We start from the raw sequence: 288,358 nt of genomic DNA, 5'->3' as shown, positions 1-288,358 counted from the left end.
GTTTTGATGCCGTTTCCCCCTACCCCTACCCCTTCCCCTTCCCCTTCCCCTTCCCCTTCCCCAATGGTTTTAGAAGGTCCAATGGAAAGTTAGCTATGCTTTCTGCCTTATTTAATATCAAATTTCTGGCAGTGTTGTTAAACCAAACTGCAATAACAGGTCCCCCTATGTTTTCCAAAGTGACTTCCATTTCTTCTTCTATCACATCAGCAAACAGTTCCTTGCCCTGGTGAACAGATATTGTTTTGACTTTTCTGTGTGCTGAATTGTTTCAACAGCCAATTCTTTTTTCATTTTCTTCACATTTTTCGTGCAACCCTTTCATCTTAGCTTTCGTATATGTCTTATTTATACCGCTTCTAAATGATTTTTATCACTGAATACCTGTCTTCTTCCCAAACATTTTTGTACTTTTTTTTTTCATCACTGAATTGAAGTATCTCTTCTGTCTCCCAAGGTTCTCTTGTAGCCATATTTCTCTCTTGAACTTCTGTAGTTGTCCTTTTCAAAGATGTGCATTTCTCTTTAACTCAACAGCTGCTACAAGTAGAGGAAGAATGAGAGTCTTGGTGCTTTCTGCACTGTTACCAGATTTCCCATGACATTTTCCCCACCCCCAGATAGTGTTATCAGATTTCCTCCATAACCTACCCCATCCTTCACTCCCACCCCCACTGATCTACTGCAACTAGGTTGTGCCGTCTGGTGCTACAAAGCTCACTTGTGCTAGGTGTAAAATGGAGGAAATTCAAAAAATCCCAGGTTTTCCCAGTGATTTACTTTTTCTGTGTTCTCCCCACCCTCCTCCATTTCACAGTAACTTCAAATACATTGAGGGCTTGATGACTATTGACAAGAAACCAATCTCTCAAAACCCTGATATCTTCAAAGGAGCAACATCCTTCGTTGAGATATATGGGGATGCTAAGCTGAAGTTAACATCTCAAGACTATGCACAGTTCTTATACAGGGGTTCGTAAAAATATGCAAATGCCACCAACACATTACTGTGCATAATAGAGGATAGGGAAATCATCGCCATTCGAAACAACGTTCAGTCATCTCAGAATGGATAAATATTGATCCTGTATAGTTTTATAGGGAAACTTATACCATTCTTCATGCAAATTAGTGGAACGTTCAGGTAATGATGACAAAGATGGGTAGCCATTACACACTCCTCTCTTTAAAGTAGCACATGAAGGGTCAATAATGTTCAGATCTGATGACTGTGGTGGTGGCAGGGGAGATGCAACAATTCATCCTCAGCCGCACAAAACCAGTCCTGGACGATGAAAGCAGTGTGAACAGTGGCCCTGTCATCTTGGAACACAGCATCACAATTGGTGAACAAATATTATACAATGGATTGGACCTTATCACAAAAATGGTCACATAATCCTTGGCAGTTATTTGATCTTGCAAAGTAACCATGAGGTCCATGAAATACGACTATATGCTTGCTTAAATAATCACCAAACACCTGCTGTAGTTGACCCTTGGGACATAAACTCGGCCAGAAGGTGGAAACAGTGTGAAACAAGACTCATCCAACCAAAAGAATTCCGTAGCCCACGTATTATGGCTCTGGCACCACATTTTCTTGTTACGGGCATTTGTATCACTGATGAGTAATTTTAGAACTCGAGCTCTCCCTGCAGTTCCTCGTTTATGGCTCTCCCTTTGTTTTGTTTTGGTGTACAGGGTTTGTGAGTGCAACCTTCAGTTCTGCAGTGTCTTTTGCAGCTGTTGTCCTCTTATTCACCATAGTCCTCTCCAGTGAGTGGTCATGATCACCCAACACACATTTTTATCCATGCTGTGAGTCAGCAGGCGAAGTTTGTCTGCTATCACATAATAGAAATCTTCAGTATTGTGCCTCTTGAAACATGAAAAACTTTATCTACCTTGGTGACAGAAGCATTCATCATATGAGCACCAACAATTTGCCTACATTAGAATTCACTTAGCTCAAACATAATGCACTTGCAACTACACAGAAGACAGTTCAGGCCATGACTGACACTTGCAACATCTGAGGACATAGCACAGGTGCCATTCATGGTCAAATACAACAGTGTAACCTGAAGGCTTGGCTAACACCTGAGTTCATGTTAAAGCATACATTTCTCGTGGTTTTTCCATATTTCTGCCCAACACCTGTACTTAAAACATTCAAATGTTGTGAACCTGCACAGCTTTTACACTCCAAAAGATCACCATGGATGGATTCAGTGGATGACGCACACATGCTAAACCCTCTTTCATAATAGTATCTAGTGTGTGTTTGAACATCAAGATCATGAGGAGGAGCGATTAGATAAGCATATAGTATGGATGTTATACCTAAGATTGACAGTATTACTCCTATAAGCAGAAATTCAATAAACGTGGAGCTTGCAGATGGCATACTTGCACCTACTGTTGTACAAATTCGCCTGAATGCAACACATTCTGAATTTACAGCATGTAAACACAGTTCTCTGAGAAATATTGCCACACATGTGTGAAAACACACACACACACACACACACACACACACACACACACACACACACACACACACACACACTGTTCATCCTGCGTACATAATATGTGTTGTGTTGTGGTCCTCAATCCAAAGACTAGTTTGATGCAGCTCTCTATGCTACTCTATCTTGTGCAAGCCTCTTCATCTCCGACCAACTATTGCAACCTACATCCTTCTGAATCTGCTTACTGCAGGGTCTCCCTCTGCAGTTCTTACACCCCCCCCCCTCCCCCCCCCCCCCCTCCCCCACACACACACACACACACACACACACACACACACACACACACACACACACACACGCTTCACCCCAGTACTAAATTGGTTATCCCTTGATGCCTCAGAATGTGTCCTGCCAACTGATCTCATCTTCTAGTCAGGTTGTACCACAAATTTCTCCTCTCCCAATTCTATTCAGTACCTCCTCATTAGTTATGTGATCTACCCCTCTAATCTTCATCATTCTTCTGTAGCACCACATTTCAAATTCTTCTATTCTCTTCTTGTCTAAGATGTTTTTTATTCATGTTTCACTTCCTTACATGGCTACACTCCATAAAATACTTTGAGGAATGACTTCCTGACACAAATATATATATGCGATGTTAACAAATTTCTCTTCTTCAGAAACGCTTTTCGTGCCATTGACAGTCTACATTTTATATCCTCCCTACTTCAATGATCATCCGTTAATTTGCTTCTCAAATAGGGAAACTTGTATGCTACTTTAAGTGTGTCATTTCCTAACTGAATTCCCTCAGCATCACCTGATTTAATTTGACTTCATTCCATTATCGTCATTTTGCTTTTGTTCATCTTATATCCTCTCTCAAGACAACTACTTTTCCAAGTCCGTTGCTGTCTCTGACAGAATTACAATGTCATCAGCAAACATCAAAGTTTTTATTTCTTCTCCTGGGACTTCAATTCCTACTCCAAATTTTTCTTTTGTTTCCTTTACTGCTTGCTCAATATATAGACTGAACAAAATTGGGGATACAGGCTACAACCTTGTCTCACTCCCTTCCCTAACACTGCTTCCCTTTCATGCCCCTCAACTCTTATAACTGCCATCTGGTTTCTGTACAAAATGTAAATAGCCTTTCACTCCCTGTATTTCACCTCTGCCACCTTTAGAATCTGAAAGAGAGTATTCCAGTCAACAAGGTCAAAACCTTTCTCTAAGTCTACAAATGCTATAAATGTAGATTTGCCTTTCCTTAATCTATCGTGTATGAGAAGCTGTAGGGTCAGTATTACCTCATGTGTTCTTACATTTCTCCAGAATCCAAACTGTTCTGTCCTGGGGTCAGTGTCTACAAGTTTTTGCATTCTTCTGTAAAGGATTCATGTTAGTGTTTTGCAACCATGACTTTTAAAATTGATAGGTCAATAATTTTCACACCTGTCAGCACTTGCTTTCTTTGGAATTGGAATTAATATATTCTTCCTGAAGTCTGAAGGTATTTCACCTGTCTCATTCATGTTGCTCACCAGATGGGAGAGTTTTGTCGTCGCTGGCTCTCCCAGTGTTATCAGTAGCTCTGGAGTTGTCTACTCCAGGGGCCTCAATTTGACTTAAGTCTTTCAGCACTTTGTCAATTTCTTCTCGCAGCATCATATCTCCCATCTCATCTTCATCTATGTCCTCTTCCATTTCCATAATATTGCCCTCAAGTACATCGCCCTTTTATAGACCCTCTATATACTCCTTCCACTTTTCAGCTTTCCCTTCTTTCCTTAGGAATGGTTTTCCAAATGAGCTCTTTTCTCCAAAGGTCTCTCTCACTTTACTGTATGCAGCATTTATCTTACCCATAATGATATGTGCTTCTACACCATTACATTTGTCCTCTAGTCATTCCTGCATAGCCATTTTGCACTTCCTGTTGCTTCTTCTTCTACTGTATTCCTTTCTCCTGTTCTTGTCAGCATTCCCTAATGCTCCCTCTGAAACTCTCTATAATCTTTGGTTCTTTCAGTTTATCTAGGTCCCAAATCCTCAAATTCTAGCCTTTTTGCAGCTTCTTCAGTTTTAATCTGCAGTTCATGAGCAATAAATTGTGGTCTGAGTCCACTTCTGCCCCTGGAAATGTCTTACAATTAAAAACCTGGCTCCTATGTCTCTGCCTTACCATTATATAATCAGTCAAAACCTTCAGATGTCTCCCAGTTTCTTCCAACATGTATACAACTTTCTTTCATGATTCTTATGCCAAGTGTTAGCTATGATTAAATTATGCTCTGTGCAAAATTCTACCAGGCAGCTTCCTCTTTCATTCCTTCAAAATTTAACTATACAGCCAAGCTGTATGCCCTTGAGCTGTAGTTTCCCATTGCTTTCAGCCGTTTGGAGTACCAGCATAGTAAGGCCATTTTGGTTTATGTTACAAGGCCAGATCAGTCAATCATCCAGACTGTTGCCCTAGCAACATCTGAAAAGGCTGCTGTCCCTCTTCAGGAACCACACATTTTCTTGTGGCTGCAGGCCATATGCCTTAGCCAACCTTAGGGTGGCACCCAATTCTATATGGTATGCATACATTTCGGATCATAGACCCGCAAACTCCAAATTCTGTGATCCATTCACCTCATCTTTCAACCTTACTGTTTGCCAGCTTTATACCATAATGGTTATCAGCTTCATACACAGACATACTGAAAGCATCAGGGTGGTATCTTATTGCTTCAAATGGATCATATTTCCCCCAGGATATGAAGCTGTCAGTATCCATATAATGCAATTTTGTGTCAGTAAAATGAGTTTTAACAAACTCTTATGAAAACAATACACTGGTGGATTTGATAGGGCCAGTATACAAATAGCAACATAAACAGGTTTTGTGAACAGTACTGCAACCTTCATCATCTCCAGAGCCCCAAATTCTTCATGGAAAATAGTAGCCCATTTAAAATTTGGCTTGGCAATCAATTTCTCATTCCATAATGCCTCTCCCAATGATAGACTAATTTAATATAGTGATGATTCCTAATATTTCTGATTCTCTTACAATAAATACCATTATTCATTAACCTGTCAAAATCTTTATCAAAATCATAAGTTGGGGATGATCTATTTTTGGTATTTAAATTTATATACTTCCTCAATGATGGACAGTGACTGATTTGAATAATGAGAGTGACTCTACTCTGCTCTGAACCCAACTTAAGACATTATTGGAGGTTTGTGTAATGTATTGTGTGTCTTGTTTTATTCACCAGCATTGTCATTAGCTTCTTGCAGGAATCGCTTCAGGGAACTTGGTGTTCTGGACATAGCAGGAGATGACTATGCGAAAAATCCAGTATCGATTTCAGCATCAGTTAATCACTGAAACACCCCAATAGTTAGAAATTGTTGAATGGTGAACCAGTATAAATTGTTAACAAGCCCCAGGATGCAACTTGAATCGATGGATATTATGTTGTATAATTCACTCATTCCCAGATTGTTTGGCATTGGCATGCCTGTTGACATTATAATATAAGTTGCTTAATTTTCATAAGCACAGTGTAGAACAGGACAGCATATTAATTTGTATCAACAATGTTGGAAGAAACTTACTGTGTCAAGTATGTATGCGTATATGGTAACAATTAGCACTGAGTGTCAGCATTACTTCTATTTGAGCTCGCTTGTGTTAACTTTCACCAATTACTGTGTCAGCCTGGAATGCTCCTCCTTTAATGTTTAGATTAGATTAGATTTACTTTCATTCCAATTGATCCGTAGTGAGGAGGTCCTCCAGGATGTGGAACATGTCAGAAAAACAACAATACATGACAAATATTTACAACTAAAACAAATAAGCTAATGTACCATTCCACAGGTCCCAAGTGGAATGATGGTCATTTTTTAATGAACACTAAGAGTCATTTTACAAATACTATTGCACTGAATTTAAAATAAAAAAGTTTTTTATTTATTTATAAGGTAAGAAACATGTAATACAACTACTGTAATACTTATTTACAATGAACACATTACTGCACTGAAATGGTGCAGAAGTTAGATTATACTTACACACTTACACACACACAAGCACACACACACACAAATTTTCAGTGAACACATTACTGCACTGAAATTGTGCAGAAGTTATGTTGTACTTATATACAAATCAGTTGGTTTTCCTAAGAAATTCATCAATGGAGTAGAAGGAGTTGGCCACCAATAAATCCTTTAGGCTTCTCTTAAACTGAATTTCATTGGTTGTTAAGCTTTTTATGGCTGCTGGCAAGTTATTGAAAATGTGTGTTCCTGAATAATGCACACCTTTTTGTACAAGACTAAGTGACTTTAAATCCTTGTGAAGATTATTCTTATTTCTAGTATTGATTCCATGAATTGAGCTGTTGGTTTGAAAAAGTGATATATTTTTAATGACAAATTTCATTAAGGAATAAATATATTGGGAAGCTGTAGTTAGTATCCCTAGTTCCCTAAACAGGCTTCTGCAGGATGTTCTTGAGTTCACACCACATATAATTCTTACTGCACGTTTTTGTGCCCGGAAAACTTTAGCTTGGCTTGATGAATTACCCCAGAAAATAATCCCATATGACATTATGGAATGAAAGTAAGCATAGTATGCCAGCTTTTTCATTTTTATATCCCCCATGTCTGACAAAATTCGCATTGCAAACAGAGATTTGTTAAGACGCTTCAGCAGTTCTGTGGTGTGCTCCTCCCAGTTGAATTTATTATCAAGCTGTAATCCCAAGAATTTAACACCGTCCACTTCTTCTATCTTCTTGTCATCATATGTTAGACATATACTCTTGGGACACCCCTTACAAGTTCTGAACTGCATGTAGTGTGTTTTTTCAAAGTTTAGTGACAAAGAATTGGCTAGGAACCAGTGATTAATGTCTACAAATATTTTATTGGCTGATCTTTCTAAGACTACACTTGATTTGCTATTTATTGCAATGTTTGTATCATCAGCAAACAAAACAAACTTGGCATCTGGTAATGTTACTGATGAAAGGTCATTGATATACACAAGAAAAAGTAAGGGCCCCAAAATGGAACCTTGTGGGACCCCACATGTAATTAGTTCCCAGTTGGATGATGCCTGATAGCTTGATACATGTCTCTTTCCTAATAACACCCTTTGTTTCCTGCCAGAGATATAAGATTTGAACCATTTTGCAGCATTTCCTGTTACACTATAATATTCTAGTTTACTTAAAAGGATATTGTGATTTACACAGTCAAATGCCTTTAACAGATCACAAAATATACCAGTTGCCTGCAATTTTTTGTCTAATGAATTAAGTACATTTTCACTGTAAGTGTAGATAGCCTTCTCAATATCAGAACCTTTTAGAAATCCAAACTGCATCTACATCGATACTCTGTAAACCGCTGTGAGGTGCATGGCAGAGAGTACATCCTATTGTACCAGTATTAGAGTTTCTTTCTGCTCCGTTCACGTAGAGTGGGTGGGAAGAATGATTGCTTGAATACCTGTGTTCATGCAGTAATTATTCCAATCTTATCCTCATGATCCCTGTTTGAGTGATACATAGGGAGGTTGTAGTATATCCCTAGAGTAATCATTTAAAGCTGCTTCTTGAAACTTTGTTAATAGACTTTCACAGGATAGTTTACTTCTGTCTTCAAGAGTCTGCCATTATAATTCCTTCAGTATCTCTGTAACACTCTCCCATGGATTAAACAAACCTGTACCATTCATGTTGCCCTTCTCTGTATATGTTCAATATCCCCTGTTAGTCCTATTTGATACAGGTCCCACACATTTGAGCAATATTCTGGGATGGGTCACTTGAATGATTTGTAAACAATCTCTTTTGTAGACTGATTGCACTTCCCCAGTATTTTACCAATAAACCGAAGTCTGTCACCTGCTTTACCCACAACTGAGTGTCTGTGATCATTCCGTTTCATATACTTATGAAATGTTACATCCAGGTATTCGTATGAGCTGGCTGATTCCAACAGTGACTCATCAATATTTAGTTATAGGCTACTATGTTTTTTTTGTTTTTTTTTGTTTTTTTTTTTTTCTTCATTTTGTGAAGTGCATTTAGAACAAGTTGCCAATCTCTGCACCATGTTGAAATCTAATCAAGATCTGACTGAATATTTATACAGCTTCTCTCAGATAGTACTTCATTATAGATAACTGCATCATCTGAAAAAAGCCCAATTTTACTATTAATATTGTCTGCAAGGTCATTAATATACAACCTGAGCAGCAAGGGGCCCAACACCCTTCCCTGGGGCATGCCCAAAGTTATTTCTACTTCTGACAATGACTCTCCATCCTAGATAACACACTGTGTCCTCCTTACCAAAAAGTGCTCAGTCCAGACACAAATTTCACTTGATACCCCATATGATTGTATGTTTGACAATAAGCAGAATAAAATGTTAGAACCAATACCTGTAGCGTGCTCCTTGTAAAGTAAACTAGCTCTTCTCTCAAGCAGTTGTTTAGTGGCACATGATATGGAGTTCTGTGGTGAAAATATAGCGTATTAATAAAAATCACAAACCCACCTGTACCTGCAGTGCTTCTGTTATTAATCAACTAATGAATGCTCAAAATTCAACTGGTAGATAATATGAATCATCTTGCTGTGACATTCCCTGAATGTTCATACATATTTGCAAGGAGAAGGGTGTGTTACAATGTAGCAATATACACCTGCCCACTGACACAATGCTATCATTGGATACAGCTGATCTGTAAAATTAAAGAACGGTAAGTGTGTCATTATTTGCTGTGCTGTGTCTCATGCAGAAAGTAGGATGATTTGGACTAGGACTGAACTAGGAAAAGTGAATCAAATGGTTCAAATGGCTCTGAGCACTATGGGACTCAACTGCTGAGGTCATTAGTCCCCTAGAACTTAGAACTAGTTAAACCTAACTAACCTAAGGACATCACAAACATCCATGCCCGAGGCAGGATTCGAACCTGCGACCGTAGCGGTCTTGCGGTTCCAGACTGCAGCGCCTTTAACCGCACGGCCACTTCGGCCAGCAAAAGTGAATCACCCACGAGTTATTGTGAACAGACAATAGATAATGATAGTACAGGCAGCTTCCATCATTTCAGCCATAAATTTACACAGAGATACTCAAAGTCGAGTAGGCAATTGAATAATTAAAACAGAGCTAGAAAACCAACAGTAAACAGGTAACCGTCAAACTAGAACTACTTAAGAGTAAATATAACAAAGCAAATCCAGTCAGTTGACCAAAGAGCCATATACACATTCTCACAGTTACTATCCTAATTTGACACTTCCCTCACAGCCCCCCATGGTAGAGCAGTCCTCCTCAGATAAGCTGGTATTTATGTAGTACCCATTGACCTGCCCTCGTACATGTTACTGGGATCTTCAGCACTTCTTGTGGTCTTGTTTGTTGAGCCAATGGTGATACTGCTGTTGGCTGACCATTATCACTATCTGGTTGACTCGAAGTTGCTGGTGTAGTATCCAAGGTATCTTGTTGTTGTGTATGTATGTCTGGAGTTAGCAAATACTTCAGTTTCACATGTTCCCATGACACTGTCATTGACCTGTCATTGCACATTATTAGTACTGTATGCTCCTCAGGTTCTAGCACTGGAAAGTTCCAGAATATGGTGGCTGCAATGGTGAACATGCCACTTCTGTTGTTAACATCTTGTATGAGCATTTTGTAAGGTCCTTGTGGATGAACACACTCTGTTCTCTGTGACAGGACAAAGGTAAAGTGCTTAACTTAGCTGTTTGGAGCTTGACCTATAGCAGTACATTTAGTAGCTATGGTTTTGTTTGCATCTGTTTTGCCGAAAAAAGCTCCGACGGCTGGCGCAATGTCTCTCTATAAACCATCTCTGCAGTAGATGCTCCATTGTCTGTGCAAAGTCCCAGCAAGATCAGTGGTAATGCAGCTTTTCTTGTGGCACATAAGTGCGGCTTTCAGTGTCCTATGCCAGCACTCTACCATCCGGTTACTTGTGTGGTGGTAGCAGGTCATATGATGGTAATAATAATAATAATAATAATAATAATAATAATAATAATAATAATGTTTATTTGTCCGTGTTAACTTTACAGTCTTGGACATTGTCATTTTTTGTACAATTATATCAATATCATGTCATTCCAAGAATGAATATATACATCAAGTAGCACATTGTATATCATTCCACACAATAATGTTATAAACACATTAGCACATTATATATCACTCCATAAATGATTATATACATCAATTAGCCAATTATAAAAATACCACCACTAATATACTGCGGTATGTAAAAGAATAAACTTACAGTAATGCAGCTCAGAATTCTTTTAATGAGTATAAACATCTTTCTAGTAACAAATTTTTCAACTTGCCCTTGAGAAGATTGCCTTGGAGTTGCTTTATATTTTTTGGCAACTTATTATAGAATTGTCTCCCAGTTACATATGGACTGTGGTCTGTAGCTTTCTTGTTAGTCTGTATCCTATGAGAGTCACTTTTGGCTTGAGTATTGTAATTATGGGTGTCACTGTTCTTTACACTATTTTCCTCGTTCTCTTGTACAAACATTATGGTCTTAAATACATACAATGAGTAAACAGTCAGTAATTTATAATTTTTGAAATAGTCCCTACAGGACTGTGTGTGTGTGTGTGTACCTGTCCTTTTTTCCCCCTAAGGTAAGTCTTTCCGCTCCTGGGATTGGAATGACTCCTTACCCTCTCCCTTAAAACCCACATCCTTTCGTCTTTCCCACTCCTTCCCTCTTTCCTGATGAAGCGACCGTTGGTTGCGAAAGCTTGAATTGTGTGTGTATGTTTGTGATTGTTTGTGTGTCTATCGACCTGCCAGCACTTTTGTTTGGTAAGTCACATCATCTTTGTTTTTTTTATATATATATATATATATATATATATATATATATATATATATATATATATATATATAAGACTTACCTTAGGGGGAAAAAAGGACGGGTATACACTCGCACACACACACATATCCATTCACACATATTCAGACACAAGCAGACATATTTAAAGACAAAGATTTTGGGCAGAGATGTCCAAAACTTAATGGGGTCGTTGTGGGGGTGTTGTGAGGGTGACAAAGTATGAGAAGGTGGAATGTGTAACATGAGGCTGAAATGAAAATAAAAATATATGGGGAGGGATAAAGGTGGACTGGAAAGTAACTGGAGATCTGGAGCGAAAAAAGGCGAAAAGGTGTTGGTTACAGCTGGGCTATGTTGGACTTGGGTTGGTAGACAACGATGTGCACAAAGGTTAGGTGGTTGTGTTGCCGCCAAAACAAGTTAGAGGACGGAGAAATTCGGGAAAATTTCGAAAAAAACTGCGTGTAATATATTAAAAGGAGTGGTTTTGTGGTGGCAGATTATGAAAATGAGGCTAACAATTGTCTGACGAAGAAATAATGACGTTAAAACCTGTGGGAAGCGGCTAAAAATTATCAGTGATGTGGGAAAAATGGAAATTGAAATAAAGCGAAAGTCATTAGAACTAGCCGAAATGGTTGTTTAAAAGGTGAAAGGAACTGTTTGTGAACTAGAAATGGTGGATTTTATAGCGGCGGTAGTGTTGAAAGCGGCAAAAAAAATTTTTTTCTTTTTTTTCTTTTTTTTGGTTATGGTTTGGAAGTGGGTTACGTATTATTGAGTATATATAGGCAGGATAAAATTGTACAGCAGATTACGGTAAAAAGGAGAAGGTGAATACAAAGTGAAACTACTGGCAAAAACAGAAAGAGAAAATAAGACGACAGAAAAGATTTTGAAATCAACAGTGACAATAACAAACGTAATTGTTGGGTTCAAATTAATGATATCAATATAATAGAGGGAAACATTCCACGCGGGAAAAATATATTTAAAAACAAAGATGATGTGACTTACCATACGAAAGCGCTGGCAGGTCGATAGAAACACAAACAGACACATACATACACACAAAATTCTAGCTTTCGCAACCAACAATTGCCTCGTCAGGAAAGAGGGAAGGAGAGGGAAAGACGAAAGAATTTGGGTTTTAAGGGAGAGGGTAAGGAGTCATTCCAATCCCGGGAGCGGATAGACTTACCTTAGGGGGAAAAAAGGACGGGTATACACTCGCGCACACACACACACATATCCATCCACACATATACAGACACAAGCAGACATATTTAAAGACAAAGAGTTTGGGCAGAGATGTCTGCTTGTGCCTTAATATACTGCAACATGGTATGCAGTACTTTCTATAACTGGCCGACAACCTCTTGTCTCACTTGTGGACTAACAACTACTGGGCAAGGTGATGGCATTGTTAGCACTTCTTCCTATAGTACCCATTACCACCTTCTTCCTATAGTACCCATTACCACTTCACTGTCCATCTTAATTTGTGCTATTCTTAGCTGTATTTCCAGTCATTGATGGTGTATGAAGTCTGAACCTAATATCGGTTCAGTAATATCTGCCAGTATGAAACTTCAGTTGACCATTTTACTGAAGCCCAGGTCCACTCTTGCATTGCACTCGCTGCAACCTATGAACAGTGAGTTGTTAACTGCTGTAAGGTGGAGAATTGCACCTGTTGCTCCAGTCTTACTTTGCCTGAATGGCAGCACACTTGGATCTGAGTCCGAATCAGTAAGGTAGCCCCGATCTGCCTTCCTATCTTTCATATACAAACATAGTGATAATGTGAACAGACATGCTTGGTTCACTGTTATGTGTAAATGTGGTCAATCTGTCGAGAATAAATGTGCCAACTGTGAGTGCTGGGTCTCGGTTACTCTCGACTGTACCACAGCTGGTGTCGTGGAGTAGTGACAACTCTCCTATCTACACTTTGGTACTCTTGTGGAACAATGCAGCCTGCTGCATCTACTACAGGCTGCTGAGGCCTTTTGGGAATGTGAATCTCATAACCTAATCGCAAAATGCTTGTAGTACCAATGCACTCAGTAAGTTTGTCCTCCTTGTACTATCTGGCCATCTGTTTGATTCTGCTGACCAAAATGAATACAAACACCCCCCACCCCCTTTCTTTACCTTTCCTTCCGCAAGTCTGCTTATTCATCTCCAGTGCCAACAACTGCCTCTGAATAGCATCCATCTGGTATTTCAGACTTTGGAGCTGCTCATTGATGTTCGTCTGTTGCTCATCCGATCTTCCCATGTTGGTGTCAACAGCTACCTGTGTCAACACCGAGGTGCTCACCTGCCCCAGTATAGCATGTGCCTTGTATGCTAGAGCAAGCATAGAATCAGTGTCACTCTTCCCACATGACACCACCACCATTATCACTGAAAACAATAACTGCATTAGCAATACATGCTGAAGTGTTTCGTCTTCCATTGCTTCCCCTTCCACTATGCTCCTCAGATGTCACCAGAATTCAGATGATGTTCTATTGTTGATACACTCAAATTGAAGAACTTGCTGCATCCCATGGTCCACTGATTTACACACCCAGCTGAGCATAATGTCCTTCAAGTTAAGATAACATTGTTGTGAGGATGGTTTTAAAATAACGTCGGACACCATTTCAACTGCTTGGACATCCAAGCTGCCAACCACCACAGCAAACTTTGTGCAACTGTTAGTAACATTGTTTCATGTAAACACCAAACCTGGCACAGTGAACCATAGTTTAGGCTTGTCCAGGAGGAACTTCAATATTTGTATTTTCATTTTCGTGGTGGAAATATGTTAGACTCAGGGCACAAACTGTATGCCATATTGAACATTTGTTGGTACAAACTCATATCATCTCATGCTGCAACTCAATTTTTCTCATCCCTCATCTGCTTCCATAGATCCTTTATTATGCATAACAGTTGTCCTTCCATCTGGCTTCACTATTTCACTTTGTATATTGCTTGAGGTATCTGCTTTGTGTTGTAATTTTGGAGTCACCAATTTGTAGGCAGTTTCCATTACTTCAGCCATAAATATACAGAGACAAACATGAACTCGAGTTAATCAGACTGGAGCTTGACAACCAACAGTAAACAGAGAACTGTCAAATTAGAAAAAAGAGTAAACATAACAAGGCAAACCCAGCTGGTAGGCCAAAGAAGAACGCCAGATGGTTATAATTAAAAAGCATTTACTCATGTAAATGGGCTGTAATCATCATATGACAACAAAACTTGGTAGATATGCTAATGTGTTAATGCAGAGCTGATTTTCACTGAAAAAAACAATTAGTTCCAGTTGTGGCCACTGGGCACAAATCAAGCGCCATACATTGTATTAAAGTGTGACATCCACAGTGTCTTTCTATAAACTGTAATATGAGTGAACAATATGGCTATCGAGAAGAGAGACCATGTGCTGTTAGTGAAACTGTTTTATGTGATCAGCAGCAATTATAGGGCTGCACTGAGAGAGTATACCCAACTGATAGATGTGAGGAGGGGCTCAATGTTATTAAATGGTTTAAAGTAGGTCATACTGACATTCGAAAACAAGGGTGAGCTTGGTGTGGCACCTGCAAGAGGAAGGTGTCCTGTCCCAGTGGAAGTTCATCCCATGGTCAACAGTAAGAAAGCTTTGTGATCTGTTTTACATTGGTACCTGAACAAGATCCAGATAGTGCAGCAGCTGAAACCTCATGATCCGCAGCAACATTCCGAATTTGCTCTTCAGCTTCTGAGATGGCTCAAAGTTGATCATATGTGGCTGGGCAATACTCTATAGAGTGATGAGGGACATTTACACTATGGGGTGCAGTGAATACATAGAACTGCTGCTGAATTTGGGGTACTGTTAAACCATGTGTCATGCAAAAAGAGCCATTGCACTTGCCCTATGTGACTCTGTAGAGTGGATTCACAATCACATGTATTCCTGGTCTGTTATTCTCTGAAGAGAATACACCCAGAGGGCCTGTCAGGTGTACAATAACATATGTATGTTATCGAGACATCCTAATACAGCACATGATTCCTGCTTTGGAAAAGCACAAATGTGTGGAAACCACTGTTTTCATGCAAGATGGGGCAACTCATGTTGCTCACCCAGTGAAAGATCTACTTAATGGAACCTTCCTTGAGCCTGTTGTCTCCACAGGCTTTCCAGAAGAATGGCCTGCAAGATCACCTGATCTGAATCCATTTGACCTTTGACTCTTGGGAAATCTAAAAGAAAGTGTTTACCATGGGCAAATCAGTCTCCACCTGATCTAAAGCCCAGTAAACAGGAAAACAGTACTCATATTATCCTGGAACTGCTGCAAACAACTGTTGATCACATCATTTTACAGATGCAGCATCTCATCGATGTCTCTGGTCCTCTATTGAACAAACTGTGTAAGTGGCAGTTAATAATAAAATCAGTATTATGCTGTTTCACTTGTTTGACCTTTTCTGCCCACATCTCATTCCTAAGCCATCACATATGGAAACATTTCTTTATGTCTTTCCTGCATTCACAGTGCCAGATTTGCACTTAGTGTCCAAAACTGGAACCAATTTTTTTTTTCCAGTGTAAATTAGTTCTGCATTAACACATTAGAATATCTACCAAGTTTCACTGCCATACAATGATTGCAGCTTACACTGGACCTCTGTGAGTAGCTGCACTTCAATTATTACCAACCGGTATACACGTTCTGTCAATGAATAAGATGCTTCCCAAAATGGTAACGAACTTCTCATGCAAGTTCTGCAGACTAATAGAGAGAGTAACCATAAGTAAGAAATTAAAAAATTGTCATCTTCAATTGGTCGAAAGTCACCAAAAATTGAGAGATTTAATTGTGACAAGTGAGAAAAATGTCAAGACTTCACTAATAGAAGTTCTTAAGTGTAGCAACAAAGAACTTCAAGAAGAAATTGGTGGAAAGCACCCCCCCCCCCCTCCCCAAAAAAAAGTTGAGGATGAGTCTCATAGACTAAAAAAGGGGATTTTGTAGAACACAGAATGTTGTATGAAGAAATAACAACAAATTGTCCATGTGGAAGAAGAAATAAGTTAGTGAATAATAGAAACAAATGATCAGTGGAGTCCAAAGTCATTTTAATGAGTTACAACAACAAACTGATCAAATGATTGCGTTCCTAAAAAAAGTGTAACTACCCCAATTTTGAAAGGGACACAGAGAAACTGCATGGAGAAACTGCACCAATGTTTGAAGCTAAAGAGAAAGAAGTTATTGTTGCTGACACCAGCATTGTGAGTGATAATTAGACATATGCAGAGTGGCGCACATAAAACCGGCTCCTGCACTGAAATGAATATGAATGAAGAAAATCAAGTACATCATTGCTTTCTTACATTTTTATTTTACAGTTTTATTATTAACTATGTAATTAACAGTTTAAGTAACAGATTTACTTTTATTAGTTTAATAAGCATATTTTAGAAGGGAATTTAAAGTCTGTGTTCAAAATGTTCTCCGCCAACATCCAAGCAAAGTTATGCACGTCGAAGCATGTTAAGGAAAACACTTTTCAGTATTCTTTGAGGAATGTTCGAAATTTCTTCACATATGTTGTTTTTTAATGTGTCAAGTGTTCTGGGATTGTTGCGGTAGACTCTAGCCTTTAGAAATCCCCAGAGGTATATGTCACATGATGACAAGTCGGGAGAGTGGGGTGGCCACAAGCCCTTACTAATGGTCCTCTCTTCTGTAAAATCAGTATGCATACGAGCTAATGACAAATCTGATGTATGAGAAGTTGCCCCATCTTGCTGGAAATATGCACAACATTTTTAATTTTGAGTTAACAGAGCCAAAATTTCATTGAAGATTTGCAAGTAAACGTGTGTCGACAGCTTCATTAAAGAACAATGGCTCGATAATTCTGTTAGCAGATACAGCACACCATACACCAATTTTAAATTGTGTAACGGCTGTTGCAGTATTCCATGGGGATTCTCTGTAGCCCAGTGTCTTGTGTTTTGTGAATCAACGTAAACCGACAAATGAAACAAAGCTTCTTCCATCGAAAAATGGAGGAATGGATCAAGATGTCCCCCAGCGATATTTTCCAGCAACTAATTACAGTAATGTGTACGCTTACCCTTGTCTGCTTCTTTTATTTACTGAACATCACTCACACGATAACGTTTCATTTTTAAGCCATAAAGGATGCGTTGACATGACCTGCGAGATATTCCACACTGCTGTGATAATCGTCGTGTTGACTTGTAGGGACTTCTTTCAATGGGTGCCATCATGTTTGCCACAATGTCAGATGTATGTACAGTCAGTGCCTTATTTCTCTTTCAATTAACAACACTGCCTGTCGAACGCCACTTTCTCACTAGATCCTGAATCACTGATTTTGCAGGAATATTACTTTCAGGAAACTTTTCATGAAAAGTGTCACGAACAACTTTAATGGATTCAGACCGCACATATTCTTCAACAATGAACACATGTTCTTCAGTGGAGTGAGGCATGACAATGAAGTACACAGTTTGTAATGACTACTTTCCATATGAACTACTCACACGCTACTGCTGTTGGAAGACGGCAAAGAAACTGACAAGCTAGTAATGCTACTCATGCGTGTTCACATTCTGGTTCGCGCCGGTTTTAAGTGCGCCATTCTGTATAAGTGTGTGTAAATTTCAATCAGTCCAGCTGTTGGGCAATATACACCTGGTTACCTTTGTAAAAGGATTTAGAGTTGTAAATTAGAATGAATGGAAGAAAATGAGTTATTGTGTTGGGTTTAAGCAAAGACAAATGCATTCCGGGTAGTAGGGTGATCGATGAATACAAGAACTTTGAACAATTGAAAGACATATTTCTGGAAAAGTGTTGGTCATAAATAAATAATGGGCTGTGAATTTGTCACTCTTGAAACTGAGCAGTTACACTTGTCAAGATGAAATGATGAAAGAATTTGTCATAAAATATTGAGACAAGAATGCACAGCCACCTAACCCAGTACGTGAGAAAGAATTGATGAAGATTTTGATTCAAAGTTAGCATTGGCCATGCGTGGTGACAAGTCGGGAGAGTGGGGTGGCCACAAGCCCTTACTAATGGTCCTCTCTTCTGTAAAATCAGTATGCACCAGGATGTGGAGAAATTATATGCTGGGTAAGGTAAAATGATGACAGAAGATGATAGCTGGAGGAATGAAGGAGGCAGAAGAGAGAATAGCGAGCACAACCTTGAACAGAGGCAAAGCAACCCTGGCGATTTCTGTAACTACAAGGCACACAGGAACAACAATTATCAGGGAGAGTACTGTATATGTGTTATAATTTCGATGACTGTCTCACACATAATGATTGTGACAATCACAGGAATGATGAAGAAACAAGATATTCAGGAGATCAACTAGTAAAGGGAGGATACTGATGAACTGATCGTCATGAATTTATGAATAATAGGGGGTCACCAAACCTGTCACTAGAAAGGAGTAATCATGGAGAACGCATGCCATTGCTTCAAGAACTAGAGTACAGAAAGAAGTTTTTAACAGGGCCCACCTAAGAGCGAATACTGTAGACACACCTGTACCAACCGTGGTCATACAGTTTGAACACCAGAGGGACGTAAGGCAAGATCTATTTAAAACAAAAAACATTCATACATAGTAAAGAGTTGTTAATGCCTATTTTAGAGACTGAGGTGTATGGAATAACCCTGGGTTCAGTGTGGGGCGGCGGTGGGGTGGGTGGACTGCTGTGGTCTGTTGTGGGGTTGTGAACCACTAAGGGCTACGGCAGGACGAAGCCTCTCCGTTGTTTCTAGGTCCCCGGTTTAATACACACACTCCTGTGCATGCACACACATGCATGGGCACACGCACGCACGCACGCATTGAGAGTTGTCAACTAGATGAAATTAATGTTACTATTAAATTCTTTACACAGCTGGGCAGTGATAAAAGATTTCTATGGCCAGTCACCCCACTCTCCTATGGGTCAAACAAACTTGTAACCATTTGTGCTGCCATTCTCTGTACACATTCAATATTCCCTGTTAGTCTGTCCTACTTGGTGCAGGTCCCACACACTTGAGCAGTATTCTAGAGTGGGTTGCACGAGTGATTTGTAAGCAATCTCCTTTGTAGTCTGATTGCACTTTCCCAGTATTTTACCAATAAACCAAAGTCTACCACCTGCTTTACCCAAAGCTGAGACTATGTCATCATCTCATTTCATATCCCTACAAAGTGTTACACCTAGGTATTTGTTTGAGTTTGTCAATTCCAACTGTGACTCGTTGATATTAGAGTCGTACGATATTATGTTTTCTCATTTTGTGAAGTGCACAATTTTACATTTTTGAACATTTTAAGCAAGTTGCCAATCTTTGCACCACTTTGAAATGTTGTCAAGGTCTGACTGGATATTTAGTAGCTTCTTTCAAACAGTGCGTTTTCATCATACATAAATGTATCATGTGCAAAAAGTCTAAGGTTACTGTTAATGTTGTCTGCATGGTCATTGATATACAACATGAACAGCAAGGGTACCATCACACTTCCCCAGGGCACACATGAAGTTACTTCTACATCTGACGGTGACTCTCCCACCAAGATAACATGCTGCCTCCTTCCTACCCCCAGTCACAAGTTTCGCTTGATACCCCATATGAATGTGCTTTCGAGAATAAGTGCAGTTGGGGTACTGAGGCAAGTGCTTTTCGGAAATCAAGAAATACTGCATCTGTCTGACAGCCTTGATCCAAAGCCTTCAGTATATCATGTGAGAAAAGCGCTAGTTGGGTTCGCATCACTGATGTTGTCGGAATCCATGTTGCTTGGCATTGAGGAGGTCATTCTGTTCAAGATACCTCATTATGTTGGAGGCAGAATACATTCTAAGATTCTTTTTCTTTTTCTAACATTGTTTGTATGAATGTGTTTGTTATTTTCAAATTGTGATTAATTGTTGACAGCAAACTTCGTAAGGGAGTAAATGTACTGTGAAGATTTGACCAGTTTGCTTAATTGTTTAAAGAGTTGTCTACAAGAAGTTCTAGACTAGAAACTATGTGTTATCCCACATATTATTTGTGCAACAAATACTTTTTCCCTCGATGACTAGTTACTACAGACTATGATGCCATAAGACATCATTCAGACTATTCTGAGGTCCTTGCATCCCTCAGTGATACAGGCATGTGTACCATAGGTGCAACCATAACAGAGGAATCTCTGTGTAGAGGGTAGACAAACATGTGGTTCCTGAAGAGGGACAGCACCCATTTCGTACTTCCGTGAGGGACTGATTTGCCCTTTCAGTGCAAGGAAACTACAGCCATTACTGTTCCCAAGCACTTACAGTTCTACTTTATGGTCAAATAATGATGCCATCCTCTTGGTTAAAATATTCAAGAGGTAAAATAGTCCCCCATTAAGCTCACCAGGTGAGGACTAACCAGGAGGTTCTCATCAGGTAAAACCAGCCTGGCGTTCTATGGGTCAGAACTTTGAATGTTAGTTCCCTTAACTGGGTAGTTGGGCTAGAAAATTCAAGAAGGGAGTGCATAGGTTGAAGTTTGATATAGCAGTAATTAGTGCAGTTTGGTGGCAGGAGGAACAGGGCTTCTGGTGAGGTGAGTACAGGGCTATCAATACAGAGTCAAATAGAAGTAATGCAGTTGTAGGTCTAATAATGGATAAGAAAACAGGAATAAATTTTAAACTGTAAGACATTTACAGGGGCAGAAGTGGACTCTGGCCATAATTTATTGGTCATGCATTGTTGGTTTAAACAAAAGAAACTGTTAAAAGGTAAGAAATTAAGTAGATGGAATCCAAATAAGTTGAAAGAACCAGAGTGTGTTGAAAGTTTCAAGTTATTAAAAGGAAACAATTTACTGTAACAGGAGAAAAGAATACAGTAGAATGTGAAATAATAGCTTTGAGAGATGAAATAGTGAACATAGCAGAGAATCAAATATGTAAGAGGACAATGCCTAGTAGAAATTCTTGGGCATTAAAGAAAGTATAGAATTTAATGAATGAAAAGTGAAAACACAAAAGTACAGCAAATGAAGAAGGTGAAAGGGAATACAGAGATCTAAAAAACATGACAGACAGAAAGTGCAAAAAGCTAAGCAGGAATGGCTGGATAACTAATGTAACGTATCGACATAAATTATTTTCAGAAGAATGGAACACCAGTAGAAGCAGACTTCAAGGAAGATCAGTTTGGGTTCCAGAGGAATGTAGGGAGCATTAAGGTGATTCTGACCCTATGACTTATTTTTCAAGATAGGTTAAAGAAAGGGAAACCTTCATTTATAGCATTTACTGCCTTAGAGAAAGCTTTTGACAATGTTGACTGGAATACACTCTTTGAAATTCATAAGGTATTCAAATACAGGGAACAAAAGGTTATATACGGTTTGTAGAGAAACCACATGGCAGTTATAAAATTTGAAGGGTGCGAAAGGGAAGCAGAGGTTGAGAAGGGAGTAAGACAGGGTAGTAGCCTATCACTGAAATTATCCAATCTGTACATTGAGCAAGCAGTAAAAGAAATCAAAGAAAAATTTGGAGAGGAAATTAAAGTTCAGGGAGAAGAAATAAAAACTTTTGAGGTTTGCTGATGACACTAATTCTGCCAGTGACAGCAAAGGAGTTGGAGGAGCAGTTTGAACAGAATAGACAGTCACTTGAAAGGAGCATATAAGATGAGGACCAACAAAATCAAAACAAGTGTAATGGAATGTAGTCCAATTAAATTAGGTGATCCTGATTGAATTAGAGATCTTTAAAATTTCTCGGGTATTCAGCCGGGTAGCATTGTCCAAAAGGTGTGATATTTCGGCAAGCTGACTTCTTGTCATCTTCAGGTGTTCTTGGAGTCTGATTGATCTCTGATGGATGCCGACTTTATATAATCTCCACCTCTCTTCTGCAACCTCAGTCTGGGGGCTTCTGAGTGGTATGCAGCCGGTGGTAGGGGAAGGGTGGTACTGGGTGGTGGGGGAAGCGTGGCGCCCTGTGACATATCATGGGCCGCAGTCCTTCCGTGGCCACGGCAGCCTGTGGAACTCTACTGTCATGATGACAATGCTAGTTTCTTCTTCTTCTTCTTCTTCTTCAGATGTCCTGACAGCTGCGGATTTCTGTGTAGACTGTCGTCGTGTTTTAATCATACTCAAAGCTAGATCCCAGGCCTTGCTTAACTGGAAAGTGCTGTCTCTGTTTATTAGTTCGTCATGCAGCCAGATCTCCACTGCCTCTTTGAGGATACAGTCCCAGAAGGTGTTTGATTGCTGTAACAGCTTTGTGCCATCATAGTTCATGTCATGTCCATGTGAGATGCAGTGCTCTGCCATGGCGGACTTGGTGGGCTGTGCATTGTCTGTGTGGTGTTTATGTTCACTATGTGTCTCCTTTACCGTCCGGGTGGTCTGGCCTACATACATTTTCCCACGTTGGCAAGGGATGCTGTAAACTCCTGGTTTCTGGAGTCCTAAGTAATCCTTGATTGATCCTAATAATGTTTTCATTTTGGATGGAGAGCAAAACACCCACTTGACATTGTATTTTCCGAGTATTCTGTCAATCATTGCCGATGTGTTCCCGACATATGGTATAATCGCCATCGCAACCAGTTTGTCTTTGTCCTTGGAAGGCTGCGGTCTCGGCTTCCTCGGTCTTAAAGTTCATTTTATCTGCTGGTTGTTGTAGCCATTCATGTGGAACACGGCCTGCAAGTGCTGCAATTCAGCTGCTAGGCTGTCACAGTCCGAGATTTCACATGCTCACCAGTGTGCTCAGAACATGTCTCGCTGTGAAGGAGCATGACAGCTGGAGGCATGCAGGTACAAATCAGTATGTGTGGGCATACGGTAGACACTGTGTCCTAGTGTGCCATCTGGTCTTCGCTTGACAAGTACATCCAGAAATGGAAGCTGGTTGTTTTCTTCTGCCTCCATCGTGAACTTGATATTCTGGTGCAGCGAGTTCAGATGCTGCAGAAAATCTTGGAGGCATTGTCGCCCATGTAGCCAGATTACAAATCTATTGTCTACGTATCGAAAAAAGCAAGAGGGTTTGTAGACTGCCAACTCGAGAGCTGCTTCTTCAAAAACTTCCATAAACATATTGGCCACTACTGGTGATAGCGGACAGCCCATCGCTACTCGATCTGTTTGTTCGTAGTAGTTCTCATTGAACAGAAATTACGTTGCCATAAGTATGAATTTGAAAACTTTCGCTGCTGTTGGTCCGAATTTTTCTCCTATGTGGCTTAGGGAGTCTCTCAGGGTACCCTAGGAAAGGGGGATACCACGTCAAAGCTCACAATGAGGTGAGCTTTGACAAGTTTCGCTATTTGGGCAGTTAAATAAATTGAGAAAAAGTAAAATGTAGACTGGAATGGCAAGAAAAGTGTTTCTGAAGAAGAGAAATTTGTTACAACTGAATATAAATTTAAGTGTTTGGATGTCTTTTCCAAATCTATTTGTTTGGAGTGTAGCCTTGTACAGAAGTGAAACATGGACGGTAACCATTTCAGACAAGAGGACAATAGAAACTTTTGAAATAGTTTGCTAGAAAAGAATGCAGAAGATAATATGGGTGGATCACATAACTAATAAGGAACTACTGAAAGAGTTGGGGGAGAAAAGAAATTTGTGGCATAAATTGATTTAAAGAAGGAATCACTTGATAGGACACATTTTGAGACATCAAAAATGAAATGGCTCTGAGCACTGTGGGACTTAACATCTATGGTCATCAGTCCCCTAGAACTTAGAACTACTTAAACCTAACTAACCTAAGGACATCACACAAATCCATGCCCGAGGCAGGATTCAAACCTGCGACCGCAGCGGTCATGCGACTCCAGACTGAAGTGCCTAGAACCACACGGCCACACCGGCCAGCCTTGAGACATCAAGCAATCATCAGTTTAGTATTTGAGAGAAGGGGGGGGGGGGAGTGTACAGTAAGCAGGTTCAAGTGGATGTGGGTTGCAGTAGTTACTTTATTCAGCAATGAAGAGCTTTGCACTAAGGTAGAGTGGTATGGAGAGCTGCATCAGAGCACTATTTTGAGTGAAAACCACAACTGCAACAAGACATTAGTGAATGAAACACACACACACACACACACACACACACACACGTGTGGGCACTATGGATGTATCTACTTTTTTCATCACCTGATGGACTCCAATGATGTCTTGATCAGAAAGGTAAGTTTGGATTTCTGCGTCAGTTAGACCATCAAGCAGCCTAGTGTAAATAACACCAAGTGAAGAATTTAGCGTTCAATGGGCCTTGATACAAATGGAACGACCGCAGAGAAGTGAAGTTGCAAGCAGTTGTTGTGCTTGAGAATCACAAGTAGTCTCCAAATTAAAGTGCCATTGTGTAAATGAGAGCAGGATTTCACAGTGTGGACAACTGCATCAAGACCTTTCTGAATAATAAATGGATTAACCGTAGCAAAGGACTAACCGTCTTCAGAACATGAAACCATGAGGAACTGAGGTGCAGCTGGGAGGCTGTTTGAACTGTTAGCCTCATTCCATTTACGTTTAGTAGATAGAGACATAGAGACTGAGAAGATGATGTTATGATGTTTGGCTCATTGCGAGAAAATCTCCCCCATGATCCCAGCTGGGGCATCCCCCATTAAAAGGGGCCTCACCCGCCTTATGTGATTGTTCACACCTCAGGTCACATCTCCCAATCACCTGATGCTGATGCAGGGACAAATTAACCAATTAGCAGTTTGGGATGGTAACAGCTCAGGCTACCACTGGGCCTGGTCTGTGCAACGGGATACTACCAGCAAACCCTACCTGTCGACCCAGGGCTGGGAATTATACATTACCTAATCGCCTGTTATGCTTCAGGCACGTGGGCCAGCCTTCAGGAGCATACAGGGAGGAAGAAGAAAAAGAGGAACCTCCTCAAATGCTAAAGTGGAAGGAGGATAGGAGAAGAGGAACTAAGAAAAGAAAAAACGAATGAAAAAACCAGTGGAGGGACTGTTTTGATGTCAGGCTACTGAAAATGCAGAACATATTCCCAAAACATCCCAGAGATGTTCCCTAAGGAAGGGGAAAAATAAATAATAATATGATAGATATGCAGCATGGAAAGAAAAAGACGCTGCAAAGGCTGGGGCCCCGTGGTAGCCAAGCACGAACTCGCCAAAGAGTGGTGAGTCCCTGAGGGGCCTATGTAGATTGATTGTGCTTATCCAGTATTTTTACCAATAAACCAAAGTGTATCACCTGCTTTACCACGACTATCCCTATGAAGTGTTACATCCAGGTATTTGTATGAGTTATATTGTAGTCATAGGATACTACATTTTTCCGCTTTCTGAAGTGCACAATTTTACATTTATGAAAATTTAAAGCAAGAGTCAGTGTTGGCACCACTATGAAATATTGCCAAGATCTGACTGAATATTTATGCAGCTTCTTTCAGACAGTAGTTCATTAAAGATAACTGCATTATCGGCAAAAAGTCTGAGGTTACTATTAATGTTGTCCACAGGGTCAATAATATATAACATGAAGAGCAATGGTCCCAACACACTTCCCTAGGGCACACTCAAAGTTTCTTCTACATCTGAAGATTACTCTCCATTCGAGGTAACATGCTGCATCCTCTCTACCAAAAAGTTCTCAATCCTGTCACAAATTTCACTTGACACCCCATATGTTCGTACTTTTGACAATAAGCAAAGGTATGGTACTGAGTCAACTGCTTTTTGGAAATCAAGAAATACTCCATTTACCCAATTGCCTTGATCCAAAGCTTTCAGTATGTCACAAGAAAAATGTGAGTTGGGTTTCACATGATCAATAGGTTTGGAATCCATGCTGGTTGGCATGGAGGAGATCATTCTATTTAAGGTACCTCATTATGTTTGAGCTCATATGTTCTAAGTATCTACAACAAATCCATGTCAAGGATATTGGGTAGTAGTTTTGTGGTTCACTTCTACTACCCCTCTTATCAACAGGTGCTTTCTCCCTATACTGGGTACGGGTTTGAGGGATCTACGACAGATTACAGTTAGAAGAGGGGTTTAACTCAGCTGCAAATTCAGTATAGACACTGACAGAGGTTTCATTGGCCCCTTGAACTTTGTTTATTTTTAATAAGTTCAGCTGTGTTTCAATACCTCTGATACTAATACTTCATATTTTTAGTGGTATCAGGTTTAAACTGGGGCAGTTCTCCTTGGTTTTCCTTTGTACAGGAACATTTGTAAATGGCTTTTGCTTTGCTGCCCTCAATTTCAGTTCCTGTCTCATTTGCTAGGGACTGGACACTAACTTTGGCACCAATAACAGCTTTTACATATGGTCAGAATTTCTTTGGGTTCTGTGAAAGACCATTTGACAATATTCTGCTGTGGTAGTCATTGAAGGCTTCATGCATTTCTCTCTTGACATCCAAATGTGTTATTCAGCAACTCTTTATCTGTACCCCTTAGTAAAACAAAAAATTTCTAAATTGAAAATCTTGGTTGGTGATGTAAAATGGCAATAGTAATCAGTAATCAAATGTTGTTACAGTGCCCATTTTGCCACAGACATGTACAAACTATTGACAGCAATGATAGTTGCATCTCCCACGAGTGGATGTAAACAGGATATCATTTCTAACATTCATATCAAGAACAAGAAAGTATCTGTGTGACAGTTGTTCGTCAACTCTGACAGCTGTCACACAGACTCTTCCTTGTTCCTAATATGAATGTTGGAAATGATATCTTGTGTACATCCGCTTACTCATGGGTGATGCAACTATCGGTGCTGTCGATTGTTTGTACATGTGTGTGGCAAAATGAGCACTGTAACATCATTTGATTAATGATTAACATTGTCAGTTTACATAACCAACTAAGATTTTCACTTTAGGATTTTTTTATTTAACTTGGTCAACTTAGCTCTAAAACTATGATGATGTGTAATGAGTGTGACACCATGAACAACATTTTAGACTGATCTTAAGATGGCTCGGTAATGAGACAAAACCGGTATTAAGTAAAGAAAATTTGCAATCTCGATTTAAGATATTTATCTGCACATTTTAGATCATATTTTCTTCTGTTGGTTTAATTGAGAATGTCCCTGTTACCCCCAAACTCAGATGGTCTGTTGATAAATTTCACAGGTGAATAAGAGTACATTGAGGATGTGGCTAATACTCCCAGCTTCTGAAAGAGATACCTAAAAGAAGCACATGGGAGAAATTCACACATAATTCTAATTACTTTTCTGTACAGTGAAGGCTTTTTTGTGAGTGAGGAGTTACCACAGAATGTTATCCCATAGGACATCTGCGAATGAAAATCCTTTAACTTACTGACATCTATATCTCAAAGTTGGCAATTATTCTTGAAGCAGAAGGGAAAAAGACTAACAGTACACAGTAAATAAATAAATGTTGTGATGTATATGAAAGCAAATGAAATTTTTGGTTCATCTTGTTTTGTCATGAGGAATCAAGCACAATCCCTCAAAGCAAGAAATAACCAAGAAAGTTCCTATGCTCGAGTGTATGAGCAATTAAAGGTATTTTTACGTCCACACGAGTTCCACAACAAGTTTATCAGTTATCATGCCTTGAAAAATATGAAGTGTTGTAGCTACTGTGCAACAAGAACTCAACCAGGATTTGGAACTATGAACACCAAGAAAGCTTAGATAAAAACAACAAGAACTTGTTTGACATGCCTGTTTTCAGTCACCACAATTTACCACCCAAGTGGAAGGAGTTTAGTTTTGTTTAGCTATTTACAAGTTTCAGTGATTATAATTGCAGCCTCTCACTATAATGTGAACATTGTTTTGTGAGTATAGTACACTTCATCAGTTATAATACCAACCCCGAACCTTATAGACAATACATTAATTTAAGCTAATGACTCCACAAAGATACATTTTCCATGGTCACAGCACCAGAAGATTAAATGAAATTATCTCTGATCAACTTTTACTTATCACATGTTTCCGAGCAATCTTTACTGCTACCTGTCTTCTGACTTCCTCCAAAGTGGGTCTGTTTTAAGGAATCTGAGCGTACAGCATGATTTCCTCCATTATATGCAGACTATTTAATATTATATGGAAAAATGCTATGAAAGGAGCACAGGATTATATTGTGCACACAAACAAGAAAAAAATATATGAAAAATGTAAAACTTATTTTATTTCTCATGTTTACTTAGCAACCTAATTGCTTTCTAGTATTAACCTTAAACTTATGTATATTTAAGAGGAAATTCCTATCTTTGAAAAAATATTGGATATTTGTGAATATTGAATACTGAGTCCAGTAAAAGGTAAAACATTTTACTTAAATACTATTCTACGCACCAAAAAGTATACATGTGAGAGAGAACTACCTGGCCACCCTGAATAGTTTTTTCAAGCAAGCTTTCAATCAAAAGTAGGTTGGTTTGTATCACGTTTACTGTTCAGTTATAGTTTGCTATTTCTAAATGTTTCTATACTCCTTTTCAATCATATCAGAATGACATCAGATACTTCCTACGTAAATGAACAAGACACCCATCCTGTAACTAACCTGGCTATTCAAACAGATAATGCATTACAAAATTATAGACATAAAACTTGGCAGTGGCTTCCATGTTTGTTTTGCAGGAAGCCACCAAGAAAAAACTGCTCATAAAAATTGATGGGCTCTCTACAGTGCAACCCAATGCAGCTACACAAATCTACATCTACATGGATCTACATTTATTTACATCACAAGTTCTGTAGGACCAAATTGATGAGCAAATCTCCAAGGTCATGGAATGTGTCAGTACATGAAATTACAAAATAAAAGTAATAGATAAAAATAAAATGTTTATGAAACCAAAAAAAGCCAAGCCATAAGTTTAAGTAAAAGCAATCAACAATACAACAAGAATCAGATTAATTTTTCAAATTACCCCTCGACAGAATAGAAGGATTGAGCCATGAGGTAACTCTTTAGTTTCGATTTGAAAGGGCATAGATTACTGCTAACATTTTTGAATTCGAGTAGTAGCTTATTGAAAATGGATGCAGCAGTATACTGCAGACATTTCTGCACAAGAGTTAAGGAAGTCCGATCCAAATGCAAATTTGATTTCTGCCGAGTATTAACTGAGTGAAAGCTGCTTATTCTTGGAAATAAGCTAATCTTGTTAACAAGAAATGACAGTAAGGAATATACACTACTGGCCATTAAAATTGCTACACCACGAAGATGACATGCTACAGACGCGAAATTTAACCGACAGGAAGAAGATGCTGTGATATGCAAATGATTAGCTTTTCAGAGCATTCACACAAGGTTGACACCAGTGGTGACACCTACAACGTGCTGACATGAGGAAAGTTTCCAACCGATTTCTCATACACAAACAGCAGTTGACTGGAGTTGACTGGTGAAACGTCGTTGTGATGCCTCATGTAAGGAGGAGAAATGTGTACTATCATGTTTCCGACTTTGATAAAGGTCAGATTGTAACCTATCGCAATTGCGGTTTATCGTATCGTGACACTGCTGCTCACGTTGATCGAGATCCAATGACTGTTAGCAGAGTATGGAATTGGTGGGTTCAGGAGGGTAATACGGAACACCGTGCTGAATCCCAACGGCCTCAAATCACTAGCAGTTGAGATGACAGGCATCTTATCCACATGGCTGTAAAGGATTGTGCAGCCACCTCTCGATCCCTGAGTCAACAGATGGGATGTTTGCAAGACGACAACCTTTTGTATGAACAGTTCAACGGCGTTTGCAGCAGCATGGACTATCAGCTCGGAGACCATGGCTGCGCTTACCCTTGACGCTGCATCACAGACAGGAGCGCCTGCGATGGTGTACTCAACGACGAACCTGGGTGCACGAATGGCAAAATGTAATTTTTTTGGATGAATCCAGGTTCTGTTTACAGCAGCATGATGGTCGCATCCGTGTTTGGCGACATCACTGTGAACGCACATTGGAAGTGTGTATTCGTCATCGCCATACTTGCGTATCACCCGGCGTGATGGTATGGGGTGCCATTGGTTACACGTCTCGGTCATCTGTTGTTCGCACTGATGGCACTTCGAACAGTGCATGTTACATTTCAGATGTGTTACGACCCGTGGCTCTACCCTTCATTCGATCCCTGCGAAACCCTACATTTCAGCAGGATAATTCACGAACGCATGTTGCAGGTCCTTTACGGGCCCTTCTGGATACAGAAAATGTTCAACTGCTGCCCTGGCCAGCACATTCTCCAGATCTCTCACCAATTGAAAACATCTGGTCAATGGTGGCCAAGCAACTGATTCGTCACAATACGCCAGTCACTACTCTTGATGAACTGTGGTATCATGTTGAAGCTGCATGGGCAGCTGTACCTGTACACGCCATCCAAGCTCTGTTTGACTCAATGCCCAGGCATATCAAGGCCGTTATTATGGCCAGATGTGGTTGTTCTCAGGATATATGCACCCAAATTGCGTGAAAATGTATTCACATGTCAGTTGTAGTATAATATATTTGTCCATTGAATACCCGTTTATCATCTGCATTTCTTCTTGGTATAGCAATTTTAATGGCCAGTAGTGTATATATTGAGAGGCCAATGTCAAAATACCCAGACTCGTGAACAGGGGTCAACAAGAGGTTCGTGAACTTACACCACTTATTGCCCAAACCACCCGTTTATGAGCCAAAAATATTCTATTAGAATGGGAATAGTTACCCCAAAATATAACACCATATAACACAAGTGAATGAAAATAAGCAAAGTAGACTAATTTTTGTGTCGAATGATCACTCACTTCAGATACCATTCGAATAGTAAAAATGTCAGCATAAAGTCTTTGAATACAATCCTGAACGTGGGCTTTCCACGACAGTTTAGTGTCTATCTGAACACCTAGAAATCTGAACTGTTCAGCTTCACTTATCATATGCCCATTCCGTGAAATTAAAACGACAGGTTTTGTTGAATTGTGTGTTAGAATCTGTAAAAACTGCGTCGTGATTTAGCGTTAATTTATTTTCTACAAGCCATGAACTGCACTATTTGAAACTGAGCCAATGTTGCACAAAACATCCTTTACTACGAAGCTAGTGTTATCAGCAAACAGAAATATTTTAGAGTTACTCGTAATTCTAGAAGGCATATCATTTATGTAAATAAGGAACAGGTGTGGCACCCCCCCACTTGACTGTACCTCACTCAGACCCCACAACACAGCCATTCTCAACACTGTAAATAATGATCTTTTGCTGTCTGTTGCTAAAGTAAGAGGTGAACCAATTGTGAGCTACTCCCTGTATTCCGCAATAGTCCAACTTCTGGAGCAATATTTTGTGATCAAACAATCAAATGCCGTAGTTAAATCAAAAATATGCCTAGTGTTTGAAACCTTTTGTTTAACCCATCCAGTGCCTCACAGAGAAGAGAGAATGTAGCATTTTCAGTTGTTAAACAACTTCCAAAGCCGAACTGTACATTTGATAGCAAATCGTGCGATATAAAATGATCAATTATCCTTACATACACAGCCTTTTCAATAACTTTAGCAAACACTGATGGCATAGAAACAGGTCTAGAATTGCCTACATTATTCCTTTTTTCTCCCTTTTTACACAGCGACTTTGCTACTGAGTACTTTAATCGTTCAGGAAACTGACCATTCCTAAAGGAAAAATTACAAATATGGCTGAATACAGGGCTAACAAGTGCAGCACGGTACTTTAATATTCCGCTACGCACTCCATCATATCCATGAGAATCGTTAGTCTTCAGCGATTTAATTATTGACTCACTCTCCCCCATTGTCTGTATCACAGAAGAGTATTTCAGACATCAATCTTGGAAAGGCATTTGCCAAGAAAGTTATATGATTCCCTGTAGAAACTAAATTTCTATTTAATTCACCAGAAATGCTCAGAAAATGATTGTTAAATGCTATACATATATCTGATTTATCAGTAACTGAAATATTTTACTACAAACTGACTTTATATCGTCGACCTTGTTCTTCTGACCAGACACTTCCTTTACAACGGACCATATGGTTTTAATTTTATCCTGTGAATTAACTATTCTATTTGTCTTCCTAATAACATTTTTAAGCACCTTACAATACTGTTTGTTTTTACGTGGATACTCTGCAAATCACATTTCAGTGCCTGGCAGAGCGAAATATTTACAGGATGAAGCATCCACAGTTCAGGCAAATGTAATTTCACAAATTGAACAAGTCTCTGTAAGTGTGCAGGAACAGACAAAATCAGATAACTTAGAAGTACAATATGATCTAGTGGCTAAAATGGAAACTATCACTGGAGAGTGTAAAAGGCTAATAACTAGGCAGCTTTTCCAGTACAAATAGGCACTAAAAACAGAAACGGCCAACTGACTAAAGGAGAAGGAAGAACAAATCTATTGGGCACTAGAGAATAAATTTTCCCACCAGGAACACAGACAGCAAGTGCGAGGTAAATTCACACTTCATGCTTTTAAAGAAGAAACTGATGGGTGCATTGGAGAAATAATCAAGCAACAATATCAGTGCACTGAAAAAGAGCAAGAAAAAAGGAGTTCAGCCTTTGTCAGCTGAAGTAAAAGAAGTTAAAGATTCCATCACCAAGGAGATAAGACCTCAATAAACCAGATGATAGAGAGCAGCAGGTTCTCTATCACTTCAGTGAACTGTGTTTCAGTACCTACTGGTGGGCATGCGCAGGTACCAGAAAAAGTTCCTCAACCTCACAATGCGACAAGTACTGCATTCTAGGGAGAACAAGATATGAGTCAGAAAATTCTGTGTATTTGCACCTGACGAACATACCACATGTCCTCCACGGGGTACTCTCGGACTCCTGGAATTACGTTCAGGAAATTAAGTTCATGGCTGGATTCATGCAAAGCAACACAGCTCTCTGGGTCACAGAAGCTGCTAATACTTGCCAAACTTCTGAAGAGTCTGAATGGTCCTTCTTGGCCAAGTACAGGTCAAGGGACACTCAAGGGCAGTTGAGAAATAAAGTTTTCAACCTGGAACCATATAATGAATTACAAGGTAGCCACACTGCTACATAGAAAAATATGCCAACAAGACAAAAATATTGGCTTGAATCTATTACAACACAGGACATATTGGGAATATTACAGACAAAATTGCCAGTTGAAATATGTGAAAAACTGCTAATTGACCTTGATGCAGATACTGACACTCTTATTTGAAGTGGACAATATGATTTGATTCATGATAATGAAAGAGCTGTGCAAAGCACATGTTCTGATCAACAAATAACCACACTTGGCTATATGCAGACAACAATCAGCATTCCAACAACCCGAACAATCACCGCCACACTCCACATCAGACATGACAAAAACCAACATAATTGAGATTTTCATGATGGGTGAGAGTGCAGTGACAGATTTCAGAATTCTAACTGATTGTGAAATAACATATACTAGGACAGACATGACAACCATTCCCACAGCCACAAGTGTGGAGTGACAGCTGCAGAAGATCCCTCCAAAAACATACATGGCAAAATGTCGAACTAAACGAGACCAGGAGTAGCCCCACTGGTCCAGTCTCAGTACACTGTAGGGGCATGGGAGATGAAATATGGTCATCACGTTACAACGAGGTCTGTGCACGTCAGATATTTGTCTAGAGCACACGTGTGTGTTACAGAGTTCAAGCCCCAATACGTACAGTGGTTAATGAATTACCAGTACCTGTAATTCTGGGTTATTGCAAGGAATTACAGAACAGAGAAAGAATGTGACACATCGCATTACTGATTGCAAGATTCTGGAAGCTGTGTCCCCCAAATCGAACTCCGTTAAACGATAAGCCTTACTTGAAGTCACATACCCATTATTCATTTTTGATGAATTAGTGACAGAATACACAGCAGGAATAGATTTTTTATGCGAGATGGACTCAATTACAGATCACTCCGCAGGAAAACCACATGCGCAAATAGGTGATAAATCTCTTACCTTGGACTTGGTGGTAACTGCATCTATGAACCATAGTAAAATCTACCAAGGGATGAAACCGCAATTCATTGGTGAACTCAGTGTTCCAAACTCAAGACATGAAGTGAATCATGTGCCACGTTAACAGAAATTAAATGTTCAAAGATACAGGAATCTGATTACGAAGATGTCACACAACAATCCAAATTAGAGCAAATATTAATTGCCCACAAGAAAGTTTTTGGAGAATGTCCATGAAACATCTGGGGATGCGAACACAAATTTGATGCTTACCCCCACCAAATATACTGCAACATCTCATTCATCCCCTGGGCTAAGGCAGCTGGCCTAACCAAGAAGATGTGACACACACATAGAGAGAGAGAGAGAGAGAGAGAGAGAGAGAGAGAGAGAGAGAGAGAGAGAGACGGAAAAAAATCGCAACAGCTAGGAGGAGTTGTGCAACATAAACAAACATTTGCATATTTCGACACCTGGGAGATGATGTCTATTCAAATTTCGCGCCATTTGCATAAGAGTGGCTCTAGTAGCACCACTATGTGGACACAAATCAGGTTTGCTTTAAATACATGTTGTAACTGTCGTGAGCATTGGTTAGCTTTGATGCTGGTCGTGGTCAATTGATGATAGTCAAGTATGCCTTTAAGGCAACAAAGACACCATTATGAATGATTCACTGAATTTGAACAAGGTAGTGTAATAGGACTACAAGAAGCAGGATATTCCTACTGTTATGTTGTAGAAAGACTTGACAGGGAAATAGCAACTGTACATGATTAATGGCAGTGGTGGTCATGAGAATGTACGGTTGCAAGAGCAGGACCTAATGGCAACGTGGCACTACCGAGAGGGAAGACCATCATGTTTGTTGTATGGCTCTGGCACATCGTATTACATCTGCAGCAGCAATATGAGCAGGACTTGGCGCCACAGTGACACAATGAACTGTTACAAATTGGTTACTTCAAGGACAGCTCCAAGCCAGACATCCTGTAGCAGGTATTCCACTGATCCCAAACCATTGCCATTTGCAGCTTCTGTGGTGAACTGTCAAGTGCGAGGGCTCATTGGAGAGCAGGCGGGTGGTTTGTTGTTTTCTGATGAAAGCTGGTTCCACCTTGGTGCCAGTAAGGGCTGTGTGTGTGTTAGGAGGAGGCCAGTTGAGGGCTCGCAGCCAACCTATGTGCTAGACATACTGGACCAGGATTTTCTGGGGTCCAATTTCCTATAACAGTAGGAGCACATTTGTGGTTATCCACACACCCTGACTGTAAATTTGTACATCAGTCTGGTGATTTGATCTGTTGTGCTTGCCACCATTCATGAACAGCATTACAAGGGGCAAATAGAATGAAGGCTTTCATGATCAGGTGACACTGTCAGGGTACAAGCTTATGGTCCATGAAAACTCTTCTGTTACTAAGGTTTTGTCCAGAACTGTGTTGGACATCATCTGAAGTGTTGCTGCTCTGTTGAGTCTTGCTGACTGGTTGGTCAGACATCTGAAAACGATGTATATACTGTACAAAAGGTGGGCATGGCCGAAGTTACATGTGATAAATGGAGATGTTCTTTGTCAAAGTTAAGTTTTAACTACTGATTGTCCTCTTCTCAAAGATAAAAAAAGAAAACTGTTTAGTGATTCTGCAGAGATACTGTCCGTATGTCAATAAGTTCCATGGCCTCATCTTTCCTATTAAAAATATCCATATTTTTATTTCAATGCCTCCAGTACATAGCCGTGGGTAATAGCTCGTTGTCATAGAAATTTTTTTTTTTTTTTGCAGAACCTTCACTTCGTGATTTTCTGACTGAAGAGCATGCTCTGTCTACAGTCTATTTTCCCTAGTTGGTAAAGATTTGTGTTCCTTCAGCTGTGTATTCACACTTCTCTTGGTTGTTCGTGGCCTATCCAAAGTTCATAAAACTGATCTTCCTCTGAGACCCATTGTTAGTGCTATCAATTCTCCCACCTACAAAATAGCAAGATATCTGGAAACTCATTTACAGCCACAAATTTGGAAAACTGACTCACATAAAAAAAAAAAACCCTCACGTTTACAGAGAGGGCTTGTTCTGGACCCTGAAGGTATTGACATAGTGTCTTTATTCGCTATTATCCCATTTAACAAAGTTATGATTTTTATAATGGATATTTTTCCATGAGATTTGTCTGCTCTTTTCAGACACTGCCTTACTCCCAGTCAGTTCTAATGGGATAATGAATTTTATGAGCAACTTGATGGTGTAGCTGTAGCACTTACGGTCTGGCCACATGGTAAAAAAGCTTTGGACAGATTCTTTGGTTTTCTTGTGATATAAATCCAGTAATCCAATTCACCATGGAAATAGAAAATGACAGCAAAATACCTTTCTTTGACGTTTTAGTTATGAGACAGACTGAAGGGAGTTTGAAATGTAGTTTTCGAAAAGTAGTGGGTAATGCAAGTAGTAACAACCTACTGCTAATTACTGGTGCACTGATATCACGCTTCAGTCTGACATCAAAACATTTCCTCAACATCTTGTCACTTTGTTGTGTAACTCTTTGTCGAAATAACTTGTTATTATGCATTCACTGATGATTTATAACTGACCTGTCTGACACAAAGTCCCACCAACTGGGAGGAAATAGCTGCTATTAGATTTCTTAGTGCTTGGAACTTGCAACCTGGCGAAACTGACAACCAATTACAGTGAAACGGTAATGTAGGGAGGAAAAGTGGGAAGCTACATTGGAGTTTTCTATGAAGGATCAACAAATGAGCATCACAAAACTCTACCTCGATGTCCATCTCTTGCCATAGACAATGCAAAGAACCAAGAGAAAAACGAAATCATGCAGGGCTCACTTTTCCACAATTCCCAAAGCTTTACTGGGTAGATAACGTTTCAGAAATGACACATAGGTGAAGAATGCTGTGAACAGCTTGCTGAATGGACTGGCGATAGCCACTGGATGATGGAGATTCTACAGCTCATGTACCGACAAGGAGACACTTAAATAATGGACATGTTTAAATAGAACCATAAAGTAGGCACCAGTTTTGTAAATAAAATACGTCTCAAATTTATTAAAAGCAACAGGTCGCTACTTCCCCGAGTTCACTCATTTTACTGCCACCAATTCTGAATCTACACACCACTTAGCTGCTATGTCCTCATTGACATTTGTCAACTTTATAGATCAACTTCCAGCTACATCTGTTCCCCACCTTATTCTCAAGTATTTTCTTCCTAAATGTTTTTCCCTCGCAATTTACTTTTACTGTAACTACATTCATTTCCTAAAGTAACTATTAATTCTGTTAGCCCTTCTTGAACAACTTTCACATAATTTTTACACTACATTTGAAGATTACCTTGTTTCTCCTCAACTGGAGCTATTTTCCAAGTTAAGTTATTGGGAGCAGACGATGTTTTCAGTCAGTGTTTTCTGGACTCATTCAATCTTAGAAAGTAATTCATTTTTATTCAATGTAACAGGAGTTTGCACATCTATCTTAGTGGTTAATCCATTATTACTTTCCATCATCTGAGCAAGTATCACCTGCAACTAATCAGTTGTAATCTTTACAGCTGCTGTCAAATTTGCAGTCATTACAAGTACTAATGTTTCAACATCTATATTTCTAATGTATAGTTACAACAAGTAAAATAAAAAATTGTCGTGAATACTCAATACAAAATAGTCCCACCAGTTTCATAAGCAATAACGGTGACTCCTTTGCCCAGCATGTAGTATCTATTCTTGACAGAAGTTCACGTCTGCTGCATAGGAATCTGTCTCGTGAACTACCTCAATTCACGTTTATCCCATTTCTTTTATTCCAACTACTACAGTGTGTGTAGCAGTTGTTTATTCAATACGATACCAGTCACTATCAACAAATTTCCACACTTAAAATTTCCAGCTGTTTCCATAAAATTTCTTTGTAACAGTAAAATGTTTCATCCCTTTTACATGTAATTACTGCTGAAAATCATGTCAAAGACCACCTCCCAGGTCCCATTAATTCTGTATCATTTTCTACAAGGACTTTCATTTCACACCTCTATTTTCACCCATTAACTTAGTCTGTATAAGCTCATTTTACAAGTTCTTTGAGGATGCAGAATCAATTGATGGGGTCAGCAGCAGAAAGTGCTAACACTCAATTTCATTAAAATTAGTCTGATCATGGTATCTGTCAATTTCAAATGCACTACATGCTGATAACATACAATGCTGATAACACACAGTTTCATTTCTACTGCTAGAAAGGACTGAAGGCTACATGCCCTGTTTTGTGGCATAGTTTTGTTCTTAATTTGGACAGAAACAATACCCACCCACAGAGTAAACATGCCAATTATGCTGAAATCTTGTAACAGGTCTGCTCCGTGCCAAAGCAGGCTCCATCCGATGTACGTGCCAGTCAGTTGCAGCAACCATAGTATTGTGTAGCTGTATCTGTGCGCATAGTTTTTGGTTGTTTTCAGTTAGTAATTTTGATATCTGACATTTCATTCCAACTGCAAGTTGTGCTGGGCATTCAGTCTTCTGACTGCCATCATTTAAGCTTTACTGTGAACTATCCTGTTCTGTAACCATAGCCAGCAGTGCGAGGCACTCCAGCCTAGGTCTGCATCCACTACAGGTGGTTGACATTTTCTAGTCGTCGGTATTCAAATTGCCATTCATTCTCGAAATGACTGTCCTTCGGTACTGGATTTTCTGTCTGAAATACATAGCCTGTGTGCCCTGTTTTGGTTGTGCTGAGTCATTTGCTCTGACACCATTTCCAACGTTATTTCCCTGATAGCTTGGATGTTACCTCCGTTGTGTCTTTAGGAGGTCGAATGCCGGATTTGAAGCGGAGCTAAGCTGATAGCCCATGTCACAGCTTATAAGATTCTGAATAACCTTTATTTCAATGGATTCTTTAATAACATTATTCCAGTATCTGGGTGCCTGTGTCAAAATCTTGATATCATCGAATTCATTGAGTGATTTAGTTTCAAACAGCTGTTGGTGCTCCCAACATCTGATGTCAAAAGCCCTGGTGGTCTGGCCAATGTGTTTGACATGGTATGTAGTAAATGCTCGGTTTCTGTAGGCCCACGTCATCCTTTATTGTACATATTCACATTTTTTTAAAGAAAGTTCTACTGGATGAGCTCGGAACAGAGAAGGTTAGCACTAGGTTGGTGTGCCCCTTGAAATGTCAACAAGATTTACCACCAATTTAACAGACTTTAGAGCATGAGGCGAGCATTGTACATGACCTCAGAGCAGTGCAGATAAAAACGCAAACAATGCTATGCTACATAGCAAGGCACTGTGACGTAATTCTATGTAACTTCACTGTTTCAAGTGCAACTCCTCTGTCTCAAGTGCAACTCCTCTGTCTCAAGTGCAACTCCTCTGTCTCAAGTGCAACTCCTCTGTCTCAAGTGCAACTCCTCTGTCTCAAGTGCAACTCCTCTGTCTCAAGTGCAACTCCTCTGTCTCAAGTGCAACTCCTCTGTCTCAAGTGCAACTCCTCTGTCTCAAGTGCAACTCCTCTGTCTCAAGTGCAACTCCTCTGTCTCAAGTGCAACTCCTCTGTCTCAAGTGCAACTCCTCTGTCTCAAGTGCAACTCCTCTGTCTCAAGTGCAACTCCTCTGTCTCAAGTGCAACTCCTCTGTCTCAAGTGCAACTCCTCTGTCTCAAGTGCCACAGCAAAATCAAATGTAGGCCGAAACAACAGTGTTCAGTGACCAACTGCTGTTTCACCAAAGCGAGGCAAGGAGTGCTGACAGGTCCGATAAACGAGGGTAAATGAGTCCATACACCCAGAACCACCCTGTCATAGACACAGCTTTGGCCCTCAAATAGCAAGGGTTTTGGAGCTCAAGAACATATTCTGTCATGCTGCCATTTGTTTTGGGTCACAAGGACCAGAGAGAATGACTGTCTATTGAATTTCAGTGAAACCATAACACGCTGCTCAATGATGGCCAGCCTACTACCTGCCTGCTGAATTCAACACCAGATGCAGCCAACCTGATGTATACCACAGCCATTGTCTTCCACTGCTACCTGCTGGGTGATTGTGAATGAGGAGACTGGTGTGCAGCCAGCCCTCCTTCACTGTGGGTCATCATGGATGAACCGCAAGCTGCCATATCCACATTGGCCAGGCGTGTTGCTTCTGCACAGCCCCCTGGCTGACTTGTGAGCACCTGCTGCCGCTTGGTTGATCCATGGTGGCTGACCAGAGCATAGTCTTCATGGCAACCAACAACCTGGACCACAGTTGGCAGTCTCCACCTGAGTGTGCTATGGGTTTTCTTCACGAACACTTGAGGTGGAAGCCGCACTGTGTCATGGAACACTGAGCAGGTGACGCCTTGCTCACTCCTCTGCCTCTGCCAGCACAGCATGTTGTCATGGCATTGACCTTTGGAAGGTCATCACAACTCACTGACAAGACATCAGCAATTCTTCACAGCACATGCATTTACACCTGGCTGCAGCTCTGAAGACACTTATAACTCTGTACACTTTGCTTGATAAATATATGTTACTGCAGATTCCACTGTGTCACTGACACCTCCAGGTGTGAACTGGACCACTCATCCACACTCTATGTTTAACCTCATGTTCACAATGTATGTGACTCGAGCTTTCTGGGTCACAACATTCGTGTCATAATGGGCTTTCACCTCAGGGCTTCAGTGACAGTGGAGTGTGCCTGCTGCCATTCCTCGGAAGACGACTTGACTACTGCAGAGTTGCAGTTTCGTCAGCATCGGGTATGATAAGTGCTGTATTTTTTTTTGAATGCGTTGAAGGAGTCAATGAGATTTTTGCAAAGTGTTTAGTTCTACTGGTATGTATATGATAAAGGAAGAGAATGCAAATGGTCAATAACTCTGCGTTTCAATTTGTAAAATTTTCATGGGGTACTGTATTTTTATGTTGTTGATGATTGACAGCTGGTCAGAATTAGATGGAAATAAATTTGCTAAGTACAAATAACTTGGTGTCAGCTGTATTTCGTGCAGATGTTTTATCTGTTGGTGACGTGTGAAAATTTGTGCCAGACCACGACTGGAACCTGGATTTTCCGCTTATCACAAGCAGTTGCCTTACCATTAGCCTATCTGTGCACACCTTCCGGACCATCTCATGTCACACTGTGTACACAAAGCATAATTCTGTATTACCACATTAGTGAGAATAAGACCAAGGGGAATAGAGATCTATGAATTATCACCTAATGCCCACCTCAGCATGTAATATTTACATTGATGTGACAGCCATTGGAAATTATATCAAAACAAATTCACTGAATGCGAATAACTTCTTGTCAGCTGTATTAGGTGCATCTATTTTGTTTGTTCGTGACACAAAAATTTGTGCCAGACTTTACTCAAATCCAGATTACCTGCTTATCATGAGCAGTCATCTTACCCTTAGGCTAACCCTGCATGCCTCCTGGACTGACCAAACCTGAAAGTGATGAAAGTAAGAGACTGTGGCATAGGGATGTACACAGTGACACACATGGAAGTTTGGGTTAATCTGGGAGGCATGTACAAATAACCTAATGGTAAGGTGGCGGCTTGGTGGGAAATCTGTTTTTGAGTCCCAGTCAGGCACAAATTTTCACATCACCAACCGGAAAAACATCTGCACTTAATACAGCTGACACCACATTATTCGTATTCAGTGTATTTATTTCATTCTTAATTTCATATGGCTGTCAATCATCATCATAGTAGTAAATAAGTAAAAATTACACGCTAGGTTGGGCACTATATGATAATTCACAGATATCGATTTACCACAGTATGATTCCCAGTAATGCAGGAGTACAGAATTAAGTTGCGAGCACTCAGTGATGAAAGTAAGACTATGGCATAGGGATGTAAACAGTGTGATGTATGGAGGTTAGGGTTGGTCTTGGATGTGTGCACGAATAGCCATATGTTAAGGTGACTGCTCGTGGTAAGTGGGAATCTGGGTTTGAGTCCCAATCTGGCACAAATTTTCACATGTCACCAACAGGTAGAAATCTCCACCTAATACATCTGATGCCAAGTTATTCATATTGTATTTTGTTGTGAGCATAGCTTGATCATTGTGTTTATACATGGGGTAATGAAATTCACATTCTGTTGGAAAGTTAGGCTGTAGAAATGTACGACAGTAGTGTATTTACATGACTGCATCACTGTTTTGGGTTTTTCTTCCTTGTTAGATCTGTATAATTGTTAAGAGTGTCAACCACTTCATCATCAAGCTTTTGTATGCAGGTGTTTTTTATTTTTTGTCACTACTTCATCAATTCCACAGGGTGCTACTGTAGAGGAAACATTGAGAACTTTATCAGCTACAGTAGCACATTTAAAACAGAGCAGTACAAAGCAACTCATGAGCACCGAGGATATGCTTGAACGAAAGGTTATAGGTGCACATTGTGCAGCTTTAGAGCAGGAAAATACGATCAAAGAACAGAGGTAGAAGGATACTGCTTATGGAAAGAGTCTTAAGTATGCACATGAGTTGCAGAGAACTCTTGAGGACTGGTTGGTTGAAAACCAGCCTTGGGACATGAGGAATAGGATTATTATAGAAAGGATGGAAAGAAGGGATAGAGAGGAAGTGCAGAGATGGAAGGCAGATGGATTACAGATGAAAACCGAGCGAGGTGGCGCAGTGGTTAGCACACTGGACTCGCATTTGGGAGGACAACGGTTCAATCCCGTCTCCGGCCATCCTGATTTAGGTTTTCCGTGATTTCCCTAAATCGTTTCAGGCAAATGCCGGGATGGTTCCTTTGAAAGGGCACGGCCGATTTCCTTCCCAATCCTTCCCTAACCCGAGCTTGCGCTCCGTCTCTAATGACCTCGTTGTCAACGGGACGTTAAACACTAACCACCACCACCACCACCACCACCACCACAGATGAAAAGTGCTAGTATGGGTCTAGACCTTGTGAACAGGTGTCAGAAATAAAAGGTTGTGAAAAATCCTTTAAGTTTACTTGTTACACACAGTAAGTAAAGGGGAGTAATGGAAACACATCCCCACAAATATCTTGTGAAAATACTGAGTCTGAAGTATATGAAGTGAAAATTAAGTAAGTGTGAGTTATCTGGAAGTAAATTTGTGTGTAACAACATAGGTGATATTGATTTAGTTGCTATAGTATCTATGCCACTGAGTGATAATGGTGGTTGTCTGCATGCCACCTATTTCGTCATGCAGGGTGGAGCTGCAGATGGCAATTTTAAGGTAGATATTGTGCAGAATGCACAGGAATCTATTGATGACGTCAGTTGCATTGCAAATGTTGTGGGTAATGACAAAGTACACACAAATTTAATTCCAAAGGATGGAAATCTGTCACCACTTGGAATGGCCCCACCTTCTCTAAAGGAGGGAAGGAGGAAGAGAAGTAGGAGGAAAAAAGTTTGTAAGGCTAAAGGACGAGCCGACAACACTGAATCCTTTCAAGAATGTGAGCCTTGGGGTACATTTGACAATACCTGCAATGTTATAGGTAATGAGGGCGAAAGGAAACATTGTGCAATTGTTCTTGAAAGCACAGTCAAAATCACAGACTTTTTTTCAATCCTAAGAGACAGCTGCAAGTGAGGCAACACTGAATGGTCTATTATCATGCATATGGCATCACTAAGAATCAGTGCACATAGTAAAGTGTGGCAAAGAATAAGGAAGTTGGTTTTGAAAAGGAAAGGCATAAGAAAGTAAGACATTACTACACAGTCAGTCTGTAAGTAACCATTAAGGTGATAGAGGTAACTGGAGCTACCAACCAGTATATTGTATGTGGAAATACTGCAAGTAGTTGGTCTGTAAGTTTAGTTTTGAGTTTGAATCTTTCATTTCCAAAATGATGTTCCAGATAACATCAGCAGATTATAAGACAACCTGCTATAATAGGAAAACTAAAATTAGTGTAACTTGTAAAAACAAAAAGGAGGATAATATTGCACAACTATAATAAAGGATTCAGCAAATTCAAATGATATAGAGTTAGGAAATAAAGAAACAAGTCAGCTTCCATGAGCAACAAAGTTGGTGCAATGGGCAAAAGATCAACGAGATTGTACCTGCAGAGATAATTGGATGCAAAATTCAGGTCAAATTTCTTGAAGTGCGGGAGGAGTGTTGTGCAGCAGAATAATTTTATTGTACTTGGTTCAATTTTTCACAGAATTTCTGATAGACGAGTTTAGAACAGAAAAGGTTAGCACGGGGCCAGTGTCATTATCACTCCTCAAGGCATACAGTAAATGCGACACACATAAGGGCATGAGGTGAGTTTTGCCACGACTTCAGAATGAGACAGACAGAAACACAAAACATTGCTGTGCTGCATTAAAAGGTACTGTAAGGAAATGCTACATAACTGCCTAAGCATCACTGCAAAATCAAACGTATTCAGAAAGAACTGAGGTCAATGACCCAGAATACTTACTGTTTTACCACAGAGAGGCAAGGAGTGCTAGCGGGTCCTATAAATGAGGGCAAATGCGCACATACACCCAGAGCCACCACATCATAGGTACAGGTTCAGACCTTTAAATAGTGAGGCTTTCAGAGCTCAGAACAGTAGAGCAGTAGAACCAGACCGAATGACATTAACACTTTCAGGAAACTACGACCAGCTGATCAATGATGGCCAGTCTGCCACATGCTTGCTGACTTCAGCGCCAAGATGCAGCCAACCTGATGCATACCACAGCCTTGGTCTGTCACTGCTGCCTGCTGGTCATCGCAGATAAGAAGATGCATGTGGCCAATCCTCCAACACTATGGGTCATCATGGATGATCTGTAACCTGCAATCTCCACACTGATCAGGTATGGTGCTTCTGCACAACCTCCTGAACATCTGCTGCCATCTTGGTAGATCCATGATGAGTGACCAGGGCCTAGTCTTCATGGCACTGGCACCCTGAACTGAAGTCTAGTTTCCATCAGAGTGCGCGATGGGCTGTCTTCGAGAGTGCTGATGTGGAATCAGCACTGGGTTGTGGAACATCTGGACACGCAGCACCTTCCTCACTGCTCTGCTTTCACCAGCACAGTACATGACTGCGACACTGACTTGCGGGAGTGACATCATGACTCGCTGACAAGGTATCAGCGATTCTTCGTGGCATACACTTTTACACTTGGCCGCTGACTGCAGCTTTGAAGACTTAGCTCCATACAGTTATCTTATTGCAGAGACCACTGCGTTGCTAACACCTCTGGTCTTGACCTGTTTAAAACGCAACCCCAGGTAGCAACACCTATTGGCATATTTCTATTTACTGCTTTTCATGTGATCTCTCCTATCTCTTGACATCCAGAAATTGCAGGTTCAAGTACTGTCACACTGGCGCAGTTAGAATAATTGCTCAAGTTATATGACCATACATTACTTTTAGCCCTTCAAATTGTTATTTGAATGCTCACACCTAGCATGTCAACGATAAGTTTACACTGCCAGCTCTTGAAGAAATTTTATTTAAATTATTGTTGTGCATGAATCTTTTGTCTAAAATTACGAAGCTTTGCAAGAATTGTTAGCAATAGATATTCACTGAATTCTTAAATATACAATAACTTAAAATGAACTTTCAGTGTGGTATAATGTTGAAGCAATCTTGAAAACAGAGTCCTACAGTGCAGTCTCTTTCTACTGGTTTCCAGCAGTTCTGTTATGACAAATTTATATGAGCTTCTTTCTTTGTCTTCTAATAAGATGGATAAACAATAAAGGTGTCGTCTAACGAATGACTCATGAACCTTCTGAACATTGGCTGTTTCACTTCACACCTTTTCTCCTTCCTAAAAGAAAAGGTTCAATTTCGAACAAAAACCGTAATGGTGTGCCAGAGATATCCCTATGTTTAGCTCATGAAGTAGTCACTCATCATTAACGATTAGCAAAGAAAAGCAGCATCAGCTGTGAAACAGCAGAGTGTTAGCATGTGGTCAGGCTACCACTGCATCAGATACTCACTGAATGCATCCATTCATGAGTTCCCAACACCAGGGGTCAATTACCCTGAGATTAAAGGGCACATAACATATGTATCAGCTGAGTCATGTCAACAGATACTGTAACAGGACACCAGTCACCAGTGTGACATTGTGCTGCAGAATGTTCCGTGAACACGTTACAACCTGCCAACAAACCTTCACTTTCATGTTCGCTGCCAAGGATCTAGTGTCTCCAATAAGCTAGTTCAAGATGGTGGAGAGTGAAGATGATCTGCCTGGTAGTTTCTGTATTGTCCATCTGAGAGAGATGGTGACATACGTACTAACTGTCCCATTTCTTTTAATGGGAACATTCCCTCATATGGGGTTATATGTATGCTCCAAGCATTACATTAAATGATAGCTGCATTTTTCAGTACAGTCGCTATTTTCAGTTCAGTTTTTATAAATACAGAAGCGGAAATCAGTATAAAGGCAAGGATTGTACGAAAGTAATATATGTCGTCTGAAGCATACATGTATCAAATTTATTATGAAAGTAGTAGATAACGTATAAGACAAACAATCATGATGGAATTACATAGTTCTTTCATACCACAACTAAAAAAATAAGGCATCAGCATTTCCTCTATGAAAAATGTTATAATGTCACTCACTGTCCTGTTGTGTTATGCAGTGTCAGTCTGTGTCCAACCTACGTTCTTGCCAACTATCTCAAAAATTCTCTTTGGCATTGGCTTTGTTAGCGTTTGTAGTTCTTGCAGTGAAATTGTCACCCTCCTCTTGTATAGCTCTTTTCAGCTCACATATAGCTTTAAATTGCCTTCCATTGAGATAAACACGCCTTGCAAGTATCCTCCATAGGCTTTCCATAGGGTTCAAATCTAGACTACATGCAGGCCAGGGAAAGACACTGATATCTTTATCTTCAGACCACTTTTTTGTTGTAGCAGCTTTCATCTCCTAGGTCCTCGTACTATGGTAAGCCATACATCTACATCTACATCTACATGACTAGTCTGCAATTCACATTTAAGTGCTTGGCAGAGGGTTCATCGAACCACAATCATACTATATCTCTACCATTCCACTCCTGAACAGCGCGCGGGAAAAACGAACACCTAAAGCTTTCTGTTCGAGCTCTGATTTCTCTTATTTTATTTTGATGATCATTCCTACCTATGTAGGTTGGACTCAACAAAATATTTTCGCATTCGGAAGAGAAAGTTGGTGACTGAAATTTCGTAAATAGATCTCGCTGCGACGAAAAACGTCTTTGCTTTAATGACTTCCATCCCAATTCGCGTATCATATCTGCCACACTCTCTCCCCTATTACGTGATAATACAAAACGAGCTGCCCTTTTTTGCACCTTTTCGATGTCCTCCGTCAATCCCACCTGGTAAGGATCCCACACCGCGCAGCAATATTCTAACAGAGGACGAACAAGTGTAGTGTAAGCTGTCTCTTTAGTGGACTTGCTGATTTGGTGATCTTGCATAGTTTAGTATGGTGTTTATGTTCATGGCACCTCTCTTCTACTGTGCAAATGGATACCCCAATGTTTTATTTGCCGCACTGGCAGGGGATTTGATAATCACCTGGTTTCTGGAGACCTATATTATCCTTTACTGAGCCTAGCAGAGTAACGGCGAAGCAGGAATTTACCAACTCCCCTGCCAGTGCAGCAAATTGTACATTTGGGAAAGCAATTGCACAACAGAAGAGAGGTGCCGTGAACATAAAAGCCATAAAGAACTATGCCAGACCACCAAATCAGCCATGGTCAACTACTGGCCGCACTATGGATTACAAAAACACCAAAATACTTCGGCAATCCTCCTCCTCCTCTGACTGTGTAATTAAAGAGGCCATTGAAATCAAACTGCAAGATGGTCTAATTAATAAATATAGGAGCCTACACCTCAGTCAGACATAGAACTCTGCACTGAACCTGGAAAGGAAGAGGTGTTCTCGGACAGTGGTGTCTGTGCCTGATGGCGATAGTGAGGACACCGCAGGCCAGAGTGCGGACTGATGCGCCACTTTCGCTACCAACTCCGCCACTATCACCATGGCATCTGTGTGGACAACTGTGTGGAAACAGGTAGAGCAAGGTGGTGGACGGAGTAACAGCTAGCACATACAGGACATTGAAAGGAGCAGTGCAGCATTCATCAGAGCCACCCGAAGATTGCAACGTGTCCTCTATTGAAATATTGTGGAGGAATTACAATGTGACTCGGCCAGACCAATGAGAATTCTATAAATTAGAAATATTAAATTAACACTTTATCCCATTCACAAGATCATGACATACGGTTCTCAGAAAATCTGAATTAGCCTGTTTATGTTTGGGTGTTAAAGCAGGCTTCTGCAGGCACTTCTTGAATGCAAGATGTTTATGATTTGAGAAGAATAATAGGACGTGGCCCTTGCTTCGCATGAAAGTAATAGTTTCGATGTCTCAGACAGGTTTCTACTATGTCCATACTTTCCTTTCTGTCCATATTGTGCGCTCAAGCTAACAAAATTAGAAATCACTGTACTTTTACAGTTTCACTTCTTGGCTATTTGTCGACTGGAGAGTCTCATTTCTTTCTGCAGACCAATTTTTGATTTTCCATCTTCTGCACACCCATTTTATTTTTGCTTTTCCATCACGTGATAATGGTTTTCCATCTAGCAAAATCACAATTGCGGTTTACATAAACAGTACGCACTATCACTAATGATGACTGTTTCCTATCTGCAGGAAAGGCATGTATGCACTCACTAACATAGCACAGAGCTGACTGGCTTTATATCTAGTTCCCCTCTCTACCACCTGAAACATTAATGCCTTGTTACATGCAGAACTACTGACATCAAATGCGATACCATTTGACTGCATTTGTCAGTATACTGGATCTCACAATACTGCATACACAATGTACAATTAATTCAAATGGCAATGTTATTTTTCCTACAAATATTCATGCCTTTACACAGACTTCCACTACTGTAAAACAATAGTGGAATTCTCCGATGAAAAAGTACGTATAATAAGGGAAAGGTAACCACTTACATAGTGGGCTAACTCGTGGCACACACGAACACATAATAGACAACAGCTAAAAGTAGTTTTCACACTCTTGTACTCTTACTAGAAAAAGGGAAAATGTTCACACAGACTTCCAAATGCACACAGTCACAATAGTGGTGAGACTGATAATTGAATTATGATTACTGAAAGCAATTACACACGTATTTGGGGAGGGGGGGGTTTATGGACGAAGACAGAAACAGGCACAGGAAAGCATAAGGAAGAGTGGTGGAAGCAGGCAGTATCCATATGGCCCCTGTAGTGACAAATCCAGCTTTACACTGCAGATGGGGCATTCATGGGTGGCGTGGCTGAATGGAAGAGGCTCCTTGACATGCAACAGGTGACAGCTGTCTAAGTGGATGTACTGTTGGTGGTTGCCGGGATTGATATGAACAGACATATTTATGAAGCCCTATGAAACGTGGACATCAACATATAGGCTCATTTAGTTGAGAAGGACCAAGTAAGTGGATTAAGGAGGTGTAAAGGTTATGGAGGCTGGAGCAAAGATGCTGATCTCCAACACTCAGCAGCCTCTTCCACTACGTCCATTCATTCATATCAAGCCCACCAGCCACCAATAGAACCTCCATTTTGACAGCTGTCACTCAAACCATGTGAAGAAGCCTCTACCATACAGCCCTATCACCCATGGAGTGTCAAAACATACTTATAACCTTACCAGAGCTTTTACTTTCAGGCACTATTCCATCCAGCCCATTCAAACACAAATCTTCCATGCCATCTCCTCCTCTTGGTACCAATGACCCTGTTCACCAGCCACTGACCGGCACCCCTTTACTCACCAGATACCACTGTAGCCTTTAGAAGCTCAAGCACATCCTTCACGAAAGCTTGGACTACCTCTTGCCGTGTCCTGAGATGAGGGATATGCAACTCAAAATCCTGTCCACATTATCCAAAGAAGTGTTCTGCCACTCTCCCAACCTACAGAATATCCTTGTCCATCCCTACTTCCAATCCTGCAACCCATGAGTCATTCCCCTGTGGCAAGCCCGGGTGCATGACCTGTCCCATCCACCACATCCTACTGCAGTCCAGTCACAGACATTTTGTACCCTATAAAAGTAAGGACCACCTGCAAAATCAGCCATGTTATATATCAGACATACTGAAATTGCTACACAGTATTCTATGACATGACAAGTACCCAACTATTTACTTGCAGGAATGGCCATCACCAAACTATTAAATGAAATGAAATGATCGTATGGCATTGTTGGCCGGGAGGCCCCATGTGGGGGAAGTTCGGCCGCCGTATTGTAAGTCGTTTTTAGTTGACGCCACTTCAGCGACTTTTGAGTCAATGACTACGAAATGACGATGGACACACAACACCCAGTCATCACGAGGCAGAGAAAATCCCTGACCCCGCCGGGAATTGAACCCAGGACCCCATGCACGGGAAGCGAGAACGCTACTGCAAGACCAATATGGAAAACCGCAAACTTGACCATCCAGTTGCTGAACATGCTGCAAACTACAACACAAATTACTTGAACAGCTGCTTCACTACTCAGGCCATCTGCATAATCCGTTCTACTGCCTTCTCCCACCACTCTTTCTCCATCCGTCCCAAGTGTGTACACATGCACTCCCCCCCTCCCCGACCCCTTTTTTCTTTCCCCTCTCCTCCCTTGGCTGTCTCCCTCTACACTCCCCCCTCCCTCCCCCCCCCCCCCATGCCCTTATATTCCCTACACTCTGAACTCACGTGTGGCCCCCCCCCCCTCCCTCCCCAGTCTCCATCTACACAGGCAGCTGCTTTCAGTAATCAGTCGAGAGAGAGAGAGAGAGAGAGAGAGAGAGAGAGAGAGAGAGAGAGAGAGAGAGAGAGAGAGATCAAACGTTAGTTACGACTGTTTTCTAATACACATTTCTGTGCACCACATGTCAGTCTTAAGTCCTCTCTAAGTGATTACCTTTCCAGCATTTTACAGCTGTTATGTTTTTGTTATTAAACATGAACTTACCAAAAGAGGTATCTGTTCTTACAACTAGGAAAAACAATCCTGTAATGTTCATCTACAGTATTGGTGGTGTCCTGCTGAACAGAGTCGTATTGATTAAATATCTAGACGTAGTGTTGCAAAGTGACATGAAATGGAACTAGCATGTAAGGTGCAGAAAGGTAAATGGTCAACTTGGGATAATTTCAGGCAAGTGCAGCACTTCTATAAAAGGGAATGTATATAGACCATTACTGCGACCATTCCTCAGTCCTGCTCCAGTGTTTGGGATCCCACTAGAACAGATTAATAATGCTTTGCGAACTCAAATGAGAATCTCTGGAGGGAAGACAATGTTCTCTTCATGAAATGTTTGTGGAAATTTAGAGACAGAATTTGCTGCCAACTGCAGTGTGATTCAATTGCTGTCCACCAACATTTCACACAAGTCTGGGAAGACAAGATAGAGAACTTTGTGCTCTTACTGAGGCACACAGACAATCATATTCCAATCCCTCCATTTTCAAGTGGTACAGGAAAGGAAATGACTAGCAATGACACAACGTACCCCTGCCATGCACTGTATGGTAGCTTGCGGATTATGTAGATGTAGCTATTGCTTGTACAGACATGTACATGTCATTGAAACATAAGTACATTGGAGCTGGAGTCTGCGATACCTTACACCCATTAAGTTTTGCCATAAAGCATCCGTTTCAACTTTTTTAACAAAATTTTATGGTTATTGCTCACAATGGACCATTCTTGTTTCAAACTAAGTGACTGCCCCTTTAATAGAAACGCAAGGGAATTGGGTAGACAAATTAGAATTGCGTGCAACAACATATTACCACAAATCATTATTCATCCCAAATTATGCTTCGAACTATCAACCCTCCAGTACCTCATTAGTTTATCAGAGTAAATATGTCCTAAAATTCTGTAAGACCTTCATAAACACTGGTAACTATTTGAAAGACATTGTTATCTATCCGTACCCGCCAAACCAATTTCACATGTTTACCACATCACTTAGATGCTGTTTCTGGCATTTGGGGCATTTTACAGATGAACTCTTAGATTTTCAGTTGTACTTTGTATTTAAACCTGTGAAATTTTAAGGTAAAAAAGATCTATTAACATCATCAATTTGTTCCTATTACATATTCAGATGCCTTACAACTATTTATTGTTGTTACTATTATTATTATTACTATAGGTTTGAATTTCATTTTATTACATGGCCCTTCTATACATATCACATTATTTCCTCAGAAAGTAAACGTAAATAAGTAAACTTATGTCTAAGGAAATTAAGGAAGTAACTATACTCAGAATGTTGACAACTTATAAATTTTTGCCTTTAATGAATAATAAGATACACTGATGTGAACAGTGAGCAACTGCAAATGGCGCACTTGCAAAAATTTCCAAGGCTCAACATTCCTGAACAGCTGCTACACAATTTCGACATCATTTCAATAAAAGAAATTCAAAATGTATTATAGATACACGAATAATCAAATTTAGAGATATCAAATCAAAGTTTAATTTCAACTATGTCAAATTACTTGAAGTAAAAAGTAAAAATGATTACGATTAATACTTGATTAATGCAAACCAGTTTAGAATTACATTATCAAATAAATGCTCAGCATGAACTCTAATCTATTTCCAGTTGTTGGAAGTGCAGTATGTGTGTGTCCCTCAACAGCTGGTTTTTAGTAATATAATTTCAACACCAACTGCATTCACATTTGAAATTATGGCACACTAGTTGCACCAAGTGTCGTAATAGGCAAATATATGTCGTACAGTGACAGGAACTCAACTGCAAAGTTATCTTCAACAGAAGTAATGTAATGTCCACAAGTGGCAATCATGCAAATCACAAGGAATAGTATATTATTTTTCAAAATATTTTGTTGTATTTGGGAATCGTTCATTTGTCACATCAGAACTTGTGCCTACATTGTCCTGGAAAGACAACTTCATCTGTTCACGATAAGCAGCCTGAAGCTCTAAATCTTCTCCAGCTGCTTCCATATCTGGTGTCTCTCTTATTCCAGCACTTGCCACAGCATGTCTTACTCCATCTGTAATCAAGAAATGAATTTTATGAACATTTAACTCATATCAGCAGTAAACCTATTAGTCTCTCAGTACAATCAAATAGATGGCCTTATCCAAAACAATAAAAACTCCTGTACAAAAACCAAGTATGTTGTACTCCCATCTGTGATCAAGAAAGGTCCTTTAGAAACATTTCACCCACATCAACAGTAAACCAGTTGGCATCACAGTACAATCAAATACATGGGCTTATCCAAAACAATGAAAACTTCCTGTACAAAACCCAAGTTGATTTCACAACACAGATCGCACAATTTTGAGCCTCATTCTCACAATGTAAGCATCCACTACTCACTAACCATTATACACATTGTATTTTTAAGGTGTATTTAACATTCAGCATAGGTTTATATTCCTACCATTACTGGATCTTACAGACAACTGGTAGAAAGCTTAAAAAAAACTTGCAAAATACTGCACCGTAATTTCCCAACAATGCTATAGTGTTATGTGTGCCAGCCATAAACTGGCTGTAAATGTGTTTACAACTAGAGTCAAGGACAGCACTAAATGTATTTTTCAAAAATACTATGAATGGAAAGGTACCATATCTGTACAGAACAAAATGCCCAAACTTCTCAATTCAGTCAATGTAATCGTAGGAATCAGCAACAACAAGGCATGTGCAGATAATCTATTTCTCACAGATGCTGTATTCTGTGATGTTAGAAAGAGCATTTGCATGCACAGGTTGTTTTGAGTATCAACATCCTGCTTCTTTGAGGAAATGCCTGCTATTGGAACTGGATTCTTTGAGGGAGCTGCAAAAGCTGTAAATATTTTAGATTATAGTGACACATGTCCTCTGCAGGAGGTATTTACACAGAAATTTGCAAACTATACCTGTGGCTACTAATATAATTGTTCTGATTCATATTGGTTGTTTCCTGTGTGATAGATTTAATGTAATCAACCAGAGGCATTAAGCTAGCAGAAATAGCATACAATAAAAGTGATAAGGATATTATAGCCCTAAACACAGACTTAATGTATACTGACAGTGAAGTGTGTGAATATATATATGGCAAAGACGCAGATAACAGCGGCAACGGGGTCATACTGCACATATTGATAGGCAAAGAGGCAAGTTCACCTCTCGGTCTCCTGTCTCCTGGTTAGTAAGGTCCAGACACAATACAACACTGGGCACTACACACTATAAATAAATGAGTAAACAAAAAAATAATTCACAATAGCTTTTGGATCAATAAATGGATTATACTCAAACTTTACACTATTTAAAAAACAGCTTTAGGTTGCACAGTGTTCCTTATTAACTCAAGAACGACACATTTCACCCGGACAGGGAACCCTCAGCTTATGTTTAAAAAAAAATTAAAATACCTGATAATGCTGAATCCATGCAAGACACATAGTTCTTGAGTTAATAAAGAACACTGTGCAACTCTTTTTTAAATAGTAGCAATAATAAAGCTGCCGTATCACCACGCCAAGATGGAATGTAATAATTTTTAACTTTACACATTTCTGCAATGTTCAACTCCATGTGTTTTTGATGTAGACATAAGAAATATTCTACCTATTGCGCAAAACTTCATTTAGGATAATATACACACAATCGTATGATATACTTCTCACAAATCTTATTTCAACTGTTTATCATCATATATGAACTTGTACAATCATGCTCTAAAATTTTAATTAATTTATTCCATAACAAACAGACTTTAGAACGAACAAAGGTGTGAGGGCTAAGACTTGTCTCAAGAGCGTAGGATGGGACAGAAGGGCAGTACAAGAGGTAGAATTGGCAGACATAAGAGGAGAGGTAGCAAACTCTTCTTATCAGAGTAGAAGTAGGAAAGACCCGGTGACAGGCTTATCCAGAAGACTTTGGAGTTGTGTAACTTGGGAGGACTTCTATGGAAGCACAATGTATCCACTGTAATGTTAATTTTCATGGGATTTAATGAAGCAACAATGAATCTGAGTAAATCATTTTGTTTGCCTCTTTGAGGTGAATTCAGCGACTTTTTGAGGCATTCTGCCTGACAATTATTAACAGAGATATGGTGCAAATTAAGAATGACAATTTTTCACAGCTTACAAAAACATTAATCGCTCACAAACACCAATAGCTACAGAATGTACAATCTCAAATGAAAGAGAAATGTTTGCAGTTATGATTAAATTATTGTTCAAATATTCAAATTACGAGCTGTATGACACGGAATCTTAAGTATTTGAAAACGCAAATGTAACACTTATTCTATTACACATACATTAGATATGATAGCAGCATATGATAACCCCACAAATTTCCTCCTCATATTTGTGCAGAATAGTTACTGTTAATATATATTTAGTAAACAGGTGCAATTTCATTTAAATTACAACAATATAAATTAGGCGTCATTCAAAATTGATATGCCTGATGTCAATAGTGAAGACACCATCTTCAAAGGTGACTGAAAAATCTTTTGTTACATTTGGTGTTTCATATTGATGTGTATTTTTGCACGTTTCCTTTCTGTGTAGTATTTCACGTGAAACTGCTATTTATGTTTTCGCTGTTAATGAGATCAACAAGGCATAAATGCATGTGTAATGTCTGAGAATAACTGCATTAAACTGCACATCTTTTGGCATATGTAACTTTCACCACCCGTCCTCGAACTTTTTTAGCAATAAAATCATTTTGAAATATTTAATATTTTATGGAGTCCTAAAATTAGTAAAACCGGATTTTATGGCCATTTTTTAATTATGAGGGCATGCTGAAAGGTAAGCCCTCCAAATTTTTTATTCTGTTCTCAGTATCAGTTGAGGTATTATATTTCACGCATATTACACAGTCAACTTTCTGGCTTCACCGAGAGAAGTTTTAACACTCCGCCGCTAGAGGGCTCCAAATTATAGTGCAATAACAACCTGGTGGTGTTGAATGTAACTATTTCAGTGCTTGACAAAATTTACAGAAAACTGAAAGCACAAATTCGAAGAGTTTATGTGCATATGGAGCATGCTCTCCTTCAGCATGACAATGCCATACCACACACGAGCACTGATACATCTGCAACAAGCCAATGCCTTGGATTCACTATCATTAATTGTACTCCATACAGTGCAGACTCCTGCTGGAGGTTTGAGTCCTCCCTCGGGCGCGCGCGTGCATGCGTATGTGTGCGGTCCTTAGCACAAGTTCGTTTAAGTAGAGTGTAAGTCTAGGGGCCGATGACCTCAGCAGTTTGGTCCCTCAGGAACACACACACACACACACACACACACACACACACACACACACACACACACACACACAGTGTTGACTTTGCCCCATCCAACTTTCCTCTATTTCCAAAACTTAAAGAACACCTTCGAGGACTTCGCTTTCATAGTGATGCAAGCACAGATGCAGCTGTGTTGCAGTCAGCAAATCTAAACATTCCACATTGACAGTATCAACAAACTGATCTCTCATTGTGAGAAATGTGTTGTCACCAGGGTGACTATTTTGTGGAATTAATATGTAGGCTAAAGATGTAGAATGTTAATGAAATTTGTTTTATTTAAAGAGCTTTAGCATAAGAACTTCGAAGGTATTACTTTTCAGCATACTCTCAGATAATAATTTAATGAAAATCGTACAAAAATAAGTACATTATGGATTACTGACTTCTACAATGCTGTACAAAACAATGCACAATAATAAAATACACTGTACTGATTCCAATGTAAATTGATAAAATTGTTTCCATTTAATGGAAGATACAAAGGTTTTTATTTCTGACCGACTGTTTAACATGAGGTTTTATAGATAACTGTTGAAGCTGCATGTTAGGTTCATTATCCAGCCTATTGCAGTATTTTATCTATGTAGCAGCATATGCTGACAATCCCATTACACACAATTATGTTGTTGGGAATGGTAGCCTATCTGAATATATCTTTCCTAAACAGGATTCATAGATTTTGTTTGACATATTTTTTGGCTTCTGCAAATTTAGTACTAAAAGATTATGAACCCATCAATTCATTTTTAGTTTTGTACGTATTCTGCTCTTCAGGAACATATGTCTCAAAAGACATGCGCATACTGAGGGAACGTTGAACCAGTTCTTCAAATATTTTATTTGGTAATGCTGCTGTCTCACTAATGAACACCTTCACGGTTAAAAAGCTTTCTAGTTCTTTCTTCCCAACACAAACAATCCAAATATTAATTTTTTTGAAGACTGTTATTTTGTTATTAGTATTGAAAACTGTCGTTTGTTTTCCTTGTATAGATTGATTTAAACTCATTAATTTTTCCAAATATATGTGCTGAAAACGCTAGTCTGAACAACTCTTATCACTCAATTGGTTTTACCTTAAAAGAAGTGTGTGTTATAAAAGTTTGTAATTCAGAACTTAGTTTGAATAACTTTGTTAAGTCTTCCCTGAAGTAACAATCTAACCTCGGTGTGCAGCAGAGCATTTTATATCTGCTCCCATAATCTTCACGCAATATTGAAAACATTCAGCACTGAAGAGAGTGGAATTAATGTAACTGATCATTTTTACTACTTCATCAAGAACCAATTTTAGATTTCAAATCTTGTTTATCACAAGCTCTTGTTCTTACAGGATACAATAACTGGGTGCTTTACTTATTAGTGATACTGCTTCTTACCAGTCACTGCCTTGGCCCCGTCTGTACAAATATTGACACAATTGGAGGGTTTGTTTGAACAAATTGTTAATTGTGCTAAAAATTTCTTTTCCAATAGAGTTAATTGGCAGTGATGTGAACATGACAAATTGTGTTTGAGTGAACATTTATATGGATATTGAACAATTATGAGCAACATGACCAGTCCAGCAGTGTCAGCTGACTCGTCCAATACGAATTTGTCATTTTGAAGATGACCAAACAGCTTTTATTTGATACAGGCTTCAAGACTGTCCATTCAACACAAAACAGTGTCACTCAAAAGCGGCACTGTAGAAACGTGCTCTGCAGATTTTCATCAAGCACGTTGTGTTATGTCTGCTGCGTATGGTTTTATTAAATTCTCAGTGACAGTGTGTGCTTTGCTCACTTGTGCAATAGGTTAAGCTGACCAAATACAATGCATCCATGGCTTTTTCATTCCCAGTTAGAGTTGCATACTTCATAGTCTTTTGGCTTCTTAATAACAGTTCTTTCTTATGTTTAAAAAGTTCTTCATTTTTATCTTTGCAATCGGGATGTATAATGTCTAAATGTTGGCATATCTTAACAGGTGCCATGGACTGTACAATTGTTGTAAAGTAGCTTGCTACGTAATATGCAGAGAGGTGAGCCATTAGAATCAACTAGACCTTTTGAGGTATTTGTGGATGAGAGAGAGCTTAGTGGAATGTTCCCAGCATGTGTAGATGGTTGACATATGAGGGGGCCATACTGGTACCCATGGCTATTCTCTTTAATTGTTGGTACAGTGTTACACTGTCCGGGTTATCTGGATACTTCCCACTAACACCAACCTATCTGAACTCCGGAGATGGGAACTTGCCCTTCAGTATATCCTCTCTTCCCGTTATCCACCAGGCCTCAACCTCCGCTAATTTCAAGTTGCCGACACTCATACCTCACCTGTCATTCAACAACATCTTTGCCTCTGCACTTCCGCCTCGACTGACATCTCTGCCCAAACTCTTTGCCTTTTAACATGTCTGCTTGTGTCTGTATATGTGTGGATGGATATATATATCATCATTTTTAAGCTTCCCAAATATCACGCAAAATATGGGCCACTGGGCTGAATAGCTGCAGGGTGTAAATAGTTTCAAAAAGTCAATCACACACCTGGGAACCTCTTCTTGTCAGTGTGTAATAGTCTAAAATGAGGTGACAAGCAGCGTACTAAATCTACAGTCAAAAAATGCAAACAAAATTCTCTCTCTCTCTCTCAAACACAGATGATGTGACTTACCGAACAAAAGTGCTGGCAGGTCGGTAGACACACAAACAAACACAAACATACACATGAAATTCAAGCTTTCGCAACAAACTGTTGCCTCATCAGGAAAGAGGGAAGGAGAGGGAAAGACGAAAGGATGTGGGTTTTAAGGGAGAGGGTAAGGAGTCATTCCAATCCCGGGAGCAGAAAGACTTACCTTAGGGGGAAAAAAGGACAGGTATACACTCGAACACACACACACACACACACACACACACACACACACACACACACACACACACACACACACACATATATATATATATATATATATATATGTATGTATATATATATGTATATATGTATATATGTATATATATATATATATATATGTATGTATGTGTGTGTGTGTGTGTGTGTGTGTGTGTGTGTGTGTGTGTGCTCGAGTGTATACCTGTCCTTTTTCCCCCCTAAGGTAAGTCTTTCTGCTCCCGGGATTGGAATGACTCCTTACCCTCTCCCTTAAAACCCACATCCTTTCGTCTTTCCCTCTCCTTCCCTCTTTCCTGATGAGGCAACAGTTTGTTGCGAAAGCTTGAATTTCATGTGTATGTTTGTGTTTGTTTGTGTGTCTACCGACCTGCCAGCACTTTTGTTCGGTAAGTCACATCATCTGTGTTTGAGAGAGAGAGAGAGAGAGAGAGAGAGAGAGAGAGAGAGAGAATTTTGTTTGCATTTTTTGACTGTAGATTTAGTACGCTGCTTGTCACCTCATTTTAGACTATTACACACTGACAAGAAGAGGTTCCCAGGTGTGTGATTGACTTTTTGAAACTATTTACACCCTACAGCCATTCAGCCCAGTGGCCCATATTTTGCGTGATATTTGGGAAGCTTAAAAATGATGTAGTACACAGTGGTGTTATGGTGTAGTGACTAAGGTACATTCTTAACATGCAGAAGGTTGTGGGTTTGAATCCTGTCAGATGCTAGAAATCATCTTACTTTAAAATTTTTATTTAAATAACTTTGAACATTATTTTTATTCATTTAATTGTTTTAAATGCAATTTTTTTTTACAATTTCTCATATTTTGGTACATCTTGTTAACTATTTCATGTGCTCTTATTTTCTCATTAAAAAAGAAAGATCAGAATGTCTGTGCATGTGATTTTTATTATTTCAATGTCACAGTATTAAAAAATGGTGATCTATCAGTTAAAAAAAGAAAAGTATGAAATTATCTATTTACATCAGCTATGCAGAGGTTTCAATAATGTCATTTTCATTGCAAAAGGTACATTCTATTGGATGGCAATCATCACACAAACATTTAAAAAACAAATTCTTATTGCACCATGGGGAAAATAATGCAGATGAAGATTTAAATTAAGGAAGGGGTTATTAATAAAACAACATTTAAGCAATATGAGGAATAGAAACCCACACAGTAGCGTTGATGAAAATATAAAAATGACAAAACAGAAGAAATTATATAAAAAATAAGTAAAATTCATATACACAAATATTCCAAATGGTAAAAAAAGATTATAAAACAAAATAAGAGCAAATCAAATAGACAATATGATTTAAATGACATGGCAAAGGATTAGTAATCTAAAAAATTACATTTGAACCAATTAAATAAATATGAAGAATGATAAGTCAATTCGATAAAGATTTGAAAATTTGTATGTTCCACACAGCCTCCCCCCCATCCCTGTTTTAATTACATAAAACAACAACAGTTATATCTAATAATTACATAGTACTCATGTCACAGCATGTGACACATCTTTTAAGATAACTGCAAACAAACAACTGGTGTTGTGCCTGAGTAATAATTGTTCAGAGTCCAAATAATCACACTTATCCTGTTTAAAAAACTTTTTACTATTTTGAAGAAATTTAGTTGATACGGAACTTGACTCTCTTGCACTGTTGGTCCATGCACGTTCAGATTCTTTCTCTAGCTAACTTCTGTCTTACCACGTGGGCAATTATTCTACATTCTCCACAAGGATGGTTAACAAGGAAACGGGAGGAGAGAAGGGGAAATGACTGTGCAGGTACATTGTTGGGATAGAAGATGTATTTAATGCTGGTGAGAGAGCAAGGAAGAAGGGAATAGGCAGGTGGAGGGCAGGGGGTTACAGGAACCAAGAATGTGTTGATAGTGTTGGTGGGAAGAATCCAGATGACACAGGAGTCAAAGTGAAGTGCAATGTGTTGGACAGAATGCATAGCAAGGGGTGGTCCGGTTGTCTCTTGGCCACTGTCTGACAGTGACCATTCATGACTGACAACAGCTTGTTAGTTGTGATGCCCATGTAGAACATGACACAGTTGTTGTTGCTAAGATGGTAGATTGTCCTAGCTACTTTCATTGGCAGCCATGATTTTAATGTGGCAGGAGATATCTGTAACATGACTACAGGGCTGGAGTAGATGGTAGTGGGACGATGCATGGAAGAGGTCTTGCATCTAGGTCTACCGCAGTGACATGAACCGTGAGGCATTATGGTTGTTGCACTTGGTAAACCTGTTGATGAAATGTTCACTTGCAATACTGCTAAAGAAATGTGGGACGAATTACATGCATGATTTGAACGTAGCAGCACACAAAGTTTAAACAAGTTAACTGAAAACTCTACTTTGATCAAGCATGATCAAACAGTAGATGTTAGCACACATGGCAAACTGTAAAGTTTTTCATAGATCTAAATAACAAATTAGCAAAAGAAGAAGACAAGTGTTGACTGAAAGAATATTAAATGGATAAATTTTATCTGCTGTGTAGGGAAAAGATTTATGGATACAACCTCAGAAAATTAATATCTGAATTTACTTACTGCGAACTCTGTGTGAATGAAGTGCCTGAACAAAATGTGACAACAAATACGTTTGTTATTTCTAACGTGTGAAAAAGGGAACAAAACAACAGTATGTGAATATTTCAAAAGGGCAAGCAAAATGAAAATTTCTGTATAATAAATGCAGACAACTATTTAATTGGGCAGTGGAGTGTCAACAGAACACATGACAGTGCTGATGCAATGCAGAAGGAGAAGGTCAGCAGAAACAATGTACTCACTTCATACACCACGAAACTACTGATGCAAATAAAAGAGTACTGTGACAGTGGTGCTACAGAGCAGATTACCCTGAATAAATAGTATGAGGTGTGTTTGCCACACCTCGGCCGCAGCACTGTGGTCAGCATTCTGCGCGTGCGCACTGGGTACCTACATCTGTTGTCTATGCACTGACGCCATTACAGTCTGATTTTCCCTTGTTTATGTTGTGTACCAAGTGTTTAAAGATGCCTCTGATAATCGTTGAGTCCCGTCAACTGTGAAGTACGGGCTGTTATAAGATTTCTTAGTGCTAAAGGTCTAAAAGTGATCGATATTCATCGTGAGATCTGTGCAGTTTACGGAGAAAACATTATGAGTGATGGAATGGTAAGAAAGTGGGTGAGAGCATTTAAAGATGGCTGCACAAATGTGCATGATGAACAACGGAGTGGGCGTCCTTCGGTCATTAATGAAAGTTTGGTGCAGGAAGTGGACAATACAGTGAGAGAAAACAGATGCTTTACACTTTATGTTCCAGCACTTGAAGAAACACCTGGGCGGTCAGCATCCTCAAGATGATGACTAAGTCAAAGCTGTGGTGATGCAGTGGTTAACAAGTCAGGCAGCAAATTTCTATGAGGAGGGTATTCAAAAACTGGCACGTTATGACAAGTGCCTCAATATTAACAGAAATTATGTAGAAAAGTAGATTAAGGTACAGGCTTTCATGGAAAAATGAAATTATTGAGATATCTTCTTTTTTTAATTTCAAAATGGTACTTACTTAAAAAACATGCCTCGTACTTTGTTGATATCTCAATTAGACAACAAAATAAGTGGTTAAGTGCTAGAATGGACAACACTTTATATGTGCCAGATGCAAACTTCATTTGTTCTGTCAGTGCTGTCACATGTAATGGCTACAATACAACTTTTTTTCCATGAATGATTTGGTCATCAAAATGAACAACACGTAAAGAAATATTGAAGAAATTTGAAAATATAGAAGGTCGTGAAGATGATTTATAAAAAAAAAGCTATAGGGAAAATGCATATATACCATTCAAATTATGAGTAAACTGCTCTATAGTTACTGGACAGTTAATCAATGCCTATGTTAATGGATCAATGATTACAGACATTCATGTGTGCTCAGTACTATGTATCTTTAAAGACAATCATAGTAAACTTCATTGAATTTTATTATGAAGTTTATTATGCATCTGATTTTTAAAGGAAGCTGAAACCTTGGGCATAATCTTAAACAATTTTAATGTGATGGAAACAAATAATCCAATAATATGGAAGTGAAGGAATTGCTTTTGGGCAAAGGAATGGAATTATCAATGCCCCTATCTTATATCCATGAACAAAATGTAGCTGAACACAAAATTAGAACAACTGCTGAAGCTGCAAATTCAATGCTGAACTCTAGTAGATGAGCCACAGGAGTGTGGGCTGAAGCTTACAACACAGCAGTTTGTACATTAAATCATACATGAATGTCTTCAGTACCAGACAAAACTCCTTTATGAGCTATGATTCAATCAAGTTGCAGGAAAACTTGATCACCTGAGCATTTTTGGCACAGGCTGCTACGTTCATACAAACTTTCCTGTTCAAAGTTTGATGATAAGGCCTTATTTTGGCAACTTTTTAGCCATGGCAACGACTGGCAACCTGTTAGCCATGGCAACGACTGGCAACCTGTTAGCCATGGCAACGACTGGCAACCTGTTAGCCATGGCAACGACTGGCAACCTGTTAGCCATGGCAACGACTGGCAACCTGTTAGCCATGGCAACGACTGGGGCAACGACTGGCAACCTGTTAGCCATGGCAACGACTGGCAACCTGTTAGCCATGGCAACGACTGACAACTTGTTAGTTATGGTAACGACAGTGACAGGTCTGGTTTACTTGTAAAATTTTGGGCCATCATTTAAAATTAAGCTAGAAGTAGTATGTAGTTCCTGTAGTGAATTTTGAATTTGATATACATTTGGAAAATTCTCAGATCTGAAATGCAGGGATGTGGTATCTCAAGCAGAAGATACAAGAAGAGTCACACACCTGTTGCTTCCATAGGAAGTCAAAGGGGGAAAAGAAACTTTGTGCACTTAATTCTGTAGGACGTTACGAGTGAAGAAATTGTTACAAACTAAGAGAACTAACTAAGTTCCTGAAAGCAGAAGGTTCTGGATGTTTGAAGAAAAGAGAAGATAAACAGGACAACAAAAGACAATGAATAAAACCAAGCTCCATGGGGAGTTCTGTATTCTTGATGCTAACAAAAGTTGGTGTTTATGACATAATGACCCAAACTGTTGTCCTGATGTATTGTAGTCAAATGAGAACCAAAAATGGTTGCGAGCTACAAGTGAATAAATTAAATAGCTAAACAGCAATAACGCTTGGCTTTTAGTTGAACATCCTAAGAATTCCCAAGTACGACAAAACTATTGGGTTCTACCTACGGCTATGCGAAATTCATATATGCTATACATGTGAAATGTTTTGAAAGTGTAAAAAATGGTTATTCCAACACTACCAGGGCATAGTGCGATGTATGTTTGGTGCTTTCAAAGTGCCACAAAATGAGAAAATTTACTAAAATTAGTATATTTCAGCAAAATTTATTGCTTTAGTGCCAAAATGTCTGAATGTGCAAGAACTACACTAATACTATTTTCATTATATGTATTGAATAATATTATTTTTTAGTTCTTTTCTTATATCTAAGCTATATGTAAACTGAATGGGTTATGGACCCACCAAAGGTAAATTAATGAGTTGTTTTGTGGCAAGGATAATGTTTTGATACATCGTTAGATATCTCTATGAAACAAAGTATGAAAGACGCTCTTCAATTTGTAAATTCATGTGTCTTCACAATTTTGTTTCAGTAAGTGGCAGCATACATACGTATGCTTGGATCCGTTATACCACCATTGTTAAAAAATGTGTACTTCAATCGTACATTAAAAGTGTTATAAAAAGCTATTAGAAAAAGCAAGATTTGTTCGCACATTTAAAATGTCCACTCCTATCTGTTCATCATTTCACTCGCTGCCGAGATCCTACATCAAGAGGTTCGGAGCAGACAAGTAGAATTTTCGCAATATCCTGGAGGAGCGATCCTGCATTGACATTTTCGCAATCAAGACTAAATACAATGGAATTAATGTGAAGCAGTACATAACACAAATTATGAATGTTGACCTTCACTGTATTGATACTGAAGGTCTGCTGATATTGGTACCAGTTAAAGTTCACCCACAATTGTTACCGATTCATAAATTACCTTCAAATTTCTTTCAAATACTCTTTCCAATCAGTTTTTCCAATTATACAAGCAATTATTAATTAACGTGCATTCCTCCACGCATCAATATTCAATGGTGACTGTTTAAAGGACAGTGCTTAGCAAAATATGAACAGACCTTTCAATTGTTGAGTTAAAAAGTTCTGAGATAAATGATTCATATTTTTGTTACAAGAGACTAATGAACCTTTCATAGGGTATTTGTTACATGTCCATGGGATTGGAAATGATAAAAACATTGACAGAGCAAATTAAAATTAAATACTGCCTACAAACAAGAGGAGACGGGAATGCTGATTTCAGCAGTAAAAGTAGGAAGCTGCTATGCTGGCTGCTTATATGGCCGCACTTGGTGTCATCTCTCTGGTAGTAGATAATCTCTTTTCCTTCCAATTAATATCCTTTATGGAAAGTGCGTTTCTACAGGAAAGGTGAAAATTTGTACAAAGTCGTCATTAAAGAGCAAGATAAGGCATTCAAATTCTATAAGAATGTGACAGATAATAATCGGGTTCATTAGTAAATACGCAGATAAACCTACTTTAATTGGAAAGTACCGATACAGATAAAATTTAATTTTTGAGAAAAAAATAAAATAAATAAAAATAAAAAAATTATAATATTTTTAAAAACTATTCACAATGGAGTCAAAGGAAATGGCCATTGTTGAAAATTCATTACAAAATGCAATATGCCAAGATGTCTGAAATTTGAGGCTGGCAACAGTAGAAGATAAAGCGCCAACTCGTTAACTGGCCGATGGCAACCAAAACAAGGTTGGCGTCCCACTATCAAAAAATGATGACACTGGTAATATAACTAATCATAATGTCACTCTTATGGCCTTCGATGAGACAATTTCTCAGTTCTCACTGGGAAACATTTTTTCAAATAGTGAAACTGAAGGGCACAAAAGGGAAAATTCCTTTGATTACTTGCTCACGACATCACAAATGCAAGAACAGGAAACACGTTCACAAAAGCAATGTAAATACTAGTGAGACACACTATGTGATAAAATACATGCAACAAATAACACAAAAGTTTACAAAAAACAGGAATTTCAGGAAAGTATAACAACAACAACTTAAGGGTATAGGACAACAGTTTACACAGCAAAATCAGGCATCTTATGGTTTCAAGAATAATATTAGTCATCAGTTCATAGAGGTGAGCAAGACTATATGCACTGCATTATCTGACAAAATATCCGCAAAGTTGACAAAGCTAAGTAAACAATTAAAACAAGAAATAATTAGACATCTCCCACAATACAGATACGTTAACGAAAAGCGTATCAATTGTAGACAATAAACAGGAACAACTAGCAGGTGAGTTTTAAAACCTCAGTGAAGCATAATCCCAAATCCAGGAGATGCAATCCCAAGTGGATACGTCAGCAAAAAATTAGACGAATGCAGTCAGCGAGCTGCAAGACGTGTGCAAAAACTTACCTAGAGAACTACAAAAGTGGATTCTAAGAGTAGACCAGTGAAGTTTAGTCAAAATTTGCCAAAAAATACAGATAAGATATGTGCAGATGTAAAGGAAATAACTGAAAAAGCTGAAGCTAGGATGCTGTATAAGGGCAGCACCCTTGCTGAAAAGATGGTGGCCAAGTGCAAAATTTATGTAGATACAGTAGAAGACTCTCTAAAAGAGAAAGAAAGTCAATTTCTAGCTACAATAGATTTAGGTTTAAAGGATGAAGAGGAAAGATTAAGGGGAAGTAGTGCTGAAACTACTTTCATTCCAAAACAACATTTGACAGAAAACAAACTCATGCTTTTAGAGAAGTTAGATACTTTCATTGGTTACCCAAAATACATGGCTTGCCCGTTGAAGAAAAATAGCGAAGGTTGCAGAATGTAGCAACTCTTGCCAGTAGTGGTACATGTCGAGCAAGTGCAGTTGCCATGCGCTAAGCCACAAGCAAACAAACATGCCTGTCACTGACAGCATGGCATGTTTGTCAACATTACTTGCAGGGATTACTTAGGCATCGACCTCTGAAAAGAAAAGAGCAAACCCCGTGGTCTTTATTAGAGCATTTTGAAATGTTTTACCTCGTACCTGGCAAGAAGACCAGAAAATTAGATTTGTTGTTGGCTACACAAAGGGTGCTGTAAATTTAAGGGCAGATATAAAGGAAATGAGCAAAAATTTAAGAAAAACAACTCCAATGGCCAAGTAGATTATGGCCAGCCTGTACAGTATGTACAGAAACAAGCTACCGGCCATAATCAGCTGATCACTTGGCAAACACAAAACAATGCTAGACAGCCGTATAATCCACAGAGTGGAATTTGGCCAACAAAGTAAAACACACAAGCTGAATAACACCCAAAGGCAAAGAGAATTCAAGTCTACAGCCTCACAGGATACTAACTGGTGTAATCAAACACCAACAGTCCACATACTAGAAGTTACACCTGACCTAGAGACCGATGCCACCGCGGCACTGGAAAACTCGAACCAGTCATGGTAGGGGTGAGAGTTCTGCAAACTGGTGGGAGAATGGAGGCATGAGCTTGATTGACACTTGATTTATCAGGTACACTCAAGATAGTGATGTGGAAGATGATCTGTATCAAAGTAATGAGAGTACACAGCAAAACTTGACAGATGGAAAGGTACAAGCTACTATTAAAGCCAAAATATTTGTCCTTGATGTATCCATTGTGCTCGACAGAGGTATTGCAACTAATTTGATGTCACAGGGATTCTTCCAAGAACTGAAGAAACTTGGGCATATATCCACACTGCCAGTGCAAAATTGCAAGGTTCAAACTGTGACTGGTCAGAAATCGAAAGGAGTCAAAATACAAGCCTTAATCCCCATCCAATTAGGACTGTTTTCAGTATGATACAATATTTTCTTAGTAGAGAAATTAATAGTTGATTGTATTATCAGTATGGATACATTTAGGACATACCAAGTACAAATTGATATATGAAAGGGCCAATGTGATTTCACTGTAAATAACCAATTATTTGCAATAGACCTAATCAGGGGATGTACTGAGATATGAAACTGAAGTTACAACTTTGAGGTTCAATTGGTAAATCCCATAGTTATGTTTGACAACACACACAATAACAAACAGTCAGCAGCAGAAGAGGTAAACATTGACACAATAAACATGAAGGTAAGTGAATCAAAGTGCGTCTCAAGAACAGCAAGTGGAACTTAGGGAACTGATGCTTTGATCATGCTATGTCCACACATGTAAACACATGGAGCAATTACAACAGGAAGACACGTGCTGGCATGAGGTAAGAGCAAAACTTACGCAAAACGGTGATGAAAAGTTAAAAACATTTTTCACTATTCACATAGGTGTACTGTTCTGTAGGAACCACCCCAAACAAGTACAATGGCATGTGTATTTGCCATAGGAATATGTGGGCGATTTTATCTTGTACACACACAATACTTGGGGCAGTTACGGCACTGCAAAATGCACTGACAAAATATGTAAATATTGTTATTTCCCCAACCTTAGATGGAGGGTACTACAGGTGGTGGGAAAGTGTATTGTCTGCCAGAAAGCAAAGCATTCTTACTAGAGGTGGGTTGTTTGCGAACTAATGGGTCCAAAGGAACAGTTCATCAAGATGAATGGAACGAGCAATGAACGAAATCTAAGGAACGGTCTTTCATAGTTCACTTCAGTCGCGGCTTTCTGCTTTTTGTTCCTGGGAACGGGAAACGGTCGGTCTGGTTCCCACAACTGCACATCGCCTGGTTTCATTCCAGACTCAGCCCCATCCCCGTCAGTCTCTGTTGCTGCTTTCTACTTATAGTTCCCAGGTACGGGAAACAGTCGTTCTTGTTCCTGCAACGGCATGTCGGCCAGTCTCATTCCAGCCTCGGTCCCTTTCCCATCTGCCTCGGACTTGCTCGCCCAGACTCTTCCTTCTTCGTGTGGCCACTTGTCACAGTTCCACTGCTGACTGCTCGTAGTTAGTTCAGTATAGAGTTGTTCATTTCATTTGCTGCGCACGCCCATTCTAGATGGGTTTCAACCCTTTTTTGAACTCTGAGTTTCTGGTTCTTTTCGTATTTTATTCAGCGTCCATGACTGGCAATTAAAATGTATTTTATAATTACGTAAATTACATAAAATTGTGTGTTATGTTAACATACATCTTTTCAGCTAACAAAACGGCATATCAGCTTACTTCACTATTTTGATAAACAGCAGAAGAAATACTTATAAAAAGACAAGATTTTTTTTGTTATACACATGCAAATGAAGTCGGCACAGCACACATGAGTGGCCATTTTCCCCTCTTTTTTTGATCTCAGATAAAAGAGCATGTCCATTGTTATGGAAGGCAGACCGACTTACAACTGAATGAAGTCTGCGTTCCACAACCGAGTGTCTGGCGTCACATTTTGGAAAGAGAATATAACAACTTCTACAATATTATTTCAGTGGTACAGGGTGGCACACAAAAAATCGGCCCCGAGTACTAGACTGCTCACTGTCACCAACCAATAGACATCTATTGTTTCAAAATAGTTTGTCTGCTATTTGTTATTCCTTCACTGCCTAATTATTACATGTTTATCAATTCTGCTTGTAGCAGTCAACAAATCCTGCGTAATTGGTGAACAGTCTATACTCGGGGCCGGTTTTTCATGTGCCACCTTATATTATTTCACTGCTATCAGCCACATAACGCTACAGTTGGCTAAATGAGAGGTTTTGCAGAATCACGAAAATTACAAGTGTGTGAGAATTCTGTTATGAATAAAAACTCTGTACTCCAGGGCGGAGGCAAGTGCCCCCTCTTGGTGCCTTCCGTTTTCAGTCACCTATTCTACTAATTTTCAATTTTTCATAAGAACCGTATACCAAGCACAATGAATGGTTAGCAAGTAAAAATGAATGGTTCCCAAAAAGAGAGCGATCACCGCTGAAGTTCCCAAGGATGAATGAGTCTGGCCATCTGTAATTCTAAAACGTGCAAAAAGATAACTACTGGGTTGTTTTGGAAATCAGCCTTATTCAAACACAATTAGTTTATTTTTATATTTACCCAGACATGTTTGGTCATCAATGTGTCATCTTCTGTGGGTCAAATTTTTTTCTTAAAATTACATCGCTAACTTAACTGTGTCGTTATACATCAATTTTAGTGCTCGTTTTTGGTAGTCTTTTTGACAGCACGTCATCTGCAAAATTTTCTGTCCTGTTTCATGTCCCTGGTTGGTGTCTCAATCAGCTGCTATTTAGTGCATTGCTTTCACTCAGTTTTCCCAAATTTCCGCTCACTACTTCACCTCACATGCACTTACTCAAAATGTGGCGAAACGAGATCTGAACAGACCCATCTGACAACACATCTGTCAGATATAAAAACAGCATCCTTGCACTAAACATAGGAATCAGCAAACATACATCGAGCACCTGAACTTTGGAAAGGCTGTTTTTTTTCTGTTGTCTGCTGTATGCTTTACACTTTATTTTTGGTAATTGTCGAACAAAATTTTCTAAAATACAAGTAAAATAAAAATTTATTTTGTAAATGTTTTCGCTAGGTACACCATTGCTGGAATTGCATGCTCTTAATTAACCTTCATGGTGTAATGTTTTGTTAAAAAATAAGCATAAATACAATCTGTGGGAATGATGCAATGCCCATCCAAAGGAAGACGACTTATGTCCATGAAAATAATTTGTGTGTTGCTTTTGTAATGTTAAACTCGACTGGGGGGGGGGGGGGGGGGGGGACCAACCATTAAAAAATGCTAGTCACAGGAGGGGATGTGGGGGAGAAGAAGCATCTGCAGTGGCTGCTGGAACTTCTTCCTATTTTTGAAGCTATTCCTCCAGCATAAGGCAGAAAGGCCACCACAAACTTGAGGTGAACGCACTGTATAAAGAAAGCATATAAAAAGCTGCCATTCATACAATCAGTTCTGACAAGATTACCACACAGTGTTCTTGCCTGAAGTTACAAGATGGTATCAAATGCACCTTTTTTTTGTATAACTGTGTTCTTTTTCTTTAAAAAGTGACGGTGAAATTTGTAAAACTTGCGTAAAAAAGTGAAAAGTGGTACCCTGTGCGTAAAAAAGTGAAAAGTGGTACCCTGTGTGTGAACTGCAAGTACCGGTGTACCATGACAATGTGCGAAAGTCAATCTGAACTATATAAAAGACAAAAATGACTGGAATGCTGTAAAGACCTTCGTAAGTGCTGTAGAAAATGAAATAATGAACACAGACAATAGAAAAATAATAAGTGTGCCAACAGATGACCTAGTGACAATCGATACAAAATAGTAAGAACTACTGAGGAAGTATCAAGAGCTACTGGCGAAATATCAAGCTGGAAATAAAATATAATGCAGTAGATCAGAATCGTTGACTAACTCATGACAACGCTGTTGTTAATGGTTGTTCTGCACAGAAAACATGGCACAGAGGTGGGGGACCTAACTGCATGAAAGTAAAGCCTAAGTTATACCATTACCAAATAAATACTTGGCAGAAGTTGCAAATTGTTGTAATACAACAAACATAGAGGAGCCAAAAAGTAATGACAAAACTCCCAAAAAAGAGCAAAGAACGAACTTTCCAACGCCAAGATGCAGCAAAGGGTGGCTCCTGTATGCCGACAGTCATGGAAAAGACTTAGCCATACGCATTTGTGAAAAATATATTCAAAGTAATCGGTTTTCGTGAAAGTTAAGCCTGATGCCATGTTAAAAGCAGTGGTGAAGATTATTACAACGGAAACAAGTGAATTGAAAAAGATGCTCATTTGTGATTACAGGTGGCGGCAACTACATATATAAAAATGAAAGCAAGAGAGCCATGTTATGTTTTTGAAACATAATGTCAAAACTATTTTGTACGGATGCTGTCATCACAAATGTGCCAGAGGGACACAATTTGCCACATTGGTCGTGCGTAAACAAAGAGATCTGATACTACAATTCTGAGCTACAGCAGCTGTGGGGAAAGTTGGACTATGTACATTTGTTAAGGCTTAAGTAAAATGATTCGTGATGAACATATAAGACATGGATTCCACATAAATGGAAAGGGCAAGGCCAAGCCAATTTCCACATAAGTGAATTGTGCAACAAAGATAGCAAGGAGGAGGCTCCAATACCTTTGGATTTACAACCACAAGACTTTTTTTTATGATAAAGAACCACAATACTAGTGTTCAGGGAGGCAGTTTGGATATGATCAAGTTGAAGAAAAGCCCTGCTCTGAAATAAGTGATCAGTCACTGCAGGAGAGTCCTAAAACCCAGTTTTTGGACAGGTTGTTGCAAATAATGTAACTTAAACAAATAAGATTCATGCAAGGTGCCAAATCACCAAGAAGGGATGACACCCTTAAAGCTGATTCACTTAAATGTGCAGTATCTAAAAAACAAGCTAGACATATTGCAAATGTTCAACGAGGAACACTAAGAACATGTATTAGTTATAACTGAACATGGACTAAAATCTAGTGAAAATATATATTGTAGATTAGAAGGTTATTTACTAGCAAATAGTTATTGTATGCAAAACCATAATGGTGGTGAAAGTGCAGCAATTTTTGTTATTTAAGGACAAATAAGTTAAAAAATATTCATTTCTTGGACACTACACGAAGGAGGATCGCTTGAAATGAAAAGTGTTGCGCTCCACAGTAACGATCATAAGTTACCGAAGTATAAAGTGATGGGGTATATCAGTCACATCCTGATGTAATGTTGTTTAGATTTAGTAGTGCAGTTGGTCACACTGGTCCTAATGACCTTACTACATTAGGTGACTTTAACATAGATGCAAATTCAAACAGTATAGTAAACTTAAAACTCAGTGATGTATTAAGCTTGTATAATCTTTTAAATATAGTGGGCTCTGACACTAGAGTGACAGACATGTGTTCCACTAGAATATATTATGCTGTAATCAACAAAGATGTTAAGGGTAGATAAATTACATTAGCTTAGATTTTCATTATACTGACTACTTCTGTCAGATTATTGACTACGTAAATTCAATAATGCCATGAACAACAAAAACTCTGAATACCTCAACCACTGATACACTTAAATACAAATTAGTAAATGAGAAACGGGGTTCTGCATACCATGTGTAAGGGTCTGATGACCAAAGACATGAGAATTCTACTTGATACTCTTCAGTCATCATGAATATTGCTGTCCACTCAGAGAAATCCAGAAGGTAGTTAAACACTGCCAAAATGGAAGTAATCCTATACTAAAAATGGTTCAAATGGCTCTGAGCACTATGGGACTTAACTGCTGAGGTCATCAGTCCCCTAGAACTTAGAACTACGTAAACCTAACTAACCTAAGGACAGCACACACATCAATGCCCGAGGCAGGATTCGAACCTGCGACCGTAGCGGTCGCGCGGTTCCACACTGAAGCGCACAGAACCGCTCGGCCACTCTGGCCGGCAATCCTATACTAAAACTACCACCAAATCTGATTAGGCTAAGATTGAGTACACACACTCTAAACATGCTTTACAAAGGAAAAATACAATTGGGCAACGAAAATGTTTAACAACATAAGTAAAGCATCATGGGATCTGACTGACAAGTACCGCAACGGTCGCAACAAGATGAACAGAGAATCATTCAGCTTAGGACATGATGGTAACATCATCAGAACCCAAATCTTTATGTAAAGTTTTTAGTAATTCAAGTAACCCTTACTACAGGTGCATAGGTGGAGACCCCATGTCACCTTACTCAGTGTGCCGAATTTAAATTTATGGAAGTGAACGAGCAGGATATTAAAAATGACAGACAGAAGCCCACACATCATTGGTTTGATTCGGTTTAACAAACCCACCAAACTCTCAAAGAACATGCACAGGAAATGATTTGAAAACAAAATTAAAATCCTTTCCAATAGAAAAACGTTTATATTCATTCAATGAGTTTTAAGACTGATTGTAACATGAACCACAAGCATACCAGCTGCAATGTAATAAATGTATAAAATAGATATAAGATACAACAGTTGCAGTGTATAAAATATTTTGCACGTGCAATTATAGTCCTATTATTTCTTATGTTTGCAAAAGCCATCACTGTGATATATCCACATAATAAATGAAGAAGGCAGCCACATGAATGCAAAAGTTTTAAGTTCAGATGGATGCACGATCCGGCTGCAGACTTGAGAAGAATATCATCAGTAAACACATTGAGAAAGTCTACGTCATTACAATAGTAGACATTAATCAACTGTAGGTGGGATTTGTATGAGCACTGTATGGATCATGGTCTGTTGTTGCCATACAAAGTGTAGAACAATGTAATATACATTCGTTAGAAGAAAAGTAAAAACTTACTTAACAAGTGGAATGTTTCAGAGTTTGTTTACATACAAGAGATCTAGAAAAGAAGATATTCCTTTTTCAGCAGCAATGATTCCCAAGATATGGAGAAGAAGCAGAGATGATGAAGATGAATATGCATGTGGTCAACACTGAAGAGCCTTATGTCGAGACAATTTACAACCAAAGCAGAATAGGATAAACATGCTAACCGGGCTGTATAAATCAACATATCACAGATTAGTACAAAACTTTTATCAAGCTGAAATGGATTCTACAAACCTTAATTGCATATTACTTTGCAATGAACTTGGATCAAGTCTGGTTCATTTGCAGTCATCAGTTCAGAACATACTGATACTACAAAAGAACAGATTTTGTTTTACATGAATATAAGTTCCAAAGGTAGCAGGGGTAAAATACAGGAAGTGAAAGGCTATTTACAACTTGTACAGAAAACAGGCAGCCATTATAAGGGTCAAGTGCCATGGAAGGGAAGCTGTGGTAGAGAAACGAGTGAGACAGGGCTGTAGCCTATCCCCGATGTTATTCAATCTGCACACTGAGCAAGCAGTAAAGGAAACCAAAGAAAATTTGGAGAAGGAATTAAAGTTCAGAGAAAAGAAATAAAAGCTTTTGAGGTTTGATGATGACACTATAATTCTTGCAGAGACAGCAAAAGACTTGGAAGAACAATTGAATGGAATGGACAGGGTCTTGAAAGGAGAATATAAGCTGAACAACAACAAAAGCAAAACGAGGATAATGGAATGTAATCGGATTAAATCAAATGGTGCTGAGTGAATTAGATTAGGACATAAAGAGACAAAGTAGCAGATGAGTTTTGCTATCTGGGTAGCAAAATAGCTGATGACGGCGAAAGTAGAGAGGATATAAAATAGACTGCCAATGGCAAGAAAATCATTTACGAAGAAAAGAAATTTGTTAACATTGAGTATAGATTTAAGTATTAGGAAGCTTTATCTGAAAGCATTTGTCCTGAGAGTAGCCATGTATGGAAGTGAAACATGAATGATAAACATTTTAGACAAAAAGAGAATAGAAACTTTAGAAATGTGGTGCTGCAGGAGAACGTTGGAGATTAGATTGGTAGATCATGTAACTAATGATGAGGTACTGAACAGACATGGGATAACAAGAAATTTGTGGCGCAACTTGATCGAAAGAAGAGAGAGGTTGATAGGGCACAAGAGATGAATACAGTACATAGATTCAGAAGGATGTAGGTTGCAGTAGTTATTCAGAGATCGGCTCGCACAGGATAGAGTAAGATGGAGAGCCACATCAAACCAGTCTTCAGACTGAAGACCACAACACAAAACGCGTAAGTTTGAAAAAAAGGTAAACAAGAATCATGTTCATGATGGGAAGTAAACATGTGAAAACACAATATTTCAAAACAGTTTATTTGATCTTTAATGTGATTAAGGAAATTTTGAGTGAAGTAAGTAATGAGTGCAGATAATAATTGCTCCTACAAAATTTCTTAGAAGTGGCTTATAATTATTGTGAAAAAGTTCAAAGGCTTTTTGTGGACCCATTGTGGCAGAGTGTGTGTGGTAGCGAAATTCTGACTATTTTCATTGAACGCTAAGTACATGGAGTTCAACAGCAGCCAATAACAAATGAAAATCTCAAACAAAACTGCTCTCTACGCCCAAACACGAATAACAACACAATTTATATTAAATTGTACACAAGTCAGTGGTTCAAAACTAGACAATAATTTAATGAATAAATGCCCACATCATTAGCAGCAATGAACACCTGTCTGTGCATTAGTGAACTAAAATAGTCATCATCATCATCAGTTATCTGCTATATTAGCAGGTCCTTTGCCTCTCCATTTTCTGCGATCCATTGCTTCCTTCTTAAGACTGCTGTATGTTGTACCGTCCATCATGTCATCCAGTATCTGGAATCTCTTCCTTCCTCGCTTCCTTTTCCCTTCTACATAACCTTCTAAAACTGTTTTTATCAGTCCGTCATTCTTTCTTAATATATGCCCAATCCAATTTCTTTTTCTTCTCTTTATTACATCTAGTAACTGCCTTTTCTCTCCCAATCTTCTCAGTACCTCTTCATTTTTTACTCTGTCCATCCAACTTATTCTTTCCATCTTCCGCCATGTCCAGATCTCAAAAGCCTCCAGCCTTTCTCTGTCTTTTTTCCTCATAGTCCATGTTTCAGCGCCATATAGAAGAACACTCCATACAAGACATTTTATGAGTCTCTTTCTGAGTTCTCTGTCCATACCGCTGCAGAAGATTCTCCTTTTCTTATAAAACACCTCTTTTGCCATTGCTATTCTTGTTTTAATTTCTGTGGTGCACTTCCAATCGGTGTCTATCCTGCTTCCAAGATACTTAAAATTTTGCACCTGTTCTAGTGTTTCTCCATTCAGCACAATTTTTATTTCCTTATTTCCTCCTATTGCCAATACTTTTGTTTTATTTGTGTTAATTTTCATTCCATATTTTTTCCGTTAGTTGCAATGGTGTCCACCAAATCCTGTAATTCTTTTTCCCCTGTGGCTAGAAGGACCATGTCATCAGCAAATCTCAAGCGCCCTACTCTTCTTCCTCCAATTTCTACTCCTTTGTCATCTAATGAGCATTGATCAATCATATTTTCCAAGTACAGGTTGAAAAGAGTAGGTGATAAACAGCATCTTTGTCTTACTCCTTTCCCTAGTCTGATCCAGTTTGTACTTTCTCCTCTCACTTTAACTGAAACTTTTTGATTAAGGTACAATGAGTTTATAAGTCTTCTGGTTTTCCAGTCCACTCTCTTTTTCCCTCATAATAGTCGCCAGCTTGTCCCAAACCACATTGTCAAATGCCTTTTCTAAATCGATGAAGCACATATATAGGTCTCTTCCTTTTTCAATAAACCTTTCTCCCAAGATTCGTGGGAGCCCTATTGCATCTCTGGTGCCCGTATTCCGTCTAAAGCCAAACTGCTCCTCGCCGAGATTCTCCTCTATTACTTTTTCAAGTCTTTTATTAATTATTCTTCACATCACTTTGGCTGCATGTGAAATGAGGCTGATTGTCCTGTGCTCGCTGCATTTCTTGGTTCCTTGTTTTTTCGGTAATGGAATCATTACTGTTGTCAAAAAGTCCTCAGGCCATTCACAACTGTCATATATTTTATTACATAACCTCAATATTTCTCTTATTCCATTGTGGTTCAAGCATTTTAGTATTTGTCCCGGTATTGTATCTGTACCTACTGCTTTGCCATTTTTCATTGCAGCAATGGCAGACTTTACTTCTTCCATTATGATGGTCGGTCCTTTCTCTTCATCACTTACACTATTGTGTGGTTCAAGTTCCAGAGTTTCTGGTTTGCCATTTGTGTCATATAGCTCTTTTATATATTCTTCCCATCTCTGGAGGACATCGTCACGATCTTTATACACTACCTCTTCGTCTTTACTCAAAATTTCCATAGTAGCACTTCCTGCTCTGTTTTGTTCCCATGTCTTAGTCTTTACTCTGTTGTATAGTAAGTCGTATCTTCCTTTCCTGTCCAGTTCTTCAATTTCATCACATTCCTCTTTTAGCCATTTTTTCCTAGCCTGCTCTGTTTCTCTTCGCAGTTCGTTATTTAACCTTCGGTATATCTTTCTTGCATCTTCAGTGTTCTTGCTTTTCAATTTCCTTCTCTCCTCCATCTTGGAAATAATTTCTTGTGTGACCCATGGTTTTTTTGACCTTTTCCCTTTTACATATCCTATATTTTGCTGTCCTGCTTTAATGATTCCTTCTTTCAGCATATTCCAGTACTCGTTGGCATTATCAGGTGCTTCTTTGTCTCGTAATGTGTTTAGAAAGTCCCGAGACAGCATTTCTGTAATTTGTTCTTTGTTGGACCTTGTCTTCTCTAGATCCCATTTCTTCACCATCGTCGCCTTTTTCAGTTTTTTCATTCTTATTTCTATTTCTGCCATACGTAAGTTGTGGTCACTATTAATATCTGCACCTGGTAATGTGTGCACCTTCTTGATTCCATTCCTTTATCTTTCTTCTACCAGTATAAAAACGATTTGGTTTCTATACTTATCCCCTGGTGATTTCCAAGTGTAGAGCCTCCTCTTATGGTTCTTGAACCATGTGTTTGCCACTATCGGCTGCCTTTCCCTGCAGAAGTCAATTAACCATTCACCTCTGTCATTTCTCTTTCCAAGACCATGACTGCCTACTATGTTTCCCTCTTTCCCTTCTCCCACAATGGCGTTCCAATCTCCCATTACTATTTTGCAGCATTTTTCATTTTCGTCCATTATTCTCTCTATTACATTGTACGTTTCCTCTACAATTTGGTCATCATGTTCTGAAGTTGGCATATACACCTGGACAATCAGTAAATCTTTTTGTGTTCCTTTCAGCCTTACACCAATAACCCGGTCATTTGCATAGTCTACATATTCCACACATTTAGCCAATTCCTTTGTCATAATCATTCCTACTCCATTAATTCCTTTCACTTCTCCTCCTGAGTAGTAGAATACATATTCATCTGACTGCAACTCTCCATGTCCATTCCATCTTACCTCCTACGAGGTCCATATGATTCTTTTCCATCTCTCTTTTAAGGTTTTCTAGTTTTCCTGCTTGTAGCAGAGTTCTGACATTCCAGGTACCAATTCTCGTTTTGATTTTTTGCCACCTTTCAAGTTGTCCGTGTTTTGTTGGATGTGGTTTTTATTTTTTAACTGTCAGGTAATATCTCACTATGTCGCATGGATGCATACCATGTCCATGGTGACATTGTCAATACTGGTCCAAGAACGTGAACCAGCAACCCCAATGCTGTAGAGGTCACGCTGAATAGCTGTGCAACACCAGTCAGAGGTGAGCTGCTTCATTCAGGTCTCCAAGCATGTATTCTGCTTTGTTAATTTAGGCTCTAGAACCATTTGCTAAGCACCTTACCTCCGTAGAACCATTTGCTAAGTACCTTACCTCCGATTCTCAAATTTGTAAGCCAGTGAGTTATCACACAGGCAGCAAGCAAATATAATATCAATTTTGTTTTTAAACTTATGAACATTGGAAATTACTTTGTTGGAAATTTTTGAGCCTTTTTCTGGAAATTTAACTATCACCCAGATGATGATACTGAAATAACAGAGAGAGAGAGAGAGAGAGAGAGAGAGAGAGAGAGAGAGAGAGAGAGAGAGAGAGAGATGAGGTGTTGTTCTGGTATAGAGAGAGAGAGAGAGAGAGAGGAAATGAGGTGGTGTTCTGGTGCTCAACAAGCATCTTGTCTTTCAAGCCTAAAATGAACGAGATGGGCCTTGAGGATGCACATATTTTATCACTGCATCATTTTGTTCCATTGATATGCCAATAATGTTCAATGTTGAGAAATTTAAAATCAAAATTTATACTACTTTTTGTTAACCGCCTAAGTGAGACATCTCCAGATTTGAGAATCGGAGATAACTACTTAGCAAATGGATTTGTAAGCAGACTGGTACCACCACAAGGCTTTGTGAAGCTGAATTAATGAACCAAATTACAGGATTGGGGGCCTGAATGAATAAACTCCCCCATGGCTGGTATCACACAGCTATTAGGCATAACAACTATGGCAATGTAGTTTCTGGCTTATGTTATTGAACCAGTAGCAGCAACGTCACCATGGGCCAAAACAATATAGGCCTAGTGAGATATTACTTGTGAATTTAAAAATAAAAACCACATTAAATGAAGCATTGGCAAAGGGTGGCTGCAATGTAGCCTGTTGCCATGGTATATTCATTCAAATTTCTCCAGCATTTTCAGATATTGTTAGCACACATTGGGAAATCTTACGTGATTCTGTTTCCAACTGTGATTAGTTCTGCGATTAGTTTGAAATCAGTTATGGGAAACAAGTTCTCTAAAGGCAAACTGAATATGATGAGTTTTTGTAATTTTTACAAAAAAATCTAACTGATTTTTTAAGAATATATCTAGAAACAAAGATGATGTGACTTACCAAAAGAAAGCACTGGCACATCGATAGACACACAAACAAACACAAACATACACACAAAATTCAAGCTTTCGCAACAAACTGTTGCCTCTTTCCTGATGAGGCAACAGTTTGTTGCGAAAGCTTGAATTTTGTGTGTGTGTTTGTGTGTCTATCGACGTGCCAGCGCTTTTGTTTGGTAAGTCACATCATCTTTGTTTTTAGATATATTTTTCCCATGTGGAATGTTTCCCTCTATTGAATTTTTAAGAATTTAGACAGCAGTACATGACTTATTTTTCAACTTAATCATGCCTTTAATCAACAAGATTATCAGAAGCCAAAGTTAAATCCTTATTCGCACATGATTTTTCTGGCTACTTTGCTCTGATTTATGTAGCATTGTTAGTCCAGCATGATTTTTCTGGCTACTTTGCCTCGAATTATGTGCAGTATTATTAGCCCATGTGGCAAATTTTACCCTCTGTTTTGGGGATGCTTGAAACACAAATTTTTGAAGCTTTAATACATTTCTGGCTTTCACTTCTCTTGCAGCTACATACGTACGCATGCATTCACCTGTAGGCAGCAGCAACACAAATTGTTGTCAAGTGGTTACCAGTGTAGGTTTTTATGTGGAAAAAGAGTAAGGGCCTTAAGACAATTTTGGTCTTTGATAATTGTATTGATAAAAGCAGTGTTGAATATACACTATTCTCACCTTTCCATAAAAATCAGCCATCTTTTCAACAAATTTGCAAATTACTGGAAAATAAAAAGTGAATGAAATTTTGTATCTCTCAGCCCTGGGCTACCGAGCTATTGTGTATTAAGTTTCATGTCCAACATCCACAACCCAAGCTAACATTTTTTTTTCTTTTTTTTTCATGCCACGGTTTTTGCATCCAGCTTTGATTCAAATTATCTAGCATTCTTAGCCTACATTGGATAATAAAAAAAGTTTTGCATCACCCTGGTTCCCAGAACTCCTGAAGACTGTGGATATTGTATAACACACACATTCCCTTTGATTGTTCAGAGATGTCACTAAACCCGCTCAAGATATAAACAATCATGCACGAGCAGCGCCTATTATACAGAGGGAATCCGACAGCAAAATCAGCTCCAGTCATTCCACCAGGAAGGAGGTACACTGCTAGTGTTGTCTGTAGTTCAATCACGCCTATAGGATCAATATTGCGGTTTGATAGCGTCTCCATTGGTACTTTGTGCCAGGAAGGGCTCTCGACAAGGGAAGTGTTCAGGTGTCTCAGAGTGAACCAAAGCAATGTTTTCGGACATGGAGGAAATACAGAGAGACAGGAACTGTCGATGACATGCCTCGCTCAGACCGCCCAAGGGCTGCGTCTGCAGTGCATGACCTCCGGATTATGACTTTGAAGAACCCTGACAGCAACGCTACCATGTTGAATAATGCTTTCATGCAGCCACAGGACGTCGTGTTATGACTCAAACTGTGCGCAATAGGCTGCATGATGGTCAACTTTACTCCTAATGTCCATCTTTGCAACCATGACACCATGCAGAACAACATGCCGAAGGAACCACTCAGGATTGGCATCACGTTCTCTTCACTGATGAGTGTCGCATATGCCTTCAACCATAAAATTGTCGGAGACGTGTTTGGAGGCAACCCGGTCAGAATGAACTCCTTGGACACACTGTCCAGCGAGTGCAGCAATGTGGAGGTTCCCTGCTGTTTTGGGGTGGCATTAAGTGGGCCGACATGTGCCGCTGGTGGTGGTCACGGAAGGTGATGTAACGGCTGTATGATATGTGAATGCCATCCACCAACCGATAGTGCACATCTTATAAATGAATTTCTTCAGGATAACTAGAGTGGCCAGCATGTTCTCCAGACATGAACCCTATCGAACATGCCTGGGATAGATTGAAAAAGACTGTTTATGGACGACATGACCCAACCAACCACTCTGAGGATTCTGCGCCGAATCGCCGTTGAGGAGTGGGACAATTTGGGCCAACAGTGCCTTGATGAACTTGTGGTTAGTATGCCACGACGAATACAGGCATGCATCAATGCAAGAGGATGTACTACTGGGTATTAGAGGTACCGGTGTCTACAGCAATCTGGACCCACCACCTCTGAAGGCCTCACAGTATAGTGGCACAACGTGCAATGTGTGGTTTTGATGTGCAATAAAAAGGGCGGAAATGATGTTTATGTTGATCTCTATTCCAATTTTCTGGACAGTTTCCGGAACTCTCTGAACTGAGGTGATGTAAAACTTTTTTGATGTGTGTACTTTTGTTTTGATGGTTAAAACATGGTCTTTCTAATGCGCCCAGTTTGGAAAGTTTTATAGAACAGTTTTTTGTGAAATCAGGTTCAAAATAATTCATTTTCGACCTTTTTACAGACTCTTCAACTTTGCACAATTATTAATTGGAAAGTGGTACATAAATGAAACTGTATTTGAGAAAATTATGTCATTCAATCACTACATGTGAAGTTGCATGTTCATCATACCTTTAGTCCCTGAGACATAAAAAGACAATCTATGAAACTCCTTCAGGTGCAGATTTTTTGAGAGATTTAGTTTAAAACTTTCTGGCTGCATATGCCTCTTAAAATTCCTTTCATTTTTATTCTTAAGAGAATGAATAAAGTTGTACCAAATGGCCAAATTTCATTTCTTTAGACAAAATATTGCCCTAGACATACAGCTCAAATTCACCAGAAATTCACACTCACTCTGCACAAAGTTGCGCATCGAGTCAAACAAGTGACTATATCTTGGCCAATATTGCTTCAACAAATCTTAAACTTGACCAATGATTAATGCACATAAAATTTCAGACAAATTCATGATGGTCGAGCACGGAAGCCTGGATGAATTGAGATGGACTGGCCCACTTTGTGCAGGATTTTTTAGTGTTGACTGCATTCACATGGAACAATATTTCAGACAGTATTTCCAGTTGAAAACTAAAGTTGCGCAAGCAGTAGCTTCTAATATGTTGCAGGGAGCTTGTGGGTAGTGTTTGCACCAAGAAAGGCCAAAATTGTCTTAAGGCACTTACTCTTTTTCCACATAAAAAGCTGCACTGTTAACCACTTGACAACAATTTCTGTTGCTGCTGCTGCCTACAGGTGAATGAATGCATGCATGCATGCATACATACATACATACATACATATGTAGCTGCAAGAGAAGTGAAAGCCAGAAATGTGAAGTTGTGTTGTTGTCTTCAGTCCCGAGACTGGTTTGATGCAGCTCTCCATGCTACCCTATCCTGTGCAAGCTGCTTCATCTCCCAGTACTTACTGCAACCTTCATTCTTCTGAATCTGCTTAGTGTATTCATCTCTTTGTCTCCCTCTATGATTTTTACGCTCCACGCTGCCCTCTAATGCTAAATTTGTGATCCCTTGATGCCTCAGAACATGTCCTACCAACCAGTCCCTTCTTCTTGTCAAGTTGTGCCACAAACTCTTCTTCTCTCCAATTCTATTCAATACCTTCTCATTAGTTATGTGATCTACCCATCTAATCTTCAGCATTCTTCTGTAGCACCACATTTCAAAAGCTTCTATTCTCTTCTTGTCCAAACTAGTTATCGTCCATGTTTCACTTCCATACATGGCTGCGCGCCACACAAATACGTTCAGAAACAACTTCCTGACACTTAAATCTATACTCGATGTTAACAAATTTCTCTTCTTCAGAAACGCTTTCCTTGCCATTGCCAGTCTACATTTTATATCTTCTCTACTTCGACCATCATCAGTTATTTTGCTCCCCAAATAGCAAAACTCCTTTACTACTATAAGTGTCTCATTTCCTAATCTAATTCCTCAGCATACCCGACTTAATTCGACTACATTCCATTACCCTCATTTTGTTTTTGTTGATGCTCATCTTATATCCTCCTTTCAACACAATGTCCATTCTGATCAACTGCTCTTCCAAGTCCTTTGCTGTCTAACAGAATTACAATGTCATCGGCGAACCTCAAAGTTTTTAATTCTTCTCCATGGATTTTAATACCTACTCCGAATTTTTCTTTTTTTTTCCTTTACTGCTTGCTCAATATACAGATTGAATAACATCGGGGATAGGCTACAACCCTGTCTCACTCCCTTCCCAACCACTGCTTCCCTTTCACGCAACTCGACTCTTATTACTGCCATCTGGTTTCTGTACAAATTGTAAATAGCCTTTCGCTCCCTGTATTTTACCCCTGCAACCTTCAGAATTTGAAAGAGAGTATTCCAGTCAACATTGTCAAAAGCTTTCTCTAAGTCTACAAATGTTAGAAACGTCAGTTTGCCTTTCCTTAATCTAGCTTCTAAGATAAGTCGTAGGGTCAGTATTGCCTCACGTGCTCCAACATTTCTACGAAATCCGAACTGATCTTCCCCGAGGTCGGCTTCTACCAGTTTTTCCATTCGTCTGTAAAGAATTCGCGTTAGTATTTTGCAGCTGTGACTTATTAAACTGATAGTTCGGTAATTTTCACATCTGTCAACACCTGCTTTCTTTGGGATTGGAATTATTATATTCTTCTTGAAGTCTGAGGGTATTTCGCCTGTCTCATACATCTTGCTCACCAGATGGTAGAGTTTTGTCAGGACTGGCTCTCCCAAGGCCGTCAGTAGTTCTATTGGAATGTTGTCTACTCCCGGGGCCTTGTTTTGACTCAGGTCTTTCGGTGCTCTGTCAAACTCTTCACGCAGTATCATATCTCAAATTTCATCTTCAACTACATCCTCTTCCATTTCCATAATATTGTCCTCAAGTACATTGCCCTTGTGTAGACCCTCTATATACTCCTTCCACCTTTCTGCTTTCCCTTCTTTGCTTAGAACTGGGTTTCCATCTGAGCTCTTGATATTCATGCAAGTGGTTCTCTTACCTCCAAAGGTCTCTTTAATTTCCCTGTAGGCAGTATCTGTCCTACCCCTAGTGAGATAAGCCTCTACATCCTTACATTTGTCCTCTAGCCATCCCTGCTTAGCCATTTTGCACTTCCTGTCGATCTCATTTTTGAGACGTTTGTATTCCTTTTTGCCTGCTTCATTTACTGCATTTTTATATTTTCTCCTTTCATCAATTAAATTCAATATTTCTTCTATTACTCAAGGATTTCTACTAGCCCTCGTCTTTTTACCTACTTGATCCTCTGCTGCCTTCACTACTTCATCCCTCAGAGCTACCCATTCTTCTTCTACTGTATTTCTTTCCCCCATTCCTGTCAATTGTTCCCTTATGTTCTCCCTGAAACTCTGTACAACCTCTGGTTTAGTCAGTTTATCCAGGTCCCATCTCCTTAAATTCCCACCTTTTTCCAGTTTCTTCAGTTTTAATCTACAGTTCATAACCAATAGATTGCGGTCAGAGTCCACATCTGCTCCTGGAAATGTCGTACAATTTAAAGCCTGGTTCCGAAATCTCTGCCTTACCATTATATAATCTATCTGATACCTTCTATTATCTCCAGGATTCCTCCATGTATACAACCTTCTTTTATGATTCTTGAACCAAGTGTTAGCTATGATTAAGTTATGCTCTGTACAAAATTCTACCAGGCAGCTTCCTCTTTCATTTCTTACCCCCAATCCATATTCACCTACTGTGTTTCCTTTTCTCCCTTTTCCTACTCTCGAATGCCAGTCACCCATGACTATTAAATTTTCATCTCCCTTCACTACCTGAATAATTTCTTTTATCTCATCATACATTTCTTCAATTTCTTCATCATCTGCAGAGCTAGTTGGCATATAAACTTTTAATAGTGGAGTAGGCTTGGGCTTCGTGTCTATCTTGGCCACAATAATGCGTTCACTATGCTGTTTGTAGTAGCTTACCCACACTCCTATTTTTTTTATTCATTATTAAACCTATTCCTGCATTACCCCTATTTGATTTTGCATTTATAACCCTGTATTCACCTGACCAAAAGTCTTGTTCCTCCTGCCACCGAACTTCACCTATTCCCACTATAACTTTAACCTATCCATTTCCTTTTTAAATTTTCTAACCTACCTGCCCAATTAAGGGATCTGACATTCCACGCTCCAATCAGTAGAACACCAGCTTTCTTTCTCCTGATAATTATGTCCTCTTGAGTAGTCCCCGCTCGGAGATCCGAATGGGGGACTATTTTACCACTGGAATATTTTACCCAAGAGGACGCCATCATCATCTAACCATACAGTAAAGCTGGATGCCCTCGGGAAAAATTACGACTGTAGTTTCCCCTTGCTTTCAGCCGTTCGCAGTACCAGCACCCAGCACAGCAAGGCCGTTTTAGTTAGTGTTACAAGGCCAGATCAGTCAATCATCCAGACTGTTGCCCCTGCAACTACTGAAAAGGCTGCTGCCCCTCTTCAGGAACCACACGTTTGTCTGGCCTCTCAATAGATACCCCTCTGTTGTGCTTGCACCTACGGTGTGGCCATCTGTACCGCTGAGGCACGCAAGCCTCCCCACCAATGGCAAGGTCCATGGTTCATGGGTTGGGGGGGACAATTATATGATCAGCAATTATACGATCTTTAAAGTGTGCCTATGTGCCACCTACAGGTATCAATTACCTGTCCTTATATTTATTTGCAATAACCTTATTTAACTACTTCAATAAATTTAAAAGTTTGAGGCAGCAACTTTGCAGTCACACAATGTCACTACCACAATGAAAACGTTATCTTTAATACATATTTTACTACATTACATAACAGGTGTCAATTTTATCACATCAATAATGCAGACTCATCACTTGTGTGTAAGAAGTTTTTCTTATTCACTGTTTGACTTTGGAGGTGTTAAGACAATTTACCAAACATAAGATACATAATGATTTCTGTCCACAAACCCGTCACATAGCTTCAATATTCAGTAAGAAATATATGGAATGTTTCAACTTACCTGCTAAAATCTGGCCAACATTCCCTTGTGGTTTTGCACTTGATACAATTTTTCTGCGTTTTGATGGCATTCCTGAAAGGTAAGCATCACTGAAAGGTGCCTGTGAATTCTGTTTCCTCTGCCTCTGAGTATCACGTGTTATAATAGGCACCCAATCCTGCAAAAGTTGAAACATTTATCAGTAGTGTAGTAGAACTGCTAATGGAGAGCCAAATATGTCTCATCAAATGAAATGTATAGACCATTCAAAAAGCTTACAGAAGGCAAAACATTATGCCACGTTTCTGCGCCTATCACAACATCTGGAAGTGTTTCTGAATCCATTATGAGATTTGTAGGGGACTGAACAACATCTGTCTCTGACTCAGAAAAGCTGTGAGTTTCCAAGGTCAAAGAGCCATTTACTGTTGGTGTATCTGAATCAGTTTCCATTGGCTACAAACAAAAGAAAACACAATGAAAGTAAGTATGTGAGTTCAGTCAAAACTTAATGGCTGATAATGGTATTTAAAATTTAAAAATATGTAGGAGTTTAATAACATTGTAACAAAATCATTACACACTTGGGATCATGCAAACTATGAACTCATCTCAGTTCATGTTTAAAAATTATTCTTATTTATTTCAAGAACAAAGTTTTACGAGATCATACAACCGTGAGTCTGCTCCCTCCATAAATATAACATACATTCAAAACAAAATGAGCCAGAAGGCTGTAAAATGAAAACTGCTGAAAAAATCCTAAAGTCATTGCTCACAGAAGAAGGTGTGGTCTCTGTATGAGTGCAGAGGTCCTTAACTCGCCTCTAGTTGAACACAGGCAATTATCCACATGATTACAGAATGAGCATGTGCATTCATCAACTGTCCATTTTACGCAGACATGCTGAAAAACAGTGAAATGGAGGCTTCAAAAGAAAAGCAGAGGTGTGTAGTGGGGAAGGAGTGCGGGGAACAGAAATTCACCAAAGAATGGTCCATGTGTATGGAGAGCAATGCATGTTAATTGCAAGGGTCAAGAAATGGCAAAAGTGATTTAAGAAAGGACGGATGTTGTTGGCCAAAGATGGACTGCCTGGAATAACACACCACAATAACGATGCCATTGTCCAAAAGGTGGATGCTCTCATTATTCGAGACCAGAAAGTTACAGTAGCAGCCATTGTCACAGAGTCAGATTCAGCATCAGAAATGCCTTCATTAAGCACAGACTGAAATTTCACAAAGCCTGCACCCAATGGTGTCGTGCAGTAGTAGCTGACCGAGACAGACGCAGCAACAGGAAAGTAACCGCTTTTGTGACATTTACGAGTTCCTAACCAGGAGCGAATTTTATTATATCATCTGTGTCCTTTAATAGTTTAGTTTCTTGAGTTTCTGTGTGTAAATTTAATATCTAATAGCCACAGTTACCAAGTTTTCGTTTGCGTCGGAAAGTAAACCAATTTTGTGACACATTACAAGTTCCTAATCAGGGGCGACTTATTTAGTTTCACCTGAGTGCTTCAGTAGTTAGGTTTCTGAATACCTGTGTATTTATCTAAATCATTAGACACAGTTCCTGCGATTTTGTCAGGGTCTACAGTAAAGTTGCGCAGCACATGTCGATAGTTTAGTTTTCCATGATCTTTAGTATGGACAGGGACTGCGATTGTTGTGTGCAGATGTGAGCCGAGTTGGTGACACTTCGCTCTCACCTTCAGGCTGCAATGGCTTTGTTTACACAGCTTGAGGCTGAAGTGGATGCGAACCACTGTTGTGGGCCGGCCGTGGGGATCCAACAGATGACCAGCACGTCTGAGTCCTCCAATTGTTCTTCACCGGTGGCCAACCCAGTTACTGCTCGCACTGAGGTTGACCCCTCACCTCTGTGGTCGAGTGGGAGGTCGCACCGGGGTGAAGCAGGCGGTGAAAGACTTCCCAGGCGGCCGCACATAAGGCCTCCCCAGTTGGTCTGACTAACAGGTTACAGGTGCTGTCTGTGGCTGACACTGTTGCCAAGCCAGATGCTGTCACCTGTCCTGTTTCAGAGGAAACCACTCAGCCTGCAAGATCCGTGCAATCACAGAGTGTGGGATTACTGGTAGTTGGGAGCTCCAACGTTAGGCACATTATGGGGGCCCTTATGGACTTGGCTGACAAGAAGGGAAACAAAACCAATGTGCACTCCGTGTGCATTCTTGGTGGAGTCATTCCAGATGTGGAAAGGGTCCTACCTGATGCTATGAAGAGCACAGGGTGCAGCCCCAACTACAGGTGGTTGCTCACGTTGGTACCAATGATGTGTGTCACTTTGGATCAGAAGAGATTCTCTCTGGTTTTTAGTGGCTAACAGAAGTGGTAAAGGCTGCCAGTCTTGCTTGCAAGATGAAAGCAGAGCTGACTATTTGCAGCATAGTCGACAGGACCGATTGCAGACCTCTGGTACAGAGCCGAGTGAAAGGTCTGAATCAGTGGCTCAGACGGTTCTGCGACTGTGTAGGCTGCAGATTTCTCGACTTGCACCAAAGGGTAGTTGGGTTTTGGGTTCCGCTAAGTAAGTCAGGTGTCCACTACACACAGGAGGCGGCCACACGGGTAGCATGGGCTGTGTGGTGTGGACTGGGCAGTTTTTTAGGTTAGAGGGTCTCTGGAAAACAAAAAAAGGGCCTCAGTCTCAAAGGGTGCAGGCTGAACACAGGAATAATGTAGATACAGGAACCATTGGTATTACAGTTGTAAATTGTCGTAGCTGTGTTGGGAAAGTACCAGAGCTCCAAGCACTAATAGAAAGCACTGATGCTCAAATTGTCATAGGCACTAAAAGCTGGCTAAAGCCGGCTATAAGCTCAGCCGAAATTTTTGTGAAGAACCTAATGGTGTTCCGAAAGGATAGGCTAAACACGGTTGGTGGTGCCGTGTTTGTTGCTGTAAGTAGTAGTTTAGCTTGTCGCTAAATTGAAGTAGATACTTCCTGTGATTAGTACGGGCAGAGGTCATTGTTGATAACTGGAATAAAATAATAATGGGATCTTTTTACCGACCTCCTAATTCAGATGATACATTTGCTGAAAGGTTCAAAGAAAACTTGAGTTTGATTTCAAACACGTACCAGACTCATACGATAATAGTTGGTGGTGACTTTCATTTACCCTCGATATGTTGGTGAAAATACATGTTTAATTCTGGAGGTACGCATAAAATATCATCCGAAATTTTGCTAAATGCATTCTCTGAAAATTATTTCGAGCAGTTAGTTCATGAGCCCACGCGAATAGTAAACGGTTGTGAAAACACACCTGACCTCTTAGCAACAAAAAAAATCCTGAATTAATAACGAGCACGAAAACCGATACAGGGGTTAATGAACACAGGATTACTGTAGGGAGATTGAATACTGTAATCCCCAAATCCTCCAAAAATAAGCAAAAAGTATACCTATTCAAAAAAGCAGATAAAAATTCACTTGGCGCCTTCCTAAGAGACAATCTCCACTCATTCCAAATTAATAGTATAAGTGCAGACCAGGTGTGGCTTGAATTGAAAGAAATAGTATTGGCAGGAATTGAGAGATTTATACCAAATAAATTAACTAACGACAGAGCTGATCCTCCTTGGTACGCAAAACGCGTTAGACCACTGTTGCAGAAACAACGAAACAACCATGCCAAATTTAAACAGACGCAAAATCCCCAAGATTGGTGATCTTTTACAGAAGCTAGAAATTTAGCGATCTTCAATGCGAGATGCTTGTAACAGTTTCCACAATGAAACTTTGTCTCAAAACCTGGCAGAAAATCCAAAGATATCCTGGTCGTATGTGAAGTATGTTAGTGGCAACAAACAAACAACACCTTCTCTGTGGGATAGCAATGGAGATACTATCAAAGACAGTGCTGCCAAAGCCTTCCAAAATGCCTTAACAAAATAAGACAAAGTAAATATTCCCGAATTCGAATCGAGAACAGTTGCCAACGTGAGTAACGTACATGTCCTCGGAGTAGTGAAGCAACTTAAATCACTTAATAAAAGCAAGTCTTCTAGTCCAGGCTGTATACCAATTAGGTTCCTTTCGGAATATGTCGATGCATTAGCTCCACACTTAACAACCATATACTACCATTTTCTCGACGAAAGATCCATACCCTAGACTGGAAAGTTGCACAGGTCACACCAATATTCAAGAAAGGAGGTAGGAGTAATCCACGAAATTACAGGCCCATATCGTTAATATGCAGCAGGATTTTGGAACATGTATTGTGTTCGAACATTATGAATTGCCTCAAAAAACTGTGTGTTGACAAACAGTCAACATGAGTTTAAAAAACACTCTTCCTGTGAAACACCACTAGCTCTTTATTCAAATGGAGTGTCGAGTGCTATTGACAACGGATTCCAGATCGATTCTGTATTTCTGGATTTCCAGAAGGCTTTTGACACTGTACCATACAAGCAGCTCATAGTGAAATTGTGCGCTTAAGGAATATTGTCTCAGTTATGTGACTGGACCTGTAATTTCCTGTCAGAGGGGTCACAATTCGTAGTAATTGATGGATAGTCATAGAGTAAAACAGAAGTGATTTCTGGCATTCCTCAAGGTAGTGTTATAGGCCCTTTGCTGTTCCTTATCTATATAAACAATTTGGGAGACAACCTGACCAGCCGTCTTAAGTTTTTTGCAGATGACGCTGTTGTTTATCCACTAATAAAGTCATCAGAAGATCAAAACAAATTGAAAATTGGTTTTGAAAAGATATCTGAATGGTGCAAAAATTGGCAGTTGACCCTAAATAACGTAAAGTGTGAGGTCACCCACATGAGTGCTAAAAGGAATTAGTTAAACTTTGGTTAGACGAAAAATCAGTCTGACCTCAAAGCCATAAATTCAACTAAATATCTAGGCATTAGAATTACGAACAACTTAAATTGGAAAGAACACATAGAAAATGTTGTGGAGAAGGCTAACCAAGACTGTGTTTTATTGGCAGGACACTTAGAAAATGTAACAGATCTACTAAGGAGACTGCCTACACTATGCTTGTCCGTACTCTTTTAGAATACTGCTGTGTTGTGTGGGACCGTTACCAGGTAGGACTGACGGAGTACATCAAAATAGTTCAAAGAAGAGCAGCACATTTTGTATTATCGCAAAATATGGGAGAGATTGTCACTGAAATGATACAGGATTTGGGCTGGACATCATTAAAAGAAAGACTTTTCCATTGCGACGGAATCTTCTCACCAACTTTCTCCTTCGAATGCGAAAATATTTTGTTGACACTGACCTACATAGGGAGAAATGACCACCAAGATAAAATAAGGGAAATCAGAGCTCGCACAGAAAGATATAGGTGTTCGTTCTTTCCAAGCGCTATACGAGATTGGAATAATAGAGAATTGTGAAGGTGGTTTGATGAACCCTCTGCCAGGCACTTAAATATGATTTGCAGGATATCCATGTAGATGTAGATGAATGGTTGCCTCAATCTTCAATTAGTAGAGGAAGCACGTTGAATGTGACACGCTCTCTTGAGCATCTGCCATTCTACACCATGGAAAGTAATGAGTTCTTATCACGAGTGGCCACTGGAGACTAATACAGTGTCATCACTTCAAACCCACAGCATCATCACTTTAAACCCTGTCAAAATTATGAAGTCTCTGCAGAAGCATGCTCTGTTGCTGCCATTCAAAATATCCAATGCCGTCCATACAAGTGCAGGCAAGGTTATGCTCACCTCCTCCTTTGACGAAAACGGCACCCCCTTCGTAACTTCCTTCCACATGGCACAAAGGTAAATGCACAGCAACACTAATAAACCTGCCGCAAAGTGATCAAATCAAAACACCCATGGGCAGTTCATTTAATGGATCATTCAGCTCTACGACAACGTAAGGCTCAATAGAGCAATTGCAGTCAAGGAGCTAATGGATTCATTAAAACAGTTCCTTACAGTTCAGATCTGTTTCCCTGCAATTATGCAATTTTTGGTGAGCTGAAGAAGGCCCATCACCAACTTGTGGCGCAGTGGCACTATCTAGTGTGTCAACAGTGCTGCGCAATAATTTCACCAGCTATTTTCCCCCCCTCACACTGGACTAGTAAAACAGGCCTAAAATCTACGACTTGACTGAGTGAAACTGCAATCGTCAGCAAACCAAAAATTTCCTCATACTAGCACAACTCGCGTAACTGCCAAAACACCATAAAAGAGCAAATGTGAGATACGCAACAGTTCACACATGATGAGGATACAGCTCCATATGCAGTATGGGCTCCCCATTGCCATCTCTATGAAACATTGCAATTTCTTTGAAGATTGTTGTCTACACACTTACACACGCATGGGACAAAACGACGATTGTACAAGAGACTGCGTCACTCATGTCATGAGTTTTCTGCAATGACAGGATTTGAAATAAATTTTGAAAACTTGTCAAAACGAAACTATTACACCACACACCATATTAAACAGAATATTTCTCATGTAGCAAGAAGCCCTGTATCTCATCATACAAGGTGGATAGACGAAATTCTCTCTCATTTCACACCATTTTTGTTTTCTTTATAACAGAGTATAATGTTAAAGAGAGTGACTGGCATCTGAAGTATTCATATATCTCCTACAATGGTGTCTCTTGACAGATGAAGACGAAGTTTCTCGGCAGAAAAATAACATTTTTTTGATGAGGTTTTCATGAATCATTTCTAGGATAAATGAAAGAGATGTACTATAAACAAAACTCTCCTGTGGAGGTATAGCAACATAAGTTAATTTGTAATGTCTTTATGCCAATTAAACAATTACTTTTAATAATATGTAGTAAATCCACTTCATTTTACTTCTGTGAAACTAAATAAATCAGTGATTTTTTTACATACTACACAAATCAAAAGTAAATACTATGAATATTACTTACATGCTGTAAATTTGGGTAAAATTAAATGGATCAGCTATTCCCTAATTTGTAAAACACCAGAAAGTTAAAATTCTGAGCATACCTCTGTTACTTGTTCTTCCTCATCTAGCTGCTCTGCTGAGGTAGCATTAAAACTTACAGGTACTGAGCCATGCTGTAAAGATGATGGTGGTGAAGGAATCCTGTACACCAGAAATGGTTGTATATCTTCAACAGGTACAGTTTGGCTTGTTACAAAACTTTGTATCTGTGAAAGTGAACTACTAATTGTCCAGTCCCGGACATCAGCTTGCACCCCACTCATTAACTGCCTCTGCAATAGGAAAACTGATGCTGGTACAAGAAACACACAATAAGACTCTTTTAAGTATCATTTGATGTTTAAAATGACTACTCCAAGAAGGAACCTAAACACGAACCACATAAATTTCTGCAACATTAACTAATCCTTGTAGGTCATCAACACAGCAGTACCGTACAATAGCAGCTACTTCCCTTGCATACTGAACAAACCACTGCACGAAGCGCCGACAAAAAATATCATCTCTCGCTGTAAACAACAAAGGTATCGAATAAACAGCTGACAGTGGCAACATATAATGAATACAGGTAAAAATGATACATAATGTTCACAAACCTTCAGACATGATGATATGAATTAATTCCGGTAATTTTATTTGGTTGTATTGGTTTACTGATAAAATTATGTCAACTTCATCTTTCACTTTAGCTTGACCCTGTAACATAAGACAAATATATTAGGAACACTAAAGTGCGCGTCATTTATGTTGGCGGCCGAGTTTAGGTTCGTTCTGTGCATCTGACGTCACAAAACAGTCAGCCAATGAACAGAGAACGACGTTGCCACATCTCGACTGCAGTGCAGAGCATGGACGAGTGTCTTTAGTTTTAGAAACGTTCAGTCATAAATAAAGTAATAGAACAAAAGCAATGTCTTGATAGCAGACATTCTTTTATAGAAAGTCTGGAAAAAGCATTCTTTATACCAATTGCTTAATATTCTATTAATTAATTAAACCAAACAAGCAATAAGACTCCTAATTCAGGCGATAGCAAGGAAAGGTTTTTGTATCATTCTCACAAACCGCTTTTTCGTAATAAAGAACAGCGGTAATTGTTTATTTCCTACTGTACTTCGACGAAGCGTGAGTAATTCATAGTCATACCAACAGTGTTTGTCAGTATTTTGCGTGACATGTTATATTCCTCGTGGCATTAGGTAGTCAGACAAGGTGCGTTAGCGTAACGGTTAAGGTGTTGGATTGCTACGCGAAAGGTTATGAGTTCAAACCTTGTGCAGTGCTTAATATTTTCATTATTTAAAAACAATATCGAAGTGCCGTACTTCACGAATTATATTCGTTTGAATGCAATATTTTGAAATTTCTAGTGCTTTGTCTCTTCATTAACCCTTTCCCTGCTGCAGACACGTGCTCGCCACATTCTGCGCTGTGCGCGATTTTGTCATCACTACACTGCTCGCCTGTGCAGACAAATGGTGTTCCCGCTGCTTTGACACACTTATCATTCGATTTCACAAAAACTATTTGGCCCAAAAATTTGATTTTTACATGTCTTCTTGACTGATACCTTCCCCCCATAAATGATTTAATTTTGTTTCGATGTTCAACGCAGTTATTATGCAGCATTAAATGTAGTAAACAATTGCAAGAAATTTTGAAGAGTTTGCAGAGGTAGAAGTCCATAGCGTATACTTTCCGTATGGTCGATTTTAGTTGCCACAATGTTGAGAATGAAATGTGGACAAGATGCCTAAATTTCATATAAAATTTACTGTATAACAATATCTCATTTAATTTAAGTACGACATAGGTGTCGTATGTAATATTGAGAAATATTCCGTCTTTCCCGACTGTAATACAAGTATTATTTACACCGGACGCGTTTGGCTTTATTTTAAAGCACTTCAATCAAGGAAAGGTATGGCACATACACAATGGTACTCATGTTCTCTTTCTTGTTTTTGTTCCACAGCCGCAGTTTTACCAATGGTACTGAAATATATTCCTCTTCTGCAACTGTAATAAGGTGATTATTTAGACCAGACGCGTTTCTCTCTTTTGAAGCATCTTCAGAGAGCAGTATTTTGTCTCCTCCATTGCCAAGTCACCTTTCGTAGTTTTGTGCTGCGGTAACACAATATTCAACGTTTGTGTTGGCAGATCAGTGTTTTAGCAAATAAATGATGTTTGTGTGTGCCACACACAAAAATTATATTTGACATAGCTCAGAGTACTTCACTGATAGACGGTATATTCAAGTCCTAATGTTTTTGTAAGTCCACAGTTTTGTTTAATGTATTTTGTCTACTTCCTTTTGATTGATTGAAGTGCTTTAAAATAAAGCCAAACGTGCTCAGTGTAAATAAAACTTTTGTTACAGTCGCGAAAGACGGAATATTTCTCAATATTACATACAACTATGTGGTACTTAAATGAGCTATTTTTATACAGTAAATTTTATATGAAATTTAGGTATCTTGTCCACATTTCATTCTCAACATTGTGGCAACTAAAATCGACCATACGGAAAGTATACTCTATGGACTTTTACCTCTGCAAACTCTTCAAAATTTCGTGCAATGGTTTACTATATTTAATGCTGCATAATAACTGCATTGAACATCGAAACAAAATTAAGTCATTTATGGGGGGAAGGTATCAGTCAAGATGTGTAAAAATCTAATTTTTGGGCCAAATAGTTTTTGTGGAATCGATTGATAAGAGTGTTAAAGCAGTCGGAACACGATGTGTCTGCACAGGCGAGCAGTGCAGTGACAAAATCGCGCACAGCGCAGAATGCAGGGAGCACGTCTTTGTAGCAGCGAAAGGGTTAATGCGGCCATGGTGGCTTTACTTCATGAACTGCGCGCTCCCCCCTAAACGTAAGCTTGCGAACTATGCTATACTATGGCGCTGCTTCTATTGGCGCGTGCGTCGTGTGCAACTGGCAACGCAGCAATCTCCCATGTCTGGGCGGGCATGCGCGAGCCGCCAAGATAAAAGAATTGAACTATAAGACTTTAATGGGATGAAAATTTTATTGTATCAATAGCAACATCCCCCTCCCCAAGTTTCTCTCATTATAGTTGGGTTTGCTAGTAACTTTGTCCAATCCCTTTTACATGTATGAAGGACGTTCCTCTTTACTTGCAGATATATCCCTCACTCCCCCCCCAGATCGCGTATGTGCTGTGAGCTACTTGTGACAAAAATTTCAAAGATTACTAACCAGAAGTTTCAGATGAGGACGCAATTCCTGTAAGAGCGCATGCACTGCAACTGCTACATTTTCTTCAGAAGTATCCCTCCCCTGTAAGACTTTTTGCCTGATGAAGTCTTGTAGACGTGGTCGTACTCTTGATAAAATACCAACACCACCCACTGACAACAGGATGATGTCATTGAAAGACATATTTTGTGCCTGAAAGAAAACAAAATCAAAGAATACAGAAAATTAAAACAGACAGTACACAGAAGCTGAACATGGGATGCATGAAAGTCACTTGACACAGCAAAGTATACATTCTTGACCTCATATTTTACAAAGATAACTTCAAAATTTTCCTCACTATGAAGCTCAAAACATTTCCTTTCTCCATTAACATTAGGGGTGTTCAATAAGTAATGCAACACTTTTTTTTCTGAAAGCATGTTGGTTTTATTCAGATTTACAATACATCAAATTATTGCCCACTCTTCTGGTCACGACACACTACTTTTTAACGTTATCTCCATTCAATGCGTCAGCCTTACATCACCTTATTGGGAGGGCATATATGCCTGCATGGTAACACTCATCTGGTCAACATCAGAGCCAAAGCCTTGCTGCATCAAAAACCTCCCCATCAATCACATGATGCTTACTGAGGAGTGCATCTTCCATGGTTTCAGTTGCCTGATACTACAGTCATGCGTGGGTGCGTGCACGTGCGCGCGCTCCCCTATCTGCGACTATATGGTGAATAGCAACTTTCCTTCTCATAATGTTGTTACATTCCAGTCTCGATTTTCCACTGTTTGATTTCCACTAGATAATTTACATATACTGTAAACGGCAATGGCCATATAACACTCCCACTGGAATTACTTTGACACATGTCAATCTCCTCCACTTCAGAATGTCATGTTGGGTTCTATTTGCTAAATAGTATTGAATTCAGTCATAAACCTAGTCCAATACTTTGTACGCTCATACTGTTTTCACCAAATAACGTTGGGGAACTGTATCAAATGCCACCCGAATGCAACGGAAGAGAGGAACACTGTGTCAACTTATTCGCAACTTTCTACACTGGTTTGGAATTCTTAGACAAAAATAGATGCCAGAATCCATATTAATTCTTACAGATGTTTTATTTCTCCAGAAAGTTCTATAATTCAACTAAAGTTTGATATAAGAAATGCAGACCAATAGTTATATGAATCTGTCTAATGACTCTTTTTGGAAACAGATAAGACCTGTGCTTTTTTCCAGTTGTTTGGTACCCATTGTTGCTCCAAGGAACCTAAAACAAAAATTGTTGCTCCAAGGAACTTAAAATAAAATGCTTTTAGAAGGGATAATCAGTGTAACACCTTAGAGGTATTTCATCAAATGCTTTTCCACTATAAACTTATTTTACTATTATGTGATTGCTTTACTGCTTTCCACATTTGTGCAATGATTGGAAAAGAGAACCCATATTATCATCTTTCATAGTGAAATAATTTTGGGAGAGCAAATTCGTATTTTGGCCTTTTGTCTTCCATTTTCTGTTTCAGTGTCAGTGGTCACTGAGTGTAATAGGTGATTCAGATTTGCTTACTAATTTTATTTAAGAAAAAAGCCATAGGATTTTTTAGACAGATTAACAGGTAAAAATTCTGAATTCACTAAACACTCCTTGCATTTCTTTCTTTACATTTTTCCCTTTCCTTTTCTTGGCTATTGTTTGTCAACAAGGCTTTGACTTCACTTGCGTTAATATCCTCTTTGCTTTTGTAGCATGCTTCCAATGAGGCTACTGAGCCACAGTAAGTCTTCTCCATCACACAAACGTGACCAGCATACAGACTACAGACTTATTCTACCGCACTTTTAAATTTTATCCTTTTCTGATCCACATCTTCACCTTCAGAACTGAATATGTGATGAAGACTGCTCTTGCCTAATAAGTCTTCTGGAGCAAAAGTGTTTCTGTAATTTTTCTTAACAGACCTTTAACTACTGTAACAGTCTTATGGTTACTGGTTCCTTCCTGTACCTTAACTGATACAAAAAGTTTTGGTCTGTTAGATACTACGCAGTGCACATTGGCCTCTTATGCTGGTTCTCTAACTGTTCAATGAACTGTACTGTATCATTAAACAGTTTGTCCTACTCCACAAAATTTTGCCCCTCATATCAAATGACACTGGTATTTGTTTCTTAATTTGTTCAGAGAAAAAATTCATTTACCTTTGCCTTTGGATAAAAAACATACAACGTTCCACTGCAGTTAACTTCCCACTCCATTTTTGCCAAAATTACTATCAACTTGCCAGTACATGAATTCCATGGTGAATGTAGAACAAGTTTAATAATTGTTACTGAAAATAAAATAACTTCCTTGATTTTATAAATGTGATGTGGGCATTATACAGCTGAGTGCAGAAGTCACATCTGCCAGCAGGAAATGCACGTTTGGATCAAAGTCAAAGTCATTATATATGCTCGAGCTGTTACTGTATGTGAAAACTTTTGTTATGCATATCATTATATGCAAATAGCAGGCAAGCTACTCCAGAAAATTAATAATAGAGTAAACTGACTTAACATTTAACATTACCTTCCTGACAATCACTAGTAAATGGGGAGAGACATGTAGGAAAATTTTATTGATTTACAGAATTGTAATAAAAAAAAATTTGATAACTCTGTAAGTCAGGGGTGTTAATAAGTGAATGAATAAGCATGTTTACTGAATAAGGGCAAAAGTTGACAAATGCTGAAGAAGTTGCTACCTGTATAATTACATGGAAGTAGTGTTAATTGGATTTTTGATGTGTTACAGCAACAAGTCTATAACAAGAAACAGAAATTGTCAACTATTTTAAAACTCCGGGTTGGAATATCAACAATACTAGGAAAAGGATAGATTGGTACTCAAAATAAAGATGACCCTTTGAGTTGCAGACAGGCACAAAGAAAAGACTGTTCCACATTATAGCTTTTGGCCAAAGCCTTATTCAGCAAAGGAAAATCACACACACACACACACACACACACACACAAGCAAGCAAGCCAGCCTCACGCTCCACATGACTTACCATTGGCAACTCCAATCAGCCAATCAGAATGCGGCTGTCACAAGAATAGCAATCTGGAGGGGGTGGGGGGGGGGGGGAGGAGGAGGAGGAGAGATAGCATGGTGTGGGTAGGGGGAGAGAAGAGTGCTGTCTGGCGGGACACACAGGAAGGACTGATGAGATGATGAGGTGCAGGTGGAAGGTGGGGTGTGGGGGAGAACATGGGAAGCGGAAGAGGTCAGGAGGAGGGAAGACGAAAGGATGGGCAGGTGTACTTGCAGGGGGCTACATACAATGAGGGTTCAAAGACATGAAAGAGGAGGAAGTGATAGGACAGAGGACATGCAACTGTTGGATGGTGGATGTGGGGACAGTACGTCACTGTAGGTTGAGGATGACATAATTCCGTCAGAAGGGTGCTGGGATGATTTCAGGAGTGGGAATGTGTCTTAAGGATAACTCCCACTTTCACAGCTGGTGGTGGAGAGGAGGATCCTGATGGCCTGGGTTGAGAAGCAGCCACTGAAAACAAGCATGCCCCCCTGATGCTTGTTTTCCAGCTGGAGCTACAAGTGGTAGGTATCATGTGTGCATGAGGTGTGCTTGGTTGTGTTAATGTGTGTGTGTGTTCATATCAGCGCACACTCCACTGCAGAGTGAAAATCTCATTCTGGAAACAACCCCCAGGCTGTGGCTAAGCCATGTCTCCACAGTATCCTTTCTTTCAGGAGTGCTAGTTCTGCAAGGTTCGCAGGAGAGCTTCTGTAAAGTTTGGAAGGTAGGAGACGAGATACTGGCAGAAGTAAAGCTGTGAGGACCGGGCATGAGTCGTGCTTCGGTAGCTCAGATGGTAGAGCACTTGCCCGCGAAAGGCAAAGGTCCCGAGTTCGAGTCTCGGTTGGGCACACAGTTTCAATCTGCCAGGAAGTTTCATATCAGCGCACACTCCGCTGCAGAGTGAAAATCTCATTATGTGAAAATTAATTTCTATTTAAAACTTATGTAACATTGTATCAATGAAAATAATCAATTCCTGAAAATATAACATAACTTGATAAATAAGAAAAATCCACCCACCACGCAACGGCAGGAGAACACACAAATAGAGGTATTAAAGTTTTCCTTTTTTTTTCTATATCTTTCATTTTCTGACCTGTCTATTTTTCATTGTCCTCTCCCACCTGTATCACATGCAATGCACACAGTGTTCCCCTAATATTAACTCATGCACAATGTTTTTGGAGTAATCTCTGTCTTGCGCATTAACCTATCTTTCACATCTAAGCTCCCAGGTTTTCAAATTTCTTCCAGTGTAGCCTCAAATAATGTCTTTCCTTATTATCCAGTTTGGTAAGTCTCCCCTGACCTGGACTTCTGGGCGACTCTTCTAAGCTCTATCCCCTTCCCTAAATGTCACCAGTTCTTTTCCTACACTCCTCTTCCTTCCCCTTCAACCTTTTTGCCGGAAGGAAGAGCCACTGGCTCAGAAAAGCTACAAACTTTGATACCTTCGTGTGTGTGTGTGTGTGTGTGTGTGTGTGTGTGTGTGTGTGTGTGTATGCGCGCGCGCGCTTGGAGGTGGGGGGGGGGGGGGGGGGGGGCACACTCAATAGTTTTCATTGGTTTTCATAGTTTTGTTTCCATATGTAAAATACCAAGATTAATTATCACACAAATGCCAGTTGAGACACTGTAAGATCAACTGACAATCTCAAGACCAATATTTTTGTGACTAACATATAAATGTGCTTTCTTTTAATGGCATGACAACATGACATTACTGTAATGAGTTTATAGAGTATATGATAACTGCAGTTACAAATGGAAATTGAGACTTGATCCAACCTTCAAGTGGTGACTGTCTCTGGGCTGATTATTCTTGCAAAAATGCTTCAACAGTACTTACAAATGAGCAAAATTATAATTGTTAATTACTGCATATTCAGATATTTTTACAGAACTAACATAAGATTATACTTTATATTATTAACAAGAAAATTCATGGGAACACGAGAGAAAATGAGATAGTAAAACAAATTGGGCAGCTACATCTACATGATTACTCCGCTATTCACAATAAAGTGCCTGGCAGAGCATTCAATAAACCACCTTCAAGCTGTCTGTCTACTGTTCCATTCTAGAACAGCGCACGGGAAAAACAAGCACTTAAATATTTCTTTGTGAGCCCTGATTTCTCTTATTTTATCATGATGACAATTTCTTCCTATATAGGTGGGTGCCAATAGAATGTTTTCGCAATCGCAGGAGAAAACTGGTGATTGAAATTTCATGAGAAGATCCCGTCGCAACAAAAAAACGCCTTCGTATTAATGACTGCCACTCCAATTCATGTATCATGTCTGTGGCACTATCTCCCCTATTTCACGGTAATACAAAATGAGCTGTCCTCCTTTGTACTTTTTTTATGTCATCCGTCAGTCCTACTTGATGCAGACCCCACACCGCAAAGCAATACTCCAGAATAGGGCGGACATGTGTGATGTAAGCAGTCTCTTTGGTAGACCTGTTGCACCTTCTACGTGTTCTGCCAACAAATCACAGTTTTTGCTTTGCTCTACCCACAATATTATCTATGTGATCGTTCCAATTTAGGTTATTTGTAGTTGTAATTCCTAAATATTTAGCTGAATTTACAGCCATCAGATTTGTCTGACTTATCACGTAGTCGAAATTTAGTGGATTTCCGTTAGTATTCATGTGAATAAGTTCACACTTTTCTTCATCCAGGGTCAATTGCTACTTTTGGCACCATACAGATAGCTTATCCAAATCATTTTGCAATTCGTTTTGGTCATCTGATGACTTTCCAAGATGGTAAATGACAGGTGTGGGATGCGTCACCAATAGCCTCTCCCACACAAATGTCAACCTCTCCGGCACGTGGTATCCCCTGCTACGCTAACGAGGCTCTGGCGACCGAGTTTCTCCCGGGATAAGGAGAACCCTCTACTAAGCCAACGACCTTCTAGAGGGCGGATGAGCTGGTAGAACAAGGGCACCCTCTTGTCCTTGGAGTGAGAAATCACTCCTAAAGACGGAAGAATCACCAAGGGTGGTCAACGGCATAGGATGCTGAAGGCAACGGGAAACCACAGCATTAAAGATCCAATGGATATCCCCAGGAAAACTCATCATGGCAGGGTTCAATGTCAAATTATCCGGAGTTTCAACTCCCCCACTCGGATCTCCGGGGGGGAGAGCCTTGAACAATGCCACAAGTAAATACAAAAATAATGCAACAATAGCAACTTGGAATGTAAGATCATTATACCAACCAGGCAAAGTAAATAATGTTATACAAGAAATGAAACGCCTAAAAATTAACATTTTGGGTGTAAGTGAAACAAGATGGCCTGACTCAGGAGAAATGACCATTGACAACATGAAAGTATATTACTCGGGAAATTCTGATAGCCAGCACAGGAATGGGGTAGGAATAATTTTAGATGAGTATGCTAGTAAATCTGTCAAAAGCATTTTACCAATCTCAGATAGAGTAATCAGTCTACATTTACAAACGAAACAAACAAATATTAATTTAATCCAAATCTATGCTCCAACAGCCGACAAAGACCAAGAAGAAATAGGAAAATTTTATGAAGAATTAACACAAGCAATAGGAACCTCAAAAAGCAGAGACATTATTATCATCATGGGAGATTTTAATGCCAAAATAGGTGAAGGATGTGAAGGTGATCTTATTGGACCTTTTGGTTTAGGAACAAGAAATGAAAGAGGAGATTTGCTGTCACAATTTTGCCAGGAAAACAATCTGTCTATTACAAACACATTTTTTAAACTCCCTAAACGAAGACTTTATACTTGGAAATCACCAAGAGACTGTAATGAAGAAGTTTGCAGAAATCAAATTGATTTCATACTTATAAACAAGAGGTACAAAAATTCTATTCATGGTGTGAAAACATATCCAGGAGCTGATATATTTTCTGATCATAACCTTTTAGTAGCAAAGTTCCATGTGAAACTGAAAGCCATACAAAAGAAACAAAAGAAGGACTATATAAATACAACTATTCTAAGAGACCCCTTGACTAAACAAAAGACTTCTGAAGAGATTAATAAGGAATTAGTTAGGATAAAGAATAATCAAACAGAAGACATTGATGGCAAATGGGAACTTATAAAAGACGCATTAAATAATGCATGTAAAAACACAATGGCGACCAAACACGACAACATGAAAAAGAAGTGGATGACAGAGAAGATATTACAATTGATGGAACAGAGAAGAATACTTAAAAATAGAGATGAAAGTGAGTATAAAAGATTACATGCAGAAATACGAAAAGAAACACGGCGAGCAAAAGAAGAATGGTACAAGGAACAATGCTCTGAAATTGAGAGTTATGAAACAAGACATGATAGTTTCAACTTACACAAAAAAGTTAAAGATTTAGCTGGACTTAATAAAAAGAAAAGTACAAGTTTATTGTTAGATAAAAATGACAAAATAATTCCTGATGTTAAAGGTAAACTGGACAGGTGGACAGAATATGTCAAAGAACTATTTGAAGATACAAGAAAAGATCAAAAATTTTATGATAACATGATCGGAGAACAAGGACCAAGCATATCGAAAGAAGAAATATTACATGTTATCAACAAATCAAAGACAGGAAAAGCCCCTGGACCGGATAAGATACCAAATGACATCCTGAAACTCATAGGAATAGACCATATAGATATATTTGTACAATTGTTTAATGATATTTATAATTCGGGAATTATTCCTAGGGATTGGTTGACATCTACCTTTGTTACATTACCCAAAAAGGCTAATGCCAAAACTTGTAATGATCACCGTACAATAAGCTTAATGAGTCACACCTTAAAGATATTTCTAAAAGTTATACACCAACGAATATACAAAAAAGTAGAAGAAGGTATAAGTGAAACACAATTCGGTTTTAGAAGTTCCCTCGGTACAAGAGAAGCATTGTTTGCTTTTAACATATTAGCGCAACGATGTATGGAGGTTAACCAGCCACTATATGTGTGCTTCCTGGATTATAATAAAGCATTTGACAAAGTTCGTCATGATCATCTCATAGAATTGTTAGAAAAGAAAACACTTGATAAGAAAGACATCCGCATTATATATAACCTCTACTACAATCAAACCGCAACCGTGAAGGTAGAAAATGAGTTATCGAATGATATAGAAATAAAGAGGGGTGTGAGACAAGGTTGCGTTCTCTCACCCTTATTGTTTAATATGTATTCAGAAGACATAATCCAGGCAGCTCTATCAGATGAAATAGCTGGCATTAAAGTGAATGGGCTAAACTTTAACAATGTTAGGTTTGCTGATGACACTGCACTACTAGCTGGAAACCTCAGAGATCTACAATTACTTCTTGACAAAGTCGCAGAAAAATGTGAAGAATTTGGCTTGACTCTTAACGTAAGCAAGACTAAGTTCATGGTGATATCTAAAACACACCAACAAGAAAATCTTACAATCAATAGGGAAAGAGTCGATCAAGTACGTAAATTTAAATATCTCGGAACAATTGTAAATGAGGAGATTGAAAGCTCAGAAGAAATTAAATCGAGAATAGGACAGGCCAGAAGTATCTTTAATAAGATGAAAAATGCATTCTGTTCAAGAGACATTTGTTTAAACACAAAAATGAGGTTGCTAAGATGCTATGTATTCTCAATATTATTATACGGAATGGAAGCGTGGACATTGAAAAAGAAGGACATGAACAGTTTAGAAGCTTTTGAAATGTGGGCATATAGAAGAATACTTAGAATTAGTTGGGTGTCGAGGATTACTAATCAAGATGTCCTAAGAAGAATGGGAAAGGAAAAAGAATTAATTAAAATTATTAAAGTAAGGAAGCTACAATATTTAGGCCATGTTATTAGGGGAGTAAATTACAAAATATTGCAAATAATACTAGAAGGGAAAATTTGTGGGAAGAGAACGAGGGGTAGAAGACGGACATCCTGGATTGACAATTTAAAAAATTGGTACAACTGTTCAACGTCAGAACTCCTTAGATCAGCCAAATCAAGATCAGAAATTGCCATGATGACAGCCAACCTTCTTAGAGGAGACGGCACATGAAGAAGAAGAAATGACAGCATCATCTGCAAACAATCTAAGATGGCTCCTGAGATTGTCTCCTATATCATTAATATAGATCAGGAACAATAGAGGGCCTATAACACTTCCTTGGGGAATGCCAGATATTACTTCTGTTTTACTTGATGACATTCCATCTTTCACTACGAACTGTGACCTTTCTGACAGGAAATCACAAATCCAGTAGCAAAACTGAGGCGATATACCATAGGCACGCAGTTTGGTTAAAAGACGCTTGTAAGAAACGATTCAAAAGCCTTCTAGAAATCTAAAAATATGGAATCAATTTGACAGCCCTGTCAATAGCATGCATTACTTCATGAGTATAAAGAGCTAGTTTCGTAAGAATGATTTTTCTGAATCCGTGCCGACTATGTGTCAATAAATCGTTTTCTTCGAGGTGCTTCATAATGTTCAAACACAGTATATGTTCCAAAACCCTACTGCAAATCCATGTTAGTGATACGGGCCTGTAATTCAACGGATTACTCCTACTACCCTTTTTGGGTATTGGTGTGACTTGAGTAATTTTCTAGCGTTTAGGTATGGATCTTTCTATGAGCAAGCGGTTGTGTATAATTGCTAAATGTGGAGCTATTGTTTTAGCATACTCTGACAGGAACCTGAAAGGTATACAATCTCGACCAGAAGCCTTGACTTTACTAAGTGATTTACACTGCTTTGCGACACCGAGGATATCTACTTCTATGTTTATCATCTTGGCAGTTGTTGTTGATTGGAATTCAGGAATATCTACTTTGTCTTCTTTGTTGTAGGAGTTTCAGAAAACAGTGTTTAATAACTGTGCCTTAGTCGCTCTGTCATCAGTGACTTCATCGTTTTTATCACACAGTGAAGGCACTGATTGTGTCTTGCCACTGGCGTGCTTTATGTATGACCAGAATCTCTTTGGGTCTTCTGCCAGATTTCGAGACAGAGTTTCATTATGGAAATTATTAAAAGCATCTCGTATTGAAATACATGCTGTATTTCAAACTTCTGTAAAATTTTGCCAGTCTTGGAGATTTTGCGTTCTTTTAAACTGGACATGCTTTTTTGCTGCTTCTGCAACAGCGATCTGACCATTTTTGTGTACTTTGGGGGATCAGTACTGTCACTTATTAATTTAGGTGGTTATATATATCCCTCAATTGCTATCAATACTAACTCTCTGAAATCATTCCACAGCTTTTCTATGCTTACATGATCAGACTGGAAGGAGTGAATACTGTCTCTTAAAATGGTGTTAAGAGCATTTTTATCAGCATTTTTAAATAGATATACTTTGCATTTCTTTTTGAAGTTTGTAGGTGTTACAGCATTTGGCCTAGCAGCAACTGCCTTGTAGTCACTAATCCCTGTATTCGCCACGATACTCACTATTCGTTCAGCATTATTTGTTGCTAAAAGGTCAAGTATGCTTTCGCAACCATTTACGCTTCGAGTGGGCTCATGAACTAATTGTTCAAAATAATTTTCTGAGAAGGCATTCAGTAAAATTCTGGATGACGTTTTATGCTTTCTGCTAGCTTTAAACGTATAATTTTTCCAGCATATCGAGGGTAGAATGAAGTCACCACCAACTATAATTGTATGGTGTGGTGCCTATTTCTAATGAGACTGAAATTCCCTTTGAGCTGTTCAGCAACTATATTTTCTGAGTCAGAAAAACGGTCCAATTAATAGTTTAGTCCGATTGTCAAGTATAACTTCTACCCATACTATTTTGCAGGAACTATCTATTTCAAATTCACTACAAGGCAAACTACTTCTGACAGAAATAAATACTTCACCACCAACTGTGTTTAATCTATCCTTTCTAAACACTGTTATATTGTTTGAAAAAAATTTTGGGTGAACTTATTTCCAGCTCTGGCCACTTTTCTGTACCTGTAACTACTTGAGTTTCAGTGCTTTCTATTAGGGTTTGGAGCTCTGGTTCTTCCCCAACACAGCTATGACAATTTACAACTACAATACCGATTGTTCTAGAACTAACTTACTGTGATTTTACCTGTCCCCTTTTAGACGGACGCCCTTTCTGTGGTTCCCTGGGACCCTCTAACCCAAAAAACCTTCAAGTCCCTTCCACACGGCCCCTGCCACCCATGTAGCCGCTTCCTGTGTGTAGTGGACTCCTGACCTATTAAGTGGAACCCGGAAACCCACCACCCGATGTCGCAAGTCAAGGAATCTGCAGTCTTCACAGTCACAGAACCGCCTGAGCCTCTGATTCAGACCCTCCACTCGGCTTCGCACCAAAGGACCACAGTCGGTTCTATAGACAATGCTGCAGTTGGTGAGCTCCGCCTTAATCTCACAAGCAAGACTGGCAGTCTTTACCATTTCCGCTAGCCGCCCGAAATCAGAGAGAATCTTGTCCTATCCAAAGCGACACACAACATTGGCACTGACATGAGCCACCACCTGCAGTAGGCGGCACCCTGTACTCTTCATGGCATCCAGAAGCACCCTTTCCACATCCAAAATGACTCCTCCCGGTATGCACACAGAGTGCACACTGGCTTCCTTCCCCTCCTTGGCAGCCATGTTCCTAAGGGGACCCATTACACGCCTGAAGTTTGAGTCCCAACTACCAGCATATCTACATGCCCAGACCCTGGAGTCCGAGAAGCTTGCTCTGGAACAGGGTGGATGACTGCACCTGGCTCAGACACATTGTCAGCCACAGATAACACCCGAAACCTGTTCGCCAAATGAACTGGGTAGGCCCCGCAATCGGCCCGCTGGAAAGTTTTTCGCTGCCTCCCAGACTTTGGAATGATCTCCCACTCGACCATGGGTGAGGGGTCAACCTCAGTGCAGGCAGTACCCGGGGCAGCCACAGCAGTGGGTCAAATGGGTGACACGTGGGACGTGCTCGACGTCCCTCGCATCCTTGGTGTGTCACCTTACAGGCCAAAAGCTATATTTGTGACAGTCTTTTTGTTGTGCCTATTTGCGACTCAGCATCTCCGCTATATGGTGAGTAGTAACTTTCCTTTTCACAATATTGTTAAAATAATAGTGACACTACAATAACTGTTAAGCTAGAAGTGATTTTTTCAAAGGTCAATTGCAATTATGTGACTATTATCTAGGGCAAAACCCAAATTCTCATCCATTAAGAGCTTTTTTGTAGGATGGGGAAAGGAGCTGGGAAAGCACTGTGTTGAATAACTCCCATGTTCCAACAGTGCCCACATGGGATTTGTATTTCCCAGCAGCAGCATTGTGCGACACTGGTGGGCTACATAAAGGGTGCAGCTGTCCCTGCACTGGCCACAGGACAGAAATGCACTGTGATGTCTTGGGTTTGAGTTGGAGGTCACACCAACTGTCAGGCCAGCATGGCCATCATTGTCTCTGTCTGTGTGTGTGTGTGTGTGTGTGTGTGTGTGTGTGTATGTGTGTGTGTATGTGTGTGTATGTAGGGGGGGGGGGCAATTTAAGCTGGCAGATGACTGAAGTGTTGATAAATGTAGTGATGTAGTGGGACTCCACGCCAGATGTTGTCACCAGTTATGCCGTAGATACTAGCAATGCTCCTTTTAAGGAATTTTTGAGGCAGCTCTATTATTCGGATAATTACTACTAAATGCAAACCGGTAGTTTGTTAAATCCACACTCAGGGCCATGTGTTGATAAGTTGTAATCTAAACAAATCTGCGTGATACTTATTGTGTGCTTAAAAAATATTGTGAAACATAGGGCATGTATCCAACTCAGTCCTATCACTATCCTACAGCCCTGAAACAGTATGTATGTGGATGTAGATAAACATGACAGTCACTAGGAATTAAAACATGGTCTTCTGGTCAGGAATAAAATCGCCAGCCACTAGACCACAGGAGAGGTAACAAAAAAATTTATGAGCTCTTAATATACAACATTTTTGGCAAACAACAGTTTCGAATCCAAAGCCCAATGTCAAACAAGCAGACTACATTCACCTTTAGAATAACATCAACATCTATTTAACAAAATAATAATCAGAAAGTAGTTGGTACTATAAGCAGATCACAAACATAACAGCAAATCTTCAATTTTAGATTTAATAAAGTGCCTTACTTAGCTACAGTTGCAGTACACGTATCTACGCCGCGGGTTATTTAAAATTAGAAACTATACATTTTCATTCACTAATTAGCTATTGTATCATTTTTAGGAAAATTCTAGTAACAGTGATAAATTTTCAGAAAAGAATTGTAAGATACAGTTTTTAAAGGAATATTTCTTACTGATACCATTAACAGTCTCTGGAAATACAAATATTTCTCTTTTCTCAATGAAACAGTGTGGAAAGCACAATTATGATTCTAGGACGAAAAACAGCCTGTACAAAGTGGTTTAACATTTATAAAGAAAGAGGTCAGATTTATGGACATATCTTTACTCACAAACCTGTCATAGCATATTAAACATCTTGTGCACAATAAAGTCACGTTCAAGAATGAATTAAAGAATTTCCTATTAGGCACATCCAACACCATTGAAGAGTATCCTCATACTGACTTTAGCATTGTAATATATAATGTTTTATGAAGTTGCGTCATTCTATTGTACCACACTTCAGTAAAATCTACATCTATGATTTATCCTCAAATTACAGCGAGCACACTCAATGGGATACATAGAATATGATTCATGTAATCTACATCTACATACTGTCACTGAAGAAACAATACTGTGTAACAGTCTTTTTCAAATCTCTCTCCGTTGCCATGCTCGAGTCAGTGACCTACTGTTACTGTAGAAATTGCAAATTTTCAGTTCTTTACCATGAAAATTAAATGAAAGAATAGTACATAAATAAAATGAGGTAAAAAAGAGCTGTGAATTCCAAGTAATTGCATAATGAATCTGCTCACCAAGCCGCAGCAAGAGAATACACATATGAAGGCATTTGAATTTACATTAAATTTTCAAAAACAGATAATTTTTGTTGAATTAATTGCATTATGAATGATATATTCCATAGCTGGAGAATCTTAAGATCTGTGGGTCTGTTCACATATGCTGCTGTTGCCTAGCAAAGTCAGAGGACTAGAGAGAAATGAAGGAAGATCTGCAGATGACGGACGAATGTTGTAGTGGTTGGCAGCTGTCAATCACTCTCGAAATCTAATCTAATTTTGTCAATTATGTTCAAGGACACAAAGATTTCTTACTCGGTGAAAAGACTTTCTTGTAAAAAGGTGCCCATTTCTATCAGCTGAAGCCTAGAGTCAGGAACTGCTTTCAAACATGGAGAGAAACTTAAAAAGCAATAACTTAGTGCTGTGATTGCATGCACTTTTGCATTTATACAGCAAATTAACACAGAATTAGTTACGCAATATTGTTTCCCCATGCTACTTAACGGCCTGTAGCTGAGGGTACTTCTAGTACAAAACACTCCCCCTATTTCTTGTTCAACTTGTGAATGGTGTGTGGAAGCAACTGGTGCTGAGTCTCCACATGACAAATTTATGATTTTACAATTTTGGTTAAGCCACGAAATTAATGTATGATGAAATAATATGTTTCCAGATTCTTCTGGGAATGTCTGTACTCATAATTTTAATGGTGAACCTTTGTGATGCACAATGCCTCTCTTGCAGTTATCTGCCAATGGACTTGGATGAGCATCTCAGCAATACTGTTGTGTGTATTAAGCGAAAGCATGTTGAAATGTGAAGCTCTGCTTGCAATCTTCACTATTTCCTCATTTAATCCTACCTGTTACGAGTACTGGACTATCATGCAATCTCAAGAATTAGCGAAACTCAGGAATTAGCCAAACAAGTGTTTTGTAGACCATTTATTTTTTTTAAATCAATTTCAGCCTTACATCAGATTTTTCTCGAACCCTTTGAAGTGACTTATTGGCAACAGTGCAATCAATAATGGTCTTTCAGGCTATTTATGCAGAATACATTAATTTATTAACACTGATGGTCACCAACGTGCCAAGTGTTGATCCTCTTCAAGAACTCTTTAGTCTCCTGGTGTTGCAGCTTCCCTACACACAAAAATCTGCAAAGAGCCTGAAGAAGCCTCTAATGTTATCCATCAGATCATTTATGTAATGTGTGAACAGTAACTGCTCTACAGCTCTCCCTTGTGGTATTCTCAGTTACTATTACATCTAAAGATGTCAACTTTTTAAGACTAAAAAGTTTATTTCCAGATATGTAATGTAAAAATGTAAATAATGGAAGGAATAAAGGTAATCACTCACTGAATAGCTGTGGTATTGAGCAATCATGATGCCCATAAATAAGGCTGAAAACTGTAGGACATTTCAGCAGCATATTAATGTAAAACGTCCCAGATGGAATACTTATGCAACTCATTTGATGTTTATAAAATTGCAACCCATCTAACAAACACGAACATACAATAACATGAAGCAGACACAAGGTTGATGCTAGTGTCATGGAATCAGAAGCTTCAATCAGCTGGATAACAAAGACATAATACTCATTGAAGTGCAGTCCAAAAACGAATTTCAAAACTGAAATTGCAAATTGCTATAGCTCACATTTTTTCCAGTTTCAAAAAGATCTTTACATAATTTCTTTCCACTAAATCTTGACTATGTTGCATATCTGGTGAAATAATCTTAACATCTCACAAAATACTGGTGAAATAATCTTAACATCTCACAAAATACTGGTGAAATAATCTTAACATCTCACAAAATACTCTTAAGTGTCCATAAAAAAAAGAAAGGCTCATTAATAATTAATTAAACTTTTGAGTTTATGTTTTAATTAACAGAAATACTTACCATTGTCATCAAGAAATCGAGGAATACAGACTGTCCTTCCACGTAACTGTGATCAGGAAAAGATGATAAGAGATCAGCCAGAGAACCCCCGCCAAATAAAGCTCCCAATAATGCATCTTGGGAGTAGGCAGGGAAAGACTGAAAGTAAAAACAATAACAATGTGATGTTTGTGAAACTTAAATCTGCAACAATAATAATTGAATCAATCTTTTACCTCTCAATAACAATCACTGAAGTAAAGCACAATCATGGACAGGAAGAGGAAGTTGATGTACAACAAAAAGATAAAAATCACAAACAAAATATTGTATTCATAATGAATAAGAACAACATTGGAAATTATCAAGACCTATCTCTTTTTGGGGGAAGGACGTGGTGGCAAATTCCTCAGCAATACGGAAAGCGAGCAGCTTACACTGCAATATTTTACTCAATACCAACTATAGATGCTTCTGAAAAAGTATTTCGTCATATGGAGCAGATTTCAGGATACTTCAACCACTCATTATTCAATAACCCTGTAGAGGCCCTATATGAGGTGCTTTAACGACAACAATTTAGATTTACAACCACTGCTCGAAGATTTGGTAAGCACTGGCAAACAGCATATGGAGCAGAAGGATATGGCGTATTTGTTGATCGAACAGTCCTTGGGTGTACTGTAGGTTCCTAGTGTCCAGCAGACACAATGTTTCAGCAGTCAGACATGTTGCCGTCGTCAGGTGCACTGACAAGTTGACCTCCTGAGAGCTTGCAACCAACTTATATTCCCCTCCCACACCACCAGTTGTTCCCTCCATGGTTCAACACCCAAGGGCACACATTGACGAGTCACAGAGAAGCTTGTGTTGGTGTCTGTGATAGTGTTGATGTAGTTGCTTTGTCCTCCTCATTCACCAGATCATTGTGTTTGCTGAACGTAGTCTTAGTTACACCCAGTGCTAGTTTTACAAGTCTTGCTGAGATTATGGCTACAGTCTGACTGATAAGAATATCCCTGGTGGGAATTTTGATGGATTCTCTAATGACACTGTCCCAGTATTTGGAAGTTTGTGCTAAAATCCTGGTAAATGCATATTCTCTAGCATGGTTTTCTGACAAACTGCTCAGTGACTGCCTAATTGTTGGGGTACATTAGCTGAATGTGCTGCTGGAGTTCTCAGCAACAAACTTTAATGGTGCACACTGTTTGTCCAATATATGTCTTGCCACACGGGCATGGAATCTGATACACCCCAGGCTTCCACAAACCAAGATCATCTTCGACACTCCCCAATAATGTTCATCTTTCATTAAGCGGGCAAAAGATAGTTCTTACACAGTGCTCTTTCAGTATGCGCAAGACTTTTCCTGATGGTGTGCTGGTGTAGCGTATAAAGGCTGTGGTTATCTCTTCCTCCATGATTTCTTCTGTCTCCATAGGTCGTAAAGTAATGATGGGCAAAGAGGATGCTTGAACTGCCATTTTGATTATCTATTTTTTTGGAACACAGTTCTGATGTGTTCTAGTTCCGAGGGCAGACACACTGCACCTGAGATGGTGTGCACCCTGGGTACTAGTATTTTTAGCAACCCATTCCTCTGCACAGGTTGGTGGTAGTTATCTGCATGCAAATACTGATCAATGTGAATTTTCTTCCACGCACTCTTCACCCCACCAATACAGCACTGGGTCTAATTAAGAAGACACTCCGCAAATACAGTGATCCGGTAGACACGGCAACTACATCAACACTACCATAGACACTGACACAAATGTCTCTGCGACAACCGATGCATGCCCTTGGGAGAGAACGGCCTGTGGTGGCGGTGGAGGGGGGGGAGAAAATGTCGGGTGCGTGCCCTCAGAAGCTCAGTTGAACTTAGCATATCTACTGCATGTGTGAATATGCATATACTATGTCAAAAATTGACAATGGACACAACACTAAGCCACTTAAGTATTAGGATATTTATGGAAGAATCTAGTGCATCGATCTTCACATCTGGACCGACCAACTTTTCCACACAAAGAGAAAAATCAACAACAACAACAATAATAATAATAGGAGGAGGAGGAAGAAGAAGAAGAAGTAAGAAGTAAGTACAGTATCATTAACACAGATGGTCTCTGAAGAAACCAAATTGTCCCTCCACTGTCTTTGTAGTGCACATCATACAATATCAGAGCAGAAAAACAGAGAAAGAAATCTTTAAACAATTAATGATTCCCATTATTTGGTGGAACTTCAATGGATTTAGGACACATTCCAGAGATACATAAATCCCAACAAATGTCCTTTCAAAATGTTTGACTTTCATGTGCCAAACATCACGCCCTTTGTAGGAAGGATTGCCTTAGTGAAGACAGGTTTAACTGCTATATCACTGTATTTTCCCTTGAAAACAGTTGGAAAGCACTACTTGTTACTTATGTGTCAATGAAAACAACTGGGTGCATATTATTTTCAAATTTAGGCTGTACTTGACACATAGACCAACAAGGAAATTCAAGTCCCTGATAGTAATCACCAAAAGGGATTTTAAGTACAGTGAACAATGTATAGCCAACTAGCTGTGTTGTAATAAACAGATAATATCCATGACGGGTGACAAGAAGTCACTATGCTACTAGGAATTAACAAACAGCACTGAGAAACCCTAAGTCCAGAAATTGGCTGCAACTACGGCACCCATTTGAATGGCCACTGCTCAGTAAACAATTAAAACTCTAGGATAACATCATAGCTCGAGGTTCCAAGTTTATCGCTCCACTCCTAACACACTGGCAGTCATGCAGGGTAATTATTGGACTGGATGAACATTGTGCAGAACAATGCATCTAACATATTTTTGTGGCTTACAGATAGTTTGGGTAAAGACAACCTTATCAACTCAAACTGAGTATTCACCACATGAGAATTAGGAACTACTTTTTTTTCCTGATGTGTATATCCAAATAGTACAGGCTGTGAAACAGCCATTAAAGTGAAGCACATCGTGTTGGGCAACATTTTCACGAACTGCGTGATATAGCTGTCTCTAGGCTGCAGTGCGGTGGTTGCCATTCATGCAGCAGACAGTTTGTTCATTGACATGGCCATGTAGAATGATGCATAGTGCTTGCAGCTCAATTTGTACATCATAGCTGCTTTCACAGGCAGCCCTCCTTTTGAGGGGGCAGGAGATGGCTGTGACAGGTCTGGGGTAGATGGTAGTGGGAGAATGTATGGGACAGGTCTTGCATCTATGTACAGGGTGTCCCACTCAAACCTCCCTGATTTCAAAGACACAGGAGGGGGGAGAAAAAGAAAAAGAAAGGAAAAAACGCACACGCGCGCGCGCGCACACACACACACACACACACACACACACACACACACACACACACAAACACACACACGACGCGACAATGAAAAATGCACCACATTGTAGAGCATCTCAAAGAATTTATTTATTTATCATCAATACACCTCTACATGTGAACCATTTGTAGCATGAAGAATATAGAGTGTATATTCAATTTCTTGCCAAGTTCTTTGTAACATTTCCTCTGTTATTGTTGTAATCGCATTAGTGATACAACGTCGCAATGTAGGAATATTGTCCACATTGGTCACATACACGCGGTCCTTCACGAATCCCCACATGAAGAAATCAAGTGGTGTAATGTCGGGTGAACGTGGTGGCCAGGCAATGGGTCCTCCGCGTCTTACCCAACAATTGGGAAATTTATTATCCAGGGACTTGTGAACAGCCGTTGACCAATGCAGCGGAGCTCCATCTTATTGAAAAATTATGTTGGGTTGCAAGCCTTATCTGAGGGTACGCAAACTGCTCCAACATGTCCAGATACACTGACCCATTCACTGTTTGTTCCGCAAAGAAGAACGGTCCAACAATCCTGTCGTGCATTAGTCCACACCAGACGTTTAGTTTAGGGCTATCGTGAACATGCTCAATGACAACCTGCGGATTTTATGAACCCCAAATCTGAACATTATGCACATTATGCCTATTAATCCTTCCTGATAGATGAAATGTTGCCTTGTCTGAGAATAAACATCTTTCCAGGAAGCTGGCATCCATATCAATAAGCTGGCAACCATATCAATACGCTGCAGCATATCCGCAGCAAATTGTCGTCGGCATGGGTTGTCGTTTGGCGTCAGATGTTGCTGAATTTGCACTTTGTAAGCACACATACGATGACGCTGGTGAACTACACAGTGCAATGTTAATTGAGGTACATCAAGTTGCCTAGATGCTCGACAAATTGACTTACGTGGGCTTCTGAGAAATGTGTATCTGATGTCCTCCACTGTCTCTTCTGAAACTCTGTAACATGCACCACTAGAATGTTTCAGAACACTTCCTGTTGCCAGAAACTTCCTATACCGTTCCTTTAATTGTTTTAACCTCAGATGGATCACATTCATACATATGATTATAACTTATTTGCACAGTAATCGTTGATTTTGTTTCTGCAAACCACATTACTGCTTGTGCGAGCTGCTGTGGAGTCGTCATTTTTACTTCATGCGACCATGCTGAACTCTGGAGACTATACTTGGCACTTCTGACGCAGGAATATAAATTTTTTGAGATGCTCTACAATGTGGTGCATTTTTCATTGTAGGATCTACTGTGGTTTTCCTCTCCTGGGTCCTTGAAATCGGGGAGGTTTTAGTGGGACACACTGTATATTGCAGGGTTATGAGCCATGCGGCAAGAGACTGGGACTGGGTGCAGTGGGAATGGACAATGATATTGCGTAGGTTTGATGGAATACCACTTCAAAAATAATTTTGTTTATAATGGGAAACAACCGATTCCATCAGCACTGGGCATCACATGAAAGATGTGATGAGCAGTATTTGTTTGGGCTATCTCCACCTACACACTGCAAAAATGAAATTGCAAATATCTGCAGAACATCTGAGAAAATGCCACTGACAACAACAACGAATGCTGAATGTTAGATAGGTGGATTGTATACCAGTTGAAGAGGTACTGAATCGAACTGGTGACAACGATTGGAAAAATGCACAAGGTATGTGGATACTGTAGCATAAATTTCTTCATTTACAAGTCTAAACAACAAGACTGTGAAAATAGTATTTAAGCACTCAGCAGATATCACTCAGTCGTCAGGGATGCCTGAACCTAGCAGATACCACACAGTCATCAGATACCCCTGAATATGGCAAGTAGTCGGCTACATTGTAAAAGTTTGAGGCAAATGACAATGACTCATTAAAGCAGTTTCCTTTCTTGTTCTCAAATGCTTCACAATGTGGAACAGTCAGTCGCATTTAAGCTAACCATGGCACAGGTTACACCTTCGCTTGTCATCAAAGCTGGAAACACCCATTTCTATTGACAGTGCTTTAACAACTGATGGTAAAATAGTCCTCTGCCAAACTTCTGATAAACGTACAGGATGTACAATGAAATCCCAAACTGAACAACATTTACAAAGCAAACTACATATTAGGAACAAACAATGGATTTCTTCAAACAAATGGGATCTACACACACACACACACACACACACACACACACACACACACACACACACTTACACTTACAGTAACAGCCTACATCATCTAATAGTGAATTATGCAGAGACTTGTGTTTTGCATTGGTTGAAGGTAACCTACCTTGGAACAAGCTTCAGGTACCTGAATTTAAAGTTTCTTACAGAAATACTTCAACCGTAACATTCCTGACAAATCCATTCTCTGGAAGAACTTTGGATTCCCACTACGTTGATGTATTAAAAAATCAGGGCTGGCAGGCAAATTACCTATATGAATTTCTATTGATAAGATGACAGATGCTGTAGACCATTTCATTGCTAACCTAACTGCAAGCAAGTTGTACTCTGAGGCTGCAGTTCAGAAGGCCAGTGTCATACTGCATGAAGTGGGTGGCTCAGTTTCCACTGAACTGCAATTTGTGCTGAAGAAGAATCCTGGATACTCAAATCTTGATTTTTGCCTTGCTTATTTAATGGTGGAATTGTAGAACCCACGGAGAATATTATTCTTAGAACAATCCCTTTGCGTAAATATGCACTGTTGTCTTCTTGCAATGCTGAGATATCTTTCTCTATTTATAAAAGTGTATTATGAGACAGATGACTACTCACAGCAACGGAACATGTGGAAAAGTACATTATAATGAATTGTGCATCCCATTCCAGACGTAAATGCTTGAGGCAACACTTACCTCAGTACTTTGTAGCAGAAGTGAACTGATTGAGAATTAACATACATATTTGGCTAGCTTGCCTGTGACCTTATATTTTATAGCAAAAAAATGAAATTTCAGATAATTGCTTCATTAAATTTTTATTTTTATATTTCACCAATTTTGGCTACACATTTATGGACAGACATCAACTAACCAGAGATCACTTGTTCGTATTAGTCCCAGGAATGTATTACTGGAGGTGTTAAATGTTCCTTTCCACAACATCTATCCTCCCTGCCCTCTCCCTCCAATCCCCTCTTAAAAATAACTGAATCCTTTCCTGTTTCCACTTTCCTCTGATCCTCATCTGCCAACATCTGTTTATGATCCGTACTGAGAGGAAAAAAAGTATTTTGTGTGTCTCTTTCTTTTCTTGCACAAAAGCCATCTGTGTGTGCCCAAACACAAATTTAAAATATTTGTAGCCCACTACATAAACGCTCAGATTTTCAGTAGCTCACAGTTCCAACCAAAATTGATGCATTCAGTTGTTTTGTAATGGATTTCATTGTTTTTTAGACAATTTACATTTTCCAGATGGCTTCTGAAAGAATAATAAACATTTGAATGCTCTAAACAAGTTGCAGCACATACCTGGAAAGCCTGCATCAGATTTGGAAAATTGGAGAGTGGTGGTACCTGGGGGGGAAAAAAGAAATTGTATAAATTTAAGTTTACACAGAAAACAAATTTTTTTAGTGCACAAATAGTGAGAGTGCTAACTTTTTTTAATGCAAAACGTTTTTTAGCTTTTTATATCATCTTCAGGCAACAACACACTGGTCTTCCCAAAGAAGGCTCAGTCGGCAATAAAATAAATACTAGTAAATCACAATTTACATGTTTTAAACAAAATTGTTTTATTAGGAGTTTTGGAAAAACCAATTGATATAAAAACACATACCCTATATCACAAAAATACCGCCATCATATTAGAAATCTATCACTGGAATAAGCAGTGATGTATGATTTTCCATATGCAACTTGCACGCACACGTGCACGCACACGTGTGCGGTGTAAAACAGTTTTCTGCTACTAATTAGTATAGAATTTTTCACATGACTTCAAGACATTCTACCATCTCTCTAAAGACCATTCATTGAACTTTCACTGAAGCACACACAAATAGTGAGGAGTTTCTGGTCACACTAGTTACTTTTTTATTCTTGCAAAGTATTCTGGAAGAAATTTTAAAGAGAGATCAGGTATGTAATTCTTCATGTGGTGGTATTAGATTATAATCCTGTTTTTACTTACAGGTTCTTCAAATTTCTCCCTGTCAGTTGAAGTCACAGGTACAATGTTGTACTGTGTCACTTTTAAAGCTACTTCAGTGAAATGTTATCTGTTCTTTCTTTTAATTTTTAGTCACGCAGTCTTTGTAGCACATAGTTCACACACACACACACACACACACACACACACACACACACACACACACACACACAGAAAACTGTGTACCCATGGCGTTACAGTTTGTCAAAGAAGTATCTCTTTTTCCCAACGACTGAATCAGCTCAAATAATTTGTACTTCTCTTTTTGCTAAATGATACACTGTTGTTTTACAATCAATTAAACATATTAATTTGACAGCATATTGGAACACTATCAACAATGCTGTCCTTTGGTAGATAAACTAGCTATTTTTCCTGTACTCATTTCTCTAAATAATTAGTAATGTTTTAGCGACATATCTGTTCCATGAATCTTCATGGACATATATGAGACTGTATGATTTTCTGTCATTTGTAATGATGTATTTCCACTCTGCCAGGATTTAGTTAATGTAAGGGTATTGCATTCCCAAGATTTGTCCAAATAGTTTCTGTTCTCATTCTCCTCAAACATTTAAACCACAGTGCTGTAGTGAGCAGCTACAGGAGGCAAAACAAAATAGCACAGCCCATTTATACAGTGGAGAATTCTGCTGTGATTCTTTTTCTGCCTGAATGGGAACAACACTGCAACAATCCATGGTAAGATGGTGTAAATGTATGGAAACAATGCATCATCATATGATATAGGGAATAGGTCAAAGCATTCCAGGCAGCAATGAAAATGTGAACAGCCCACAGAATATTCATTCTCATTACATACTTTCTATGAGGGAACAAAATTAATCTCTACAGAACAGTCAGTCTGTACTTAGCTTTAACCCCTTCACGGACGCATTTTTTGTAGCAACTAAGCGAAAATAATTTTTTTGCTATTCTAATTGTGATCAACTGACTTTGTTCACTTTTTTGATAATTTAATTTCTGTGATTTAGGGCCAAACACTATTGGTGCATATATCACTACAGGACAGCAGCCTTTGAGATATATTAAAACTATGGAGGTAAATAAATTTCCGACTTCCCTTTTGTAATAAAATTTACTTACCACTATGTGAAAAGAATCCTTGAAACTATTACAAAATAAAGGTATGAGCTGATACATGTCACATTAATGTATATTGGAGGAGCAAAGCAATGTTTTCTGACAACAATAGTGATCCCACAACAAACAGAAACAGATTGTAGTAATTTTCATACACTTGGTGCAATGTACTACCACAATATGTTGGGCATAGACAGGGGTGGTAAGATTGTATTCTCAAAAGCTTTGGGATACCCCTAAGTTGGAGATAAGTATCCTTCCCAAGGGCCACAAATGACAGATTGATTTTGTGGTAAGTATATTTCCGAAGCCCCTTCCAGAAACTACTTTTGTTGTAACCATACTTCCTAATAACCATTAAAACACCGTTGTTTGGTGGGATAAAGAATTCCCACAGTCCTGAAATATATTTCACACCAAGCAGAAACTACAGCTGGTGCTGTGGACTGCCACTAGATGCCAGGAGCGTACAGATTTGGTAACACATATTCCCTTAAACACTATAAAGATATACATTTAGTGGGAAGTGTATCCCCCCAAGGCCTGTGGAAGCATTAAGAAACAGGTGTATAGCCTGCAAATCAGTTGCACAGTTAAAAGCAAGAAACACAACATAAATATTCTCAAAGAATGTCACCACCTTTTGGTGTGCAGGATATCTGTCAATATTAAGAATTATGTTAACTTTCAGCCTCCAGTTGCATAAGCAAAGAAACTTTACCTAGATTTTGGCTATAATGTAGCCTTCTTCAGAAATGTCACAATATAAAATTAAGACATGCTAGATATTGGCCTTGTCAAACTTAAAATGTCAGTACTACAGTACACAGTCGTAAGACTTTCATTTCTACTAATGGGCCAGACAGGTGGGCCGTGGGCACTGAACCATAACTGGGCACCGCACTCAGCTGGTAGTCGGGCACATGTGCGTGCGGAGTAATACTGACTTAAAACCAGAAAATGTTAAGCAAGTTTATTACAATAGTTCGGACTATTAATGGCATTAAAACCCTAAGTCACTGAAATTACTGTCACATAAAAGATAAGACATATACCAAGTGTACTGTACATAAATAAGAATAAACATTAATTGACAACATTATTTGTTACAGTAGCTAAAAGTGTTACTGGCAAATAAACCATAATAACTGAAGTTACAGTTCTTTGAAGTAGGCTGTATGTCATAGCCAGCTACTAACGTAGGTAGATGATCATATAAAGTAATGGATTTATCGGATAATAGGCGCGTGCAACGCCACAAAACATTATAAAGACATTATAGCCAGTGGAGTTATATGCAAACTTTATGAAGCTCTTAAATATAAATACGCCATTTGATGTATAACAAATTGTGAAACAGCACTGAACATAGGTTAGTGTATTAAATATGCAGTGTATAATAGGGAAATACCCGAAGCTACTAATAAGAACAAAAAGACTGTGGGACTTGGAGTTCAACATACCTCAAACACCCAGACACTGAGCACTAGGCAGATGGAAGTTGTTTCCACAACTGTGTTGGGAGAGGGACAATAGCAAGAAGATGGACCAGATTAAAATTACAAATGTGTCTGAGGCACAGAGGAAGAAACTTCTTACAGAAGAAACAGAAAAGAAAGTAAAGGAATGGCTCCCTAAGAACAAATGATGAGGATTATAACGTCTTTAGCCACAAGATAAGATTGTTTCAAAGTGAAAGGGGTGTTTAAACAGACCTCTTCTACTTCTAAGACAGACAGCAAGATAATGAGGAGGAGTCAGCTACTCCCAGTTCACAGGAGAAATGCATCCAGAAAAAGCCAAGGCAAGAAACAGGGTATTGGAGCTACAGTACTGCAGTTTCAGTTTTAGGATGGCAGTTATCTAAAAACTGCTACCTTCTTGCTAATATCACCTCACAGCTGGAGAGGCTCTCTGAAAAAAAAAAAAAAAAAAAAAAAAAAAAAAATATATATATATATATATATATATATATATATATATATATATATATATATATATATATATCTTTCCGCTCCCGGGATTGGAATGACTCCTTACCCTCTCCCTTAAAACCCACATCCTTTCGTCTTTCCCTCTCCTTCCCTCTTTCCTGATGAGGCAACAGTTTGTTGCAAAAGCTTGAATTTTGTGTGTATGTTTGTGTGTCTATCGACGTGCCAGCGCTTTCGTTTGGCTATATATATATATATATATATATATATATATATATATATATATATATATATATATATTTGAGGGATGAAATAGTGAAGGCAGCAGAGGATCAAGTAGGTAAAAAGATGAGGGCTAGTAGAAATCCTTGGGTAACAGAAGAAATATTGAATTTAATTGATGAAAGGAGAAAATATAAAAATATAAAAATGCAGTAAATGAAGCAGGCAAAAAGGAATACAAACGTCTCAAAAACGAGATCGACAGGAAGTGCAAAATGGCTAAGCAGGGATGGCTAGAGGACAAATGTAAGGATGTAGAGGCTTATCTCACTAGGGGTAAGAGATACTGCCTACAGGAAAATTAAAGAGACCTTTGGAGATAAGAGAACCACTTGTATGAACATCAAGAGTTCAGATGGAAACCCAGTTCTAAGCAAAGAAGGGAAAGCAGAAAGGTGGAAGGAGTATATAAAGCGTCTATACAAGGGCGATGTACTTGAGGACAATATTATGGAAATGGAAGAGGATGTAATGAAGATGAAATGGGAGATATGATACTGCGTGAAGAGTTTGACAGAGCACTGAAAGACCTGAGTTGAAACAAGGCCCCGGGAGTAGACAACATTCCATTAGAACTACTGACAGCCTTGGGAGAGCCAGTCCTGACAAAATTCTACCATCTGGTGAGCAAGATGTATGAAACAGGTGAAATACCCTCAGACTTCAAGAAGAATATAATAATTGCAATCCCAAAGAAAGCAGGTGTTGACAGATGTGAAAATTACCGAACAATCAGTTTAATAAGCCACAGCTGCAAAATACTAACACGAATCCTTTACAGACGAATGGAAAAACTAGTAGAAGCAGACCTCGGGGAAGATCAGTTTGGATTCCGTAGAAATACTGGAACACGTGAGGCAATACTGACCTTACTACGTATCTTAGAAGATAGATTAAGGAAAGGCAAACCTACGTTTCTAGCATTTGTAGACTTAGAGAAAGCTTTTGACAATGTTGACTGGAATACTCTCTTTCAAATTCTAAAGGTGGCAGGGGTAAAATACAGGGAGCGAAAGGCTATTTACAATTTGTACAGAAACCAGATGGCAGTTATAAGAGTCGAGGGACATGAAAGGGAAGCAGTGGTTGGGAAGGGAGTCAGACAGGGTTGTAGCCTCTCCCCGGTGTTATTCAATCTCTATATTGAGCAAGCAGTAAAGGAAACAAAAGAAAAATTCGGAGTAGGTATTAAAATCCATGGAGAAGAAATAAAAACTTTGAGGTTCGCCGATGACATTGTAATTCTGTCAGAGACAGCAAAGGACTTGGAAGAGCAGTTGAATGGAATGGACAGTGTATTGAAGGGAGGATATAAGATGAACATCAACAAAAGCAAAACGAGGATAATGGAATGTATTCGAATTAAGTCGGGTGATGTTGAGGGTATTAGATTAGGAAATGAGACACTTAAGATAGTAAAGGAGTTTTGCTATTTGGGGAGCAAAATAACTGATGATGGTCGAAGTAGAGAGGATATAAAATGTAGACTGGCAATGGCAAGGAAAGCGTTTCTGAAAAAGAGAAATTTGTTAACATCGAGTATAGATTTAAGTGTCAGGAACTCGTTTCTGAAGGTATTTGTATGTAGTGTAGCCACGTATGGAAGTGAAACATGGACGGTAAATAGTTTGGACAAGAAGAGAATAGAAGCTTTCGAAATGTGGTGCTACAGAAGAATGCTGAAGATTAGATGGGTAGATCACATAACTAATGAGGAAGTATTGAATAGGATTGGGGAGAAGAGAAGCTTGTGGCACAACTTGACCAGTCGAAGGGATCGGTTGGTAGGACATGTTCTGAGGCATCAAGGGATCACCAATTTAGTACTGGAGGGCAGTGTGGAGGGTAAAAATCGTAGGGTGAGACCAAGAGATGAATACACTAAGCAGATTCAGAAGGATGTAGGTTGCAGTAGGTACTGGGAGATGAAGAAGCTTGCACAGGATAGAGTAGCATGGAGAGCTGCATCAAACCAGTCTCAGGACTGAAGACCACAACTAATATATATATCAAACGAATCTGCTCCAGTCCGGAAGCCTTGAATCATTACACCAACAACCTGAAAACAGCTTTCGCATCCCGCAACTACCCTCCCGACCTGGTACAGAAGCAAATAACCAGAGCCACTTCCTCGTCCCCTCAAACCCAGAATCCCCCACAGAAGAACCACAAAAGTGCCCCACTTGTGACAGGATACTTTCCGGGACTGGACCAGACTCTGAATGTGGCTCTCCAGCAGGGATACGACTTCCTCAAATCCTGCCCTGAAATGAGATCCATCCTTCATGAAATCCTCCCCACTCCGCCAAGAGTGTCTTTCCGCCGTCCACCTAACCTTCGTAACCTGTTAGTTCATCCCTATGAAATCCCCAAACCACCTTCCCTACCCTCTGGCTCCTATCCTTGTAACCGCCCCCGATGCAAAACCTGTCCCATGCACCCTCCCACCACCACCTACTCCAGTCCTGTAACCCGGAAGGTGTACACGATCAAAGGCAGAGCCACGTGTGAAAGCACCCACGTGATTTACCAACTGACCTGCCTACACTGTGACGCATTCTATGTGGGAATGACCAGCAACAAACTGTCCATTCGCATGAGTGGACACAGGCAGACAGTGTTTGTTGGTAATGAGGATCACCCTGTGGCTAAACATGCCTTGGTGCACGGCCAGCACATCTTGGCACAGTGTTACACCGTCCGGGTTATCTGGATACTTCCCACCAACACCAACCTATCCGAACTCCGGAGATGGGAACTTGCCCTTCAGTACATCCTCTCTTCTCGTCATCCGCCAGGCCTCAATCTCCGCTAATTTCAAGTTGCCGCCACTCATACCTCACCTGTCTTTCAACAACTTCTTTGCCTCTACACTTCTGCCTCGACTGACATCTCTGCCCAAACTCTTTGTCTTTAAATATGTCTGCTTGTGTCTGTATGTGTGGATGGATATGTGCGTGTGTGCGAGTGTATACCTGTCCTTTTTTCCCCCTAAGGTAAGTCTTTCCGCTCCCGGGATTGGAATGACTCCTTACCCTCTCCTTTAAAACCCACTTCCTTTCGTCTTCCCCTCTCCTTCCCTCTTTCCTGATGAGGCAACAATTTGTTGCGAAAGCTTGAATTTTGTGTGTGTGTTTGTGTTTGTTTGTGTATCTATCGACCTGCCAGCGCTTTTGTTCGGTAAGTCACCTCATCTTTGTTTTTATATATATATATATATATATATATATATATATATATATATATATATATGGGGAGAACCCAAGTCACAGCCTGAAATTAAGGAGGGTCCATCTGGATAAGGGTGCTTTGGTCTTTGTCTGTGAGGGGGTGGAGACAATGGATTGGCTGAAGGAGATGATGCCCAATATATTTCTGTTGACTGAGGTGAAGTTGCTAGGGTCATTCCATGTCAAGTCACCCAGGCCTTGACACCAACCACGTCAGATTTTGATGAAACTTGGTACAATTACTTCTTTAATCATTCTGAAAGCACTTGTGAAATTTTTTTGCTCTATGTCTTATAGTTTTTTTTTTAATAAACTTTTAAAGTTTTTAGATTTGGCGTTGTTTCAGCAGTCGGAAATCTTAACTTAAACGTGTCCTCACAACTAAAAAAATTTGTATATTAAAGAATACTCAAGATATCAGTATGAAATTTTGGAATAAGTTTGTGTACTATATCTAAATGTTAAAAAAAATTACTTTAAAGATATATTAAAATCTTCCAAATGAAAAAAATTTACAAGTTGTTTTTTTTTTTTTTTAATTTTTTTTTAGCTGATGGATGTTTAGTTTTACAAAAACTGCAATATCTAGTCTCAGTCCTGATAGAAAGCTCAAATTTGTTTTAAAATACTCTTAATTGTATAGGCTATTAGATAAAAGAAAATTATATTGGCTTTCTAACCTGTTTAATAGTTATTTCATTTTTAAAATAATATTAATTATATTTTAAAAATAAAAAGTACCAAGTGACTTAGACACCGAAAATAAGTTTTTGTCTTCTTGGAGTAACAATGTACGCTTGGATTTTGTTTTGTTACTCCTGTGTTTTGAAGTAAAAAATTATTACAGTGTTAAATAGTGCCTGGATAGTATTTTATTAAGTTTATTCGAACTTTCAGTAAGTACCGTTACTTAGTTTACAGAGATTCTTTTCAAATATCCTAAAAAAGTAACCAGAACAGTAATCAGACCAAAAGTGAAATCAGTATGTCAGATATTAAAACATGTAGCATAGGGATATTTAAAAAATCTAACTGTTTCCAAACAACCTACACACCTTCAAAAAAGTTACAACCGGTATCTGAACTGAGTGAGGAAGAAAAAGATTTGATCCACTTACGGTCTGGAATTAATCTGTGTGAATTTAAGAATATATGTTCACACCACAGCTACTACTTTTTAAATGTTTTTGAAAAGTATCAAACAACATTTGTAAACCCACTAAAAAAACACAAAAAGCCCATCAAAAAATCGTTAAGAAGTGTAGGTTTGGATCTTTCTAAACAATTACTGACAAAAAATATTAGCATTAAACCTGGACAAAAGCTTTGCTCAACATGCCGTAACTTTTGTGAGGAAAAATTAAGAGTTGAAGTCAATGAAAGTGAAACAGATGATGAAGTCATGGTTGACTTAGAATCATTGGAATCCAGAAATGAATCCCTCATACAAACAAACATTGCTCTTGATAATTTAGGTTTAACACCGATAAAGCTTCGTTGCTTGTCAGAACAAAGTAAAGGGTCTTATTTTAAAAGGAAGGTTAGCAGTATTGAAAAGACTGCAAAAAAGGGGGTTTCAAAAGCATTAAAATATGATGCACCAAGTTCTGATGATGATGAAGACGATACAAGTGTGGTTGAGAAAGCAAAGGATTTTGATGTAATGATTTCTCTTATGAAAGAGAAGATTTCATCTGTTGGGAGGTCTAGAAAAATCCAGATTTTGACCTTGGCTCCAGATTCTGACCTTGGCTCCAGATTCTTGGAGTCGAAATAAAGTGATGAAAGAATTTAATGTGAGTACATGGTGCGACAAGCTAGAAAGCTAAAATCTGAAAAGGGTATTTTGGAAACTCCTGGTCCAAAAAAAGGTAAAACTCTTTCTGAAAATACAGTAAGACTTGTAACAAATTTTTATGAAAAGGATTAAAGTTCCAGAGTGCTACCTGGAACAAAATACAATGTAAGTGTTCAAAAAAATGTGTACATGCAAAAAAAAGACTCATTTTGTGTAACTTGAAAGAACTCTCTTATTCTTTCAAATGGGAGAATCCCGAGGTAGAAGTAGGATTTTTAAAATTTTGTTTCTTGAGACCTAAATGGTGTATCCTTGCTGGTGCTGCAGGCACACACACCGTATGTGTTTGCAGTATCCACCAGAAAGTTAAACTATTACTGGATGCTGTGAAAATTGAAGAATCTTATAAAGACCTAATTAAGATGCTTGTGTGCAAGACGGAAAACCAAAACTGCATGCTACATCATTGCGACAGCTGTCCTGCAAGTACGGCACTAACTGAGTACTTAACTGAAAAACTAAGTGAAGATTATGATTTAGAAGAAGAAATTGTAATCAGTCAGTGGGTTAACACAGACAGGGCAGAAATGATCAAACAGTCTATCAGTGTTGAAGACTACATTTCTTTATTGGTTAGGTTATTGGAAAAGCTCACCCCGTACTCGTTTATAGCAAAATCCCAATCAGCAGCGTTTAAAAGATTGAAAGAAGACCCACCACCCAAAACAGCAATTATTGTGATGGATTTCAGTGAAAATTATTCCTTTGTTATACAAAATGAGATCCAAAGTTACCACTGGAATAGAGGTGGTTGTATTCTACACCCAGTTGGAGTTTTTCTAAGAAATGAGGAAAACAATGTTTTTGTTTCCAACCACTGTTTTATTAGTGATGACCAAGAACATGACACTGGCTTTGTTAACTTTGTACAAAAAGAAATTACAAAGTGGCTGTCATTACATCATACTGACATTGACTCAGTTCACTACTTTACAGATGGTTGTGCTGGGAAGTACAAAAATAGAAACAGTTTTAAAAATTTGACTGAACACTTGAGAGACTTTAATTTGAAGGTCCAACACTGTTTTTTTGCAACAAGTCATGGGAAGTCAATTTGTGATGGCCTAGGAGGAACTATTAAAAGAATTTTAAGGAAAGCCAGTCTACAGCTTTCAGACGAAGAACAAATAAAGACAGCAATCGATGTGTACAAGTTCATTCATTTTCACTTTATTGACAAAAAAGAAGCTGATTTGCTATGGTTAAAACTAGAAAAACGTTTTTCAGCAACCCGAACCACTCCCAGAACATGAAGTTTTCAGAACTTCAAACCACTTCCAACAAACAACCTTGAAATGAGAAGGACTACAGATAGTCTAAAACCCTACTCAGTCTTTTCTTTTCATTGCTCTTCTGATTGGGTTCATGTTGAACCATCCATAAACAGCTATGTGGCTGCAAATTATGATGGTAACTGGTACTTTGGACTGGTAAAAACAATATTCAATGATGATGATGATGCAGAAATTCTATTTCTACATCCTTCAGGACCAGCTGCATCATTTTATTGGCCTGAAAGAGAAGATTCTTGCATAGTGCCTTTGGAGCACATAGTCTGTGTAGTAGACGCACCTCAATCAAGCGGCACTGGAAGAATGTATTACTTCAAAAAAGACTGCATCAAAAGAACTGAAAGCTCTTGGATGAAGTGGAAAAACAGTTTGAATCAGCATTAATGTTTATTAAAAAGACAAAATTACTCAAAAAATTCAATGTTTCAAGCAATTAGTTGGGTTATACATAAGTGTCGTAAGTACACTATCTTTGTACATAATTCTAAAGTAATCTACTATACTTAATAAACATGTTAAAAAGCAATCATTATTTTTGTTTTATCAAGTAGCCTATATGTTTAAGAGTAAATTAAAACAAATTTGAGTATTCTATCAGGTCTGAGACTCTAGATATTGCAATTCTTATAAAACAAAACATCCCTATTTTTATATATATATATATATATATATATATATATATATATATATATATATATATATAAAGATGAGGTGACTTACCGAACAAAAGCGCTGGCAGGTCGATAGACACACAAACAAACACAAACACACACACAAAATTCAAGCTTTCGCAACAAACTGTTGCCTCATCAGGAAAGAGGGAAGGAGAGGGGAAGACGAAAGGAAGTGGGTTTTAAGGGAGAGGGTAAGGAGTCATTCCAATCCCGGGAGCGGAAAGACTTACCTTAGGGGGAAAAAAGGACAGGTATACACTCGCACACACGCACATATCCATCCACACATATGGATGTGTGGATGGATATGTGCGTGTGTGCGAGTGTATACCTGTCCTTTTTTCCCCCTAAGGTAAGTCTTTCCGCTCCCGGGATTGGAATGACTCCTTACCCTCTCCCTTAAAACCCACTTCCTTTCGTCTTCCCCTCTCCTTCCCTCTTTCCTGATGAGGCAACAGTTTGTTGCGAAAGCTTGAATTTTGTGTGTGTGTTTGTGTTTGTTTGTGTGTCTATCGACCTGCCAGCGCTTTTGTTCGGTAAGTCACCTCATCTTTGTTTTTATATATAATTTTTTTTATATATAATTTTTCCCACGTGGAATGTTTCCTTCCATTTTATATATATATATATATATATATATATATATATATATATATATATATATATATATATATATATATATCATAGAAAAGATTAATATATTTTAATAGTATCATTTTTATCTTCAAATATGTATAATAAATAAACTTGCTGCAAAAATTCATGATGTTATCTAAAAGGGTTTTTAAGATAAGCAATTTTAAAGTTTTGAATACAAATTAAATTTACCATTTCCGAAGGTTCGGAAAACGCAAAACATAAAAACTTTAAAAATTTATAAAAAAAAAAACTATAAGAGATACAGCAAAAAAAATTTGCAGGTGTTGTCAGGATGGTATTAGAACCATTTGAGCCAAATTTCATGAAAATCTAAGGAGGTGGGTGTAAAATTTATTTTTTATTGGGTGATTTGATATGGAATGACCCGCTAGTCAAGACAGCAGCAGGACTACTCAAGACCACAAAAATATCAATCTTGGTATCCTGTTAGACAAAGTATGGCATAAGAACATGAAAGTCTCAACAGAGGACTCGAGGACCATTAACCGCAAGGCTGGAAACAAGTTCCTGAAGGCAATGCGATAGGAGAGGGGGAGGTTCTGGAATGGGCCAGAGAATTTAAGGAGAGACTGGAGATCCTGTTGGATTTCTGGAATGGTGTCAATGTGTCAGGGTTCGCAGGTGGACGTGGTGGTGGTTAGTGTTTAACGTCCCGTCGACAACGAGGTCATTAGAGACGGAGCGCAAGCTCGGGTTAGGGAAGGATTGGGAAGGAAATTGGCCGTACCCTTTCAAAGGAACCATCTTGGCATTCGCCTGAAACGATTTAGGGAAATCACGGAAAACCTAAATCAGGATGGCCAGAGACGGGATTGAACCGTCGTCCTCCCGAATGCAGGTGGACGAGTCTGACAGCTGGCGGAGTCCTTCTGCCAGCTAATCCTTGTGGTTTGAAACCTCAGTAGTGGAGCCTTTGTCAGCACGCAGGATTATAAGGTCAGGATCAGTTTTTAGGTTGTATATTGCAGTTCTTTCTGTGGATGTAAGTTTGGCTTGCATGTTGAGGGATTTGGGGAATGATGATGAGGCAAGGTTCAAGGTTAAGACATTCTGGAAAGCTAGCAGGGCGATCTGGGGGCAGTAAGGGTGTGTGACAATTGATGGTTGAGTGAACTGAGTCAAGCAGGGTAAAACATAGGTTTTGGGTCAAGTCTGTGTGGTAGAGCGGTGACAAAAAATTGTTCCCACTGTAGTAACTGGAAGTAAGAGATAAGCCAGGCATGATTGAATTTTGGAGTGGGGCAATAGGTAAGGCCTCTGGACAAGACTACTACTGTGGGACTGAAGCTTTTGGAGGATAGGTTCATGACTGTTTTGGGTCTGTTTAGGTTCTGGATGCTGTATGGTGGTGGGAGTGAGTCTTTGAGGGTATGGTAATGTATTAGGTCTACGAGGCAGGGTTTGTTAGCTATGAGGGGATGCAAGGACATTCGAAAGCTGTTGTAAAGGTAGTGGATAGTGGTAGTCCAAGGCAGGAGGAGGTTCGAGAGTTTTTGAGGTGCTGGTGTGCATGCTGATATAGTTCCTGGAGAGCAATAGTTTTGATGTGGTAGATGGGACAGAGGAATTTGAGATTGTACAGCAAAATTTTGTAGCTGGAGAGGAGGTATTGCAAGAAGGTTTGGGCCCAATTTACATTGTTTTGCAGGAACAGGGTTAAGATTAAGAACTGGTGGAATCTGAGCAGATGGAGGTCAGTGTGGCAGGGGGAGTTGCAGATGGAGACAAGTAATTTGATGGTAAGGCCATTTTGGGGGGACTCTATGAGCTAGGCAACAGTGCAGGAACATTATGTGGGACTGTGTTCTGACTATGGATAAGGAACTTTTCTGTGTTGGTGCAGATGGAAGGAGCAAGTATATGTAGTGGAGGATAAAAATGCATAAAATTAAATAGCTAACGCAGAAATACATAAAAAAAAAATCACAAACATAAGTGGGAAAAATTACAATAAGGACAGGCTGGATGAAGTGTGGGGAAACACGACGAAACCTGAGGAAAAGTGTTCCTGCATCACTCCGGCATATTTTCACATTGTACTTCCATACCTGCATATGCCACACAGACTTGTATAATCGGATCCTACAGACCCCCTTCCCAACCATCACTCTTTCTCTCCTCTCATTCCAGTACGCAAATACCAACCTCACCTAATCTAGTCACATCTACTGTCCCCTTTCTTCATACATACCCATCCACCGACCTTGAACGCAAATTGTAGTCTTTTCAGTTATTTTTATCTTTGATCTCATTGTGACCAGTTGCTCTCGTAAACCAACACCTTCAGCCTATTACCCACATCCTACCCTCCTACATAAAAGATATCAACCATTTCCTCCACAGATTCTCCACAGTTCCTGTTTCTATACCGTACGGTGTGCTGTTCGCCACTGCTGATGGCACCTCCCTTTACACTAACACCTCTTATCACCTATCAATAAACCTACGGTATGGCAATGGACACATGCATAGCGTCATCCTATGCCAGCCTATTCAAGAGCTATCTAGAAGAACCACGCAGAATCCCGAATCCCTCACCTGGTTCAGATTCACTGATGACACCTTTGTGATTTGGATTGAGGGTGAGGGTGAGGACAACCTATCCACATTCCTTCGGAACCTCAATACCTTTTTCCCCTTTTGCTTATGTCCCATGCCATTTCTCTCCAGTCCCTCCCACCCCGAAAGTCCCACTGTCCAGCCACAGAGGGGCATTCCCCTCATGACTCAGTACCACCCATGTCTGGAGCAACTGAATCACAAAATCTGCCAGGGTTTTGACCACCTCTTGCCGTGCCCTGAAATGAGGTATGCCCTCCCCATTATACTTCACAGCCCTCCCATAGTGGTGTTCTGCTGCCCAGTGAACCTACACAACATCCCTGTTCATCCCTACTACATCTCTGCTCCCATTCCCCTTGCCTCATGGCTCATATTCCTGTCACACACCTAGGTGCAAGACTTGTCCCATACATCCATCCTATTCCAGTCTGGTCACAAACATCACCAAACCTATCAATGGCAGGGTTGCTGTGAAAGTAGCCTTGCAATCTGCAAGCTGAGCTGCAACCACTGTACTACATTCTATGTGGGCATGACAACCAACAAGGTGTCTGCCCACATGAATGGCCACCAACACACTGTGGCCAAGAAATAGCTGCACCAACCAGTAGCTGAGTATGATACCCATCAGAACATTCTTCTCTTCAGTGACAGATTCACAGCCTTTGCCATCTGGATCCTTCGTATCAACCCCGTCTCATGTGAGTAGCGCAGGTGAGAACACTCCCTGTGATACATGCTATGTACCTGTAACCTCTCTGGCCTCAACCTTCTTTAGTAACTGTTCTTCAGCCACCTACCCCTTTTCCTGTTCCCACTCTAGCACTATACTGCCTTCTATTCCACCTACAGTCTTCTTACTTTTCTCCTTTCCTACTCCCCCCACTCGTACACTGCCCTCTGCCTAATCTTCTGACTGCACCTAGTTGTCCTACCCTCTCCCCACCATGTTTCTGATCGTCCCACAAGCAACAATTTATTGTAGCCCTCCCCACCACAGCCTCCCCCTTACCCTCTCCATCCAGATTCCTTCTCCTATCATGTGCTGCTGCTTGCGGTCTTGCCTTAGCGGCCAGAGATCGATCGTGTGTGTGTGTGTGTGTGTGTGTGTGTGTGTGTGTGTGTTTGTAGAGTCTCACACACACACACACACACACACACACACACACCTCATGTAGACGACTCCCAACACCAGCACCTTTGTCCAGAATGTAGCATCACATGGGATACAAGCAGCAATCTGAAGGGGAAGGGGAAGAGAGAGTAGTGTACAGATGGGGAGAGAGACTAATGCTGCCTGGTAGAGTGTGCCGGGACTGGACTCCAACATGCGCAGTGTTGTGGGGAAGGGAGGTGCGGGGGAAAAAAGGAACAAAAAATGAAAGGAGGGAGAAAAGACAGGTGAATGTGTTGGCAGAGGACTGCAAATCAACAGAGTGGGAGATGAGAATGAGGAGGAGATGATAGGACATAGAGAGTGGAAACTGGCAGAGGGCCACAAATAAACAGGTGGGAGGCAAGAATGGTGAGGAGATGATAGGACATGGGGTAGAAACTGTTGGGTAGAGGGTGTGGGGATAGTTACTGTAGGATGATGCCAGGATAATTAACAGAGCAGAGAATGTGTTGTAAGGATAATTCCCATCTGCACAGTTCAGAAAACCTGGTGGTGGAGGGAAGGAGTGTCCCCTTCGTCACCCAGTACCACCCTGGACTGGAACAAGTAAACCACATCCTTCGCCAGGTCTTTGATTACCTATAATCTTGCCCTGAAATGAGGGACATTCTACCTGAAATACTTCCCACCCCTACTTAATTGGTCCTTCACCCACCCAACCTCCACAACATCCTAGTCCATTCCTATGCCACTCCCAATACCAACCCTCTGCCACAAGGATCATATCCCTGTGGAAGACCCAGGTGCAAAACCTGTGCAATCCACCCACCCAGCACTTCCTATTCCAGTTCTGTCAAAGGTTTATCCTACCTAATCCGGGGCCAGGCCAGCTGTTAATGCAGCCATGTCATTTACCAGCTCTGTTGCAATCACTGCACAGCTTTTTATATTGGTATGACTACCTACCAGCTGTCCACCAGTATGAACAGCCACCACCAAACTGTGGCGAAGAGCAGAGTAGATCACCCTGTGGCACAACACGCATCTAAATGTAACACATTTGATCTCAATGGCTATTTCACTACCCGAGCCACCTGGATGCTTCCCTAATTATCCTGGCCTCAACCTACACTAACATATTGTCCCCACAGCCCCCACCCAACAGTTTTACCCCCGTCCTATCATCTCCACCCCATCCTTGTCTCTCATACCTATTTATTTGTAGCCCTCTGCCAATGCATCCACCCGTCTTTCCTCGCTCCTCTCATTTTTTGTTCCTTATTTTCCCCACCTCCCTTCCCCACAAACTCCTGACACTGTGCCTGTTTGAGTCTCGTCCATGCACACTCCGCCAGACAGCGTTCGTCTCTCTCCCGACCCAAACACTACTATCTCTTCCCCTTCCCCACCACCTCCAGATTGCTGCTTGCACCCCACACGATGTTCCATTCCGGGCCAAGATACTGGAATTGGCGGACATGTGTGCGTGAGGTGTGCTTTTGTGTGTGTAATAAAGAAAGCTGTTGCCAAAAGCCACATGTGAGTGTCTTTTAATCGTGCCTGTCAGCAACTCGACGTGTCTTATTTACGGTAAGTAGCAATCTATCTTTTCCTGCACTGTTGATATTCCTACCTGGAGTTTCCATTATATTTTTTTGCTGTGCCTGTCTGCAGCTCATTATCTCCATGACATGGTAAGTAGCTATCTATCCTTTTCATAATATTGTTGTTATTCTAGCCTGGATTTTCAATTGTTTGGTGTGTTAAAAAGAAATGCTGCTGAATTTTTTATTCTGTTCTCAATATTGATCTACATCTACATTTATACTCCGCAAGCCACCCAACAGTGTGTGGCGGAGGGCACTTTACGTGCCACTGTCATTACCTCCCTTTTCTGTTCCAGTCGCGTATGGTTCGCAGGAAGAACGACTGTCTGAAAGCATCCGTGCGCGCTCGAATCTCTCTAATTTTACATTCGTGATCTCCTCGGGAGCTAAAAGTAGGGGGAAGCAATATATTCGATACCTCATCCAGAAACGCACCCTCTCAAAACCTGGCGAGCAAGCTACACCGCGATGCAGAGCGCCTCTCTTGCAGAGTCTGCCACTTGAGTTTGCTAAACATCTCCGTAACGCTTACCAAATAACCATGTGACGAAACGCGTCGCTCTTCTTTGGATCTTCTCTATCTCCTCCGTCAACCCGATCTGGTATGGATCCCACACTGATGAGCAATACTCAAGTAGAGGTCGAACGAGTGTTTTGTAAGCCACCTCCTTTGTTGATGGACTACATATTCTAATGACTCTCCCAATGAATCTCAACCTGGTACCCGCCTTACCAACAATTAATTTTATATGATCATTCCATTTCAAATCGTGCCGCACGCATACTCCCAGATATTTTACAGAAGTAACTGCTACCAGTGTTTGTTCCACTATCATATAATCATACAATAAAGGATCCTTCTTTCTATGTATTCGCAATACATTACATTTGTCTATGTTAAGGGTCAGTTGCCACTCCCTGCACCAAGTGCCCATCTGCTGCAGATCTTCCTGAATTTCGCTACAATTTTCTAATGCTGCAACTTCTCTGTATACTACAGCATCATCCGCGAAAAGCCGCATGGAACTTCCGACACTATCTACTAGGTCATTTATATATATTGTGAAAAGCAATGGTCCCATAACACTCCCCTGTGGCACGCCAGAGGTTACTTTAACGTCTGTAGACATCTCTCCATTGATAACAACATGCTGTGTTCTGTTTGCTAAAAACTCTTCAATTCAGCCACACAGCTGGTCTGATATTCCGTAGGCTCTTACTTTGTTTATCAGGCGACAGGTGGAACTGTATCGAACGCCTTCTGGAAGTCAAGCAAAATAGCATCTACCTGGGAGCCTGTATCTAATATTTTCTGGGTCTCATGAACAAATAAAGCGAGTTGGGTCTCACACGATCGCTGTTTCCAGAATCCATGTTGATTTCTACAGAGTAGATTCTAGGTTTCCAAAAACGACATGATACTCGAGCAAAAAACATGTTCTAAAATTCTACAACAGATCGACGTCAGAGATATAGGTCTATAGTTTTGCGCATCTGCTCGACGACCCTTCTTGAAGACTGGGACTACCTGTGCTCTTTTCCAATCAATTCCTCTAGAGACTTGCAGTACACGGCTGTTAGAAGGGGGCCAAGTTCTTTCGCGTACTCTGTGTAGAATCGAATTGGTATCCCGTCAGGTCCAGTGGACTTTCCTCTGTTGAGTGATTCCAGTTGCTTTCCTATTCCTTAGACACTTATTTCGATGTCAGCCATTTTTTCGTTTGTGCGAGGATTTAGAGAAGGAACTACAGTGTGGTCTTCCTCTGTGAAACAGCTTTTGGAAAAAGGTGTTTAGTATTTCAGCTTTATGCGTGTCATCCTCTGTTTCAATGCCATCATCATCCCGTAGTGTCTGGATATGCTGTTTCGAGCCACTTACTGATTTAACGTAAGATCAGAACTTCCTAGGATTTTCTGTCAAGTCAGTACATAGAATTTTACTTTCGAATTCACTGAACGCTTCACGCATAGCCCTCCTTACACTAACTTTGACATCGTTTACCTTCTGTTTGTCTGAGAGGTTTTGGCTGCGTTTACACTTGGAGTGAAGCTCTCTTTGCTTTCGCAGTAGTTTCCTAACTTTGTTGTTGAACCACGGTTGGTTTTTCCTGTCCCTCACAGTTTTACTTGACACGTACCTGTCTAAAATGCATTTTACGATTGCCTTAAACTTTTTCCATAAACACTCAACACTGTCAGTGTCGGAACAGAAATTTTCGTTTTGATCTGTTAGGTAGTCTGAAATCTGCCTTCTACTACTCTTGCTAAACAGATAAACTTTCCTCCCTTTTTTTATATTCCTATTAACTTCCATAATCAGGGATGCTGCAACGGCCTTATGATCACTGATTCCCTGTTCTGCACTTACAGAGTCAAAAAGTTCGGGTCTGTTTGTTATCAGTAGGTCCAAGATGTTATCTCCACGAGTCGGTTCTCTGTTTAATTGCTCGAGGTAATTTTCGGATAGCGCACTCAGTATAATGTGACTCGATGCTCTGTCCCTACCACCTGTCCAAAACATCTGAGTGTCCCAGTCTATATCTGGTGAATTGAAATCTCCACCTAAGACTATAACATGCTGAGAAAATTTATGTGAAATGTATTACAAATTTTCTCTCAGTTGTTCTGACACTAATGCTGCTGAGTCGGTAGGTCGGTAAAAAGGAGCCAACTATTAACCTAGCTCGGTTGTTGAGTGTAACCTCCACCCATAATAATTCACAGGAACTATCCACTTCTACTTCACTACAGGATAAACTACTACTAACAGCGACAAACACGCCACCGCCAGTTGCATGCAATCTATCCTTTCTAAACACCGTCTGTGCCTTTGTAAAAATTTCGGCAGAATTTATCTCTGGCTTCAGCCAGCTTCCTGTACCTATAACGATTTCAGCTTCAGTGCTTTCTATCAGCGCTTGAAGTTCCGGTACTTTACCAATGCAGCTTTCATTCCGCTAGAGAGACTGGCAGTCTTCACCAAATCAGATAGCCGCCGGAAGCCAGAGAGGATTTCCTCCGATCCATAGCGACACGCATCATGGTGCCGACATGAGCAACCACCTGCAGATGGGTGCACCCTGATTGATTGAGGTGTTACTCGTCAAGCAAGTAACTCCGTTGACTTCCATGCATCATTCACACAAGTTGGAAGCTTCTGCGTAAAGAGGACTCCGAACTGTAGCATATAACATGGCATTGGATAACGTAACTATGTTGGTGCATGACAAACAGTGTGCTGTAATTGAGTTTCTAACTGTCTATGCATGGAGCATCCTCTCCCTCGTCATGACAATGCCAGACCACACATGTGCGTTATGATATCTGCAACAATCAGATGCCTTGGGTTTGCTGCCATCGATCATCCTCCATACATTTCCGACTTGGCCTCATCCGATTTACATCCATTTCAAGAACTCAAAGAAAACCTTTGAAGACTTCACTTTTAGTGATAAAACGGTGACAGTAGAGGTGAGGTTGTGGCTTGGATGTGCAGCAAAACAAAATGACAATAATTACGGTGTGTTACCATCACAGAAAATTCTCCGATCACCTACATAGTATTGGCATTAGATCAGGACTCATCAACTAATTGATTTCAAGCAAGAGCACTCTGGTCTGCTCAGGCTCTAGCCCACGAGCAGGGCAGCGGCGTCTTAGTTGGGAGTGAATGATATGTTCACACACCATATGGTCACAACACAGAAGAAACACAAACTATGAAATAGGTGGGGGTCAGTTTTGACAGTGGTGTCATTAAATAGAAACAATCGCGAGTCAGAATTATGTAAACCGACAACACATTCGCATTTCAATCTGAAGTATGGGAATCTTATCTTTTTGCAGAAAACAAGGAACCTGCAAAATTTTTAGTGTATTATAAGACATTGGATACTTTTATCAGTCTCAATTTACAAAGGCATAAAATGTCTTACTACGTCAAGGAATACAAAAAAAACAAAGTATGAAGAATCTGAGTGCGTACAAGAGGTTTTAAAACTTAAAAGAAAGCTCTGAAGCTCTCTGAAGACGAGAAAGATGTCCAGTTAGTGTGGCATTTGGATGACCTACAAAATTGTACTACTTTTAACAACGCCCTTGCGCCCTTTCATGGATGGTGATTTTTTAAATATTCAGCTACAACTATGAAGTATTCTTTTACGCCAACTTCAGGAGGAACAGTTTTGTACAGTGTTGTTATCAAAAATGACAATCATGTGCCTCCACAGGTTGTGGCTGATTATTTTCATAGTCATCTAGCAAAGCGTTTGCTCAGTTCGTTGCATATTCTTTTGTGCTCTGTGGAAGTGTAGGTATCACAGGCACGCAGTTGCATGTGGCAAACTTAGCAGTATTTAAGAAAGTATACAAAATGGAGGAATTTACTAGTTTGTGTAGTTACAGATCTGTCACACGCGGAAATAAATCAGGATTTGCAGTTCAACAGAATGGGAAGTGAAAAAGCTTCCAGTACCCATTTGCACTGATCTGCAGCTAGAAGTAACTGATATTCATGCAACAGAGAATATAAGACACATTCTGGATTTCTACAAGCATTTCCCCTTATGATCAATTTACTTATTTATACAGAAATCTGCTACATGTGTCACTGGGTAGCAGAAGCTTACTTATTGACAGATTAGAGAAATCCATCCACTTTTAAATCTCTCTTTGATTACAGAGTTTCTAGTTACTACAACTGAGTTTTCACACACAGATGGAATTACGAGGTTTTCATTGGCTACCGTCGATATGAATTTTAGTCTGGAAGACTATGTGCACCACACTGAAATGAGGACTCTGATGATAAAAAATCTGCCTACGCTAGAATGAACGTTGGCTTATGCTAAATGGGTCATCTGAAGGGGTCTTTTCATTTGTATGTAAATGAAGTGCTTGATCAAGTGGAAGAAAGAGAAGCAGTGGAGCACTCTGAAATTATTAGAAAATAATACAATCAACATTCACATTAACAATTAAAGGCACATTTAACTATTTCATTAGAAAGAATTGCAAATGTGTAAGTAACAGATCAAAGAAATGGAGGATTTCGTGAACTTGGAAAGATCAGTCAAACTAAGTTAGCTGAAAAGTAAGGTTAGAACTTTTCTACGAGACTTTCTCATTCAAACTAGACTGAAATATTAATAAATAATGAATGTGACAGTTGCCGCAGCACCACCAAGAAAGATTTTCAGCACTTTGTCTACTCAACTAGAACTCAAATTAACTCTAGCAATACCAACCCATTTTCCATAACATGTAGTACCAAGGGAAAAGGGGAGCGGGACAGTTGAGGGGGAGAGAAACTTTATGGAAGGAAAAAAATTACATTAATTTTTTAAAGTATGTACTGATGTATAAGTAGGGTCCATAAACTGAAAATATGAATATGACATTTGTGGCAAGAAGTCATATTCACTATTACGGTTTAAATTTTTGAGTTAAGCTAAACTGCAAAATAGAAAACGAATTACAGAATCTGGCATAAGAAATCATTAAAAACAACAAATATTTTTTGTTGCTGGAGTTGGTGGTAGTGTGTGCATGATGTGTGCTTGCTTATGTATGTGGATGTTCTCTCTCTCTCTCTCTCTCTCTCTCTCTCTCTCTCTCATGACGACAAAGGCTGTGGCCGAAAGCTGAGAGTGTCCTTTAATCGTGCCTGTCTGCAACTTTCTTCTTTATGGTAAGTAGCAATCCATCTTTTCCTACATTGTTAATTTTTTTTCCAAATTTTGAAATATAAAATACATGACTAGATCACAGTTTTTTAAGGATGGGCATAAATTACCCCCCCCCCCCCCCCCCTCCCTCCCAATTATTGACAGGGTTAATGCAAGAGTTAAAATTAATTTGCTAGTTTGTTTTTACAGAAACAATCTATAAAGATAAAGATTATGTCCATCTCAGCAGAAGAAATCTAATTTTGTTTTAAAACTTATCAGTTACGAATAAGGAACACTGCGACTGATGAATATAAGTTTTCAGAAATGACAAACCAGTCACATTTTAGGAATTATTTGAATCCACAGGATTAATTCCGGTGCATAAATAACTCTGGAAAACATAGTTTATGTCAATACAGAAATAAAGCATTTACATTTCAACCATAGAGTACTATGATTTCCAAAGAAATTTGTGCACCAGGATTCTGCATTCATTACCTGAGCATTCCTGGGAATAAAGGTTCGAAGTACTTCGAGAAGGTTTGGTGGTACTCCAGGAGGTAAGTCCCTCCGCTGTTGTTGCTGCTGCTGCTGCTGGTTGTTAGAAGCAGCACCACCATCTGGTAGTGTACTACTACTGCTACTGCTGCTGCTGCTGCTGCTGCTGCTGCTGCTGCCACCGCCGCCACCACCACTACTGCTGCTGCTGGTAGTCGTAGCAGCTGTCACTGCTGCAGTTGCAGAAGTCCTAGCCGATGCTTGTGATAAGTCTATTGCAGCAGTATTAGCCTGTTCGGCATCAGGTTCGTTAGCTGGTACTTGCTGTTGCGACTGTGACTGTGACTGTGATTGTGTTTGCGACTGCTGTTGAGAGGGTTGCTGCGTCGCAGCCTGAGATGCACCACGTCGACGGCTTCGTATGTGATGAGAGTTACACGGAAGAAATGGGTCAAAATAATTTGAACCCAAACCTGTCAACAGAATGTAAAAGCTTTATCACTGTATTTGAGAGCACCTTTGATCGGACTGATAATATAGGCAGTGTTTTCAAACCATACACTATTAACTGGAAAAGTGACTGTGTGTGTGTGTGTGTGTGTGTGTGTGTGTGTGAGAGAGAGAGAGAGAGAGAGAGAGAGAGAGAGAGAGAGAGAGAGAGAGAATAATCCAGAATGGGTCAGATAAGATGTAGAACAGGTCGGAACACATGGTCTGAGAAGGAAATGGAGAAGAAACAAGAAGAGATATAAGTAATTGAAGATCAACATATGACTGAGCTGAGTATTTGACATCTAGATCTCATCTGTGTAAAATTCTGCGTGCTACATCCACTTTAACTAGTTTATTGTATTCAAGCTTAGCCCTCCCTCTACGGTCCCCCCCTTCCCTTCCCCCCACACTACCCTTGCTTATCAAATTAACTAATCCTTCGTAACTCAGGATAAGTCTGTCAGCCGATCCCTCCTTTCAGTCAAGTTGTGCCATAAATTTCTTTACTCCCCATTCCATTCAGTATCTCTCTCTCTCTCTCTCTCTCTTTTTTTATCTAACCTACCCATCTACATTAACTTTCATAGTACAACATTTCCTAACCTCTTCTCATCCGTATTGTTTATCGTCCAGATTTCACTTCCATGTAACGATACAATCGATACACATACTTTCAGAAAAGATCTCCAAACATTTAAATTTATATTACATGTGAACATATTTCTCTTCTTTCAGAAAGCTTTTCTTGCTATTACCACTCTGCATGTTAGATCTTTACCCCTAACCCCTGCTGCTGTCAGATATTTTGCTGCCCAAATAACAAAAGTAATCTACTGCTTAAGTGATGATCTGCTTTTAGTGTCACATTTCCTAATTTAATTCCCTCGGCATAACCTATTTAATAATTTGGCTACACTCCATTAGCCTTGTTTTAATTTTGTTGGGGTTCATCTTATGACTTTTCAAGACACTATCCATTCCGTTCAGATGACCTTCCAAGTCCTTCGTACACTCTGATAGAATTGCAGTGTTATCGACAAAAGAAGTTTTTCTTTCATCTCCCTGAACTTTAGAAACTTTTCAAAATTTCTCTGGGGTTCCTTTACTGGTTGCTCTATGCACAAGTTAAAAAACAGAGACAGGATAGGCTGCAAACCTTCCTCACACTTCTCAATTACTTCTTCCCTTTCATGTACATCGATTCTTATAAATGTGGTTTGGTTTCAGCTGAAGTTGTGGATAGCTTGTCACTGTCTACATTTTACTCCCAATAACTTCAGTACTGCAAGAGGAGTACTCCACACAATATCGTCAAAAACTTTTTCTAAATCTACAAATGCTAATATATGTGGATTTGTGTTTCTTTGATCTATTTTCTAAGATTGTAGGGTTAGTATTGCTTCAAATCTCTCTCTATTTCTCTGAAACCCAAACTGATCTGGACTCTAGAAAGTATCTTGCCAATTTGACATGGTTTACAGAATCCAAACCAAGTGCACTGTGGAAGAACCCAGCATTGAACACCAGCAGTGCAGCCAACCACGTCTGCTATTGCTGAACACTGTATCTCCACTGGGAACTCAATTGAGTATGATGAAGCAATAAGGTTAGCTACAGCAACATCTTTTTGGAACTTTAATAATAAAGAATCTGTGGAAATTAGTATGGCAGAAAATCTGATGAACTGTGGTAGTTTATATCAGCTGGATAATGAGTGGAATTCCACATTTCCAAGACTTGCTCTAAAAGAAGATAACACTGCACCGAAGGCCACAGTGAGTGAAACCCTGAGAACAGCCCAGTTCTGCAATTCTGCCATAATGGCACTATCCAAAGGATACTGTTGTCAGTCTGTCAAGACATCTTAATGCGTGCATGAAATACAAACACTGCCTAATAAGCTGCGTGATAGTGAGAGTTAGCAATAGTCTTTGATGGCTTACCTGAGCATGCCTGGCAGGTGCCCAGCTGAAATGTCATGCAGTGAACTGAACAACTGACCATAAGCCTAAAAAGTATTTGAATTATTGCATTCTTTTTGAAGTCTGGGGGTAGTCTGCCTGCCTCACAAATGCTGCAAGTATCTTAATAATTCTATTGGATATTATCCACTATCAAGGTGCTTGTTATGATTTGGATCTTTCAGTGCTTTGTCAATTTCTTGCAGTGCCATGTCACCGACCTCATTCTCATCCAATACTTCTATTTCGATAATACTGTCATCACTTTCCTTTCCATTACATAACCCTTCTACATATTCCTTCCATCTTTCAGCCTTATCTCCTTTGTTTACACTCTCAATATCCTTACATCACCTATTCTTTTCAACGAAGGTTTCTTTAATTTTTGTACAAGTGGCATCTAAAACTTTTTCTACAGTCACATATGCTTCTACAATTTTCGAATCATACTCCATTTTGGCAGTTTCATTTCTTGTCTTTTTATATTTTCTCCATTATTTAATCAAATTTAATAAATCTTGTGTTATACAAGTATTTCAGCTGGGAATCAAGAGGTTTATTACAAAAAAGAAGCTCCACTTATTCAAGTTTTCAGTAAACACACGGAACCAGAATTCTAATTGTGTAAAAATATTCTTCCTGGTGAAGTTCTGATCAGTAAGTTCACCAAATAGTAGTACTTACACATAAAATTACTACCAATGGGCCATCTCTTATTCTTAACCTAACAGAGGACGACTGACAAGATGTTCTCCACAATCCGACTGTTGACTAGTCTGACTTATGCTTCGTGTTCTCTTCTTCAAACCATAATTTTCCCTCTGATACACTGTAAGTGACAGTATGCAACAAACTGACACACCAAGTCTTAGAAACTCGTGTACAAGTCTCCACATGACTACACTATCACTGTCTCCGAATTCCCATGTGACTTGGCATTTAGCACAGTCAAACTATCTTTTGCTGATTTTGCAAATGTGAAATGCTGTTCTACTGTTTTAAACCATTCTTAGGAGTAAAATTGTGTCATTAGAATGGCACTTGAGGATTAGAACAGATTAAGCTCTCTCTCTCTCTCTCTCTCTCTCTCTCTCTCTCTCTCTCTCTCTCTCTCTGCTAAGATTCGTCAGTATGTACAACTATATAATTATGGTTCACACTTTATGGACTGGCTGCTCTTCCGTTTTCTTCATAGTTATAGGCATTGAAGGTAAGTAACATCAAGTTCTTAAAGCAGTACAACATAACTGAATAGATAAAAACAATCTACTCACCAAGCAGCAGCAGGAGTAAATACATACATGGGTTAAAGAAATGTGCAAGCCTTCGGAGCCAGTGGTTCCTTCTTTTGGCACAAGGGTTGAAAGCAATGGAAGAGGGATGAAGCGAAAACACTATGTTTAGGAAGTGTGGAGAGTTTGGAAAATGTCCAAAACCCTGGGTCAGGAAAGACTTACCAAATGGGATGAGAAGGAAAGATGCATTGTTGAAGACTGCATTGTACAATATTTGAAAACTTGAAAGCCTGAAGATGGAAGATAGGATAATACGCACAACAGAGATTACTGCCAAAACATTGTGCACAAGTCAATAAGAGTGGAAACCCAAGAACATTATACAGTATGTGGTAGAGGAAGGGAGTGGGGGAAAAATAGATGGTTCAGAAAATAAGAGATATAGTGAACTAAAACGGAATGAAGAAAGGAATAGTTAGTGAGAAGAATGACGAGATTGAGAAAATTGAAGAATATAATTAACATTAATTAAGTTCAGGTGGGTGGCACATACCAAGGACATGTTGTAATGTCAGATCCCACCTTCAGAGTTCTGAGAGACTGGTGTCTGGGGGGATGAATACATATGGTCTATGTGGTGAAGCAGGTACTGTGACGGCTTGTCATGTTGTAGAGCACGCTCTACAACAGTATATCGTGTGTTGCCAGTATATAACCTCCGCATATGCCCACTCATCCCAGCTGATATCTTAATGGTAGTCATATCAACTTTAATAGCATTATGTTTTGTTGGTTACAGGTCTGGTATAGGTAAAGGTGGGAGAGTCCATAAGACAAGTCTTACAGTGGGGGACAGTCACAGAGGTAGGAGCCATAGGGTAGGAAAATATTTGGGGCTCGATGGAAAGTTACTTTAGGTGCAGTGGGCAAAATGACTGACAGAATGGACCCCACTTCAAGGTATGATTTTAAGAAGTCATAGCATTGTTGAAGTAACTGATGAACACATTCAAGACCAGTGTGGTACTGAATGATGAGAAGCTGGTTTTTGGAAGGATCAACGGTCCCATGAATGAATTTGATAGCTTGGGAAATCTGCTTTTGAAATAGGCTGGTAGGGTAATTACATTCGGTGAAAGCTCAGTTGAGAATGTTTGTGTATTTCTATAAAAAGTCTGCATCTGAACAAATATGTTTGCCTCGAATGCCAAGACTCTTGTGGAAGAGAATATTTGGGTTGTCATGGAAAGGATGGAAACTATCAACATATAAAGCAGTACAATATAAAGCAGATTCTCAGAACTCTGCAGCTGGGAACTGGCACTACATCCTGTCTTGTTCTTGCCGCCTGCCTGGCTTTAATTTAAATTAATCATTTTCTTTAAATTCGTTGGTCACTGCATTTTTTCTTAATAAATATTCCTTTCTTCATCTCTTTTTAGTTTTATACCTCTTATTTTTCTGACCTGTCTTTTTTTTTCCCTCACCCTCCAGTTCTACCATATGCAATGTACTTAGGTTTCCATTCTTATTAAGTCTTGTACAATGTTTTGTCAGTAATCTCTCTCTAGCTTATTACCTTATCTCCCATTTTGAGTAAGGTCTCAGGTTTAAACATCTCATCCAATGCAGCCCCCAACAATCTGGCTTTCCTTCTCATCCCGTCTGGTAAGTCTTCCCTAACCCACGGTTCTGGGCGACTTTCTCAAACTCGTCATTTCCTAAACCTTGCAATTCCTTTTCCTTCATCCCTCTTCCTTCCCCTTCAACCCTTCTGCCAGGAGGAGAGCCACTGGCTCCAAGAGCATGCACATTTCTTTAACCCTTATATGTGTTTTCTCATGCCACTGCTTGGTGAGTAGATTTTCTTTAGCTATCCAATTATATTTTAAGAAACTGATTATTTTTGTTGATATCCTAAAGTTATACAACACAATGCAGAAACACTAACATTTAGACTCAGACTTGATACTATACTGACCTAGGAAGTTTCAGTAATCACCCTAATGCCCTCAGTGAAATGAGCACCTTAACTCCCTGACAAGGGCCCCAAGTACATTTACATCCCACTATCAAATGGAGCCATATTACTAATATGGCTTGTTCTCATCCCTCACCTGAAGATTGATCCTGATCTGTCTGGAACACTTTGGCTCCAAGTACAACTACCATTTACAACATCTGAAACCCTCTCAGACAAGATAGAAATAAGCTGCATTGCAGACCTTAGATGATTATAAAATGCACTTACATTATGACGTGCGAGACAATTATTCATTTATTACGAGATCCACTGGAGCATTATTTCATGAATGAAACTATAATAGCACCGTAAATATATGGACTTCAGGAAATTTTATAAATTGCAGCACTTAACTGTATCAGTACAGCTTAAAATTATGTTCATGCTGTATTACTAATGAAGAAGACACAAATTGTTGAAAAATGTGAAAACTATGAGCCTGGCTCTAACAAGTGCAAGCAGTTTCAATAGACTGATAATGTAATGACCTGGTACAGCAGCAGGTGCAAGATGAACATGAGGCCTTGATGTAGAACGAGTCTGTGTAGCTGTTGTAGGATACGTAGCAGTATTTCCACGTGCTTGGCTGTTTTGTCCGCCATTCCCAGCTGCAGGTGCTGGCACAGCTCCAGCAGTTACTCCACCTGTTGCACTATTTCCATTGTTCTGAGTACCACCCATGCGTCCCATCATATGACCACCCAAGGCATGCACTAAATTTTGAATAAACTCTGGTGGAGCTGCTCCACCCCAAGGGAAAGCTCCAGCACCTGAAACATGAAAAAGACAAAGCTTTGTGATCTATTGTATGTGTATGCATATACAGGTCTTAAACCTGTTGTATATAAAAATAATTCATATCACAGTGAAGTTGTCTAGACAGGTGCACTGACACCAATAAGAGTGTCAGCATGCATATGACAGTGTCACTAAATGGATTTTTTGATTTCCGTGCACAGCTATCTAGTTTGATGCTCATCAACCCAATAAAGGTCAATTTCCTTATGATACAGAAATATTTTACACTGTGCAGAATTATGATACCAGCTTAGTATGACTTCTTATGGATTTTGCATAATCATTTACCTATTCCCTTTCGGGTACAAATTTGAACAGGTACTACGAACTGGATTTTCATATTCCCATAAACACATCAAAAAAGTTTTGCATCACCCCAGTTGATGCTTACTGTGGATATTTTATCATAGACACAGACCCTTTGACTGTTCAGAGATGTCACTAAACCTGCCCATAGATGTAAACAACCATGCATGAGGAACATCTATTAGATGGAGGGGGTCCAATAGCCCTTCAGTTCCAGTCATTCCACCAGGAAGGAGGTATGCAGCTCGTGTTGTCTGTAGTTCAACCATGCCTATATGATCAATATCACGGTTTGATCGCGTCCCCACTGTTACTTTGTGCCAGGAAGGGTTCGCAACAAGGAAAGTGTCCAGGCGTCTCAGAGTGAATCAAAGCGATGTTGTTTAGACATGGAGGATATACAGAGAGACAGAAACTGTCGATGACATGCCTCGCTCAGGCCGCCCAAGGGCTGCTACTGCAGTGGATGACTGCTATCTACGGATTACGGCTAGGAGGAACCCTGACAGCAACGCCACCATGTTGAATAATGCTTTTTGTGCAGTCACAGGACATCGTGTTACGGAGTGGGGCAATCTGGACCAACAGTGCCTTGATGAACTTGTGGATACAGGCACGCATCAATGCAAGAGGACGTGCTGCTGGGTATTAGAGGTACCAGTGTGTACAGCAATCTGAACCACCATCTCCGAAGGTCTCGCTGTATGGAGGTACAACATGCAATGTGTGGTTTTGATGAGCAATAAAAAGGGCAGAAATAATGTTTATGTTGATCTCTATTCCAATTTTCTGTACAGGTTCTGGAACTCTCGAAACCAAGGTTTCCTCTTCCCACACCCTTGCCCTGCTATTCCTTACCCTTTCCTGCTCCACTATGGATTGTTGCTCCCATGTAATGCATTTCTGTCCCAGTCTGGTCAGAGTAGCCAGATATAGTGTTCAGTGTGTGTGTGTGTGTGTGTGTGTGTGTGTGTGTGTGTGTGTGTTTTTCCTTTTTTTTTCTTTTCTTTTCTTTTTTTTCTCCTGATGAAGGCTTTGGCTGAAAGCTTGACCTTTACAGTGAGTAGCAAAATCTTTTCCACAATTGTTGAATTACCTGAAAGTTATTTCAAGAGTATAAACAGCAGAAAAATTACTAAATAATGCATAAGATTTAAGCCTATATCAGTATTTTCGTGGTTTTGTCACCAGGAACCCTCTCTGTAGTGGGAGAACACAAATCAGTAAGGAAGAAGTTTGATCTGAAAATTAAAATAAAATGACAAAACTTATTAAGAAGAATCCTGCTATAAGGATTTAAAATGGGACTGAAGATGACCTCCTCTTTGGTAATAGCTCCAAGCAGCATTCTGGATCATCTATCAAGGGTGAAGAATCAGATGCCAGTTACGCTGAGAAGCGATCGTGCTTGATGTGGGTGAAACTGATAGGTTGGAGTAAATCGGTCCCATTGTGCAAGTTTTGATGTGTTCTGACCTGAACTCGTTATAAATTTGACAAAAACAATAAAAATTAATTGTTAATCTATTCAATGTTGTGCGAATTTTACCTCCATTCATCTAAATAAGATTTTATTACATTTCTTCATTTGTTTGGCCACAGCGATCGTAAATACTTCATACTTGTTAAACGTATTTGGAATCTGTATTTGCTACAATTAAAATGTGGAAGCAGACCACATTTCCATGTGTAAAGCAGAAATCGAACATAAATGCTACAACTGACAATGTTTTCAATAGATAAGGTAAAACATATACATCTTTAGAAGTAGTAAAATAGCTTTCAAATACCTTTAATAATAAATTTGGATGATGCAGTAACTGCTATGTATTTTGTAGCAAAGTGTTGCTTTGCTGAATACATCAAACTTAAAACATACCAAATTCAAATACAAATAACATTTCTGCAATTTGGAACTCAATGTGTTACTTAAGTCTGCTTTTGTTTACAAGCATGCAGATGTGTTGAATGGACTGACATCTGCTAACTATGGGTGACTACGCTGGCTGTGCTGATACAGCTGTTGTGCCAACCGAGGCCATCCGATTTATATCTAAATACAGACTCATATTAGTCGCTGCACTATGGCTCTTCAAGTGAGCAAGTTGTACAAACAAGCTCGTGCAGTTTTGCAAAACAAAGTCATTTTACTTTTTTTTTTTTTTTTTTTTAGAGCAGCTATGGTATTAAGTTTTTCACCCAACAAGGTACATGTACATGCACACCTCATTTTGAAATTTATGATTTATGATCTGTGCAGGGAAAAACTATTATAAGCCACACAATAATTTCTCCAAGCCAAAATTTAAGAGAAAAAGTGCAGCCTATATTCACTCAAATGTGGTAAACGGCAACTGACAACTTGCATTTTCGCAGTCAGCAGTTTCTACATAACACGGGCAAGCAGTGGATCAACAACGAACACAAAGGATCTATGATATGGGGCAACGCAGTTAGCAACCAGCAATGACAGGCGGGTTTGTGCAGTAGCAACATACAAGGAGATGCAGTCGACACTGCACGTAAGACCTCTCGGCAAAATTCACTCTATCAAATAACAAGTGGGTTTTGTTTCTTTAATGCAGAGTTCATTGTGCAGTGGTAATTGCTATTCATACACTAAACTTGATGATCAACGGAGTGAATTTGTTAGGTAAATACCAAGATATAAAGTGACTTGTTAATTCTATGCCTTCATCAATATTACTTGTTAGAAGACTGACAAAAATGGCTCTCATAAACAGAGTGGTAACTTTTAACAGCTAACAGCTATTATGCAGGCGACTTTAAATCAATAGAAACAAAAGCAGAATTCAATGAATCATTTCTGCAAATGAGCAAAGGACCACCTCAAATGAACAAAAGATTTGATCAAATAGACGAAATATTTCCTAGCTTTAATGATAAACTGATCAATTTTGGTTATCACTTTGTTGGCAGGTAACACAAAATAAAAAGACAATAAATTTAAGGAGATAAAGAAACAGGTACAAGATGTCTATTAAGATTTTGATTTGATGGAAAAAAAGCAATGTTGAACATGGAGATAACACACCGCCAGGGGGAGGAGGGGCAGGGGAGGAGGGTGACTCTTAAAATCAAAAAACAATTCATGTAGAGTAATGAAATTTTGGGAATACATTTGTCCGGGTATCATATTTAAGTGATTAAAATTGCGAGATCACAGGTTAATGTAAGTGCAAGACAAGCCACTGCAAAAGTGAAATGTTGGTACACCAATAACCGCTGTAACCACCAAAATGCTGAATGGAAATATGTAAACAAGAACGCATTGTGTTGTACAGGTGCTGGGTGTCAGTTTGTAGGGTGGAGTTCCATGCCTGTGGCACTTGGTCGGTCAATACAGGGATAGTTAATGATGTTTGTTGGTGAGCCTGGAGTTGTTGTCCAATGATGTCCCATATGTGCTCAAAAGGAGATGGATCTGTTGATCAAGCAGGTTAGGGCAAAACGTCAAACACTGTAGAGCATGGTGGGTTGCAACAGCAGTATGAGGGGTCAGCATTATCCTGTTGGACAACACCCTTTGAATGCTGTTCAAGAATCACCAGATTGAGATACAAATTTTCAGTCAGGCAGCGTGCGATAACCATGAGAGTGATCCTGCCGTCATATGAAATCTCAAGTCAAACAGTAAACCCAGGTGTGGATCCAGTGTGTCTAGCATGCATAGAGGCTGGTTGCACACCTTCAACTGGCCTCCTCCTAACCAACAGACAGCCATAATTGGTGTCGAGGCAAACCAGCTTGCATCAGAAAACATAACAGGCCTCCACCCTGGAATCTAATGAGCCCTTGCATGACACCACTGAAGTCAAGAATGGCAGTGATTTGGGATCAATAGAATGCACACTACAGGGCATCTGGCTCCGAGCTGTCCTTAAAATAACCAATTTGTAACAGTTCGTTTTGTCACTATGCCAACTGCTGCTGCAGATGCAGTAGAATGCGCCAGAGCCAAACGCTCATTATGGTGGTGTTCCCTCGCGGTAGTGCTATGTGGCTGTCCAGAGCCCTGTCTTCTAATAGCCCTATGCCAGGAGCTCATCCAAACTCAGTGAAGTGCTGATAATGGTATCACTTTAATGGCATTCTAGACTACTATCAACTCACCACCTCCAATCTCAAAGGTAACTAATTAAATGCTCATGACCATTACAGCATGTATTTAAAGCAAGCCCGATTTGCAGCCTCATAGTGCTGTCACTGGTGTCACTCTTATACAACAAGTGCAAAATTTGAATACACATCTCTTAGATGTAGAAACATGCATACTAACTTTATTTCATGTCGCACAACTCCTCCTTGGTGTTGTGAAGTGGTAGGCTTCTACACAATTTACAATTAAATACTGTGAAGTAGTGGAGAGTCACATAGAATCTACCGACAATTACTGTCATCTTTGTACCCTTTGTATTCTGTGCAGAGAAGCAATATTTTTCTCCTACTACAATGAAGTACCCGTTTTCTGGTTGCAATTTAGCTCAGATACGAGAGTGCAACAAAAATGGTAATGCTAGTAGTTTAAATGCTTGAGGTAACAGAATATCCTCTGGGAGTATCCCAGTACAAGAAACACTGTTCTCTAAGTAAACTTGCAGGTATTCCAACTTAGCAATTTAGCAACAAAATTATACAATGTTGGGCTTCTAGAGCAGTAGGTCCTTCCAGGTTAATGGAAGTTCATTGCAGACAGCTTACTAAATACCTCCTATGAATAATAAGTTAATTTTCTTGTAGTTAGTTAGTTATTTAGTAAGTTAATGATGAGTACATACCATTGCCATCTGTTCCTCCATTTCCACCGTTCCCTCCATTACTATTGGTAACAACTGTGGCCTCAAGAGAATCTATGGTGATACTGCTAGGTCCAACTTCCATGAAAAATTCCACATTTCCAGGAGTAATGTGAAATGTGGGATGAGGAACACTGTTACCTTCTGAAAAAAGTGCACATCAACTTGAAAACAGGACTAAATAAAAATCAGTAAACATTGTTTAAAATCACAAACAATTACTTTGGTCACCAAGAGGAAAATTAGAGGAAAAATTTCATGTGGTTGCAAAATTCTGTGCATTGGTACGGAGACCGTAATGAATAACATATTAAAAATCCTGACCAGTGGGATGTGGCGCCATGACAAGGTCACTTTTTTAGTGTTTTCTTGAATATCTCTAAAACCGCAGCATCAAGTGAAAATGTTTTCCAGTACAAAATTAAACTACGTTTAACTTCTTACAAAAGAAGGTTATATTCATTTTTCCCAACATTTCTCATGTTGTGGGGGATGGGAAATTTGCAGATTATTAAAAACAGTGTTTTAATGGTATAAAATTATTGTACATATATTATGAGATAAATTGTGTTCTGTGGGTGTAACAGGATGGAAAGACTGGGTCAGAGGTTAGAAACATGAGGGAAGGTAGGTCGCTGGATTATGGTCATGCAGTTTTCTCCTTCATAGGTCTGTGAAATGAAGAGCGAGCAGGCAATTCCTCATTTCCTCTAGTATACTATGTCATCATAAAAAGCAACTACAGGATGTTTCACAAAGTTATAACAATCCTTCCGCAGTTCGTCTTATGAATCACTGGCGACAGAGACACTGTGTAGATATGCTTGGGGGTGTTCATTTTCCACAAAGTGCATTAACTTTATATGGACTACAGAAATAAATTACTAATAATACTAATGCAAGAAATGTGTGTGGACTGGAACCTCTGCACACTCTTCTACAATGTTAGAGGGAACTTGATTCTCAGTCATCCTGCACAGCAGCTGGAGCATTCTTTCGGGAAAGGCAACTCCCCACAAGCCCCCCATGTCGAGGACTGCTTGCTTTGAGGTTTATGTATACCCCCACAGCATCTCCTATCCTGTTCTCTCATATGGAACTTCAGATATTTCAATGTAAGATGAGCAACGCATTACAGCAGATTACTGTTCTAGATTTGAACATGATCAGTCCTATTCCATTAGACATAATGACATTCAACTTTCAAGGTACACTGTGGATTTATGGTGAATGGCTCCACTGAGTGCATACTTTTCTACACATGCCAGCATTTCCTGAATAGAAGAGGTTTATGCAGTCTACTGTTAACAGAATTAATGGTTAGAGAAGTGCAGTAGCTTTCTGGTCATTCATTAATGCACCTCCAAAGTAACTACAAAATGGTTACACATCTTTACAGAATGCTGTCACTGACAGACACTCAGCAAATGCCACATTTAACAATCCAATTAATTCCTACCAACACTACTTAAGTCACTGACAGCATTACACTTACAAATGAAGCACTTCTCAATGACAGTTTATAGGAATATATTTCACATAAAAGCCCACTAATAATTACAAGTTAAGAACTCACTTAATAAACTGGAAATAACTCCACAATATAAACATGAGGTGATGAAGTTATTTTGCCTTCTTACATACGAGAACGGGACAGGAAATGCTGGGAAGATGTGGTCTGTCTGTAAACTAAAAAGCAAGCAGCACTCGTGGTGAAGGCAGTCCCCTTTCCTGGAAAAATTCTTCAACTGCCATAAAGAATGACTAAGAATTAATTTCCCCTGTAGGAGTGTAGAACAACATACAGAATCGCACCAAATGCATTTTTTGAGTTTGTATCGTTACCAATTCATGTCTGTAGTCAATGTAGTGTTAACACAATTTGTGGAAAATAAATAACCCCTAGGAGTGTCACTGCATGTCCACTGATTCATAACGTGTGCTGTGGGAGGGTTGGTATAACTTCATGAAATACACTGTAGTTGCTTTCCATGACAGCGTGCAGTAGAGAGAATGGGGAATTGTTAGCTCACTCTTCATTCTACAAACCTACAAAGAAAGTAAGAGCATGACCACAACTAAACAAACTACTTTCTCTTGTGCTTCTAACTTCCATTCCTGCCATTTCACACTGTTACACCCACGCAATTTATCCCTTAATGCACTTAGTACATAATACAAACTTTAAAATTTGTTCTTAACCCACTTAATTTAACAGTAAAAAGTAATTTTATACCATTAAAACGCTGTTTTTAATAATCTGATTTTTCCATGCCCTGCATGAGGAAATTTTTAGTCCTAGAGAAAAAAAATGAATGGAACATTCTTTTGCATGAAGTTTAATGTGCTTTAATTTTGTAGTGGGAAACATTTTTGCTAGATGCTGTAGTTAAAAAAGTCTAGAGGTACAAAAGGGAAGGAGTAGTTGAGAAGGGATTGAGATAGGGTTGTAGCCTATGCCCGATGTTATTCAATCTGTATATTGAGCAAGCAGTAAAGGAAACAAAAATTTGGAGCAGTAATTAAAATCCATGGAGAAGAAATAAAAATTTTGAGGTTTGCTGGCGACATTGTAATACTGTCAGAGACAGTGAAGAACCTAAAAGAGCAGTTGAACGGTATGGGCAGTGTCTTCAAAGTAGGATATAAGATGAACATCAACAATATCAAAACAAGGATAATGGAATGTAGTCAAATTAAATCAGGTGATGCTGAGGGAATTAGATCACGAAATAAGACAAAGTAGTAAATGAGTTCTGCTATTTGGGGAGCAAAATAACTGATGATGGTCAAAGTAGAGAGGATATAAAATGAAGACTGACAATGGCAAGGAAAGCGTTTCTGAAGAAGAGAAATTTGTTAACATCAAGTATAGATTTAAGTGTCAGGAAGTAGTTTCTGAAAGTATTTGTATGGAGTGTAGCCATGTATGGAAGTGAAACGTGGACGATAACTAGTTTAGACAAGAAGAGAATAGAAGCTTTCAAAATGTGGTGCTACAGAATAATGCTGAAGATTAGATGGGAAGATCACGTAACTAATGAGGAGGTACTGTATAAAACTGGGGAGAAAGGGAATTTTTGGCTCAACTTGACTATAAGAAGGGACTGGTTGGTAGGACACATTCTGAGGCATCAAGGGATCATCAATTTAATATTGGAGGCAGCCACGGAGGGTAAAAATCATAGAGAGAGACCAAGGCATGAATATACTATACAGATTCAGAAGGATGTAGGTTGCAGTAGTTACTCAGAGATGAAGCAGCTTGCACAGGATAGAGTAGCATGAAGAGCTGCTTCAAACCAAACAACAACAACAATAGCATTACTTGCAAAACCCTTTCCAAACAGCTCTCAGATCCTGCAGGGCAAAGAAGATCACCTAACTTCCTCAGTGTATACTCCACATTTAACACTATGGTCTCCTTTCATATGTCCCTAGCAAATAGTTTGATGTTTAAGAATCTCAATATTTTAATAACAATCCTTTACATGCAATATGACACTTATGTAAGATAACTAACAGTGTTTTCATCTCACCATTGCTTTCATACCAACCAAGTACAAATGTGACAAATCTCTTCTTTCCAACAATGGAAAATACTGGATGGAATATAACCATATCATGAAAATGATTGTTGCTACTCACCATACAGTGGAGGTGCCGAGTCGCAGATAGGCACTACAAAAAGACTGTCAGAAAATGAGCTTTCGTGTGTGTGTGTGTGTGTGTGTGTGTGTGTGTGTGTGTGTGTGTGTGTGTGTGTGTGTTTTCATTTTATCTCCGATGAAGGCCTTGTTGGCCAAAAGCTCATTTCCTGGCAGTATTTTTGTTGTGCCTATCTGAGACTCAACATCCCCACTACTGGTGAGTGACAACTATCCTTTCCATAATATTGGTACACATCTCTTCTTTTGACATTTGTAGTATCATTAGTCATCTGAATACATTGTAATCTCACATGGCTGATGTAGACGAGTCACATTGGCACCTTTCAAAGTTACTTTCTCATTGGAGAAACAAGAACGTAAAGTCTTGTCCTCATCTTTTGCAATACGAAACTTATGTGGTTATTTTATTTTATATGCCTGAAAAGACATGGCAAATGATTACAATGCTATTAGGTGTTATGACATACAATTGATAATGTCACGTGACTTCCCTTCACTGATTTATACTACTACACATTTGCTTAACTTACAGAAGAGCAGACTGTTGCCACACCAAGTACTGATCCTCAACAAATTATTCACCACCTTCAAACATTTTCAGAATCTGTAACTCAGAAATACAAGCTAACACTAGAAATTACATAAAAGGAACATCCGTGAACTAATGGATTTCCCAAAAAATCTTGCTAAGATATCCTGCAAAGAAAAAAAAAAGGGGGGGGGGGGGGGGGAGGAGGAGGATAGAACTTTTTTACCCTGAACACTGAAGCAACTTCACATAATATTTCAGGTGAGTGAATCACTGAATACTGAACTCATTCGTTACAGTGGCAGTGTAAATTATTAATGATTTATCAATCATCTTATACTCATTTAATTAATGGATTTCTACATCTAAATCTACATTCAAATTCTGCAAGCTACTGTACACAGAATGGCAAATTTATGTATTACAATGGACTGTAATGCTTGTATTAACATTCAGTCGCATCTCCATAATAGGTAAAGTAGTTGCACTGTCTACTAGGACAGTCTTGGTGTTGCTGATGTTGTTGGCTTTCTAGATACTGGTCAATCTACAGATTCAAACTTCTACCTGCCAACAATGTGAAGGTGTCAAAATTACATACCAAAGGATATACTTTATGTTTGGGAATAAAAAAAGATAGTGCTAAGAGCATGCTATTTAAAATACTGGAGGGCATACCAACTTACTGCCTAAGAAAACATGTAGCCCTCATTAGTGATAAGTTAAAATAGTTTTATAACAAACTGGTGCGCTACGCAACCACTTTGCGTAATCAATACTCACCAAAGTCTTTGAAATCACCATTTATCAGCAATTGTATGAGTACTTAGAACTGAATAATATGTTAAGCACCTTACAGTTTGGTTACAGGAAGGACAGGTCAGCTGAATCACTATTAGAACTCTAGGTGAGAGATGTTTTACCAGCATTTGAAAACCATGTTTACACACATCACCACCTGTGGTCCACGATAGGCCTTCAAGTTGATACCTCCATTTTGTTCTCTAAACTGGAGCAGTATGATATTTGTAGCAACAGTTTAAAAATATTCAAATGATATCTTCATAACAGAAAGTGGGATTGAGTTCTGAGGGTTAACTACTGAATCCACTCATGGTACAATACTGAGTGGTACAGGAATCAAAAATTGAACCTCTTCTATTCCTTGTACAGACAAATGACTAACCAGACAATATTAGTGAAGAGAGATCTATGCAGATGATAGAACTTTTCTTCCTGTAAACCCTGTACTGGAAGACTTTGTTAATGTGAACCTGGTTTACTATTAAATGGGAAAGAGACCCAGAATGTGTGGAGCCTTTCAAAAGCTGTTAATGTGTTGAAACTTGACATAATTTTTTAAGAATTATACTTGACAACTAATTAACATGGAACTCTCATGCTGAACATAGAACAATTAGTTTATCATGAGTTGATATATTTGCTAAGGAGACTTAAGGCCTGTGTAATTTCAGAATATGCATGAACAGCATATTTTGCATTTTTTCAATCTACAAAAATGTAATTGGATGGATAAAAATCTACTCACCAAGTGGCAACAGGAGCAAACACATACAAAAGTTAAGGAAATGTGAAAGCGTTCGGAGCCAGTGGCCCCTTCTGCTGGCAAAAAGGTTGAAGGGGCTCTTCTGCCAGAAGAATGGGCCACTGGCTTCCAAAGCTTGTACATTTCCTCAACTTTTGTGTGTTTGCTCCCACCACTGCTTGGTGAGTAGATTTTTATCCATCTAATTATATCATATTTTCAAAAACTGAGAATTCATTCTAAGCCTCTGTTCATTAAATACAAGATCAAAACAGTAATTAATGTATATACAAGGTGTGTTCAAAAAGTAAGATGGCTTTATATTTATACGAAAAAATATTTATTCACCAATATTAATGTTGTCCCCTTCAAAGTAATGCCCCTCAGATACAATACACTTGAGCCAACATTTCTTCCAATCCTTATAGCACTTCTCATTAGCATTTTTTGGTACAGCCTTGAATATTTCCAGCGATGCAGTTTTTATTTCCTCAATCGTTGAAAATCTTCACCCTTTCATGGGTCTCTTCAGTTTTGAAAACAGAAAAAAGTCACAAGGGACCAAATCTGGTGAATATAGTGGCCGAGGCATGATTGTCACGTTGTTTTTGGCCAAAAAATCTCACAAGCAATGATGAATGAGCAGGTGCACTGTCGTGATGCAAAAGCCAAGAATTGTTTTTCCACAATTCCTGACTTTTTTTGAGTACTGCTTCTCACAAATGGCGCAAATGTCAAGGTAATACTCCTTATTGACCATACAACTTTGAGGTAAAAATTCATGATGCACTACGACAAAGAAATTGCAAAAAAACAGTGAGTGAACCTTTGGCAATTGATTGAACTTGCCGTGCTTTTTTCGGTGTTGGCTCTCAGGGAAGCTTCCATTGGGACGACTGGGCTTTGGTTTTGATGTCATAACCGTAAACCCATGTTTCATCACCAGTTATGACCCTTTTGAGCAAATCAGGATCATCATTGACGTCATTCAAGAGCTCCTGAGCGATGCTCACGCAATGGTTTTTCTCAGCAAAATTAAGAAGTTTAGGAACAAACTTCGCTGACACACATCTCATCCCCAAAACATCTGAAAAAATTGCATGACACGAGCCGACCAATATGCAAACATCCTCAGCAACTTCTCTCGGTAATTCGACAATTTTCCAAAACAATTTTCTTCACAGCTTCAACGTTATCATCCGTTGTTGATGTGCTGGGGCGTCCAGAGCGAGGTTCGTCATTGGTATCTTCTCTGCCATCTTGGAAGGGCCTGTACCACCAGTAAACATTTATTTTACTTAGAACAGACTCACCGTATGCCACCGTCAACATTTCAGGTGTTTTAGAGCATTTGATTCCATTTTTCACATAAAATTTGATGCAAATTCTTTGCTCCATTTTTTATAATGATCTAAAATCGCTGAGCACGCTAAGAACAAACGAAGTATGCTGTACACTTGAAACTGTGAACATATGGTTGGGAAATGTGTACCCACATAAAAGAGAGAGAGAGAGAGAGAGAGAGAGAGAGAGAGAGAGAGAGAGAGAGAGAAAAAGAAGAAGAAGAAGAAGAAGAAGAGATCAACAATAGAATGTGTGCTGCTTCTGCTTGCGCAATTTGAAAAGTCACCTTACTTTTTAAACAGCCCTCGAATATTTACTGTGTTAATACTTGCTACTTGCTGAACCACTGACCACTGGTGTAGAAAACCAAGGAAATTTTTTGCTTTAGTCTACAGTTGCACTTTTATTTTGCCTAATGGCTACAGGTTTTGGTGTCAAGGGCCATCATCAGGCCACTCCTTGGTGTGCGGTCATCAAGCTTCTTTCCAAAGTAGGTGTGTCATATACATATACACAAACATATGCACCTCTCCTAAGTGTAAGCTGAAGTGTTTCTTACTAGCAAATCTATTTTGTTTTTATAGAATAATTCCTTCACAAATCCAATGTTAGTACAACATTGTATAACATATTTATATAGAATTAAATATTAAAAAATATGAATAAGTGAAGTATGCTGATTAAGTATACTCCTCTTATTTATGGATAATGAGTAGAAAAGAGTTTGCATTATATATGATTTTCATAAAAATAACTAAATAAGAGAACCAATTTAAAAAAAACTGACTGTGGTTTATTAGGGAAATGATTAATTACACAAGTAAACACACATTTTTTGCCCCAATTGCTGAATGAAAACTGGACTGCTCTGAAGTTATGTACACCATTCATCATGCTGTACATATTATAAACAAATGTGTTCATAACATTAACTGAATTTTCCATTGGTGCTTGGCAGAACATAACAACAACATTAAAAAAGAAAAAAAATTCCTAATACTTTGAAAAATTAAATTCATCTGGTCTCTAACTGGCTTCTCAGGCCATCTTGTCACTTGCATATGGGCTGAGAAACCAAAAGCCAGTTCGTGACCAAATAAATATAATTTTGTAGAGCATTAGAAAATGTTTTCCTTTTTGATATTAAATTAGTTTATCTCCAATTCATACATTAAATGTTTGAAGTGTTCATAATTTGGCCAGCTATCTTGAACCCACTAGTGACATAACAGAAGCTGCAACTGAAAGATTAAGAACATAAGAGGCAGAAAATAGAAGAACAGTCAAATGGAGAGCAAAAATGGTTACAAGAATGAGAAACAATGTTGTTGTTTGTCAGGACAGATTGCTCGAAAAATATCTTTGGCAACTATCTCCATAAGGACAGTAACAAACAGAGAAATGGACAAAATTACTTGTAAGTGACCTACAATCATCCCATGGGAGATCAATAACAGATAACTGTACTTTGATTATAAGGTCAGTCATTCCACATACATAGTTTTTTCCCCAGTAATAATAGTGAAAGGATACCACAACAACGAAAGATATTCACTGCACTAGGACAAAGGAATACTGGACTAAAAAAAAGTTTAGCAGAAAAGGATTTTTAAAAAAGTAATGAGATGTTGAAGAGAGACTTGAACTTAGCACATTCCCATGTAGTTCAGATAAGAAAGTTTCTAAATGTCTCCTGATTAAAAACAGAAACTTGACGCAATGATGACATATAAAGCATAGTAGTAACTATCCTTGGAAACACACACACACACACACACACACACACACACACACACACACACAGAGAGAGAGAGAGAGAGAGAGAGAGAGAGAGAGAGAGAGAGAGAGAGAGAGAGGGAGAGAGAGACTCTTGCCTCCCAAGAATGCACTACAGTAATAAAAGGAAAATAATTCAACCTGTTTGACGCTGCTGCTGCTGCTGCTGTTGTTGTTGTGGCTGCTGCTGCGAAGAAGCTGTTGTTGAAACCTGAGGTTGGAATGTGGTATCTTGTACTGAGGAAGTAGTTACTGGTGCTGTTGCTGGGGTTTCATTACTGGCAGTTTCACTTTGATCAGACACATTAACTGCAGGTGGTGCACTGGAATTATGAGCTCCGTTAGTGTTATTTGTGCCAGATGACGTAGTACTGATATTTGTCTGGGATGATGCTGTTTGGCGATTTTGGTTATCGCTCCCCCTGTTTGTCATGACATTTATCTGTGCCTGCAGGACAATAATTTACAAATCAATATTATGTAGCAGTTAAATTAACTTACATTTTGTATGATACTACATGATAAGTAAAAAAAGGAGATGTCTGGTATAGGGTAACAACGACTGAGAAAAACGTGTCACGTGGTAATTGTATTGCAGCACAAAATTTACAAATTCAATTCCACTTCTTACAATTTGAGAAGCTGTTTCAAAGAAATAAGTAATTTTGAGCTATTTCCTCTCGAAGTACAGCATTTGAAAATTTGTCACACCCTTTCTTCCAAGATACAGGTCCTCTCTGATCACAATTTGTTCCAGAAAAGAAAACAGCCATGTAATTGCATCAAAAATTACGACAAATAATTTGCTGTAGTAGCAGATGCGCAGATTACCGCCAAGAACTGCACTTTCTTGCATTCACAATGAACCAAGGTGGAGAAATGAAGATTTCAAAGTTATGAAGCAAGGAACTATACAGAATGGCACCGGGGGGAGGGGGTAATTATAAAGTAGTACAAAAATAGCTAACAACAGTATTCAAGTTCTTCATTAGTACCGCAAATTTAAGCCTTACATGGCATGTTATGATAAAGGCTGTATTTCGTCGTCATAAGAATGGACCTAATGTTAAGAAACACGAACACGATGACTGGTCAGCAGTTGTGGCACATGTACACTGGTGGTGTTACTCTCTTGGAAGTAGGTCTTATTTACATTTTAGATGCCTTATTACCACATTACTAAAAATAAAACTTTCTGATATTCTAATGTATTAACAGCCATCAATATTTTTCTTAATCATCCTTTAGCAATGTAGTTTTTCTTTCAAAAATTGTGTACAGCTGTAATCTCTCACTAAACACAGTAGTCCATTTAAAATTATTTGATAGCTCACATCTGTCACTTGATGCTACTATGTTGCCACATTGGCTACCGCTCGGTTAAAGGCAGATCATATTGCACTGGAGGTTGTGGCGATGCCACTGCACTACAGCAGTTCTTCAAATTGTGCCGTTACATTTATTTATGTATGGAATGAATTGCAATGACCATTTTCTGCCTTCAACAAGTTTGGTTTTCCACTATGTCGTATGAAATTTATCTACTGTAGGCCTATCCGCCTATCCTACCTCTATGATTATGTGAAACTGAATCTTATCTTGTGCGATGGGATCCAGTAGTCTTTGGCTAGTGGTATGTATGAAATGTGTGTATTTCATTAGCATCATTGTGTGTGTTTGTGTGTGTGTGTGCACGCGCTCATGTGTGTGTGTGTGTGTGTGTGTGTGTGTGTGTGTGTGTGTGTGTGTGTGTGTGTGCCACATGTGGTGACGTGTGAAATAAAAGGGCCAGGGCCAGGATTCGGAATCTGAACACAGCAAGAAAAATGGCAGACCAGGAATTGAAAGTTAACTAACCATTTGTTGTGGCAGTTTGGCAATGGTGAACAGTTCACTTGTAATGTAGAGCGCTCTGGTTGGAGGACAGAATCTCCAACACATGAAGGGTCAACTATGAAGTAATTTTAAACAAAATCTGTTGTATTCTTTCTCAAGTTTACAAAGATAACTCACTTTGAATTTTCCGAGAAACTTTATGTACTAAAGTTAAGGCACTTCTGTAACCAAACCGTGTGGCAGAGTCAGTAGCGTTGGAGGTTGATAATCCAGTATTCTGTGCATTCTGTTTCAAGCTGTTTGGTCTATTTTCTCCATTCAGTCTGAATACCTACATCATTTCAATATACAAATTCATCAAATATATGCTGTAATGCACATCTTATCATTATTTTTGTGAATAATGCATGCCATCTCATTTCAGGGTGTATACACAGACAAGGAAAAAAAATTCTGAGATTTTTCCTGGATTCCCAGTTAAAAATACATTTTCTCCCGGGTGAAAATACAGTTTTCCCGTACTAAGGAACGGTATATTTTCTGTTTAAACTGTAAAACTTATCAATCCTTTGAATGGAAATGGTTTTATACAGCAGCGTAGAATTTCTCGACACTTTAGAAAACTAAACTTGGAGGGGGGCGGGGCACGTTTTGGAAAGATCTTTGATGTGCGGCAACATGTACGGTGCATATTTTCGTATTACGAAAGTATAAATTCGAATTCCACCAACAGGAAAAGTTAATGGTTTAAATTAATATACATAGTGTTGCTACAAGAAAAGCAAAGCTTTTGCATATAATATTTGTCTCCAAAATTAATAAGCCACAAGAGAAGCTAAACTTTCACATATAATGTTGATCTGTTTAGCGCATGTTACACTTTAAGATACATCACACAAATACGCCAGTAAAATTTTTAATACCGACATAAATCTCTGACCTTCTGGGCTCGAAATTCTTCTAAATGGTTCGTCATCAAAGAGTTGATTCTTAAATGAGAGCAAACACTCTGTAATTTAAGAAATTCATCGTGCATTCTCGCACATAATTCATCTTGCGTAAAAGGAAATTTACTTTGAAAATAACGCTTTTCCAACCACAATTCGCAATATTTTCCCACGACCTGTTAGAAATAGATTCTTTTCAGCGGTTGCCAGAGAGCGCCAGATAAGAGGCGTCACAGCGCTTGCGCAACTACAGTGACGTAGGAAGCCCGTACGTTCATACGTGTAAAACATTAAAAGATCGTACTTGCATTATGTCATAAAAGAAACAAGACATTAGAGGATACTCAAGAGCATCAGAATTTCATGAACCATACTAAAATGCATAGTTCACCTTAAAGTGCACATTCGTATGTCCAGATTCGCAATGACGTAGGTCTCGACCTGATATTAAGCTTTATGGTGTGGTTTTCAGGACGTAAATTTTCTTGGAATACCAGCACTGTATTCTCTCATGTTTGGTTCTTTATTATGGCGTAATGCCATAAGTGCTAGAAGACGAACACTAGGAAAGCTGAATAAAAGCAGAATTTCTTTAGCAAACCAACAAAATAACTTTATTGTTCTGCAAGGTGATTAATGCTTGACTATCAGAAAGGTGGAAATAAAATAAAATCTGAAACTAACAACATATTTTAACCTTCCCTAATTATGTGAATTTATTTTAATTCACCTGATAGCGCCCAGCCACAGAAAACTGTTTTGTTTTCATTTGACATGAGAGCAGTAAACAAAGAGGATACAGAAAAATCACTAAATGTAATGTCACTAAATGTAATGTCACGTGGGACTACCCACCTCCCACTATAACTCAGACTGCTCTGTGCATCAGAACGCCAAAAAAATGACTTTTCAAAAATAAGTTCATTTTGTAGCACACATTTTTTTGAAAAGTCTGATACATAAAACATATATATTCAAGAAATGTAAGATATGCTATCTGGTTTTAAGTGTGCTGGAGTGCAGTGTCACACCTCTTCAAACAACGGTCTTATACTGCTTGTCACTGTATTCCGCTCTGTGGAACTCAAATGTTTAAACTGTATTTTGTAATGAATGCCATCAAACTATTTTAGGACACTGGAAATTAAAATAGTCCTGTAGTGCCTCTCCTGCTCCCAGTCGCCCAGTTTGACATCCACTCCTCTTAAAAATCAAAAATAAATAAATAAATTGCAATTAAAACTGGATGGGATTATTTGTAACCAGGAGAATAAGAACTCTTCAGAAAATATGGACTCTTTATTGCCTGTTAGCTAATAACTTGCTCTTCTGTGTGACATAAAATTAAATGTGGGATACCTAAAACCAGTAAAGACAAGAGACAGTCAAGACAGTACACATTTCCTCAGTCCTTAGGTCCTAGCGATTTTTCTCTATAATCTTGCTGCAGCTTTACATGGCGTGCTTTCCTTTCTGTGAAATAACTATTACCTCATTGAAATTCGTCAAACGTTATGCTACATGAAAAATCGAAATGTCGTTGTCTAATACTGAAGAAGTTGTTACTACAAATAGTACCCAAGACTGGTGTGGTTTCTCCATCTGATTATGTATATTTTCCCCACTGTGTGCTGTATAAAACAAAATAGGCTCTAATATTGCAGCAATTTTAACACACACCAAATAAGCGAGACTGTTTTGCCACCAATGATCATTTTTATAGTACGACAATATAATTCACGAAGAACCAATACGAAATACCTATTTGGCCTACTACAATCAAAAAGCTTTATGTTAGGAAATAGTTTCACATTCATTCATATGCTCTAGTTTCTCACGCACAAAACCGAAAAGTAGTAGAACAAAATTTTTGTATAAATTTAGAATCATCATATTCTCCCATAATTTGTGTGATGTCCCCATTTCTTCTCCTTCCTCGTTCTAACAAACAATCTTGTCACCACCAATTGTGTAACTATTCCTACCACTGTCAAGTGATAGGAATTACCGTTATAGTTACAGAATGAGTGATGACTCATTCTCCGGTTAACTTTACTAACCCTGTCACAATCACCGGTTTAGTTATCCAGCGATTATTCTCTGATTAGGCATTATTACGTGTTCGTACAATGCGTTTTCTGCACTACTCCCAGAATGTAACTTAAGCAGCTGATAGCTGGGGACTACAACTGGCCCTGTTTAGTGTAGCAATCTGACCAAAAATTTTCGGTCAGAATTTCACTTTCTTGGTTACACCGAGAAGATAATACATAATCTTTCTTACCTGTTATTCCTGTTAGTCTTTTATTTCCACTCTGGAAGTCTGAATCTATGGATTTCACTAGTAACTATAACAATGCTGAACATTTGCAAACCGAATCAACCACATAAACAAGCAGCAGTTGGGATTCACCGGTTCAGCTTTATTCTGTTCAGCTTGTATAGCCCCGTTTCGTTTTATCTGCAGGAAAGTTCATTTCTAGATGCAACGAGGATTTCCCTGGCACAGACATGACGTACACTATCCACACATTCAAAAATCAAATTATAATTCATTCAGAAATCAACTTAGAATGTGTTCAAACATGTCCAAAAAGCAGCAGGGGTGTGTTTCAAAACCATATGAATAGAGCACTTGCCCGCGAAAGGCAAAGGTCCCGAGTTCGAGTCTCGGTCGGGCACACAGTTTTAATCTGCCAGGAAGTTTCATATCAGCGCACACTCCGCTGCAGAGTGAAAATCTCATTCTATATGAATAATCGATAGACTGATGTGCGCTGGATGCTAACAAGGGAACCTCCCAATCGCACCCCCCTCAGATTTAGTTATAAGGTGACACAGTGGATAGGCCTTGAAAAACTGAACACAGATCAATTGAGAAAACAGGAAGAAGTTGTGTGGAACTGTGAAAAAATAACCAAAAATACAAACTGAGTAGTTCATGGGAAGATAGGCAACATCAAGGACGACGGAAACGCATGAGCGCCGTGGTCTCGTGGTAACGTGAGCAGCTGCGGAACGAAAGGTCCTTGGTTCAAATCTTCCATCGAGTGAAAAGTTTAATTTTTTATTTTCAGTTTATGTGACAAACTCTTATGTTTTCATCACTTTTTTGGGAGTGATTATCACATTCACAAGAAAACCTAAATCGGGCACGGTAGAAGAATCTTTTTACCCATTCGCCAAGTGTACAAGTTAGGTGGGTCGACAACATATTCCTGTCATGTGACGCACATGCCGTCACCAGTGTCGTATAGAATATATCATATGTGTTTTCCTGTGGAGGAATCGGTTGACCTATGACCTTGCGATCAAATGTTTTCGGTTCCCATTGGATAGGCATGTCCTTTTATCTACTAATCGCACGGTTTTGCGATGCGGTCGCAAAACACAGACACTAAACTTATTACAGTGAACAGAGACGTCAATGAACGAACGGACAGATAATAACTATGCAAAAATAAAGAAAGTAAAATTTTCACTTGATGGGGAGACTTGAACCAAGGACCTCTCCTTCGGCAGCTCCTCACGCTACCACGAGACCACGGCGCTCGTGTGCTAACTGTCTCCATGATATTGCCTATGTCGCCCATGGGCTACTCAGTTTGTATATTTTGCTTATTTTTTCACAGTTCCACACAACTACTTCCTGTTTTCTCAATTGATCTGTGTTCAGTTTATCAAGGCCTATCCACTGTGCCAACTTATAACTAAATCTGAGGGGAGTGCGATGGGGAGGTTCCCTTGTAAGTGCTTTGTGAAACACGGTTCTTTTCCTCAAGAATATGAATTTGCCCCCTCCCCCCAAAATTGCCACCTGGTTCATATACCCCAGTTCTCTTACCAAATGAAATGATATCCAATTAGATTCCAGCAAATATGGAAGAATGCTAACTTTAATGTTTACATCAATTTTATTTTGACCGCTCCATACACCACAATCGCTGTGTAGACACTTTAGATATTTCCCACTGCCTGGAGTGGCATGCTATTTTGTAAGGTACACATGCCCTGCTGTGGGGTGATCGGTATAGAGGATAGATAGTCAGATCAGCATAAAGGGCAAATATTTGTTACGATTTGGGAATGAATTTACAAATGAAATGACATTTGAAGCTGAACTGCTTCTTCGCTTACCTCCTTTTATGTCTTAACTACAAGAAACTATATAGAGCATAGTTTGAAAAATTATCTACGTGATCCTCCTGGTTGTGAACTAATAGTACTCGAGATGACTGTTAATCAAGTGGATACCCATCTGAACAGTTCATACCATTTTAAGCAGCAAAGGGTGCGATAGGAAGACATTCATCACATTGCACAATGAGAAAGTGAAGGGCCTTAACATATTCCAACCATGCTCCATAGATCTTAAATTACTGTTCTTAAAATTACCCAAGATTTTTGAATACTGGTTTATTTCCTGTAAACACCATTATGATAATGAAATATTTGTATAAAACCAAGGAATCCTGGTGCAGAGGTCACTTGTATAAATGGAATGGACCAAAGTTATCTAAGAAATAAGTTACATTTTTGTAAACACAGTCCTGCACACAAATTCTAATTCTGTGAATTTCCCATCTATGTCTAACACGAAAATTTGCAGACTGTGGACCACAAAAATCATACCAGACAAATCAATAACCACTGAACATTATTATTTGCTATGAGGATGACAGTGGCCGGCAATTAAGCGTATCCCACAACCGAACTGCAAACCTGTATTGGAATGCCTGCCTGGAGAACTGCAGAATGTTGAATTAGCACGGGACGACACCGCAGACTGCGAGGCGGTGGCTGGCTGAAGTCGCACATGATGTCGCTCATGGCATGATAAGCATGAGACAAGTAATGGAAGACTTCTGATACACCATTAAAAACCGTCTGAGAATCCTGAGCGAGAGTCACCTGAAAATTCAGACAAATTAAATGTTCAAATGTGTGTGAAATCTTATGGGACTTAACTGCTAAGGTCATCAGTTCCTAAGCTTACACACTACTTAACCTAAATTATCCTAAGGACAAACACACACACACACACACACACACACACACACCCATGCCCAAGGGAGGACTCGAACCTCCGCCGGGACCAGCCGCACAGTCCATGACTGTAGCGCCTTAGACCGCTCGGCTACTCCCGTGTGGCTCAAACAAATTATTTTCACAACCTAATTGTCATCAGTTGTAAAAATGTGGTAAACAAAGCCAAGTTAGGTACAAACCATTTCCTTCCGCATACATCTTGTTAAAATAACATGCAGGAACTAAACGTAAGTGTTGTACTGATAGTCATGAGCAATCCATTGTTATGGAAATTAATTTTTACTTATTTATCCAAACCATGTACATCACCTTAATCTACAGATTTTTATGTCAGTTTCCAACATACTTATAGTTTCCAAATCTTTATACAGACTTTTTCCAACATTTTATGAGGAAAAAAATACCTTGCATTAGAAGTCTGATCTAGCTGCTTGAAGAAACTGACACGGCTTTCTGGATGCCCTCCAATATTTCTAGTGTTGATCTTGCAGCTCGCTTTCCGCACAGCCAAAAAGACTGTAGTCAGAGTGCCAAGTCAGGATTGTAGGGAGGGTATGAATAACTTTCCATTTAAAGACCATGAACATTCTCCTCAGTAACACTGGCAGTACAAGGTCACGCATGATCATGCTGTAGAATGATAATCAGCAGCACATTTTCTTTCTTTTCTAAGGAATTTGCTGGCAGTATGAGTCAAAATAAAACACCGGTGTGCGTCATTTTGTAAACATACTTTGTGCTCATGTGACAGAATGTCCCAATGAGTAACATGTAGAGTAAGTCTGTAGATTGTGATAACGTGTCAATTTTTATTACATTGTTGGAATTGCAGCTACGGCTCCTCACAATCTTCAAAACAATCCCACAGTTAGCTACTGTGTCATACCCATCCTACAAACTATCCACACTGGCTTCTACTCTCCGTAACTGTAAATTGTGTTACGACATCATAGGGGAAATTTCTGCCACATACAACCATTACATAAGACTTTCCAATTGTCTACATGACCTCCGATAATTTTCTGCTAATTCCAAGCACATTTTCCGCGTATCTGCAATCATCAAAGTAACCTGTTCCTATTCAAGGATTTTTAATGATTTCATTTTACCTTGCTATCCACAACTTTAAATCTAGACATATTCTCCTGTATCACCCCTGCCCTTTTTCTACACTCTCAAAAGCAAACCAACGAACTGTCTCCAAATTATAAGAAGACTTAATGTGACGGGAGCCTACATTATGCTCATCTTCGAATGTAGACATCAAATTTCAGATTTCTCACTGAGTGAAACCAAACAAGCTCAATGAAGATCAGTTTCTAAGAAACCGCAAGTTTCATCTATACCCACTTGCAATTTTTCTTTTCTGCTCTTGAGCACATAGTTTCTGTTATTTGATTAATCCAATGACACACACACACACACACACACACACACACACGCACACACACACACACACACACACACACGCACACGCACACGCACACACAAAGTCAAAATAGAAATAATAAATATTGTCCGGGTACAAACATTTTCATCAAACGGTGGATCTTCATTCATTAAGCGCTGGTACTGCTGAATGAATGGACTCAGTCGTTGTTGAATTCTTGTCATTGTAGCCAGAATTTCACCCATAGCAGCTGTCCTAACAGTTCTACAAAAGAAATCAGAAAATCAGCAAAAATTCTGGATGAGTAACTGACAACATAGAGACATCTGATAACTACTATGATGAACAACAAGAAAAAGCTTTATTCAAACAACACTCTGAATGAAAGTTAAATTAATATGATTCAGGGTTTCAGTAAATCGAGTTGCCTGAGCCTATTCATATTTTCATCTATAGAAGATTATAACTTAAAGTGACACAAAAAAAATTAAAAAAATAAAAATAAATAAATAAATAAAAACCAGAGGTTCACAATGAATACTTTCACCTTCTGAGCTCAGTATGAAGAACATCTGTTGCAGATATATGTGTTGGGTTAATCTTGTTCCACCATTCATTTACCAAGGTCAGGAACTAATTATTTAATTCTCCTATGTTGCACAGTATGCCTTGTCGTGCATGTAAGAAGTTTGTTATTTGCCTTGCATGTGACAGAAACAGTATGTCTTTATTGTTTACAAACAAAAGTTTTTCTTTTTCAGTTTTAGTATGTTTAATGTTTTTATTTTGTTAAACACACACACACACACACACACACACACACACACACACACACACACACACACAAAGTAGGAGAAATTATTGTTATTGTAACTTTCAGAACTGTTAGTTCCCTCTTTCCTAACGGAGAAAGGCTTACTTTATCAATATTGAGCAATATTGCTTGTGCTTACCAAGGCACCTTATGAGCAAGGCTGTTTTGGACCCTCACCATCTCGTGTACAATCAGAAACAAATACTGGCTAGCAGTGTGAGTACAAAAAAAAGTGAGTGAGTGGCATGTATATTGCAAATGCTGAAACTTCATGCCTGAACTTCCAAACAAGCTGATTACCATTTGGTGCAGCATATAACAATAATGTGTACGTGTATTTACAAAATGTAAGACTCTCTTACTAAGTGACGAAACTAAGGACTTTTCTATAATATAAGTTCTACATACATCAAAGTATAAAGACTGGCTGACATTGCTACATCTTCTGGTTTAAACACTATATGGAAGAGCCTTCTGCATAACGTAATGGAAAGAAATTTCAGTAAATTGGGAAATAAATGTGCAACAGCTTCAAAATTTAAATATCATTAACCCACCTGGAAATTCAACATTTTACTGTTGATGACAAATAAAAATCTGCTTTTAAGTTTGTCTATGGCATGAGAATCAGAAAACAACTATGAGAGAGACTTTGTCTTTTTGGAGAACTGATTTCATTCACTTTAAATATTGCAGTTTATTTTTAGGAAGTCTAATGAAATATTTGCTTTTCCTCTCTGTAGCCAGGTCTGCATACTAGAAAAAAACACGCTGATATTTTTTTCTTCTTGTAACTCGGTGTGTTAAAACCTATTTTTGCACTGTAGCCTGTACTTAATATTAAATATGCAGAAATCAACAAACGAAGTAATTTTAATAACCACTCCTCATCATGAACAACAGACAGATCTTCCAAACAGGAACCTGACTGTGTGATTAAGTGCATATCTCATTCTACAACAACTTTGGAAAAGCCGCAAACAGTCATAAGAGAAATGTATTCACTTGCGAAGTCATGTCAACTATATTTAAGAACTACTTCATTTCACCACAGACAGAAGATGCAATGATATTAACTAACAAATTATGCTATAACACATTAATCTACAGAACAATTTTATTCTGTCTTCTGTAGCAAATCTGATTGTAAATGTACAAGATTTCACTTACTCTGGACCCCTTCCTGAATTATCATCAGAATTAGGTGATGTTCCTGTAGGTTGACTATTTCCACTGGTACTTTCAGATGTAGCAGGCTGATCTTGTGCACCAACATCTTGTGAATCACCTCCTGAATTACCTGTTACAATATTGAAAACTAAGTAACGAAAATACTTAATATGTTACATGAAATTGCTAATAATGTTTAAATGCTGTCAAGAGGAAATTTGAAAATATTCCTACTGTTTCCATGTGAAGGTATCAAATCAAAATTATATACAAATATTACAAAATATTTATTGATGCACATGTTTCCTCTCAGTTATAAATAACTCGAGATCTGTATATGCTAGCCAGAATGGAACCGCACTGTGACCAGGCAACACAATTCCCAGCAATGAGCCACATAACAACTCTATTTTAAGAAGTTTATTTCTCTTGGTGATTGAGACAATCATACTGCTGAAGCAATCAAATAGAGGTGGAAGAGATGATTGGTGGTATTATAAGAAAACAATACACTGCTACTCACCTTAAAGTGAAGATTTTGTGTCGCAGACATGTGGGAAAAAAAAGAAAGAACTAAACAAGTACGATTTCGGCCAAAAGGCCTTCTTCTGGAGTAGACGGCACAACACACACACACCATTTCACTGCGTCTGGCCGAGAAGTTGTATCCCCAAAAAGAATGCTAGCCAGTCATTCATAAGAAATTAAAAATCGATCCATCATACTGCATAATTTGCAGGAAAATTTAACACAGTGGAACAGAACTTATTTACTGTTTCTACGTGTGCCCCTTTTTGTCTCTAACTGCTTTTGTGTTCAAAGTTATATGTAAAATAAGGGAAAGGCAACCACTCACCTACAATGTATCAATGCAGGGAGCACAGAAACACACAACACAAATCGGCATTCAAACCAGGTTTTGAACACTAACTTTTTCTAGAAACAGTACACAGGCAACCTCACAGATATCCGAATGCACACTCGCATGGCAACAGCCAGTTATTGCAGTCGTAGCACACAGCAGCAGTATTTGCTACAGTTTCAATATCACACTCTGATATGTTCTTTCCATTCCATTCAGATGGAAAAATGATTAATAATGGTTAACACGTGCATAGGGCAATAAGTAAAATAATAGTCCTTTTATATGTTGCTTATCAGAATCCGAATTTTTTACTGATTCCTTGTTGCAAACTGGATACTTGAAAATTCCAAGCAATGCTCTGTGATCAGACTCCTTGCAGTGTGCCGTTTCATCAATTTCTCCTTACTATTTATGAACATACAATGTAAGCTTTTCACAGCCAGTATTGTCTTCACTTAAAACTTCCGGGCTGATAGGCCGTGCTCGACGTATAAAACTTGATCCTGACGTTTCATCTCCGACTGCGGGAGACAAAACGTCAGGAGATAGTTTTATACTTCGACCACGGCCTATCAGCCCGGAAGTTTTAAGTGTATTTACGAACAGTTCTACTAATAGTATTATTCCATGATCTGTTGCTCTGTTATGTTTAATGAGACTGTGCACATTACAGACCTCTCCAGATAAGATCTTTCAGGTTAGTACTCTTGCTGTTAATAACGTCAAACCTTCCATATTCTCTGGGCAGAAATTGCTAGTAGTAAAGCCAGATGGTTGGTTGGTTTAAAGGGGGGGGGGGGGGGGGGGGGAGACCAAACTGCTAGGTCATCAGCCCTTTGTTCCGATTAAAGCAATTCCACAATGGTGGGAGTAAAATAACGAGACGGAAAAAACACAGCTGGAAGAAAGGAATAAACCACAAGAATGATAGAAGGGCAACAAAATTTAAAATCAGACAAGAAATCCACAGAGAGACGCAAGAAACATGTAGAAGACATCAAAACAAGAGCAGATTACCATGGCTGGTTGACCATGAGAATAAAAAGGAGAAACTTCCTGGCAGATTAAAACTGTGTGCCCGACCGAGACTCGAACTTGGGACCTTTGTGGGCAAGTGCTCTACCAACTGAGCTACCAAAGCACGACTCACGCCCGGTACTCACAGCTTTACTTCTGCCAGTACCTCGTCTCCTACCTTCCAATCTGTGAGTACCGGGCGTGAGTCGTGCTTCGGTAGCTCAGTTGGTAAAGCACTTGCCCGCGAAAGGCAAAGGTCTCGAGTTCGAGTCTCGGTCGGGCACACAGTTTTAATCTGCCAGGAAGTTTCGTATCAGCGCACACTCCGCTGCAGAGTGAAAATCTCATTCTAAAAAGGGGAAGCCAGCCACTCTGCAACACATTAAAACCTCCAACCTAAAACCACTAAGGTGGAGGACACACAGGGACAGAGAACATGCACTAAAACTTAGATCGAATGATAAAACCCACCCTCACGAATAAAACATAAAACTAAAGCTGCTGTTGAGGCATTGTCGCCCAACACTGAATGTAGGGAGCCAGGAAAGTTTAAAGTCCGCCGCAGAGCAGCTAAAAGTGGGCGGTCCAGCAAGAGGTGGGCAACCGTCATTTGTGAGCCACAGTGACACCGAGATGGGTCCTTGCAACGGAGTAGGTAACTAAGCATTAGCCACATATGGCCAATGCGGAGCCAGCAGGGGACAACTGATTCCCTGCAAGAGGACTGCATAGAAGACTTCCACATATTCGTAGTCTCCTTAATGAAACTCAGTTTGTTGTGCGTAGTGTTATGCCATTCCATCTCTCAAAGCCTAAAAACCCTGCGGCGTAAGACAAAACGCAGGTCAGTTTCAGAGAAGCCCATCTCCAGAAGTGGTTTCTGCGTAGACTGTTTGGCCAGCCCGATGACAAGTTCGCTGCCTGGGATTCCGATGTGTCCTGAGGTCCACACAAACACCACTGAACGATGGGACTGTTCCAGGGCATAGATGGACTCCTGAATGGACACTACCAAAGGATGGCGAGGGTAACACTGGTCAATAGCTTATAGGCTACTCAAGGAGTCAGTACTCAGGAGGAAAGACTCGCCAGGGGATGAGCAAATGTGCTCAAGAGCACGGGATATGGCCGCCAGCTCTGCAGTGAAAACACTGCAGCCATCTGCCAAGGAGTGCTGTTCAATGTCCTCCATGAACATATGCAAAGCCTAAGTGACTATTAGCCATCATATCTTGGGTGTAAACCACTTCACGCCCTGGTACATCTCAAGAATCGAGAGGAAGTGATAGCGGAGAGCTGCAGGGTTAACCGAGTCCTTGGGGCCATGCGAAAGGTTGAGAAGAATCTGAGGCATGTACACCATGAAGGTATACATGAACGGACCGCGAGGACAGGAGGTAATGGGAAGGACTCCAGTTCGAACATAAGGGACCGGACACAAACCACAATCAGAGCCCCTGACCTGGGCCACCGATAAGGAAGATGAACCACTGTGGTGGTGGGGGGGGTGGGGGGGTGGGGGAGAAGTACGGTAATTCGGATGCGCAGGAGAACTCCAAACACATGCAACATAACTGGCGAGCAGTTGTGCACGCATAACCTTCAATTGAGGGACTCCGGCCTCCACCAGGACACGGGTCACTGGACTTGTTCTAAAAGCTCCTGTCGCTAGGCGAACACCACAGTGGTGCACTGGGTCGAGTAAACGCAACACCGAGGGCGCCGCTGAGCCCTAAGCCAGACTTCCACAATCACAATGGGATTGAACAAGGGCTCTGTAGAGCTGCAGCAGCGTAGAGCGATCCGCACCCCAGATGGTGTTGCTCAGGCAGCAGAAGGCACTGAGGTGCTGCCAACACTTCCGCTCAAGCTGACAAAGGTGAGGTAGCCAAGTCAATCGGGTGTCTAAAACCAGTCCTAAGAATCGATATGTCTCCAGTACAGTGTGTGGATCTTCATTAACACTATCGCTGCGGTTGATGCTTTTAAGCGTCACAACAAGCCACGAGCCAGTGTGGCTGACGCTTATAAGCGTCCGCGCTCACTGTCGCATTACTCAGTGTAGTTGCAGAGTCTAAGCTAGCATTAAAGCGTGTAAACTTTTGTTTTGTTTGATCAGTTTTCGAACATATATTGTTCGTAATGGCGGCTACTGAACCGACACCTGGTCCTTCCAATGTGAAAAGGAGCAGGAAAAGTGTTAAATTGACAGAGGAACAGTTACTTAGGGTACTAGATGACAGCAATTTTCTATGTAGTGAGGAGAAGGCATACCACGGAGATTGTCATTTAGAGGCTGCAGAAGAATTGCAGAGTGATGTTAGCATGAGAACACAACTTTCGAATCTGTTTTGTGACACTTCCGAATCTGACGATACGGATCACGACGAAAAAGAGCCCAACCTGTCACACGGAGATAATCTAGGTGAGTCCTGGCATAAAGAAGCACATAATATGCAGTATCACCCATTTATGGAGGAAGAAAATTTCCAAATTCATCCTGCTGGGAATTCTCCTATGGATTTCTTCAGACGAATTGTTGCAACTTGTAGTTGATGAAACAAACGATAATGCAGTCACCATATTGCTGAGCGAAAATACAAAAGAGGGATCTAGGATCTGTAAACAGAAACCTCTAAGTATAGGCAAATTAATAGTTTTCCTGGGTGTTTCGTTACATATGGGTAACATTAAATATCCGCGATTACAAGACTACTGGAAGAAAGAACCGCTGTTTGAGAATAGAGGAATAGTGATGAGTATAAGCAGAGACTGGTATTTGTTCATACACTCCTGGAAATTGAAATAAGAACACCGTGAATTCATTGTCCCAGGAAGGGGAAACTTTATTGACACATTCCTGGGGTCAGATACATCACATGATCACACTGACAGAACCACAGGCACATAGACACAGGCAACAGAGCATGCACAATGTCGGCACTAGTACAGTGTATATCCACCTTTCGCAGCAATGCAGGCTGCTATTCTCCCATGGAGACGATCGTAGAGATGCTGGATGTAGTCCTGTGGAACGGCTTGCCATGCCATTTCCACCTGCCGCCTCAGCTGGACCAGCGTTCGTGCTGGACGTGCAGACCGCGTGAGACGACGCTTCATCCAGTCCCAAACATGCTCAATGGGGGACAGATCCGGAGATCTTGCTGGCCAGGGTAGTTGACTTACACCTTCTAGAGCACGTTGGGTGGCACGGGATACATGCGGACGTGCATTGTCCTGTTGGAACAGCAAGTTCCCTTGCCGGTCTAGGAATGGTAGAACGATGGGTTCGATGACGGTTTGGATGTACCGTGCACTATTCAGTGTCCCCTCGACGATCACCAGTGGTGTACGGCCAGTGTAGGAGATCGCTCCCCACACCATGATGCCGGGTGTTGGCCCTGTGTGCCTCGGTCGTATGCAGTCCTGATTGTGGCGCTCACCTGCACGGCGCCAAACACGCATACGACCATCATTGGCACCAAGGCAGAAGCGACTCTCATCGCTGAAGACGACACGTCTCCATTCGTCCCTCCATTCACGCCTGTCGCGACACCACTGGAGGCGGGCTGCACGATGTTGGGGGCGTGAGCGGAAGACGGCCTAACGTTGTGCGGGACCGTAGCCCAGCTTCATGGAGACGGTTGCGAATGGTCCTCGCCGATACCCCAGGAGCAACAGTGTCCCTAATTTGCTGGGAAGTGGCGGTGCGGTCCCCTACAGCACTGCGTAGGATCCTACGGTCTTGGCGTGCATCCATGCGTCGCTGCGGTCCGGTCCCAGGTCGACGGGCACGTGCACCTTCCGCCGACCACTGGCGACAACATCGATGTACTGTGGAGACCTCACGCCCCACGTGTTGAGCAATTCGGCGGTACGTCCACCCGGTCTCCGGCATGCCCACTATACGCCCTCGCTCAAAGTCCGTCAACTGCACATACGGTTCACGTCCACGCTGTCGCGGCATGCTACCAGTGTTAAAGACTGCGATGGAGCTCCGTATGCCACGGCAAACTTGCTGACACTGACGGCGGCGGTGCACAAATGCTGCGCAGCTAGCGCCATTCGACGGCCAACACCGCGGTTTCTGGTGTGTCCGCTGTGCCGTGCGTGTGATCATTGCTTGTACAGCCCTCTCCCAGTGTCCGGAGCAAGTATGGTGGGTCTGACACACCGGTGTCAATGTGTTCTTTTTTCCATTTCCAGGAGTGTATTATCATCTCTGCATTTTGCAAAAAATCCACTTCCAGGAAACTCAAAACCAGACGATCGTATATATAAGATACGACCTACATTGGATTATTTTAACACGAGAATGTCTCAAGTGTATTACCCGGGAAGAGATTTATCAATAGATAATCAATGATTCTTTGGAGGGGAAGATTGTCGTTTAGATAATACATAAAGAGAAAAACGTAATAAATATGGCATTAAGATGTACATGCTCAACAATGAAGACGGTTTCATAAATAAGTGCCCTGTGTACGTGGGATGTAGTGAAGATATAGGAAGAAAAGGTCACGCTGGAAAAGTCGTTTTGCATTTGATGGCAGAAAAGCTGCATGTTGGTCATCACATTTATTTGGACAATTATTATAACAGTTTTCATTTAGCTACAAATCTGTTGAACCTAGAAACACTTTCAACAGGTACTCTGAAATTAAATAGGAAATATATCCCCGAAGAAGTTGTATCGGCAAAACTTGGGAGAGGAGACACAATTGCGCGGTATTCTAATCGAGTTATGATCGGAAAATGGACGGATCAACGAGAGGTTTCCTACATTTCCACAGAACATTAAATGTAATGGAGAAAGTGAAGAATGCGCGCCAGCAAATAGTCACAAAACCTTTGCCTATTATTAGATACAATGCGCGTATGTCTGGGACTGATAAACAAGATTAGATGTTATCGTATTATTTATGTGAATGAAAGATTTTCCTGTCATTGACATCCTAGTTTTCAATTCTCTATATCTGCACAACAAATACTCAGGAAATAAAATGACGTTGTACGATTACAGAATGAACATTATAAAGAGCTTCCTTCCACCAATGGACATTCCACGAAATGTGAGCAAGAAACATCACAAACAAACATGTTGTGCAAAAGCGGGAAGCTACTGCAGGCAAGAAGCAAGTTATTAGGAAGCGGTATAAGAAGTGCGCGGAACAAGGGAAGCGCACTGATACACCATATGAGTGTGCATCCTGCCCAGACAAACCTGGATAGTGCTTGAACTGCTGTATAATTTCCCATACGTAGCAAAAACACGATAATATCGGGGAAATTCCAATTATCAAAGACAACTTCTTTTATTTCTTTTGACTTTGCATGGTTTCTTTTTATGACATGAAAGGTTAGAACTTTTTTCATGAGTACTCAGAAAATGAGGTTTTCTTTTGTGTTAATTCGACTTATTTCTTATTGCGTTGTAAAGCGTTCACTTCAGTTTTTTGTGAAAGAATTTGTTGTGCTAAATTTGTTTTAATAGCACCGCATTTGAAGTGATTGGGGGGGGGGGGGGGGGGGGGGGGGGGGGGGGGACAAGAGAGAACCCTCCACGTAGGGTGTGTATGATAAATGTACATGGCTAATTCTCTCAGATGCGCATTTGAAGTAAATACAATTTCAAATGAATCCAGTTTCCTTTTTTTCCTTCTTAAGAATTTGCGTTTCGGAGTCCAAATTTTTCCTGAATGCAGTGGATTTGTTGCTTGTTTGAATTTTATTTTTGTTACATTATCAACAAATCACGAACATTTGAATGACACCTGTGACCCCTATAGGTGTCAGACAGCAAACAGACTTTAAAACATGACCACAATAGTCGAAACTTATCTGAAGTAATGCATCTAAGGTGTCATCATTAAGTCAGTATAGAACATGATCCTACAGATCTTACAAGGTCTTGACGTCAGCCTGTTGTCAGGTGTGCTTAGGAGCATCAGCTCAGAGTGGTACCTGCCATTTCACAGTGTTACCAGCCCGCACTCGCACTTGCCAGACTGCAATGGAGAGTTGCGCACCTGCACCAATGCCGCAGCGAAAGTGTTAAGGTGAAGTTCTGGCTCTGGATGAACCCGGGCATGGTGTGGTAAAGATGAAGTGCAAGGAATGGAACATTCTGCAGTGGTAAGGATAATGTTGATAAGGTATTCTATCTGATCATCACAACTGAGGAAAAGTTGTTTGTCCAAGGTCGCCAGGGAAGAGTAAAGCCTCCAGTTGGCCTTAGAAAGCTGCCATTTGGGTTTGCATGTAGTTGGGGTAGGAGTCAGCAAATGGATAGCACACAGGAAATGGTCACTTAAGTACATATCACAGAGAATGGACCACTCAAGGTGAAGGGCAAGCTGGGCAATGCAGAATGAGATGTCAAAATAGGAACAAGTGTGTGTGGAATCTGAAGGGAACGTGTTTGCTCCAGTGTTAAGGCAGATGAGGTCGAGTTGACTGATGTCAGCCAAGGGGGCACCTCTCTGACAGGTTCTGGGAGAGCCTCAAAGGGGATGGTGTGCATTAAAGTCACCAAGCAGCAAAAAGGGGTGAGGGAGTTGCCCAACAAGCTGGAGGCAGTCTACCCTGGTGACAGTGAAGGACAGAGGGATGTAAATGATACAAAGGGAAAAGATGAGTTGAGGAAGGCAAATGCAGACTCCAACAGCTTGCAGTTGGGTGTTCAGAGATGTTTTGACTATGAACATTGTCCCAGATAAGCAGCACGACTCCCCTGTAGATGGAATGCCACCTTCGGGGGTGGGAAGGTCAAAGTGGACGCAATTTTGTTTGCTGGAGGCAGGGAATAAGTGGACTCTGCGATTCCAACAGCAGCCGTAGTTCCTCCTCATTGGATCTAAGGCCATGAACATTCCATTGGAAGAGTGTCATGACAAGGAAAGGGGAGGTGGGGAAAATGAAGGGGCGTCACGACAGCTGCCGAGCGCCAGCCTTCAAAGACTCCCTGCTACAGGGTGCGGAGGTTGGATGGCTCCTGCTCCACGAAATCTACAGAGGCAATGGTGTTCTCCCTCAGTTGGTCTGCAGTGTCCAGGGCAGAAAAAAGGTTGGCAACATCGTTGAAGAGGATCTCGGAGTTGGCTAAGGAGAACAGCATTTGCCGTTGTTTGATTTTTTGGAGCCTTTGTAGTTGGCAGATGACGATTCAGATGTTTGTTGGCTGGAGGGGTGTAAAATTTCTTCACAGGTGTACTACTCCTGTCCTTTCAGGCCTGCCGGTTGTGTAGCAGGTGATCTCACCATGTGAGACAAAAATTTGGCAGCTTCTTGTACAGCTGGAGGAGGAGGAGACGGGATTGCTACCGTGATCCTGGGCATTTTTACAACTGCGGTCTGTACTTGAGGCTGCATGTCCTATGTGTAGCGGGAGGTACCACAAATGGTACCGTAAGTGCTGGACGGTAAAACACGGGGTTTTCGACTAGCCAACAACTTGTGAGCGATAAGCTAATGCACTTTTCCTCCACCCAGATTTCACGGACGACCTTCTCATCGAGATACACAGGACAATCTTGGGGGGAGGCTGCATGATCACCACTGCAATTGATACAGCGGGAAAAAGCTGGGTGACATCCCTGTCACAGGTTACACATTTGGCTGGGTGTCTAAAGGACATTCAAAAGGGGTTGCAACGGTGACACAGGTAGCGACGCGTCGGGTTCCGAATGTACGGTTGGACAGTGATGACTTCATAGCCTGCTTTATCTTCTACGGAAGCACTATTCTATCAAATGTGAGGATAAAAAAAGAGTGCATGTGGGCACTAAGGATGCCGCTACCTTTTTTGTCACCTGATGGACTGCAATGGTGCCCTGATCAGGGAGGTAAGTTTGGATTTCTGCCTCAGCCATACCATCGAGAAGCCAAACATAAATAACACCACATGGAGAATTTAGTATTCAATGGGCCTTGACAAGAACAAGATAGCCATGTAGTAGCAAAGTGGCAAGCAGTTGTTGTGCTTGAGAATCACACAAATGGTCTCCAAAAGCAAAGTGCCATTGCATAGATGACAGCTGGATTTCACAGAGCCAGCAATTGCATCAACACCTTTCTGAATAATAAACGGATTAACTGTAGCAAAAGACTGATGTCTTCCATACACGAAACAACGAAGAACCGAGGAGCCAGTGCGAGGGTCTTTGAATTGTTACCCTCACTCTGTTTATGTTTTAGTAGATGTCGCCTGAGAAGATGATTTTTGGTTCACTGCGAGAAGATCTTCCACGATTCCAATGTCTCTGATGGTGCGCTCCTTTCAACTGGGGGCCTGCCTCAGAGGGGGCCTCACCTGCCTTAGGTGATTACTTACATCTCGGGTCACACCCACTGAACACCTGACAAGAGATCACTTTGCAATTTGGGAAGGTAACAGCTCAGGCGATCACCCCTCCCTGGGGCTGGCCTGTACCAGGGAGTACATGTGAACCCTACCTGTCGACATGAGGTGGGAATTATGCGTTACCCAGTCACCTGTTACGTGTCAAGACATGAGGGCCAGCCTCCAGGAGCACAGGGGGATGAAGCAGAAAAAGATGAAACTCAAGCACCAAAGAGGAGGAAGGATAGAAGGGGAATGAAGAAAGAAAGAAAAAAACAATGGTGGAACTGTTCTGATGTCAGGCTATTGAAAATGAAAAAACACATTCCCAAAAATATCCCAGACATGTTCCCCAAGGGATGAGACAAAGAATAGCAAGAGGAAAGGCATGCAGCATTGAAGGGAAAAGGTGCTGCAAAGGCAGGGGACTCTTGACAGCCAAGCACGAACACACCAAAGTGATGTAAGACCTGCAAAAGCCACCTATCCAGCACTTACATTCCAGTCCTGTGATACAATTATCCTACCTCATCAGAGGCAGGGTCACCTGAGAAACCAACCATGTCATAAACCAGCTCTGCTGCAATCATTGCACAGTTTTTTATATTGGTGTAACTACCAACCAACCATCCATTCAACAGGATGAATGGCCACTGCCAAATTATGGCTTAGAGAAAATTGGACCACCATGTGGCACAATATACAGCTGAACATAACCTACTTTATTTTCAAGGCTGCGTCACAACCTGAGCCATCTGGATCCTCCCCTCCACCATCAGCTTTTCTGAATTGTGGAGATGGCAGGTATCCTTATATTTTCTGCTCTGGAAGTTATCCTGGTTTCAATCGACTATAACCTACCATCCCCACACCCTCCACCAAACAGTTTCAACACCCTGTCCTGTAAGCTCCTCATAATTCACGTACTCTCACCCTCATTGTGCACCACTCTATGTCAACACACCCACCAGTCGTTTCCCATCTATGCTCCTCTCCCCCTGCCCTGCAGCCTCACAACACTGGCCCTGAAAGCCTTGTCCTGCTGCCTTCCACACTGGGCTCTCCACCAGATAGTGCTCCTCTCTCCCCCTGCCAATAATCTGTTATCCCTCCCCCTTCTCTGTCCCACTTCTGGCTGATGCTTTCATTCAATGCAACAATAGCTATCTAGCTAGAGTGACTGGAGCTACTGGTCACGTGTGCATGCGGTGTGCCTGCTCATGCCTGTCTTCCTTCCTTTTCTGAGGAAGGCTTTGGCTGAAAGCTTAGTACGTAATAGCCTTTTTGTTGTGCCTGTCTGCAACTCAACATGTCACCTTTACAGCAAGCAGCTATCTATCCTTTTCATAATTCTTGATTGGTTTTTGTTTGTTGTCCTCTAAATTAGCCCCTTACACATGTTCAAAAACAATGTTTTTTATTAATGAATAACGTCCTTTAATGAATGATATTACATATAGATACATACAGCTAGCTCTTAATGCCCAAAGTAATGAGTTACAAAAATTTGAATACTGCCACACACAAAATTCCAAGAATAATTGTGATGGACACTGAGTAAAGTGGCCTAAAACTGAAAGTCTACTCTGTGTATAGATATGAAGTCTAAGCATGAATTCCACAAAAGCTCTAAATGTTTGTAGTTTGTGATAAGCGCAAAATCAGGAAATAATGCACAGGGCAACATCACAGTCTTCACATCATCATCTTGAACCCCTTCACACTTTTTCCCCCATCTGCATCCTGAACACAGTTACACATCTTACAGTTCCTTGTCAGATGATGTTTCTTCATAGTGGGAGGAATTACTGACAGAAAAATGTTGGCCACTCACTCACTTGGGGTTGGTGCTTCAAGATAGATGACCAGCTAGTTTTGGAGCAAACTCCTCTTTCTTGTATTTTAAAATATGTTCTCAATAACAGCATTATGGAACTCTTTGAGAATTTTTCTTACCCCCTCATTTTTTGAACAGGTAACACATGTTCCAAAAAGCAATTTAATTGACAGCTCTCGTTTCAGCATTGTGAATTGTTGTCCTTCCATCAAATTTCTGTCACTTTTCACCTCTGTAAAGCAACAATATCCCACTTCTTTAGTTTCTTATGACAAAATAGTAGAAGCATGCCTTTTCTGTATGGCCATACAGTCCCATATATCAAGTTCTCTGAGAAACAAGCAGGCCATCAAGCTGAGGAAGCAAGTAGTAATCGACAGTTAGGCGATAGCCTTTATTCAGAAGTGGCTATATAAACGTCATTACAATTTCAGTTGACTGTCGCATGCCATTGCAAGTTTTATCAAATTTCGCCCCTTTTCCTGTGAAATCCATGTATACCCACTTCAAGATTCACATAGTGTGAATGTCTTTACTTCAAACTTTGTCCTTTTCTTTGATAAATACTCTACCCATCTTAGTATATCTGTATACGAGGATGGTTTGAAAAGTTGTTTGAATCACCACGAGAGGTCAGTGCTAGTGCAACAAGTTATTCAAGTGATATTTATTGGACTGTTGTTTGTATACACGCGCCACATCAGTACTCTTGGAAGAGAGTGATGTGGCTCTGTGGCTATTCCGTAGTGATTTGTGAAGGGGGGAAAGAAGAGAGAGAGAGAGATTCAAGCAGTGATTAAATACTTTGTAACAAAAATTATTAAAGCAACGGACATTCATGCCGATTTCCAGAATACACTGCGGGACTCTGCTCCTTCATATTCAAATGTTACCAAGTGGGCAAATGAATTTAAATTTGGTCAGGAGAGCTTACATGATGATCTGCACAGTGGTCGGCCAAGATGTGTCACTATTCCAGAAATCATTGCAAAAGTGCGTAAAATGATCAAGGAGGATTGCCGACTGAAAGTATGTGAAATGGCTCATGCTTGCCAGATGTAATCTGAAAAGGTGTATCACATTTTAACTGAAGAATTAGAAATGAAAAAATTATATGCCAGATGGGTGCCGTGACTCTCGACAATGGATCAAAAACACATGAGAATGGGCAAATCTGAACAATGTGTGTGTTGTGGCTAACTGATCTTTCAAAGTGCCGCCGCGCAGTTACGCGCATCCTCTACATGCAGCACTGTCTGCCAGCCATGCAGCAGCAGCGCCACCTAAGCGGCCAGCCAACCAGCGGCCGCTAGACTTTGACTCAGTGCTGATTTGACTGTTACAGTGTACACACGTCTTACTTTGTTTACTTGATCTGTGACTTACATGTATTGTGTCGTCCTTGAAATATATTTGTTCAACTTGACGTGATAACAGTTTGACCCCTTTTAGGAGAAAAGAACAAGATTTTTTACACTGGTTTGTGTCCACAGATGAAACTTGGGTGTACTTCTATACCCCCGAGACAAAGCAACTGTCAAAGCAGTGGAAACATGCTGATTCTCCGCCACCAAAGAAAGCAAAGACAATTCCTTTGGTGGGACAGGTCATGGCATCAGTGTTCTGGGATGTGAAGGGGATTCTATTTGTAGATTATCTCCCCACTGGGCAAACAATTACTGGAGAATACCGTTGCCACACCCGCCTTATTGACCTGATATGGCTCTGTCAGACTTCCATCTCTTCCCAAAACTGAATTATTATTATTATTATTATTATTATTATTATTATTATTTTTTTTTTTTTTTTTTTTTTTTTGTGGAGAAAGATTCACTTCAGACGAAGAATTGATAGTCCGAGTTGACAACTATTTTGCAGGTCTGGAGGAAACTCATTTTCTAGATGGGACCAAGGCACTCTAACATCGTTGGACCAAGTGCATCATGTACAAAGGAGTCTACATTGAAAAATAAAAGAAGTTTAAGTGATGTTAGTACTTTTTTCTATTCCATTCCGAGAACTTTTCAAACCACCCTCGTACATCATCATCTCTCTGTCTGGCATACACACGCTTTTTGAATTTGTCTTTGAGGTGTTCAGGAACACACCAAATATTATTTAGCTTCAGCTGTGGATATTTCATGGGACTGACACCAAATTCTCCAAAAAATGGAGGCATTTTTTCAGCATAAGTAATTAAGAAAAACTCCCAACACCTGCAGGGACATCAGTCTAGTGAGAATCAGGTGTTTTCTCCAATACAATGGGTAGTTGGGCAACACCTCAACCAAAACACAACAGCCAGGCTACAAATGCAGGACTGGATATACTAGTGGCTGAACATTAAACTATAATGTGCTGAAACAGATGTAAGCAAGGTTTTGTCTTTTCAAAAGTTTGTTCTTAAATTGCTCAAAAAACTCAGGATTTTAAGTTTATGTCACAATACTACTACTGCTGCTACTACTACTACTACTACTACTACTACTACTACTACTATTAACAATAATAATAATAATAATAATAACAATAATAATAATAATAATATTAATCAGAAACATATGTCAGGAAAAAATTACTTCAGAAATGAGCATGAAAAGGGGCGCTATAAAAAAGGAAATGTAGTGATTGTAATTGCAGTGAATTATCACAATCAGATAAATATAAATGAATAATTACTTTGTTTCATAAACTAGTCTACACAATGTAACAGAGTTGATTTAAGAAAATCAGTTTGCAGAAAACATATGAAGGATTATTTTCCAGTTCTATGCAAACCTTAAAAGCAAAACGATAACCCTCGTTTCAGTTTTAAGTACAAGGAACAGTGTAACAGTTAATTACTATTCCTTAACAAAATGTATATAATTTTGAAAAAACTGCTGTTGGTTTGAAATCAAATCAAGAGCCTATTTGTAACTGCATAAAAATAACCACCCTTTACACAGCAATGCTGAATCTGAGTAACATTTCCTTCAACTAGCTACAATTCTGCCACTGAAGTTATCTTCAAAATATAATTCTTCAACGAAGTTCACCACTGTATCTATTAACAACAATGGACCCACAATACACCAGCTTCTAAAAAGAAAGTAAAAAACACTGAAAGAAACTTTTAGTTCACACAAAACCATGAAACTTCCTTTAACGTGGTCATATGTGAGGGTGACTTAAGGTTTAGACCAGTGGTTGTCAAACTATTTTGCTAAGAGCCAATACTGATATTGTGTGGTGGCAGCTCTAGCCACGTATGTACGGACCTTATTGTTAATTGGTAACCTATGTAACATGTCCAAAAGCACAGACACCATTTTGATCCACTAGCCAATATGAATTAAGACACAAAGGTATCAGAGATGGCTGCATGGGGCATTGATTTGGATCGATGAGATGAATTCAGAATTTGGATCAGATAGGTGTGCTAGGGTAGTCTGTGCAGCTGCGATGATCACTGTATCCTGCACAAATTTTCCACTTTCCCCACGGATTTAAATCACTGCCCACACACGGCCAATGTCTCTAATTCCTCTGTGTCTTAAAGATTAGCTACAGCAATGGCATGATACATTGGCTGCTCGCCCCAAAGTACTCATCGTTAAAGCCGATATCATTCTGAACATATCGTGTAGACTGCTCTGTTTTAATTACCACAAAGTTGTGGCAATGTAATTGCCGTGCAAAATAGCGTTGTGTTTTCTGTGTGAGCGTATGATTAACTGATCAATAACAACAACAACTGTATCTATATTGAAATCCATTATGCAATAATTTGACAATTGCAAATATTTACTAGATGTTTTGATGTCTTTTTCTACTCATTGCCTTGTATTACAATAGGCTTGATAAATTTAATGTTTCTTGCTACGAATAAGCACCACATCTGACAATGACCATCTCGGTAATGCACATTCACAAATCCATGTTTCTTCTGTGTCAACTTTATGTCATAGCACTTGATCCGTATGAGTTGTCAGTACTTTTAGGCAGCCAACAAAACATCTCTTGTTCTCTAACACTGCAGTGTTCACTTCTGTCATTGAGGTAAGCTGCCAAATTTACCAGTGTCAATTAAAATTAAGTATATCTTAAAATATTATTTTTACTGTAAGAATTTGTTACTGAGAGGGAAACTACACTCTTAATGTTGGCTGACATTATTTGTTTTGGCATTTAGTCACTACATGCATAGCATTATAAGACACAGCTGAGAAACAGTGGACCACACTAATACATGCTTCAGCCTGTATGTGGCCTTAGTTTGCCAACCACTGGTTTAGACAATAAATGTTTGACTTGGACAGAAGCTAAGTTGACTATCGTAACCCACCACTAACAAGTATGCTGGCGTCTTGTTGTTGGCCACTGCCAGAACCCCCTCTGACAATAGTAATGTTAGGCACACCAACTGCGTGAGCAGCTGACACTGCAGCAGCTATAGCAGCCGCTGTGGCGGCTTGGGTGGCATGCGCTAAAGTTGATGGCAGTGACTGATTTCCACCGCCTACGTTGTCTGTAACAGTGATGCTTCCAACTGCACTCGAGCTAGCACTGAAACAGAAATATGAATACTTCTAAAGTGTTAAGATCAGTCACATTCAAATTTAAAAATTTATAAAATTTAAGTTATAAATCTTTGTTTCATATTCAGTGATTGTGCTGAGCATAAGTAGCTCAACTTCAGTTACAATCCGCACCATGTAGATCCTCCCTTGCAATAGCAATGTGAATTTTATAGGTGAGAATTGGCCTTGCAACGCATTCTTTGACCCTGCAATCCACTTGGCATTGATGTCCAGTAGCCAGAGGCAGCAGTGGTTGAAGTGAGGAGTGTGGGTCAAGCTGGAGAGGGATGGTGGCAAGAGCGAGCCGGTGAGATGTGGTGATTGGGGCAAATCGGGAATAATTTATGTCAAGCAAACTGATACCGTCTTGATTTTGTGCGAACTTTGTGCATTTTTTTGTGCTGGCGTTAGGATGGGGTCTTCCACTGCAAAAATTACCATTTTGTGTTGAAGTCGTAATTATACACCCATGATTTGTTGGTAGTTTTCATTCTGGATAGGAAGTTTGGATGATCTCTTAACTGCGGTCTGCACTCATTGAACATCAGGGTCCAATGGTCTGACTGGTTGGTGATCAAAAGACAAAAACTGATTTTGCTGCAATTTGTCTCCTGCTCGAATTCATAAGGTAGAATGCGTCAACAAGCTAAGATGTTTTGACAGGTCATGTATGAAATTCCAATTATTTCACAATCATTACCATCATGGTCTGTTAGCCTCCTGTCATTGTGGACCATTTCACGCACTTCCACAATTGTTTGTGGCATGTAGAGGGTTTCAGCTGCAGTTTTGTGGAGTATAGAATAGAACTTTATGCAGATCCTTTGTTCCCTCCAGTCAGCTATTTCTGGATTTGCAGACACGCTAGAACACAATTTAAAGAAATTGGCAACAACACTCACATTATTGAATTCACAAAGAGGGCATGTAGCAGACTGACAGTCGAAAGACACAACTAGAGGTGCCTAACAGCTGAAGTTTTTACTATTGACTGGGTGCAATATTCAAACTGTAGGAAATTTTAGGTACCAATTTTCATAGGGATGAAAGGGCAGTAGCATACACTGAGACATGTTTCAACATAGCTTATGGCAAAGAGAGACTCCTTACTACATTTGTTATCTTATCTCTTATTTAGTCATCATCTATTCAGCAGATCACATTCCTGGAGTGAGTAGTTGTCTGTTCCTATACCACTTATTATGTTCCAACCAGGAATTTAAATTAGCATGCATAGATATATTGATAAATGTCACAGACTGTCAGCAAAAATACATGCTCCCTGGATGTGCCTACGGCAATGCCACACTACCAGTGAACTTACAAATCCCTACATCAGATATCATACGATGTATTAAAATTTGTCTTTCTCATGTAACATACACTTACAGTATCTTTGAGTGTGGCTAAAAAATATGTGCTGATAAAATGTCTTCCCATTCTGCACAAACTGCTTGTAGCTTAACACTGAAACCGAGATGATTTACAGATTCGATGAATAGTGTACATGGAGCAATTGAAAGAAATAACATTAAGAAAATATATCTATTCAATACCAACATACTACCCATACTGCCCACTGCCCATATTGAACTTGTTCAAATTTTGTAAAGCTGCTGGAAATTGTAATCCTAGATTTGTTTTGGGGCCAATCAGAACATTATTCTCACATATCTCGGGTGTCTGATATGTCTGCAAAACATAACTTTAAGAATTTCCTTGAATAAACATTCATAAGCTGTCAGCAGGAATCAAATTTGTGGAGTACAATTGATATCAAGAAAATTTTGAGAGCACTCGACAACTGAACTGCTTATAGCAATTGCAGCATGTAAGTGGCCACTGTATTACAGCAGACTACTTTCCTTCCCTGTAAAATTCTAGTCAGACATATCACTTGTGTAAAAATGGACAATTTGAAATGGCTTCATATAATCTGGTGTTGATAGTTGGATCTTTATGTAAGAATTCATGCTAGATCACTCTGTTGTGAATGAGGAAAGTTACAGGGTGTTTCAAAAATGACCGGTATATTTGAAACGGCAATAAAAACTAAACGAGCAGCGATAGAAATACACCGTTTGTTGCAATATGCTTGGGACAACAGTACATTTTCAGGCAGACAAACTTTCGAAATTACAGTAGTTACAATTTTCAACAACAGATGGCGCTGCGGTCTGGGAAAAACTATAGTACAATATTTTCCACAAATCCACCATGCGTAGCAATAATATGGCGTAGTCTCTGAATGAAATTACCCGAAACCTTTGACAACGTGTCTGGCGGAATGGCTTCACATGCAGATGAGATGTACTGCTTCAGCTGTTCAATTGTTTCTGGATTCTGGCGGTACACCTGATTTTCAAGTGTCCCCACAGAAAGAAGTCACAGGGGTTCATGTCTGGCGAATAGGGAGGCCAATCCACGCCGCCTCCTGTATGTTTCGGATAGCCCAAAGCAATCACACGATCATCGAAGTACTCATTCAGGAAATTAAAGACGTCGGCCGTGCGATGTGGCCGGGCACCATCTTGCATAAACCACGAGGTGTTCGCAGTGTCGTCTAAGGCAGTTTGTACCGCCACAAATTCACGAAGAATGTCCAGATAGCGTGATGCAGTAATCGTTTCGGATCTGAAAAATGGGCCAATGATTCCTTTGGAAGAAATGGCGGCCCAGACCAGTACTTTTTGAGGATGCAGGGACGATGGGACTGCAACATGGGGCTTTTCGGTTCCCCATATGCGCCAGTTCTGTTTATTGACGAAGCCGTCCAGGTAAAAATAAGCTTCGTCAGTAAACCAAATGCTGCCCACATGCATATCGCCGTCATCAACCCTGTGCACTAAATCGTTAGCGAATGTCTCTCGTGCAGCAATGGTAGCGGCGCTGAGGGGTTGCCGCGTTTGAATTTTGTATGGATAGAGGTGTAAACTCTGGCGCATGAGACGATACGTGGACGTTGGCGTCATTTGGACCACAGCTGCAACACGGCGAACGGAAACCCGAGGCCGCTGTTGGATCACCTGCTGCACTAGCTGCGCGTTGCCCTCTGTGGTTGCCATACGCGGTCGCCCTACCTTTCCAGCACATTCATCCGTCACATTCCCAGTCCGTTGAAATTTTTCAAACAGATCCTTTATTGTATCGCTTTTTGGTCCGGTTACATTAAACCTCCGTTGAAAACTTCGTCTTGTTGCAACAACACTGTGTTCTAGGCGGTGGAATTCCAACACCAGAAAAATCCTCTGTTCTAAGGAAGAAACCATGTTGTCTACAGCACACTTGCACGTTGTGAACAGCACACGCTTACAGCAGAAAGACGACGTACAGAATGGCGCACCCACAGACCGCGTTGTCTTCTATATCTTTCACATCACTTGCAGCGCCATCTGTTGTTGAAAATTGTAACTGCTGTAATTTCGAAAGTTTGTCCGCCTGAAAATGTACTGTTGTCCCAAGCATATTGCAAAAAACGGTGTATTTCTATCGCTGCTCGTTTAGTTTTTATTGCCGTTTCAAATATACCGGTCACTTTTGAAACACCCTGTATATACATTGTCTTGGGCCTGGGCTTTTATAGGAAATCTTTGGGGCATATGAAGGATGACAAATACTTTGCCAGTCGCTGAAGTTTGTACCCCAGATGTTATCCAGTGGCAGTTTAAAAAAAATTGATCATGTGTTGAGGACAGCTCTACCTGTTTCCGTTCTAGTCACTTTCTGCTAGTCAATACTATCCCTGCTGAGTCCCAATTCTTTCAATATTAATCTCAATCATTCATTCAGCATGTTCTGTGCATCCTATTATGAACAAGAGGTTTCAGGAGTCTCTAACATGTCAAGTGACATTTGTCAATTCTGTGGCAATATCTGTTGCACTGTCTTGAAGTCACCTATTGTAATGCATGATGCACGTCAATTCAAACGTTCCACTAAATCGTTAGTTTCCTTTCTCTTCAAGAGTGTGTAAACCAGTCAGACATTTTATGCTTACTGTTACTGTTCCAGACACTTGCACAAGCATCAGGTATATCCTGATTACATTTTTCACAATTTGGTATGAAACTTCTTATTTATGCACTTTGTTGCATTATGACAGTACTGCACACACAGATGAAATAGAACCCACCCTAAAGATTATAACAGAAGTACTTCACTTTCAAGGAGGAATTTATATACAAAAAGATGGCCTATCAATGGGCCCACCCATCAGTGGTCTACTCGCAAACACATTTCTAAACCACATTGAAAACAAAATATTCATTGGAATCATACATCGAAAACAGTACAAGATTATATACTGGTACCGATACGTGGACGACATCATTTGCTTGATTGATGAAACAGACACCCAAATAAAACAATTACACAGTGACACAAATACATTTCACCCAAACATGAAATTCACCATTGAGACAGAAGAGGAAATGAAACTAATTTCTTAGACACCACCATACACACAATTGACAACAAACCGAATTTTGGAATTTTCGGGGAACCTGCAGCCACAAGTACAACCATTCACATTAACTCCAACCATCCTCAAGCACATAAACTCTCAAGTTTCAGACACTTGCTACACAGGCTCAACAGAACTACACTGGACAAACTCAACTACACACAGGATCTGAACACAATACACCAAATACCCAAAGAGAAGGGGAACAACAGACAAATGATAAGCAAACCGAAGAAAAAAAAAGAACAAACCATAAACAAACCACCAGCCACAACAGAGAACCAAGAACACAAACTCCAGACAAACACAGGGTATCAGGAACACCCTACAAAGAGTTCAGAATGGCACATACTACCATACAGTAACAGAAACTGTCCATGGGGTGGGCGGCAACATACTGAAGAAACAAGGGCTACAAGAATCATTTCGCACAAAAAACACAGTACAGAAAAATCTAAGCACTAAGAACACTTCAGCAGACAAATTCTTCAAAGCTGGAATTTATCAGTTAACCTGCAGTTCATGCCAGTCAGTCTACATAAGCCAAACCTGCAGAAATTTCAAAACGAGGTACTCTGAACACTTCAGAGCCCTAAGAAGTGATAGTACACACTCCACTTTTGCAGATCACCTAATACAAGAAAACCACCACCCAAATAACACGGAGACTGATCTTACGATCCTCAGAGAAAGCAACAGTCTCTATCACAAACTCACAATAGAGGAGAACTACCACGTACAAAAAGCAATAATACAAGGGAAGATAGTCATGAATGAAAATACAACACTGTGCAACAAAACACAGTATGGAACACTCAAGGAACTATACAAAGGCACCTCCCCACATAAAACATACCACTCAAACAGCTTAAAATAATAATAATAATCATAATAATAATTAAAACTTATGTCCTCTCAGTTCCCTCTTGAAACCTCCTTCCAGCGCCCTCTCTCTCTCTCTCTCTCTCTCTCTCTCTCTCTCTCCCCCCTCCACACACACACACACACACACACACACACACACACACACACACACACACACACACACACAACCCTCTCCCAGCAGCCACACCATGCCAGTTCTGATGAAACAATCAAAATTAGTGCCACAACAAACACTAGACGAACGAGTACCAAGTGAGCAGTGGCAATATCATGACACCTCTCACTGAGAATGGAGTCAGAAGTTTCAGCTCAGATCACATTTTGTGCAAATTCATGTGAAATGAACTGGTGAATGAAAATTGTGTGAAAAAATGTGTTGAAACGGTGCACTGAATAGCAGCTGATCAATACACCAACGAAACATGCAACAGAATGAAAAAAATGCAAGTACAGAAATGCACATACCCTCTATTCGCGAAACAGTTCTTGATAAATATGCATTAATTTTCTTCATGGATAGTTTGCAGATGAATGCTGTTTTTATTGCAATTCTTAGGCCTACAACATTTAAATTATTATAAATTTCTTATTGTAGTTTACAGACTACAGTTTAGACTCAGAGAAAGCTTTTGACAATGTTGACTGGAATACTCTTTTTCAAATTCTGAAGGTGGCAGGGGTAAAATACAGGGAGAGAAAGGCTATTTACAATTTATACAGAAACCAGATGGCAGTTATAAGAGTCGAGGGGCATGAAAGGGAAGCAGCGGTTGGGAAGGGAGTGAGGCAGGGTTGCAGCCTCTCCCCGATGTTATTCAATCTGTATATTGAGCAGGCAGTAAAGGAAACTAAAGAAAAATTCGGAGTAGGTATTAAAGTCCATGGAGAAGAAATAAAAACTTTGAGGTTCGCCGATGACATTGTACACTCCTGGAAATGGAAAAAAGAACACATTGACACCGATGTGTCAGACCCACCATACTTGCTCCGGACACTGCGAGAGGGCTGTACAAGCAATGATCACACGCACGGCACAGCGGACACACCAGGAACCGCGGTGTTGGCCGTCGAATGGCGCTAGCTGCGCAGCATTTGTGCACCGCCGCCGTCAGTGTCAGCCAGTTTGCCGTGGCATACGGAGCTCCATCGCAGTCTTTAACACTGGTAGCATGCCGCGACAGCGTGGACGTGAACCGTATGTGCAGTTGACGGACTTTGAGCGAGGGCGTATAGTGGGCATGCGGGAGGCCGGGTGGACGTACTGCCGAATTGCTCAACACGTGGGGCGTGAGGTCTCCACAGTACATCGATGTTGTCGCCAGTGGTCGGCGGAAGGTGCACATGCCCGTCGACCTGGGACCGGACCGCAGCGACGTACGGATGCACGCCAAGACCGTAGGATCCTACGCAGTGCCATAGGGGACCGCACCGCCACTTCCCAGCAAATTAGGGACACTGTTGCTCCTGGGGTATCGGCGAGGACCATTCGCAACCGTCTCCATGAAGCTGGGCTACGGTCCCGCACACCGTTAGGCCGTCTTCCGCTCACGCCCCAACATCATGCAGCCCGCCTCCAGTGGTGTCGCGACAGGCGTGAATGGAGGGACGAATGGAGACGTGTCGTCTTCAGCGATGAGAGTCGCTTCTGCCTTGGTGCCAATGATGGTCGTATGCGTGTTTGGCGCCGTGCAGGTGAGCGCCACAATCAGGACTGCATACGACCGAGGCACACAGGGCCAACACCCGGCATCATGGTGCGGGGAGCGATCTCCTACACTGGCCGTACACCACTGGTGATCGTCGAGGGGACACTGAATAGTGCACGGTACATCCAAACCGTCATCGAACCCATCGTTCTACCATTCCTAGACCGGCAAGGGAACTTGCTGTTCCAACAGGACAATGCACGTCTGCATGTATCCCGTGCCACCCAACGTGCTCTAGAAGGTGTAAGTCAACTACCCTGGCCAGCAAGATCTCCGGATCTGCCCCCATTGAGCATGTTTGGGACTGGATGAAGCGTCGTCTCACGCGGTCTGCACGTCCAGCACGAACGCTGGTCCAACTGAGGCGCCAGGTGGAAATGGCATGGCAAGCCGTTCCACAGGACTACATCCAGCATCTCTACGATCGTCTCCATAGGAGAATAGCAGCCTGCATTGCTGCGAAAGGTGGATATACACTGTACTAGTGCCGACATTGTGCATGCTCTGTTGCTTGTGTCTATGTGCCTGTGGTTCTGTCAGTGTGATCATGTGATGTATCTGACCCCAGGAATGTGTCAATAAAGTTTCCCCTTCCTGGGACAATGAATTCACGGTGTTCTTATTTCAATTTCCAGGAGTGTAATTCTGTCAGAGACAGCAAAGGACTTGGAAGAGGAGTTGAACGGAATGGACAGTGTCTTGAAAGGAGGATATAAGATGAACATCAACAAAAGCAAAACGAGGATAATGGAATGTAGTCGAATTAAGCCAGGTGATGCTGAGGGAATTAGATTAGGAAATGAGACACTTAAAGTAGTAAAAGAGTTTTGCTATTTGGGCAGCAAAATAACTGATGATGGTCGAAGAAGGGAGGATATAAAATGTAGACTGGCAATGGCAAGGAAAGTGTTTCTGAAGAAGAGAAATTTGTTAACATCGAGTATAGATTTAAGTGTCAGGAAGTCATTTCTGAAAGTATTTGTATGGAGTGTAGCTATGTTTAGAAGGGAAACATGGATGATAAATAATTTGGACAGGAAGAGAATAGAAGCTTTCGAAATGTGGTGCTACAGAAGAATGCTGAAGATTAGATGGGTAGATCACATAACTAAAGAGGAGGTATTGAGTATGATTGGGGAGAAGAGAAGTTTGTGGCACAACTTGACTAGAAGAAGGTATCGGTTGGTAGGACATGTTCTGAGGCACCAAGGGATCACCAATTTAGCATTAGAGGGCAGCATGGAGGGTAAAAATCGTAGAGGGAGACCAAGAGATGAATACACTAAGCAGATTCAGAAGGTTGTAGGTTGCAGTAGGTACTGGGAGATGAAGTTTGCGCACTATGGAGTAGCATGGAGAGCTGCATCAAACCAGTCCCAGGACTGAAGACCACCACCACCACCACCACCACCACCACAACAACAACAGTTTACAGAAATAAAATCTGACCCACATAAGATGACACATAGGTGCCAAAGCATGTCTCGGTATATCAAAAATAAACTAATTGTGTTTGCATAAGGCTGATTTTCAAAACAACCCAAGTTATGACATAAGTTTTCACACTCATTAGTTTCAAATGGCTGCAGCAGGCAAATCTGATTCAGAGTAGTATATTCAATGGTACATGGCTTTTCAACATGTCTCTTCCAGCCCATAGACACAAATGCAGCTGTAATGCTTACTCTGAAGGTTTTAGTGCTTGTTGTAATTCTTTATACTTCTTTTGAACTTAAACTTCTCTGAATATTTTTATTATATAGTCTGCAGATGCTGCCGCAATAAGCAAAAGTATATAAAGACTAATCGAACAATAGAAAATCCAGGATGGAAAGTAACAATATTATGAAAAGGGAAGTTGTTACTCATCATGTAGCAGATATGCTGAGTCACCAGATAGGCACAACAAAAAGACTGTGACAAACAAAGCTTTTGGCCGGTAAGGCCTTTGTCAAAAATATACATCCCCCCCCCCCACACACACACACACACACACACATACACACACACACACACAAAAACTAAATAGTTTGTGCAAGTTACATTTGTGTGTATTTTCGATGAAGGCCTTACTGGCCGAAAGCTTTATTTGTGACAGTGTACTAAAGGCTGTAGTTTGGTACACAAATTTTACTTCCTGAAAACACATTATTGCTTCAAGCTTCGGCATTCACTGTAATCATTTCTGAAATGAAAATTGTGTACCCAGGCCTATTTTTTCTTCAATTTCAACTACACTAAAATCTGCATGATCTTCATATATATATGACGCTAGAAGCAACATAATGATGGTGGGAGAAACAGCCATTTTTCTAACTCATTCAACAATCCTGTAATTAAAAAAGACATTTGCTGGCCATCAATGTTCTGCAGGAGGAAAAGTTTTTGGTGCTGTACATGCACACATACAAAAAGGCACAAAACTTTCCTATTGTTAACTGCTTCATCAGGGAGGAAAGAGGGACCGAGCTGCTGTGTTACTTGCCTTTTCCTTTTTATCTTCTCCAACCTATCCATCTTTTCTCCCTGAAGAGTTCCAAAAGCTAGGACAGTTTCAAGTACACTTTACGTGACTATTGGCACTCATAATCAGGCCTCGGAAACTGACATACAGCCGGGAGAATGGTGTGCTGACCATATGCCCCTCCATATCCGCATCAAGTGACGCCTACGGGCTGAGGATGAAACAGCGGCCAGTCAGTACCGTTGGGCCTTCATGGCCTATTCGGGAGGAGTTTAGTTTTTTTTATTGGCACTCATAAAAATTTGCCTCTTGAATGACAATTCTGGTTAAAAATTACCAACACTAATACTCCACAAACAAATATGCATGACAGACTCTTTAGATTATTTAAGATTTTAAAATTTTGCAAACATTCTATTGGGAGCAACATATTTTCAATAAGAAGGCTCAGCATAAAATTATTAGAGATTAGCTGTAGCAAATCTGGACATGACTAGTCCAGTCTCCAGTATCGTTAGATACAGTTAACAAGAAACCAAACTTGAAATGTTGATCAACTGCAAAATGTAACTTTCAACTTACGTCACATTTTCGTCTTCCCCTGGTGGGGTTTCTGGCGTTTCTTCCTGTGAAGTCTGAGGATTCTCCAAACGATTCAATACATTAGATGCTCTTGCGAGCATGTTGCGTGCCAATGAAACACGACTGGTTGATAAAACATTTGAGGAAGGGGGTGCTTGTATTCCTGTAAAAATATAACATATATAAATTAGCACTGTTAAAAACATTATTGAACTTAAAAATAGTCAAACATCTGGAATAAAGTATTATAATTATTATTATTATTATTCTTTCTTTTCTCAGACATTATGTCTGGTCAAAAATGGAAAGTGACGCAGACCTTGATCAAGTGCAACTTCCTTTTAACTGTACGGTATATGTTACATTGCATTTAGGAACTTTCGGGTAATTGAACAAGTGTCAATAATTACAGATTTCTGTAGTTGTATATATAAGTTTGGACGTAGCTGTATTGCATTGCTGTACTGGTGGATATTGTGTGCTATGACTCCTGTAGTTGATAGTATAATTGGTACAATGTCAACTTTATCCTGATGCCACATGTCCTTGACTTCCTCAGCCAGTTGGATGTATTTTTCAATTTTTTCTCCTGTTTTCTTCTGTATATTTGTTGTATTGGGTATGGATATTTCGATTAGTTGTGTTAATTTCTTCTTTTTATTGGTGAGTATGATGTCAGGTTTGTTATGTGGTGTTGTTTTATCTGTTATAATGGTTCTGTTCCAGTATAATTTGTATTCATCGTTCTCCAGTACATTTTGTGGTGCATACTTGTATGTGGGAACATGTTGTTTTATAAGTTTATGTTGTAAGGCAAGCTGTTGATGTATTATTTTTGCTACATTGTCATGTCTTCTGGGGTATTTTGTATTTGCTAGTATTGTACATCCGCTTGTGATGTGATCTACTGTTTCTATTTGTTGTTTGCAAAGTCTGCATTTATCTGCTGTGGTATTGGGATCTTTAATAATATGCTTGCTGTAATATCTGGTGTTTATTGTTTGATCCTGCATTGCAATCATGAATCCTTCCGTCTCACTGTATATATTGTCTTTTCTTAGCCATGTGTTGGATGAGTCTTGATCGATGTGTGGCTGTGTTAGATGATACGGGTGCTTGCCATGTAGCGTTTTCTTTTTCCAATTTACTTTCTTCGTATCTGTTGATGTTACGTGATCTAAAGGGTTGTAGAAGTGGTTATGAAATTGCAGTGGTGTAGCCGATGTATTTATATGAGTGATTGCTTTATATTATTATTATTATTATTATTATTATTGCTTTAGGCATCACCCACATATTGCCAGTCTCAGAACCATAAAAAACAACTATTATCTGCTACATCCATTTAAACTGAACTTCAAGTCATGAACTAAGCAAATTAACATGCTCCTGTAGTCTTCAGCCCAAAAACTGGTTTGATGCAGCTGCCGATGCTTCCCTATCCTGTGCAAGCCTCATCATGTCCAATTAACTGCAACAACTTATATCCCTCTGAATCTACTTACAGTATTCATCTCTTTGTGTACCTCTACAAATTTTACTCCCCCCCCCCCCCCCACACACACACATTTCCCCCCAATACTAAATTGGTGATCCCTTGATGTCTCTGAATGTACCCTACTCAACAGATCCCTTCTTTTAGTCGAGTTGTGCCACAAGTTCCTTGTCTCCCAAGTCTATTCAGTGCCTCCTCATTAGTTATGTGATCTACCAATCCAGTCTTAAAATAATTCTGTAGCACCACATTTCAAAAGCTTCTATTCTCTTCTTGTCTAAACTGTTTATCATCCATGCTGCACTTCCATACATGGCTACACTCTAGACAAATACCTTCAGAAAAGACTTAGTAACTCATAAGTCTATATTTGATGTTAACAAATTTCTATTCTTCAGAAAAGCTTTTCTTGCCACTGCCAGTCTACATTTTATATCCTCTCTACTTCAGGCATCATCAATGATTTTTCTGCAAAGGAAGAGGAGGAAAAACTGTAGGGGAATATGGACTGGAGTAAATGAGTGAAAGAGGAAGCTGCCTGGTAGAATTCTGCACAGAGCGCAACTCAATCATAGCTAACACTTTGTTTAAGAACCACGAAAGAAGGTTGTATATGTGGAAGAGATCTGGAAATACCAGAAGGTTTCAGATTGATTATATAACAGTAAGACAGATTTCGGAACCAGATTTTAAATTGTAAGACATTTCCAGGGGCAGATGTGGACTCTCAGCGCAATGTGTTAGTTATGAACTTTAGATTAAAACTGGAGAAATTGCAAAAACGTAGGAAACGGGACCTGCATCAGTTGATGGAAACAGTGGTTGCCGAGAGTTTCAGAGGAAGCATTTGGCAATGGTTGACTAGAATGGGATGGGAATACAGCAGAAGATGAATGGAAAGTTACGAGATGAAATAGTGGCAGTTGTAGATCATCCATTAGATGAAATAGAGAACGCCTAGTAGAAATCCTTGGATAACATGAGATATTGAATTTAATTGCTGAAAGGAGGAAATATAAAAATGTGGTAGATGAAGGAGGTGAAAGGGAAAACAAATGTCTAAGAGACTGGCAAGGTGCAAGATGGTTAAGCAGCAACAGCTAGAGGACAAATGTAAGGATTCAGAAGCATATTTCACTAGGGGAAAAACAGATACCACCTACACGAAAATTAAAGAAACCTATGGAGAAAAGAGAAGCAGTTGTATGAGCTCAGATGAAAAACCAGTCCTAAGCAAAGAAGGGAAAGCTGACAGGAGTATATAGAGGATCTACACAAGGGATATTAACTTGAGGGCAATATTACACAAATTGAACAGGGTATAGATGACAATGAGATGAGAGACATGATATTGCGAGAAAAATTTGACAGAGCATTGAACAATAAGTTGAAATAAGGAGCCGGGCTTAGATGACATTACTTCGAAACAACTGGTAGCCTTCAGAGAGCCAGCCATGACAAAACTCTTCCATCTAGTGTGCAAGATGTATGAGACAGGTGAAACACACTCAGATTTAAAGAAGAATGTAATAATCCTAATTCCAAAGAAAGCAGATTCTGACACATGTGAATTTTACCGAACTATCAGTTTAATAAGTCATGGTTGCAAAATACTAATGCGAATTCTTTATAAAAGAAAGAATGGAAAAACTGGTAGAAGACAGCCTTACGGAAGATCAGTTTGGATTCTGGAGAAATGCAGGAACATGTGAGACAATATTGACTCTACAACTTATCTTAGAAGACAGGTTAAGGAAATGGAAAACATAAGTCGTTTATAGCATTTGTAGACAGAAAGATTTTGACAATGTTGACTGGAAAACTCTTTGAAATTCTGAAGATAGAGGCTAAAATACAGGTAGCAAATGGGCATTTACAACTTTAACAGTAACCAGACGGAGGTATGTGTCTACGGGCATGAAAGGTAAGCATTGGTTGAGAAGGAAGTGAAACAGGGTTGTAGCCTATTTGTGAAATTATCCAGTCTAGACACTGAGCAAGCAGTTGAAGAAGAAGAAGAAGAAGAAGAAGAAGAAGAAGACGCACCAATGATAATGGAATGTAGCTGACTTAAATCGGTTGATAGCGAAGGAACTGTATTAGGAAAAAACGGGACACAAAGTAGTAGATAGGTTTCGCTATTTCGGCAGCAAAATAACTGATGATGACCAAAGTGGAGAGGATAATTATGAAATGTAGACTGCCTGGCAAGAAATGCGTTTTTGAAGGGACTGGTTGACAGGACGCGTTCCAAGACATTCAATAATCACCAGTTTAGTATTAGAGGGAAGCAGTGGGGTGGGGTGGTGGGGTGTAAAAATCACAGTGGGAGACCAAGAGATGAATACATTAAGTAGTTTCAGAAGGATGTAGGTTGCAGTAGTTATTCGGAGACGAAGAGCCTTGCACAGGCTAAAGCAGTATGCGGGGCTTTCAGAGTCGTATTAAACCCATCTCCAGACTGACGATGACTACCACCTTACTTGACCCTCTGTTATATAATTCTACAGGAAGTTTTACACTTTTATGTCCTCTGTTGCTAAAAGAGGTTTAATATTTGTTGGTAATGCATTTCCAAAGGTCACCAGATGCTGTATTAGTTTGTAGTTTCTTGACATCTTTTGTGGTAGCCACAAAAAATTTGATTGAATTCTTTCTCACTGCTGCATTCACACAAAGAAGATGTGATCATGTTAAGGCAGTAGAGATGTTGCTGGAATCTTCCGTGACTGAATTAAAGTCGTGCCATTGTCACTACAAAATTTCTGCTGTATCTGCATTTTAGTACCAAGGATGTGATAGGAGATTAGGTTATCACTGCTGTATAGTGTATCCCTTTAATTTTGTTAAGACCGTTGGAGGTTTTCATTCAATACAATATACAGTATAAAGAAGATCGTTCGGTGGCATATCATATTTAATTGAACCATTGCATACCGTATTTACTCGAATCTAAGCTGCACTTTTTTCCGGTTTTTGTAATCCAAAAAACCGCCTGCCGCTTAGAATCGAGTGCAAAGCAAGCGGAAGTTCTGAAAAATGTTGGTAGGTGCCGCCACAACTAACTTCTGCCGTCGAATATATGTAGCGCTACACAGGCATGCTTTGTAGGCACAAAGATAAATACTGGCGCCAAAACCTCTGCATCAGTAAATAAATTTTTTAGAAAAAAGTGGAAGACGAGTTTTTTTTCTCCGCTCCGAGTTTCGACCACTGCATTTTCATACATTATCCAACGAAGTAAATACAAATTCCGTACTGTTCATCTTCGAATGTAGCAGAATTTCAATATACTACGAAAATCCGACTAGCAAGACTGTTTGGGATGTTTGTCAATATGGCCAACTCTACATTCTGAATTTTTTCCTGCCTGTGAGAAGAAATTGTTGCTAATAGGAACCTCATGAAATGTGAATCACATGCAGTATTCTCTTCACCATAAGAATAATACGAATATAAACATTTTGCCATGTATTATTTCGTGTTTGCTGCTATCTCATTTAAATCCTGTCTGCTTAATAAACTACGAAACTAGAGTGACACAACAGCAAACGCGGAAGAATATACGTATCGCGTCATGTTTATATTCGTATTATTCTTATGCCTAATAGTGATATAGTCAGAAATGAAGCAGGGCAACTTACTAGATTTTTAAATCTAAGATGACTAATTTCTGTGCAGAATTTGATGTACTAAAGAAGCGGCCGCAAAGATTTTCAAACGGAGAAAAATTTTCGCCTAACTCTCAATCAGAACATGTCCTATCATACGCAGTCTATTATTTGGTTCTTGTTGCTCATTATCACAGAAAGCAGCAGTGTAAGTAACAACAAATAGCAGTCTCTTGCCATTCTTTCCCTAATGAAACGATTCCTCTCTCTCTCTCTCTTTTTTTTGTTAATTGTAAACGGTGGTAGCGCGCACAAAAGCAAGCCGTGCCGCGAGCGGCGACAGGCCGTAAACACGCACTATCAGAATGCGACAAACAATGCACGACACAGTACAGTAATGCATTTTCAGCTTAGAGTGATGCAAACACCTATAACAAAGAAAACGGCACTTATCAGATCAAAGCAAAATAAGAAATCGATTCAAACCAGACAAAGCACGTGAAAAAGGAAGGGTACCCATATAAATATGGACGGAGCACCTGCCGCATAGCAATGGCTACCTGGTAAAGCTTAACTGCTAAGCTTATGACTCAAACCAAACTACTGTAGCTGTATCGTCATTCATTCGACGTAAATTGTGTCTCATATTACAATGGACCAACTTTGTTTCGATTTGGAGGTGCAGCCTAAAACTTTTCTCTCCCCTTGAATTTCGAGTCTCAAATTTCAGGTGCGGCTTAGAGTCGGGAAATTTTTTTTTTCCTTTATTTCGAATCTCATTTTTCAGGTGCGGCTTAGATTCGAGCCACAGTATCTACTTTCTTATTTTCCTTTATTCTGCTGAGCATCTTCACACAACACAATGGATGTCCTATTTAGGCAGCGAAGCTCCATCACTGCACTTATAATTTGATATACTGGATAATTTTTTATATTCTTGATGTCTTAGCTTTTTAGCAGCACCACTGTAACACAAGAATCTAATAAAATTATGAGTTTTCTTTCACTTATTTAGTGTATTTAAATTGCTCTAAAACTTCTGTAAGCTCTGCAGTGGATATGGACCCAACTTCAAGAAACTTTAATTTGCCTCCATGATCAGTCTTTTCTCTACGAAGTGCTTCCACCTTTTTGTTTAGATCCATCGGTCTACATGTCTTTAACATGGCCATTCTGCTAGATTATTCGCTAAAAGTTACTCACTGAGTGTACTTTGGACGAATGGAAGATGTGTCTTGATATCCAGCTTCAAGATCATGTTAGCTTAGGGTGTGCTGAAGCAGCTTAAATTTGGGGAATTGATGACATTCACAGAAAGAAAAAGCATCAATGTAAAATTCTGCTTAGGGCAGTAGTTTCTTCGTAATCAAATACCTGCCAGCATAGCATTTTGTACGGAGATCACAAATCTTTGTTAATAAACTATCATGTTGGAAATGTTTTAAGAGGAATTTAACAATGATGATGTTCTAATAGTGTTGCATTTACTTCCATCAGCAAAGCATTAATTGGAGACAACTTGAATGCTCCAATATATACTTTCTCTTGGCTACTTTGCATTGCTGAACCCCAACAGATGCATCTAGGGTTGTGTTAAAATGTGATATGCTAATTTAGATTCTTGGGGCTGCACCCCAACAAATGCCTGTCACAGTGCGAAGGATATTTATGGCACCTCCACGTTTTCTAATTACACAGTTAATACGATGTGACCATGTTAGCTTGGGATTGATGTAACTACCTAAGTATTTGACCGTTCTCAATCGGGAATATAAAAGACTCCTAATTTGATGTTCCTTGTTTTGTTAAGCCTATGTCTTCATATATGCACACAACTGATTTATGAGGTGATATGTCACAGCTGTTCTCATTCAGCCATTCACTCAACACTATCACCGTGTTATCCATCTGCTGCTGGCTTTCAGTACAACTATCACTATGAGTACAAGTACACAAATAACCTGCATACTGGAGTACTTGTATCCTTCGGTCAGACATTGGATGTAGGTATAATGTAAATAGAGTGAACAGCAATGGCAACAACACTGAGCCTTGTTCTCTTTGGCCCTACCATTTCACTGCTTCTTATAATAATCTGGCTTCTTAAGAAACACACATATTTATATCACTAACTTGTTGTCTCTGCAGTGGAGTGCAGTCATAACAGAGCAATTTACTGCATTATGAGTATTTAGATTCAAATTCTGAAATTTTTCGGCTTTAGACTGATAACTGCTTGGTGTTTTGGGCCAAAAAGTTTGCAAATACAAATATTCCTGTGGCAAATGCATCAAATATTTTTCCTTAGCTTGATGTATTTTATTCCAGGCAAATTTTAGCAAACATGCATATCTGATTATATCATACTGCACCCACTGCTTCACACCAAAACAGTTGTAAATTTTACAGTGCATACGAAACAGAGTAAAAGTCATACATCGAATTAATGATTTCTATTTTAGTTGTATTTGCTGTAAAATGCCAAAACAGTTTATGTACAATAACTTCATTTGTTGGTTACAATATCAGTATTATTTACACAGAAATACTGCAAAAATATGTAAAATGCTCTGAAACCTTGTTAAAATAACAGGATTTGTATCTCATGGAGAATGTCAAAGCTAAATTTGTAGCAAGTTTGTGTCCAATAACCTTTCATTTTATGCCAAATATAGTTACCCAGTTGAGGGTTTAGAGCATTTTTCAAAATAAATAAATCTGACTGCCAGACACATAGACAATTTTTTGTCTTTTACATGTCGTATCATCCCTATGTAAAAGAAATGGTAATACTAGCAAATAGGTGATCCTAAGGCCAACAGTGACACAAGCAAGTGATTAAAGCTGACCAATTAACCACATGTTTATGAAAATGATGAAGTTTTTAAAACTGTCAGCAACTACACTGAGACCAACTTTTAAGTAACAGAACTTGTGCTCTCTTAAAGAACACTTAAACGCACACCACTGTCATAAATTTATCATTTAATGAAATGAATGTTATTTCAAATCAGTAAAATAAAACAACAGGCAGTCATGTTGTAGGTGATTTGCTGTTTGGAACAGAGTGTTTAGTAATTGTGTCACTTGTAAGCGAAAGAAAGAGAAAATGTATATTATTAGCATGCACTTAATTACAACATTTAAAATTAAGTTATTGTGTGTATCTATAGAACTTAAAATTTGTACTGTTGCCTGTCTCTGTTACTGGCTGTATCACCACCTTTGCAGCAAAGAGATACAAATGTCTTGTGTGTAATACACAGACACTAAGATCGTATAAGAAAAGTACAGCTGTCTACTTGTGGGCATTGATTATCTCTTGGGTTTTCCTTCCCTCCAAGCACAGGGAAGTATCAATTCCAGACACTGACTTTCCCCACAATTAACATGGTAAAACATGACAAATTTCAGTTCATCGATAGAATTGTAGCAAACTGCAAGTAGTCTACAAAAGAGATTGCTCACAAGTCACTCATGTGACCCACCCTAAAATGTTACTCAAGCATGTGGGACTAACAGGGGAGAATACATAATAACAAACAAAGAAGGGCAGCACAAATGATCAGAAGTTTGTCTGATCTATGGGAGAGTTTCACAGATATGATGAAAGAACTGAAAAAATGAAGATTAATGCAAATTATCCCATGAAAACCTACTTTGCAAGTTTCAAGAATCAAATTCAAATCTAGAATATAATACACCCCTCTACAGATCATTGTAAACACAAGATTAGAGTAACTACAGCATGCACAGAGTTGTCTAAGCAATCACTGTTCCCACAATACATAAAGTGACTGGCACAGGAAAAAGCCATAATAAATGGTACAATGGGAAGTAACCCCTGCCATGCACTCACAGTGGTTTGCAGATTACAAATGTAGATTCCTATTGCAAACATGAAACAATTTCAACGACTCTTACATGCTTGCACAATGCATCAAAATCAATGGCAGTAAGCACCTTACAGAATTAGGTATGTAAAGCCAATACACTAAAATTAAGGAACCTCACTGATTACCTGCTTGGGCCCTGTAGTTCAGTGAACAAAGAGTTTACCATTATTCCTCTTCAGATTTTTGAGGTTCACTGACACCTCCACACCTATATTCTCCCACAACTTCAAATATCCATATTATCTTTGCCAGAGAGAGAGAGAGACCTTTATCTTTAATTAGGAGTGTCCTGTAGCTCACTTACATTCAAGTATCTCTGGTTTGTGTGTGTTTGGCATGAATACTACCAAGACAATTACCTAACCATTGTGGGTACTGGGACCAGGCCCCAGCTTGGGAAGCTAATATTCATTACATTTGTTCCCTGTCAGAACTGGGCAGCTCATCATTAGACAATGTTGGGACCACGTGTAGCTCATTAAATAAAAAATGTGGATACAATTTGAGAGTACTGCTGTTCTTAGAACAGTGTTCGTAAGTGACACTTGGCAGCACCTAAAAGCTATATTTGGAATCCTCGCCAGACAGGATGCAGACAGTACTGGTTTTTTTTTTTTGTTTTTTTTGCCACAATGCAACACACAACTCAGCTAACTGATGACAAACGAAGAAGTTTGTCATTTTAAGTGAGCAAGTTCTGAATCTCTGAAATGTTATCATTCATTACGATCTGGACAGATCTGACCCGAAGTCCATACATTCCCTATTTTCCAGCATCTAATGCTTCGTGGACTTGGAAAATGGACCACTGGTCTGTGAGAAATATTTCAGTCTTTAAGGACAAACATTAAGACTCTTCAGGGATGTATAAATATGGGCTCAAAAAGTCACTGGAGCAGACTCCATTGCTGGTAGAAGTACAGCACCAAGATTCTCAAGAAGTGTGCAGTGGCATACAGAAAGCTAAGTAGGGCTTATTACTCTGTCTATCCAGTTTTTGTACTTTTCCCATTCAGCCAAACTTGTTTCTGTTATTGTGTGCTACTGCTCATTTTGGAAAAAGGTTGAAGTTTTGCAGAAAAATATATCATTATATACATTGTAGCACAATTAAATATCAGATAGATCTTAAACTGGTGAATGGTATTGAGACCAAGCAATATAAATGCAAGGGGCTACAACAGATGCCAAAGGTTGTGGAAAAAAATGAAGATATGCAAGTGTAGTTGAAAATGTTTGAAGAGTTTGACACTGATGTGACCCTCTGACAACAATATGATGCTGTTCAAGCACTTTCACAAAACCTTTGTCTTTCCATAAATGAAGTAATACTAAACGACATTAGTAAAAAAAACATGTGCTTTACTCCTTCAATGGTAAAGTACACAATCAGAATTCTCACATTTAGGTGACTTGTGTTTATTTTGAAGTTTCCTTTAATACTGCCAGCAGCAGACACAATTGTCAGTTGATTGCATTAGCACTGTTGAAGCTAATTCCAACTGCAATAACAAAAACTAACAAAAGCAACCTGTACATTTTACTGAACAAGACTTCAAGAGAATGTCCTTATGTATTAAAGTTAAATATTTCTTGGTAAGATTTTGTGTTACAGTTTGTTCTTCAGAAAGTCAAACCCCGTGATAAATACAAAATTGAATCAAGCTTACACTAATAGTTTTTCCAACATTCCAGATAACGTAAATCAGAAACAAGTGAAAAGTCATAGAAATTATGAAAGCTACAAACAATCAATGTTTCCAGCACTATACACACTGTATAGTTGTTAGAGTGACAGTTATAAATGAAATGTGCGAATGGCATTTTTCGCTGGAACACCCTTTCTGGGGTTGTTTCACTGCCTTGTGCAAGTCTCCTTATTTGAAACCACTTCAGCAACTTTTGCATAACTGATGATGAAACGACGATGAGGACAACACATACACAAGTCCCACATGGAGAAAATGGCGGCTCTGCCAGGAATCAAACCTACGGCCCTGTGATCGAGTGCCAGCAATACTAACCAGAAGACCATCAGCTGCAGTCTCTTAATTAATAATTCAGTCTGTTTTATGCAGTACTGTTCATACTGTTAAGTGCCAGACTGTCACTTCTCACTTCTTTCACATCTGGCGATAGTTGTCAATCTGAAAAAAGGTTAGCTGCACCATGGTTCATTATCCACATTACATTATAGGTTCCCAATAACTGGCAGGTTAAGTCAGTTCAAAGCATACCTCTCAAATACAACCATGCTTAAAAAAGCACTGTGGTACTGAAATTATTTGTCAAAAATTAATGAAATTTTCCGTAATTAATAACAATGGACCTTTCTTACATTTAAAAAGTGAATGAGCACTTAAAATGAACTTTGAACTACGTCCTATATTGCTGCCTCATTCCTCGAGTTTCCACGAGTTTTGTAATGAGACCCAGTCTCAAATTTTTGTGTGAAACGTCCTTTTCCTTTTCACAACTTGTTAAACAATAAATGCACTATGCACTGAAATATTTTGTAACGTTTTAAATATTTACGCATACCAACTGATACATTTTTTCCTTTCCACAAATGCAGTTTGTAGTTTCCAATTTCTTCTGACTTGGTTCACTTCCCAACCAACGTCCTAATGGTGTGTTGTATTACGTACTCTTAGAGTACCACAGTTTTACCTGCAAAACTGCAACTAGCAAGTACAAGGATGGGTTACCACCAGTTCAGACAGTCATGGCTCATGGTTAAGCTATTTTGTGTGTGTTTTTATGTGTTTTTTGTGTGTTTGTCTATGAGTGTTACTCGACATGAAACAGCTGCACAAAGTCCACATCTGAGCTACCCAAACTGGTGGCACAAATGTGTACCTCCTGCAGCTGTTTCAGCGTTTTAAAATAGTGTCTGAGAAAGCAATGATGACTGAGGGCATGGCATACAGTCCAGTGGTGCCAAGTGAGTGTATCATTAGATCAGGTTTCAATAGGTATGGCCTGCACCTCATTAGGTAAAGGAAAGGAAGACCTGGTTGGCAAAGCTTGTAAGTAACAATGTGGGGTGGTGTGACCACTTTTAGCAAAATTCCTGTAGTGATTTGAGTTCAAGCTGCACCATTTTTTTACTGTAGTCAGCTGATAGGTATCCCTGCTTAAGGGATGAGTGTCTAACAAGGGAACCACCTTAAGAAATAACCAGGTTTCTAAATAATGAAGAAATTAACCTATTTCATCAAAATGTAAGAGATATTAGGGATAAAGTTTGTTAACTGCTTACAGATGATAACCCTGATATTACTGGCATATTCGAGCACCACTTAAAGAATGAAACAATTTAAGGGCTCCCTATATTGCACATTAGGTGGCTATTTTTCAAGGACTTCTTTGCAGAATGGGGGAGTGGCTGTTTATGTGGAAGCTGGTATACCATTTCAATCTATTGATGGATAAAAACACTTTGTTGGCAGTTCCTGAATATTGTCCAGAAATTGCTGAGTTTGTGAAACTATACTTTTAATTGTAGTTATCTACAAGTTGCCAAACTCTTGATTTCAAGCCATTTCTGTTCAAGTTAGAAAGAATGTTTTTTGATTCATTTTATAGGAAGTACAAAATTAGTTGCAAGTGGTGACCTCCAATATTACTTTTTTAAGTCACTGTGCTAGAAAAAGTTGAAAGATCTCCTAAATTCACATTATGAGGTAGACTGTATTCTTTCCAATCACAGAGCACGGGAACAGCAGCAAAACTATAAACAACATTTTTGTTCATTCTTCATTACTACGGAGGCATTCTGTTAGCAAAAGGATAAATAGCCTTCCAGACAATGATGCACAAATTTTAACATTATATACACACACACACACACACACACACACACACACTCTAAATATAATTACTAACAATTTAGAAATGTTAATCCAGTGGCATTAGACTTTTAAACCTCATTAAAGAGCAGGAGTGGTAGAATGTTTATAGTGCTGGTAACAGAAAAATGTAGTACTTTACTCAACATTTCTCATGCTCTTTCAAAGCTGGTTGTCATTAGCACATTTAAACCAGTGTATTAAAACTAACCAGCAACCTGGATGACTGACTATTGGTATTAAGATATTACATAGATCAAAGTGGGAATTATATCAAAACGTTAGAAAGTCACAATCAAGCTGTGATAGACCATTAAAAATAATGCAAGACGCTTAAAAGTTTTATTAGAAACGTAAAAAGCATGTATGCAAACAGAACAGCTTATTCTCAGATAAAATTAAAACCATATGGTTAGCCATGAAGGAAGTATCTGGTCTACAGCATAAGGTCGAGGATATAATGTCAATACACAATACAAATGTTTTTGCTACTGATAAGTCAGATATATGCTCAGTACTTAACAATCACATTCTGAATACAGTAGGCGAATTTTAAAAAAAAATTAAAGAAGTTTCTACGGGGAATAGTGTAACTTTCTTACAAAATAGCTTTCAATACCTCTACCTGAAATAACAGTTCTGTGATACTGACAAAGACAAGGGAGAATCTATAATTAAATTGCTGAATACCAAGGACTCTCGTAGATATGGTGGTGTATCTAGCAGAATAGAAAAGCTTTGTGCTGCATTTCTTATCTGACTAAGGCACATTTGTAAATGTTCCTGTGGAATGGTTAGCCTCCTGTATGATTAGAGTACTAAATAGCGAAACCACTTTATACAAAAATGGAACGATAATGTTGTCAATTTTACGCTTATTTCTGTATCTTTAGCACCTGCTAAAGTTACTGAAAAGACTGTATAAATAAGGGTAATTTATCATTTCAGTTCACATAATCCATATTCAAACATACAGTGTGGTTTTAACAACTGAAAATACTATATTCTATATATAGGTTGACTCTTAAACAACAGATTACAGCAGCCAGCCACTTTTTACAATGCTATTTTTTAGTATTAAACAGCGCCGTTACCAGTTTTGAACCGATAGGTACATCTTCAGACAGCTAGTTCATTTTATTTTCTCTGTGAGGCAGTTGACAGATTAAACAAAAAGCTACTGCCGGCAATAGGCATCACCACTGATTTAATAAAGGTGTTTGCACTAATCACAAATTTACTGCTGCAGAAGTTGGACCATTATTTAATAAGAGTAGTAAATCACAACAGGTCTTTAATGGCAAACAGCAGCAGGTCATTCTCCACAGTAATGGGAAAGGCTATGACGTAGAGTCTGATGGGGTCCGAAAGTAATGCCTGCTATTTTTTTGTGGCGACTTTGAATGCCTGCCCCAGATGTCGTTGGTGTAGTGCTACTGCTTGAACCTCTCTCTTCATTTGCCGGTGGTTCTGTTGTTCTGTGGTAGTTGGCACCAGCAGAGGGGTGTTCCAAAATGGAGTCTGATATGGATGTGCATATAAAACAACCTCTTGTGATTGAATTCCTCACTGCTGAAGAAATTGCGCCAATTGAAATCCATTCCATCGACACTTGCTAAAGGTGTGTGGATATGATAGGATAGATACGAGAAATGTGAGGCAGCGGGTACAGCACTTTCAAGGTGGTGAAAACCGTGTGCGTGACAAGCCACAGCCCAGTCAACACCACACAGCTGTCATCCCTCGCAATGAGGAGGATCTTTATCAACTCATCCGTGTTGATCAGTGGATAGTGACCCGAGAATTATGTGCAAAGCTGAATGTTGGCTGTAATGCCTTGGAAACAATGTTGGAACATCTTTGTTATTGCAAAGTCTGTGCAAAATCTTATCAAATGGAAATTTGTCGGGATCTGCTGGACCGATATGACGTTGAAGGCGACAATTTTCTGAATAGCATCACCACCAGAGATGAGAATTGGTGTCACCACTATGAGCCAGAATCCAAATGACAGGCTTCAGAATGGAGACAATCAAATTCCCTGACAAAGAAGAAATTCAAGACACAGTTGTATGCAGGCAAATTTTTGTGCCCTTCTGGGATAGCCATGATGTGGTTCTTTTGGATGTCCTTAAGCCTGGAGAAACTGCCAATTCAGCATGCTACAAGATGACACTGGCTAAGCTGAGAGCCCGAATTTCCAGGATAAAGACAGAAAAAGATCAGCTTTCACATGCAACATAATGCCAGGCCCCATACCAGTTTTGTGACCACACAAATCATTGCAAAATTAGGCTGGACTGTCTTACCACATTCACAGTATAGTCCTGATTTGGTGCCTTCAGACTTCCATCTCTTTGGGCCCCTGAAAGATGGACTGCATGGTACACATTTTCAAGATTTGTTTGGATGCTGTTGTCGAAGCTGTACAGAAGCAGTTTGCCTCAGGTAGATCCAATTTTTACAACTGTGGCATGCAGACTCTGGTTCATCATTGGCATTGTTTCCAAGGCATTACAGCTGACATTCAGCTTTGCACACAACTCTCTGATGGCTATCTGCTGATCAGCACGGATGAGTTGATCAAGATGCTCTTCTATGCAAGAGATGAAAGCTGTGCAGGGTTGATTGTGTCATGGCTTGTCATGCACACCCTTTTCACAATCTTGAAAATGCCGTACCCACCACCTCAAATTGCTCATGTCTATTGTATCATCTCCATACACCTTTAGCACACATCAACGGATTTCTATCAGTGCAATTTCTTCAGCAGTGCATAACAAATGGTGGTGACTGTGTGGAAAAGTGACAGTTTGTAGCTAAAATATTGCTCTGTTTAGCTGTGCTGTTGTGATTTATGTATCTCCCATAGTTACCATGAATAAAATTGGTGGCATTATTTTCGGAGCGACCCATGTAGTGTAACTGGTGATTCTATAACATTTCTGTTTGCTGATGACACTAGCTTGGTAGTGAAAGAATGTGTTTGCAGCACAGGCAATGTTCAAATACAGCACTTTGAGACTTCAAGGCTTGTAGAAAATAAATTTATGCTCAGCAATCCAAATTCCTGGGGCATTCTGATGGATAGTAACTTGTCACCAGAATCCCATGTTCAGGATGTTGTTCAAAAATTAAATGCTGCTATATTTACCAATAGAAAAATATCTGGAGAAAGTGATAGGCCAACACAAAAATTAGTCTGCTACTTTCATTTGCCTATGAAGTACAGCATTTAATTCTGGGGTAAATTTTTCTATTCACAAAGGGTAATTCTGTCTTCTTCAGAAGCGGAGAGTTTGAGAATGTGTGGTGTACATTCATGAATCTTATTGAACCTTGATCAGAGTCATTGGAATTTTGTCATAGGCCTTTCAATACCTATTTTCTTTAATGCCATTTATTGTTAACAGTATGACCTTATTCCCAAGAATTAGCAATTTTCACAGAGCTAATACTCAGCAAAGATCCAATCTGGATTCGAATCACACAATCCTGACTTCTGCACAGAAAGGTGTACAGTATTCTACTGTATCCATTTTCAGTAAGCTATCACAAGAACTAAAAAATCTCAGTAGTAATCCACACACTGCAGGCCTAAGATGAAGAATTTCCTCCCAGTTCACTCCTATTCTGTTGGGGAGTAACTGGAAAAGGGGGGGGGGGGGGGGGTGGGAAGCAAGCAAATTCCTGTGTTACATTGTTAATTACGTGATTATGCTTTTTCTCTGCACAGGATGTGTGTATATTTTATTTTATCTATTATTAACTTTATCGATGTTAACTTCATGTACTGGCTCATTCCATGACAATGGAGATTTGTTTTTTAACTTGGTCCTACAGATCTAGATGTGTAAAAAAAAACAACAAAAAAAACAAACAAACATAATACTATGAAGTTTTCTTAGAAACTCTAGGAGATTTTTTTCACACATCACACAAGTGAATTCATTCCTAAGTGACAAAGTGATCAAATGGCACTATTCCATCACCAGATTTCCACAGTACTGAGAGATGGAATAAAGTTATTAAAAACATTTGTTTTAATCTAACAGCTACCACTAGTTTCCCATAAGTACACAATCTGATCAAAGGTATCTGATACCCATATGTAATGTGGATCTAACCACTAGATATTATGAGAGGTAGATCTGCCAGTATAAAAGGAGGCGAGGAGCATTGTGTTGTCAGTACGAGCTCAGTGACTTTGAACGTGGACTAGTTAAAAGATTCTAAAAAAATCAAATTAAATTAGTGGTAGCAATCATTCGCACATTCAAAAGTACTACCAGCAGTCCAGCTAGTGCAATGACTGTGTAGGGAGTTAAAAAAAATTGAGGTACAATAGTCAAGCAGCTCTTCACAAGCCACATATTTCTGTAGTCAATGTTAAGTGACACTTGGGGTGACGTAAAGAGTGACACCACTGGACTGTGATATGATTGGCAATGAGTGATTTGGAGTGATGAATCATGCTATAACATGTTGCAATCCAATGAAACAGTTCGAGTTTGGCAAATGTCTGGAGAATGTTACCTGCCATTACATATATTCCCCACCAGTGAAGAAGAGGGTTTAATTATGAGAGTGTTTTTCATGGTAAGGATGTGGTCCCTTTATTGCAATTAAGGAAACTAAATGCTGAAGGATATGAATACATTTTACAGCAGTGTGTACTGCATACAGTAGAGGAGCAATTCAGAGATGACCGTACAGAATGACGATGCTTCTTATCATAAAACTGCACCTGTCAGGCAACTGTTTGTGCGGAGTAACATTCCTGAAATGGACTGGCCTGCCTAGAGACCTAAACTGAACAAAAGGGGATGAGTTAGGACACTGACTTACATCCAGACCACAGAGACCAACATCACTACCTTCTCTGGTTTCAGCTCTTGTGGAAGAATGGGTTGCCATTCCTCCACAGATATTCTGATGTCTCGCTGGAAGTGTCGCCAGCACAACTGAAGCCATCAAAAATGAAGGGTAGATATTTCATATTAATGTCCATTAATAGGTCTCTAGACATTTTTGATCAAATAATGTATTAGGTATTATGAAAAAGCTTACTGTCAAGGTGGGATATATTAAAACAACTAAAACGTTTTAGTGGAATTGGTCACATAACTACACATCAATTGCGGAAGAGGGCCAAAATGCCAGTTCCATTCCAAATGTGGAACCTGGTGAACCAATAGTACAGTAAGAATATACCATCACTGCATTGAAACATGGCTACTGTTGCACAGGTACACCCCAGGTAAGACTAAATAATTCAAATAAACTCTTAACACAGAGTATTTAAGAGACCAATTGCTAAACTGTGCTGGTTTTCAAGCAAATGAACACAAAACAACAAGTGAAAATTATTGGATCTTTCCACAGTGGGCCGAGACACATTTTTACCACCGAGAGAGAGAGAGAGAGAGAGAGAGAGAGAGAGAGAAAACACTAAAATCTGCAGGGTGTAAATATTTCTTATATCCACATAAACTTGTGCCAATCTGTATTTCATACATTACTGGATTTAATGCGAAGTGTATGTCAATTTTTCATGGATGAGCAACTTTCTTGTATTGAAAAATTTTTATTTTAGAGTACATCGGGTACTCCAGTGCAATCTTAAGAAATCAATATTTCAGCCAGCTGTCATGTCCATTCACTACATTTGCCCAGAAAACTGGAGTAATGCTCTTCTTTACACGGTCTACCTGAGGACCACAGGCAGTAGGTAGCATCTCATCAAGGACATCTGATAAATTTACAACCTTCAAAACAGCACAAGTTGAGTGTTCTGGATGGTCATCTCTGTTTTGGTCTGTGCACCATGTATCTCAAGTAACTGATGTTGAATACAGAAGTTCCAATCATTTTAAGTGAACAGCAAGATTTGAATGCCTGTGATGTGACCCTCCATTATTATTTGTGTAGACCCAACCCTGTTATCTGTACAATCCACAGTCCTCCTGCAATCATCAATCATATCTGCAGGTGACTGACAGAAATAGTCAAGCATGGAAAGAGGATGATGTCTAAAAGTCATTACCCGAGATGCAATGGGGCTATGGCAGGAAAAGATGCCTGGCTCTGTACTGAATATGTTTAACACTTGTCATTAATGACCATCATTAAGTTTACCTTCCAGGATTGTTCGAGTATCACTTTCCTGCTAACATGATATATGTTGCTTAAAATAAACACGCAGCAGAAAACACACAATAAAAATGTATCACAGGAACAATCTTACAGGATACAGCTGTCACTGTGGCATACAGCACCGAGCAGTACAACAAGAAGACAAGGTATGGTGAAGGTGCTTAGTTGTTGCTATAGTGGCAGTTATGAAAACTACCTGCAATTCACATTTTTATTCTGATCCATAATAATTTAATACTGTTATTGGCCAGCATATCATTTAGTCAATACGAAGAGAAACTCTTTAATCTTCTGACACATACAATATACACAATAAGAACAATCAAAATCCGGACAGCAAAATGTCTACAACAATTGATCAGATTTCTCTAGCTGTTTCACATGCACATAAAAATATACAAGGTATCATTACGAAACAACAATGATTATTTCTCAAACAATGAAAACTCCAGGTTAGAATATGAACAATGGAAGGAAAAGATAGATTGGTACTTATTGTAAAGATGACACGTTAAGTTGCAGACAGGCGTAACTAAAAGAACCTTACACATAAGGTTTCGGCCACAGCTTTCATTAGAATAGAGAATACACACATTTATTCACACAAGCAAGCACATCTCAGGTACTCACGATTGTCATCTCTGGCAACTCAAGTAAACTTTTGTGTAACTGTCTTTTAGCTGTGTCTGTCTGCAACTTAATCATTATTTCTCTATGTTTATGAAATGGATACAACAAAGTAGTTTGTGTTGACTCTGGAAAAGTATAAGCCCTAGTAGATTTCTTATTGATGATATTTTGATCTGCAACAAGATAAAATACACTCCTGGAAATGGAAAAAAGAACACATTGACACCGATGTGTCAGACCCACCATACTTGCTCCGGACACTGCGAGAGGGCTGTACAAGCAATGATCACACGCACGGCACAGCGGACACACCAGGAACCGCGGTGTTGGCCGTCGAATGGCGCTAGCTGCGCAGCATTTGTGCACCGCCGCCGTCAGTGTCAGCCAGTTTGCCGTGGCATACGGAGCTCCATCGCAGTCTTTAACACTGGTAGCATGCCGCGACAGCGTGGACGTGAACCGTATGTGCAGTTGACGGGCTTTGAGCGAGAGCGTATAGTGGGCATGCGGGAGGCCGGGTGGACGTACCGCCGAATTGCTCAACACATGGGGCGTGAGGTCTCCACAGTACATCGATGTTGTCGCCAGTGGTCGGCGAAAGGTGCACGTGCCCGTCGACCTGGGACCGGACCGCAGCGACGTACGGATGCACGCCAAGACCGTAGGATCCTACGCAGTGCCGTAGGGGACCGCACCGCCACTTCCCAGCAAATTAGGGACACTGTTGCTCCTGGGGTATCGGCGAGGACCATTCGCAACCGTCTCCATGAAGCTGGGCTACGGTCCCGCACACCGTTAGGCCGTCTTCCGCTCACGCCCCAACATCATGCAGCCCGCCTCCAGTGGTGTCGCGACAGGCGTGAATGGAGGGACGAATGGAGACGTGTCGTCTTCAGCGATGAGAGTCGCTTCTGCCTTGGTGCCTATGATGGTCGTATGCGTGTTTGGCGCCGTGCAGGTGAGCGCCACAATCAGGACTGCATACGACCGAGGCACACAGGGCCAACACCCGGCATCATGGTGTGGGGAGCGATCTCCTACACTGGCCGTACACCACTGGTGATCGTCGAGGGGACACTGAATAGTGCACGGTACATCCAAACCGTCATCGAACCCATCGTTCTACCATTCCTAGACCGGCAAGGGAACTTGCTGTTCCAACAGGACAATGCACGTCCGCATGTATCCCGTGCCACCCAACGTGCTCTAGAAGGTGTAAGTCAACTACCCTGGCCAGCAAGATCTCCGGATCTGTCCCCCATTGAGCATGTTTGGGACTGGATGAAGCGTCGTCTCACGCGGTCTGCACGTCCAGCACGAACGCTGGGCCAACTGAGGCGCCAGGTGGAAATGGCATGGCAAGCCGTTCCACAGGACTACATCCAGCATCTCTACGATCGTCTCCATGGGAGAATAGCAGCCTGCATTGCTACGAAAGGTGGATATACACTATACTAGTGCCGACATTGTGCATGCTCTGTTGCCTGTGTCTATGTGCCTGTGGTTCTGTCAGTGTGGTCATGTGATGCATCTGACCCCAGGAATGTGTCAATAAAGTTTCCCCCTCCTGGGACAATGAATTCACGGTGTTCTTATTTCAATTTCCAGGAGTGTATTTAGAAGCCCACTCCTTACAGTACATTAAGGCAGCTTTCTGCATTTAGTTCCCTTGTAGGCAATACATACAAAATTTAATTTATTTGAAAGGAAAAAATATGCTCTTTAACCCATTACTGCCGTGTGTTGCCATATGGCAACGTTTGTAACACTTTTTTAAAATTGTCGACGACACCAAGGAAGCGAGAGCGTTGGCAGCACTGGATTTCTTTCCGCAAGACTGAAAAGATCACTACAATGCAACAGTTTTAACAATACATTTAAATTCTGCAGCATAAGCAGTGTTGGAAGTTATTGTTTGCAGAATGACGAAGAAAATTGGAGTACAAGTTCGAGTACGTATGTTTTACACAGTAACTTACAATATATAATTTGGTTTTTAGTATGGTTGTGCTTTAACTACTCAAATATATATTCTTTGGAGGTTACTGCTTGGTGTGAAATAAATTACATTCATTTAGGCCGTTTGAACATAGGTGTTGCCATATGGCAACTCTAGGCACTTGTACTCAGTAAAAGGACGAATTTTCTCTTTTTTGTTTTAGAACAGGTTTCTCGCTTGCTGAGGCGCTGGAGATTCTTTATAATGACGATATTGAAGGTGATGTGTTTGTTGAGCCCCCAGATCCGAATGTAGACACAGATGAAGATTGTGTATGTGCGGTGGCTGGGCAATTCAGTTGTCACAATGATCTCTTCTTCATGTGGTGCACAAGAAGTTGGCCAAGTCAAGAGATTCTCACAACTAAAAGAGCGAAATATAATGATTCCCAGACCAAAACTGGTAGCCAAATATAATACATATATGGGAGGTACTTATCAGATGGATCAGAATCTAGCGTTCTATCGCATTGCAATAAGAAGCAAGAAATGGTACTGGTGTCTCTTTACATGGATGTTAGACGTCGCCATACAAAACAGTTGGATTTTGTATAATAAAGCAAGAAACCAAACTATTTCTCAGCTTGATTTCAAGAGAGAAGTAGCAACATTGTACTTGCGAAGACACCAAGCTTTACCAAAAGGAGCCGGGAAACCATCTGCATCAAGGGCATGTTCCGACAGCCGCATATCAGATTCAATTAGGTTTGATAAAACTGAACACCTCGTCGAGCACACAGAAGAAAAGAAGAAAAAAAGGTGTGCACACAAGGACAGTAAATCTATTGTGAGAACAATATGTTAAAAGTGTAATGTGGGATTGTGTATTGACTGTTTTATTCCATTTCATGTAAAATAATGCTGAGTTCAAGGTTTGATTATTAATTGTACTGTGTTATAAAGTATCAATTGTATGGTGAAGACTGGATAATAAATTTGCACAAAACTTGTATATGTAATAAGAAATTTCAATAACCTACTTATTTTAGTTGAAATTGTAATCCATATAAATTTAGGTAGTGATAGCGCCTAACGTTGCCATATGATCCCGCTAATGACTTTCATCGAAACAACTCTGTTGTGTAATTTATGCCTTTTACAGACATAACGCAATTTTTTTTTTTTTTTTTTTTTCATAAAGTCACGAAAAAATTAATTTCAGTGCTAATGGGTTAAAATGTGGATGCAGTGTCAGCTGTGTCCAATGGCAATCCAGTGTATGATGTCCTTTACAATCTATGTATGGCTCAAATAAATGTATTCTTATATTAAACTTCTGGAACAGAGTTTGTAGGCTTCTTCTGTAACTAGGATTACACGGGTTTACATTTAAATTTTAACAGAATTTACTTCAAGAATTTGGATAAACTGCTACGAAAGTCCATGGGAACTCAAAAACTTTTAAGCCTGTGGAGAAACAAACAATATACTGAACAGATAGTCAGAAACAAGAACCAAGTTTGTGATGAGCCTTAGGATGAACATACAACTCTATTCAGCAATGAAACCACCTGTGGCTCCCTTAACTTGTATTATTTCAGAGTGTGGAGGGGTGATTTAACTTAATCACTGTATCTGTCACAAATCCAGTCTGCACATGCCTTCAGCACATTTGCAAGTTCAGTTACATCATTAACTGTAAACAGATTCTTTTTGGTTGGAAACTATCTCCACACTTTTAAATAGAGTTTAGAGCTGAGATTTGAACAAACTATTATATATACAAAAGAATATGGAGTTTTCTCAGAGTCAAAATATAAGATCACCATCTTCTAAAAATTGTACTACATTGCTCATTTCACATTCCCTATTTCATGAACTCCCCAGAACAGCAGAGTCAGTCAGTCAGTCAGTCAGTCTCTCTCTCTCTCTCTCTCTCTCTCTCTCTCTCTCTCTCTCTCTCTCTCTCTCGTGTGTGGTTCTGTTCTGCCTACATCTGATTAACTAGTCTGCTAGCTGAATTAATTATCTCTAGTAGTCTTTATTGTGCTTGTCTGCCACCTAACCTCACCTCACCTCTATGCGGTGAGCAGCGATCTACCCTTTTCACATCACTTGTAAAATAAGGGAAGGCAACCAATCCCCCCATCCCCCAGTGGTCAATGTGTGGGGCCCAGTAACATAACCGAAAACAGCTTTTGAGCACTAGCTCTTTTTTTTAACAGTAGTACACACATTCACACACACAACCATTCTTTTACGTATTGCTCCATACTGGAATTTCCTTTTCGTATCAATCATACTAGATTTTTAATTGGAAGAAGATGATAATTTTTTATATTATCAATAAACTTGTTGATGCTTACTACTGAACATTCTGATGGCTAAACTCTCCCTTAAATGAATCCAGCCCTACAATTTGAAATTATAACACATCTTCCATACATAGTTCCTAGAGAAAAACTTACATTTATTCACCTTAATGTTAAGTAAACAACACAAACAAACACTCCACTCTCATATTCCATCATCTTTCAGGTAAGTAGTTAGGATAGTGTTACTTCTTTGTTGCTTCAGCAGATAACCTTATAATCATCTTCAAGATCAGTCACTGGCAGAATTTAAATCATTTGAAAATACCAAAGCAATGGTGCATGCTTCAGAAATGACAACTCCACTCACAGTTCAACACAATCCACTTACAGAATTGCACAGCTACATGTCCAAACATTGGAAACACACAAATCACAGAACTGTTTGCCAGGCTTGTTACATGACAGGTATCAGCAAAGTGTTACATGTCATTTAGACAAACGACATTTCACCCTCCTTGTGTAGTACAAGGAAAGATAACCATGAGAGGATTATATCAAATAGGGAGCAAGTCATGGAACATATACCGTGCACAGGTGTTTGTTTTCAAATGTGCAGACATTAAACGGGAGGTGTGCAATTCAAGAAAACGACAAGTTGCGAAGGCAAACAGCTTCACCTGTTGCATGTGGGGGCTTTTACGTTTGGGTGCCGCAGTTTGGTAGTGACCTGACCATCAAAGAGCAACAACACTCTCCAAGAATGAAAACAAAAGACAAGATGGTTTTGTCACAAATGAAATATATTGTAATCTTGATTGTCCTGTTGAGCCTTCAAGGTGTATCTCTTATTTAAAGTTGTGTTCCACTCAAATACATGAATCATTAATGATCTGTACACCCAATCAAGGAAATGTGTGTTTGTAAAAGGAAAGAGAAAGAAGTGGGTGTGTTTTTTTTGTGATATGAGTAGAAGTTTTCTTCTTTTGCTCCAATAACAGCTGCAGAACAGAACATGAAGTAGGCAAGCCTTCCCTCGGCTATATACAGAATTTCAGAGGCACTTATTAGCAGGACCTCTACTTGAAGGCAATCAACTTCAGCAACCGGACAAAAAGAAATAGGTAAATACATCAGATGGTACAACACAGGACAGATCTCATTAAGTGTCCTGACTCAGCTTCCACTACAACGAGTGAGCCAGCAGCATTATCTGTCAATCCAGTCGGGTAACTGGATGCAGAACATATCAATTACATTATTATTCGAGTAAGACCGAAGAAAATCATTTAAGTAACTAAATTTTTTTCTGTATTATTTTTCAATCTGGTCACCACACAATAGTGTTCACTGACTATAGACAATGTTACAAAGTCATTACAAAGGAGCACAGTACTAATTTATAAAGAAATTTACATTGTTTATTTCATTAAAATCACTATGACAATTACTAGTTTCTTTGAAACCACTGGTAACTTACAAAACCATGCAAAGTCAATAACTGCAGTTTGTAATGATCATTTACTCTTATGATAAACAACACATTTACTAAAAATAATTCTCGTATGGAATGGACTGAGAGGATACAATAGTTATTTTTGACAATTATCACCAAAGTAATGAAAAAATATGGAACTGAAAATTTCGTCTATTTTTATAATTGCAAAATATAAATAAGTAAAGGCACACTAAAGAGGCATTAGGAAAGCAAAAAAGGAAGATGAAAGGCAATGAGGCTAGCAATAAGAAGAAAGAATAAGTGCCTCTACCATAACCAGGTGAAGAAAAGTGGTAACTGAACAATATATACGTGGTAATAATTTCTGAACTCTTAATGGGAATGTCAGAGGTCTTGTATTATAACAAAAATATCCAGTCCATATCACAAGTGTTTTTTTTTTTTTTTTTTTTTGATATGGTAACAGACTATCATTAGATATAAGTAATTTCTTCATTGGTGATGTGTGGAGATGATGTACCGAGTCATTTAAAGTGTGAGAAGCACCTGTCAGCTGCAGTTAATGAGCAATGTACGACAGGTGCTTCTTGCATTTACAAGAGCTCTGAGCATCATCTCCAAGCGTCATCAATGGAGACATCGGTGTCTGACGATTGTCTGTGTACAAATGAAATCAGTTACCAAATCATAAAAATAAAAACCAATTGCAATCTGGACTGGTTCTGTTTATAAGATCTGTGGGATGGAGATTAGAAACCCCACAAATACGACAAACAAGATATGCAAGAAGAAAGCAATAAAAGACAATCAAGAAAAAGCAACAATAATAATATAGAACAGGAAATATTTCCCAACTTTACCAAAATTATTTTGTCATGAACCAGCTTTTATTTCTTACCTAACTGTCAGATGAAAATGTCACAAACAATGATATAATGACAACTGTCTTACGAAAGATACAAAAATAAGGACACAAATTGTTGACGCAGGGAAGTATTAAATTTTGTTTATCCCACAGAAATAGTTACATTTAATTAAAAAATGAGAAAAAAGCTTTTTGCTGCCATACATTTAACAACTGATGAAAAGTAATTTGGAATTTGCATTTTTAATCTAATATCTGTGTAACCAAAACTTAACATAACAGAAAGCGAAAAAAGGAAATTTATTTTGTCATTTCACACTAAGCTGATACTCAGTGTCATATGTTTACTGATTTGCATATCTCCAGTACATCTATCTTTCTGCTATTCTCAGACGAATGTAAAACTACTTCACAATCCACTTCATACGACTTGTTTTCTTTTAAAACACGCCCAACAAAAGTTTCATCTTTCCTTCCTAATGTTCTGCTTCCCTAATGTTCAGATAATCTAACTGCCACATTCTGTCAGACTGACCAACATGTACTTTTCCATCATGCTGTGTGAAGGGTTGCAGTTTGTCTTTAATACTGAATAAAAGATTTTATATGCTACTAGTATTATAAAATGTGAGACTTACTTTTTGTGCGAGGTTATATGAAATTTTGCCAACATATTCGATGATGTACCAGGTTTTATAACTGCAGATTGGTTCCTGTCAGTCAATGTACAGAAGTGTTTTCGCATTTTCTTTTTTCCTATTATATCATCAATCAAGGCAGAGCTATAGCCATTGTTTGGTTTTGCTAATCTGCAATAACTTGTTCAAGCAAAAATGTTGATGTCTTAAGTCAAGAACAAGAGCCATTTGTAATTCAAATACACACCCATCAGCACTTTCATTGTTGATTTTGGAAGGTTATGGTAACACTCTGCACTCCACATGAGAAGAAGAGTAAAGAAAAAGGGTTCACCTCCAGTTTCTCATGTATTTTTTAGCAATAAATGAAAAAACACAAGCATTATATGCTATGTGTACAACAAACGGGAAGGTTTGAGATCGAGAAACAAATATTTTTGCACACAAAGCTGAAACTGCTTTATAACCTCATGAGCAAATTTAATTACACACATCTACCTAGTAGCATGACACGCCCTCCATCACCCTGGCAATGTGATGGCACAGACTTCAAAAACATCCTGATATATGCCGAACACCCACAGCTCTAGACTGGATGGCAGTGCAACCCAGGTATGTACACCTTTTTCTATGTCATCCCATTTATGAGGAACACTGCTGTCGGGTAACTTTTAGAGGCAACGCAAATGCCTCCATATCAGTGGATGTTTTGCAAAACATTTTAATAATTTGGCACACTGAAGGCATGTTAATCATTTGTCAGTGAGAGACTATGAAGACTTAAAAGGATCCTCGTTTCACCCCTCATTTCTGATACACGAAAATACCACCACCACTTGCCTGTAGGATGCATCACCTCATCCGCTTTTCAAAATACTTTTACCTCAACATCAGCATGTAGCATTACTCATCAGTCTCAGTGTTCTGTGAAGTGCAATAAGAAAAACTATGCTCCGTTTTAGCTATGTGGTGATTCTGGACTACATGCTCCAGCATCAAATGGTAAATGCTTTGCTGCACTGTAACTCATCCATCCATTGTTGTGAGTAGCAAGGTAACCTATCCTTAATATAGAGGTTACAACAATGACAACACAGAGAAGGTGCCGAGTCGCACCAATAGGCAGAATGGAAAAGACGGCTAAAATATTTATGTGCAAGCTTGTGGACAATGTGCTCCTTTTAAAGTCTCTCTCTCTCTCTCTCTCTCTCTCTCTCTCTCTCTCTCTCTCACACACACACACACACACACACACACACACACACACACTCTGAGGACCAAGGGAATGAACAGTTATATCATCAGCCATCAATCCAGGTGTAGTTCGTCCAGAAATAGTGATGTCCAGGACATACATGTTCTGATAATTAAAGTAAGTAGGAGGGCACAGACCAAGACACTAAAGGCAATACCAATGCTATAGCCAAGAAAGAATTTATGAGGCGTATGGGTCGAGTCAGTACATAGGTCAGGGCAGACTACGAGTCTCCCATGGCTCATTCAATGGTGTGACAAGCCCCACACCACATCCAATCCCGATGAAGGGCAAAGACATTTACAGAGCAAAGAATGTCTTCTAGTTGGCAGATTTTGAATAGTTGAAATGAGAGGGCTAAAAATGTAATGAGTCAGTTGGATGATCAATAATAAAAACAAGAGGAGAGAAACACATAATGCAGCATGTGGACATTGCTGGAGCTCTGCACGCTTAGGAGTCACCCCTGCCAGTCAGAAACCCAAAAACCCAATTTCAACAGAGTGCTTCTAAAACAAAAGAATGTGTGCAGCAGAGAAAGGAGACAAACGGTGTCAAAGCAATTAATACATAGTAAGAGAGTGAGAAAGAGTGGGCAATACATTGACGGTAGAGTTCGATAGCATCTTTCTGAGAGGCTTGGAGTGAAAAATGCCATACCTTGGTGGTCCCCTTCATTGCTCTAAGGTTATTGAGGTTTGCAGTAGCCTGCCACTCCATTCAAGATTTGATGTCACAGTTGCTATGGTAGGTCTGTGCCGGGTACATTACATTCACATTTGTATCCTACAGTTCCTTCTTTAATTAACTTGTCGGCAAGTTTATTTCCTGGAATATCCATCTGACTGTCCAGATGAATGTTATGGTGGTCCCAGAGCTGTGGAGATCAGTTAACAGGTCCTGGATGTTAGCAACCATATGGTTTCTGTGAAAGTACTGAGCCTTGTAAGCAGCCCTGGAGTGTCTAAAAACCAGGACTTCCTTTGATGTGAGTGTTCTAATGCATTGCAGAGCCTGTGATGTGGCGATCAACACTTCAGTGTATAAACTGCATGCATTCCGCAGAGAATACTTCTTGTGCCCCTTGTGGATGCAACCATAACCAACCTTGTCAGTGACATCTTTGAAGATGCATGGTGAACTGCGGTAGTCCTGGAAAACCGAACAAAACAGATGTCTGAGAATGCTGAGATAAGCATTTTCCTTAGGGCCATGGAACAGTTCCAACCGAATCATAGGACTAGGTACACACTACAAGTGACAATGTGGGGCGGCGAGAGGGAGCTATGTACACAGACAAGAAGGGACAGTTAGAGGTCCTTGCACACAGCCTACAATCTTACACCAGCTAGGCTACTCATGTTTGGCCAATTTGTAAACTGCCTGATATTTTGGCTGTGAAACAGAGTTGAGTAGAATATCATGGATGAGTAGGCATCTGACACTGACATCCGACAGGCTGTCTCCAGAAATCATATGGAAGGTTTCAGTTGCCAACCACATGCCACTGTGGTGGACAATGTCTCATACCGCTGTTGCTGCTGATCTGTAGGGTGGGATAAAATCAAAGTTTTGTATATTCACAGAAGACCTGGGCAGTCTGCACTCTAGTAGCTGCTGCTGAGAAACCTGGGGGTATTAAGTTTCCTCATGTAATTCCCCTTGAGCCAATGCACATGTGGTGAGCATGTTAAATTACTGTCAAATGAAAGACATAAAAATTTGAAAGTTTCGGCGACTTCAAGTAAACAATTACTGAGATTAAGTTCTGGGTCAGGTTGCAGAGTCCTGACTCAGCAAAACTGCATGATGCAAGTTCTTATGACAGAAAACATATCCCTGAATCAGGGCTAAATAATTTACTTTCTGTACGGTCCCCTGAAGTTGGCACTCCACAATGCAAAATGACACAGGGCTGTAATACAGGCAAAGTTCGTCCACATACCGTGACAGTGAGACCATGGATCCCCCTGAGGTCATGATACAATTGATGGCAATGGTGAAGATGGTTATGCTCAGAACAAATACCTGTGGTACCCTAGGTTTCTACATGTATTGGTGCTGATGGTGAACCTATCTGAACCAGTAAGAGTCAGAGGGATAGTAAATTCTGGATAAAAATGGGTAATAAGCCCCAAAACCCCAATTATGCAATGTAGAGAGGATGTGATGGTGCCAGCTGGTAACATACCTTCTGAAGGTCAAATAACATTGCGATCAGATGTTCGCAATGAGCAAAAGCATTAAGCACTGCAAATTTCAGACAAATCAGTCGGTGGTGGACCACAGGGCCCAAAACCCACTTTGAAACTGTGATAAATGTTCTCTGGCTTCGAGGCACCAACAATCATCACTTTACCATTCTTTGAAATAATTTACGCAACTCCTTTGTTAAAGAGATGGGTTGATAATTAGTCAAAATTTGAGGTTTCTTTTCCTAGGTTCATGAAAGGAATAATAAAACCCACATCCTCCCTAAATGCAAATGAAAAAAGTGCGGACATGTTTTGTGCTGTCACTGCTAAGGTATTTCAGGATTTAAGTGTGGATTTTATCAGGTTCACAAGCCATGTTTCAACATACACTGTCAAAAGTGCTGTGGAACTCCAACTCGCTAAAGGAAACATTGTACGGTCTGAATCTCTGCGCGCAGAAGGACAAGCAGTTCCGTTCCATCAGGCATTTCCAGGTCAAGAAATTAGGATGGTAGTTACTGCGAGCAAACAGTTCTACAAAGCGCGCTGTGAAACATTCAGCAATGACTGTGGAATCAATACAGGTGTCACCTTTGACAGATATGCCAGGAACTACTGCGGACAGCGCTTAGCTGTAAATGCGGCAGAATTTAGTCCATACCTGAGAAGGTGTGGTGTGGGCCCTCACAGACGATACATACTGTACCCAACACTTCTTTCTTCATTAAAAATCATGTCTTCACTCAAAACTCCTTGAATGCTATTAAATGTTCTATAGAAGCATGGCATCTGTGTCATTGAAGCACCCTTTGACGTTCTCTGAAGCTGAAGCTATTCCTTCAGATAATAATGAAAGAGTATCACTGCTTCCACAATGAGTACAACTATCAGTAGTATCTTGTACCACTACTCATGTATCTTTCTCATCATTGGCTTCAAAAGGTACTCTTGAGCTGAAAGCTTTCTTATGTAACCAATGTGGTGCTATTCCATTGGTTGGGGTTTGATAATGGTTTTAAAAAAAACAGTTTTTGGTCAGTAATTTCATGTGGAATTATACTCAATTTTCTCTTCAAAGCAACAGTTTTTGGAATGCATTTTCTGTAAGTCTATATTCAAACACATCTGCTTCTCATGTGCTTCCCTGACAACTCAAGTAAACTCTTGTTCATGTTCACAGGGCCTCGTGATGCAACAGACTCTTATGTGAAACCTGAATGTGCTGCATCAACCTTGGAAAGGGCAACACAGAGTGTGGAGCTCCCACACCTCATCACACTGTGACAAAATGGGACATGTTAAAACTGGCAAAACAAGAGAAATAACTGTTTTAGGAATTTTATAGCAACCACCATGTGCTTAAAACCTACATAGAGGGCCTGTACAAGGGAAACAACCTGTAGGACAATATTACACACATGAGAAAGCAGGTGAAGATTAGATGGGGGATTCAGTATTACAGGAATAATTTGATAGGGCACTAAAAGACAGTGAAAACAAGGCCCCTGGAGTAGACTACATTCCTTCAGAACAGCTGATACCCTTGGAGACCTAGCCATTACAAAGTCATTCCACCTGGTGTACAAGATGAGACAGGATAAATACCCTCAGACTACAAGAAGAATGCAGCAATTCCAAAGAAAACATGTGCCAATTTGCCTGAATATCACTGAACAATCAGTTTAATAAGTTATGTATGCAAAATGTTGACAAATTATTTAAACAAGAATGAAAAATTTGCAGAAGCTGATCTTTAGGAATGTCAGTTTGGGATCCAGAAAATGTAGTGACATGTAAAGCAATACTGTCCCTGCCACTTATCCTAGAAGACACATTCAAGAAAAGCAAACCAGTTTTATACCATTCGTAGATTTAGAGAAAGTTTGTGGCAATGCTGACTAGACTATATTCTGAGATTCTGAAGCTAGCAGGGATTAAGTACATGGAGTGAAATGTTATTTACAACTTTTATATGAACCAGACTGCAGTTACAATAGTTGAGAGGGAAGTCAGACTATAGTGCATCCCCAATGTTATTCAATCTGTGCAGGGAGCAAACTGCCAAGGAAACCCAGGAAGAATTCGGCAAGGGACCTATAGAGTTCAGGGGGGCAAGAGATGGCAAGGGACTGTGATATAAAATATAGACTTGCTATATATACAGGGTGTTACAAAAAGGTACGGCCAAACTTTCAGGAAACATCCCTCACACACAAATAAAGAAAAGATGTTATGTGGACATGTATCTGGAAACGCTTAATTTCCATGTTAAAGCTCATTTTAGTTTCGTCAGTATGTATTGTACTTCCTCGATTCACCGCCAGTTGGCTCAATTGAAGGAAGGTAATGTTGACTTCGGTGCTTGTGTTGACATGCAACTCATTGCTCTACAGTACTACCATCAAGCACATCAGTATGTAGCATCAACAGGTTAGTGTTCAGCACGAACGTGGTTTTGCAGTCAGTGAATGTTTACAAATGCCGAGTTGGCAGATGCCCATTTGATGTATGGACACAACATTTGGTTCATGCACGATGGAGCTCCTGCACATTTCAGTCGAAGTGTTCGTATGCTTCTCAACAACTGATTCGGTGACCAATGGATTGGTAGAGGCGGACCAATTCCATGGCCTCCACGCTCTCCTGACCTCAACCCTCTTGACTTTCATTTATGGGGGCGTTTGAAAGCTCTTGTCTACACAACCCCTGTACCTAATGTAGAGACTCTTCGTGCTCGTATTGTGGACGGCTGTGATACAATACGCCATTCTCCAGGGCTGCATCAGCGCATCAGGGATTCCGTGCGACGGAGGGTGGATGCATGTATCACCGCTAACGGAGGACATTTTGAAAATAGAGGGAAACATTCCACGTGGGAAAAATATATCTAAAAACAAAGATGATGTGACTTACCAAACGAAAGTGCTGGCAGGTCGATAGACAACCAAACAAACACAAACAAACACAAACATACACACAAAATTCAAGCTTTTGCAACCAACGGTTGCTTCATCAGGAAAGAGGGAAGGAGAGGGAAAGACGAAAGGATGTGGGTTTTAAGGGAGAGGGTAAGGAGTCATTCCAATCCCGGGAGCGGAAAGACTTACCTTAGGAGGAAAAAAAGGACAGGTATACACACTCTCTCTCTCTCACTCACTCACTCACTCACTCACTCACACACACACACTCACACACTCACACACACACACTCACACACATCCATCTGCACATACACAGACACAAGCAGATATTTGTAAAGGCAAAGAGTTTCGGCAGAGATGTCAGTCGAGGCGGAAGTACAGAGGCAAAGATTGAAAGACAGGTGAGGTATGAGCGGCGGCAAACTGAAATTAGAAATTAGCGGAGATTGAGGCATGGCAGATAACGAGAAGAGAGGATATACTGAAGGACAAGTTCCCATCTCCGGAGTTCTGACAGATTGTCGTTAGTGGGAAGTATCCAGATACCCCGGACGGCGTAACACTGTGCCAAGATGTGCTGGCCGTGCACCAAGGCATGTTTAGCCACAGGGTGATCCTCATTACCAACAAACACTGTCTGCTTGTGTCCATTCATGCGAATGGACAGTTTGTTGCTGGTCATTCCCACATAGAAAGCTTCACAGTGTAGGCAGGTCAGTTGGTAATCACATGGCTCTGCCTTTGATCGTGTACACCTTCCGGGTTACAGGACTGAGTAGGTGGTGGTGGGAGGGTGCATGGGACAGGTTTTACACCGGGTGGGGGGGTGGGGGGGGGGTTACAAGGGTAGGAGCCAGAGGGTAGGGAAGGTGGTTTGGGGATTTCATAGGGATGAACGAAGAGGTTACGAGGGTTAGGTGGACGGCGGAAAGGCACTCTTGGTGAAGTGGGGAGGATTTCATGAAGGATGGATCTCATTTCAGAGCAGGATTTGAGGAAGTCGTATCCCTGCTGGAGAGCCACATTCAGAGTCCGATCCAGTCCCGGAAAGTATCCTGTCACTAGTGGGGCACTTTTGGGGTTCTTCTGTGGGAGGTTCTGAGTTTGAGGGGATGAGGAAGTGGCTCTGGTTATTTGCTTTTGTACCAGGTCGAGAGAGTAGTTGCGGGATGCGAAAGCTGTTGTCAGGTTGTTGGTGTAATGCTTCAGGGATTCAGGACTGGAGCAGATTCGTTTGCCACGAAGACCTAGGTTGTAGGGAAGGGACCGTTTGATGTGGAATGGGTGGCAGCTGTCATAATGGAGGTACTGTTGCTTGTTGGTGGGTTTGATGTGGACGGACGTCTGAAGCTGGCCATTGGACAGATGGAGGTGAATCTCAGGGAAAGTGGCATGGGATTTGGAGTAGGACCAGGTGAATCTGATGGAACCAAAGGAGTTGAGGTTGGAGAGGAAATTCTGGAGTTCTTCATTGTGAGTCCAGATCATGAAGATGTCATCAATAAATGTGTACCAAACTTTGGGTTGGCAGGCCTGGGTAACCAAGAAGGCTTCCTCTAAGCGACCCATGAATAGGTTGGCGTACGAGGGGGCCATCCTGGTACCCATGGCTGTTACCTTTAATTGTTGGTATGTCTGGCCTTCGAAAGTGAAGAAGTTGTGGGTCAGAGTGAAGCTGGCTAAGGTAATGAGGAAAGGAGGTTTTCGGTAGGGTGGCAGGTGATCGGCGTGAAAGGAAATGCTCCATCGCAGCAAGGCCCTGGACGTGCGGAATATTTGTGTATAAGGAAATGGTATCAATGGTTACAAGGACGGTTTCTGGGGTAACAGATTGGGTAAGGATTCCAGGCGTTCGAGAAAGTGGTTGGTGTCTTTGAGGAAGGATGGGAGACTGCATGTAATGGGATGAAGGTGTTGATCTACGTAGGCAGAGATACGTTCTGTGGGGGTTTGGTAACCAGCTACAATGGGGCGGCCAGGATGATTGTGTTTGTGACGTATCTCTGCCTACGTAGATCAACACCTTCAACCCATCACATGCAGTCTCCCATCCTCCAAAGACACCAACCACTTTCTCGAACGCCCGGAACCCTTACCCAATCTGTTACCCCCAGAAACCATCCTTGTAACCATTGATGCCACTTCCTTATACACAAATATTGCGCACGTCCAGGGCCTCGCTGCGATGGAGCACTTTCTTTCACGCCCACCACCTGCCACCCTACCTAAAACCTCTTTCCTCATTACCTTAGCCAGCATCATCCTCACCCACAACTTCTTCACTTTCGAAGGCCAGACATACCAACAATTAAAGGGAACAGCCATGGGTACCAGGATGGCCCCCTCGTACACCAACCTATTCATGGGTTGCTTAGAAGAAGCCTTCTTGGTTACCCAGGCCTGCCAACCCAAAGTTTGGTACACATTTATTGACGACATCTTCATGATCTGGACTCACAGTGAAGAACTCCATAATTTCCTCAACTCCTTTGATTCCATCAGAGTCACCTGGTCCTACTCCAAATCCCATGCCACTTTCCTTGACGTTGGCCTCCATCTGTCCAATGACCAGCTTCACACGTCCGTCCACATCAAACCCACCAACAAGCAACAGTACCTCCATTATGACAGCTGCCACCCATTCCATATCAAACGGTCCCTTCCCTACAGCCTAGGTCTTTGTGGCAAATGAATCTGCTCCAGTCCCGAAACCCTGAACCATTACACCAACAACCTGAAAACAGCTTTCGCATCTCGCAACTACCCTCCCGACCTGGTACAGAAGCAAATAACCAGAGCCACTTCCTCATCCCCTCAAGCCCAGAACCTCCCACAGAAGAACCACAAAAGTGCCCCACTTGTGACAGGATACTTTCCGGGGCTGGATCAGACTCTGAATGTGGCTCTCCAGCAGGGATACGACTTCCTCAAATCCTGCCCTGAAATGAGATCCATCCTTCATGAAATCCTCCCCACTCCACCAAGAGTGTCTTTCCGCCGTCCACCTAACCTTCGTAACCTCTTAGTTCATCCCTATGAAATCCCCAAACCACCTTCCCTACCCTCTGGCTCCTACCCTTGTAACAACCCCCCCCCCCCCCCCCCCCCCCCCCGGTGTAAAACCTGTCCCATGCACCCTCCCACCACCACCTACTCCAGTCCTGTAACCCGGAAGGTGTACACGATCAAAGGCAGAGCCACGTGTGAAAGCACCCACGTGATTTGCCAACTGACCTGCCTACACTGTGACGCTTTCTATGTGGGAATGACCAGCAACAAACTGTCCATTCGCATGAATGGACACAGGCAGGCAGTGTTTGTTGGTAATGAGGATCACCCTGTGGCTAAACATGCCTTGGTGCACGGCCAGCACATCTTGGCACAGTGTTACGCCGTCCGGGGTATCTGGATACTTCCCACTAACACCAACCTGTCAGAACTCCGGAGATGGGAACTTGCCCTTCAGTATATCCTCTCTTCTCGTTACCCGCCAGGCCTCAACCTCCGCTAATTTCAAGTTGCCGCCGCTCATACCTCACCTGTCATTCAACATCATTTTTGCCTCTGTACTTCCGCCTCGACTGACATCCCTGCCGAAACTCTTGACTTTATAAATGTCTGTGTGTGTGTGTGTGTGTGTGTGTGTGTGTATATATATATATTTATATATGTCTAAAAAGAAAGATGATGAAACTTACCAAACAAAAGCGCTGGCAGGTCGATAGACACACAAACAAACACAAACATACACACAAAATTCTAGCTTTCGCAACCAATGGTTGCCTCGTCAGGAAAGAGGGAAGGAGAAGGAAAGACAAAAGGATATGGGTTTTAAGGGAGAGGGTAAGGAGTCATTCCAATCCCGGGAGCGGAAAGACTTACCTTAGGGGGAAAAAAGGACAGGTATACACTCGCACACACACACATATCCATCCACACATACACAGACACAAGCAGACATTTGTAAAGGCAAAGAGTTTGGGCAGAGATGTCAGTCGGGGCAGATGTACAGAGGCAAAGATGAAGTTGAGAGACAGGTGAGGTATGAGCGGCGGCAAATTGAAATTAGAAATTAGCGGAGATTGAGGCCTGGCGGATAGTGAGAAGAAAGGATATGCTGAAGGGCAAGTTCCCATCTCCGGAGTTCTGACAGGTTGGTGTTAGTGGGAAGTATCCAGATAACCCGGACGGTGTAACACTGTGCCAAGATGTGCTGGCCGTGCACCAAGGCATGTTTAGCCACAGGGTGATCCTCATTACCAACAAACACTGTCTGCCTGTGTCCATTCATGCGAATGGACAGTTTGTTGCTGGTCATTCCCACATAGAACGCTTCACAGTGTAGGCAGGTCAGTTGGTAAATCACGTGGGTGCTTTCACACGTGGCTCTGCCTTTGATCGTGTACACCTTCCGGGTTACAGGACTGGAATAGGTGGTGGTGGGAGGGTGCATGGGACAGGTTTTACACCGGGGGCGGTTACAGGGGTAGGAGCCAGAGGGTAGGGAAGGTGGTTTGGGGATTTCATAGGGATGAACTAAGAGGTTGCGAAGGTTAGGTGGACGGCGGAAAGACACTCTTGGTGGAGTGGGGAGGATTTCATGAAGGATGGATCTCATTTCAGGGCAGGATTTGAGGAAGTCGTATCCCTGCTGGAGAGCCACATTCAGAATCTGATCCAGTCCCGGAAAGTATCCCGTCACAAGTGGGGCACTTTTGGGGTTCTTCTGTGGAAGGTTCCGGGTTTGAGGAGATGAGGATGTGGCTCTGGTTATTTGCTTCTGTACCAGGTCGGGAGGGTAGTTACGGGATGCAAAAGCTGTTTTCAGGTTGTAAACTTCAAGAAGTTGGAATGGTTTATATATATATTTAAAACAAAGATGATGTGACTTACCATACGAAAGCGCTGGCAGGTCGATAGAAAAACAAACAAACACAAACATACATCCACACAAAATTCAAGCTTTCGCAACGAACTGTTGCCTCATCAGGAAAGAGGGAAGGAGAGGGAAAGACGAAAGGATGTGGGTTTTAAGGGAGAGGGTAAGGCGTCATTCCAACCCCGGAAGCGGAAAGACTTACCTTAGGGGGGAAAAAAGGACAGGTATACACTCGCACGCACACGCACACGCACACCCATCAGCACATACACCGCACATAGACCGTCGTGAGACAGGTTAGTTTTACCCTACTGATGACTGTGTCGTTGCGATAGTAATTCTGCTCAGTACGAGCAGAATTACGTTCAGAACAACTTCTTAACATATATATATATATATATATATATATATATTTGTTAAGAAGTTGTTCTGAACGTGTTTTTTTGGTTTGTAGCCTTGTATGGAAGTGAAATGTGGTTGATAACCAATTCAGACAAGAAGAAAATAGAAGCTACTGTGAGTTGGTTCTATAGAAGAATGCTGAAGATTGACGGATGGATCAAATAACAATTGAGAGGTACTGAATGAAACTGATTGTAGTGTGAGTGGTTCAAATTGGTACAGACTGTAGCAGTTATGCAGAGATGAACAGGATTCACTACCATGGGGAGATGCATCAAACCAGTCTTTGGACTGAAGACCCCAACGCCACACACACTTCCAGAAGAAGGTTATCAATGGGACTCATGTGGCTATCTCCAGCTGACTAACTCACTGCAGTGCAGTCGAAGGGATTTAGGAAGGCTTTTCTGTGCAGTGCTGCTGATTCTTAAACAATGCCTCTGTGGTCCAAACTCGATAAAATTAATTTTTTGTCAAATTTTAGTAACACTGTTCCCTCTGCTACTGTAAACTTCAAGAAGTTGGAATGGTTTATGTCACTGCTATCACACAAGTTAGAAAGATATTGACTGCCACGACCTATGTCTCCTTCATTTCAGGCAGCTGAAAACACTGACAATTTTCTCATATATTTGGCCCACAGTCATTTGATAATGTTTAAATGATATTTTCACCATTTGATTGTACAAAATTCTTTATTTTATACTGCTATCATGATTTTGGACTTAAGCTGTTATTAGGTACAACAAAGTTGGGTATAATTAGACCTTGTTAAGTGAATTCATTGTTGAAATCTATTGAACTGGATGTCTCAGTGTGTAGAAGAGTACAAAATTACAAAAATGTACGTTAGGTAGCAAATGCTTTCCAACCAGAGAACAATTAAGTCACAGAATGAACATCAATACAGTTGTTATTGTGCAGTAAACATGGTATGAAAATATATTATCAAAGTTCATGGTTGACTGGTAGTCAAAGATGAACAGTGTATGTTGTAAGTATATGTTGCATATTCCTTAGATAAGGGCTCTCCAAACTACGGCCCGCGAGGGCCAGCAAACCGGCCCGCGTTAGTTGGCCGGACTTCCCCGGTATCTGGCCCGCCAAATATTTGAGGTGGTACCTATACTGCCAACAATTGAGTTTCGAGGCCTATCGCGACCAATACACCGCGACATTGGCTCTGCTACTCACTACAAGACTACATAACTGAACTTATTGTTGCGCCGCTTGAAATAACAATGCGTTGACATACTCTACCTCTGTTACGTCTTGCAGTAATAGTGTTGCTAACAATGATTTTGAGATTTCGTCAACTTTGCAGGATGCTTTCGTGAAGAATGTGCAGTGACATACTTTTTTGTCGGTGAAATCCGCCAGAATTTCTGTCAGAATTTCGGTCAGGTACGTCCACCAATAAAAATTATATAATTAAATAAAAATCATAGTTCGTTTCAGTGCTAGCTATTCCCACAACCTTGGATTTTTGGGATTTCATCTTTCCTTTAGCCTTACATTATGGTGATCGTGGAGTGCTAGGGTGCGTTAATCCCACTAGGTAGATCTTGGCCCTTATGACTTTGTGGAGGAGTCAATGTGGCCCGCGGACTAAAAAGTTTGGAGACCCCTGCCTTAGATAATCATGGAATATGCAAGACAGACTTACAACACACACTGTTTACCTTCGCACACACTGTTTACCTTCGACTACCAGTCAGCCACTAACTTTAATAATATATTTTCAGACCACATTTTCTGCACATGTAACGACTGTATTGACGTTTATTCTGTGGCTTAATTGTTCTATGGTTGGAAAACATTTGCTACCTGTCTAACATACATTTTTGTGATACTGTACCACAGACTTACAACCTACGCTATTCACCTTTGTCCACCAGTCAACGTGTAACATCGACAGTATATTTTCATACTATGTTCACTGCACATGTAATTACTGTTCAGGCAACTTTACATTTATTCTTGAGCACCAGATATGTTTCTCCCACTTATGTTAGCCATCTTCAGTAGTATTCATTTTTGGGACCATGTGTTCTGTACACTATGTGATCAAAAGTATCCGGACATCTCCAAAAACATATGATTTCCATATTAGGTGCATTGTGCTGCCACCTACTGCCAGGCACTCTGTATCAGTGACCTCAGTAGCCATTAGACATCGTTAGATAGCAGAATGGGAGGCTCCGCTGAACTCGCAGGCTTCAAATGTGATCAAGTGATTGTATGTCACTTGTGCCATACGTCTGTACATTAGATTTCCACACTCCTAAACATCCCTAGGTCCAATGTTTCCAATGTGATAGTGAAAAGGAAACATGAAGGGACACTAACAGCGCAAAAGTTTATAGGCCAGCCTCGTCTACTGACTAACAGGGACCACAGACAGTTGAAGAGGGTTGTAAAGTGTAATAGGCAGACATCTATCCCTAACATCATACAGAAATTCCAAACTGCATCAGGATCCACTGCAAGTACTATGACATTTAGGCAGAAGGTGACAAAACTTCGATTTTATGGTCAAGGGGTTGCTCATAGCCACACATCACTCCGGTAAATGCAAAACGGCACCTTGCTTGGTGTAAGGACTGTAAACATAGGACAACCGAACAGTGGAAAAATGTTTTGGGGAGTGTCTAATCATGGTACACAATTTGGCGATCCGATGGCAGGGTGTGGGTATGGCGAATGCCCAGTGAACGTCGTCTGTCAGTGTGTGTAGTGTCAACAGTAAAATTCTGAGGCGGTGATGCTATGGTATGGTCACATTTTTCAAGAAGGGGGCTTGCATCCCTTGTTGTTTTGTGTGGTACTATCACGTCACAGGCCTACATTGATGTTTTAAACATCATCTTGCTTCCCACAGTTGAAGAGCAATTTGGGAATAGCGATTTCATTTTTCAACAAGATCTAGCGCCTGTTCACAATGCACGGCCTGTGGCAGAGTGGTTACATGACAATAACATCCCTGTAATGGACTGGCCTGCACAGAATCCTGACCTGAATCCTATGGAACACCTGTGAGACTTTTTGGAACATCGACTTCGTGCCAGGCCTCACCGACCGACATCGGTACCTCTCCACAATGCAGCACTCTCAAGAATGGGCTGCCGTTCCGCAAGAAACCTCCCAGCACCTGATGGAACGTATGCCGGCGAGAGTGGAAGCTGTCATCAAGACTAAGGATGGGACAACACCATACTGAATTCCAGCATTAACGATGGAAGGTGCCACGAACTTTTAAGTCATTTTCAGCCAGATATTTGGATAATTTTGATCACGTAGTGCATGTGCTAAATGCACATGGTATATGTTTCTTCCAATATTACTTCTCTGCACATATAGAACAACAAACGCATGGATGAACAGATTACAGAAATGAATACTACTAAAGATGCCTAACATGAGTAGGTGAAATACGTCTGGTACTCAAGAATAAATTTCAGTTGCTAAAGACATCAGTTTTCTTATCTTCATGATGAAACATAATTGAAGTTATTAACAACTGACAAAAAAGGCTGCAAATATGAAGACTGTTTTGATGTTTATTTTGTGGCTCAATTGCTCTATGGTTGGAAAACATATTTGCTCTCTGTCTACCATACATTTTGGTGATTTTGTACTTGTCTACATGCTGGGGCACCTAGTTTAATAGATCTTGACGATGACTTCACTTAACAAGGTATAATTAATACCCAATATTATTGTACCTGGTAATGGATTACAGCCAAAAGCATGATAGTAATGTAAAATAATGAATTTTGTACAGTCAACTGGCAGAAATAGAATTCAAACACTAAATCCACTGTTTGTGCATTCAGTAATACGACGACTTCTTCCTGAAAACTGCTTTCATATACTGTTCAATGCTCATTGTGGATCTTCTCACAAAAAATTCAGGATACGTATTTTGCGTTACAGTTTGGGAGTAAAGCAAGTTAACTCTTGTGCAACATAACATCTCCTTTACCAAACTTCTTCAATCTCACGAGACAGTGTTTGCACCAATGCAACACTTTTCTTCTGTGCTAGAACTTATATTACCTGTCCAATGGTAGGATGGATGTGATGACACTGACTTGTACAAAAAAGCCAGATTTGACCCTGCATTATTTCTTGCTCTCTTCCAAGTAAGAATGCATATTTACAACCATGAAAAAAGCCTTATGGTAATCATATGTTAAAGCATATAACTTTTGTAATACAATATACCAACAATGAAACTGTGTAGTTTTATACCTTGAGCATCCATGAGATCTGCTGGAAAAGCCATGGCACCAAGGTACATAGCATTAGCATCAACACGCGGCCGGAAAGCATGATTTGCACGCCGATGCTGGCCGGAAGTTGTTCGATTGCTGGATTGATTTCCATTTTGCCTGGTGACCTGAGGTGGAGGTCTCTGCACTAAATGTATAACTTTTCCATTCACATCTGAAAAATTAAGTTAAATTAAGCAGTAAGTTCTTAGAAAGCCATTCCAGCTTTCACATATTACAGTGTTTATTTCAATAAATACTTCTATTTACAGAATAAGAGTGAGCAGAAATGAGTAAAAGGACTGAAGAAATATAAATGAAAAAGAAAGGAAGAAGTGAAGGCAATTGTGTGATCTTAGTCCACTGGCAGCTGAAACAAAGTAATTCTTGCTCCAACTATGCCCCATCTTAGTGAACAAAGGTCCAGTGCACCAATAAGGCAAACAACATCTGTTACGCCTGTAAATAAGTATGCTTCAAATGAAACGGTCACACCAACCAGGTAACACCTGGTGTCAAATAACACTACAGTTTGTGAATTAGCACAATTCAAATAGAATATTTACCAATCACTTATTAAACATTTCATGAGAAGTGGTGGAAAATGCCTCTTCCAAGTTTATTCATGCATTATGTTACGTGTTGCTCCTGCGTGCTTTCTAATATTTATCTACCTTCCATGACTTAATCCAAGATATTCATCTCTTGAAATTCCTATCCCACTAACAATACAATGGTGCTAGAAATTTACTGTACACTTACATTTCATTGTCATGTAAGCCACAATTAGACTTCCCAACCCCTATTGTTCCCTGGTCCTCCTCTGTTTTCGTATTTCTTCTAGTAATTCCCAACATACATTTCTACCTTGCTTCCTGATCCACTCTCAGACAATGGTATTGCATTAAAGGTATATGTCTCTCCGTAATACATAAAAATTTTGGAATGTACTGCAACTACAAACTTTCAAGTTCGGACACTTTGGAAGTTTATTTCTGAAAACAGTGGGGTACCACAACCACTGCAGGCAATTTTAACTATTTGTTTTGCTGCTCATGCAAGCCTCCACTACCATAAATACAGGGACTGAACTAGTTATCTGTTTACAATTATTTTCGATGTGATGATATTTTATAATTAGTTTAACCAATGTCCCATTTGTTATTGAAGTCTATACCCAACACGAGGCAAACAAGGTGAATAGCTTTGCTGATATGGAATCACCTTGCCTGACTTTTTGAATTCAGTTTTGCATTGTTCATGTAAGTTGCACAGCTGATGCACATATTCTTCAGTGTTTCTGAAGGGACACTAGCACAGACCTCACTGACTTTTGCAAATCAATAGATCCCAGACAAAAAAGTGTTAGTTCTACGTTATTTCCCCACTCTAAAATTTCCTTCATTACTTGCAAATGGTCCACTGTGCTATATACTGCTAATGCCAGCTTGTGATGATTTAATGAGTTTTGTACATATGTAGAGTTGACAAAGGTCTAGGTTCTTTTTTCCCTGGAAATCAAAATGTTATTCCAATTTTAAAATTCCTTTTGTTTCATAAACATTTAATTGTATCATCTTTTGGTATTTCTTCCCTGTACCTTTAAGAATTTATTCTCTTTCACTATATAAACATTCAATAAAATCCTTGGCTGCTTGTACAGCTTCCTACTGTTTTAACTTACTAGACCTTCTGTCAACTGAACTAATGAAATCTGATGTCTGTCCAACATAGAATTGTTTAGTTTCCTTCATATTAACAACTATTCCAGAGGCAACACACAGAACCATGCTTGATTGTGTTAGTGGTACTGAAGTAACCACAAACTGTGAACTAAATATGCCACTTGGCTACTGCACCACCAGCAAACGGTACTCACACCAACACTCCAAGACTGCTACCTTTTTGTGCATGTCAAGGTATTTGCTTGACTGACAGTAGCATCAATTAGAATTTGTCATTACTCAAGAGTATTGTTCACTGCCATGTAACTGTACAACATGAAATGCTCCACCATGACAACGCTCGGCTAATACCACACACGTCAGCACTATTTTAGCCTGAGCTCAGATGATGTAACAAACCTTGCTGAAACTATAACTATGCAGAGCTTTGTAATGTTGCTTTTCTGTAAGGTACAACTCCTCCAATTTTACTTCCTTATTTTTGTCTTTTTTTCGTTGAGGACACTTGCAGCGTCCCCACATCTTCAGGTTACACGATAGTACAAAACAGCCAATGAGAATTGCACATGGAATTTACAAGGTTATCACAAATATGTTATGACTTCTGTGGTTAAACTGGGACTTAACAGCACACCTTAAATTGCTGCAAGTGAAACGAGCAGCAATGAGATTCACAACCTTTGTTGTCACAAATATTTAACTGTTTTCTCGGAATATGGTGAAACTGACGAAAAGGTGGTTATGGCGGGACATGAGAGAACAGCTTCTCAAAGCTACTTACATTCATTTTTATCAGAAACAATCCACGGTTTTTCCGTAATATATCATGACTTCTGAGATGACTGTTGGAGTAAGACCTAATAGCTCAAGCTTCAAATGCCTTGAGCAGGAAAAAAAGCCTGATAATTTGCAAAGCATAGGAAATTACAAACAAGTAATGTAACCGACTTCCCATGCCCCCCTCATTTATTGTGTTCACTTCCAGTCATTCATCACATGAATTGTTACAAACAGCAGCAAGCAATGGAAAAAGCTGCACTTTTACCCTTACCTCCAATAACACCAAGCCGCTTAACATTTTGTTCTACTGTCTGTTGTGAAGCCCTCCAGAGACTTTTGGGGCTCAGCCTACCCATAAATAAGAAGAAAACTTACAATTAGAATTATAATACAACACTGTGTTGTGGAAAGTGTAACTGTTTAGTATGTCACCACAGTTTTATTTGATCCATGCACGAGTTGATAGTTAACAGGGTTACACTTGCTACCAGTCTGACAGTTCACTGGAGACTTCTGGAAATAACTTCTTGTTTCCATGTGACAGTCACTTGCGTTGGAGTGTGGCAATGAGCTTGCCTCAGCTATGAAAGTGTGTGTTATTTCACACACTGTTCTGTCCTGGTTTAACAAAATTTGTTTTAGTAGCATAATTCATGAGTGCAAGTCATCAACTGATAATATTATGGTTTGTGCAGAGGGAAAACTTGGGTCTCTACTTCGTGAGTTAGACAACAAACTATTTTCAGGCTAGCCTTATGGAACAAATTGTGCTTATATTGTAAGTGATTCCCACCACATTTATTTCAATTTCCTTGATGTAAAAAGTATACTTGGCTTCCAGGTTGCTCTGTAACAAACTGTGTTCTTATACATTTATTTTGTATGGTCGGTCTGGTATTTACTTCTTTCAGAGTATGTGTTTCAAAGAAACGTGACAGAAAGGACAAAAAATGACAGAATTCCAGAAGGCACATTTGGAATCTAGAGTTTTCAGCTATTGGGGGATGGATGAATCAAACATTCAATTTCTGAAGGAACCAAACTTCTAGCCATAAAACAATGTGAATGTGAAACAAAACAGGTTTATAATCCAGAGCTTTACTGATGTTTTGTTTCTTGGGCAAGCAAGAGTTTGCAATCAAGGAACACTCTGAAGATGGAAGTTCTGATAACAAAGGGGATTAACTTTAATTACTGGAACCTTTACCTAGACAGAAACAGTTTATTAGTGAGTACTTTGAGAGCACTTCTGTGTTCAAAAGAAATCAAGCACAATTCAAAACAAATTAATTGTATCAGTTACCAATGTCATCAATGGTCGCATTAAATAAGAGCTAAAGCCATTCGAATTAATTTGAGTACAAGCGGATGAAACCCTGGATGTTTCTTGTAAGTCAAAAACTAATATTATTCCCAGGTTTTGAACACCAAATGGCCCTATTGAAAGATTTCATACTTTTCAAAATGTCTGTAGTAACAAAACTGCTCAGGGTTTATCAGAAATTTCATTCTGTGCACTTCATGTTTGGAGAGCAACTGACAATACAGTGAAAGATCTAGGATGGAATGTAACAATATACTCACCATATAGAAAGGATGCTGAGTAACATATAGGCACAACAAAAAGATTGTCACAAATAAAGCCTTCGGCTAGTAAGGCCTTCGTCAAAAATAGACGACAGACTCACACACTCATATCCATCACACCACTCACACAACTCACACACAGGACTGCAGCCATCTTAGGCAACTGTAGCCACACTGCTAGCAATAGCATAGTGCCTGATGAGAGTGGTGACTGGGTGGGGGTAAGGAGGAGGCTGGGGCAGGGAGGGGGAGGGATAGTAGGATAGGGGTGGCAGACATTTAAGTGCTGCAGGTTAGACAGTGGGCAGGGGATAGGTGGGTAGTGGAAAAAGCATAGAAGTAAAAAGACTGGGTGTGATGATGGAACGAGGGCTGTGTAGTGCAGGAATGGGAACAGGGAAGGAACTGGATGGGCGAGGACAATGATTAACGAAGGTTGAGGACAGGAGGGTTATGGGAATGTACGCTGTATTGCAGAGAAAGTTTCCACCAGCGCAATTCAGAAAGTCTTGTGTTGGTGGAAAGGATCGATATGGCACACGCTGCGAAGCAGTCAATGAAATGAAGGATGTCGTGTCGGGCAGCGTGCTAAGTAGTAGGGTGGTCCAGCTGTTTCTTGGCCACAGTTTGTCAGTGGCTATCCATGCAGACAGACTGCTTGAGGGCTGTCATGCCCACATACAATACAGTGCAGTAGCTTCAGCTTAGCTTGTAGATCACGACTGATTTCACCGGTAGCATTGCCTTTGATGGGGTAGGAGATGTCTGTGACCGGACTGGAATAGGTTGTGGTTGTTGTTGTTGTTGTTGTTGGTGGTGGTGGTGGGAGGATGTACGGGACAGGTCTTGCATCTAGGTCTATTACAGGGGCATGAGCCCTACTCCCATCACCTTACCTCATGGCTCATATCCCTGTAATAGACTAGATGCAATACCTGTCCCACACATCCTGCTACCACTAGGTACTCCAGTCCGGTCACAAACATCACCTATCCCATCAAAGGCAGGGCTACCTGTGAAACCAGTCATGTGATCTACAAGCCAAGCTGCAACCACTGTGCTGTATTCTATATGGCATGACAACCAACAAGCTGGCTGTCTGCATAAATGGCCACCAACAAACTGTGGCAAAGAAACAAGTGGACCATCATAACACCCAGTCTTTTTACTTCTCTCCTTTTCCACTAACCCCTCCTTCACACCTCTCCCCTGTCCACCATCTAACCAGCAGCTCTTCACTGTCCACCACCCCTACCCTACTATCCCTCCCCCTCCCCATTCCACCCTCCTCCTAATCCCCACCCAGTCGCCAGTCCCATCAAGCACTGGTGCTGCTGCTTGCAGTGTGGCTACAGTTGCCCAAGACTGCAGTTTTGTGTGTGTGTGTGTGTGTGTGTGTGTGTGTGTGTGTGCGCGCGCGCGCACGTGGGTGCGTGCGTGCGTGTTTATTTTTGACAAAGGCCTCACTGGTCGAAAGCTTTACTTGTGACGGCTTTTTGTTATGCCTATCTGAGACAGCATCTCCACTATATGGTGAGTGCCAACATTCCTTTCATAATATTATCACAAAATAGTGAGATAAATGTATGGCGGAGCCTCATTAAAGGTAGATAAAATGGAGGTGCCCAAAATTTTCTTGAACAAAAAATGTCTGCAAGCTATATTTTTGTACAATTATGCTCATAAATAATCTAGCATTGTTACATGCTTTTACAAATATCTAAGCAGTTAGGCTTTTCATTAACCATCTTGTAGCATTCCATTTACTTTTTCGCAAGTCCTCAAAGAAAAAACAACTCACAGAAAATGAAGGACTCTGGTCGCCTCAAACATATACCACACAGTGGAATGTCATTTCATGAGCCATTGTGACCCAAATACTGTGAGTTTAAAGAGATTTTCCAAAATACCGGACTAGGTGGTTGTAATTGTGGTGCAGAGGCGTTCAACAGTGCTTCTGGTTTGCTTAGCATTCTTAATCCTTTCACTGCTACAAGACATGCTATCTGCTTTCTATGCGGAGGCATCTTTTGTTATGGTTGCAATGCTCACCAAATGTTGGTGTCTGCACTGTGAGACAGCATCTGGCCAATGTGAAATACTTATTTGATTTTTCTTAAAAACTATTAGGTGAAAAAAATTGCTATTTGGACATTTCACACTTGATATCTTTACTTGGTGAAAAATTGAATTTCTTTTCATTATCCGTCATCCTTACTCATCACATCAGTTTAAGTAAAACACTGCATGAATTTTAGAGGTTGCAGAGGTAAATATGCACAGCGTAAACTTTGCATATGGTTGATTTTAGATCATACACTGCAAAGAATGAAATTTACATAAGACATCTAAATTTTATTTAAAATTGAGAGCAGAATGATCTCACTTTCTCAAGTTACTGTGTTTTATATATGATGGACGGTCACAAGCGACACATCTATTCGTGTCCTTGCACATCGCGATTCATGTGGTCGCAACAATACTCATATCTCAAACAATTCAAGATATCAAAACAAGGTTTCTTGCAAATATAGCATGCAAGGAGGCACATATGTTATATGATAAATAGTCCAATTTTTTTTTTATTCACCAACACATGGAAGTAACTCATCTGCATTCAGACGCCCATAGCACTGCAGGAACACCAAACCGGCACACTTATGTATGTCCACATCACCTGAGGAGACAATGTAGCAGGACATGTATAGACACCCACAGCAGAGTAAGGATTAATAAAACTCTGTACCTTTTCCTGCTTCGCCTTTATAAAGAATGGCTTGTTATATTAGTATGTGCAAAACTGAAATCTAGAAAATCAACAGTTTCTTAAAGGATGCAAGGTCAGAAAAAACTGACTTCATGTATTAAGGGGGGATGTAATGGATTTTGGCCCAAAAAAATCAATTTTTCAAAAATATTATTTTCTTGATCTACACAGTTTAATCTATGTTGCGTGTGAATTTTATCGTGACAGCATCTTTAGAAATGCCTTTAAATTGTTGAACTGATTAACTCTGCACTGGCAGCCACTCTTGACCTTTCCTGACATTTGGGAAACTGCTTGCTTCAGCAGAATCTTTGTCAGTGTGAAGGCTATTTTCTTACAATATCTCTGGCTGAAAACTTTCTTGCAAGTGGTTTATTTACATTTTGACAATACTAACACATATTAATAGGTGGAAGGTTGAATTCACAAACCTGTACGTGGAAGTCAAGATCTTTGGAAAAACTGTTTAGGAAATGGCGGTTTCATGGAAATCAGTTTACCAAAAAAAAAAAAAAAAAAAAAAGGAAGCAGCTCGAAATGAAGAACATAAGCTCTCAGCTTCAGCAGCGAAACTTGGGACAGGAGACTTTTACAGGTGCATGAATTATATTGATATGGTCGACATAAAAGTTTACTGGGTATGGTACTGCGCCATAATGTATAAAAGTACTGCTGCTACAGAAAAACCAACGTTTCGCCCACCGATTGCAGCGGCCTCCTTCTGGGTCTACCAGAAAACACATAATGCAAATGAAAGCCTCAATAATTTAATTTGGATTACATACTCAAAAAGGACATTCTGTGGACTTTAAGTACTCAAAATATGTGCCTATGATGCCGTTTTATGTTACAATAACGGAAATAAAGGCAGAATTGAAGTGCTGAAGAGAGTTGGTACAGATCCTGGTGTGTTTACAACAAAAGCATTTTACACCATCGACAAGAGCAGGATCAAGAAAGCTAACCGAGCTGTTCCTTAACTGCAAATACAAGCCAGGTAGATTCAAAGAGCAGAGAAGAGAAACATGGAGGATGAAGAGTATCGGTATGGAGGACTTTAAAATTGAGGTAAGCTTATTACATTTAGAAGTATGAGAAGGAAATCTTTGAACCTCATTTTCTCTGTTTTACATTTTTTATGTTATTAGAAGCCATTTCTCAAAAAGTATATGCACTAATGCTATGAAATTTTAAGGAACTGTTCACAATGTATTATTGTCTCTCTGGAACTAAAAAAATACGAGGTCCTGCAATTACATTCTAATTATTAGATGATTGTATGTAGAAAGAAAGTTATTTTGGATGAGCAAAATTAAAAAACTCTTAATGATACAATTTGTACCATAAATTACTAATTATAGTTCAGTGGTCTTATAACCATCTTAGGACACTACAATAAAATTTTCAGATTAATTGCAAGATTAGAATTTGAGTTATGGCTTTTTATAAAAAAATACAATAAAAAATTAAAAATTCAAATTTCTGGCAAAATATTAATCCTGCACATTTTATTATATGTTTCTGTTAAAACACAGCTCTTTTGCTTTACACATCCGAAAGTTTAGATTTGTACATTAATAAATATGGCTGTAATGATTTATTTAATAAATGTTTACATTTTCCGTTACACCGCCCCTTAAAAGCTGTAATAAGAATTTTTCCAGCGAAATAAGTGTTATAAAGTTGTTTAGTAAGAATCAGTCTGGAAATTGTGAATCTAATTTCCCAACAATAAAACTGAACTGCCTTCTCACAACTTACCCATTCTTCAACAAAGAACAACTGAAAAACAAGTTAGAAAACATTTATATTGGCAAACATTGACAGACCAATTTAAATTTGTAATGTACAATGAACCTGGAAATATTAATAACAAAGTAACAAATCTTGTCAAATTTATTGTTAAATTCCCTGTCACTACAGCCTCTTCTGAAAGATATATGCGCACTCTTGAAGAGTTAACAGCTTCACAATTCAAAGAAAAATGATAGGTTAAATTATCTCTGCATAATTTCCCTAGAAAAAATACCTGGTTAAACAAGTTAGAAGTGATCAGAAATTTAAAGATAATGTGGTTCACTGCAACTATGAACAATCAAAGTTCCAATAAAAATATATATAAAGAGTATAGGCAAACCTACTCACAATTAATCAATTAGCTTTGCCATTGGTCATTAAAGAGCTGACTGGCTGACATTTCTATAGCCAATCTTCTTTCAACATAATTTTTAACTGCCCATCTGCTTCTGTTTGGTGATTTTTACGTTTTGCTACAGGTTTGTCCATGTCTTAAATTACAATTACAGACATGTTGGCACTAAATTGAACTACACTAGTGATGTGAACCATTCTTTCCTGGGCACTGTCTAGATGTCTTCGCACATTCAGCTGTCTCTGTACGATCCAAATGTCCCACCAAAACTCTATTTGTGATGTTCTTGTTATTGGCCCCATTCTGATCAGAAAATATTCCAAGTAGGAAGATGGAACTTTAATATTTAATGAACAACTTTAGTGTAATAGTGAAACGAAGGTCTACTTCTAGAATGAAGTCACAAAATGTTCTAAATCACAGCTTCAAAAACTTTCCAAACTTGTCATCAATCATCACTGCAGTGCAATGTCCCTTAATCACAGCACCTTTGAACATTATACTGGTTTTACTCTGAAGTAATGTGATCAGCTATCTGAAGTATGAGACTTCAGAGTAGTTGCATTGGCAACTTTCAATGTTTTCTGTTAAACATTATTTTCCATACAGAATATGATAAGTTTTAACAGTTCATTTCATTCCTTTTCTTCTATGCTCAGAAATATAAAGTCTTGTTAAGCACAGGATACCCTACAAACATTCATAATACCAATGAAATTTTTATAACTTTCTGTGTTACCCCCTGCCACAGAACTGTACAGCTCTGAATTATTAATTGCACATGTCAATTTTTATTTTCAGTTTGCAAAATAGTCTAAGAGACAATACACCTCACAAATATCAGTGGAGTACATTGTTCAACAATTTACCAGAAACTGCCCCATCATATGGAAACCTAGACTGATTCACATCTGGCACTACTATCAGACATGGTTCCAAAATATGACTAATACAACAGTCTAGATGCATGATGTGGCGTGTGAAATGTCCTGTTAAACAATGTGGTCTATCAGAGATTAAGCAACTTCACATGTGCATAAAGTAGCCTATAATTAAACTTCTTGACCTCCTATTACTTTACTGTCACAAACCTCATCCTTCAACAAATGGTATTACAATTATATTCAATGACATGGGACATTTACCGGTCTCTGCTAGAACGTCACCCCAACAATTTATAACATGTATACATACCATATTCACTTAATAATTTTTCATCCTGAAGAACTCTACCACAATAAATAAGGCGCTGTGACTCAACTGGGAAGCTTATAGACTCTGCTATTCGCTCTTTCAATTGTTTCACTGTCGTCTAGAAAATAATGAGAATAATTAATACATGCAATTGCAATCAAGTTAAATTAATAGCAGATTTAATGCAAGTTAACTTACATCATCTGGCACAGAAAAGCTATGATTCTGTGAGTCCAGGGTTTTCACTGTTAGTTCGATCATTTTTTCAAAGCAATCTGCAAAGAGAAAAAAAATATTTCAGTTACAAATTTATAATTTTTTTTTGAAGTTCATGTAATGAAATTAAATTACATATACATGCCTGCTGCCAAACTGACAATTTCTGCACATAGCATCCATCTGCTAAAACTAAATGTATTCTACTTAGCAATTGTTTGCATTTAATAAGCACGTAATAGTTAATGACCAGCACATTCAACTTTCTTCTTTTACACAAGATGATACAACAAAACAATTACATTTAAGTAAAAATGACATGATTTTGATGCTAACACAAAAGCAGGATAAACAGAAGACTCCAACCACACAGCATACATCTGTATGAGGGGGATGTGATGAGAGGTGGGACCGAAGGACAGCACAACAAATGTAGCTAGCCCACCTCCAAAAGCCTCTGATACTGCATCCCCAGCCACAGAAGCAAAGTTTACGCTGACTAAAGAGCATGCATGTTTGAGGAGAGGTGCCACGAGCACAAAGCCACACTTAAACTGGCAAACTCATGATGTTAACAATTTCAGAGGACACCTAAAAAACTAGCCACAGCATGGTGTGAAAAAAAAAAAAAAAAAAAAAAAAAAAAAAAAAAAAAAAAAAAAAAAAGTATTCTGAAATGCCTTTCTGGGACTGTGCACTTAAAGAAGCAGAAGAAATCTTCACTTCAAAAACATTTTAGCTAAAACTTTGGCTTTCATCTTACAAAGCACAGGATCCTGAGCTACACACACTGAGGGCACAGTACATAGTGGGAAGTGTACTTAGTGACATAATGGAAACTGCTTCTCCAGAACACAATCCCGTTCCCTCGCTATGGCAGCCCAAAGATGAGGCTGGTATAAGCATAAAAGGAACCTTCAGAGGACCAGCTTATCACGCAGTAGCCACCTGAAGTCCCTTTGACAAAAATTTCTACTGAACCAACAATTCAACCCATCAGACTGCCTTAAAATTTGAGTTACATATTCAGAAGGAATAAGCCTGATCAGGTATGAAGTCCATCTAAAAACTGTGCACCATGGGCCTGCACACTTAACAAAAGCATATCACATTCCTTTGCTTAAGTTATGCACAGAAAAGCTTTCCCTCGCATAAAAAGAATTATAAAAATAATGTAAATACAAGTGTGATCAGCCACAACATCTATTTTCCAAGAACTTAATATATTGGCAGATTTATTTTCCAGAAACATTTCTTTTATCAAAAACCTTCATCTGTTTGTAATGGAGATATCCCACAAAGATACACGAACCAAGGCAAAGAGCCAACTGATGAGCCAAAGTGAGCAGACGTTATGATGGAATGAGAAATATGGGCAACTTATCTTTGAAGTCTCCCACGACCTTGGGTTCTGGGTGACTTTTACGAACTCTACCCCTTTTCCTAAACCTCTTCAGTTCCTTTACTTCACTCCTCTTTGTTCCCATTCAACCCTTCTGACAGAAGAAGGAGGCACCGGCTCTGAAATCTTGCACAAGTAAAACTTATTTTATTTGTGTAGTCTCCTGCCACCACTTGGTGAGCTGACTTTACTTATCCAATCATACTATACTTTTTATTCTGTTGATTATCTGAATGCAAACTTGCATTGCATTAATTATACAGCCTTATCTTACACCCCTTACACCCCTCCTCCCCCCCCCCCCCTCCCATCCCGGCTCACTTTAAACCTTAACAAAACTATGCTCTAAATACATTATGCATACAGTGGTCAGAAATGAACACTTCTTTTATTTTTTCATCACATTCTAAGCATAATATTCTAACTGTCTTGTTCAGCTATTTCACTATACCCAAAATAAATAAATTGTATGTATTTTTATGTATTTGCAAGTGTTCCTTTCTATTTTTGTATATTACTATGGTCACTGAGTGTTATCGTTTCTAGGTCTAACAGCTGCTGTCATTCTTGGCATACATGTGAGCAGAATTTGGTTTCTAAGGTAAATGGTAGTTTATTGTTGGAAACACTAAAAATTTTACTGTTGCAAATGCTGTATCTGTATGAATTATTTTACTGTATAATATTTTGTAGCCATTAACCCTGCATCTCTGCAGAAACAACACTAGATTTCTGAGCTTCAATAAATATAATCGCCCTTCTTATAGAAAAGCCTAGCAATGCCATATTTCAATATCTGGCAAAACACCCCGAATTAATGATGCATTACCTAAGTGACTAAGAATATTATGTATCTAAAAACAAAGATGATGTGACTTACCGAACGAAAGCGCTGGCAGGTTGATAGACACACAAACAAACACAAACATACACACAAAATTCAAGCTTTCGCAACAAACTGTTGCCTCGTCAGGAAAGAGGGAAGGAGAGGGAAAGACGAAAGGATGTGGGTTTTAGGGGAGAGGGTAAGGAGTCATTCCAATCCCGGGAGCGGAAAGACTTACCTTACGGGGAAAAAAGGACGGGTATACACTCTCGCGCGCGCTCGCACACACACACACACACACACACACACACACACACACACACACACACACACACACACACATATATATATATCCATCCACACATATACAGACACAAGCAGACATATCATGACTCCTTACCCTCTCCCCTAAAACCCATATCCTTTCGTCTTTCCCTCTTTCCTGATGAGGCAACAGTTTGTTGCGAAAGCTTGAATTTTGTGTGTATGTTTGTATTTGTTTGTGTGTCTATCGACCTGCCAGCGCTTTCGTTTGGTAAGTCACATCATCTTTGTTTTTAGATATATTTTTCCCACGTGGAATGTTTCCCTCTATTATATTAAGAATATTATGTATTAGACAGCCTAAAAATTTTAGTGAGTTTAGGAAGATATTATCGAACCCACAAGAATGTTTATTTTTTAGACACACAATAATCTTCTTTATTTCAGATAGTGTTGCACATTACTAATGTAACCAATGAACATTTCCTTCCCACAAATAGTTAACACTCAACATTTGCATCCCCATTAGATTGGTGAATGTCATCAGTCCACAAAATGGAAGTTTGTAACCCCAGATTTTCATCTGGAAAGAACTCTCAGAAGTCATTTCTAATCTGTAAATCATCTCCACAACTGATGAACACAAATCTGATAAGGGCATAAGCTGCAATTTAGTAGAATTCTCCAGATTGCAGCTTTGCTTACTTTGGGATCCTGAGCTAGTCTTCATGTGGAAATACATGTATCCAAAACTTATTTCAAAACAATATCTGCACATTTACTATCTCTAATATGTCCTCTGACTTGCCTGTTACAATTCTGAGTTGGTTTTACATGGCCACTATTGTAAATCCATGTCTCCAATCTCTGAAAACATGTAGGGAAGAGGGCAGAGAATCTTGATAAACCCACTCTAATAATTCTCATGAGCTGCACCCATTGCCATTAACATGTTAAATACCTCTGATAGGACATGCCATTCTGGAACAATCACCACCACTGAAATCTCCATCAAGTACCACCAAAACAGTTAGCAGAGAGTAATGGCTTTAGCATTGAGAAAATGTAAATTACGCTATCTAGCATTAACAGTCTCCCACCCATTTTTATTGAGGTGGCATGGGATGGTGTGGTGCAGTGCCAGAAGATTTTTGACGATAGGGCCTCCAATCTCATCTCTCCAATTTGGCTGAAATTTTTACAAGATGTATGTATGGGGGTTAAAGGAAACCGTACTCAGTTTTCCATGCTGTGACATGAATTAAGTAACGAAGATTACTTTACTATTACTCATGATCAAAGAATATTGCCATGCTCATAGTCTGTGATTATGCTCAACTGCTTAGGTATAATGGCCTAGCTGCTTAACACTATGTACAACAGATTTGTCTGAATTTGCTGTCAAAATAATTCATAAATCTTGAGACAAATTTAGAAAATATTTTGGCAACTTGTATCTTATGATAAAATGACTTTCTGACGCTGATTCTTCCCTCACTTGCAGCCAGCCAGCATGTCCCAAGACTGCGTAAATGGCATCTTCATTATTCAACTGATTACCGTGGTACTCAAGGTCAAATTCAATTCAAAAATTAATGAATTTTGATTTTTCAAAAGGTTATACTTCAAGATTTGACTTTTCTTTGCACGACTGAAAAAGAGCTCATTTTGTTTGACTGGGAAATGTTTATTTCGCTTTTGAGACAGATCAGTTCAGTTCAAAAACATGTTTTGATTGCTACTATGAGGAAAAAAAATGAGTGAACTTTTTGAATATGCCCATTTGAAAACTATGTAAACTCTGTTAAAGCTATTATTAGTTGCCTTTCCTTAAAGAAATATATAGATTAATTTGATGAGCCTTTGATTTTCAGAAATGTTTATCACTTAGATAAAAAATCTAATCATCAAGCAGTGGCAGAACACACACATAAAATAAAGTTATAACTAAGCAAGCTTTCTGAACAAGTAGCTACTCCTTCAGGCAGAAGGGTTAAAGGGGAAGGAAGAGGAGTGAAGGGAAAGGAACTGGAGAGGTCTAGGAAAAAGGGTAGATTTTGGAGAAGTCAACCAGAACCGCAGGTCAGTGGAGACTTATCGGACAGGATAAGAAGGGAAGACACTTTCCTTCTCATCTCATCCACTAAGTCTCCCCTCGGGTCATGGGTGACTTTTCCGAAATTGTGGAGTTTTTCTCCTCTTTCTGCATTTTTGTGCTGCACTCCCATAACTTACTTATTTTCTAGTAAGGTAGTTGTAAACTGTGGACAGCACTGACAAAGTGAAATGCAGAACAGTGTCATAACAGTATTTCACTGTTCAGATTTGTTATCTTTGTATCACGCAGCTGACTCAAAGCAGCAGTATACTGAAGGCATCGCACAGATGAGAGGCAAGTCACTGGCCCTGACTTCAGTCAAGCTGAGAAACTTGTACACGATAGCAGAAAATCTCCCAAGAATAACTGTCAGTCAGTGTAAGGGAGAATGAACTGAATACTACAAAGTTGTATGGAGCATCATATGTGTAATAACAGAAGCAGGCTGGAAATCATGCAGCATGATACACTGGATGGATCCCTTGGGGTGAGAGAGGCACTCAAGTTTACAAGAAAGCTCTCCGATTCTTATGAGCAACTGTAGTGTTGCTTACCGTGTATAACTAACTGCCTGTTAACAGTTAAGAATAAGTTGTACTTCTGAATATGTGTGTGTATGATAAGATCTTCTTGGGTCATCAGCCGACTGATTGCATCATCTTGTGACTTTTCAATGAATTTTGTACCCATCATCTTAACATCAAGTGTCAGGACACCATGTTCTGTGTATCTATGTAACTACCGGACCATTGATCACTTTTGTAGACAGGCCAATCACTGGCCTCCAGAAGAGGATGCTGCACCTGTCCTGGTATAACGTGGCATGACCCTGGCATGAGGTTTGAGTTACGGTGTCTGTCCATTCTGTCTGCAGACGCTGTCATCTTCACAACACTGCAGACGCTGTCATCTTCACAACAGAGCATTCCTGTTGTATTTTTGCACTGCAGAATCCCACGTCAAGCTGAATTAAAATCTATCTCAGTTTATTAGATTGTCGTGCATATAGATTTCAACTGCCTCCTGCTCAAGCGAGTCCCAGAACACGTTGGTGCTGCATAGCTTATTTGTTTGTTCCAAATCGAAGTGTATTTCTTGTTGATGCTACACTCTGCCACTGCGGACTTCACTGCCTGCCCTAGTCGAACAATTCTGATATGCTTTGTACAGTGCCCTGAGATGCATCACTGTGTCTTGTCCAATGTACTTCATTCTAAATTTGCACTGTATACTGTAAATGCCCAGTCTGTAAACCTAGCCGGTCTTTGGTCAAGCAAAGGATATCCTTAACTTTTCCGTCTTGCATAGATAACTTTAATTTGGTGCTTCTTCATTATTCTCATGATCTTAGCTGTTGGCAGTCCCGCATACAGCAGGAATGCCACACCTTCTTCTTCTTCTCCTTCTCCTTCTCCTACAGATGCTGTAACTCATCCAGCAAGGTCTTCTTGTCACAGATGGATCTGGCTTTATGTACTAAGGTGATTAGCAGTGATCTGAGTTGTGCTGGTTGGTGACAAGCATTAAGGTATATATGTTTGTATGCATCTTCTTCCTGTAGACTGAATGCCCCAACTCTTCTGCCTCCTTGGTAAACTTCATATTGTTATGTATGGTACTGAGATGACATAGGAACTCCTGTAGGTTTTCTCTGCCAAGTGGCCATACTACAAAGATGTCAGCTACGTATCTGAAGAACACCTTTGGTGTTAGGTGGGTGGTATTCAGAACTACAGCCTGTAAGCATTCTATGTGTAGAGCAGCCACGCCATGAGCTACGGGGTAACCCACGGCAAACCCATCTATTTGCTCACAGACTTTCCAATCACATTTGTTATAGGCTTCAGTACATGTTGAAAGAGTGACTGTGACATCATCGAAGTGTCCCTCAAATAGAGTTTAAGGAATTTTCCAGTGGCACCTTGACTGGGTATATGCCCTTCTCATCTAAGCATGATCCTTTGAGTACAGTCACAAATTCAGTCCAGTTTGTAACATGATGTGGACAGTCACCCACGACAGGGTTTAGCAGCTGTGTTACATGTTTGGTTAACCTGTATGTCGGCAAGTTTATGGTGTACATAAAAGGCCACAGATTTTCAGTAGGCCATACAGTCATGATGAGGCTGATGCCTGGGGTAAAGCCTTCTGATGGTGTTCCTGTTCAGTCTTCAGCTGTGGTTTTGCACATCACAAATGTTGTCCATCCTTCCCCACTTGTCTGCATGCTGGATCTTGCAGTCAAGTGTCAATCTTCAGACTTCAGTAACACTGTCAGCATCTAAGACCACTATATTCTTGTCATCACATAGGGCCAGTAGCACCCTGCATTCTGCTCCCAGCAGTTCTTCGGCATTATTGCCTTCGAGAATCCTGCATGTCTCCTTCCTTCTTCAGTGATCTCCAAAGGGAGCCCACATATGACTTGCTCAGCGATATTTATGTTACATTTTGGTAATGTTCTTGGAACTGGAGCAAACATTGAAATGATGGCTCATCTAATTCTCTGTAAGGTCGATGATGGTCTTAGCATTGCTGGTTTAGCCTTCCTGGTGTCGAGCTCTGGAAATCAGAGAAACTTGTTCCTATCGAAGCGAGATACAGGTGGTGAGTGAATAATGTCTTTGCATTCCTGCCAAATTAGTCTGGTAACATGGATGTGCACCCGCATCAAGGCCAAACTCAAGCGTCATAATACGCATTTTGTCCTGGTCATGTTCGCACAATGCCACAACATAGCAAACTGTGGCTTCACTTCCTTAGCCAGACATAGTAGCAAAAAGGTCAATTTGCTTAGCAGCTTACCCTTTTGATTTGAAGAGAAGGGAGACACACCAGGCCCTCAAGAATACAATAATGCTGAAGACCAACATTTTGGGAGAACACAGGTTGCTACTGGCCCTATGTGATGACAAAGATGTAGTGGTCTTAGCAGCAGATAAAGGTAATCCAACAGTGCTACTGAAGTCTGAAGGTTACTGGCAGACACTTCACTGCAAGATCTGGCATAGAAACAAGGGGGAAAGGATGTGACAACACATATCACAAGCAAAACAATTGGTCTTTAACAGGTCAGGACAATAAAGGAACACCATCAGAATGTTTTACCACAGGACACAGATACCACCATTGATTATATAACCTTCTGAAAATCTATAATGAGGAAGTTCCGCAACAGCCTGTTATGAGCACCATAAACTCGTCAACATACAGGATAGTCAAAATCTAGTGCATGTGATAAAATGTCTCGTGGTTGACTGTCCATATCACATTACGAACTTGACTGAATCTGTGAAAGTTACCCTTGGACAAGAAGGCTCTGCTAGTCAGCTTTTAAGTCACATCGCTTTCCACCCAGGTGCCCCAGGAAAATTCTTAGCTCTACTGAGGGACACTTGAATGAGAACACAGTCACTCTCTTTTGACATGTAGTAAACAACACATACTTCAAATGTTGTGGGAAACTGTATGAGCAAATAGATGGTGTTGCCTTGGGTCCCCACTTAGCTCCAAGTATTGCTAACCTATACATGGAGCACTTCAAGGATGTAACGGTGAATACTGCTCACCTAAAACCAAAGATGTTCTACAGGTATGTAGATGACATTTTTAGTGTGGCCACTTGGCAGAGAAAACTTACAACAGTTGCTAAGTCATCTTGGTGACAAACATGACAGCACCAAGCTAACCAGAGAGGTAGAAGAGAACAGAAGCCTAACCTCCTTCGACATTTTGATAAAGAGAAATACGGACAGCACATTGGGACACTGCCTACAGGAAGAAGATGAACAGAACCTATACTTTAATTATCGCAGTTGCCACCACAGCACTATGCAACTCAGTAGTGACCACCTAGCACAGAGCCAGGTCAATTTGCAACACCAAGAGCTTGCCTCCAGCAAACCTTCTGCAAAAACGGTTACAATGAGACACAAATAAGATGTGCCTCACAGACTGATAACAGGAGGGAGGACAGCCCAGAAGAGGAGGAAGAAGAAGCCAAATGTGTATCGTTCCTGCCATATGCTTGGCCACTGAAAGCGAAGAATGAAAAAGTAATGAAGAATTACGAGAGTGTACGGGACATTCCACTATTTTTATTGGTAAGAATTTAAAAAAGGAAACTATTTGATTAATAAGAAAATCTCATACTGTCTTTATGTAAAATTAACAACTGTAAATAGTTGTTCTTTCGGAAAGTTGAGTAGACAGATCCTTTCAAGGGTCAGAAGTATATTATGTATGAAGATTTATTACAGAGCACGTTCTGGTTGTTCTATTTATTTGCCTGAGTTATCCCTCCTGGGCTCTGTGTGGTGATCGGAACTGTAGTGCTGTGCTTGATGTCACGGCACGATATATCAATTTATGTGGAATAAATTTGTAATAGCATTTTTTATTTTGATCAGTGGAATGTTGGAGCCTGAACTGGATGCTGGCTCAAAGACCTAGCCAAAGAGGGTGGAGCAGAGTGAGTGAGTGTGTGTGTGTGTGTGTGTGTGTGTGTGTGTGTGTGTGTGTGTAGGGGGGGGGGGGGGGGTTATAGATTTAATCTATCAACAGTGCTACTGGCGATCACCCATCTGTGCTTCAGTTAAGACCAACTACAGCCCATTACTGGCCTTCCGGCCTTACTCAAGCTCAATTGTTGTATTGTTAATCAATTCAGTTATTACCTGCAGTTAAATTTAACCCTAGATTACTAAACCCTAGTAAAATTTACGATTGCAACAGGGTGTAAAACAGTGAATTTTGTACTTAATTTGGTATGTAATATACCACTGGAGATCAAATGAAACTAATGCGTAACCTATAAATAATGACTTCCTTTGAATAGAATGCGAAGCAGTAAACTTAACAACGGTTTGCTAGCAATGGAACATTTTCTCCCTTTAGTATTCTAGGGTCAATGTAAGTGCTGTCAATTAGTGTTTTCGCGCCATGAGCTGTTACAATTGTTTCTAATCACTGATAAGTTTGTAGAGAGAAAGAAAGAAAGAGAGAGAGAGAGAGAGAGAGAGAGAGAGAGAGAGAGAGAGAGAGAGAGAGAGGGGGGGGGGGGGGGGGGGGGGGGGGGGGATAAACCCATTTTGATTCATCCCCTAGCATTATGGTAAGCTAAAAATATGGGCGCACTACTAAAATAGCTATCTACAGCAGTCTAATGTCATTTTAAGACTGCTAAAACTTTGAGGTTGCAATATTTCAGTACTTCACAAGGCAGTGGGGCAGTGAACATCATTACAAATAACATTATATTAAAATCAGTGCATAAAAACTCACTCGAATTTGTCTGTGTCACCCAAAAATTGTTTATCAACAAAAATATAGACTAAGCAGGGATGGTTGTATTTCTTTACAAAATTCAACCATCAGTAGCCCAAATGGCAAAATACAGCCCAATCTGGTCCCACGGACAGTAATCAATCATGAAAATCAGTTTCAATATGGAACAATGGGGGAGGGTTTTTGTGGAGAGCAGAAGGGCTATGTGACGACAGCACATTTTTTAGTTCATTTGCTACAGATTTTTCAGGATGATGCTTAAATTTGTCTGAGCCAACTGTGCCCTTTATCCCCTCCCCTCCCATCTGTCCAAAATCTATTTATGTTCTTGTAATGCTGCAATAAATGAAGCTATGAATTCTATGCATAATTAAATCTTAAAATATGCATGCATTCAAGCACTATGAAATGACCAGACATGCACAATTAAAGGAAAGCCATGCAACATCAGAATTCCTTGGAGTGATATGCTTGATTTTGTTGTTAACACAATGAACAACAACCAGTTTTTTCAAATTTTCCACTGACTGGGGTAGCTCTGTGAGTTGAGGCACTAAGCTAGCAATCCCTGTATTCGGGAGGTGGGATGGTTTGAAACCATCAGCCAGCAAACTTGAAAATGGTTTTCTGCATTTCCGATTTTCAATTTACGTGGTGTTGCTCCCTTACTATGGGCCACAGCCAATTCCTTCCGAATTCCTTTCTTTCTTGACAGTTTCCAATTCCCTTAAAGATGCAGTTTCACTACTTGAATGAGAAGAGCTGAATCAAAGGCAAGCAGAATATCTCTTTGGAGACTCCAGCACTAAAAGTCACATTTATAAATAAGTAATTATCCAAATTCTCTTCATGTAGGCTGATGCCTTTAACTGCCAGGACATTCTTTAACAGTCTTTATACATTTCAAGAAGTGACAGATAAATACTTAAATGAAGAAATTTAGGTAAGTGTAAGGCTGAATAATTGCTGAACCTTTGCATTTTCACCACCAAAAATTGTTCTAGCTTCTCTGTAAAACACAGTGATATCAGATCTCTTTTTCCAACAAGCATGTAGGTAATAATCACACTGTTCCAAAAGGTTCAAGCTCATTCACTGATAACTTCTGCAGCTCAAATGCAGACTGATAAACAGAGTGTAAAATGACCTTGGAGGGTCAAAGGAGATTAGAGTATGACTGCTTTGTAGTGGTTCAGTAAAATACAGTACTCCTGAGTAACAAGATTATATCCCTCCTTGGTGAAAATTCTGAGATCATTGACAAATAACACGGTTTATCGTTCTTTATGGAAATTCCATATTTCATGGAGCAAAATTGAGAAAATACACTATTATGCACAATAATGTGATATTATGCACTAAAGGCAGAAAAAGGTATTAATGCACAGGGTTACAGTGTAAAATACATCACATTAACTATTAAAAAATCAAAATTCACAATATGTATAAATTTACTATCTATAATGTCAAAATATGCAAACATGCACAAGAAAACTATGAGGCTGCCTGTCATAATGACATGGCTCAAATGGTATCTATTTGTTTAAAATGACAAATTTTATCCAACCAGCATGGACAACCATGTCTATCAGCATGCCACTTTCAGGGCTGGGAGGTGATAGTGAATCTCATATCAGAAGACTGAGCTGTATTTTGATAGCAAAGAGGAAATACATTATTATTAGGATTATAATTCATTTGGCAAGTGCGTGACGTTATCATATTGCCAAATAAAGAAATATTTAATTGTGCACTTGGGTATTTCTTACATACTGTCGAGAGTGTCTTTTTTTAAGAAAGACATTCTTGCTTAATTTTGAAGACCAATGTAGTGAATGTATAATAAAGTCTGACTGTAACTCCAAGTTGCAGGAATACAGATTCGTAGACATTGGTGCTGAATCAATATTTAAGAAGATTTCATCGTGTCACGAGTTTGACAAGGCAGATGTGCAGTTTATTCCTAACACGTGTATTCACCAAACTCTCACATGCGGCGACCCTGTAGTGCAATGAACTTTTAAGAAAGCATGATTAAACTGAAGATCAAGAAGACAAAACTAATTACAAAGATTTCTGCCACAAGAAGAAGACTGATATGACAATAGATCAATCAATGTAACATTGCTACACAAATAAACAGCAAAGCATCATAAAATAATATTGTTAAACAAGTTCTCACTAATCAAAATTAAAGATATAAACACAACCAAGACCATTCACAAACGATCAAAATGTTTCAACCATAGAACACTTATTGGAGACAGCAATTAACTAATTACTACAGAGAGAAAGAGACAAGCTAGTAGGAAAGGGTTGGATGAAAGTAAATTTATTAGAATACTTAGAACACAGTGGAAAGACAAACAGAAAGGTGGCAAACATGTAAACAACCAATATTAAAAAGTGTCCCCAAGCTAACAGCTCCAAATCTAATGAAATTTGGTGTGAAAGTTCTACATGGCTTCGATGGTTATATACCAAATTTCAGTTCAGTATCTACAGTGGTTGAATTCTTAGGGGATTTTAAAAAGAGGCTACTCACCTCCGCATCATGTACGAAGGCGCAAATGTGACAACTTTGCTAGGCTTTTTTAAAAGTTTTAGCAAACATTTGGTCATTTGCTTTAATATACATAGACAACTTTTTATGCTGAATCACATGATGACAAAAATTAGGGATTTAGCCTACCTAAATATAGATACAAGTCTCTAAAGTGGCTAAAAAATTCACCGCACTATTCCGAGAGGCATGGTTTGCTGCTACTTTCCGCATGAGCCATGCGCGTCAAAACTTCAGATAGCTATTCCTACCTATGACATCTATATATCAATCAAATTTAATTGGAACTGGCTGCCCAGATGAAAAGATATGCATCTGCCAAGTTGGCTAAGATTTTCTACTTGCAAATTTTAGGGTATTTTCGGGGGACAATATCTCAACTGTGTCTTCTTCAATCCTTTTTTTCTTGCCACAGCTGGATAGAGCATCCTTTAAGCTCTCAAAACTATATTGTTTAATTTATGGCTCTTGCATATTGATGAGTAAGAATGCCTATCAAAAGTAGGGAAAATGGATTACTTATAAATACAAAAATTAATAAAATTTGAAGTTACAAATAAAAAATGTGCAATTGTAGTATCTTATCGTTATAAGATTTTCCTGTGGTTTAGGGAAAGTAACTATGCTAATAAGAAGTGTTTTTACATTATTTTACAGTGTAGAATATAGATATAACAAAACCTCAGAAAGTGCCCTGAAGATTATAAAATCTAGAAAATCATAAGGGAATGCTATATTGCTTTAGAAGGTTTTAACCCTACAGCGCATTGTCACTCAGTTTCCATTGGCATTTTAAAACAGCAATAGTTTTTTAAAGCTCTATCCTCATAGTAGTGATATACATTGCTGAATCACCACTTTCAGTTGTTGCTTTCATTAGGTTGGCAATTTTCAGTGTCAGTTTTTTGTGCAGTGTAATCTTTTATGTTGACACTGTACAATCTTAGTGTTGAGTACCGAGTGTTTGAATAATCAGTAATTATTGTTGTAGCTGAACGTTAGCACTAAAACAATATGTTTTGATAGCCTAATTTGTATATTTTATATAAAACAATACTGAATATTGTCTGAAGTCATCATATTCTACCATGGTAAAAATGAACTACAATCAGTTAAGGAAATGTCACCAACTGACAAGAAGCTTATTCAGTGTAGGTCTGGGCTTTGTTTGACTGAAGACCCCCAAATTTGTCCATACCAGAATGCCTTGTTGACAACAAAATTTCAATTCCTGTGGAACTTCTGCAACCCATTTGGTGAAGAAAAACATGTAACCATGAAGGCTTTAACATCAATAAACACTGCAATGGCTGACAGGTTGAAGTTACTGACTAGTGAAGTTTTTAAACCTGGTCAGAAAATCTGTACCAAAAGTACACATGAAATGCCCAAAATGAATCATCCCACCAGGATAAGCAAGAATCACCATCCACTGAAAACACGGCTAAAAGTTGATGATTGCTTTACTGCTAACACTTTATTATCATCACTTGGTGAATCACTACTAAAGCTTCAATGGATCAGCAAAAGGGATCCAATGGGATACATAAAGTGCAAAGGTCTGAAAGCCCCAGGCAGTCTTACTAAAGTAATTTCCACAGCTGCTGGTGTGAGCCAATTAGTTACTGCTCAGATACAAATGGAAGAGTGCCATATATGTAAAGGTATGGCCATCTTAATTGAACAAGTAAAGATTGAACTTCAGACTTCAAGCAATAACAGTAAAGTTCAAATTTTGACCCTGGCCCCAAATAGCTGCACTACTGAAAAAATGGCTAAAGAATTTGCCGTTTCAACTAAGATGGTGAAGAAGGCTAGGAAACTAAAGATGGAAGATGGGATTTTGGCAACACGTGCAAACTGAAAAGGGTAAAAGCTCAGTGATGAAGTAAAACAAAATGTCCTCACACTCTTTGAAGATGAGTTTTCTCGCTTATGCCCAGGCAAAAAGGATTGTTTTGCACTAAGAATAAATGGCGAAAGATCCAAGGAAAAATGTCTGCTCCTTTGTTGGTGTTGTTGTTGTCCTCAGTCCTGAGACTGGTTTGATGCAGCTCTCCATGCTACCGTATCCTGTGCAAGCTTCTTCATCTCCCAGTATTTACTGCAACCTACATCCTTCTGAATCCGCGTAAGTGTATTCATCTCTTGGTCTCCCTCTATGATTTTTACCCTCCACACTGCCCTCCAACACTAAATTTGTGATCCCTTGATGCCTCAAGAACATGTCCTACCAACTGGTCCCTTCTTCTTGTCAAGTTGTGCCACAAACTCCTCTTCTCCCCAATTCTATTCAATACCTCATCATTAGTTATGTGATCTACCCATCTAATCTTCAGCATTCTTCTGTAGCACCACATTTCGAAAGCCTCTATTCTCTTCTTGTCCAAACTGCTTATCGTCCATGTTTCACTTCCATACATGGCTACACTCCATACAAATACTTTCAGAAACGACTTCCTGACACTTAAATCTATACTCGATGTTAACAAATTTCTCTTCTTCAGAAACGCTTTCCTTGCCATTGCCAGTCTACATTTTATATAAGCAGGAAACCCAGTTTCAAATCCCGATCCGATGCAAATTTTTTCCCACTTGCAGCCAATGTCCAATTTCTTTGTGTCTATGTTCTTATTGTACTCTGATGTTTAAATTCATAAGAAATCTTAACATGCAATATTATGTATTTTATTTTAAATTTTTCTAAAAGGATTTTTACCCAAACAGTGACTGTCAAGTTGTGTTTTAAGTATCGTCTGAAGTAACAGCTCTGGAGAAAATGGGACCATTCATAGTACTGAGGGTTTTGTACCTGTTATCCTTGTGTGAAAGAATTCTAAGGTATGGTTTACCATGTGAAATATCTGTTTTAACAGTACAGGCCCTGGTAGTAGGAATTATCGGCACTGTTGTAACTGTGATTAGCAATGTGAATAAATGATGCCTAAACCTTTCCTCTGTCTCTCCTCTATAGGTGCCTTATGCAATAGCCACATCTAACGCAACAAAAGTTAAATAAATGTTATACTTAACCAACTGATGGTTTAAAAAGTGTTTTGTTTTTTTGTATTACAAAGTACTAAAATACATTATGTAATTTTTGGTTTCTATATGTCTTGTTAAGTTTTATAGGGGACTATTTTCTCTCCTGTCCTAACAACAATTTGGGGAGGGTTTCTATCTTTTCTATGGGAAGGGAGTGAAGCACTAGAAGGTTTCCGATCCTAGTAGTGTAACTTTTAATAGGTAACTACTTTTAATTGGTAACAAGACTGGAAAGATATAGTTTGATTTACTGCACTAGCCTTAAATTTAGACATTTTAAGATTAGCATCAAACACTTGAACAATCATTATAAATCTCTCACAGACAAACTTGACCAGAGTATTATCAAAGATTATACACAACTGCTGTATTTCATGGGACAAATGAGCTATCTGTTTTACTTGTTTTCTTAATTACCCATATGATCCTTTTGCAACATGCGATGATGGGGAAAAAAGTGAGAATGAGTAGGTACATAGTTTCGTAATGCTGTAGGATGCTTCCCGAATCCCCACTCCTATTCTTATGAAATGGAGTAACACAGCTTCTGAATTGTCATGTAAATGTATGGACTGTGTTTTATGGACCAGCTTTGCCTAGAAGCTCAGTAGGGCAGCATAGGAAATGCTACATGAAGCAATGAGGAAACTCTGAAAAGCAGACTAAAGTGTGACTGGTATGGACAAGAGCAACCAGTGGCGTCAAGTGTAGTAACATCACATATACTAGTGTCCGAGCAATAGAGATACCTGTCATTTGTAATTGTGTCTGGCCCAAGAAGGTAGAACAGTGACGATAGTGTAAATACAAATATGGGAACAAAGATTACATACATACATACATAAATACAGTAGCTGACTTCGAAGTTTTGCTCCAGACTAGTATTTTGTAAAATATGAACCGTATAAGCAGCTTCTCTGTTGCACCTACCTTATCCATTCAAGAAGTCAGTGGACTGAATTACTCCAGAAAGGGAAGGCAGTAGTGGTGCAAGCACAAGACAGGGACCAATGCCAAAATCCAAATATTTGCCAACACCCCCGAGCTCATCAATTATGCCATGCAAGCAGCTCTGCAATCACAATTCAGCTGGTGAGACAATAACCAGCATTTTGACACACTTGCTTGGTACTTTGCAGACTGCGTGTGTGTGACCTCAACACAAGACCTGCCCCGCATAAAAAGCTGTCTGGCCAGCTCAACACAGCTATACTTGGAATCAGCATCTCCTGTGTGTTGCTGTTGGCTGCTGCCATGCAGCCCCAAACTTTCCTCCTGCTGTAGGCTGCTACCCCGAAGAGTCACATCAACTGCCAGCAAGCCATCCCACCTGACGCAGCACTGCTGAGGTAAACCCACAAAGTGAGACCTTTTTGCTACTGGGACAGCAGCTAGGGCCATCTTTGTGACATCGCTTCCCAACACTGTGGGCCATGGGATCAACGCACTTATGGGACCTGGACATCACGCGTCTACACTGAACGAGGGCACACTCCTGTAACTGCTGTAGCTTGTTGGAGTAGTACATTCCATTGCATTCGGTGAATCCACGTATGAGATGCATATTGGCCAACTATTCATCAGTAAACTTATCCATACTGTTGTGTATCAATGTACAATTCACACAGACAAAAACGATCCTGAGACAGAACAGAGCAGTCCAATACAAGTTTAAAAACAAAGAGTAAAGTGAGCATTAATATTGTTAACAGCAAGTAAAGTAAATTAATGAAGGTAGTATGTTTCCAAGAAAGAAACACACAGCACATACCACCAACATTTGCTCTACTATGCACACTTTTTCAGCACAATACAGATACAAAGATGGATGGGGGTATGAAATCAAAAGGAATACAGCACTCTGTAACAAGCTGGTTGCTTCAGCACACATGATAAACACAAACCTGTTGCAGTGTGCCCGCTAATTGAAAATAAGAATTGTGAACCAACATATGCTCACATGTTTGCATAATAATACATTACAACTGTATTTGTTATCACATGTGTTTTGGTTAGGTTTTAAGTTTTCCACAAAACTAATACATATTTATCACAAACATTTACCTTAATACTCACATTTTCTGCATGCTGAACTAGGTTGTATACTACTTTACAATGTGCCACACCTCACATTACCATCCAAGGTTTGAACAACACTGTACTTTGCTAGGTATCTTAATACTGCTAGCTGTATGATTCTCACTAATGTTATTGAGCACATTTTCTGGAGCTTGCAGTTGAACTTGACATTGAACTCACACATAGCAGTAATTGTTGGCTTAGATACAACACAGAGTGACTTGCTTCCTGCAGTGTCTTAACAGAGGGGAAGTTTTTCTCGTGCACTATGAGGCAACAGATGGTACTCTTATACATTAAATACATTCTTAGCAGTAGATTACAAAAACTGAGATTGAAAAGTTCATGGTGCATGAGATAAAATGGTTATCAGGGTGCAGTTCAGTAATAACCTCAATTTTATTACTTCATCTGTGTTTGCTTCACAATTTCAATAAATAAATTCAAATAAATAAGGTTTTTAGTTTATAACAAGCATTTAGAGAGCCACCAGAGTGAATAATGTGTGGCAAAAAGTTGAATGTCAAAATTATAATCAATTACGTAGGCAAAGCTGTTTCTAACATTGTGCAGTCATATGAAGTGTTATGCATATAGTATGAAAAGCTACTGTAAGGCAGCTACAATTTACACCAGAAAAGAAATTCCCAAAATTCTAAAAAAACTCCCATGTTATTTCCAGAGTTCCTGGAGCTTATACACTCTGAAACCATGAAACATGGTAAACTATGTTTGTATAGTAGAAGATGCTGTACAAGTGAATCACAATTGCTGACTCAACACTTTGTACGACAATGTGAAGAAATTTAAAGAGTGAAAGTTATGGATGAAAAATTACAGACACCCTCAAAATATGCTCAATTCTGAAGGTTTTTTAAGGCAAGGTTAACATTTAACAGCAGGAGGAGTAATGCATTGTTAACAACTACGTTAAAAGTTTCTGTGGCACAAGTAATGACATATTCAAATACTAGCTCACTGAGCATCGTGATTACTTTCTATCAGCTGCTGATATAAGACACACTAAATTACAGACCATGAAACTGATAACAAAAATCTAGAACAGGGCAGTGCTCTTATGAATGTGTTTTGTGGAACAATGTTGGCAGCACTCACCTATGAGTTATGATGGAAACACAAAGATTTGTACCAACAGAAGATTGTATCTAATGAGAGGGCAGCAAGATGTGTCTCGGGGCAACAAGTTGAAATTATTTTGTTGAATTCTCAAGTGAATATGAGCACAAAATGTATTTGGAAAAACAAAAGACATAATCCAAAAACAGGTAAGACTATCACACAGCTGAAATTAGCTACTTCAAATGCTCGATAACTGTAGCAGATATTTCTTCATTACATCACATTTGCTGGATTCAACAACTCTCAACAAAACTATACCAACATAGATACTCTACAACTTTTACTACAGCACCGATCACTAAGCGAATGAATATGTAAATAAATAAAGTAAAACGTAAAATTTGTGGAAAAGACCATTTATAGCAATCTCGTGATCCATCACAGCTACAAAATCTGCTAAGAATATGAGTCATCAATTTTGACAATAAGAATTCACTCTCTTTTGTGCCCCTCGTTGATTACCTGAAACTAACCTCCCATTGACTATGCAAAACTGGTACACTGCCAATCTATGTACCACAGAGGAAAAGTGGCCAGGCTCTCACTGCCTTCACTCTACACCTCAGTCCACAACTTTTATGTTACTGGAAGCATATTCATAGTTTCTAGAGTTTTCACTCAAAAGCAGAGCATTAAAATGACATTTCACGGATAGGAGACCCACTGAGCCACATTTGTAATCAGTCATGGCAAAGTATACTTCCTGTGATTGCTTTGAAACAACACATATGTATACTAGTAACTCAAATCAGTACCAGACTTTTCAAAACTGGTAATCTTAAATAGTGAACTGAAGTTCTTAAAAGTTTTATTAACTGGTTTCCTACAAATAGTCTCGCACTCAATTTTAAAAAGACACAACATACTCAGTTCTGCACATCTAGGTGTACTACACCAATGATATATGCATCACATTTCGAGCAAATAATAAATGGGGTGGAAGCTTCAAAATTTTTAGGAGTCCATATTTATGAGAATTTAAATTGGAGGAAAAAAAAATTTGAACTCCTTAAACAACTTAGTTCAGCCACACTTGTGCTTAAGTTCATTATAAATCTTGGGGAGAAACAAATCAGTAAGCTGACATATTTTGCAAATCTTTATTTGGAGATGTCTTACAGAATAATGTTCCGGGGTAACTGAGCTACCCAAGCACGACTCACGCCCCATCCTCACAGCTTCACAGGAGAGCTTCTGTAAAGTTTGGAAGGTAGGAGATGAGGTACTGGCAGAAGTGAAGCTGTGACGATGGGGCGTGAGCTGTGCTTGGGTAGCTCAGTTGGTAGAGCACTTGCCTGCAAAAGGCAAAGGTCCCGAGTTCGAGTCTCGGCCCGGCACGCAGTTTTAATCTGCCAGGAAGTTTCATATCAGCGCACACCCCACTGCAGAGTGAAAATCTCAACCTGTTTAAGAAGTTGCATTCTCACGAATGCTTCACAGTACATTTATTCCCTCAAGAAGTTTTTGTAAATCCACTACAATTCAGAAGAGACAATGATGTTGATAATTACAACACCAGAAGGAAAAATGACACTCATTACTTCACGTTAAGGTTGTCTTTGGCACAAATAGGGATGCACAATGCTGCAACAAATTTTTTTTTATCACATTCCCAGTAATACAAAATGTCTGGCAGATAGGAAAGTAAAATTTGAAAATAAACTGAGAATGTTTCTGCTTAACAACTACTCCTATTCCATAGAAGAATTTTTATTACTGTAATGTGTAAAGGCTGGCGGATAGGAATTACGAACTCACACCTGTATATCTGGTTTTCCTTTTGTAATTTAAATAACAATAGAAATAATCAGAATGTAACTGCACAAACAAATTAGTGATGTGAATGTAAAATGACCTGTTCCACATCATTATGATCTATTGTACAAAAAGGATCATGGAACATAACTAACCAACAATCTCTACACAATGATTAAAACAACTGAAAGAAGTTACGACCTATCTGCAATAGCAGCCAAATGAATACATCCTGAGATCACAGGTCCAATATGCAAACTACTGTTCTCCACGAGTTAATCCAACTGCTAATAAAAGTTGATTCTAATTAATATTAAACTCTACAAGGGGTCAATTAAGAAAAGTCAAAGACTGTTGGTCATGCAAATGTTAACGTATTATTGGAGCAAACTAAATTTAGGATATTAAAACATCTGAAGTTTGAGTGATCATTTCCTACATCCATCAGAGGCACATTTTTCAGATGGATAATATGAAGGAGACAATATTTTAACAAAATTTCTTCACTTATGAAATTAATGTTAAAGACCTGTTTGGTCATACAACTTTGCAAGGTGTATGACCATGTAAGGTGAATGTAAGGTGTACAAATTTCTGTACACCTTACATTCAGCAGCTAATTGAAAACATGCCAATGTTTACACTATGATAACAGTATGCATCATAAAAATGTCATCTACACTCATACTGTACATTACAACAAACTCCGAAGCAAACACAATTTTCTTCTGTCAGCTATGACAGTTCTTTCGGATTACTATATAGTGTCCCACAGAGAACTTTCTTTTTTCAATTACTTACACATTTGCACCGCAATAAAACATGAACGGTGAGAAGTTAAATGGCCACCCATCGAAGGCTACAAATAAGTGTTACATGGATAAGAGTGAGCATAGAAACCAAGTTAAAATACAATGAAACCAGAAGAAAAAAATTTTATGACTTAAGTTCCAAGCACAAACACCAAAGATTATGAAGACACCAAGTGGCACTACACATACAAAGCCAAATTCTATAGTGGTTTCAGAGATACACACATTTCCCAAAGTCTTGTCTCTGTAAAATGATAGTATACCACATTTAAGCTTTAATGTGATGGTCTATTAACACTTGACTACTGTTGTGTGGCCACCTGCAGTCACAGAAGGCATCTATGCTGCTACACCAGTGACAGTCAGAGTGTTGAATTAATATCTTTGTGTGACTAGTAGAATAATATGAAATCTGCATATCTTCACTACTCAGACATTGTGCTGAAAAGATCTGGGATACTACTACTACAACAACACAGTCACTCACTATCTCTGTTAACACATGACAGCACCACGTAACTTACAGCACTATTAACTTTTTGATTGAACATCCTTAAGAAAATTTCAAAATTCTGAAGCACTAATTTCATTGTTAGCACGTGAGTTAGCAAATAAACATATGTTGCACCCAATAATTCAGCAAACAGAAACAAGGTTATTCAACTTTGTAGATACAGCCTATCAATAGAAGTCTACAGAAATTAATCCAAGAGGCAGCAAAATTACAAAAATGCCTTTTTTTAAAGCTGAATAGGTGAGTGTGTGAATATGTTGTGCCCCAAGAAATAAATTTGGCAGACGGATCTGCTCCACACCAACGATTCCTACTCTCACCAAGGAATGTAGATCTGATGATGATCTCTTTAGTAGTTCGAAACCGATCACCCACAAATAAAAAATAGCCTCTTATACACAACCACAACTGTGTTTACTATATAAATTTATTTAATTAGAATAAAATCTGCCATTCAGTAATGAATGGTTAATCCCTAGTAACACTATACATCTCAAAAAGATTACAATTATATATATTTCAACCATCATCACAGCTTACAAAAGTCTTTACTTAAAGTCAAACGACTGGTGAAAATTTTAGTGTCCCAGGTATAATACAACAAAGATGCTTACTTTGACAGGTCACTTAGTGTATTGCAAATGTTAGGTTACCTTTTCTATCCTAAAATATACTAAACACTACCATCATATCATTGAACAGTTTCGAAATTTTCGGATGTAAACATTACAAACCCAAGAGAAAAAAATATTTATTTTGACCCAATTTTCACGTGAAAAAATAATGAAAATTTGAAGAAGATAGTATGGCATGTTCTTTAACATCAAGAAATTATGTGTGAGCTAAATTAAAATATACAAACATTAAAGAAATATGTTTCACCTTTTAATGCATCCTATGAATGGCTATTTCCTTAGAGATTTCTTAATTGCACACTTACATTCATCTGAATGTACAAATACTAGACATCTGCTTTGTCTAGTGATGTAATAATTATACTGCTACCTACCCTTACATGCATAGAACTAAGCAAACAGAACACTAACGATACTTTTTTGTGTGCATATTATTCTGTAGGAGATAGGGAGTCAAGACAGGTTGATCTGTAGCCTAGCCAATGGATAGGTTAGAAGATGACAGTTCTTTGTGCGCCAATGAAGCAGCTTCACAGGTTCCAGGTAATCCATTTAATTTTGTGATAAAATTTTAAGCACCGCAAAAGTTAAACAGTGCAATTCCCACCCCACATCTATTGACAACCTACCTGCACTGACATAGGTATCCTGAAACACTTAGGAGCCTTTCACTGAAACATTTTAACTCTATAGTTTGGAAGATGATGTTAAGACAGCTTTCTCAATAATTACATGTGTTACATATTTAATTACCTATAAGGTGCATCAATTAGGTGTCAAATTTACAACTGTGTGGACAAATCTCTCTTAAAAGAATGAAAGCAAACTGCAGGCAGTGTTCCAGGCACAAAATCAGCTCAACACACAAGCTACTCCATCACAATAAAATTATTTCAACTATAGTACTGCAAATGAAAGTAAAGAGCTTTTTTATCACTTGTGATAAACTGATCTAGCATACTAATCAGTGAAACAGTCTTTAATTTATGAACTACAACAATTTCTGTATACGTACGTTACTGTACCTCTACACAATCAAGACGTGCGATTTTAATTCTTCATCGATTATTCCTCATCGTCTCGCTGAACTACAGACATGTCAACAGCCTGGAACAAGACATATACCTTTCGACACACTGAATGGAGAACTAACATATGTTATACACAAACTGAACTACACCTTGTGTCAACAAATATACCACTATTGCCGGGGAAACTTGTGCTACATTCTCTATTTGGCGAGCATAAACTATATTTATGAAAAGGAATTACAAAAGAGTTGCAACAAGTGTAAAAACGATTTTTTTAAATCTTGTTCAACTAACATTCCTCTTCCGGACTTCCGGCAGGTATTCTTAGGAGTATTCCACACTACGCCATTCTTTCTTACGGCAAGTAATAACTATACCACAACTCTCATCTCTCCAATGTCAGCATTTACTTCACCTATTAAAAAACACTCTCCAGAATTAACTTATTAAAAGTATCGCTACAGGATAAGAACGTTTAAAGTTTAACAAAAGTTCAATTAGGGCGCAATGAATTTCTACTCCTACAAAATTTTCTTAACATAATACGAAATTTTGTCTTCTATGAAATTGAGACATCCTAGAACGATTGCTATCACTTTCATCACCAAAGATCACATTTGTTCTTCGAACATGGCCACGATAAATGTATCTATTCGTCTGCTAACTTAGACTAAACAAATTTGAGTCTTTAATACCATAAAAAGTATCTCTTATCTAGTATCTTACGAATGTGAGTATATTACTATGAACAATATCCTAAATAAATAATGATAAAAAATACGGAGTAAATATCGTAAGGGTACAGATAAACATATCTGAATACCAACATCTTCTACGTAAATAAACACTCATCTGGTAAAATTACATCAATGACTAAGTAACGATCAATGTATTGAGGGGTATTACACGCATAAACAAGTTCAGCATACCAGTTAACCATGAACTAAGGCAGATCTGCGAGTTTATTTAAGTATTCAAAACAAAACAAAAATCAAAATGTGACACCTCATCCTCACATTACCTCATCAAACATGAAGATTACTCTACCACTGTGTTAGCACTTCTTCCACACGATAACCATTTGTCGACTTCTGTTACACCTCGATGTTGTTTGTAGGTAACAAAGATCTTAACAGAAAACATATAACATTTTCATCCGGCTTCGTCAACGAATACATGGTTCACACATAGATGACACAAAACAGGGTGATATTTGTTATCACTAAACATTCCACATTGACGCAAAAATGTTCAGTCCTCATCACTAAAGTCACTTAAAACCAAGTAGTTAGTTAATTGTCGCATAATTTCTATACGATAAAGTGATGAATCACTCACGGGTGTGAGGCCGGGTTCACATATGCATCTCAAGTGACGCTATAGCTAATGGCATACTGCAGTGGCACTGCCACAAAAAGTTGACTCGGTTGTACTTTGCGACGCCACTTGGCTTCCACCACTGCTCCCTGGTGACTGTATTCCGAAACACGAGCATTGTCACGGTTATCGTGAAGTAATTGCTGCTGTAGTCCATTCGATTTCAGCGTGTTTTCATTTGTTTACTGAAAAAAGTAAAAAAAAAAAAAGTGGTCAGCAGATACACTTTCGCAGCTTCTGGAACTATAAGAACAACAACAACGGAAACTACTGTTAAATTTTACGTGGCAATGTGTGCGTGGGGGACAAAAGCCGCGAAGCAGGAAGGTTTTGGCCAGTGAGTGTGTGGTGCGCACAGTGACTCACTCGGGGATGCTAGAGGTTTGGAGTTCTGGATGATACCCGAGAGAGTGACTCGGCTCCTGTGACGTCACTAAGCCTGGTTTTGAGTGCCGATTATTGACTGACCTGCAGAGCGGTTTCCATGAGTGGGCGCGATATTTTGGAAAACCCACCAGCGACTTGGAGGTTATTTGACTGGTTTGGCGCTAGTGAAGGCAGTCCCGGTCTCTTGCAAGCTTAACGAGTGGAAGGACGGCGGCCATCCCGCCAAAGTTAAGTAACTTTTGTGTATGTCCTTACCTCTCGCTTTATGCAACCACCATTTATAATCAATAGCATCCGTTTAAAAGTCATTTGGTTAGAAACTGATAGTGCATTTTGTCTAATCGTAGCTGCCTCTGAAGTGACTGTCAATTGTCTTTTTTAATTCTATATTTTGCTGTCTACTGAGTGATAGGAGGTTCATAATTAATGGTAGATATTTAAAGATCGTTTTGTTAAAAAGCTGTGCAGGTAATTTTGCTAATTGCTTTTAAAATCCTGCACTGTTCGTGTATTGTTAATTGCTGGTGCCTCATTAGTGGCAGCTGTTTAAAAGTCATTTTTCTAAAGTCTGCTCGGTCAGTTTTGCTGCTGACTGCTTTTTAAAGCTTGTCTGAGTTTAATAAAGGCAAGTTATGTATTAAAGATGATGAACACTGAAGCAGTTGTATGGGGACCCCAGTCTTTGAATTAGGGCGACCCTATCCCAAATTTTCCCACGTGAATTCCCAGTTATCCACCAGTACTACAACATTAATGCCTTCCTATATGGTTTGGTTGATGCCAGACTGAAAGCTGTGCAACTATATAGAATTTGTGGCATACTGTGTGAATGGTAACTCATTGTGCCTCTATAGAAAACCGCAAACAGTGGCATCACATTAGTTATGGTTGTGAACAATTTTACATCGTCTTGTTGTCTCTGTAGAGCTGTACCAAAGGAGTAAGGAGAGGATTTTGTTTGGTGGTCAGTACACTCTTTCTATAACACAAACTGCACACACAGATTAACTGGTTTCTTTATTCACAAGAATGGAAAGTTTACTTAACTCCAGACATACAAGGTCAGCTGTATAGTCAACATTAGCCTCCCTACTGGTGAATTACGAAGTCCGTTATGTTCGCAATTAAGGTTGCTAAAGTGCTATTTGTCTCGGAGTTAGTGGCAGAGCTAACTGCTACTGCGATTCCCACTGTGCTGCGACGGATGACACTGGAACTTCTCGGTTCTCCCGATCGTACCCTGCCATGTGGCTTGCGAGGCAATAGGAACATCTTCCAGAAAACTGCTGCCAGGGCACATGTCCAGGCCTGAGGATGGGTGCTGGGGCGATGACGGTGATGGCGACGGCGATGGTGGGTCCAAATCCATGGGGTCGGCGAGTGGGGACCCTCCTGGGGTGCCCTGGTGGCACCAGCAGGCAGCTGTGAAGGCTGTGCGGTCCCATGAAGTTGTGAATCTGATGAACAAAAAGCAGCAGAATCACGGGGTAAATGACATGCACGAATTTGGTTCTGGTAGTGGCGCTGCAAACCTTCAGAACCTGCAATAAAATACTTAGATCATGTGCATTCCTGGATTACGGCTCTCTCCCAGCACCCACGGTGCCCATCAAGCCTGAAAAGAATTAGATCGCACACTGCAAAGTGATACTTGCTGACCATTGGCGGCGCCAGTACTGCGGTGGGTGTAGCAAGTGGAGCAGCGTCCGATGACAGCGGCCGTGCAGAAGTGATGGTCCGTCTCCTAGGTGGGAGCGATTGGAGGCAAGGAAGAGTTGCAGCACCTGTTCCCGTGTGTGGGTGGTGCAAAGCTTGGCCATCTGTTCCTTGAAAGTGTGTACAAAGCGTTCTGCTTCTCCGTTGGTCTGCGGGTGAAATTGATCACTTGTTGCGTGATGAATGCCATTCCATTCACGAAACTGTTCAAAATCATGTGAAGTGAACTGTGGTCCATTGTCCGACACAAGTACTTCTGGCAAACCTTCACTGCAAAATATGAAAGACAATGCTTGAATGGCGTTACGTGATACGATAGAAGTCATAGGCACCACAAATGGGAACTTGCTATAAGAGTCTACCACTATGAGCCAACGAGTATTCGAAAGTGGTCCCTCAAAGTCAATGTGCACTCGTTGCCATGTCGATTGGGTCTTAGGCCGAGCTCAGACTGTCCGTGGCAGAGCGGCTTGGTTCTCCAAACATGCACGACACTGTGACATCGTCTGTTCAGTGTGGGCGTCCATGCCCTGCCATGTGCAGTGCCGCCACTCTAACTGTTTAGTGAAAACAACTCCCCAATGTCCTTGATGGAGCAATCGCAACACATCTTTTTGCAACACTTTGGGAATAGGCACAAGGGATTGTCAACTGTCATTTTGAACTAGAATCACACCTTGTTGGACTGAAAGACCATACCAACATGGAAAATATCGGTGCACAACTGAGTTATGGATACTGTTCAATGAAAGAGGCCAAGACATGCGAATTTAATGCAACAAAATCTTAAGGTCTGGGTCTACTTCCGTGACCTGTGTTATTTTTCGGTTTCGCAAGGGAAAAGATGCAAGCAATTAAAAGTCCTGCACATCGATTCGGCAACAAGATATGGCAGATGCATCAAAATCAGTCGGGGCCAATCGGAAGGCGAGATAGGGTGTCTGCATTGCCATGCTTTGCCGTAGATCTGTTCACAATTTCATACTGATACTGCGAAAGCAACAAAGCCCAGCGTTGCAATTTTTGGACAGTGCATGTAAGAACCGGTTTTGACAGATGAAACAAGGAGTGCAAAGGCTTGTGATCTGTCACTAAGTAGAAAATTGCGACCATACAAATAGTGATGGAATTTAGTCACACCATGTACAACATCGAGAGCCTCTTTTTCTATTTGAGAATAATTGCGCCGAGTTTGAGTTAACAACTTTGAGGCAAAAGCAATAGGCCTGTCTTGTGCACCAATTCAGTGAGAAAGCACAGCGCCGATTCCGTAGGAAGAAACGTCGACTTGCAAAACTACTGGCTTGGCAGGGTCAAAATGCACTAAACATCTGTCAGTAAGCAAAGCGTTTTTGAGTTTCTGAAATTCGTCTTGACAGTCTTTAGTCCACACAGTGGGTACATTTTTGCTACGCAAGCGATGCAATGGAGCCGCGATCTGAGCGGCATTCGGTATGACCCGAATGTAGTATGTCGTCTTGCCTAGTACTGACTGCAATTCAGACACATTACGAGAAACAGGAAGGCACGGACTATAATCAAATGAGATTGTAGGAGGTGTACTCCCTGATTGTTTATCACATGACCTAAGTACTGTTGTTCAGTTTGAAAAAAGTCACACTTTTCGAGAGGACACTTGTGTCCTGCTTCTGACAACACTCGAAAAAGAGCACACAAATTGGCAATGCGTTCCTCGTCAAGGTAGTTTGAACAAAATGGCACTTTTGCAGTCAGCTGATCCAAGTAACGTTGAAAAATGGCGGGTGCGGAAGCAGTGCCCAAGGTCAAACGCAAATACTTGAACAGTCCTAAGTGTGTATTTACAACAAACACTTCCTAGATTCTTCATCCAATGGATTTGCAAATAGGCATCATGCATATCTATCTTAGAACAATAACGTCCTGCATCAAGCCTGTCCATGAGTTCCTCAGGGCGAGGTAACGGATAAGTGCCATTACTGTCTCTGGGTTGACTGTAGACTTGAAATCAACACAAATGCGAATGCGACCAGAAGGCTTAGGCAATAAAACTATTGGGCTTGCCCACTGACTAGCTTGAAAGGGACCAATTACATAATTATCTTGCTATTCCTTCGATTCACTGGCTACTTTGTCTCTTTAAGCAATTGTAACAGAGCAGGCTCAGAAAAACTTACGCTGTACGTTTTCTTTCAATGTAACATGCGCTAGAAAGTTATTAGCTTTTCCCATTCCTTCTGAAAATAGTTCAGGAAATTCTTTAAGCAAGCTGTCTACACTGTCCTGTGGTACAAATGTAGAGATTGGCAGTACATTGTCGTGGATGCTACGGCCAAACAAATCAAATGCACCTAAAACGAAAATGTTCTCACTGTCTATTGACTTCAACACAGCAAAAGCTACTGTCCTGGTGTGAGATTTGTGAGTTGCAGACAAAGTACATTGTCCAATCACAGGAATTCCCTGTCCATTGTAAGCAGTGAGGTGCTTGCTAGATTTATAAAGGCGTGGTGAACTGAACTGTTTGAACGTGGCACGATTAAGCAAAGTGGCTGAAACACCTGTGTCTAACTGAAAGTTCATACGACAGCCAGCAATCCGTAATGAGACAAATAGTTTGTTAGAACATCGTTGCACAGCACTAGGGTGAGAAGGAGGCACAATCTTAATCTCACTTTTGTCAGAACCTGTTGTAGATCTGGAAAACACAACGTTCACTGCATATGCACGATCCTGTTTATTCTGGAAGTGGGCAAAATTGGCGTTTTTGTGCCGTTGCAAATAACCTGCTAGGACACGGCCCTTTTTTCCACATGTGTAATACATTGCGTTATGTGATGGGCAGTCTTGTCTTTTATAGCGATCAAAACGTCTAGGACAAAACTTCACTAAGTTCATAGGTCTGCTTACCTGTCTACGTGGCTGTCCGCATGGCTGTGTACGCGTTCGCTGTTGTGGCCGCTAGGGGAGGTCGTGAGCAAGGGGCGACTCGACCCAAAAAATCGGGGCCTGGTCGAAATTATCGGCCGCTGTGTGTAACGTCCCTTAGCAAAAGACATATTTTGTAGTAAAGAGAAAATATTGTGCATCGTATTCTGTTATTGTATGGAATTATGTATTTTTTTTATTATTACACTCCTGGAAATTGAAATAAGAACACCGTGAATTCATTGTCCCAGGAAGGGGAAACTTTATTGACACATTCCTGGGGTCAGATACATCACATGATCACACTGACAGAACCACAGGCACATAGACACAGGCAACAGAGCATGCACAATGTCGGCACTAGTACAGTGTATATCCACCTTTCACAGCAATGCAGGCTGCTATTCTCCCATGGAGACGATCGTAGAGATGCTGGATGTAGTCCTGTGGAACGGCTTGCCATGCCATTTCCACCTGGCGCCTCAGTTGGACCAGCGTTCGTGCTGGACGTGCAGACCGCGTGAGACGACGCTTCATCCAGTCCCAAACATGCTCAATGGGGACAGATCCGGAGATCTTGCTGGCCAGGGTAGTTGACTTACACCTTCTAGAGCACGTTGGGTGGCACGGGATACATGCGGACGTGCATTGTCCTGTTGTAACAGCAAGTTCCCTTGCCGGTCTAGGAATGGTAGAACGATGGGTTCGATGACGGTTTGGATGTACCGTGCACTATTCAGTGTCCCCTCGACGATCACCAGTGGTGTACGGCCAGTGTAGGAGATCGCTCCCCACACCATGATGCCGGGTGTTGGCCCTGTGTGCCTCGGTCGTATGCAGTCCTGATTGTGGCGCTCACCTGCACAGCGCCAAACACGCATACGACCATCATTGGCACCAAGGCAGAAGCGACTCTCATCGCTGAAGACGACACGTCTCCATTCGTCCCTCCATTCACGCCTGTCGCGACACCACTGGAGGCGGGCTGCACGATGTTGGGGTGTGAGCGGAAGACGGCCTAACGGTGTGCGGGACCGTAGCCCAGCTTCATGGAGACGGTTGCGAATGGTCCTCGCCGATACCCCAGGAGCAACAGTGTCCCTAATTTGCTGGGAAGTGGCGGTGCGGACCCTACGGCACTGCGTAGGATCCTACGGTCTTGGCGTGCATCCGTGCATCGCTGCGGTCCGGTCCCAGGTCGACGGGCACGTGCACCTTCCGCCGACCACTGGCGACAACATCGATGTACTGTGGAGACCTCACGCCCCACGTGTTGAGCAATTCGGCGGTACGTCCACCCGGCCTCCCGCATGCCCACTATACGCCCTCGCTCAAAGTCCGTCAACTGCACATACGGTTCACGTCCACGCTGTCGCGGCATGCTACCAGTGTTAAAGACTGCGATGGAGCTCCGTATGCCACGGCAAACTGGCTGACACTGACGGCGGCGGTGCACAAATGCTGCGCAGCTAGCGCCTTTCGACGGCCAACACCGCGGTTCCTGGTGTGTCCGCTGTGCCGTGCGTGTGATCGTTGCTTGTACAGCCCTCTCGCAGTGTCCGGAGCAAGTATGGTGGGTCTGACACACCGGTGTCAATGTGTTCTTTTTTCCATTTCCAGGAGTGTATTTATTTTAGATAATATCTGTGTCGGCGAGTACTGAAACCGCACAGACGATAAATATCATACAAAGATGAAAAATATCACTAGTATAAATAATACAGAACGAACCTTAATTTCTTTGTCTTCTTCTTGGAGTTACGGGAGTAAGATAGCCTGTGTCGCAGTTGTACATGCTAACGTAGTCTTCTTTTGTCATGGTTAATCGATGTACGCCATTACGTACTCATTTTTAAAAAAAGGTGTGTATTGTAGATAAGTTAACATATTTGAATGTTTTGAATAGAGTTATTTAATGAAACCTTGCATTATTATTTGTAGTAGCTTGCTTAAATTATTATCCCATCCTTTTAAGACATTTTCAGTTATTTAAATATTATCCGTGGTGCAGAGCTGCGCTACGAACGAACAAGCCGCTTCCGTGGCGCATTCAAACTGCATTAAAAGAAATCGATCATACCGCAAAGAAGCGGGAAGGTAATAGTGAAATAAAATCATCTCTTTCAGCTTCCGGACTTGCAGAGCAGAGCAGCAGATTTTATGATGTGTTTTGCAGGTTGAAGCGGGCTGCTGATAATATATTGCCAACAGTACAAAAGAGATAATTTACCTTCGTAACATAATAGGAATTTTGCTGTGCTTAGTTCTGGTCTGGCAAACCTTATAGTGAAAACGTATTTTTCTCCGACAATAGTCTCATGTTCTTGTGCTAGTCGTGGTAATTATTGGTGTTTTATGCTTAACAAAAATCCACTGCAAAATGTTGAACAATCTTTGCGAACTGTAACATCAGTATTTCATAGCAAAGTAATTTTCATTTTCAATAACTATAAAGTAGGGAAGATATGTTGTTTTTTATAGTGAGTTACAGTAACCAAAAATGTTCCTTTAATAGAAAGCCAGATACAGAACAATAAGAACCCAATATATTCTGTTTTGTTGAAAATTAATGATTATAAAGAAATTCTTGGCACAGCATTACTAAAAGGTATTTCGCGGCTCTTTTCGTATATGCGTTATTACG

The 288,358-nt window shown here is 39.7% G+C and overlaps 1 protein-coding gene and 1 non-coding gene across 7 annotated transcripts; one reads left to right on the top strand and one right to left on the bottom strand.

Annotated features, from left to right (window-relative positions):
- Window positions 1–52,856: 52,856 nt before the first annotated feature.
- On the bottom strand, window positions 52,857–280,469 carry LOC124615782 (large proline-rich protein BAG6). 6 transcript variants are annotated; one of them, XM_047143900.1, is made up of 23 exons: window positions 280,349–280,469; window positions 279,312–279,403; window positions 255,860–255,936; window positions 255,662–255,779; window positions 245,477–245,671; window positions 202,720–202,882; window positions 192,386–192,606; window positions 175,999–176,128; window positions 174,155–174,278; window positions 172,298–172,486; window positions 164,934–165,240; window positions 155,909–156,070; window positions 150,494–150,775; window positions 144,295–144,767; window positions 121,126–121,170; window positions 114,294–114,431; window positions 98,345–98,536; window positions 95,709–95,808; window positions 95,491–95,621; window positions 95,154–95,384; window positions 88,430–88,606; window positions 88,172–88,328; window positions 52,857–53,613 (listed from the first exon to the last, which is right to left on the bottom strand). In XM_047143900.1, exons 3-23 carry the CDS (start codon window positions 255,920–255,922, stop codon window positions 53,423–53,425), a joined length of 3,789 nt encoding a protein of 1,262 aa, XP_046999856.1. In that variant the 5' UTR covers window positions 255,923–255,936; window positions 279,312–279,403; window positions 280,349–280,469; the 3' UTR covers window positions 52,857–53,422. The 6 variants fall into 6 exon arrangements, with proteins under 6 accessions (XP_046999856.1, XP_046999901.1, XP_046999883.1 ...); XM_047143945.1 differs by having other exon boundaries at window positions 172,316–172,486; XM_047143927.1 differs by having other exon boundaries at window positions 279,322–279,403.
- Window positions 275,845–275,921, top strand: Trnal-caa. The gene has a single exon. It is a non-coding gene; the product is annotated as a tRNA-Leu (tRNA).
- Window positions 280,470–288,358: the final 7,889 nt, after the last annotated feature.

The sequence above is a fragment of the Schistocerca americana genome, chromosome 1 (assembly GCF_021461395.2).
Source record: "Schistocerca americana isolate TAMUIC-IGC-003095 chromosome 1, iqSchAmer2.1, whole genome shotgun sequence".
Lineage (NCBI taxonomy): Eukaryota > Metazoa > Arthropoda > Insecta > Orthoptera > Acrididae > Schistocerca > Schistocerca americana.
This window is presented reverse-complemented; position numbering and strand designations above follow the sequence as displayed.

Excerpts from the sequence above, each read along its gene's own strand:
- LOC124615782 (XM_047143900.1), bottom strand. The coding sequence starts at position 255,922 with ATGATCGAACTAACAGTGAAAACCCTGGACTCACAGAATCATAGCTTT. Across the intron at positions 202,883-245,476 it reads AGATCTCATGGATGCTCAAG|GAATACAAGCACCCCCTTCC; the intron begins GTATAAAACTAC and ends ATATTTTTACAG. Across the intron at positions 95,809-98,344 it reads GTCCTCATCTGAAACTTCTG|GGTCAAGCTAAAGTGAAAGA; the intron begins GTTAGTAATCTT and ends CTTATGTTACAG.